This window comes from Arachis ipaensis, chromosome B7 (assembly GCF_059453495.1).
Source record: "Arachis ipaensis isolate K30076 ecotype BB chromosome B7, ASM5945349v1, whole genome shotgun sequence".
Lineage (NCBI taxonomy): Eukaryota > Viridiplantae > Streptophyta > Magnoliopsida > Fabales > Fabaceae > Arachis > Arachis ipaensis.
The window spans coordinates 35,545,813-35,834,170 of record NC_142442.1 but is presented as its reverse complement, the minus strand read 5'-3'; the positions used below and the strand labels follow the sequence as shown (position 1 = coordinate 35,834,170).

General features: G+C 36.4%; 2 protein-coding genes, 1 long non-coding RNA gene and 3 other non-coding genes across 7 annotated transcripts; 3 read left to right on the top strand and 3 right to left on the bottom strand.

Moving 5' to 3' along the window:
* Window positions 1–22,665: 22,665 nt before the first annotated feature.
* Window positions 22,666–22,773, bottom strand: LOC148550833 (small nucleolar RNA R71). Its single transcript, XR_015893941.1, has one exon. It is a non-coding gene; the product is annotated as a small nucleolar RNA R71 (small nucleolar RNA).
* A 77,135-nt stretch (window positions 22,774–99,908) lies between these two features.
* Window positions 99,909–100,016, top strand: LOC148550832 (small nucleolar RNA R71). The gene has a single exon (XR_015892841.1). It is a non-coding gene; the product is annotated as a small nucleolar RNA R71 (small nucleolar RNA).
* A 23,333-nt stretch (window positions 100,017–123,349) lies between these two features.
* Window positions 123,350–280,774, bottom strand: LOC148550829 (uncharacterized). Its single transcript, XR_015892385.1, has 4 exons — window positions 279,906–280,774; window positions 230,375–230,430; window positions 230,105–230,250; window positions 123,350–123,593 (listed from the first exon to the last, which is right to left on the bottom strand). It is a non-coding gene; the product is annotated as an uncharacterized LOC148550829 (long non-coding RNA).
* On the top strand, window positions 162,070–162,177 carry LOC148550831 (small nucleolar RNA R71). Its single transcript, XR_015893734.1, has one exon. It is a non-coding gene; the product is annotated as a small nucleolar RNA R71 (small nucleolar RNA).
* On the top strand, window positions 208,599–209,620 carry LOC107609915 (uncharacterized protein At5g65660). Its single transcript, XM_016311973.3, has 2 exons — window positions 208,599–208,896; window positions 209,320–209,620. The coding sequence occupies exons 1-2, from the start codon at window positions 208,660–208,662 to the stop codon at window positions 209,482–209,484; spliced, it is 402 nt and encodes a 133-aa protein (XP_016167459.1). The 5' UTR covers window positions 208,599–208,659; the 3' UTR covers window positions 209,485–209,620.
* LOC148550830 (uncharacterized) lies at window positions 211,376–214,528 on the bottom strand. 2 transcript variants are annotated; one of them, XM_088493940.1, is made up of 3 exons: window positions 213,723–214,528; window positions 213,495–213,642; window positions 211,376–211,584 (listed from the first exon to the last, which is right to left on the bottom strand). In XM_088493940.1, exon 1 carries the CDS (start codon window positions 214,233–214,235, stop codon window positions 213,792–213,794), a length of 444 nt encoding a protein of 147 aa, XP_088350066.1. In that variant the 5' UTR covers window positions 214,236–214,528; the 3' UTR covers window positions 211,376–211,584; window positions 213,495–213,642; window positions 213,723–213,791. The 2 variants fall into 2 exon arrangements, with proteins under 2 accessions (XP_088350066.1, XP_088350065.1); XM_088493939.1 differs by having other exon boundaries at window positions 211,376–213,642.
* Window positions 280,775–288,358: the final 7,584 nt, after the last annotated feature.

Here is a 288,358-nt window from a genome sequence, read left to right as displayed (position 1 = left end):
CTCCACATAACCATATGGTGACACACTTGTAATCACATATGGTCCCCTCCACCGGGATTTCAGTTTCCCGGGGAATAGCCTGAGTCTAGAGTTAAATAACAGGACCTTCTGTCCTGGTTCAAAGATTCTAGATGACAGCTTTCTGTCATGCCATTTTTTTTATTTTTCTTTATAAAGCTTGGCATTTTCGAAAGCTGTGAATCTGAATTCCTCTAGCTCATTTAGCTGGAGCAATCATTTTTCTCCTGCTAATTTGGCATCTAAGTTTAGGAATCTGGTTGCCCAGTAGGCCTTATGTTCCAGTTCCATGGGCAAGTGGCATGCCTTACCATACACGAGTTGGTATGGAGAGGTCCCTATAGGGGTCTTGAACGCTGTTCTGTAAGCCCACAGAGCATCATCCAAGCTCCTTGCCCAATCCTTTCTACGGGTATTTACTGTCCGTTCCAGGATTCTCTTTAATTCTCTGTTAGAGACTTCAGCTTGCCCGTTGGTTTGTGGATGATATGGAGTGGTCACTTTGTGGCGAATTCCATACCGAACCATGGCAGAGTAAAGCTGTTTATTGCAGAAGTGAGTGCCCCCATCACTGATTAACACTCTAGGGACACCAAACCTGCTAAAGATATGTTTCTGGAGGAACTTCAGCACTGTTTTAGTATCATTGGTAGGTGTGGCAATAGCCTCAACCCATTTTGATACATAGTCAACTGCCACCAGAATATAAGTGTTTGAGTATGATGGTGGGAAAGGTCCCATGAAGTCAATTCCCCATACATCAAACAACTCTATTTCTAAGATTCCTTGTTGAGGCATGGCGTAACCATGAGGCAGATTACCAGCTCTTTGGCAACTGTCACAATTACGTACAAACTCTCGGGAATCTTTATAGAGTGTGGGCCAATAGAAGCCACATTGGAGAACCTTGGTGGCTGTTCGCTCACCTCCGAAATGGCCTCCATATTGAGATCCATGGCAGTGCCATAGGATTCTCTGTGCTTCCTCTCTGGGGACACACCTACGGATAATTCCGTCTGCACATCTCTTAAAGAGATAGGGCTCATCCCACAAGTAGTACTTTGCATCAGTAATTAGTTTCTTTTTTTGTATTCTATTGTACTCCTTGGGTATGAACCTTGCAGCTTTATAGTTTGCAATATCGGCAAACCATGGTGCTTCCTGAATGGCAAATAGATGCTCATCAGGGAACGTCTCAGAGATCTCAAGGAAGGGGAGGGACGTCCCTTCCACTGGCTCTATCCGGGACAGATGATCAGCCACTTAGTTCTCTGTCCCTTTTCTGTCTCTTATTTCTATATCAAACTCTTGCAGAAGCAATATCCATCTGATGAGCCTGGGTTTTGAATCCTGCTTTGTGAGTAGATATTTAAGAGCAGCATGGTCAGTATACACAATCACTTTTGATCCTACTAAGTATGATCTGAACTTGTCAATGGCGTAAACCACTGCAAGTAGTTCTTTTTCTGTGGTTGTGTAATTTTTCTAGGCATCATTTAGAACGCGACTGGCATAATAGATGACATGCAGAAGCTTGTCATGCCTCTGTCCCAATACTGCACCAATGGCATGATCACTGGCATCACACATTAACTCAAATGGCATTGTCCAGTCTGGTGCAGAAATGACTGGTGCTGTGACCAGCTTAACTTTCAGCGTTTCAAACGCCTGTAGGCATGCTGTGTCAAACACAAATGGCGTGTCAGCAGCTAGCAGATTGCTTAGAGGTTTTGCGATTTTTGAAAAATCCTTTATAAACCTCCTATAGAATCCTGCATGCCCCAGAAAGCTTCTGATTGCCTTAACATTGGCAGGTGGTGGTAATTTTTCAATTACCTCTATTTTTGCTTGATCCACCTCTATTCCCTTGTTTGAGATTTTATGCCCAAGAACAATTCCTTCAGTCACCATGAAGTGACACTTTTCCCAGTTTAAAACTAGGTTGGTTTCTTGGCATCTTTTCAGAACAAGTTTCAGGTGATCAAGACAGGAGCTGAATGAGTCTCCATATACTGAGAAGTCATCCATGAAAGACTTCCAGAAATTTTTCCACCATATCAGAGAAAATAGAGAGCATGCATCTCTGGAAGGTTGCAGGTGCATTGCATAGCCCAAAGGGCATCCTTCTATAAGCAAACACTCCGGATGGACATGTGAATGCTGTTTTCTCTTGATCCTGGGGATCTACTGCAATCTGGTTATAGCCTGAGTAGCCATCCAAAAAGCAGTAATAATAATGACCTGCTAGTCTCTCTAGCATCTGGTCTATGAATGGTAAAGGAAAATGATCCTTTCTGGTGGCTGTATTGAGCCTTCTGTAGTCAATACACATGCGCCACCCTGTAACTGTTCTTGTAGGAATCAGTTCATTTTTTTCATTATGAATCACTGTCATGCCTCCCTTTTTTGGGACGACTTGAACAGGGCTCACCCAGGGGCTATCAGAAATGGGATAAATAATCCCAGCCTCTAGTAATTTGGTGACCTCTTTCTGCACCACTTCCTTCATGGCTGGATTTAGCCGCCTCTGTGGTTGAACCACTGGTTTGGCATTATCCTCCAGTAGGATTTTGTGCATGCATCTAGCTGGGCTTATGCCCTTAAGGTCACCTATGGACCACCCAAGAGCTGTCTTGTGTGTCCTTAGCACTTGAATAAGTGCTTCCTCTTCCTGTGAATTTAAAGCAGAGCTTATGATCACTGGAAAGGTGTCACCTTCTCCTAGAAATGCATATTTCAAGGATGGCGGCAGTGGCTTGAGCTCTGGTTTAGGAGGTTTTTCCTCTTTCAGAAGAAAGTTCAGAGGCTCTTTCATGTCCCCTGAATCCTCCAAATCAGGCTGAACATCTTTAAAGATGTCTTCCAACTCTGATTCGAGACTCTCAGCCATGTTGATCTCTTCTACCAAAGAGTCAATAAGGTCAACTTTCATGCAGTCTGTTGATGTGTCCGGATGTTGCATGGCTTTGACAACGTTCAACTTAAACTCGTCATTGTTGACTCTCAGGGTTATTTCTCCCTGTTGGACGTCAATGAGGGATCGTCCAGTTGCTAGGAAGGGTCTTCCTAGAATGAGAGTGGCACTCTTGTGCTCCTCCATTTCCAGCACAACAAAGTCAGTGGGAAAGGCGAATGGCCCAACATTGACAATCATGTCCTCAATCACGCCTGATGGGTATTTAGTGGAACCATCAGCAAGTTGGAGACATATCCGGGTTGGTTTAACTTCTTCAGTTAAGCCAAGCTTCCTGATAGTGGATGCAGGTATTAGGTTGATACTTGCCCCAAGATCGCATAAAGCTGTCTTGGTGCAATCACCTTCTAATATGCATGGTATCAGAAAACTCCCAGGGTCTTTAAGCCTTTCAGGAAAGCTTTTCAGAATGACTGCACTGCATTCTTCAGTGAGGAGAACTCTTTCTGTTTCTCTCCACTCCTTTTTATGACTCAAGATCTCTTTCATGAACTTGGCATAAGAAGGTATTTGCTCAAGTGCCTCTGCAAATGGAATCTTTATTTCAAGAGTCCTTAGATAATCTGCAAAGCGAGCAAATTGCTTATCCTGCTCCTCTTTCCGGAGTTTTTGAGGATAAGGTATCTTGGCTTTATATTCCTCAACCTTAGTGGTTAAAGAAGCCTTTTTAGAGGGGTTGTTATCAGCACTTATGTGTGTCTGATCCCTCACTGGCAATTGCGTACCAGAGTTAGAAGTTGGAGTGACGTTAGACGCCAACTCACTGTCTGTTCCTGGCGCCTGAACGCCAGAAATGTGCCCCTGTTGGGCGTTCAGCGCTGGATTCTGCCCCATTTGGGTGTTCAACGCCAGATTCTTGCCCATTTCTGGCGTTGAACGCCAATCCTGCCTTGTTTCTGGCGCTGAACGCCAGTTTTGGGCATGGTCTGGGCGTTCAGCGCCAGCCTTCCACATATTTTCTGGCGTTTTAGTGCCAGAATTATTTTTCCGTGGGCTCTTACTGTCCTCAGGGGAATCTTTGGTGGGTTGCTCATTTCTTGAATTTTTGATGCCTTGAGGTGGGGTATTTAATGTTTTCCCACTTCTTAATTGAACTGCTTGGCATTCTTCTGCTATTTGCTTTGATAGCTACTGCTTTGTTTGCTTAAACTGTTCTTCCATATGCATATTAGCTATCCTTGTCTCCTGTAACCTGTCTTTGAATTCAGCTAGCTGCTTTGTTAGAAAATCTAATTGCTGATTGAATTCAGCAGCTTGTTTTACAGTACTGAATTCAGCAGTTACTGTTTTAACCTCTTCATTCATGGAAGGGTTGCTGCTTAGATACAGATGCTGATTCCTGGCAACTGTATCAATGAGCTCTTGAGCTTCTTCAATTGTCTTTCTCATATGGATAGATCCACCAGCTGAGTAATCTAAAGACATCTGAGCTCCTTCTGTAAGCCCATAGTAGAAGATGTCTAACTGAACCCACTCTGAAAACATTTCGGAGGGGCATTTTCGTAGCATCTCTCTGTATCTCTCCCAGGCATCATAAAGAGATTCATTATCTCCTTGTTTAAAGCCTTGGATGTCCAGCCTTAGCTGTGTCATCCTTTTTGGAGGGAAATATTGATTCAGGAATTTTTCTGTCAGCTGTTTCCATGTTCTTATGCTGGCCTTAGGTTGGTTATTTAACCACCTCTTAGCTTGATCTTTTACAGCAAATGGAAACAGTAATAGTCTGTAGACGTCCTGATCTATTTCCTTATCATGTACTGTGTCAGCAATTTGTAAAAATTGTGCCAGAAACTCTGTAGGTTCTTCCTGTGGAAGACCGGAATACTGGCAACTTTGCTGCACCATGATAATGAGCTGAGGATTCAACTCAAAGCTACTAACTCCAATGGAGGGTATGCAGATGCTACTCCCATATGAAGCAGTAGAGGGGTTAGAATATGACCCCAAAGTCCTCCTGGACTGTCCATCTCCACTTATGTCCATGATGGATCTCTATGGATATAACTTGGACTAATTTATCTTTTTATTTATTTTATTTTATAAGAAGTAAATACTTAAATAAAATAAAATAACTAAAAAGAATTTGAATTTTGAAATAATAAAATTTTTTTTTCGTAAAAAAAAATTTAAAAATAATTAGTTAAAAAAACAGAAATTTTTTAAAAAAAAGGGGAGATATTTTCGAAAATTTGAGAGAGAGAGAGTTAGTTAGGTAGTTTTGAAAAAGTTAAGAAACAAACAAAAAGTTGGTTAGTTAGTTGAAACAAATTTTGAAAAGATAGGAAGTTAGAAAAGATATTTTGAAAAGATATTTTTGAATTTAGTGAGGAGAGACAAAAACAATAAGATAGTACAAGATTTAAAATTTTTAGATCTAATGCTCCTTGTTTTCGAAAAATTTGGAGGGAAAACACCAAGGAACACCAAACTTAAAAATTTTAAGATCAAGACACAAGGAAAACTCAAGAACACTTTGAAGACTCACAAGAACACAAGAACATGAAGGAAGAACACCAAACTTAAAAATTTTTTGAAAACCAAAAAAAATTTTCGAAAATCAAAGGGAAATCAACAAGAAAACACCAAACTTAAAGTTTGGCACAAGATTTAATAAAAAAATTGTTTTTGAAAACGAATGTTTTGAAAAGAGTATAAAAGATTCTAACCCAATCAAATTAATGTTGTAGCCAAATGAGTTATGGGACCTTATTTTAAGAAAGATTATTTTTGAAAACACCAAACTTAAAGTTTGGCACAGGATTTAATAGAAAAATTATTTTTGAAAAAGGTTTTTTTTTTAAAAAAATATGATAGCCAATTATCATGAACATAAGCACCACGTTCTAAATAACTGAGCTATAAATTTAAAGTGTTTTAACAAGGGATAAATAATAAAAGACTCTAAACCAAAAAAGAGAAAATTTTTCCTAATCTAAGCAACAAAATAATCCGTCAGTTGTTCAAACACGAACAATCCCCGGCAACGGCGCCAAAAACTTGGTAGCACAAATTGCGAATCACACTTTTCACAACTCGTACCACTAACCAGCAAGTGCACTGGGTCGTCCAAGTAATACCTTACGTGAGTAAGGGTCGAATCCCACAGAGATTGTTGGTTTGAAGCAATCTATGGTTATCTTGTAAATCTTAGTCAGGAAGTCAATTATGTTTATCAGTTGAATTATGAATAACCAGTAGAGCATAAATTAAAAGTTACTTGTTGTGTAGTAATGGAGAATATGTTGGAGTTTTGGAGATGCTTTGTCTTTTGAATCTCTGCTTTCCTCTGTCTTCTGATTCACGCACGCACGTCCTCCTATGGCAAGCTGTGTGTTGGTGGATCACCGTTGTCAATGGCTACCTTCCATCCTTCCAGTGAAAACTACGCTCACGCGCTCTGTCACAGCACGGCTAATCACCGGTTGGTTCTCGATCAGGTTGGAATAGGATTTACTATCCTTTTGCATCTGTCACTAACGCCCAGCCTTCAGGAGTTTGAAGCTCGTCACAGTCATTCAATCCTTGAATCCTACTCGGAATGCCACAGACAAGGCTTAGACTTTCCGGATTCTCATGAATGCCGCCATCAGTTCTAGCTTATACCACGGAGATTCTGATTAAAGAATCTAAGAGACACTCATTCAATCGGATATAGAACGGAGGTGGTTGTCAGGCACACGTTCGTGGGTTGAGGAAGGTGATGAATGTCACAGATCATCACCTTCATCACAGTTAAGCGCGAATGAACATCTTAGATAGGAACAAGCGTGTTTGAATGGAAAACAGAAATACTTGCATTAATTCATTGAGACACAGCAGAGCTCCTCACCCCCAACAATGGGGTTTAGAGACTCATGCCATCAGAGAATACAAAGTTTAGATCTGAAATGTCATGAGATACAAAATAAGTCTCTAAAAGTTGTTTAAATACTAAACCAGTAGCCTAGGGTTACAAAATATGAGTGGACTATGATGGATGATGCAGAGATCCACTTCTGGGACCCACTTGGTGTGCTGGGGCCCACTTGGTGTGTGCTGGGGCTGAGACTTTAAGAAATTCACGTGCAGAGGCCATTTGTGGAGTTGAACGCCAGTTTTTGTGCCAGTTTGGGCGTTCAACTCCAGTTTTTGATCCTTTTCTGGCGCTGGACGCCAGATTTGGGCAGAAGGCTGGCGTTGAACGCCAGTTTACGTCGTCAATTCTTGTGCAAAGTATGGACTATTATATATTGCTGGAAAGCCCTGGATGTCTACTTTCCAACGCAATTGGAAGCACGCCATTTCGAGTTCTGTAGCTCCAGAAAATCCACTTTGAGTGCAGGGAGGTCAGAATCCAACAGCATCAGCAGTCCTTTTTCAGCCTGAATCAGATTTTTGCTCAGCTCCTTCAATTTCAGCCAGAAAAATACCTGAAATTACAGAAAAACACACAACTCATAGTAAAGTCCAGAAACATGAATTTTTCCTAAAAACTACTGGAAATAAACTAAAAACTAACTAAAACATACTCAAAACTATATGAAATTATCCCCAAAAAGCCTATAAAATATCCGCTCATCAGGGATATGACGCGGACGCGTGGGGTATGCGTTCGCGTGGTGAGGCTTGGGCTTCCAGCACGAGTCCAGCCCAACTCCAGCACAACTTTCGGCCAAGCACCCCTTTTTACGTCGATTTTCAGGGCACGCGGCCGCGTGGGTGACGCGGTCGCGTGGGAGGCCAAAGTTCCCATGTGATGCGGACGCGTCGGCGACGCGGTCGCGTGGGTCAATTTGTGCTACTGGCACGCCTCCAGCCACGCTCCAGCGTGACTCTCTGTTCGTTTTTATTTTCTCCCCTCTCCTTGCGACGCGGACGCGTCGCTGATGCGGTCGTGTCGCGTGGCTTCTTTTTTTTATATCTGAAAAAAAAATGCAAAATGTAGTGTTAATATGAATGTGATGCAAAACTCCAGGTTCAATATAATAAAATAAAATAAAACTCGAAAATAAATAAAACTAAATAAAAATGAAAAAGGAACGATTATACCATGGTGGGTTGTCTCCCACCTAGCACTTTTAGTTATAGTCCTTAAGTTGGACATTTGGGGAGTCCTTTGTTATGGAGGCTTGTGCTTGAACTCATCCAGGAATCTCCACCAATGTTTGTGATTCCAATGGCCTCCGGGATCCCAAACTAGGCGCAGAAAGCCTTCAAGCAAATTAAAGCAAGTGACAAGGTCCCAAGAGTGTTGATTTTTGGGATGAATTCCGGGGTCCCAGACCTTGCCTTTGCACCCGTCTTTTGGTTGAGCAATATTGTTCCCTCCGGGTGGCAGGCAGTCTGAATTCTCACGTAAGTGGCCAAACAACTTCCTAGACCCATTCAGTTGAGCTTTACACCAACCTTTGCGTTTGAACTTAAAGCTTCCAACCATGATGAACCTTGCAGGATAATTCTTACCACTGACCATCTTCCTCTTACTCTTAATGTCACAAAGAGCTCTAAGTTGGCCATCCATCTCCAGTAGCCCATATTCAAGTGGAATTAGAAAGCTAAGGGATATGAATTTTACCCAGTTGAATGTTGTGAAGGATGATGGCAACTTAGGGGGAGGTGTTTTTAATGAAATTGCAAGCTCCACTCCCTTGTGCTCTTTTCTGATAACTACCACCTCTTTGCAAGCTTCTACAATTTCAACCTCTTCCTCTTGGTAGCTTTCTTCCAGTTCAATCTTCTTTTCATTGCTTTCCAAGGGCATGGGAGGTTGTGCTTCTTCTTCTTGAATCTCCATCTCTTGATCAACCTCTTCCAAGTCTTTAACCTCTTCTTGAATTTCATGGGCATCAATTTCAAACGTCTTGGAAAGGGATTCTATGACTGGACTTTCCCATGGAGGTTCTGCATCTCCTAAGTCTTCAACCACTTCTTCTTCTTCTTGAACAATGACAGCTTCTTCTACTTGTTCTAGTACGAATTCATTCTCTGTCTTGTCCACTGGGGTTTCTAGTATCTCCTTCATGCTACGCCCTTCATGAAATTGTCCATATGGGGCTGTGGTTGACCCTTGTATATTTGAGCATTTAGAAGCCCATTGAATTAATACTTGCTCCAGTTGTTGAACCGTTGCCTGAAATTTAATTACTGTTTCCCTTAGGCGAACCTCTGCTTCTCGGGTTGCCGGACTTGGACATGATACAAAAGAAAATGGTGGTGGTTGGGAGTGATTGGATTAGAATTGGGGTGGTTCTATATATGGTTCATATGGCTCATAAGGTGGTTGGTATGGGGGTTGAGGGTTAGGGTCATATGGAGGTGAATGGCGAAAAGGGGCTTGTGAGTTTGGTGGTCCAAAGTTATGTTGAGGAAAGGGTTCATAGGCATATGGTGGTGGTTGTTGATAGTCCATTGGAGGTGGTTGTTGCCATGAGGGTTGATCAAATCCTTGTGGCTCCTCCCATCTTTGATTGTTCCAACCTTGATGCCTATTTTCATTATAATTTCTTCTTCCTGCAACATTATTGTAACCAGACTCATAGCCAAAGGGGTGAGAGTTCATAGTAGCAAAATAAAATTAAAAATAAAAATAAAAACAAATTTAAATTAAAAGGTTATTTAAATTTTGAATTTGAAAATTAAATTTTGAAATTTTAATTTTGAAATTTTGAAATTTGAAATTTGAAATTTGAAATTTGAAAATTTGTAAATTTAAATTTTGAAAATTTTTAAATTTGAATTTTGAAATTTGATTTTTGAAATAAGATAAGATAAGATAAAAATTTTAAAAATAAAAATCTGAAAATTTTTTTTCGAAAAAAAATAATAAAAAATATTTTTTAATTTAATGTGGAAAGAGAAAAATAATAAAATGACACCAAATTTCAAATTTTTAGATCAAAACGAAGAAAACAACTAAGAACAGCTTGAAGGTCAAGATGAACGCGAAGAACAACTTGAAGATCAAGATGAACACTAAGAGCAAATTTTTGAAATTTTTTTTAATAAATAAATAAAAATAAATAACCTCTTAATTTACAGAAAAGCAAAAATAAAAACAAAAATAAAAAAAATAAACAAGCAAAAATCAAAAAAATATTTACAATAACCAATAATAAGGCACACGTTTGCAGTTCCCCGGCAACGGCGCCATTTTGACGTTAGGGGTTTTTGCCAGTAAAGAATGTCATAAAAACAGTCGCGTTGTAGATATAGTCTCTAAATCGACAAAACTCCCTTCGTACAAACGTTTTGGTTGTCACAAGTAACAAACCCCTTTTAAAATTGATAACCGAGTATTTAAACCTCGGGTCGTCTTCTCAAGGAATTGCAGAGAAGTATGTTCTTATTATTGGTTATGAAGATTGTAAATTGGGGGTTTTGGAAGTTTGGGCAATGCGCACAGGTATATTTTCGAGCAATAAAAATAAATAAATAACTGTAAAATAAACTCTTGGCAAGGTATGAGAACCGAAAATCCTATCCTTGTTATCCTTATCAGATGTGATGAGAATTGGATTTTAATCCCACTTAGTTAAATCAAGTGGACTAATTAACTTGATTCTCAAGTCCTAGTCAACTCCTGTGGAGAGACTAGTGTTAGAGCAATCTTAGCTAAAGCAAAATCTGCCAATTTCAACCACTCCTGAGTTTGACAACTCAAGTGTTACCAATTACCTAACCAAAGCCAAAAAGAAGAAAATATCTAAATTAAATTAAAAGCATTAATATAAATAAAGCAAAGCAATCTTAAATCTGAATTACCTCAAATAACATTAATTAAGAAAATTTTATGTAACACGGAAGAGTTCATAAATTAAATAAAAATAAATAAAAATAAAGAACCTGGGATTGAGAGTCACTCCTAAAACTAAGAGAAATCCTAAATCCTAATCCTAAGAGAGAGGAGAGAACCTTTCTCTCTAAAAACTACATCTACTCCTAAAATTATGAATTATGAGAGCCTCTCTATGAATGGATGCATTCCCCCACTTTATAGCCTCTAATATGTGTTTTTTGGACCGGAAACTGGGTCAAAAACAGTCCAGAATTCGCTCGTTTCGAATTTTGCCATGCTGGTTTTTCGTCACTGCGACGCGGTCGCATGGATCACGCGGTCGCGTCGCCTAGCATCAGGGGAACTATAGCATATTATATAACAAATCGAAGCCGTGAATGTTAGCTTTCCAACGCAACTGGAACCGCATCGTTTGGACCTCTGTAGCTAAAGTTATAGCCGTTTGAGTGCAGAGAGGTCAGGCTGGACAGCTTAGCAACTTCTTCATCTTCTTGTATTCCTTCCACTTTTGCATGCTTCCTTTCCATCCTCTGAGCCATTCCTGCCCTGTAATCTCTGAAATCACTTAACACACATATCAAGGCATCTAATGGTAATAAGAGAGGATTAATAATAAGCAAATATAAGATCAAAGAAGCATGTTTTCAATCAAAACACATAATTAGGAAGGTAAATATAAAACCATGCAACTAGTATGAATAAGTGGGTAAAGAGTAGATAAAAACCACTCAATTGAGCACAAGATAAACCATAAAATAGTGGTTTATCATTATCTCTTGAAGGACCAAGAACTGACGAATGGATTTTTGATGGTATAGAATTTCACAAATGAATTCTCGTTGTAAAGTATAGCTTCTAAACCAACAATAATTCTTTCATACAAAAATTTGTTTGTCACAAGTAACAAACCCCTAAAATCTATAAACCGAAGTATTTAAACCTCGGGTCGTCTCTCAAAGGACTTGCAGGGTAGTGTTCTTGTTATTGGTTATGGACTTGTTTATTTTGGGATTTTGGATGAGGAATGTGAATAGTAAATGGTAGGAAAAACTTTATTCACAAAATGGTCTTGGCAAGGTTTGGTTGTCAAGGGTCTTCATCACTATCACTAGCCACAAGTATGGTAGTTGCAAGGATTAATCCCACTTAGTCATCCTTAAATCGATTAACAAAGGAAAGTTGAATGAGTTATATCAATCCTAGTCCATAAGTCCTAGCTTTCCACTAATTGGATTAATGAAGGCTAGAGTTAATGGCTATCAACTATCGATCAATTGGACACTAGTGACTCAATAAATCCTAAGTTACCTTCTCAAGCCAAGAACATAAAATCCTAGTCTAAAATTCTTCCAAGCATTTAATCAAACACTTGGAAGGCACAAAAGAAAAGTATAGTCAATCACAACAAGAATGAATTCTAACTACAATTGAATGTAAAGAATTAACAACAACAATCAAGGAAATCACAATTATCACGAATTACCTCAAATTGCATTATTGAAAGAAATAAAGAGAGCAAGAGTATCATGATTACGAAACCTAGAAACAAAATAAGAGAAATTACAACAAGAGAATAGGGAGAGAGAGAAGAACCAAAGTGTAGCAATCGTCAATTGAAGGTAGAAGTAGAAGGAGACTTGAATTAAACCTAGAACTATGAGATCCTAATCTAACCCTAATTCCTAATCCTAATTCTAGAGAGAAGAGAGAGCTTCTCTCTCTAAAACTCTAAACTAAAAGTGAAAAGTGGTTGGGGATGATAAAAATGATGCCTTCCCCTTAATCCTTCATCCTTTTATTCCTTTCCCTTAGCAATTTGGCGCCAAAAATGGGTTCAGAAACCCTCTCAAATCGCCAGGCACGTGTTGCATTAGTGAGGTCATGTGCCCTCATCGACGCGTGCGCGCACATTACGCGTGCGCGTCCCTGGCTAATTCTGCGATGTGCGTGCGAGCGCCTTGTGTGCGTGCACGTGCATGGCTGACTTTGCTTCTTTGACTTTTTATGCTTCTCTCCACTTGTATGCTTCCTTCCTTGCTTCCTTTGATCCATGCCTAGCCTATTTCAATCCTGAAATTACTAGCAAACACATCAAAGCATCTTATGGAATCAAAGAAGAACTAGAATTCATCAAAATAAGGCTTAAAAAGCATGTTTTTACACTTAAGCACAAATATGGGAGAGATAACAAAATCATGCTATTTCCTAGGCTAAATGTGACAAAAGGTTATCAAGATGCTCTAAATTCAATACAAAACAAACCGTCAAATTGGGGTTTGTCAAGCACCCCACAGACTAGAGGAACATCCACATCCCAAACTCAAGGTTGTTGAGTTCTAATCTTAGCCTTAACTCTGTGATAATTATTCTTATTTGAGTTTTACCTTAGAAGTTATAGTACTAATTAGTAGTTATTTTATCTCCAATTAAACTATAATTTATTTTTCTCATCATCATTAAACATGAATAAAATAGAAGATTTTCTTTAGAATAAGGAGGCAATATTCTTTTGAATTTTTAATAAAAGAAATTCTAATTATTTACATGTGGTGGCAATGCTTTCTGCCTTCTGAACGAATGCCTGAACAGAGCATATGTCTTTGGAATTTGATGTTCTTGAATGTTAAATATGTTGGCTCTTGAAAGAATGATGAACATGAGACATGTTATTGATAATCTGAAAAATCATAAAAATGATTCTTGAAGCAAGAAAAAGCAGTGAATACAAAGCTTGCAAAAAAAAAAGAGAGAGAGAAAAAGCAAGCAGAAAAAGCCAATAGCCCTTAAAACCAAAAGGCAAGGATAATAAAAATGATCCAAGGCTTTGAGCAACAGTGGATAGGAGGGCATAAGGGAATCAAATCCTGGTCTAAGCGGCTAAACCAAGCTGTCCCTAACCATGTGCTTGTGGCGTGAAGGTGTCAAGTGAAAACTTGAGACTGAGCGGTTAAAGTCAAGGTCCAAAGCAAAAAAAAGAGTGTGCTTAAGAACCCTGGACACCTATAATTGGGGACTTTAGCAAAGCTGAGTCACAATCCGAAAAGGTTCACCCAATTATGTGTCTGTGGCATTTATGTATCCGGTGGTAATACTGGAAAATAAAGTTCTTAGGGCCACGACCAAGACTCATAAAGTAGCTGTGTTCAAGAATCAACATACTTAAATAGGAGAATCAATAACATTATCTAAATTCTAAGTTCCTATAGATGCCAATCATTCTGAGCTTCAATGGATAAAGTGAGATGCCAAAACTGTTCGGAAGCAAAAAGCTACTAGTCCTACTCATCTAATTAGAATCTGAGCTTCACTCAAGAACTCTGAGATATTATTGCTGCGTGACTTATTTGTATTCTATTTTATTTGTCTAGTTGCTTGGGGACAAGCAACAGTTTAAGTTTGGTGTTGTGATGAGCGGATATTTTATACGCTTTTTGGGGTTAATTTCATATAGTTTTTAGTATGATTTGGTTAGTTTTTAGTATATTTTCATTAGTTTTTAGGCAAAATTCATATTTCTGGACTTTACTATGAGTTTGTGTCTTTTTCTATAATTTCAGGTATTTTCTGGCTGAAATTGAGGGAGCTGAGCAAAAATCTGATTCAGGCTGAAAAAGGACTGCTGATGCTGTTGGATTCTGACCTCTCAGCACTCGGAATGGATTTTCTGGAGCGAGAGGAGTCCAATTGGCGCGCTTCCAACTGCGTTGGAAAGTAGACATGCAGGGCTTTCCAGCAATATATAATAGTCCATACTTTGCTCAAGGATAGATGACGTAAACTGGCGTTCAATGCCAGTTCCATGTTGCAGTCTGGCGTCCAGCGCCAGAAACAAGTTACAAGTTGGAGTTCAACGCCAAAAACAGGTTACAACCTGGCGTTGAATGCCCAAAACAGCCCAGGCATGTGAGAAGCTTAAGTCTCAACCCCAGCACACACCAAGTGAGCCTCAGAAGTGGATTTCTGCACTATCTATCATAGTTTACTCATTTTCTGTAAACCTAGGTTACTAGTTTAGTATTTAAACAACTTTTAGAGAATGATTTTGTACCTCATGACATTTTAGATCTGAACTTTGTACTCTTTAACAGCATGAGTCTCTAAACTCTATTGTTGGGGGTGAGGAGCTCTGCTGTGTTTCGATGAATTAATGCAACTATTTCTGTTTTCTATTCAAACACGCTTGTTTCTATCTAAGATGTTTATTCGCACTTCAATATGATGGATGTGATGATCCGTGACACTCATCATCATCCTCAACCTATGAACGCGTGCCTGAAAACCACCTCCGTTCTACCTTCGATTGAATGAATATCTCTTGGATTCCTTAATCAGAATCTTCGTGGTACAAGCTAGAATCCATTGGCAGCATTCCTGAGAATCCGGAAAGTCTAAACCTTGTCTGTGGTATTCCGAGTAGGATTCAAGGATTGAATGACTGTGACGAGCTTCAAACTCACAAGGGCTGGGCGTAGTGACAGACGCAAAAGGATCAATGGATCCTATTCCAGTATGAGTGGGAACCGACAGATGATTAGCCGTGCGGTGACAGCGCACCTGGACCTTTTTCACTGAGAGGACGGATGGTAGCCATTGACAACGGTGATCCACCAACACACAGCTTGCCATAGGAGGAAACTTGCGTGCGTGTGCAGAACAAGTATTTAATTAGTGCTCTTTTATTTTTCGTAATTCAAACTGATAATTATTATTGACCTCCTGACTAAGATTTACAAGATAACCATAGATTGCTTCAAACCAACAATCTCTGTGGGATTCGACCCTTACTCACGTAAGGTATTACTTGGACGATCCAGTGCACTTGCTGGTTAGTGGTACGAGTTGTGAAAAGTGTGATTCACAATTTGTGTACCACTACTCCACATGTAGCACTTTCTTCTTCTATTGGCAATATAAACAGTGCTCAAACTAACAAATCTAGAATTGTAGAGGAACAAACAAGAGGAATGCGTACCACAAACAAGGAATAGAGGTGGCGATGAACCCAAATGAAGGAACCTTCGACTAGGGCTAGAACTCGAGCACAGATGAACCATATCTTCTAAGGGCTATTTGGCTTACTAACATTGGAAGTGGCAGGTTTAAAACCTTGCCATTGTGCTTTTGGAATTAATTCCACATTTCATTATTTTAAAGTCTTACAAGTCCCACATCGCATAGGCAATCCAAGGACAAAACGTTTATAATGCCTTGTGCTACAACAAGGGTCATCTGCTTCAAATACAAAGGAGAATCACGTGGTTGTTATAGGTGCATTAATGGGCCCCTTTTTGAAGTCTCTCTTGGTGTTCTTATTGTGATCTAGCGCGTTGTTAATATACTGGTGGAGGCATGCGGATAAAACTGACTCCACTACAAGAAAGACGCTGAATACCGTCAAATGTAGCGTCAGTTTTACCAACAGTTTCGAGTGAAAAATTCGTCCCTTAAAAATATTATCATCGGAATAGGAATTCTGCCACTAAATTTGACGGCAATGAATTTTAGTGAAATGCATTGTTTAAATAATGACGAATACCTTACCAATGGATAATCCGCCGGTAAATCCGATGGTAAAATTGGGATAAAATTCAAACATGAAACCCTTCCCCTCAATTCGGCGAACTATCTCTTTCTTTCTCTTCTCTTCTCCTCTCTCTCCTCTCCGATGCTCCATTGAAGCTATTGCCGTCGCCACCACCTAGAGCTACCACCATCGCTGCCACTGGACATCGTCGTTACCGTTGTTGGAGCTGTTGCCGCTGTTGGTGTTCGTTCCCGTCAGAGGTTCTCACCTTGTTGCTCTCACTACTGCCTCCTATCACCACCACGCTTCCACTATTTTAAAGCCACCATTAGAGGTAATTTTTCTATATATTTTTATTTTTCTAGATTTTTTTTGTGAGTTTAAGGTTTTGTTAGGTATTTTATTAAATTATTAATTAATTTTGTTTAATGAAGTTTGTGATTAAGATTTGTTATGTTAATTTAGTGTGGTCAGAAATTACATAATGTTAATGTAGGTTATGTTACCGTGAACTTAAGAGTGCTTGAGTTGTTGGAAGATTTTATTTCAATATTAAGAGTGCTTGAAATGATCGAAGATTTTATTTGAGTTTAGTGAATAAGTTTCTTTCAATTGTATTCAATTTATATTGTTTTTTGTTATGACTATTGTTAACTTGGTAAAATTAAAATTAGGTTTTAATTAATTGCAAATTAGTTTTTGATATAGTTTCATCTTGTGAATCTAATAAGTTGTTCTTTTTATTAGGACAGGGCTATTTTCTCTAAGATCAATTGAAGTTCACTTCTTTCTTAGTCTGTGCAATGGTTTTTCTGGATGGTTTTCTATCTCTAAATATACTGAATTGTTTAAATTTTATGCTGAACTTACTTTTTCTAGGATAGAGTTTGTTACGTATTGCTTCAATATGGAAACGTTTAAGTCTTAAGGGGTATCTAGGTGTCTGTGCTATAAGTGTCAACTGACTAAGTGGTTAGAACCTTTGGATATAACACCTCATCTCTATTATAATGGGTTCAAGGATGGGTATTGGATGTGGATGGAACACGGAGAGGTGGATGAGTAGGGATTAATATGTCTGCCTCGAATTCTAATAAGTTTGAGGGTCAATCAACGAGAGTTCGGGTTATTAGAGAACTAAAATGGAAGAAATCAATTGGGAGGGTAACTAAGAGAGATACAACAAGATGGTGTTTGAAACAACTGGTGTTCCCAGTATGAAAGATGCTGAAAAAAGAGCCTAACCTGGAGGCAAAGAGATTTTATCATTTGTTAGAATCTACAACGAAACCTTTATTTGAGGGGTGCGTTCATTCGAAATTGTCTGCATGTGTTAGAATGGTGGGTATTAGGTGTGAGTCAAATCATACACACAAGAGTCCTTTGATAAGTGGGCCACTCTTTGTAATGAATTAGTACCTGGCGGAACTACTGGCATCCCACGGAGCCACTACAAAGCAAAGAAGTTAGTTTTGAAGTTAGGTCTAAATTCGGTGAAAATCGATTATTATTTGAATGGTTGTGTTTTGTATTACAAGAGGGACGTAGATCTAATCGCTTATAGATTTTGCGATGCACCGAGATTTCAAGTCGAGAAAGAATGGATTGGTAAACAACGTGCCAAAAGAGTTCCAAACAAAACGGATGCCCTACTTGCCCCTAATCCCTAGGCTAAAATGATTATATACATTGATGAGTTCGGCTCCTTAGATGACTTGACATAGTAACAAGAGAGGTGATGGTTTAATTTCGGTAATGCTTGAAAGCACTTTGATCGGCTCCACTCTTCATTGGCGAGCGACTGTAGAAACGTCAAATTAGCTTTGTGCTTTGACAAATTTGCACTGAACTTTAATTTCAGTAACGCGTACTCTTGTTGGCCTGTTGTGGTGAATCCTTATAACCTACCTCCCAAAATGTGCATGAAGGACCCATACATGTTCCTAATTTGTATTTTACCTGGTCCAAGTAACCCAAAGGCTAAAATAGATGTTTTCTTGCAACCTTGGAAAATGAGTTAATGGAGTTATGGATTTATGGATTAGAAACGTATGATATTTCAATGAGGACAAGCTTCCGACTGCATGCTGTGTTGATGTGGACCTAATAAACCACTATTTTATGGTTTATCTTGTGCTCAATTGAGTGGTTTTTATCAAGTCTTTGCACACTTATTCATACAATATGCATGGTTTTACAATTCCTTCCTAGTTTTGTTATATGATTGAAAACTTGCTTTCTAAGCCTTTAAAGTGTGTATTTTTAATTCTCTTTTATACCATTCAATGCCATGATCTGTGTGTTAAGTGTTTTCAGGCTTTATAGGGCAGAAATGGCTTAGAGGATGGAAAGGAAGCTTGCAAAAAGGGAAGGAACACAAGAAACAAAGGAGATAACCAGCGAGGAGCGACGCGTGCGCGTGATTTGAAGTTTTGCATGGCGACGCGTATGCGTACCTGATGCGTACACGTGACACACTGATGAACGGATAATTTATACGCTTTTTGGCATTGTTTTTAGGTAGTTTTTAGTATGTTTTAGTCACTTTTTATTATATTTTTATTAGTTTTTAAATAAAAATCATATTTCCGGACTTTACTATGAGTTTGTGTGTTTTTCTGTGATTTCAAGTATTTTCTGGCTGAAATTGAGTGACCTGAGCAAAAATCTAATTCAGAGGCTAAAAAAGGACTGCAGTTGCTGTTGGATTCTGACCTTCCTGCACTCGAAGTGGATTTTCTGGAGCTACAGAAGCCCAATTGGTGTGCTCTCAATTGCGTTGGAAATTAGACATCCTGAGCTTCCCAGCAATATATAATAGTTCATACTTTGCCTGAGATTTGATGGCCCAAACCGGCGTTCCAAGTCAGCATAAAAATTCTGGCGTCAAAACGCCAGAACTGGCATAAAAGTTGGAGTTAAACGCCCAAACTGGCGACAAAGCTGGCGTTTAACTCCAAGAAAAGTCTCTAAACGTGAAAGCTTCAATGCTCAGCCCAAGAACACACCAAGTGTGTCTGGAAGTGGATCTCTGCATTAATTACTTATTTCTGTAACCCTAGGCTACTAGTTTTCTATAAATATGACCTTTTGCTATTGTATTTTCACCTTGGAATCTTTAGTTCATCTTTTGATCTCTTGATCATGTTTTGGGGGCTGGCCTCACGGCCATGCCTAGACCTTTTATTCTTATATATTTTCAACGGTGCAGTTTTTACACACCATAGATTAAGGTGTGGAGCTCTGCTGTTCCTCATGAATTAATGCAAAGTACTATTGTTTTTCTATTCAACTCAAGTCTATTTCTTCTCCAAGATATTCATTCACACTCAAGAACATGATGAATGTGATGGTTATGTGACACTCATCACCATTCTCACCTATGAACGCGTGCCTGACAACCACTTCCGTTCTACATGCAAACAAGCTTGAATGTGTATCTCTTGGGTTTCTGATCTAAGATTGGAACCTTCGTGGTATAGGCTAGAATTATTGGCGGCCATTCCTGAGATCCGAAAAGTCTAAACTTTGTCTATGGTATTCCGAGTAGGATCTGGGAAGGGATGACTGTGACGAGCTTCAAACTCGCGAGTGTTAGGCGTAGTGACAGATGCAAAAGGATCAATGGATCCTATTCCAACATGATCGGGAACCAACAGCTGATTAGCCATGCGGTGACAGCGCATTTGGACCATTTTCACTGAGAGGACGGGAGGTAGCCATTGACAACGGTGATACCCAACATAAAGCTTGCCATGGAAAGGAGTATGCATGATTGGATGAAGACAATAGGAAAGCAGAAGTTCAGGAGGAACAAAGCATCTTCATACGCTTATCTGAAATTCTCACCAATGAATTACATAAGTATCTCTATCTTACTTTATATTTTATTCATCTTTTAATTATCAATTCTCCATAACCATTTGAATCCGCCTGATTGAGATTTACAAGATGACCATAGCTTGCTTCAAGCCGACAATCTCCGTGGGATCGACCCTTACTCACGTAAGGTTTATTACTTGGACGACTCAGTGCACTTGCTGGTTAGTTGTGCGGAGTTGTGACAAAGAGTTGAGATTACAATTGTGCGTACCAAGTTGTTGGCATCATTGATGATCACAATTTCGTGCTCCAAGTTTTTGGCGCCGTTGCCGGGGATTGTTCGAGTTTGGACAATTGACAGTTCATCTTGTTGCTCAGATTGGGTGATTTTATTTTAATTTTAAGTTTTTTTTGTTTTTATTCTTCTTATTTTCGAAAAATTTTCAAAACAATAAATTATTCTATGACTTCAGAGTTTTTAAGAATGAATTCTAGAGTTTCAAATGATGCTTTTATCATCACAAAAGCTAATTGATTCCTATCAATTTGGCTGTTGTACGTAATGTCCTGCTGAAGCTTGGCTAGTCATGTCTAATCTTTTTAGACTGAAGTTTTAGACTAACATTACATGATTCCTGGAATTCTTATTAAAAATTTTGAATCTCTTTATTTTCTTTTTCCAATCTAATTTTTGAAAAATTATGAAAAATTTTTTAATAAAATCATAAAAACAAAAAAAAATTTGTGTTTTTCTTGTTTGAGTTTAGCGTCAAATTTTAAGTTTGGTGTCTTGCATGTTTTTAATTTTTAATTTTCTTGCAATTTTTTAATATATGCATTATGTTCTTCATTAATCTTCAAGTTATTCTTGATGATTTCCTTGCTCTGATCTTTAATCTCTCTTGTTCTGTGTGTTTTGTTGTTTTTCATGTGCATTTTCAATTTGTTAGTGTCTCTAGTATGAAAATTTCTAAGTTTGGTGTCTTGCATACATTGTTTGTTTGATCTTAGTTTTTCATGATTAGTTACATTTTGATTGTTTCTCATCATTAAAAATTCAAAAAAATTTTCAAAATTATGTCTTTTCAAGTCAATAATATAGAGAATTGAAGATTCAGAACATGCAGCAGAGGAATTACACTAAACTCCCATTGAGGAAGGAAAACTGGCGTTTAAACGCCAGCCAGGGTACCTGGCTGGGCGTTAAACGCCCAAAAGGGTAGTATTTTGGGCGTTAAACGCCATAATGGATACCATTCTGGGCGTTTAACGCCAGGATGGCACAAGAGGGAAGATTTTGTTTTTAATTCAAATCTTTTTCAAATTTTCATAATTTTTCGAAATCAAATCTTTTTCAAATCATATCTTTTCAATCATATCTTTTCAAAATCAAATCCTTTCCATTTTTTTTACTATTTTCGAAAATCCTTGCTAACAATTAGAGATTTGATTCAAAAATTTCTTCCTTGTTAAGAAAGGTTCAATAATTGAATTTTAGAATCATATCTTTTAAATTTCTTGTTAGTCAAGTAATCAACTTTAATTTTAAAAATTTCTTTTTTTAAATTGATTTTCAATCATATTTTCTCAATCATATCTTCTCAACCACATCTTTTTCAAAAATGATTTTCAATCATATCTTCTCAATCACATCTTTTTCAAAAATAATTTTCAATCATATCTTTTTGATTTCTTATTTCAAATTTTTTTCAAAATCACTTAATTACTTTCTCAATTTTAATTTTCGAAAATAATTTACCAAATTTTCAAAATTTCTTTTAATTATTTCAAAATCTTTTTAATTAAATTTCGAAAATTCTTCCCCCCTTCTCACCTCTTTTATTTAAAGACTAACACTCTTCCTCAATGTGCAATTCGGACTCCCTCTCTCTATAAGTTCGAATTCTCTCCTCTCTACCTCCTCCTTCTATTCCTCTTTTCCTCTGACACCTAAAGGAATCTCTATACTGTGACATAGAGGATTCCATACTTTCTTTTCCTCTCTTTTATATGAGCAGGAGCAAGGACAAAGGCATTTTTGTTGAAGCTGATCCTGAACCTGAAAGGACCTTGAAGAGAAAGCTAAGAGAAGCTAAAGTACAACTCTCTATAGAGGACCTAACAGAAATTTTCAAACAAGAAGAAGACATGGCAGCCGAAAACAACAACAATGGCAACAATGCAAGGAAGGTGCTTGGTGACTTTACTGCACCTACTCCCGACTTCTATGGGAGAAGCATCTCTATTCCTGCCATTGGAGCAAACAACTTTGAGCTTAAGCCTCAATTAGTTTCTCTAATGCAACAGAATTACAAGTTTCACGGACTTCCATTAGAAGATCCTCATCAGTTTTTAGCTGAATTCTTGTAAATCTGTGACACTATTAAGACCAATGGGGTTGATCCCGAAGTCTACAAGCTTATGCTTTTTCCCTTTGCTGTAAGAGACAAAGCTAGAATATGGTTGGATTCACAATCTAAGGAAAGCCTGAACTCTTGGGAAAAGCTGGTCAGTTCTTTTCTAGCCAAATTCTTTCCACCTCAAAAATTGAGTAAGCTTAGAGTGGAAGTCCAGACCTTCAGACAAAAGGAAGGTGAATCCCTCTATGAAGCTTGGGAAAGATACAAGCAATTGATCAGAAGGTGTCCTTCTGACATGCTTTCAGAATGGAGCATCATAGGTATCTTCTATGATGGTCTGTCTGAACTGTCCAAGATGTCATTGAACAGCTCTGCTGGAGGATCTTTTCATCTGAAGAAGACACCTGCAGAAGCTCAGGAGCTCATTGAAATGGTTGCAAATAACCAATTCATGTACACTTCTGAAAGGAATCCTGTGAATAATGGGACAAATCAGAAGAAAGGAGTTCTTGAGATTGATACTCTGAATGCCATATTAGCTCAGAACAAAATATTGACTCAGCAAGTCAATATGATTTCTCAAAGTCTGTCTGGAATGCAAGCAGCAACTGGCAGTACCAAAGAAGCTTCATCTGAAGAAGAAGCTTATGATCCTGAGAACCCAACAATGGAAGATGTGAATTATATGGGAGAATCCTATGGAAACACCTATAATCCTTCATGGAGAAATCATCCAAATCTCTCATGGAAGGACCAACAGAGGCCTCAACAAGGCGTCAACAACAGTAATGGTGGAAGAAATAGGTTTAGCAATAGCAAACCTTTTTCCATCATCTTCTCAGCAACAGACAGAGAATTCTAAGCAAAGCCACTCTGACTTAGCAACCATAGTCTCTGATCTAATTAAAATCACTCAAAGTTTCATGACTGAAACAAGGTCCTCCATTAGAAATTTAGAGGCATAAGTGGGTCAGCTGAGTAAAAAAGTTACTGAACTCCCTCCTAGTACTCTCCCAAGCAATATAGAAGAGAATCCCAAGAGAGAATGCAAGGCCATAAACACGTCCCACATGGCCGAATGCATAGAGGAGGGAAAGGCAGTGATTTCCACTGAGGAAGACCTCAATGGACGTCCACTGGCCTCCAAGGAGTTCCCTAATGAGGAATCATGAGAATTTAAGGCTCATACAGAGACCATAGAGATTCCATTGAATTTACTTCTGCCATTCATGAGCTCTGATGAGTATTCTTCCTCTGAAGAGGATGAAGATGTTACTGAAGAGCAAGTTGCTAAGTACCTTGGACCAATCATGAAGCTTAATGCCAAGTTATTTGGTAATGAGACTTGGGAGGATGAATCCCCCTTGCTCACCAAAGAACTGGATGACTTGACTAGGTAGAAATTACCTCAGAAGAGACAGGATCCTGGAAAGTTCTCAATACCTTGTACCATAGGTACCATGACCTTTGAGAAGGATCTATGTGACCTGGGGTCAAGTATAAACCTCATGCCACTCTCTGTGATGGAGAAGCTAGGGATCCTTGAGGTACAAGCTGCAAGAATCTCACTAGAGATGGCAGACAATTCAAGGAAACAAGCTTATGGACTTGTAGAGGATGTCTTGGTAAAGGTTGAAGGCCACTGCATCCCTGCTGATTTTATAATCCTAGACACTGGGAAGTGTATGGATGAATCCCTCATCCTTGGCAGACCCTTCCTAGCCACAGCAAAAGCTGTGATTGATGTTGACAGAGGAGAATTGGTCCTTCAAGTGAATAAGGACTCCCTTGTGTTTAAAGCTCAAGGATATCCCTCTGTAACCATGGAGAGGAAGCATGAAAAGCTTCTCTCAATGCAGAGTCAAATAGAGCCCCCACATTCAAACTCTAAGTTTGGTGTTGGGAGGCCATCGTCATGCTCTGAGTATCCGTGAGGCTCCATGAGAGTCCACTGTTAAGCTAATGACATTAAAGAAGCGCTTGTTGGGAGGCAACCCAATCTTTACTTATCTATGTTAAATTTCTATTTTCCATTGTTATTTTATATTTTCTGTAGGTTGATGATCATGTGAAGCCACAAAAACAACTGAAAAAGCAAAAACAGAATGAAAAATAGTATTAAAAGAAGCACACCCTGGAGGAGAAGCTTACTGGCATTTAAACGCCAGTAAGGGTAGCAGAATGGGCGTTAAACGCCCAGTCTGGCACCATTCTGGGCGTTTAACGCCAGAAATAGGCACCAGACTAGCGTTTAACGCCAGAAATAGGCACAGAGCTGGCGTTTAACGCTAGAAAAGGGAGAAAAGCTGGCGTTAAACGCCAGAAATGGGCAGCAGACTGGCGTTTAACGCCAGGATTGGCAATCAAGGAGGCGTTTACATGCCAACATGGTGCAGGGATGAGAAATCTTTGACACCTCAGGATCTGTGGACCCCATAGATTTCCCACCTACCTCATCTCTCTCTCTTCTTCACACATTCCTATAACACCCTTCCCTAAAAATCTCTTCACCAATCCACATCCATCCATCATAAACCCCACCTCACCATTCAAATTTAAACCACTTTCCCTCCCAAACCCACCCATACATGGCCAAACCCTAACCCTATCTCCACTCCTATATAAACCCATCTTCACTCCCTCATTTTCACACACCATACACACTACTTACCCCCCTTGGCCGAACCACTAAACCCCCTCCATCTCCCCTATTTCCTCTTCTACTCTCTTCTTTCTTCTTTTTCTCGAGGACGAGCAAACTTTCTAAGTTTGGTGTGGTAAAAGCGTTACTTTTGTTTTTCCATAACCATTTATGGCACCAAAGGCCGAAGAAACCTCTAGAAAGAGGAAAGGGAAGGCAAAAGCTTCCACCTCCGAGTCATGAAAGATGGAGAGATTCATCTCAAGGGTGCATCAAGACTACTTCTATGAAGTTGTGGCCAAGAAGAAGGTGATCCCCGAGGTCCCCTTCAAGCTCAAAAAGGATGAATATCCGGAGATCCGACATGAGATTCGAAGAAGAGGTTGGGAAATTCTCACCAACCCATTCAACAAGTCGGGATCTTAATGGTTCAAGAGTTCTATGCCAATGCATGGATCACCAAGAACCATGATCAAAGTGTGAACCCGGACCCAAGGAATTGGCTCACAATGGTTCGGGAGGAATACTTAGATTTCAGTCCGGAAAATGTAAGGTTAGCATTCAACTTGCCCATGATGCAAGGAGATGCACGCTCCTACACTAGAAGGGTCAACTTTGATCAAATGTTGGACCAAGTCCTCATAGACATTTGTCAAGAGGGCGCTCAATGGAAGAGAGATTCAAGAGGGAAGCCGGTTCAACTAAGAAGGCATGACCTCAAGCCCATGGCTAGGGGATGGTTGGAGTTCATCCAACGCTCAATCATTCCCACTAGCAACTTGTCTGAAGTTACTATAGACCAGGCTATCATGATCCATAGCATCATGATTAGAGAGGAAGTAGAAGTTCATGAGGTTATATCCCTAGAACTCTACAAGGTGGCGGATAAGTCCTCTACTTTGGCAAGGTTAGCCTTCCCCCATCTCATTTGTCACCTCTACAATTCAGCTAGAATTGACATAGAGGAAGACATCCTCATTGATGAGGACAAGCCCATCACTAAGAAAAGGATGGAGCAAACAAGAGAACCTCACCAAGAGCATGAGGAAATTCTTCATCATGAAATCCCTGAGATGCATCAAGGGATGCATTTTCCTCCACAAAATTATTGGGAGCAAATCAACACATCCCTAGGAGAATTAAGTTCCAATATGGGACAACTAAGGGTGGAGCACCAAGAGCATTCCATCCTCCTCCATGAAATTAGAGAAGACCAAAGAGTCATGAGGGAGGAGCAACAAAGGCAAGGAAGAGATATTGAGGAGCTCAAACACTCCATAAGATCTTCAAGAGGAAGAACAAGCCGCCATCACTAAGGTGGACCCGTTCTTTAATTTCCTTGTTCTTATTTTTCTGTTTTTCAAAAATTATGCTTTATGTTTTATTTATGTTTGTGTCTTATTACATGATCACTAGTGTCTAAGTGTCTATGCCTTAAAGCTATGAATGACCTATGAATCCTTCACCTCTCTTAAATGAAAAATGTTTTAATTGAAAAAGAAAAAGTACATGAATTTTGAATTTCAAAATAGTTTAATTATTTTGATGTGGTGGCAATACTTTTTGTTTTTCTGAATGAATGCTTGAACAGTGCATATTTTTTAATTTGTTGTTTATTAATGTTAAAATTGTTGGCTCTTGAAAGAATGATGGAAAAGGAGAAATGTTATTGATAATCTGAAAAATCATAAAATTGATTCTTGAAGCAAGAAAAAGCAGTGAAAAGCTTGCGAAAAAAAATGGCGAAAAGAAAAAAAAAAGAAGAAAAAGAAAAAGCAAGCAGAAAAAGCCAATAACCCTTTAAACCAAAAGGCAAGGGTAAAATAAAAAAAGGATCCAAGGCTTTGAGCATCAGTGGATAGGAGGGCCCACAGGAATAAAATCCTGGCCTAAGCGGCTAAACCAAGTTGTCCCTAACCATGTGCTTGTGGCGTGAAGGTGTCAAGTGAAAAGCTTGAGACTGAGCGGTTAAAGTCGTGGTCCAAAGCAAAAAGAGTGTGCTTAAGAGCTCTGGACACCTCTAATTGGGGACTTTAGCAAAGCTGAGTCACAATCTGAAAAGGTTCACCCAGTATGTGTATGTGGCATTTATGTATCCGGTGGTAATACTGAAAAACAAAATGCTTAGGGTCACGGCCAAGACTCATAAAGTAGTTGTGTTCAAGAATCAACATACTGAACTAGGAGAATCAATAACACTATCTGGATTCTGAGTTCCTATAGATGCCAATCATTCTAAACTTTAAAGGATAAAGTGAGATGCCAAAACTGTTCAGAAGCAAAAAGCTAATAGCCCCGCTCATCTAACTAAGACTGATCTTCCTAGATGTTTTTGGAATTAATTGTATATTCTCTTCTTTTTATCCTATTTTATTTTTAGTTGCTTGGGGACAAGCAACGATTTAAATTTGGTGTTGTGATGAGTGGATAATTTATACGCTTTTTGGCATGATTTTTAGGTAGTTTTTAGTATGTTTTAGTCACTTTTTATTATATTTTTATTAGTTTTTAAATAAAAATTACATTTCTGGACTTTACTATGAGTTTGTATGTTTTTCTGTGATTTCAGGTATTTTCTGGCTGAAATTGAGGGACCTGAGCAAAAATCTGATTCAGAGGCTGAAAAAGGACTGCAGATGCTGTTGGATTCTGACCTCCCTGCACTCGAAGTGGATTTTCTGGAGCTACAGAAGCCCAATTGGCGCGCTCTCAATTGAGTTGGAAAGTAGACATCCTGGGCTTCCCATCAATATATAATAGTCCATACTTTGTTTGAGATTTAATGTCCCAAACTGGCGTTCCAAGTTAGCATAAAAATTCTGGCGTCACAATGCCAGAACTGGTATAAAAGCTGGAGTTAAACGCTCAAACTGGCACCAAAGCTGGCGTTTAACTCCAAGAAAAGTCTCTACATGTGAAAGCTTCAATGCTCAGCCCAAGCACACACCAAGTGGGTCCGAAGGTGGATCTCTGCATTAATTACTTATTTCTGTAACCCTAGGCTACTAGTTTTCTATAAATAGGACCTTTTTCTATTGTATTTCCACCTTGGAATCTTTTGTTCATCTTTTGATCTCTTGATCACGTTTTGGGGGCTGGCCTCACAGCCATACCTAGACCTTTTATTCTTATGTATTTTTAACGGTGGAGTTTCTACACCCCATAGATTAAGGTGTGGAGCTCTGCTGTTTCTTATGAATTAATGCAAAGTACTATTGTTTTTCTATTCAACTCAAGTCTATTTCTTCTCGAAGATATTCATTCGCACTCAAGAACATGATGAATGTGATGATTATGTGACACTCATCACCATTCTCACCTATGAACGCGTGCCTGACAACCACTTCCGTTCTACATGCAAACAAGCTTGAATGTGTATCTCTTGGGTTTTTGATCTAAGATTGGAACCTTCGTGGTATAGGCTAGAATTATTGGCGGCTATTCCTGAGATCCGGAAAGTCTAAACCTTGTCTGTGATATTCCGAGTAGGATCTGGGAAGGGATGACTGTGACGAGCTTCAAACTCGCAAGTGTTGGGCGTAGTGACAGATGCAAAAGGATCAATGGATGCTATTCCAACATGATCGGGAACCAACAGCTGATTAGCCGTGCGGTGACAGCGCATTTGGATCATTTTCACTGAGAGGACGGGAGGTAGCCATTGACAACGGTGATACCCAACATAAAGCTTGCCATGGAAAGGAGTATGCATGATTAGATGAAGACAATAGAAAAGCATCTTCATACGCTTATCTGAAATTCTCACCAATGAATTACATAAGTATCTCTATCTTACTTTATATTTTATTCATCTTTTAATTATCAATTCTCCGTAACCATTTGAATCCGCCTGACTGAGATTTACAAGATGACCATAGCTTGCTTCAAGACGACAATCTCCGTGGGATCGACCCTTACTCACGTAAGGTTTATTACTTGGACGACTCAGTGCACTTGCTGGTTAGTTGTGTGGAGTTGTGACAAAGGGTTGAGATTACAATTGTGCGTACCAAGTTGTTGGCGCCATTGATGATCACAATTTCGTGCACCACACGTGAAAAGGACCATCGATGCGTATGCGTGACTGACGCGTACGCGTGACGTTCACCACGTGCAGAAAACGCAGAAAATGCTGGGGGCAATTTTGGGCTGAGTTTGGACCCAGTTTTCGGCCCAGAAACATAGACTAGAGCCAGGAGATAACAGAGACTCAACACACATTCACATTACGCATAATTTTAGTCTTAGTTTTGAATCTTAGAGAGAATTCTACTACTTCCTCTAGGTTTTCTTCACATTCTTAGTTTTTAGAGTTTTATGCTTTTGCTTTGGCTGTTGAGAAGAGGTTCCACCTCCTTTGAAGTTTTCATCATTCTAGTTTGTTTCCTTATTCCTTTACTTTTTATTGCCCATTAACCCTGTTCAGATAAGTATGTTTATGATTTTAGGATTTATTAATGCAAAGAACTATTTTTATTTTTAATTGATTTTTAGTTATTGTTTAATTTATCATGTCTTCTTTTTATTCCCTTTACATGCCTGTGAACGTTATATTCATGTCAATGGAGTAGTTTCCTAACTTGATTGGGAGTTGATTAAAAGGAGACCCTTGAGTTGGAATACTCAAGTGTAATTCTAATTAGAAGTTGTTGGCTAACTCTCAAGTCTCTAACTCTAATCCTTCCTTACGAAAGGATTAGGACTCGAGGATAGAGTTGGTTAGTTAGTTACTTGACTTTCCTTTCTTCAGCAAGGCATGACCAAGCAGAACAACAACCTTTTACTATTACACTTGAGAAAATTCAACAAGGATGGAACTTCCAATTAATCTTCTCCCGGTCAAGGCTTTTATCTTCATTATATAAATTCTCTCGCTAATTTTCATTGCATTAATTTACAATTATTTACTTTTCTATTTCTCAACTCAAAAATTTCTCAGAAAACCCCTGACCAATAAACTACATTCTTTTGTCAACTCATTGGGAGATGACCTGGGATTCTACTCCCAGTATTTTTATTCTCAATTTGTGACAATTTTTCAAGATTGATAAGCGGAATTTTCGTCGGTTAAGAACTGTACTTGCAATGCTACTTTTACTAAAATTTCTTAATCGTCAATTTTCCGCTACGTCAGGACCATTAATGACTTTCTTGCATATGGGATGTTATCAGGTTGGTCCACTCAGGGCATAATGTTGTGTCCTATTTGTATGGAGGAAACAAAGGCATTTTGGTTGACTAATGGAAGTAAGAATTCGTGGTTTGATTGTCATTTAAGGTTCTTCGATATTGATCATCCTTTTCGGTGCAACAAAAACTCGTTTAGGAAGAATAAAAATGAACAAGAAGAGACACTAATGAAGTTGAGTGCTTTTCAAGTTTGGCATTGTGTCAGTAGAATAGCAAGGATCGTCGATAATGGGACAAGGTCGATACTTCTGAGATATGACAGGGAGCATAATTGGACGAAACAGAGTATATTTTGGGTGTTGCCTTATTAGAAAGCCAACTTGGTTCGTCATTTTTTTGACGTGATGCACATTGAAAAAATGTGTTTGATAATATGATGCACATCGTAATGGACGATGAGCGAACAAAGGATAATGATAAGGCAATATTAGACTTGGTGGACATTTGTAGGTTGCCAGATCTGAACTTAAAGAGACTTGAGAATGGCCAGTGGGCTACTCATAACTTCTATAATCGTAGCTCCAACAAGAAGACAACACCTTGGCAGCTACTCATAACTTCTATGACCACCCGAATCAAGGATACTATCAACAAGGCGGTAATTATAACCAAGGCGGGAACTATAACCAAGGTTGGCAAGACAACTCCAACCATGGGTGGAGAGATAATTCCACCCAAGACTGGAGAGATAACTCCAACCAAGGATGGAGGGACAACTATAACAGAGGAGGCAGAGACAACCAGGGAAATTAGAGGTGGAAAAATAATAATAATCAGCAGCACCGGAATCAGTAGAGCCCTCCCTATCAATAGTAGAACCAGAACCAGCCTTACAGAGCACCTCACCTAAGGCAGTCCCAATTGCCTCAGGACAACCAACAGCAGGCTCCTCAGATCACTTATTCCCATTCCTCTTCTAATGATGAGATACTTCGTTCTCTTGCACAAGGACAACAAAACATTCAGACTACACTTAATTCTACCATAAATGGTCTGAATGCCACTTTACAAGCTCTCGTTTCCAGGATGGATTCATTCTCCGCTCTCAATAATCAGCCTTCAAGCTCCAGTGAAATTTCTTCTCAACCTCTACCCAATTCCAAAGGTGGAATCAACGCCATCACTTTGAGGTCCAGAACCACACTACAAGAAAGGAATCATGAGGAGCCAAGCTTGCAAGAAAATGCCCCAGTTGAGGACATGGTTGAAGTGGAGGATGTTGAAGAGGAAGATGAAGTACAAGACATGGTTGAAGAAGAAGCAACTCAACCAAGGAATGGAGAACCAAAGGAAGCTGAAGTCATAAGAGACGCCATTCCTATCCCATTTCCACACCTTGCAAGGAAGCCCAGAAAGCAGATGGAACTCGATCCCAAAATGGTAGAAATCTTCAAAAAGGTTGAGGTAAATATTCCCTTTTTTTTATGCAATTCAGCAAATACCTAAATATGCGAAATTTCTAAAAGATTTGTGCATGCATAAGGATAAGATTAATGAATTAGAAACTATTCCTTTAGGTAGTTCTATATCTGCTTTAATGGGGGATATACCTAAAAAATGTAGTGATCCAGGTCCATGCATGGTTAACTGTACCATTGGGGGTGTAATATTTTCTGACTGTATGTGTGATTTAGGAGCGTGCGTGAGTATTATGCCATTGTTTGTATATGATGCTTTCAGGCTCCCTTCCTTAAAAAGGTCGGCAGCTCGTTTTGTTTTAGCAGATAAAAGCATCATCACAGTGGTTGGAATTGCTGAGGACGTGCTGGTGAGCATTAAGGGGCTCACATTTCCCATTGACTTCTATATCTTGGAAATGCCCCCCAATGACTCAGGAAAACTGTCATCCATCCTGCTTGGAAGGCCATTCCTGAAGACTTCAAAGTTCAAGCTGGATGCCTTCTCAGGAACTTATTCTTTTGAGATAGACGGCCGAGCAGTGAGCTTCAACCAGAATGAAGCTATGAAGCATCCTCTGGAAGATCATTCCATCTTCCAGTGCGACATCATTGATGAGACCATGGCTGCAGTTCACCAAGAAGAAGTAGAAGAAATGCACATGGAGCAAGGTCCAAGTGTGGGGAAACCCTCTGAACACAATGAAGACACTTTGCCACCATCACTAGCTCCATATGATCAAGTACCTCACCATGAGTAGAAATTGGAATTGAAGCCCCTTCCACCCCACCTCAAGTATGCTTACCTTGAGGACCATCAGAAGCTCCCAGTCATCATTGCAAGGGAACTCACTTTCCAACAGGAGGAGCAGCTGCTTAGTGTGCTAAGAAGACACAAGAAAGCAATTGGGTAGATCTTGGCAGATATAGTAGGCATCAGCCCTCAAGTTTGTGAGCACCGGATATTTTTAGAAGAGGAAACAAGACCTGTCCGTCAATCCCAGAGGCAACTGAACTCCACCATCTTGGAAGTTGTCAAGAAGGAAGTGACCAGACTGCTGGAAGCTGACATCATCTACCCAATCTCAGATAGCGAATGGGTCAGCCCAGTGCAAGTGGTGCCCAAGAAGTTTGGAGTCACTACAGTGAAGAATGAGCAAGGAGAGCTCATAGCAACTAGAGTGCAAAATTCCTGGAGGGTTTTCATTAATTACAGGCGCCTCAACCAGGCCACTCACAAGGATCACTACCCCCTGCCATTCATTGATCAGATGCTTGATCGTTTGTCAGGTAAATCACACTGCTGCTTTTTAGATGGGTATACTGGATATTTTCAAATTCATATAGCTCCTGAAGATCAGGAGAAAACTACTTTTACATTTCCCTTTGGAATGTATGCATACAAGAGGATGCCTCTTGGCTTTTGTAATGCACTGGCTACGTTCCAAAGATGTATGATGAGCATTTTTTCAGATCTTCTTGAAGACTGTATGGAAGTTTTCATGGATGATTTTAGTGTGTATGGTGATTCTTTTAGCCTTTACTTGGATAGTTTAGCTAGAGTATTAGACAGGCGTGTTAGTTCAAACCTTGTATTAAATTTTGAGAAATGTCATTTTATGGTAAAACAAGGTATTGTTCTAGGCACGTTGTTTCTAATACTGGTATTTCTGTAGATCCAGCAAAGGTTGATGTGATTTCTAGTTTGCCTTATCCCTCCTCCGTGAGGGAAGTCCATTCGTTCCTTGGTCATGCAGGTTTCTATCGGAGATTTATCAAGGACTTCAGTAAGGTAGGATTGCCTTTATCCAGACTGCTGCAGAAGGATGTGGAGTTCGAGCTAAGTGAGGACTGCATGGAAGCGTTTGATAAGCTGAAGATCGCCTTGACTCAAGCTCCGATTGTGAGAGGACCAGACTGGAGCCAGCCATTTGAAATTATGTGTGATGCCTCCAACTATGAAGTAGGATCGGCGCTGGCTCAGCGCGAAGGTAAGGATCCTTTCATAATTGCATATGCTTCTAAGACATTAAACGTTGCTCAATCTAATTACACTACCACTGAAAAAGAGCTTCTGGCTATTGTTTTTGCTCTGGATAAATTCCGAGCTTATTTACTTGGTACTAAGGTGGTAGTGTACTTAGACCATGCAGCTCTAAAATATTTATTAGCTAAAAAAGAGTCCAAACTAAGGCTAATACATTGGATATTATTGCTGCAAGAATTTGATTTAGAAATTAAGGATAGGAGTAGTTCCCAGAATTTAGTGGTGGACCACTTGAGTCGCCTAGAGCACATTAAGAGTGACTCCACTCCTATCAATGATGCTTTTCCATTTGATAGCTTGCACACAATATCTGAAGTAGTTCCTTGGTATGTACCTAAAGCTAACTATCTAGTTAGTCATACATTCCCTCCCAATTTTACTAAGCATCAGAGGGACAAGCTGAAAAGCGAGTCCAAATATTATATATGGGATGACCCATATTTGTGGAGGTATGGTGCTGACCAGATAATTAGAAGGTGTGTGCCTCAATCAGAATTCCAGTCCATTTTAGAGGCATGCCACTCCTTTGAGAGTGGTGGACATTTTGGCCCTCAAAGAACAGCTAGGAAAATTTTAGACTGTGGATTCTGGTGGCCCATTCTTTTTAAAGATGCTACTGCCTTCTGTAAATCTTGTTCCCCATGCCAAAGGTTTGGTAATATATCCAAGAGAGATGAGATGCCCCAACAAATTATGTTGTTCTGTGAGATTTTTTATGTTTGGGGCATTGACTTCATGGGTCCATTATATTCCCAAACTCTAATGGTTTCTCATATGTACTATTAGCTGTTGATTATGTTTCCAAATGGGTGGAAGCAATTCCTACCCATATTGATGATGCTAACACTGTTGTCTCTTTTGTTAGAAATCATATTATCTATCGCTTTGGATCACCGCGAGCAATCGTGAGTGATCAAGGCACTCACTTTTGTAACAGGAGATTAGCAGGTCTACTGAAGAAACACGGCATTGTTCACAAGGTGGCGACTGCTTACCACCCCCAGACTAATGGACAAGCCGAGGTGTCGAACAGAGAGATAAAGCGTATCCTGGAGAAGATCGTCAAGCCTCATAGGAAGGACTGGAGTACCAGGCTACAAGATGCGCTTTGGACATATCGGACAATATACAAGACACCAATCGGGATGAGCCCCTTTCGCCTGATTTATGGAAAAGCTTGTCACCTCTCAGTAGAGGTAGAGCACAAAGCATTCTGGGCGGTAAGAGAAATCAACATGGGATTTGAGAAGGCCGGAGTTGAAAGGAAGCTGCAACTACAAGAATTAGAGAACCTTCGCCTAGAAGCATATGACAACTCTAGGCTATACAAAGAGAAGATAAAGGCTGTGCATGACAAGCACATCAAGAGGAGAGAATTCAGACCTGGGGAGCTAGTTCTCCTTTACAACTCAAGGCTGAGGCTCATGCCAGGCAAGCTGAGATCAAGATGGGAAGGTCCCTACAGAGTAGAGAAGGCAGAGCCATACGGAGTCTTTCACCTGAGTCATCCTTCAAGCTCCAAATTCATCAAGGTCAATGGACATCGCTTAAAGCTGTATCATGGTGAGAAGATGAAGAGAAACAAGGAACTGGAGATCTTCCTCTTGGAGGATCCACCAACAGCAGAAGACTGAGCTAGTGGACCGTCCAACTTAAGGACGTTAAAGAAAAGTGCTAGGTGGGAGAAAACCCACCATGGTACGATCTTTCATTTTTATTCTTAGTTTTATCTTAATTTTTATTAGTGTCCTTTTATAAATTCTGCATAAATCATTTGCATTCTAAAAAAAGGGTGTTCGACGCGCAAGCGTCGCTGACGCGTACGCGTCATGCCTGAGTACGCAACACCAAAGAAGTGAACATAGAGTTGAGCAGGAGTGGCGCTGGAACTATGTTTTGCGCACAAAAAAGCCCACGCGTACACGTACCTCACACGTGCGCGTCGTTTGCGCTTTTAGCCACCCACGCGTGCGCGTCCCTGATGCGTACGCATGCACGTGCATGATGCGCACGCGTCATATAAGGATTTTGGTTCCCAGGCCACGCGAACAGAGAGTTATGCGTGCACGCGGGTGCCTTCGCGCGATTCGCACAAACCAAGGGCACGCGTACGCGTGCCAGACGCGTACCCGTCATTATCAAAATCGCGCGACCCACGTGTACGCGTACGCGTCGCATGCGCCGCCTCACTTAAACATGTACGCCACGCAGTTTCCGTTTCCCTCCCCCCCAAATCCTAACTTTCTTCATTCTTTCTTACTTCTTTCTTCTTTCTTCTTCCTTCCCTCTTCTCACTTCTTACCTTCTACTTCTTTCTTCCTCCTCTTCTCATCTTCCTCATCAGGTTTCTTTTCTTTCTCTCCTCTACTATTTCGTTCTTCATTTAATTATTGCATTTACTTCCTTTTCCTTTCTTCTAAATTTTCTTTTAGCTTCATTATTCAAGATTTCTTTTTCTTCCTTCTCATGCATTTTTACGTTGGTGTTAGAGCTTTATTTGGATCATATATTATTATCTTTGAGTTTGTGGATATTGTAAGGAGTAATTTGACAATGGACTTGGATCTCATATGCACTTGGATTCCTTATTTGAATCCCTATTTTAACTTGAACACCAAGTGTTTGTGAAAAAGCCAACATGGCATTTTTGAATTCTTTTTTACTCTTTTCTCACTACTTTAATGCCTCTTTTTCACAACACTTGTATTCCATATGTATTGGGATTATCATTCACAATTGTCATCATACAAATGCTTACCCTTTTCTTCCATGTGATACTTCTTGTGCAATTTATTGCTTGAGTTATGCTTCTCATGCCTCTTAATTGCATGCCATAAACCGTCTTGCATATAATTGTATGAATTGCCTTTATGATTCTAATTGTTGTCTTACCTACATGTTGTCGCGACCATGTATTTAAAAGCTATTATCTTTTCTTTGGCATTTATTATCACTTGGAATTCCTCCCTCCCGGTTGTCAGTTATCTATATTTAACGTTCTTCCTCTTTCCTTTTTTCTTAGGATGGGTACCAAGAAAGGAAAAGAGAAGGCTATTGACAAGACACCGGCAAGGAAAGGCACAAAACAAACTTTGGCTAAGGCACAACCTACCACAAGCATTCAGCCACCCACGAAGCGGGTGAAGCGGATAATCAAGGTTGATGAGGTGGAAAAGGCGTTCCCTGCTAGGGACTCTGCGCGGTTCACTAACCGCTACTGTGAGTAGATGTTCCCCATCCTGGCTGAGAGAAACTACAACAATGAGCACCTACTCATTGTTCCAACACACTTTGTTGAGTTTGTGGAGCCCCGCATTGAGAGGAGACAGTGGGATTCTTGAGAAGACAGCCGCGGGAGGCAATCTGTCATGGGTAGTCGAATTCTACTCCAACTTCTACTCGCCTACCCTGCAGTCTGTTTCTGTTCGTCAGACGCAAGTCCCCGTCTCTGAAGAATCCATCCAGCGAGTATTGGATCTTCCACCTAGTTCAGAGGGATGGGACGCCTACCAAGAAGGCTCTTTCAAGCGCCAGACATACCAGTTTGACTGGAATAGCGTCCTGAGCGTCATAGCACAACCTGGCAGCAAGTGGATCTACGGACAGCATAGGACTCGACCTAAGAGTATCTCAGCTCATGCACTCACCTTGGAGGCTCACGTGTGTGCACAGATTATATCCCACTATGTCTTTTCGAGCACTCAAGAGTCCACCTTCACTGTAGACATGGCTGTCCTCATCTAGTGCATCCTTACAGAGCAGCCCCTCAACTTACCCAGACATATCCGGCAGGCCATTGGACACGTACAGATAGCGGGTAACCTACCCTTCCTCGCCTTGGTTTCGGATCTTGTCTCTGCAGTAGGAGTCTCTTATAGGGCTGGGGATACCAAGGATATGATCCCAGAGCTGATCAGTATGTCCCGAATGGGAAATATATCCGACCCCTAGTACCCTCTGCTAGCCGACATCCCGGCCCATCTTCAGACACTCCTTCTACATCCGCCCCGCCATCACCCACACCTCCTAAACCATCCACTACTCAGATGCTCCTTCAGATTATTCAGAGGTTAGACCAGCAAGACCGGCAGATAGCACGAATGGAGCGCTGTAATAAGCGCCGATACACCTATCTTAAGGAGTTGATTGCTAGTGCTCACCCACCTCCGGAACCGAAAGACACCTCAGATTCCCCTTCATCCAGTAGCACAAGGAGCCATAGCGAACCTGACGGCAGAGGCGATGCTTCCTACCCTACCTTACTCCTTACTGATGGCACGGAGGACCGTGCCAAGCCTTAAGTATGGGGAGGTCAGTACCTGACTTCCGGAGGTAAATTCTCTTTCTCAACACCAACATTTTAGTTTTTCTTTTGTTAAATAGGATAGATTGCATGATAATAATTGCTTGCATGTATGTCTTGCTTAGTTGAAGTGATGAGTTTCTTTTTAAGACCCTTTTTATAGAATTTCACTAACTTAAACTGAAAATTCGTGTTAAACTTGTTTGAAGACTGTAAATTGGAACATGAATTATAGCTAAGAACACACAACCTATGAGATTTGAGCTTAATTACATGGTTACATTAATTAACCATAATATTTTATTCTTGAGTGTTTTCTTCTCTATGATTGCAATCTATATTTTGTTCCATTCTATATGTCCATTATTTAGTATATTTACATGCTTGCATATGATTGAGCCATCATTTGTTATTAGCTCACTTATCCCAAATAGCCTACCCTTTCAATCACCTTTGTTTGCCACCTTGAGCCTTTTAATCCCCGTTTGTTCTATATTTTACCACATCACTAACCTTAAGCGAAAAAATAATTAATTACCCCAATGAATCTTTGGTTAGCTTAAGATAGAGATTGTGTGTCAATTAAGTGTGGGGAACTGTGGGAACTTGGGTTGATGAAAGTGTACAGTGTTCTATTGACAAAATATTGGGAATTTGGGTACCTACTCATGTGAGACCAGAAAAATTAAAAAAAAATCCATGTGCATTGATATGCTATGTTTACTTTTATATTTTTAATAAAAAAACCAAAAATATTCAAATAAATAAGTAATTAAATAAGGGGACAAAATTACCCCAATGTTAAGTTTAATAAAAGATCGATGCATATGTGAAAAAAAATTTAAGAAAAATTTGGTACATGAGTATGTGATACAAAAGTGGGAATTTTGGGTAGCTAGGCATGATTTTAGAATTACATAGAGTGTGTGTGTATGTTAGGTGAAAGCTTAGGTTAATTAAAGATTCATATTTTAGCTCACTTAGCCATACATATATCTTCACCTTCACCTTAGCCCCATTACAACCTTAAAAAGACCTCATGATGTTTGCATTGGTATACTAAATTTTGTTGATTGGTTAGATAAAAAACAAAGTTTTAGAAAGCATGACTACAGAAGAGTAGAGTGATTAATCCTAGACACTTGAGCGATTAGAATGCATATACACTACCAGTGAGGGTTCAATGCTTGATTCTATGTTCCCTGCTTTCATCAGCTATCTTTTTACAAGTTTACTTGTCTTTCATTATATGATTTGAATTAGTGGAATCTGATTTATTTTTGTCTTGGAAAATTTGTTTACTTTTAACCAAGTAGGTAGAACATCTTAGCATATAGTTGCATTCATATATAGGTTGCATTGCATGAGTCTTATGTTCCCCCATTCATTCTTTCTATCTCCTTGAGCTTAGCATGAGGGCATGCAAATGTTTAAGTGTGGAGAGATTGATAAACCACTATTTTATGGTTTATCTTGTGCTCAATTGAGTGATTTTTATCAAGTCTTTGCACACTTATTCATACAATTTGCATGGTTTTACAATTCCTTCCTAGTTTTGTTATATGATTGAAAACTTGCATCCTAAGCCTTTAAAGTATGTAGTTTTAATTCCCCTTTATACCATTCGATACCGTGATCTGTGTGCTAAGTGTTTTAAGGATTTATAGGACAGGAATGGCTTAGAGGATGGAAAAGAAGCTTGCAAAAAGGGAAGGAACACAAGAAACAAAGGAGATAACCAGCGATGAGCGATGCATGCGCGTACCTGACACGTGCGCGTGATTTGAAGCTTTGCACGGCGACGCGTGCGCGTACCTGACGCGTACGCGTAACACGCGGAAAGGACCATCGACGCGTACGCGTAACTGACGCGTACGCGTGACGTTCGCCACGTGCAGAAAACGCAGAAAATGCTGGGGGCAATTTTGGGCTGAGTTTGGACCCAGTTTTTGGTCCAGAAACACAGACTAGAGCCAGGGGATAGCAAAGACTCAACACACATTCACATTACGCATAATTTTAGTCTTAGTTTTGAATCTTAGAGAGAATTCTACTACTTCCTCTAGGTTTTCTTCACATTCATAGTTTTTAGAGTTTTATGCTTTTGCTTTGGCTGTTGAGAAGAGTTACCACATCCATTGAAGTTTTCATCATTCTAGTTTGTTTCCTTATTCCTTTACTTTTTATTGCCCATTAACCCTGTTCAGATAAGTATGTTTATGATTTTGGGATTTATTAATGCAAAGAACTATTTTTATTTTTAATTGATTTTCAGTTATTGTTTAATTTATCATGTCTTCGTTTTATTCCCTTTACATTCCTGTGAACGTTATATTAATGTCAATGGAGTAGTTTCCTAACTTGATTGGGAGTTGATTAAAAGGAGACCCTTGAGTTGGAATACTCAAGTGTAATTTTAATTGGAACTTATTGGCTAATTCTCTAGTCTCTAACTCTAATCCTTCCTTAAGAGAGGATTAGGACTTGAGGATAGAGTTGGTTAGTTAGTTACTTGACTTTCTTTTCTTCAGCAAGGGATGACCAAGCAAAACAACAACCTTTTACTATTACACTTGGAAAAATTCAACAAGGATAAAACTTCCAATTAATCTTCTCCCGGTCAAGGCTTTTATCTTCATTATATAAATTCTCTCGCTAATTTTCTTCGCTTTAATTTACAATTATTTACTTTTCTGTTTCTCAACTCAAAAATTTCTCGAAAAACCCCTGACCAATAAACTGCACTCTTTTGTCAACTCGTTGGGAGATGACCTCGGATTCTACTCCCAGTATTTTTATTCTCAATTTGTGACAATTTTTCTAAATTGATAAGCAGAATTTTCGTCGGTTAAGAACTGTACTTGCAACGCTACTTTTATTAAAATTTCTTAATCGTCGATTTTCCACTACGTCAGGACCATTGATAAGCCCATATTTTATGATATATTTTGTGCTCAATTCAAGTGATTTATTCAACCCTTCACCCACTTATTCATGTAAATTGCATGGTTTTACTTTCCCTTCCTTATTATGTGATATATGTAAAAAACATGTTTCCTATGCTTTAAAAATAATTATTTTAATTACCCTTTATTACCGTTCGATGCCGTGATTTGTGTGTTGAGTAGTTTCAGATCTTCTAAGGTAGGAATGACTTAAAGGATGGAAAAGAAAACATACAAAAATGGAAGGAAAGCACAAAATGGAGTTTTTGAAGAAACTGGCAGCGACGCGAACGCATGGACGATGCGGCCGTATGCCCAGCACGAAAAGGCAGCGACGTGAACGCGTGATTGACGCGGACGCGCGCCATGAGCAGAACACAGATGACGCGTACGCATGACCGAAGCAAACGCGTGATAAGAAAATCTCCAGATGACGCGACCGCGTGACCCACGCGGACGCGTGACAGATGCCACGCACCAGAAAATACAGAAAACGCTCCCAGTGATTTCTGAAATCCTTTTTGGCCCAGATCCAAGTCCAAAAGGCACAGATTAGAGGTTATGAAGTGGCGGAATGCATCCATTCATTATCATGTATTCGATTATTCACTTTTCATAGTTTAGATGTAGTTTTTAGAGAGAGAGAGGTTTTCTCCTCTCTCTTAGGTTTTTAGGATTAGAATTCCTCTTAAAGGATTTAGAATTTCAACTCTTCATCAGGTTCAACATTCCTTTTACTTTATATTTCTCTTTTACTTTCAGTTATTTTAATGTTATCCTTTAATTACCTTTATTGCCAATTTGGCTTATGAACCATTCATGTTTAGATTTAATTTTCTATTTAATATAATTTGAGGTATTTCAGAATTATGACTGCTTTCCTTTATTTACATTAATAATTTAGATTTTCTCCTTTTGGCTTTGGTTGATTAATTGGTAACTCTTGAGTTGTCAAACTCATCGTGATTGATAACTGATATCCTTGCTGATTGATTTAAATCCCTATAACTCTAGTCTTTCCTTAGGAATTGACTAGGACTTTAGGCGTTAAATTAATTTACCCACTCGACTTACCTTCATAGTTAGAGGTTGACTTAGTGGAGAGCAAAATATAATTCTCATCACCATTGATAAGGACAACTAAGATAGGACTTCCGAATTTTCATACTTTGTCAAGAGTTTATTTTACAGTTGTTTATTTATTTTATTTGTCATTTAAATTATTTGTTCCTTACTTTCAAAACCCCAATTTACAAAACTCATAACCAATAATAAGAACATACCTCCCTGCAGTTCCTTGAGAAGACGACCCGAGGTTTAAATACTTCGGTTATCAATTTTAAAGGGGTTTGTTACTTGTGACAACTAAAAACGTTTGTAAGAAAGGACTTTTGTTGGTTTAGAAGCTATACTTGCAACGGGAATTTATTCTGCGAATTTCTAGGCCACGCAAAAGTTATTTCTTCAACCATTAATGACTTTCTTGCATATGGGATGTTATCAGGTTGGTCCACTCCGGGCAGAATGTCGTGTCCTATTTGTATATAGGAAACGAAGGCATTTTGGTTGACTAATGGGAGTAAGAATTCGTGGTTTGATTGTCATTTAAGGTTCTTCGATATTAATCATCCTTTTTGGCGCAATAAGAACTCGTTTAGGAAAAATAAAATTGAACAAGAAGAGACACTAATGAGGCTGAGTGGTTTTCAAGTTTGGCTTTGTGTCAGTAGACTAGCAAGGATCATCGATAACGGGATGATAAACCACTATTTTATGGTTTATCTTGTGCTCAATTGAGTGATTTTTATCAATTCTTTACCCACTTATTCATAGTATTTGCATGGTTTTACATTTACCTTCCTAATTATGTGCTTTGATTGAAAACATGCTTCTTTGGACTTAAGTTCCCTATGTTTAATCCTCTCTTATTACCATTAGATACCTTGATATGTGTGTTAAGTGATTTCAGAGATTACAGGGCAGGAATGGCTCAGAGGATGGAAAGGAAGCATGCAAAAGTGGAAGGAATACAAGAAGTTGGAGAAATTGCTAAGCTGTCCAGCCTGACCTCTTCGCACTCAAACAGCAATAACTTTAGCTACAGAGATCTAAATGACGCGGTTCTAGTTGCTTTGGAAAGCTAACGTCCGGGGCTTCGATTTGATATATAATATGCCATAATTGCTCTGACGCTAGGTAACGCAAACGCGCGCTCCACGCGGACGTATCGCAGTGGCGAAAATCAGCGTGGCAGATTTCTTCTCTAGCGATTTTTGGGCTGTCTTTGACCCAGTTCTCAGCCCAGAAAACACAGATTAGAGGCTATAAAGTGGGAGAATGCATCCATTTACAAAAAAGAATCTCATAATTCATAATTTTTAGTTTTAGATGTAGTTTTTAGAGAGAGAGGTTCTCTCCCCTCTCTTAGGATTTAGGATTAGGATTCCTCTTAAAGGATTTAAGATTTCAATTCCTTCTCAGGTTCAATGTTCTTTTTATTTATTTTATCAATTTAGTTTATGAACTCTTTATGTTTAGATTGATTTTATTTACTTAATGTAATTTGAGGTATTTCAGATTTATGATTGCTCTCTTTTATTTATGATATAAATAATTTGGATTTTTTCCTTTTCGCTTTGGTTGAGTCATTGGATACACTTGAGTTATCAAACTCATTGTTGACTGAAAATTGGAATTCTTCAAGAATTAATTCGAGTTTCAATAACTCTAGCCTTTTCCAAGGAAAGACTAGGACCTGAGGAATCAAAATTAATTCATCCACTTAACTTACCTTCATAGTTAGAGGTTAACAAAGTGGGAGAAAAAATCCAATTCTCATCACAATTGATAAGGATAACTAGGATAGGACTTCCAGTTCTTATACCTTGCCAAGAGTTTTATTATTTATTTAAATTAATTCCTTACAATTTACTTTCTTGCCATTTACTATTCTTGCTTTTTATCTTACACATTAAAAACCCAAAATTCTACCTTTTTCATAGCTAATAATAAGTAATACCTCCCTGCAATTCCTTGAGAAGACGACCCGAGGTTTAAATACTCGGTTATCAATTTTAAAGGGGTTTGTTACTCGTGACAACCAAAACGTTTGTAAGAAAGGACTTTGGTTGGGTTAGAAGCTATACCTGCAACGAGGATTTATCTGCAAATTTCTAGATCACGCAAAAGTTCTCTCTTCAAAATGGCGCCGTTGCCGGGAAATTGCAAACGTGTGCCTTATTATTGGTTATTGTAAATATTTACTTTTTGCTTGTTTATTTGTTTTTATTTTTGTTTTTTTAGTAAATTAAGAGGTTATTGGTTTTTATATAGTTATTAAAAAATTTTTCAAAAAAAAAAAATTGTTTTTGGTGTTCATCTTGATCTTCAAGTTGTTTTTCGTGTGCATCTTGACCTTCAAGTTGTTCTTAGTTGTTTTCTTCGTTTTGATCTAAAAATTTTAAGTTTGGTATCATTTTATTGTTTTTCTCTTTCCTCATTAAATTCAATAATTCAAAATTTAAAACTCAAATTTCAAATTTCGAATTTCGATTTTCAAAATTCAAATAAAAAGAAAAATTTAAAAATCAAAATTTCAAAATTTCAAAATTTAAATTTCAAAATTCAAATCTTTTTCAAAAATCATATCTTTTTCAAAATCTTATCTTATCTTCTTTCAAAAATCAAATTTCAAAATTCATTATTTAAATTTCAAATTTCAAAATTTAATTTTTCAAATTTCAAAATTCAAATTTCAAAATTTAATTTTCAAATTTAAAATTTAAATTTCAATAACCTTTTAATCTAAATTTGTTTTTATTTTCATTTTTAATTTTTATTTGCTACTATGAACTCTCACCCCTTTGGCTATGAGTCTGGTTACAATTATGTTGCAGGAAGAGGAGATTATAATGACAACATGCACCATGGTTGGAACAATCAAAGATGGGGGAGCCACAAGGATTTGATCAACCCTCATGGCAACAACCACCTCCAATGGACTATCAACAACCATTCTGTGATGCATATCAAGGCAATGGCTATGGTGAGCAATCTTTTGATTATCAACAACCACCACCATATGCCTATGAACCCCCTCCTCAACATGACTTTGGACCACCATACTCACAAGCCCCTTTCCACCATTCACCTCCATATGACCCTAACCCGTATCCACCACACCAACCACCTTATGAGCCATATGAACATATATAGAACCACCCCAATTCCAACCCAATTACTCCCAAGAACCACCACCTCAATATTTGTCATCTCCATATCCATCAACCCAAGAGCACTATGATCCTACTTATGATAGCCGAGCGCAACAAGAATCAAGGGAACGTCTCACGGAAACAGTGGAAAAATTTCACGCAACCCTTCACCAATTGAATCAAGCAATAAATCAATTATCCTCTCGACGTTCGGACACTCAAGGAATCCCCATGGCTTCATGTGGACAATCTAATGAAGAACGTAGCATGAAGGAGATACTAAAAACTCCAGTGGACAGTACGGAGTATGACTTTGTACTGGAACAAGCGGAGGAAGCTGTAATTATTGAAGAGGAAGAAGTGGTTGAAGACTTAGGAGATGCTGAACCTCCATGGAAAAGTCAAGACATAGAAACTCCTTCCAAGGCGATTGAAATTGATGCTAAGGAGGGTGTACAACCTCCAAGGCATATCACAGTTGAAGACTTGGAAGAGGTTGATCAAGAGATGGAGATTAAAGAAGAAGACGCACAGCCTCCCATGCCCTTGGTGAGCAATGAAGAAGAGATTGAATTGGAAGAAAGCTACCAAGAGGAAGAGGTTGATATTGAAGAAACTTGCAAAGAGGTGGAAGTTGTCAGAGAAGAGCACAAGGGAGTGGAGCTTGCAAATTCGTTAAAAATACCCCCTAAGTTGCCATCATCCTTCACAACATTCAAGTGGGTAAAATTCATATCCCTTAGCTTTCTAATTCCACTTGAATATGGGCTACTGGAGACGGATGGTCAACTTAGAGCTCTTTGTGGCATTAAGAGTAAGAGGAAGATGGTCAGTGGTAAGAATTGTCCTGCAAGGTTCATTATGGTTGGAAGCTTTAAGTTTAAACGCAGAGGTTGGTGTAGAGCTCAATTGAATGGGTTTGGGAAGTTGTTTGGACGCTTCAGTGAGAATTCTAAGGCTGAACCACCCGGATGGAATCATGATGATCAACTTGAAGACGGGTGTAGAAACAAGATTTGGGATCCAGGAATATATGAGGATCAATTTTGGGAGCTCAAAGCTTGTGAAGAACTCCATCAAAGCTTGAGGAATTTACTTGGTATTGATAGAGCTTATTGGAAGTCCAAGCATTGGTGGAAGTTTCAAGACGAGTTCAAGCACAAGCCACCATAACAGGGAGCTCACCAAATGTCCAACTTAAGGACTTTAACTAAAAGTGCTAGGTGGGAGACAACCCACCATAGTATGATCGCTCCTTTCTCAATTTTAATTTTATTTCATTTTGTTTGTTTTTGAATTTTTATTGAACTTGGAATTATTCATAACATCTGCATACTGCATTCTGCATTTTGCATTAAAAAAATTACACGCGACGCGACAGCATCACCGACGCGTTCGCGTCACCAGCGCATTGGGAAGAAAAGAAAAGTGAACAGAAAGTCACGCGAGAGCGTGACTGGAGGCGTGCCTTTGGCAAAAAATGATCCATGCAACCGCGTCACCGACGCGGCTGCGTCATTTGAAAAATAGCTTCCCCACGCGTCCGCGTCACCTACGCAAACGCGTGGCTCTGTAAAATCGACGTAAAGGGGTGTATGGCAGAATGTTGGGCTGGAACGTGGCTGGACTCGTGCTAGAAGCACAAGCCCTATCACGCGACCGCGTGCCCCACGCGTCCGCGTCATTTTAAGAAAATGGCCATTGATGCGCTCGCGCCAACCACGCGACCGCGTCACCCAAAATTTGGCAAAAGAGTTTCGAACAGAGAGTTGCGCGAACGCGAGGCTGCACTCGCGCTAATCGCACAAATCAGGCCACGTGTCCGCGTCACATGCGGCGCACAGCTTATCCAGATTAGCCAAATATCTTATCTTTTCTTCCCCAATCCTAAATTCTTCTATCTTTTCTTCTTTCTTCTTTCTTTCTTACTTTCTTTCTCTTCATTTTTTTAACTTCTCATCCTTTTTCACTTTTATTTTATCTTATTTAATTTAATTGCATACTTTCATTCATTGTATTTTAATTTTGTGCATATTTTTATTTTCTTTTCTAAATTCATTATTTCACCATTGGTGTTCAAATGTTCTTATTCAACTGTTATGTCTTTTTTGGTATTATTTTGGTACTCAGTGACTTGTTTTACACTGTTAGGTAATATTATTTAAGTCAATGCTAATCTTTTATGATATTTGTATTAATTTTGCATTGACATGAATTTATATTATCTTTCCTTCCACACTCTCTTCCCTATTGTTGCAACTTTTTGCACTCTTGATTTGCCATGTACTTCTACTATTTTCTCACTTGCATGTTGTAGCTACCATGTAATTGAGACCCTCATTATTTGGCATTAACCCAACCATATTTTATTTATTATCTTTATTTCTCGGTTACTTTTTCTTCTTTTTCCTCTTCTTTCAGGCTGGCCACCGAAGAAGGAAAAAGGGAGAAACTTCTAAAAGGGGAGACAGACAAGTCCATCTGCACATTCCTTGATGAGAAAAGCGTCAGTTGAAGTAACCCGTCTACTTGCACATCTTAGCATGCACTGAGGACGGTGCAATCTTTAAGTGTGGGGAGGTCGATACCGATCTCCATGGGTTAGTTGCTCTTCTATCTCAACACCAATGGTTTATTTTCCTTGTTAGTTGTTGTATTTGCATGTTTGATTGCATGATTATTTGATTTTGTGCATATTTTACCACTTGGTTGAAGTAATATTTTCTTTTTCAAGAAACCTTTTAAGAGCATTTCACTAATTTGAATAAAATTTAATGTTACACTTGTTTGAAGAAATATTATACTGGAACATGGTTTAGAGCTCGAACACACAAAACTTGTGAGATTTTTGAGCCTATTTGAATTGGTTGCATTTTACCAACCAATATTTTATTTTTGGTGTGTGTTTTTCTCCTTAAAATTGTGATCTTTGTCTTGCTTAATTCTATATTTCCATTATTTGATGTATGCATACACTTACATGATTGAGGCCTTTGTTTCACTAAGCTTACATACCCATATGGCCTTACCCTTTCATTATTCTTTGCAAACCAATGTTGAGCCTATTATACCCCTTTGTTCTTTACTTTAGCACATCATTAACTCTAAGCAGAAAATAATAATGTCCTTAATTTGAATCATTGGTTAGCTTAGACTAGTGAGAGTGCTCATGAATTAAGTTTGGGGAAAGTTGAATTTGGAAACATTTGGTTTGAGAATTGAGTATGTTAGAATTTTCTGAAAATGTGAAAAAAAATGTTTAGGACATGATTCATGCATCCAATAATTTAATCATATGCATTAAGAAAAATAAAAGAAAAGAAAAAATATATATATAAAATAAAATAAAATAAAAAAAGAAGTGAGAAAAAGAAAAGAAAAAAAGAGCAATTAAGCAAAAAAGGGACAAAATGCCCCAAAGGAAGTGGTGAAAGCAATGCATATGTACTGTACTTGAAATTAGAATGCATGAATATGTGGAAAACATGGTTAATGGATAGTTAGATGTGGTATTATGATTACATGGATTGTCTAAAGTTAGGTGGAAAGTTTAAGTTAATTAAGGATTCAGATTTTAGTCCACTTGGCAAAATACAATCCTACCTTGACCCTAACCCCATTACAACCCTTAAAAGACCTCTTGATATGTGTATCTGTGCATTAAATTTATGTTGATTGTTAGATGAAGAGCAAGCCTTAGAAAGCAAGGTTAGTAGAGAATTGAGAGAATCGAACCTTAAACACTTGAGTGATTAGAGTGTATACACTACCAGTGAGGGTTCGATGCTCGATTCTTTGTTCCCGGCTTTCATGAGCTATTTTCTTCTACAAGCCTATTTGTACTTCATATGATTTGAATTAGAGAAATCCAGTTCATATTTATTCTTGGAGAATTTATTTACTTTTAAACCAAGTAGAAAAAAGCATTCTTCATGTAGTTGCATTCATATAGATAGGTTGCATTTCATACTTTCTACCATTCCTCTTCACTCTCTTATAGCTTCTCTTGAGCTTAGCATGAGGACATGCTATTGTTTAAGTGTGGGGAGGTTGATAAAGCACTATTTTATAGTTTATCTTGTGCTCAATTGAGTGGTTTTTATCAATTCTTTATCCACTTATTCATAGTATTTCCATGGTTTTATATTTGCCTTCCTAATTATGTGCTTTGATTGAAAACATGCTTCTTTGGCCTTAAGTTCCCTATGTTTAATCCTCTCTTATTACCATTAGATGCCTTGATATGTGTGTTAAGTAATTTCAGAGATTACAGGACAGGAATGGCTCAGAGGATGGAAAGGAAGCATGCAAAAGTGGAAGGAATACAAGAAGTTGGAGAAATTGCTAAGCTGTCCAGCCTGACCTCTTCGCACTCAAACAGCTATAACTTTAGCTACAGAGATCCAAATGACGCAGTTCTAGTTGTGTTGGAAAGCTAACATCCGGGGCTTCGATTTGATATATAATATGTCATAATTTCCTTGACGCTAAATGACGCGAATGCGCGCTCCACGCGGATGCGTCGCAGTGGCGAAAATCAGCGTGGCAGATTTCTTCTCTAGCGATTTCTGGGCTGTCTCTAACCCAATTCTCGACCCAGAAAAACACAGATTAGAGGCTATAAAGTGGGAGAATGCATCCATTTACAAAAAAAGAAGCTCATAATTCATAATTTTTAGTTTTAGATGTAGTTTTAACCTCTCTCTCTCTTAGGATTTAGGATTAGGATTCCTCTTAAAGGATTTAGGATTTCAATTCCTTCTCAGGTTCAATGTTCCTTTTATTTATTTTATCAATTTAGTTTATGAACTCTTTATGTTTAGATTCATTTTATTTACTTAATGCAATTTGAGATATTTCAGATTTATGATTGCTCTCTTTTATTTATGATATAAATAATTTGGATTTTTCCCTTTTGGCTTTGGTTGAGTCATTGGAGACACTTGAGTTATCAAACTCATTGTTGACTGAAAATTGGAATTCTTCAAGAATTAATTCGAGTTCCAATAACTCTAGCCTTTCCCAAGGAAAGACTAGGATCTGAGGAATCAAAATTAATTCATCCACTTAACTTACCTTCATAGTTAGAGGTTAACAAAGTGGGAGAAAAAATCCGATTCTCATCACAATTGATAAGGATAACTAGGATAGGACTTCCAGTTCTTATACCTTGCCAAGAGTTTTATTATTTATTTAAATTAATTCCTTACAATTTACTTTCTTGCCATTTACTATTCTTGCTTTTTATCTTACACATTAAAAACCCAAAATTCTACCTTTTTCATAGCTAATAATAAGTCATACCTCCCTGCAATTCCTTGAGAAGACGACCCGAGGTTTAAATACTCGGTTATCAATTTTAAAGGGGTTTGTTACTCGTGACAACCAAAACGTTTGTAAGAAAGGACTTTTGTTGGTTTAGAAGCTATACCTGCAACGAGGATTTATCTGCAAATTTCTAGACCACGCAAAAGTTCTCTCTTCACGTGACAAGGTCGATACTTCTGAGATATGGCAGGGAACATAATTGGACGAAACAGAGTATATTTTGGGAGATGCCTTATTAGAAAGACAACTTGGTTCGTCATTTTTTTGACGTGATGCACATTGAAATAATGTGTTTGATAATATTATGCACATCGTAATGGACAATGAGCGAACAAAGGATAATGATAAGGCAATATTAGACTTGGTTGACATTTGTAGGTTGCCAGATCTGAACTTAAAGAGACTTGAGAATGGCCGGTGGGCTAAACCAAAGGCTATATTCGCTCTAACAAAGGACCAGAGACAAAATATTTGTAGGTGGATTAGGGGATTGAGGTTTCTTGATGGTTACGCTTCTAACTTAGATAGATGTGCAAACGTCTCACAGGGTAGGCTTGCTGGGTTGAAGAGTCATGATTATCATGTCTTTATGGAGTCATTGCTTTCTGTCGCATGCATCAGAGAACTTTCTACCAACATATGGAAACCCCTCACAGAAATAAGTGAATTTTTTAGGGAGTTATGTGCTACGAAACTTAGGGTTAATGATCTTATAGTCATGGAGAAGAACATTCCCATCATTGTTTGTAAGCTAGAGAGGATGTTCCCTCTAGGATTTTTTGATGTTATGGAACACTTAGCAATCCACCTGCCATATGAAGCAAGACTATGTGGGATAGTCCAATTTAGGTGGATGTACCATTTTGAGAGGATGATTGGATCCTTCAAGCGCACCGTGAAGAACAAACCTTAGATCGAGGGAAGCATCTGCGAAGTATTCCTAGCTAAAGAAACATCTGCATTTTGCTCTTTTATTTTGAGCCTCATGTTGAATCACATAGAACAAAGGTTGGAAGAAATGACGAGAGGGGAGAATCCTCGTCAACTATAACAACCTATCTAATATTTGTTCCGAAAGGAGTTGCAATGGATGTGAGTAGTGAATATTGGTTAGAGAAAAAGGAAATCAATGCCGCACATATGCATGTGTTGCTTAACTGTAACAAGGTTTCACCCTACTTGAGGGTAATTTTTTAAGTCTTCTTAGATATTACAATTAGTCAAATAATAACTTTTTCATCTAATCAAAACTTCAGTGCACTGAAGTTTTATTATTTATCATATTGTATCATAGGTTATTTCAGGAAACAAATCCTGATACATCGTTGAACAATTTTTCACATTGATTCCGAGAATACGTCAGTGTCTCTTTATATGACACAACAGATTGGAAACTAGTTGCACTTAGTTAGGACCCAATAAATAAGGGCATAAGCTACCTGATATACAATGTTAATGGATAACAGTTCTATTCTTTACAATGGTCAATGGGAAAGAAAATAAATAAACACCAGAGTTTGGGTTTGTGGGTGTAACACCCTAATTACCCTAAACCTTACCTCATGCCGTAAAGCAAAGGTTAATCAAAGGTTACGACAATCCTAAGGCTTATACATAAATATACATATAAAGAAGGAATAATAATTCTAGAAGCCCTATGAAGAAAATAAGCTCAAATACGGAATCACAAAGCGCGAACGTTCACACGAAGCTACAAGCGTAACAGACAAGATCCACTATGTAAGATAACAAGATATATGTAATTATATAAGAGTATAATAATCGTAAGATACTAGTCTAAGCCTGCGGAGTTTAGGCCGACTAGTTAAATACTTACATACAGAGTTTTTTGAAAGTAAAATAGCTTATACAAACTTTCTCTCAAAGTGGGCCTCTAGGCAAAATAAATACAAAAGCGAGAGAACTAGACAAAATAATCAAAAGAGACTTCAATATAGGATAAAGGTCCTCCGCTCTGTCACCACCAAAATAACTCACCGAGGTGGGTTGCGACCTGCATCTGAAAAACAACAACAAAGTATGGAATGAGAACCAGGGGTTCTCAGTATGGTAATAGTGCCCGATAATGTAAGATATAAGGTTTCGGGATGCCGAAGGCAATGCTAGAACTTCACATCGATACAGAATATTCAAGCTTAAAACGAAATAAATAACTTAAACCGTAAATAATAAACAGGGTGTTCTAAACTTAAAGGATTTCTAACTAGTACTAATCACACCGTTGTATCCCATAGCCTTCGCCGACCTAACCTCCGTGCGATTCCCATCGCCACCGCCCACCTTACCTCCTCAACACCAGACAATCACAAGAAAATGCAATAAAGTAAAATACAGATAGTATTCATATATAACAAGTAATTCAAGAAGCAAGTAGTCATATTATACAATTAGGCAAACTCAAGTAATCAAAGCAAGCAAGCATATAGAGGATGCATATGATGATGTCTGTCCTATTAGCTGTGATATCACATGTCGGTTATAGTGCCAAACCCGACACAAAATCCGGATGGCAACTCCCGGATTAGTCTCTCTGTTGTGTATACCTAGGAGGAACAGTTCTGAGGGATAAATGCCCTACCACCTTCTCCTTTCAGAGAGAAATGTTCCGAGGGAGAGTTCCCTACAACCTTCCTCTGGATGCCGTATGATTCCATGGGTTAGTGCCCTACCACCTTGCAACCAGAGAAAAACCCATGCTTAGGACGAAAATTCTGAGGGATGAGTGCCCTACCACCTTCTCCTTTCAGAGAGAAACATTCTGAGGGAGAGTGCCCTACCACTGTCCTCTTGAGCGATAAATATGAGTGGGAAGCCCAGCTTCAAGCTTCACATCCGAACGTAGGCGGGAGACTGCCACAGCCCCTACGACGGAGAACAATGCATATGGTAATCACATATTCAATCTCAGAGGCCACTGCTCATAGCACACATCCGCTCATACTCATTCCATCAATCCATAATCATTCATAATTTCCATTCCGAACTCATTAGTTCCTCAGTTTCTCAATTCGTTGTCAGTAATCACCAAGTTCACTACTCTTTCTTCTCTCTCAACCAAACTCATCCTCAATACACCAGAAACCTAAACCTTCATTCTCTAACTTTTCAAGGTAATATCCAAATAATTCCACCCAAGACCTTCTCTATGGTTAACATCCAAAAATAAGCCAAAGAGTCTTAAATAGGAGTCACAGAAGTTTACAAGCTTGTTGGGAAGGTGAAACAGTTAAAAATAAGATTTTAGTTGAAAAACAGGGCATGTGCGTATGCACAAAGGGGTGTGTGCACACGCCCAGGAGGATTTTCAAAATGTGTGCGTACGCATAGAGGTGTGTGTACGCACAGGTAGTAAAACTTCAACTCTATTCATCCGCACAAGGCGTGCGAATGCTCTCAATAGAGTGCACCTTCCAACGTGTGCGTGCGCACAGGTTGCAAGACTTCGTTGGTTGCGTGTGCGCACAGGTCGTGCTAGTGCTCTCAATAGCAAGCCTTCCCTTGTGTGTGCGTACGCACAAGGCTATGCATGCGCACAGGTTCAAAAACTCATAGGGGTGTGCGTGCGCACACAAACCAGAAATCACAAATTCTACAGCATGCACAGAATTCAGATTTTGACACCAAATTTTGAATGATCATAAATTCTTCTACAAAAATCTATTTCTTACAAAATTTATATCCATTTAAAGAGTTTTCAATGAACTTTAATCTAAAGCAAATTTCAACAAATTTTGGAAACTAAAGCTCAAGTTATAATCTGTCAAAGTTCACAAAAAATCTATTTTACCAAAAGTCTCAAAACCTCAATTTTACCAAAACTGCCAATCCAAAACCAAACCAATCACAACCCAAGCAATACCAAAATAACATAAAATTTCATACCATTCCTCTCCCCACTCAACCATCTATAATATCCCAATTACACCATTCAACACCATCAAAACCCTTAATCATCAACATCCAAAACCATCATAAACACTTATAATCATCATCAACCAACAACAACAACATCAACAACCACTACAAATCCTTATCCATTTTCAATAATCATCACCAAACAATATCTAACATTACCCAAATTCATCAAAGTGTTTACTCCTCACATTATTCTCATAAAACTCACATCCTTCACCAATTGCCATCAACATTAATATTCATACTCCTTCTCAATTAATCTCAGCATTAGTAACCATTATCAACATTCACTTTTCCACAATCTTCATAAACAATAATGAATCATAACATTCATCATCAATCTTTATAATCATTAATTATCAACAATCAAAACTCTATATCATCATCACCACCATACCACTTATCTTCGAATCACCAAAATCACATACAATTAAACATACACACAAGCATCCAATCCTATCTTAAGGTCAACTGGCCTAAGGTTCACGAAATATTACAGATTAAATAACAGAAACCAAAATCATACCTCGGCCGATTATCCTCCATGGACGAAACCACCAAAAGCCAAGACAACTCCAAAAAGCACCAAAGCTCAAACTAATAACACATATATCACCAAAATCAAAACCTAGAAACCACAACATATAACACTACAAGGGTTTATGAGCAACTTTACCTTGTCCAAAGAATATTGGGGCAATTCCCAACAATTATCCACTACTAGAGATCACCTAAACAACCAAAACCACAAAAATCTCCTCAAAAACCATAACAAAAAACGCACAGAAATTAGGGCAGGAAACTGGAGTGTGAGCTTCGAGTTCTTACCAAATTTTCTTATATAGAAACAAAGAGCTTGATGAGAGCTTCGCGTGGCCGCAAACAGCTCGTCAATCGGAGCTCCGTAGCTCAAGTTATGGCTTGAGGAAGATGGAGGTGAATAGTGACCAAACTCTCATCTCCTCTCCTCTCTATCACCATCCCTCTCTCACTCTCTATGCATCAAATGAGCTAAAATGCTCATTAATGGGTTTATATAAGTTGGGCTTTGGGCCCAACTTGGACCCGGTCCAATCCGTTAGCATTTTTTGCCCGTTTGGCCTACTTTAGGTCAAAACCTTTAAGATTAGCGCCCGATTTTTTATTCTAAATTATTTTTATCCTTTCAAAACAATAAATTATCTTTCAAAATCTTATTTTTTCAAAATACACGGTACTGGACAAACTAGAGCCGGTACTGCCAGCTTAAGCGCCAATACGCATTTTTACAAAAACTTTTCGAAAAAGATACATTTTTCAACTCAGAAAAATTCATTAAATTCAAATTTTACCTTTATAATTTCAAATTAAAACTTCTAAATTTTGAATCTACTCCGAGCACTTAAAAATTATTTTATTAAAACGGTTTTACGTGAAAAACTCCGGTCCTTACAGTGGGAATGCAGCCAATGGTCATTTTGATCGGTTTGGTGTTTTGCACAATATAATTCAATTAGAGTATTTTTACCACACTACGCACAAGGAGTGTGTGTTTAAATATGAATGGCATGATCCAAGTTCGCGACAAGGAACACGAAAGCACAAGGACTACAATATCACTAAAGTAAATGTAATTAGAAAATATAGGCACTACGATCCTTTTATTATACCTCAAAATGCACAATAGGTATACTATTTGCTTTATCCGAGGTCACGCAAGTCTAGTTGGGTTGTTATGGTTAAGACTAAGCCAAGAGGTCGCGTAGAATCTGATGGGACAGAGGGTTAGCAACCTTACTAAATTAATGACCCGACTCCTTCAAAAATAGTGGTTAACGTCGGTGATCTGATCACCCTTAATTAGGTCAGCTGTTATGGATGATGATATCATTGACCTTAGGAGAGATGACGACACATTACCACTAGAGGACGACGATCTTGAAGAAGAGGAGGATGATGAACCATAGGAAGAAGATGATAAATCTGAATAAGTTTAATCTAAATATAGTTTAACTAACTTGTTGTATGCATAGTTTGATCATATCATTAATATGCACGCTAGCCTTAGTTCTATTTTATGTATTTCTTTATTTCTTTCTTATTTTTCATACTATACGTTTGATCTTTCACATCATATATAAATCATTTTTTTCAGATAAATTATTAATTTATACTTTACTTATTAAGAGTTGACTATCGATTATTAACTTTCACGGTCCATTATAGACTGAAAATAAAAAATAGAAAGAAATTGCCATTTCTGTCAGAAGTTTTTTACCGTAACGATTTTTTAGGTTTATTTTAAATAAAAAGTTGCAGCTACCGTCGGCTTTATCGTTGAAAAAATCTTACGGTAATTAGGCACAAAGTTTCCACATTTGGCGCCACAATTACCATCGGAAAAATTTCGACGGTAAGTGGCATTAGGTCACGGTTACTTAAACTTTGAAATATGCCGGTAATTTCGCCACAAGTTACCATCGAACAAAAAAATTTGCTGGTAAATATTTTACTGGCGAGGTTTATACCGTCGAAAATAGTCTGTAACAAAATTCAACGGTAATCAATTTACTGGCGGATCATTTTCGTTATTCCGCCAGTTAAACTGATGGTACTCAGCATTTTTTTTGTAGTGCCCATTGGGTCAACCGATTTTGTTTTACCAGTTTGAATGGATTTGACCCGTTCCCTACGGGTTTATTGTGAAAATGGTTAGGAATTTAGACTGAACCGGTATAAGGACCGGTTCACTGAGTTTTCGGTCAAACCGACCGATCGATCCGAGTTTGATAACTATGATCGAAAGATTTAGTTTGGTAAAATTTTTTAAGAAAATGTTTATATTTTTTAAAAGCACAAGCTCCTCATTTTACGTTTAGTAAATAAAAAATACAGGCTCCTCATTTTACTTTTGAAAGCACTTCAGGTAGAATTTTTTAAATATAACTTGTACTTATCAAAATTAAAAAATCTAATATAATCTCATATATTAACTAATATCCAAATTTAATATTTACATTAATATTTATTATAATATTTTTAAATTTTAAAAATTATTTTATTAAATGCATATACTTATTGTTTGTGCTAATTAAAAATAATTTTTAATTTAATTTATCAAATATAAATATTATAACTTTTAAAAAATTATTTTTTAAAGTTAGCTTTTATAAATCACTTTTAAAAAGTAAGAATTTTACCAAATTAAATTAAAACCAGTTTAAAGCAACCTATAATTATTAAATTACATATTTCAGTGACAATGCAAAACATTAATATGCAAAATACCCACATCCACATGCCTCTTCTATTAGGATTTTCCACATTGAAGCATTAAAGGCTCAGTCTTACCCATCACATCTTATTAGTTTCAATATCAATTTTAATTAATTCAATATTTGTTTATTTGTTCAACATCCTCAATGGCGCATTATATTTTCATATCTCTTCTATTACATTCATTAGCAATTTCTTTTTTATTTCTTTTACATCCCGTAACTCCAAAATCATCAGGAGAAAGTAGCCAAAGGGGACGGTAATTAAGGAACTTTTATAGTAACATTCAAATATTCTTAATAGTAACATCTAAAACTACTCAAGTATATAAAATATGCAATATACTAATACTATCACAAAAACAAGATTTAGACACAATTTTTACTACGAATACTACACTATGGCAAAATTAAATGAGGGTCTCAAATTTGTCACAAAACTCTTATTGTGGCTAGAATTTGACAAATCATAAAAGCAATGCCCAGACAGGCCACGATACTTTTTCGTGGCTATTTTATGTTAACCACAGTTTTTTCTAACAAATTAAAGATCGTGTTTGTTATAGTGTAGCACGATATGAGTATGTAAGGTATGTATGATGAAAATTCTAAAATATATAATAATGTCATCCAAAAAATTACTTAAAAAGTTTTATCCATGTTATAATACTAGTACATGATGATCATAGAAAGTATGAACATCTTTTGAATGCAAAAGCTGAAAATGTATTTTTGATGCGATCGAGGATAATGAATTAAAAAAATATTACAAAATTCTTAATGATCAGACTTTAAAATAAGAAGTAACTTTTTTTTGAAATTAAAGTGGTGTATGTATATACGCATCAGGTTATGTAAATAGAATGTTAGACACTCAATTTATTAATGGAAAAAGTGTAGATAAACAACTCTAAATCAACTAACTCTAAACAACTCCAATTAATAATTATTAATTTTAAATTTTTTAAAAATTAAAATTTGAATATTCAACATTAAACACATTTTAAATAATAAGGATTAGAAACGTCTCCATCCCTTCTCATCGAGTAAATGATCTTGTTCATGTAGATCTCTACATCGCAGCTTTCGAAGTACCTCGATTCCTGTCACGTAGACTGCCACATCGCCGCCTCCACAGTGCGACTCTTCCCTCGCACCGGTGTCTAATCTGCGCCACTCGCACCTACGCTGTTCGCCTATGGCATCCTCGCCGCTTGTGGCTCGCATCCCAAGGCCAAGCCCGCATTTGCGCTGCCGTAGCCTCCAACCTGACGATCTTCTGGGCAGCGTCGATGCCCTCTGTAAGACCCGAAAAATATTAACAAGTTAATTATATAATTAAAATTGAGTTAAGAGAGTTTAATCCATCCCGTTTGGGTTAAAAATTTAAATTTTATAATTTGAAAAATTACAAATAAAATTTGAGTTTAGAAAATTATTTGGGACGCAAAAATATAATTATTTAGGGAAAAGCGCTCCCGACGTCATAATTAGCTCTACACGTTTAGATATATTTGGTATTGCATATGAGAAAAATAAAAGTGCAAACATGACCAGAAAAATATTTAGAATACAAATCAGAATACTTATCTTTAAAAATTTGGCTCTACGTAAGGCCAATAGGCGAAAGGACAAAAATGCTCTCACTTAAAGAGTCACAAAATGCAACTCTCTTCCATTTTCACACATATTTGTCCTAAGGAGAAAAAGAGGACTGGAGAGTGAGAGAGAAGAGAAGAGAAGAAATACTATTCACCATCCACTTCAAATCCACTTTTCTCACAAATCAGAGCTCCGATCGACGACCCGTATGCGGCTACGCATCGTTCTCAATTCCCTCTATGTTTCTATACCACTTTTGCAGTGAGTAATTGCGAGAACTCTACCCTATTTTCCTTTTCCCATTGTTTTTCGCATTTTGGCTATGAAGTTGTTGAAAATGGTAATTTGATGGTTTAGGAGAAGCTCAAGCTCCATTTCTAATGGGGTTTTAGTCCATGTTGATGTGGAATAAGGTAAGGAAACTCTTTCTCCCGATTTTTTTTTAATTTGTGTGAAAATCCTAGTATGAACCATGTGAAATTTGGATGTAATTAGATTGAATAGAATTACTTGAGTTCTTGGCTTGCTTGGTGTTGAGTAAAGCTTGGATATTGGGGCTTGAATTGGTGGGAGAGGAAGGACCTAAGAGGTTGGAACTACCGTCAACTAAAGTACGAGTTTCGGTTTCGGATAATCACTATATAATGCTATGTGAAAACCTAGGCTAGTTAACTTAAGATATGGTTGAATTGATGTTGTTGATGATGATTTTTGAATGATGGTTTGAATGTTGAATGATATTTTGGACCGGAGGTTGTGATTGGTTGAGTTATATCTCTTGATATGCAATGATGTGTTGTGCTGTATTTGTTGAGGTTGAAATCCTTGTAGATAGTATGTAAAATTGGATTTGGGATGATTAATTGTTGATTTTGGGAAAATCGTGTAAGTTTGGTTAATGAAAGGTTAAATGATAATTTTGATTAAAAAAATTCAATGTTGAATGAGTTGTTGAAGGGTAAAAAATAGATTGGTTAGGCTTGGACAATCAAATGGCCGGAGGCCTTGATTTAGTGAGTTTATATATATATATATATATATATATAGTGGTATGATTGTGAGAATTGAATTTTTTATGAGGAGTATATAATTGAATTTGGGATTGATATTATTGTTTGTTTGAAAATTTTTCGTGAGGAATAAGATTAAGGGTGAGTGAGATTGAGATTTTGGAAGTGTCAAATTGGGTCATTTTAAATGGATGAAATTTGTATGATGGTTAAGGTGAGAATTGGGTATTGGTTGCAAAAGAAAAAGGTTTTGAGAAATGTTGTTTTGGATGTTGCAGAAAATGTGTAATTTGGTAATTTTAGTCAATTTGTGAGGGTCATAATTTGGCGCTCAGAAATTGGAAATAGACTGAGCAAGTAATGATTAATTAATTATTCTACTTAGACAGATTGAAAATTTGATTGAGATGAATTAAGCGTCAAAGCAGAGAACTTAAAGAAAGTAATTATGAATTATTAGGGAAAGTAATTTGAATAAAGACGTTAAGACTTTGGAGATGTTTAAACTTCAAGAGAAATACTTCTTGCTATCTACTTTGATCATGCAGAGATGTATTCATTGCAAATCCTAAATAATCAAACTCCAATCCCTTGATGATTTATTTTTTTTTAATCTAACTAACCATCAATTCATTGATCAATCAATTATGATAAGAGGTTAAGCACAATTTCTTATTCAAAGCCACATAATTCCTTAAGGTTAATCCTAGTTGATTTTACGTCACTTATCAAAACTAGTTTTAGAAACTTGAAGAACTATGAGAAAAAATCTCAAGCTAATTCCAGTGATTAACTTTTCTAAGGTAATAAAGGAATTCAAGTCAGATTAAAATTATTTTCTAATACATTCCAACCCTTAAGATGAAGAACAAAACTTGCTTCTTAAATAAAAGATCAACACATTAATCAAAAGTAGAAAAATAATAGTATCAATCCATCATAATAAACAGAGATCCTAACCTTACCAGAGGGAGATTAGTTGCTCATGATGCAAAAAACAAAAACAGAGATTAAAGTTCAGAGAAGCTAAGGTGTCTGCGGAGGAATTCTTTGGACTTATTTATATTCTAACCTAAACCTAACTTTCAAATTCAAAACAAAATCAAATCAAATCTTTCCCAATCAATCTAAACTAAAAGTGATCTTCTCCTTGAATCTTGAAATTCAAAACTTGACAGCTACTTGAATCTTCTTTCAATCAATTTTCTATAAAAACATATAATACAAAGCATTCAAAGTACATAGACCAAAACACAAGGAACTTAGAGAAAGATCATTAACTTTATTAAGATAATTAACTAGGAAAACTATTAAACGATGCTCATGCATCAAAAACAGAAAGTTTACTTTAAGATGATTGATGAATTTGAACTGATGGAAGAAGAATTTGAAACATTTGATGAACTGGATGAATTGAAAAAGACATGATCCAAGTGTAGCAGATAAAAAGTTGTTCTTTGTTTAGCTAGTTGTATAGTAATGATATAACAATTTTCTAAACAATGTAGCTTCACCCCTCTAACAAAATATAAAGTTCTTGTATTACTTTTAGTCATGATGAATTCCTAATTCTACAGTGTTACAAATTCTATGGATAAGTTGAATAAATATTATGATTTCTTTCATTGCATCTCAAAATAATGACAAATTTATAGTTATAAGATCACTATAACCAAATAGATGTACCAAACAATTGAACTTACATTGATGTAAATATGTCTACAGGGAAACTGAGGAGCTTGGAAAAATCAAGTATACATTAATATAAACTTTTGAGAATATGTCTACGTTGACGAATAAACTAGGTTTCTTAACATTCAAAATAAGAACCTAACAAATCCTTAAGAGTATAAATCACTTAATCTAAAAACTTTTGAGAATCCAACAAAAAACTATTCGAAAATTCAGCTAAAACTTCCAAATTTAATAGGAACTAAAATAAATATCTAATTAAAACCACCCAAACCCCAAAGGTGATCATCAAGGTTTGAGCGAAATAAACATATACATAAAAACAAAAGTTAAGTTTTTTGTTTAAGATTAGCATCAATAAGTGTTTCTTATTCAATCTTCTTTTCGAAGTCAATCTTCATGTGCTAAGCAATTAGGTCAGTGCACTCTTCATGCTTGTAACCTCTTGATCACGCTCCGTGAGATAGAGCTTTAGTTCCTCTATCTGACTTGCTTGAGAGACCAAGTTAGTCGTAACTTCCTTCATCTCCTCTTCCAGCTGCTCATACTTAGTGCGACCAGCCGCAATCTTCCTCTTTTATCATAAAATACATATCCAAGCATTAAAGACACATCCAAGCATTAACTGGTTAAAACAAAACAAGTATTTAACAAAAGTCAAAAGACACATCAATGTCCTAATAGAAAAGACACATCCACACTAAAAAGTAATGCTAACAAGAGTCTTAATAGAGACACGCACTAATAAGTCCAACAGAGAAGAAAAGTTCGGGTTAACCAAAAGAAAGTTCACAAGTCTTGAAAAGCAACATCGAAGTTCTAAACAGAAGACACATCCATTAAAGACACATCCAACAGAAGATACATTCACTAAATACATCCAAGCAAGTTTTAAACAGAAGACACATCTATTAAAAATACATACAAGTAAGTTTTAAACAGAAGACACATACATTAAAGACACATCCAACAGAAGATACATCCATAAAGACACATCCAAGCAAGTTTTAAATAGAAGATACATCCAAGAAAGTTTTAATCAGAAGACACATCAATTAAGGACACATCCAAGCATTAACCGGTTAAAACAAAATAAGTGTTTAACAAAAGTAAAAAGACACATCAATGCCCTAACAAAAAAGACACATCCGCACTAGAAAGATTCACAAGAGTCTCAATAGAAACACGCACTAATAAGTCCAACAGATAAGAAAAATCTAGATCTTAACTAAAAGAAAGTCCACAAGTCTCGAAAAGTAACATTGAAGTTCTAAACAAAAAACACATCCATTAAAGTCACATCCAACAAAAGACACAAAAAACATCAAAATCATAATACCATCCCTAAAAAAATCCAATTTTAGTAAAATAAATCTCCAATTTTATGAAAAAGAAACACAAAAAAATCAAAAAATATAAAATATACAAAACACCTTCCTACAAATATGAAAACTTAAAAGAAAAAAGAACAAAAAACTAAAACAATACTGCAGAACCTCATTACCGTGTTAGGGGTATGCATCTAGGGGAGCAGGGTGCAAGCAGGGAGGAGGCCGATGGGCAGTGAATGTGCATTCATGAATGGCGGTAGGGGAGGTAGCTACTCGTTTTGCGACCAAGGAGGAGCCAGTGATCCCTGGACGATGAAGCGGCAGCATTGTTGTGTGTTAACTTTTGTCCTGAGGCGTGCAGCATGAATGGAGGATGTGGTGGTATGCAATGGCGACGATGGGGCACATCTTTGGTCAGTGCCGCGGTGGCATGGTAGAGGCGCGACGAAGTGGCAAGGCGTGCAGTTAGGTTGACGGTAGCTGGAGGCGACTGGCTCACAGCGACTTTTGTGTGCTGGTTCTTGGTCAGCAGCAAAACTGGAGGAAGGGAGGCAGTGCTGAGGTGCGTTGTTGACGGCGAGGATGACAGCGTGATAGGGGAGTGGGGAGCGGAACGGCCGTGGTGAAAATAGGGTAAGTTGGAAGGTGATGGGTGAAACCTGAATTAGGGTAGGGATGGGTAATTGGTGGAATGTTTTTTTTGGTGTGGTGGGCTTTGGGTCCAGCCCAGTAGGAGTTGGCAGGAGTTGGTTGGACCCCTGTTGGTTACCTAGCGAGATCGTTATTTATTAAACCTATAATCTCATTTAATTCTTGAATAATTAATGTATACGCACGACTTATTGGCTATGAGCATTAGTGTAATCGAAATGTGTAACAGTCTAGTTTAAGCAAGCACCTCTCTACGTCACAGTTACTAACTAGCTACGATTTCACTTTCGAGCCACTTTGGCTAGGAGTTTTGAAATTTAGAACTTTCATGGTTCGACTTATTTTGAGAAGTCGGATTTGAATCCTGAGAGAACAAAAATGATAATATAATATTATTTTACCTGTTCTAGTTAAATCAGAGATAATCACGTTACTAGTATCATTTATACTAATAGCTCATATATTTACTCTAGGATATAATTACTGTGATCTAATATATCTAGTTTTAATAATTATCTACTTAAATATATTTTAATAATTAGCATAGGTGAATAATCACCAAGAGATTCGGCTCCTCCCTGTAACATTGCCACCTTTTGTTTGCATCCGCCATTTGTGATTAACCTTCAAGAGTCACTTTCACTTTCTTTTTATGCACGTAATACGGAGAGGGAGAGAGCGAGAGAAAAAAGTGAAACTGCCATAGCTGGCACACTTCTAAGGCTCAATCGTTTAATTCAAAATGTTCAACGAAGATTTTAAATCGATTAAAGTGTTCGTTTCTTCCTCCTCTCTACAACCATACTAGTTTTGGCAAGGTGAAAATTCATCTCTTAAACTTACAATTCGTTTATTCTATATAGCGTGGATTAAATGTTGCTTTGACTAAAACTAGGAAGAACGTGAGTTATGTAACACCCTAACTATCAAAATGTCACGCTTCTGGATGTGCCACTTTGATAGCTCAGGTATTACGATGACTCTTAAAATATTTGATACTAAAATATGAGCCTATTTAAAACTTAAACCGAGTTTTTCCAAAACATACATCCATACTTAAAATACAAATTACAATACTCATAAAGAATACATATATATACATATTGTTAATTTACAAGCATTACAAAATCAAATTCCTATCCCTCTTATAAAAACTTGTACAGATAAAGGCGAGGGAAAAAATAACTAATACAACATAAAATATCGTTTGAACAGAAAAGAAATAAAATGGGCTCTTCCAAACTTCGTCATCCATAACCTGAAAATAAAAGACCTGTAGGGGAGAGAGAACATCATCTTCGCTGGTTCTCACTGTGGGGTTAGAGAATTACTATATTAGGATACGTGAAATAAAACCGCTTTTAAAATACATTGATTAATAACCGCCTTATGCATCTTTTCAAAACCAAAGATTTAATATTCAAAATCCAAAATCCTTTCTGAAAGAGAAAGCTGTTTATTTCTCAAAAATCCAAAAGCCTTTTTAAAAGTTTTTCCTATACAGCATAAATGACCAAGCTGTTTGATAAACCACTATTTCATGGTTTATCTTGTGCTAAATTGAGTGGTTTTTATCAATCCTTTGCTCACTTATTCATATAATTTGCATGGTTTTACAAATCCTTTCTAATTTTGTGATTGATGAGCGGATAATTTATACGCTTTTTGGCATTGTTTTTACATAGTTTTCAGTATGATTTGGTTAGTTTTTAGTATATTTTTATTATTTTTAATTAAAATTCACATTTCTGGACTTTACTATGAGTTTGTGTATTTTTCTGTGATTTCAGGTATTTTCTGGCTGAAATTGAGGGACCTGAGCAAAAATCAGATTCAGAGGTTGAAGAAGGACTGCAGATGCTGTTGGATTCTGACCTCCCTGCACTCAAAGTGGATTTTCTAGAGCTACAGAACTCCAAATGGCGCGCTTCCAATTGCGTTGGAAAGTAGACATCCAGGGCTTTCTAGAAATATATAATAGTCCATACTTTAAATAAGGATTGACGACATAAACTGGCGTTCAATGCCAGTTCCATGCTGCATTCTAGAGTCAAACGCCAGAAACAAGTTGCAAAGTGGAGTTCAACGCCAGAAACACGTTACAAACTGGCGTTCAACTCCAAGAATGACCTCTCCACGTGTAAACTTCAAGCTCAGCCCAAGCACACACCAAGTGGGCTTCGGAAGTGGATTTCTACATCATTTACTTATTAATGTAAACCCTAGTAACTAGTTTAGTATAAATAGGACTTTTTACTATTGTATTTACATCTTCGGATCATCTTGGGACGTTTAGTTCTTAGATCATGGGGGGCTGGCCATTCGGCCATGCCTGAACCTTTATCACTTATGTATTTTCAACGGTAGAGTTTCTACACACCATAGATTAAGGTGTGGAGCTCTGCTGTTCCTCAAAGATTAATGCAAAGTACCACTGTTTTTCTATTCAATTCAACTTATTCCGCTTCTAAGATATTCATTCGCACTTCAATATGAATGTGATGATCATGACAAAGTCATCATCATTTCCCCCATGAACGCGTGCCTGACAACCACTTCCGTTCTACCTTAGATTGAGTGGATATCTCTTGGATATCTAATACAGGGGACCGAGTCCGAGTTATTAGTGTCTTCGTGGTATAAGTTAGAACCCATGGATGGCCATTCCTGATATCCGATAAGTCTAAACCTTGTCTGTGGTATTCCGAGTTGGATCTGGGAAGGGATGGCTGTGACGAGCTTCAAACTCGCGAGTGCTGGGCGTAGTGACAGACGAAAAAGGATAGTAAATCCTATTCCAGTATGATCGAGAACCGACAGATGATTAGCCATGCAGTGACAGCGCATTGGACCATTTTCACAAGAGGATGGGATGTAGCCATTGACAACGGTGATGCCCTATATAAAGCTTGCCATGGAAAGGGGTAGGATTGATTGGATGAAGACAGCAGGAAAGCAGAGATTAGAGGAATGAAAGCATCTCTATATGCTTATCTGAAATTCTCACCAATGAATTACATAAGTATCTCTATCCTATTTTATATTATATTTAATTTTCGTCCACTATAATCTCTTAATACATTTGAATCCGCCTGACTGAGATTTACAAGGTGACCATAACTTGCTTCAAGCCGACAATCTCCGTAGGATTGACCCTTACTCACGTAAGGTTTATTACTTGGACGACCCAGTGCACTTGCTGGTTAGTTGTACGAAGTTCTGAAACAGATATAAGATCATGAACGTGCGTATTGAGTTTTTCGCGCCGTTACCAAGGAATGGAATGATCACGATTTCGCACACCAAGATTTTGGCGTCGTTGCCGGGGATTGTTCGAGTTTGGACAACTGACGGTTCATCTTGTTACTCAGATTAGGTAATTTTCTTTTTCGTTTTATTTTCAAAATAAAAAATTTGTTTTCAAAAATCTTTCAAAAAAAAATTTTCTTTTCCTTTTGTTTTCGAAAATTATTCTAAATTTTTAAGAATGAATTCTGAAGTTTCAAAATGGTATGCTGAAGTTTGGCTGGCCATCAAGCTTTAGACTAACCTGGTATGATTCCTGGAATCTTGATTGAGGACTTTGAATTCATTGCTTCCTTTTCCCTATATGTTTTCAAAAAAAAAATAAAAATAAAAATATACAAAAATCCAAAAAAAAAATTACTAAAATCATAAAATCAAAAATATTTTTTGTTTCTTGTTTAAGTCCAGAGTCAATTTTCAAGTTTGGTGTCAATGGCATTTTGTTCTAAAAATTTATGCATTTTTCAAAAATTCATCATATGTTCTTCATGATCTTCAAGTTGTTCCTGGCCAGTCTTCTTGTTTGATCTTCATATTTTCTTGTTTTGTGTCTTTTCTTGTTTTTCATATGCATTTTTAATTTGTTATTTTCTAAAGTTTGAAAATTTCTAAGTTTGGTGTCTTGCATGTTTTTCTTTCATTAAAAATTTTCAAAAATAAGTCTTGATGTTCATCTTGATCTTCAAAGTGTTCTTGGTGTTCATCTTGACATTCATAGTGTTCTTGCATGCATTGTGTTTTGATTCATAATTTTTATGTTATGAGTCTTTTTCATGTTTTTCTTTTTCTTCATTAAAAATTCAAAAATCAAAAAAATATCTTTTCCTTCTTTTACTCAAAATTTTCGAAAATATGATTTGATTTAGTCAAAAAGTTTTTAAATTTAATTGTTTCTTCTGAATCAAATCAAATTTTCAATTTAAAAATCTTATCTTTTCAAAATCTTTTTTCAAAAAAAAAATCAAATCTTTTTCATTTTACCTTCATATTTTCGAAAACTTTTTAAATTTGATTTTCAAAATCTTTTTCTTATTTTATTTCTTAATTTTCAAAATCCTTACTAACATTTAATATGATTGATTGAAAAATTTCAAGTTGTTACTTGCTTATTAAGAAAGATTCAATCTTTAAACTCTAGAATCATATCTTTCTAAGTTTCTTGTTACTCAAGTAATCAACTTTAAAATCAAATCTTTTTAATTTTCTTTTCAAATCTTTTTCAAATTAAAATTTCAATCATTTCTTTTTCAAAAACAAATTTCAAAACTTTTTCAATCAATCTTATCTTTTTGTTTCAATCATATCTTTTTAAATTTCAATCATATCTTTTTCAAAAACAAATTTCAAAACTTTTTCAATCAATCTTATATTTTTATTTCAATCATATCTTTTTTAAAACTACCTAACTAATCCTCTCTATCTTATTTTCGAAAATCCCCTCTCTCCTTTTTCAAAATTCCTTTTTAATTAACTAATTGTTTTAATTTTAATTTAATTTCAACTTTAATTTTCGAAATCTAACTTTCAATTTTAATTTTTATTTTAATTAAATTTCGAAATTCTCTCTCTCATCTCCTTCAATTTATTTATTCATCTACTAACACTTCTCTTCCATCCAAAAATTCGAACACCACCTCCTCTCTGTGTTCGAGTTTTCCCTCTTCTCTTCTTTACATTACATTCTTTTCTTCTTCTACTCTCACAAAGGAATCTCTATACTGTGACATAGAGGATTCCATATTTTCTTTGTTATTCCCTTCTTTGTCATATGAGCAGGAGCAAGGACAAGAACATTCTTGTTGAAGCAGATCCTGAACCTAAAAGGACTCTGAAAAGGAAACTAAGAGAAGTTAAAATACAACAATCTAGAGACAACCTTACAGGAATTTTCGAACAAGAAGAGGAGATGGCAGCCGAAAATAATAATAATAATGCAAGGAGGATGCTTGGTGACTTTACTGCACCTAATTCCAATTTACATGGAAGAAGCATCTCCATTCCTGCCATTGGAGTAAACAATTTTGAGCTGAAACCTGAATTAGTTTCTCTGATGCAACAGAACTACAAGTTTCATGGACTTCCATCTGAAGATCCTTTTTAGTTCTTAACTGAGTTCTTGCAGATCTGTGATACTGTTAAGACCAATGGGGTTGATCCCGAGGTTTACAGGCTTATGCTTTTCCCGTTTGCTGTAAGAGACAGAGCTAGAGTATGGTTGGATTCTCAACCTAAAGATAGCCTGAACTCTTGGGATAAGCTGGTCAAGGCTTTCTTAGCCAAGTTCTTTCCTTCTCAAAATCTGAGTAAGCTTAGAGTGGATGTTCAAACCTTCAGATAGAAAGAAGGTGAATCCCTCTATAAAGCTTAGGAGAGATATAAGCAACTGACCAAAAAGTGTCCTTCTGACATGCTTTCAGAATGGACCATCCTGGATATATTCTATGATGGTCTGTCTGAATTAGCTAAGATGTCATTGGATACTTCTGTAGGTAGATCCATTCACCTAAAGAAAACGCCTGCAGAAGCTCAAGAACTCATTGACATGGTTGCTAATAACCAGTTCATGTACACTTCTGAGAGGAATCCTGTGAGTAATGAGACGCCTATGAAGGGAGTTCTTGAAATTGACACTCTGAATGCTATATTGGCTCAGAATAAAATATTAACTCAGCAAGTCAATATGATTTCTCAGAGTCTGAATGGAATGCAAGCTGCATCCAATAGTACTCAAGAGGCATCTTCTGAGGAAGAAGCTTATGATCCTGAGAACCCTGCAATAGCAGAGGTGAATTACATGGGGGAACCCTATGGAAACACCTATAATCCCTCATGGAGAAAACATCCAAATCTCTCATGGAAGGATCAACAAAAGCCTCAACAAGGCTTTAACAATGGTGGAAGAAATAGGTTTAATAGCAAGCCTTTTTCCATCATCCACTCAGCAACAGACAGAGAGTTCTGAGCAGAATCCATCTAGCTTGGCAAATATATTCTCTGATCTATCTAAGGCCACTCTAAGTTTCATGAATGAGACAAGGTCCTCCATTAGAAATTTGGAAGCACAAGTTGGCCAGCTGAGTAAAAGGATCACTGAAATCCCTCCTAGTACTCTTCCAAGCAATACAGAAGAAAACCCAAAAGGAGAGTGCAAGGCCATTGATATAACCATCATGGCCGAACCCACAGGGGAGGAAAAGGACGTGAATCCCAGTGAGGAAGACCTCCTGGGATGTCCAGTGATCAATAAAGAGTTTCCATCTGAGAAACCAAAGGAATCTAAGACTCATCTAGAGACCATAGAGATTCCATTAAACATCCTTATGCCATTCATGAGCTCTGATGAGTATTCTTCTTCTGAAGAGAATGAGGATGTTACTAAAGAACAAGTTGCCAAGTACCTTGGTGCAATCATGAAGCTGAATGCCAAATTATTTGGTAATGAGACTTGGGAAGATGAACCTCCCTTGCTCATCAATGAACTGAGTGATCTGGATCAACTGAGATTGCCTCAGAAGAAACAGGATCGTGGAAAGCTCTTAATACCTTGTACCATAGGCTCCATGACCTTTGAGAAGGCTCTGTGTGACCTTGGGTCAGGGATAAACCTCATGCCCCTCTCTGTAATGGAGAAACTGGGAATCTTTGAGGTGCAAGCTGCCAGAATCTCATTAGAAATGGCAGACAACTCAAGAAAACAAGCTTATGGTCAAGTAGAGGACGTGTTAGTAAAGGTTGAAGGCCTTTATATCCCTGCTGATTTCATAATCCTGGATACTGGGAAGGATGAGGATGAATGCATCATCCTCGGAAGACCCTTCCTAGCCACAGCAAGAGCTGTGATTGATGTGGACAGAGGAGAGTTAGTCCTTCAACTGAATGAGGACTACCTTGTGTTTAAAACTCAAGGATCTCCTTCTGTAACCATGGAGAGGAAGCATGAAAAGCTTCTCTCACTGCAGAGTCAACCAAAGCCCCCACAGTCAAACTCTAAGTTTGGTGTTGGGAGGCCTCAGCCAAACTCTAAGTTTAGTGTTGAACTCCCATATCCAAACCCTAAGTTTGGTGTTAGGAGTCTATAAAATTGACCTGATCACCTGTGTGGCTCCATGAGAGCCCACTGTCAAGCTATTGACATTAAAGAAGCGCTTGTTGGGAGGCAACCCAATGTTAGTTAATCATTTTTATTTTATTTTCTCTTTGTTATTTCATGTTTTATTAGGTTAATGATCATGTGGAGTCACAAAAACTACTGAAAAATCAAAAACAGAATGAAAAACAGCATTGAAAATAGAACACCCTAGAGGAAGGGCTTACTGGCGTTTAAACGCCAGTAAGGAGCATCTGGCTGGCGTTTAACGCTGGAACAGAGCATGAAACTGGCATTCAACGCCAGAAACATGCTACAGACTGGCGTTGAACGCCCAAAACAAGCATGGAAGTGGTGTTTAACGCCAGAAACATGCTGCAGTCTGGCGTTAAACGCCAGGATTGCATATATAGGGCGTTTTACACGCCTCAAAGGTGAAGGGATGAGAAATCCTCAAACACCTCAGGATCTGTGGACCCTACAGGATCCCAACATACCTCCACTCACCTTCCCTCCTCATAATCCTATATCACCCTTTCCCAAGAACCCTTCATCAATCACCTCAATCTTTCTTCTGTTTTCCATTCACCACTCACATCCATACACCCCACCTACCTTCAAAATTCAAAATCTCTTTCCCACCCAATCTCACCCATATAGCCGAATACACACCTCCCTCCATCTCCTCCATATCTTCTTCTTCTTCTATTCTTTCTTCTTTTGCTCGAGGGCGAGCAACTTTCTAAGTTTGGTGTGGTAAAAGCATAGCTTTTTTTGTTTTTCCATAACCATTGATGGCACCTAAGGCCAGAGAAACCTCTAGAAAGTGGAAAGGGAAGACAAAAGCTTCCAACTCTGAGTCACAGGAGATGGAGAGATTCATCTCAAAGGGTCTATAGCTCAGTGGAAGAACAATTGACTGCAAATCAAGAGATCCCTAAGATACCTCAGGGGATACATTTTCCTCCACACAATTATTGGGAGCAACTAAGGGTGGAACATCAAGAGCACTCCATCATCCTCCATGAAATTAGAGAAGATCAAAGAGCTATGAGGGAGGAGCAAGAAAGACAAGGAAGAGACATAGAGGAGCTCAAAAGCACCATTGGTTCTTCAAGAAGAGGAAGACGCCACCCTCACTAAGGTGGACTCATTCCTTAATCTTCTTGTTTATTTATTTTCCTGTTTTTTGATTTTTATGCTTTATGTTTGTTTATGTTTTTGTCTTCATGATCACTAGTATTTAAGTGTCTATGCCTTAAAGTTATGAATGTCCTATGAATCCATCACCTCTCTTGAATGAAAAATGTTTTAATTACAAAAGAACAAGAAGTACATGGTTTCGAATTCATCCTTGAAACTAGTTTAATTATTTTGATGTGGTGACAATACTTTTTGTTTTCTAAATGAATGCTTGAACAGTGCATATGTCTTTTGAAGTTGTTGTTTAAGAATGTTAAATATGTTGGCTCTTGAAAGAATGATGATAAGGAGAAATGTTATTTGATAATCTGAAAAATCATAAAAATGATTCTTGAAGCAAGAAAAAGCAGTGAATACAAAAGCTTGCAGAAAAAAAAAGAGAAAAAAAAACAAAAAATGGCGAAAAAAGAGAAAGAGAAAGAAAAAGCAAGCAGAAAAAGCCAAAAGCTCTTTAAACCAAAAGGCAAGAGCAAAAAGCCAATAACCCTTAAAACCAAAAGGCAAGGGTAAATAAAAAGGATCCCAAGGCTTTGAGCATCAGTGGATAGGAGGGCCTAAAGGAATAAAATCCTGGCCTAAGCGGCTAAACCAAGCTATCCCTAACCATGTGCTTGTGGCGTGAAGGTGTCAAGTGAAAACTTGAGACTGAGCGGTTAAAATCAAGGTCCAAAGAAAAAGAAGAGTGTTCTTAAGAACTCTGGACACCTCTAATTGGGGACTTTAGCAAAGATGAGTCACAATCTGAAAAGGTTCACCCAATTATGTGTCTGTGGCATTTATGTATCCGGTGGTAATACTAGAAAACAAAGTGCTTAGGGCCACGGCCAAGACTCATAAAGTAGTTGTGTTCAAGAATCAACATACTGAACTAGGAGAATCAATAACACTATCTGAACTCTGAGTTCCTATAGATGCCAATCATTCTGAACTTCAATGGATAAAGTGAGATGCCAAAACTATTCAAGAGGCAAAAAGCTACAAGTCCCGCTCATCTGATTGGAGCTATGTTTCATTGATATTTTGGAATTTATAGTATATTCTCTTCTTTTTATCCTATTTGATTTTCAGTTGCTTGGGGACAAGCAACAATTTAAGTTTGGTGCTGTGATGAGCGGATAATTTATACGCTTTTTGGAATTGTTTTTACATAGTTTTCAGTATGATTTGGTTAGTTTTTACTATATTTTTATTAGTTTTTAATTAAAATTCACATTTCTGGACTTTACTATGAGTTTGTGTGATTTTCTGTGATTTCAGGTATTTTCTGGCTGAAATTGAGGGACCTGAGCAAAAATCAGATTCAGAGGTTGAAGAAGGACTGCAGATGCTGTTGGATTCTGACCTCCCTGCACTAAAAGTGGATTTTCTAGAGCTACAGAACTCCAAATGGCACACTTCCAATTGCATTGGAAAGTAGACATCTAGGGATTTCCAGAAATATATAATAGTCCATACTTTGAATAAGGATTGATGACGTAAATTGGCATTCAACGCCAGTTCCATGCTGCATTCTGGAGTCAAACGCCAGAAACAAGTTGCAAAGTGGAGTTCAACGCCAGAAACACGTTACAAACTGGCGTTCAACTCCAAGAATGACCTCTCCATGTGTAAACTTCAAGCTCAGCCCAAGCACACACCAAGTTGGCCCCGGAAGTGGATTTCTACATCATTTACTTATTTCTGTAAACCCTAGTAACTAGTTTAGTATAAATAGGACTTTTTACTATTGTATTTACATCTTCGGATCATCTTGGGACGTTTAGTTCTTAGATCATGGGGGGCTGGCCATTCGGCCATGCCTGAACCTTTATCACTTATGTATTTTCAACGGTAGAGTTTCTACACACCATAGATTAAGGTGTGGAGCTCTGCTGTTCCTCAAAGATTAATGCAAAGTACCACTGTTTTTCTATTCAATTCAACTTATTACGCTTTTAAGATATTCATTCGCACTTTAATATGAATGTGATGATCGTGACAAAGTCATCATCATTCCCCCATGAACGCGTGCCTAACAACCACTTCCGTTCTACCTTAGATTGAGTGGATATCTCTTGGATATCTAATACAGGGGACTGAGTCCGAGTTATTAGTGTCTTCGTGGTATAAGTTAGAACCCATGGATGGCCATTCCTGATATCCGAAAAGTCTAAACCTTGTCTGTGGTATTCCGAGTAGGATCTGGGAAGGGATGGCTGTGACGAGCTTCAAACTCGCGAGTGCTGGGCATAGTGACAGACGAAAAAGGATAGTAAATCCTATTCCAGTATGATCGAGAACCAACAGATGATTAGCCATGCAGTGACAGCGCATTGGACCATTTTCACAGGAGGATGGGATGTAGCCATTGACAACGGTGATGCCTTACATAAAGCTTGCCATGGAAAGGGGTAGGATTGATTGGATGAAGACAGCAGGAAAGCAGAGATCAGAGGAACGAAAGCATCTCTATACGCTTATCTGAAATTCTCACCAATGAATTACATAAGTATCTCTATCCTATTTTATATTATATTTAATTTTCGTCCACTATAATTTCTTAATATATTTGAATCCGCCTGACTGAGATTTACAAGGTGACCATAGCTTGCTTCAAGCTGACAATCTCTGTGGGATCGACCCTTACTCACGTAAGGTTTATTACTTGGACGACCCAGTGCACTTGCTGGTTAGTTGTACGAAGTTCTGAAATAGATATAAGATCATGAACGTGCGTATTGAGTTTTTAGCGCCGTTACCAAGGAATGGAATGATCACGATTTCGCACACCAGTGATATAGTTGAAAACATGTTTCTTGGGCCTTTAAACTGTCAATTTTAATTACCCTCTATTACCATTCGATGTCGTGATCTGTGTGTTAAGTGTTTTCAGGCTTTATAGGGCAGGAATGGCTTAGAGGATGGAAAGGAAACATGCAAAAGTGGAAGGAACGCAAGAAGATGAAGTTTTAGGAAGCTGGCAGCGACGCGTGCGCGTACCTGACGCGTATGCCTGACTAGCGCAGAGGACAAGCGACGCGTACGCGTGACTGACGTGTACGCATGACAAGGATTTTTCTCAAGCGACGCACACGCGTGACCTACGCGTACGCGTGACATGTGCCACATGCAGAAAACGTAGAAAACGCTGGGGGCGATTTCTGGGCTACCTTTGGGCCCAGTTCCAAGCCCGAGAACACAGAATAGAGGCTGCAGAGTGGGGGAATCATTGATCCATCCATTCATTCACAATAATTTTAGGTTTTAGATGTAGTTTTCTAGAGAGAGAGGTTCTCTCCTCTCTTTAAGTTTTAGGATTCTTAGTTTTAGTTCTTCCCAATTTCAGATTTCTACTCCACTTTAATTTAGTTTCTCTTCTATTTTTATTTGTTCTAGCATTCTAGTTTATTTATTTCCCTTGTTGATTACTTTATGTTGCTACTTTATTTTATGAATTCTCATGTTAGATTTGATTTTCTATTTAATTCAATTTGAGGTATTTCATGGTTTATGATTACTTTCTTCAATTTATATTATTGATGCTTTCAATTGGTTGTTTGGATTTTATTATCTCTTATTGCTTTTCTATGCTTTTATGTTGTGCCTTCCAAGTGTTTGATAAAATGCTTGGGAGGATTTTAAATTAGATTTTTATATTCTTGGCTTTGGTTGAATAATTAGAGACTCTTGAGTTATCAAACTCCTTTATTGATTGATAATTGAAAGTTGCTAGTTGATTTGGACCCCTCTAAAGCTAGCCTCTCCTTAGAAGTTGACTAGAACTTGAGGAATCAAATTGATTCATCCACTTGACTTTCCTTCATAGCTAGAGGTTAACTAAGTGGGCGCAATGGACAATTGATGTCACAATTGATAAGGATAGCTAGGATAGGACTTCTAATCCTCATACCTTGCCAAGAGCTTTATTGGCTATTAGTTTAATTCTTGCAATTTACATTACTTGTTCCTTATTCAAAACCCCAAAAAGATACTTTTCCATAACCAATAGTAACACACTTTCCTGCAATTCCTTGAGAGACGACCCGAGGTTTGAATACTTCGGTTATTATTTTTAAGGATTTGTTACTTGTGACAACCAAATTTATTTGTACAAAAGGATTCTTTGTTGGTTTAGAAACTATACTTGCAACGAGAATTTATTTGTGAAATTCTTTACTAGCAAAAATTCCCTTCGTCACTGTTCCAAGCATAGGTGCATTAAGTCTATGCTGAACCAATTTAGTTTTTCATACTTTTCTAAACTAAAAACTCAAATCAAGCACGGCCTTCGGCCTATATCATAATCAACCATGGCCCTAGGCCCAAACAAATCAATCCACAGCCAATTCACCACAAATTCAACCAATTTCAGTCACAAACATAAGTAAGAAGGTTCAAACATAATCGAGCAGTTACATGAAGTTGAGCAATTAATAATTAAACATAATTATTCACATAGGCAAACCAATTACAATATGCACACCGAAATAATGTCACATAGATGCATATAATGAATGCCTGCCCTATGGCTGATGAGTCTCATCTGCCAGTTATCAAGCCAACCTGACAAGTCCGGCTGCTAAACCCTGGACTGTCCCCCGTCGCGCATCCCCATGAGTCTATGCATAGCTTTTTCTCTTCTCATTCATAATTCATATACATATATTTAAAACTTTACTCAATGGGGTAAACCTTCCCAGGAATTTATAAGTGCCCAGTCACCCTTACGACGTAGGGTCAACAGAGTATCGAGTCTCAACCTGGAACACGTGGTGGCAAGCCACGGTACTTTACCCAGAAAAACTCGTATCTCAAATAAAAGAATTGCAAAAGCCACATATTCATTCATCATCGTTTCCATCATTAACACTTCATATCAAGTCAAAACATCATTCGTGCCATATATCACTTTCTCCTCAAATCACTTTTCTTTTAAAAATACAAAATCAAACTCATTTTTGTCACAAAATTCAAAATTCCTCATATCTCAAATTATTCCAAGTTCATAATCCACTTTTTCCTCAAAATTAATTCTCTTTCAAAACTTAGCCACCTTATGTGACATTTCCCAAACCTTCCAAAAGACTTTCAAAAATATCATATCAAAAGGGAATTTTCTTTGAAAAGACTCAATCCTTCACTTTTAAATCATTTGTTTTACTATTTCAAATCAGAGTTATTAATTAACAACCTTGGCAAAGACTCAAGATTCTAGGGAAAATAACCTGCTTCATTTCTTAAATTCTTTAGAAATCCTCGGAACCATAGTTACTTAAATTGAAATCAATTAAAATGAAGATTAAAAATCAACACCAAGGCATGTAAGCCAAAAGTTCCGAACCACTTTCAAAACCAAAGTTATTTAAGCCCAAAAACTAATTTCATTTCATTCTTAAATCGAAAACTGTTCCAAGACTCGGAATCGTTTAGTCTTACTAAGTCAAAATTTAAAGAATACTTCAAAAGCAAAACGAATTTAATTAATCAAAGTTCAATTTCTTTTAAAATCCATTAAAACTCCTCCAAAAGTACTTCTTTAATCAAATTTCAAAACATAGGTTCTTTCATATTTAAATCAATCTTAAAACATAAATTTTTCTTAAACAGATTAAACTCAAAACACCTATTTCTTAATAAATCAAGAACCAAATAATAGAACCTCTCAAATTCATTCCTTTTCTAAATTACATTTTTAAACAAAATCTTAAATTTTATAAAAATTTGACAGCATCTCTCCTAAAACTTGGACTTTGCCACCCTTTTCGGGTCCCAACCAAACCATCCCGCAACCTGTTTCACGGGTTCAAAACCAAATTAGTTTAAAATTAGACTAATCCCGAAAATTCATATCATTCTCATATTTCAAGAAACAACTTCATTTTCAATGGATTAAACTCAATTTCAAAACTTTAATGAAACAACTTCAAGAACCGTCCGTTTATCAAAACCAAACAATAATCCAGTCAAACAAACATTCATATCAACCAAGACAACCAAACAATACATAAGACTTATACAATCACCAAAGATATATTTTCACATCAGTATCCATATATAACAATTCCAAATTATAAAGTATAGTTTTCTGAAAAAGGCCCCTACCTCGATAAGCAAAACCGTAACCCAAACGTGTCAACTGAACTCTTTTTGCTCAGTCTGAAATCAACCACAACCGAAACCTCAGCTCCGCTTGCTTTCTCAATAGCAGAACGGCCTCAATTGCAACATGCAAACTCGATTTCTAATTCCTAAAAATATTAATATCGAAAAGACTTTAATACACGTAACAGAACACTAACACGGGGTCTCTGAAACAGAAATACTTACTGTAATACGAAAACGAAGCAGCGGCAGTCTCTGAACCAGTTTGGCGGCGACCCTCAGTAGCCACCTCATGCGGCAGCGGGGACCGTATTCCGGCGACGGCAACTGAAACCAACATGCAGTGATTCTAACGTCTCCAGAACTCAAAAGAAATGAAACCCAATACTCAAAATCTCACCGGCGGTAGTCGTTGGTGACAGCAGCGGCATTTCTCGGCGGCGACAGAGCGTACGACCGTGGCTGGGCAGATTGGCGGTGAGAAGAATAGCTCAGTCTCGGACAACAAGGACGAACAACGGCGACGGGGTTGACAGCGGCGGCGCGAGTAGCAGGACGCCATGGCAGTGCCGAGCTTCTTTCTCTCAGGCGCTCTCTTCCTCCCTCTCAGATCCCCCTCTCCTTCCTCATCTTCCCTGCTTCTGCATCCCCTTTCTTTCTCCCTTTTCTTTCTATTTCAGTAAGTGTGGGTATGTGTGTTTTGTTTGTGTGTGCTGAGAGCGTGGGTGGATGAGAGAGAGATGAGTATTGTGTTAGGGTTTAGGGTGGTGTGGGTTAGTTTAGGTAATTTTTATTAAAAAAAATAGGGGTAGTAGTGTATTTTTTATAAAATAAAAAAAAGATAGAATAATAATTAAAAATCAAATTAAATTTAAAGTATTCATCCTTAAAATACTTTTTAATTACCAATTTGTAAATTATTGTTAGTTAAATACTAATTTAATAATTATCGAAGTAAATTAATTCTTCTTTATTTATAAAATAAGGTTAAAAATCTAAATATTTAAAATTAAGGCATATAAAATATCCACTATTTTTCAATTATAAGAACTCTAAATAATAAATAAGAATTTACTCAACATATATATAAAAATCTCAAAAAATATAATCTTAAATAAATATAATAGATCATAAATAATTTATCAATAACCTTTCAAAATTCGGGGTCTTACAAGTTAAAGATCATAAAAAAAACCGATTTTTGTGAGCTAACTTCGAGAGGTAAAATTTGATAAATTAATTACGAATTGATTGTGTTTGATATTTGGAAACTGGGTTTACATGACATTAAAAGTTTTATGAAAGGCTAAAGTACTGGGAGTCGGACGCCCTCGTGTAAAATTTGGTGGGTGCCGGGTGCCCATTTCCTAAAAATCTCTTGGACACTGACGCCCTTCATATACACGTAAGTAGGCATTGGGCGCCCTCTCCAAGGTTTTGAAAATCAGATCGGTCATTAAACCGTTCTAGTTACTGGTTTATTGGTTTACTAGTCTAACCGGTTCAACTGTGGTTCAACTGGAATAACCGTTTTATAATAAAATAATAAATAAAAACATAATCATATTCTAACATAAATCTTAAAATGTTATCCAAATTAAAAATATTACATCACCAAAGTGTTATAATCTCATCCAAATACAAACTAACTAAATATCCAAATATCAAAGACATATTAAAATTTGTTATTAATCATCAAAATCTTAGTGTTTTGCTTTTTAATTTAATTGAATGTTATTATTTTTTAATAAATGAAACAAAATAAAAAATTGACATAAAGATAATTATTGATTATGAATTAAACCAAAAAAATAACAAAAATAAAGAATTTAGTGGTGGTTTATAGAATCGTTGCATAAAAATGCTAAATATTTAACATTGTTGGGACCTTCTGGTGGTTTGAAACAGTCGCTACCGATATTAATTTTAGTTTCGAATATAACAGCGATTTTAAACCACCGCAAAAAGAATTCATAGCAAAAGTATGATTTGTAGCATTGATTCAAGCGATTTGCAGACAACACCAATAATGGTTTAGTAGCGCCCAATATTTAAACAGTTAGGCATCCACCGCTATCTATTTTGTGACGGTTAAAATTGTCGTAGTCTAATTCTAAAATCACTTGTATCTGCCAGAACTTATGTAGTGCATATTTAATTAGTAAGAAATAGAAAATGTCTATGAATGCACCAAACTATGACACTACAAGAAAACTTACTTTTAGCGGCCATTTATTTTGCTTTTAGTGGCAATAAAAATAGCCACTAATATATTTACCGGCAATTAGACATTAGTTGTTTTATACTTTGTTGCTAAAAGGTTTTAACGGCAATTATAACATTTGCCGGTAAAGACCGTTTTAATGGCTGCAAAAAGTATATAACTTTTAGCGGCCATTTTCTTGGCAATTTATATGGCCACCAAAAGTAATTCTAAGATTGCAATGTTATTCACTTTTAGTGGGCATTACTATTGCCGCCAAAACTCATTTTACCGACAATTTATATGGCCACTAAAAATAATTCTAAAATTGTAATATTATTCACTTTTAGTAGCCATTTCTATTGCCGCTAAAATCTTAAGACTTTTTTAATTATATTATTCTCATTTTCTTAGAAGCAACGAACTATCTTTTCTAGAATCAAGTATATATTTTTGCCAACAATAGTTATTATTATGCATAATATAAGTATACTGAAATTAATTACTACAAAATGAGATAGTTCATTAAACCAAAATATTGATACACAGAATTCTCTTGAAAAGTAATAAACCATGTTACAAATCTAAAAAAAATACTACAAGCCTATAACACTGTAGACCAGTTAATACAACTTCAACAGGATTAGGCGCGAAGGTAGACCAATAGTTGTATTTTGCTTCAGCAATATCAGCGAGAATACCTGAAATATATTTCAGAGCTATCAATTGCAACAAAAAGGAAGTTTCTTCTAATACAAAGCTAATACTTTCTAAATATTTTATGATCAAAATGGAGGAGCAAAGGCCCATTCCAATCTTTTGGTTTGGTTAGCAACTTGTTCCCTTAAAGTGAATTATATTAATTTCAACTAAAAATAATACTTCCATCATATTAATTCAGCTTCTGCCTAATGATTTAGTAGGTTTATGATTAAGGTTTGGTGCTATGCTGACTTCTAAAGCCAAAGATCCCCAGCAACATTGATAATCCACATACATTTAAATGCTAGAGAAAAGGTTCAAAGAATTACCTCTTCTACAAGATCCCAATCAATTCCTCTGACAAGTTCACAGAGATTGTTTTCAGTAAATGATTCATTGATCCCGAAACTGATGTACAAGGATTACATGGTGATTTTACGATCCTCGCAACCTCATATTAAGCTCTACTTAGAAGAAAGAAGATTCTAGAGCAGCAGTTTAAGAGCTTCAATTTTAAACAGACTCTTGACACTGAAATAATCAATGGACTATAAAAGAAGCAACATGTACTACTAAAAAGAAACATGTGCAATCTTATATACCATTCTTTCTGAAAGAGTTGCAAAAGACAGATACAAGCTAATGCAAAATATAGCAAATGTTATGTAACATACATGAACAATTTGCATCCAGTGTAGATCTGCAAGAGCTTTTTGCCTCGACTGCCTTAGAAAGAAAATTAATCATAAAGCATATAACATAGTAAGAATACTATCCAAATATAAAACTAATCAATGAATATATATATGTGAAGAAAACATTTTCCTAGAATACTGATAAGTATAAAGTAGTACGTGCGGATTGATTGCTGGCCCATCGCTCATAATAATGCGTGTACCTCTCCAATGAATTCTTTGCCATTTCTCTTCTTCTTTTAGTTTCATCATACTACATGGAACAAAATTTAGATCATAAGTAGATATTATTTGAAATATAATTGAGGAGAAGAATGTGCAAACAATAGTCATTCTTTGCCCCTTACCACTCCCTCTTATTTTGCTGCCTCATATATTGCAAGCATATAAAACCCTAGTCCTTTCACCATGATCTGACCAAGCACCAAGGCATAGCCTAAGATAATATATATCATAAGACTCAGTGAGCACCCACATCAGCTTGAAACATTTGAAAATAAAGACACATAAAAGATGAAAATTAATATAATTCATTATAATCCCTAGAGAATATAATTTTTTTCTAAAAAAAAAACACACACCCTCATACAACAACAATGACAACTGACAATTGATAATGGAATATACTAAAAATAGAACATACCAGCAAAATTCAAATTTACAAGGTGAACTACACATCATGTGCAAGCACTCTTGATTTTTTTCAATTGGTCGCTTGTACTTCGGACATGGCTTTGAGTTAGCAAGTATCCTGAATATAATTAAATGAATAGCTAGCTCAAGATCTCAAATGGTAAACTGGTAAATTATCCCAAAGCAATCTAGGCAGGAAAACTATATCTAGAGATATCAAAATATAATGTTTCCATACTAGTTCATGTTCTCAGATTCTGCACTATTTTTCAGAATCCACTTTTACACAGTGCCACAATCAACTGGATGATGAGCCTCCTCTGTGCATTGTATATCCAAAAACACATCTTACTGATCAGCAGAAAACGAGTGTTCTGAAATGCAAAGCTAAAAAAATCTGAAGAAATCCATAGACTACTTACGTTCCAGCAAAAGCTATATGAACAGAGGCAATATACATCATAATTTCCACTGCCAGTGTCAAAATTGGCAGCATATTCACAGCCTGAAGCAAGACACCACTTAGTCTAGACAAAGCAAAGACAAGTAATGGGATTATTTTAGCAGTAAGACAAATGAGAGAGAAACAACAACTAAGTGTATTATTACCAACAAAGTGGCACTTATCAGATGCAACTTTCCCCATTAACATGTTCCCACCCAAACATTAAGATTAAGATTAAGATTAATTCGTTGACACCCAATTAGAGACAGACACAGCATGGAGATTTTCACAAAACAAAGACCTACCCAGTACCCACCCTTCTCCATAATTATATAACTGAATGGACATCTTGCTGAAGGCCTTTCTCACTGGATCCTCTCCTCCTCCGTCCATGTCTTCCACCAGACTTGCACTCCTTCCTCGACAGAACCCAACTTCCCACATCAGCAGCCTGCACCAAAGAAGCTTTCTTTACAAAGGAAAATTTCTCTTATTTAAGATGAAATGACTTTTTAGGGGGGGGGGGATCAACATAGAAAAGATCTTGACAACTTCAGGCTAGAAACAACAAAGAGAATAAAGACAATTTCTCACTAGTTTAATTTGAGCAAATAAAAGTTAAATAAGAGGGTGTACATTAGAAACAATGGAATATAAGTAAAAATTAAACCAGAAGAAATAGATGCTGTATAAATAAACCTATCTACCTTCCAACAATGCCATCACATAATAAACCATAGGCAAGTTCATTCTACCTATTAGCTCTACTCGATGATTTTGTCTGATAAACCACCACATTCTTGAACTAACAATGACAATATTCCAAATTTCAGTGAAAAATATAGCATGGAAAAGAAAGAGCATTAATTTAGTTACCTCTATTACTCCATAACAGTTGCATTATACAGAGGCAGAGTCACCAGAAACTAGTGTTGTTTCTGAACCACGGGAATTATAGCCGCTGCACACACATGACACACACAAAAGAAAGACGCAAAAATCACAAAGTATTCAAAAATCTCATAATCGGAGAAACTGAAGATGAAAACCTAAATCAAGAACAATCAAGAGCGGTTAAAATATTCAAATTAAATTCATTTTAACAGGATGGATACTATTAGAATATGAGTTTTAACTGCTATCTCTATAGCATCGAATCAGTTGATTGATTTCTTTGTGGCAATTTCATCTTACTTAAATTTCTTACAATCTCATCAATCTCCAATGAACAAAGAGCTTTGAACTATATTCTAAAAAATAATGAGTGTAAATTACTTATACAATGCAAATCTTACTATGAACTAGTGAAGCAAAATGCAAATCGGTAGGATATCACCAACCTGAATGAATAGCTCGAGATCTTTGCCAATGTGAACAAGGTTGAGATTGCGATCGAAGTGAAAAACGTGAATGTGGCTGCCAGAGCTGCCAGCATCGAAGACGACGACGTAGAAGCTAGAGGCTCTATTATCGGGAAAAATCTTGTGGTGCGTGAGGGTGTAGTCTTCGATGGACTCGTTGGAGGAAATGGAAGGCAACACGTAAAGCACAATCATGACGAGTACCAAAGGAACCGCCACCATCGCAGTGCTCCGCGGAGTTGGTAAATCTTGTCGGAGGACAACTCGTGCGGCAACTGCAACAACATTCTTCCGAATCTGAGTTCTGGCAGCTCCACGGAGGAGGACGATGGCGAGGTGGCAGTATGATCATCGAGGAACTCAGTGGAGGATGGCGACCGGTGGCGGATCTTGCCATTGCAGAAAACGGCAGCGATGAGAAGAGTTTGACACTGAGAAGGGTGCGACGGCACCCACGGTCCCAAAGGAGAAGAGTTCGGCGATGAGGGATGGTGATGGTGGCTGGGTTTAGGGTTGGATTTTTTAAAGGGTGGGAGAAAGGGGGTGGGGGTGGGTCTTGTTCTTCTTTCTATTTGGTAATTGAGTAATTTTTATAAAAAAAAATATTTTAATAAAAGTAATACTAGCTGTAGTACTATGGCCACTAAATTTTTTTATATTTTTAATGGCAATAATAATAATTGTCATTATAATATGTAGTATTAATAACAAATATATAATGGCCACAAAAACATAACTTCAATAAAAAAAGTAGCGGCTATTGTATTATTGCCGCTAAAAATTTGTCGCTAAAACTAATTATTTTTGTAGTGTGACAAATATAGTTGAAAACTAAAATCATATACCACCATAAAATATTAAAGGTCATACGCCATTCCCGCTATCATGTCTTTAAGATATAAATCATCATCATCATTTACGTTGGCATGATGAGATCTTCATCAATCATATATATATATATATAAATTTTTTTCAAACCAAAGGTAAAAAGTAATTACGGAAGAAAATGATAATCAAACACAAGACTTAAATTGCTATAAACTGCTAACTATACATCTATTTGTGGATTTTAGTGCATCCATGCTCTATTAATCAAGGCTTTTAACAAATTCAACCGAAGGTAACTTCCATAATTTTCTGACTCAGCAAAATTTAGCATGTCCAACTCTTTTCTTTTTTAAAGTTTTGACATCTGACAACTATACAATGTGCAACGTCCACCGTCAATTATTGGGCAATAGGGGAATAATAGTTCGTGGAATCCACTATTTTTTAAGAAAAAAATAAAATAAAAAGAGAGAGAATAAAATAAAAGACACCATAAGCTAGAAGCACTACAAAAAACTTTTAGATATTGTGAGCTAGCTTCAGTAATTCATCAAGCTAGCTAGTCACTAAACTAATAAATTTATTGTTGGTGTTTGTATTTATCAGGTGTACTTAGTAGTTAGATATAGTTAGGCCATTGCCGTATATAGTCAGTTTTCTGTTACCAATACTAGTGAAAATTCAATTTGTTCATACTCTTCATGATTTCTAGCTCTCAGCAATATTTGAATCTCTCTTCTTGAACACTGCTGTGAAGAACGACTTTCTTTATGGAGAGTCCTTACTATTTACACCTTAGTGAGAGCCCTGGAACACTGCTAGAAACGAAATATGAACCAAGAAAGCAAGGACCGAACTGAATGATTAATCTCTTGATATATCAAGTGTAATTTGTCAATGTAATTGATTACAAAGACTTAAGAGAGATCACTTATAAAGGCACAGCTTCAACACACATATAGCTAAGCACCTGGACAGTTTCTTGTGTGTGAAGTAATGCAGTTTGTTGATTCTGTTATAACAGAATCTGTTGATCTAGCTCTAACCGTCTCTAGTGTGGTCCTATCACTACTCTCTATAAAGGACACACACACACACACACACACATATATATTGGTGAGATTTTTATGTGGACTCAAAGAATAATACTCAGCAGTTCAATTTCAAGTTATGTTGATGAAGTCATTCCTAGAAATTGGCCAAGCGAACTTACTACTTTTACAACAAGAAAGACAACCTCACGTGCTTGGGCTCCCTGTGTCGAAGGCATTATTTAATATAATTCAACATTCAAACGGGATCATGAGAAGTCGAAGAAAGGGAGAGGGGGTAGAGGAAGGAGATATCAAAGGTTGCTATGCTCCTATCGTGGAAGCAGTGGTCATCTTGTTAACACATGCTACGGAAAGCATGATCGTCCTCCATAGATCAATGACAGCAGCCAGAACCGGAGGTAAATGGAATGCAGGGGAGGCCATTGCCACCCTTAAAATTTTGACTTTTTTTTTTTTTTAAGTTCTCCCCTTCGAAAAAGTACGTGCACTTTCTTTTTATTTTTTTGAGTAAAGTATACTTTTTGTCTCTAATGTTTGTGATTTTTTTTTAAATTATCTCTAACGTCTAGTTGCATTTAATTTTATCCTAATGTTTTTGATTTATGTCAAACTTACTTTTGGATGTTAATTCTATGTAAAATATTAGGGACAAAATTAAAAATTTTTATGAATAGTTTTGACATAAATCAAAAACGTTAGGAACAAAGTTTAAAATTAAATAAATTAAAAATGTTAAAGATAAATTGAATAAATTAAAAACGTTAAAAACAAAATTAAATGAAATTAAACGTTAGAGGTATTTTTAAAAAATATCCTAACCGTTTCTTCTTATTTGGACCCTCCTCTTTTCTTTTTCCATTTTTATATGTGTGCCTCTTTTCTTACTTAGTTTTTTTTTCTTAATATGAGTGGTTGGACTATTCTTTCCTACTTAATTTTTGTCTCATTTTTTATCATCTATAACTTGTATACTCTTTTTCTCTTCTTTACTTTTATAGCATTGCAATTATACTAGCTTTTGTTACTTTTCAACTAAGTTGGGTTGGTCTAGTATAGAGATGGCAGGAGTACCCGAACCCGCGAGTACTTGACCTGTCCCTATCCAGTCGGGGCGGATTTTTACCGGAATGGGTTCACTAGCGAGGCGGGACGGGGTTAAGGTTAGGGTGAATCCACCCCGAAGTATATATTATATATTATAATATAAAATAAAATATATGATATAAATATATAAAAATTATTAAACATAAAAAATATATAAAGGACTTTTTTGGTTCTGTATAGGTTTCACTTTGACTCTTCAGATTCAAAATCGAAACCCTAATCTTCTCTTCTCCAATGACCAGTGAGTGAGAGTAGTGTGACAAGTGAGAGACTGAGAGCATCGAGCTTCTTCTTCTCCATTGCCTACCCGCCGGCTGCCATCGTTCTCCGTCTGAGAGAAGGGCATCGTCTCCAAGAGCTTCGCTGCCGTCCAATGTCCGAGCGTAGAACTTAGCTTTCGTCCTCCGTCCGAGAGCAAAAATTTTCCACCGTCCGTTGTCTGAGAGAAGAGATTCGCAGTTGTCCTCCGTCAGAGATCAGAGCTTCGCCGCCATCCTTCGTCCTTTGCTTTGAGCCCGTCGCCGTCGCTGTGAGTCTCTCGTCGTCGTTGTGAGTCTATCACTGTTCCTGCGTCCTGCAAATTATTGGATCTGTAAGTTCCTCTTTCTCTCTCTCTCCCATTGTGAATCTGCAACTATAGCTCTGGAACTAAAACTCTGTAACTGTTACTATAACCTAGGAAGATCCATATTATAATTTTCCACTATTTGATATTGATGAGTCAGGTTGTTTTGTTTATTTGGGTCATGTTAGGACTTAGGAGGAGTTTGCAACATTCATAGTCATATATGAAAGTTAGAATGATATGCATCACAGGAAGAAAAAGTCCAAATAAGAACGAATGTTTGACCTCAAAAAGAGAAGGAAAAAATTGAAAAATAGTGAAAATGGTATAATCCGAAACTAATGAATGTGAAGTTTAATATAGAAAATTTTCATCAATTCAGATTTTAATTTATAATTTTCGTCCAACTGGAGAAATAAGTTCCATTTCATGATATCTGCATAATTGAGCAGTTTTTAATTGGATTTCCCCTTGAGCTTTTGGTTCTTCAAATCCATCAATTATGAACCCTTCCATTTTCAGGATGGGATAGCCTTCATAGGGCTCTACATTTTGGTCATTTTGTTGTGGCAAGTGTCCTTCTATAGCATGGTGCTTCTATTACACTGGAAGATTCAAGATCTCGGGTACATGTAGATCTTCTATTTGGTCCTGTGTTACAGGTTTCTAGAAATGATCGCAAGTCAGGTATAAATTCACATGCTTTGACTCCTTTGTTAAGATAGCATTGTTGTTGCCAATAGACATTTGTCATTGAGGATAAAACCTGATTTTTGGTTTATCTTTAGTGGCTACTAACGTCTTTAGTTAGGGAAAGCTCAAACAAAACATAATTGAAGCTTTAATGTGTGGCCAAAGTTAGTTGTGGACACCTTTGGAGAGTAAAGGTGATATATTATTTAATCTTTATTTATGTAATTTTTTAGGGTTACATAGCCGGTCCCAAGCCCAGATAAAGGAGGAGGGTTGTGTTAGATCTTCAACAACCAACATAAAAATATAGTCGAACCCCATGACAAGAATCAAAGAAATTATTGCGCTAAAGCTAGGTCGTTGCCCGGAAGCAACGCGCTGTATGGCTCGAGTACGGGGTCAAAAGAGCAAGAGCCACTGCATCGGTGCCCGGATGTAGTGTTAAATGAGCAAGGGTTCTCGCGTTTTCGTGAACGGACAAGGGTAAATAAGCTAGTTCACAAAGTAAAAGGTAAAGGTCGAAGCAACAGAAGGTTGAGATTTGGGACATGGAACATAGGAACTCTAACAAGAAAGTTCATGGAGGTGGTGGACACCATGACAAGGAGGAAGATTAACATTATGTGCCTACAAGAAACAAAATGGGTTGGTGCAAAGGTTAGGGAGTTGGATACTTCTGGTTTCAAACTTTGGAATACAGGAAAGGTGAAGAATAGGAATGGGGTTGGAATAATTGTGGATAAGCAGTGGAAGAAGGACGTAGTGGATGTCAAGAGGGTGGGAGATCAGATCATCTCTATCAAACTTGTGGTGGAGGGAGGTGCTTTCCATGTGATTAGCACCTATGCACCGCAAGTGGGTTTGGACGAACAACATAAGATAAGATTTTGGGAGGATCTAGAGAGTTTGGTTCAAGGCATACCTTTGGGAGATAAGATTTTCTTAGGAGGAGATTTAAATGGCCATGTTGGGAGAGAAGTGACTGGATATGGGAGTATTCACGGAGGCCATGGTTTCGGGGTGATCAATGTCGAGGGTAAAACTATTTTGGACTTTTCTTCAACCTTTGATCTTCTCATCGTAAATACATGTTTTAAAAAGAGAGACGAACATCTTATAACCTATAAGAGTGGCATGACAAGCTCTCAAATTGACTTCTTCTTGTTGAGGAGAGTCGACCAAAAATTTTGCATTAACTGTAAAATTATCCCAGGAGAGAGTTTGACAACACAACATAGGGTGCTCGTCATGGATTTTTGCGTTGAGCAAAAGTTGAGGAAAAGACATCATACGAAGAACCTAAGGACGAGGTGGTGGCGGATGAAAGATGAGGAACAAAGAAGCTTCCTAAGACGGGTAGGAGAAGAGGCAATATGGGATGGGAATGGAAGCGCAGAAGAGATGTGGAGGGAGATGGTAGAAGTTATTAGAAGAACAGTAAAAGAAAGTTTTGGTAAATCTAAAGGAATAGGACCAAGAGACAAGGAGTCCTGGTGGTGGAATACGAGTATACAAGAAAAGATAAAGATAAAAAGGGAGTGCTTTAAAGAGTGGTCTTTATGCCGCATCGCAGATAACTAGGAAAAACATAAGGTGGCTAAGAAAGAGACAAAAGTGGCTGTAAGTGAAGCAAGAACAAGAGCATACGAGGGTCTCTACCAATCTTTGGGTACGAAAGAAGGAGAAAAAGGTATATATAGAATCGCAAAGAGCCAGGAAAGAAGAACGAGAGATTTGGATCAGGTTAAGTGCATAAAGGATAAGGATGGAGAGGTGTTGGCTCAAGAGGAGAAGATTAATAAAAGGTGGAAGAGCTACTTCTACGAGTTATTTAATGAGGGACAGAAGACTCTTCCGAGCCTTGGTCGATTATGCACAAGGGAAGAAGATCAAAACTTTGACTACTATCGAAGGATTTGAGACTTCGAGGTAAAAGAAGCTCTAAAGCAGATGAAAAATGGCAGGGCAGTAGGACCTGATAATATCCCGATTGAAGTTTGGAAAGGTCTTGGAGAAAAAGGCATCAACTGGTTAACCAAGCTTTTTAATGAGATTTTAAGGTCAAAGAAGATGCATGATGAGTGGAGAAAGAGTACCTTGGTACCTATCTACAAGAATAAAGGGGATATACAAATTTGCGGAAACTATAGAGGGATCAAGCTTATGAGTCATACTATGAAGTTATGGGAAAGGGTAATAGAATGGAGGTTGAGAAAAGAGACACAAGTAACAGAGAATCAATTTGGATTTATGCCAGGCAGATCTACCAATGAAGCGATATACCTATTAAGAAGGATGATGGAGAGGTATCGTAGTAATAAAAGGGATCTACATATGGTGTTTATTGATTTGGAAAAAGTGTATGATAGGGTACCAAGGGAGGTCTTATGGAAGGTTTTAGAAAAGAGGAGAGTAAGGATCGCATATATTCGGGCAATTAAAGACATGTATGATGGGGCCACAACTAGTGTGAAGACTCAAGGTAGTGTGACAGAGGAATTCCCTATTGGTATAGGATTACATTAGGGATCATCCTTAAGTCCATACCTTTTCACATTAGTCTTGAAAGTACTCACAGAGCACATCCAAGAGCCTGTGCCATGGTGCATGCTTTTTGCCGATGATATCGTCCTTATGGGAGAGTCAAGGGGAGACCTAAATAAGAAGTTGGAGTTATGGAGAGAAGCTCTAGAAGTGTATGGTCTGCGCATAAGTCGTAGCAAGATGGAATATATGGAATGTAAGTTCAGTCCGAGAAGGAAAAACCCTAATATAGAGGTGAAGATTGGAGAAAACATCCTACGAAAAGTTAAAAGTTTTAAGTATCTTGGGTGCATCATACAGGATAACAGAGAGATTGAACAGGATGTAAATCATAGGATCTAAGCAGGTTGGTCAAAATGGTGGAGTGCATCTGGTTTTATATGCGACAAAAAAGTGCCTTTAAAACTTAAAGGTAAATTCTATCGCACCGCTATAAGACCGGTGGTGCGCAGAAATCGTGACGGTTCCATTCCTTGGTAACGGCGCTAAAAACTCAATATGCACGTTCATAATCTTAATTCTTTGTCACAACTTCGCACAACTAACCAGCAAGTGCACTGGGTCGTCCAAGTAATAAACCTTACGTGAGTAAGGGTCGATCCCACGGAGGTTGTCGGCTTGAAGCAAGCTATGGTCACCTTGTAAATCTCAGTCAGACGGATTCAATTGATTATGGAGATTTAGTAATTAAAAGATAAATAAAATATAAAATAAAGATAGTGATACTTATGTAATTCATTGGTGAGAATTTCAGATAAGCATATAGAGATGCGTTCGTTCCTCCTGAACCTCTGCTTTCTGATAAACCCATATTTTATGATATATTTTGTGCTTAAATTGAGTGATTTATTCAATCCTTCACCCACTTATTCATATTAATTGCATGATTTTACTTCTCCTTCCTTATTATGTGATGTATGTGAAAAACATGTTTCCTATGCTTAAAATTAATTATTTTAATTACCCTTATTATCATTCGATGCCGTGATTAGTGTGTTGAGTAGTTTCAGATCTTCTAAGGCCGGAATGACTCAAAGGATGGAAAGGAAACATACAAAAAATGGAAGAAAAGCACAAAACGGAGTTTTTGGAGAAACTGGCATCCACGCGATCGCATGGGCGACGCGGACGCATGCCAAGCGCGAATCAACAGCGACGCGGCCGCATGACTGACGCGACCGCGTGACAAGAAAAGCTCCGAATGACGCGACCGCGTCACCCACGCGGACGCGTGACAGAGGCCACGTACCAGAAATTGCAGAAAATGCTCCCAGCGATTTCTGAAGCCCTTTTTAGCCCAAATCCAAGTCCAGAAGGCATAGACCAGAGGTTATGAAGTGAGGGAATGCATCCATTCAAGGAGAGCTCGCCAATTTAGTTACTTCTCATGATTTAGATTTAGTTTTGAGAGAGGTTCTCTCCTCTCTCTCTTAGGATTTAGGATTTCTCATAATTTTAGGAGTGACTCTCGATCCCAGGTTTAATGTTCCTTTATTTTAAGCTTCCCTTTTCACTTTTATTCATTCCATTACTTTAGTTGATTATTTACTTTTGCCATTTAATTTATGAATTTTTCTATGTTTCAGATTATTCGAATTAATGTTATTTGAGGTATTTTAGTTTATTATTGCTTTCTTCTATTTATGTCACCATTGCTTTCAATCTGAATACATTTTTATTCCAGCAAATTTACTTTTTCCCTTTTGGTCTTGGTTAAGAAATCAGTAACTCAGGAGTTATCTCAGCTCAACATAATTGATAACTGTTATCTTTGCTAATTGAATTGACTTTCAATAATCCCAATCTTTTCTTAGGAAATAAATAGGATTCGAAGGTCAAACTAATTAATCCCTTGACTTTCCTTTGTTTTAGCAAAGGTTAACTAAGTGGAATTAAGATTCAATCTTCTTTATTATTGAGAAGGGTAACTAATTTGGACTTCTAATTTCTCATCCCTTACCAAAAGTTTGCTTTACAATATTTATTTATTTTAATTGCTATTTAAATTATTTGTCATATTTGTTCCTCATTCTTGAAACCCCGAATTTACAATCTCCATAACCAATAATAAGAACATACTTCCCTGCAGTTCCTTGAGAAGACGACCCGAGGTTTGAATACTTCGGTTAACAATTTATTTAGGGGTTTGTTACTTGTGACAACCAAAACGTTTGTATGAAAGAACTTTTGAAGGTTTAGAAACTATACTTGCAACGAGGATTTATCCGCAAATTTTTAGACCACGCAAAAGTTCTCTCGTCACTTTTCTATTGTCTTCATCCAATCATTCATACTCCTTTCTATGGCAAACTGTATGTTAGGCATCACCGTTGTCAATGGCTACATCCTGTCCTCTCAGTGAAAATGGTCCAATGCGTTGTCACTGCATGGCTAATCATCTGTCGGTTCTCGATCATACTGGAATAGGATCCATTGATCCTTTTGCGTCTGTCACTACACCCAACACTCGCGAGTTTGAAGCTCGTCGCAGCCATCCCTTCCCAGATCCTACTCGGAATACCACAAACAAGGTTTAGACTTTCCGAATCTCAAGAATGGCCGTCCATGGATTCTAACTTATACCACGAAGACTCTGATTAAGGAATTCCAGAGATATTCATTCAATCTAAGTTAGAACGGAAGTGGTTGTCAGGCACGCGTTCATAGGTTGGGAATGATGATGACTGTCACGATCATCACATTCATATTGAAGTGCGAATGAATATCTTAGAATCGAAATAAGCTTGAATTGAATAGAAAAATGATAGTACTTTGTATTAATTCATGAGGAACAACAGAGCTCCACACCTTAATCTATGGTGTGTAGAAACTCTACCGTTGAAAATATATAAGTGATGAAGGTTCAGGCATGGCCGAATGGCCAGTCCCAAAAACGTGATCGAAGGATCAAAAGACAATCCAAAGATATAAATACAATTGTAAAAAGTCCTATTTATGCTAAACTAGTTACTAGGGTTTACAGAAATGAGTAAATGATGCAGAAATCCACTTCCGGGGCCCACTTGGTGTGTGCTTGGGCTGAGCATTGAGCTTTACACATGTAGAGGCTTCTCTTGGAGTTGAACACCAGTTTGTAACCTGTTTCTGGCGTTTAACTCCACTTTGCAACCTGTTTCTGACGTTTAACTCCAGAATGCAACATGGAGCTGGCGTTGAACACCAGTTTGCGTCGTCTAAACTCAGGCAAAGTATGGACTATTATATACTGCTAGAAATCCCTAGATGTCTACTTTCCAACGCAATTGAGAGCGCACCATTTGGAGTTCTGTAGCTCCAGAAAATCCACTTTGAGTGAAGGGAGGTCAGAATCCAACAGCATCTGCAGTCCTTCTTCAACCTCTGAATTTGATTTTTGCTCAAGTCCCTCAATTTCAGCCAGAAAATACCTGAAATCACAGAAAAACACACAAACTCATAGTAAAGTCCAGAAATGTGATTTTTATTTAAAAACTAATAAAAATATACTAAAAAGTAACTAAATTATACTGAAAACTATGTAAAAACAATGCCAAAAAGCGTATAAATTATCCGCTCATCACAACACCAAACTTAAATTGTTGCTTGTCCCCAAGCAACTGAAAATCAAATAGGATAAAAAGAAGAGAATATACTATAAATTCCAAAATATCAATGAAACTTAGCTCTAATCAGTTGAGCGGGACTTGTAGCTTTTTGCCTCTTAAATAGTTTTGGCATCTCACTTTATCCATTGAAGTTCAGAATGATTGGCATCTATAGGAACTCAGAGTTCAGATAGTGTTATTGATTCTCCTAGTTCAGTATGTTGATTCTTGAACACAGCTACTTTATGAGTCTGGGCCGTGGCCCTAAGCACTTTGTTTTTCAGTATTACCACCGGATACATAAATGCCACAGACACATAACTGGGTGAACCTTTTCAGATTGTGACTTAGCTTTGCTAAAGTCCCCAATTAGAGGTGTCCAGGGTTCTTAAGCACACTCTGTTTTTTTTTTTCTTTGGACCTTGACTTTAACCGCTCAGTCTCAAGTTTTCACTTGACACCTTCACGCCACAAGCACATGGTTAGGGACAGCTTGGTTTAGCCGCTTAGGCCAGGATTTTATTCCTTTATGCCCTCCTATCCACTGATGCTTAAAGCCTTGGATCCTTTTTATTACCCTTGCCTTTTGGTTTTAAGGGCTATTGGCTTTTTGCTCTTGCCTTTTGGTTTAAAGAGCTTTTGGCTTTTTTTGCTTGCTTTTTCTTTTTCTTTCCTTTTTTTTTGCTATTTATTTTTTTTTTCTACAAGCTTTTGTATTCACTACTTTTTCTTGCTTCAAGAATCATTTTTATGATTTTTCAGATTATCAAATAACAATTCTCCTTGTCATCATTCTTTCAAGAGCCAACATATTTAGCATTCATAAACAACAACTTCAAAAGACATATGCATTGTTCAAGCATTCATTCATAAAACAAAAAGTATTGTCACCACATCAAAATAATTAAACTAGTTTCAAGGATTAATTCGAAACCATGTACTTCTTGTTCTTTTGTAATTAAAACATTTTTCATTCAAGAGAGGTGATGGATTCATAGGACATTCATAACCTTAAGGCATAGACACTTAAATACTAGTAATCATGTAATAAGACACAAACATAAATAAACATAAAGCATAATAAACGAAAAATAGTAAAATAAATAGACAAGGAGATTAAGGAATGAGTCCACCTTAGTGAGGGTGGCGTCTTCCTCTTCTTGAAGAACCAACGGTGCTTTTGAGCTCCTTTATGTCTCTTCCTTGCCTTTGTTGCTCCTCCCTCATAGCTCTTTGATCTTCTCTAATCTCATGAAGGATGATGGAGTGCTCTTGATGCTCCACCCTTAATTGTCCCATGTTGGAACTTAATTCTCCTAAGGAGGTGTTGATTTGCTCCCAATAGTTTTGTGGAGGAAGGTGCATCCCTTGAGGTATCTCAGGGATTTCATGGTGAGGAATTTCCTCATGCTCATGTTGAGGTCCATGATCTCTTATTTGCTCCATTCTTTTCTTAGTGATGGGCTTGTCCTCTTCAATGAGGATGTCTCCATCTATGTCAATTCCAGCAGAATTACAGAGGTGGCATATGAGGTGGGGAAAGGCTAACCTTGCCCAAGTGGAGGACTTGTCAGCCACCTTGTAAAGTTCTTGAGGTATAATCTCATGAACTTCCACCTCCTCTCCAATCATGATACTATGGATCATGATGGCTCGGTCTATAGTAACTTCAGACCAGTTACTAGTAGGAATAATTGAGCGTTGAATGAACTCTAACCATCCCCTAGCCACTGGTTTGAGGTCATGCCTTCTTAGTTAAACCGGCTTGCCTCTTGAGTCAATTTTCCATTGAGCTCCTTCCTCACATATGTCTATGAGGACTTGGTCCAACCTTTGATCAAAGTTGACCCTTCTTGTGTAGGGACGTGCATTCTCTTCCATCATTGGCAAGTTGAACGCCAGCCTTATATTTTCTGGACTGAAATCTAAGTATTTCCCCCGAACCATGGTAAGCCAATGCTTTGGATTCGGGTTCACACTTTGATCATTGTTCCTAGTGATCCATGCGTTTGCATAGAACTCTTGAACCATTAGGATCCCGACTTGTTGAATGGGGTTGGTAAGAACTTCCCAACCTCTTCTTTGGATCTCAAGTCGGATCTCCGGATACTCATTCTTTTTGAGCTTGAAAGGAACCTCAGGGATCACTTTCTTCTTGGCCACAACTTCATAGAAGTGGTCTTGATGGACCTTTGAGATGAATCTCTCCATCTCCCATGACTCAGAGGTGGAAGCAATTGCCTTTTCTTTCCTCTTTCTAGAGGTTTCTTTGGCCTTAGGTGCCATAAATGGTTATGGAAAAACAAAAAGCTAAGCTTTTACTACACCAAACTTAAAATGTTTGCTCGTCCCCAAGCAAAAGAAGAAAGAAAGAAGGAGAAAAAGAAGAGAAATGAAGGAGAGGGAGAGAAGAGAGGGTTATGTTGTGTGAAAATGAAGAAGAAATGAGGGGTTTATATAGAAGTGTGGGGGGGGGTTTAGGGTTCGACCATTAGGGTTGGGTTTGGGAGGGAAAATAGTTTGAATTTTGGAAGTAGGTGGGGTTTATGGGGAAGAGAAGATGGATGTGAGTGATGAAGGGGTGATGGGAAAGAGTGATTGAGGTGATTGGTGAAGGGTATTTGGGGAAGAGAGTTATGAAAAGGTGTGAAGAGGAGAGAAGAAAATGTGGGGATCCTGTGGGGTCCACAGATCAAGTGGGGTCAAGGACTTAACATCCCTGCCCCAATTAGGCGTGTAAAATGCCCTTGCTGTGCAATCCTGGCATTTAACGCCAGACTGCTGCCTGTTTCTGGCGTTAAACGCCCAAATGTAGCTTGTTTCTGGCGTTAAACGCCAGCTTGGTGCCTGTTTCTGGCATTAAACACCAGACAGATGCTTATTTCTGCCGTTTAAACGCCAGACTGCTCTCCTCCAGGGTGTGCTGTTTTCAATGCTGTTTTTCATTCTGTTTTTGATTTTTCAGTAGTTTTTGTGACTTCACATGATCATCAACCTAATAAAACACAGAATAACAAAAAGAAAATAAAATAGATATGATTAAATAACATTGGGTTGCCTCCCAACAAGCGCTTCTTTAATGTCAATAGCTTGACAGTGAGCTCTCATGGAGCCTCACAGATAATCAGAGCAAGGTTGGAACCTCCCAACACCAAACTTAGAGTTTGAATGTGGGGGTTCAACACCAAACTTAGAGTTTGGTTGTGGCCTCCCAACACCAAACTTAGAGTTTGACTGTGGGGGCTTTAGTTGACTCTGCAGTAAGAGAAGCTATTCATGCTTCCTCTCTATTGTTACAGAAGGAGATCCTTGAGTCTTAAACACAAGGTTGTCCTCATTCAGTTGAAGGACCAACTCTCCTCTGTCCACATCAATCACAGCTCTTGCTGTGGCTAGGAAGGGTCTTCCAAGGATGATGGATTCATCCTCTTCCTTCCTAGTGTCTAGGATTATGAAATCAGCAGGGATGTAAAGGCCTTCAACTTTTACTAACACGTCCTCTACTTGTCTATAAGCCTATTTTCTTGAGTTGTCTGCCATCTCTAATGAGATTCTGGCAGCTTGCACCTCAAAGATCCCAAGTTTTTCCATTACAGAGAGTGGCATTAAGTTTATTCCTGACCCCAGGTCACACAGAGCCTTCTCAAAGGTCATGGTGCCTATGGTATAGGGTATTAAGAATTTGCCAGGATCCTGTTTCTTTTGAGGTAATTTCTGCCTATCCAATGCATTTAGTTCATTGGTGAGCAAGGGAGGTTCATCTTTCCAAGTCTCATTACCAAATAATTTGGCATTCAGCTTCATGATTGCACCAAGGTACTTAGCAACTTGCTCTTCAGTAATTTCTTCATCCTCTTCAGAGAAAGAATACTCATCAGAGCTCATGAAGGGCAGAAGGAGGTTCAATGGAATCTCTATGGTCTCTAATTGAGCCTCAGATTCCTTTGGTTCCTCAAAGGGAAACTCCTTATTGGTCACTGAACGTCCCAGGAGGTCTTCCTCACTAGGATTCACGTTCTTCTCCTCCTCTTTGGGTTCGGCCACACCATGTAAGGCTATGGCCTTGCACTCTCTCTTTGGATTCTCTTCTGTATTGCTTGGGAGAGTACTTGGAGGGATTTCAGTGACTCTTTTACTCAGCTGGCCCACTTGTGCCTCCAAATTTCTAATGGAGGACCTTGTTTCATTCATGAAACTTACAGTGGCCTTAGATAGATCAAAGACTATATTTGCTAAGCTAGATGGATTCTGCTCAGAATTCTCTGTCTGTTGCTGAGTGGATGATGGAAAAGGCTTGCTATTGCTAAACCTGTTTCTTCCACCATTATTAAAGCCTTGTTGAGGCTTTTTTTGATCCTTCCATGAGAAATTTGGATGATTTCTCCATGAGGGATTATAGGTGTTTCCATAGGGTTCACCCATGTAATTCACCTCTGCTATTGCAGGGTTCTCAGGATCATAAGCTTCTTTTTCAGAAGATGCCTCTTTAGTACTGTTGGATGATTCCCTCAATCCATTCAGACTCTGAGAGATCATATTGACTTGCTGAGTCAATATTTTATTCTGAGCCAATATGGCATTCAGAGCATCAATTTCAAGAACTCCCTTCCTCATAGGTGTCCCATTACTTACAGGATTCCTCTCAGAAGTGTACATGAACTGGTTATTAGCAACCATGTCAATGTGTTCCTGAGCTTCTGCAGGCGTTTTCTTTAGGTGAATGGATCCACCTGCAGAATGGTCCAATGACATTTTAGATAATTTAGACAGACCATCATAGAATATATCCAGGATGGTCCATTCTGAAAGCATGTCAGAAGGACACTTTTTGGTCAGTTTCTTGTATCTCTCCCAAGCTTCATAGAGGGATTCACCTTCTTTTTGTTTGAAGGTTTGAACATCGACTCTAAGCTTGCTAAGCTTTTGAGGAGGAAAGAACTTGGCTAAGAAAGTTGTGACCAGCTTATCCCAACAGTCTAGGCTATCTTTAGGTTGAGAGTCCAACCATATTCTAGCTTTGTCTCTTACAGCAAACGGGAAAAGTATAAGCCTATAGACCTCGGGATCAACCCCATTGGTCTTAACAGTATCACAGATCTGCAAGAATTCAGTTAAGAACTGAAAGGGATCTTCTGATGGAAGTCCATGAAACTTGCAGTTCTGTTGCATCAGAGAAACTAATTGAGGTTTCAGCTCAAAGTTGTTTGCTCCAATGGCAGGGATTGAGATGCTTCTTCCATGTAAATTGGAATTAGGTGCAGTAAAGTCACCAAGCATCCTCCTTGCATTGTTATTATTTTCGGCCATGTCTCCTTCTTTTTCGAAAATTTCTGTCAGATTTTCTCCAGAGAGTTGTGCTTTAGCTTCCCTTAGCTTCCTCTTCAGAGTCCTTTCAGGTTCAGGGTCAGCTTCAACAAGAATGTTCTTATCCTTGTTTCTGCTCATATGAAAAAGAAGAAAACAGAAAAGAAAATATGGAATCCTCTATGTCACAGTATAGAGATTCCTTTATGTGAGTAGAAGAAGATATGAATAGAAGAAGGAGAATCCAAATACAAGGGTGAGGAATAGGTTCAAATTCTTGGATGAAGAGGAGTGTTAGTAAATAAATAAATAAATAGAAGGAGGTGAGGGAGAAGAATTTTTGAAAATTAGATAAAATAAAATAAAAGTATTTTTGTTTTTAAATTAGAATTAAAAAATTCGAAAATTAAGAAAGGAAAAATTAAATCAAATTAAATTAAATTTAAAACAATTAGTTAATTTAAAAAGGAATTTTGAAAAAGATGAAGGTGATTTTCGAAAATTAAAGAAAGAATTACTTGGATAGTTTTGAAAAAGATATGATTGAAATAGTAAACTTTTAAAATCAATCAAAAAGTTAAGTGGTTAGTTGAAAAAGATTTGAAAATCAATTTTGAAAAGATAAGAAGTTAGAAAAGATTTTGAAATTGATTTTGAAAAAGATGTGATTGAAATTTATTTTGAAAAAGATTTGAAAAAGAAATTTAAAAAGATTTGATTTTGAAAATTAAAGTTGATTACTTGACTAACAAGAAACTAAAAAGATATGATTCTAGAGTTTAAAGATTGAACCTTTCTTACTAGGCAAGTAACAAACTTAAAAATTTTGAATCAATCACATTAATTGTTAGCATTAATTTCGAAAATATGAAATAAAAATAAGAAAAAGATTTTGAAAATCAATCATAAGGTTTTCGAAAATATGAAAGAAAAAAATAAAAAAGATTTGATTTTTGAAAAAGATTTGAAAAAGATAGAATTTTTAAATTAAAAATTTGATTTGACTCATAAGAAACAACTAAATTTTAAAAAGTTTTGAAAAAATCAACTCAAATTTTCGAAAATTTATGAGAAAATAAGCGAAAGATATTTTTTTGATTTTTGAATTTTTAATGATGAAAGAGAAAAACATCAAAAAGACTCCATGCATGAAAATTTTGGATCAAAACACATGATGCATGCAAGAACACTATGAATGTCAAGATGAACACCAAGAACACTTTGAATGTCAAGATGAACACCAAGAACTTATTTTTAAAAATTTTGAAGAAAAGAAAAACATGCAAGACACCAAACTTAAAGATTTTTAATTTTTAGACACTAACAAATTGAAAATGCATATGAAAAACAAGAAAAAACACAAAACAAGAACTTTTAAAGATCAAATAAGAAGACTTACCAAGAACAACTCGAAGATCATGAAGAATGCAATGCATGAATTTTCGAAAATGCAAGAAAAATAACAACATGCAATTTGACACCAAACTTAAAAATTAACACTAGACTCAAACAAGAAACATAAATTTTTTTGGTTTTTATGATTTTATTAATTTTTTTGGATTTTTCGAAAATTAATTTGAAAAAGAAAAATAAGGATTTCAGAAATTTTTTTATAAGAATTCCAAGAATCTGCAATGTTAGTCTAGAGCTTCGGTCCAGAAATTAGACATGGCTCACAAGCCAGCCAAGCTTTCAGTGAAAGCTTCGGTCCAAAACACTAGACATGGCCAATGGCCAGCCAAGCTTTAGCAGATACAAATCAGACATACAACAGCTGATACTTCATCCAACTTCATATGCTGATAAGTGGAAGCCTCGGTCCAAATGAATTAGACATGGCTTTACAGCCAGCCAGGCTTCAACGTGCTTCATGAAACTCTAGAATTCATTCTTAAAAATTCTGAAGAACATAGAATAAATTTTTTTTTTGAAATTTTTGAACATAAGAATAATAAAAACAAAAAGGTTAAAATTAAAATAAAGTTACCTAATCTGAGCAACAAGATGAACTGTCAGTTGTCCAAACTCGAACAATCCCCGGCAATGGCGCCAAAAACTTGGTGCGCAGATATCGTGACGGTTCCATTCCTTGGTAACGGCGCTAAAAACACAATACGCACGTTCATAATCTTAATTCTTTGTCACAACTTCGCACAACTAACCAGCAAGTGCACTGGGTCGTCCAAGTAATAAACCTTACATGAGTAAGGGTCGATCCCACGGAGATTGTCGGCTTGAAGCAAGCTATGGTCACCTTGTAAATCTCAGTCAGGCAAATTCAATTGATTATGGAGATTTAGTAATTAAAAGATAAATAAAATATAAAATAAAGATAGTGATACTTATGTAATTCATTGGTGAGAATTTCAGATAAGCGTATAGAGATGCGTTCGTTCCTCCTGAACCTCTGCTTTCCTATTGTCTTCATCCAATCATTCATACTCCTTTCTACGGCAAGCTGTATGTTAGGCATCACCGTTATCAATGGCTACATCCTGTCCTCTCAGTGAAAATGGTCCAATGCGTTGTCACTGCATGGCTAATCATCTGTCGGTTCTCGATCATACTGGAATAGGATCCATTGATCCTTTTGCGTCTGTCACTACGCCCAGCACTCGCGAGTTTGAAGCTCGTCGCAGCCATCCCTTCCCAAATCCTACTCGGAATACCACAGACAAGGTTTAGACTTTTCGGATCTCAAGAATGGCCATCCATGGATTCTAACTTATACCACGAAGACTCTGATTAAGGAATCCCAGAGATATTCATTCAATCTAAGGTAGAACGGAAGTGGTTGTCAGGCACACGTTCATAGGTTGGGAATGATGATGACTGTCACGATCATCACATTCATATTGAAGTGCGAATGAATATCTTAGAATCGAAATAAGCTTGAATTGAATAGAAAAATGATAGTACTTTGTATTAATTCATGAGGAACAACAGAGCTCCACACCTTAATCTATGGTGTGTAGAAACTCTACCGTTGAAAATACATAAGTGATGAAGGTTCAGGCATGGCCAAATGGCCAGCCCCAAAAACGTGATCAAAGGATCAAAAGACAATCCAAAGATGTAAATACAATAGTAAAAAGTCCTATTTATGCTAAACTAGTTACTAGGGTTTACAGAAATGAGTAAATGATGCAGAAATCCACTTTCGGGGCCCACTTGGTGTGTGCTTGGGCTGAGCATTGAGCTTTACACGTGTAGAGGCTTCTCTTGGAGTTGAATGCCAGTTTGTAACCTGTTTCTGGCATTTAACTCCACTTTGCAACCTGTTTCTGGCGTTTAACTCCAGAATGCAACATCGAGCTGGCGTTGAACGCCAGTTTGCGTCATCTAAACTCGGGCAAAGTATGGACTATTATATACTGCTGGAAAGCCCTGGATGTCTACTTTCTAACGCAATTGAGAGAGTGTCATTTGGAGTTCTGTAGCTCCAAAAAATCCACTTTGAGTGAAGGGAGGTCAGAATCCAACAGCATCTGCAGTCCTTCTTCAACCTCTGAATCTGATTTTTGCTCAAGTCCCTCAATTTCAGCCAGAAAATACCTGAAATCACAGAAAAACACACAAACTCATAGTAAAGTCCAGAAATGTGATTTTTATTTAAAAACTAATAAAAATATACTAAAAACTAACTAAATTATACTGAAAACTATGCAAAAACAATGCCAAAAAGCGTATAAATTATCCGCTCATCAACCGGGTATGCTTTATGGTACGGAGTGTTGGGCGGCTAAAGGGGAGCACGAACATAAGTTGAGTGTGGCAGAGATGAAGATGTTGAGATGGATGAGTGGTCATACGCGATTGGATAAAATAAGGAATGGAGATATAAGGGAGAGAGTTGGAGTAGCACCCATTGTGGAAAAGATGGTTGAATCGCGTCTCAGGTGGTTTGGACATGTGAGAAGAAGACCGATAGAACATCCAGTTAGGAGGGTGGATGAGATGGAAGATGGACAAAGGGCGAAAGGCAGAAGAAGACCTAAGAAGACCATCAGTGAGGTGGTCAAACGAGATCTATATGTAAACGGTCTCTCTGTAGACATGATACATGACAGAGCACAATATCATCGTTTGATTCATGTAGCTGACCCTACTTAGTGGGACAAGGCTTTGTTGTTGTTTGTTATGTAATTTTTTACATAGTACCAATTAATTTGTTAAGTTTTATCTCTTTTGATTTTCAGGTTTAAATCTTGATTTGCAAATTTTTAATGACGATGAAAATGTGAAAGGTGATCAAGAATAAGGATTGAAGATTCTTTTATATCTAATATTGTAATTTCTTTATTATGGTGTTAAATTTGTTGTGATCTAACACTAGCTTTTTTTTTAATTTCAAGTTATTTGAGCTAATGACATTGTATGAATTTTATGTTTGTATTTTAATTTATCTATGAATTTTAAATTTTTGTCTTAATTTATATATGAATATGTAAAAATTAAAATATTATTTAATTTTTATAGGGGTGGGCCAGGTACCCACAGGGACAGATTAGAGTACTACAGTTTACTACCCGCGGGTAGTGATGGGACCGGTAGTACATGAGTGACAGGACAGCAGGCAGGGTCGGGTAAGAAAAAAACCCGCCCCTACCCGCCCCACTGCCACCTCTAATCTAGTGGTTAGCTCACTAGTCCACTTAAGTAAGTGTTGGGAGTTCGAATCCCGTCTTGTATATGCAGCAATCCACTGGCCAGTGGCAAACCCTTAAATGGAACTTTGATCCGCGATGGATTAATTCTTGACCTGTCACGTTGGAGATACTGTGGAAAACCACTAAAGCTATTTTTTGGTCATATTTTTAACTTGATGATTTGTTTTTTTTATGCCTTGATGATTTGTATTTTGGATATACCATGGGTAGTAGTTAGCGCAATTGCTATTTATTTTTTTGTTATAGCATTTTGCTATGGGCTTGTTGCTGTTATCAGCTAATAGTTTATTTATACAATTTTTTTACAGGTAAAAAATGTAAAAGTTGTTGAATTTTTGTCTTGTTTGGATTAGAATTTTGGGAAACTTGAAAACAATTAACACATTTTTAAAAGAGGTGACCAAAGATTATCCCCAACTCCTTCAACACATAATCCCTTAAATATCAATGTTTCAAGTTTAACTCTCCAACAAAGTACTTCAAAGTGACATTGTCTTAGTTTTGAAGAAATATATGCTTTTTATTTGAAAAGAGACCTTGGACTTTGAGCAATGATGTATAACTTTTTGGCCAAATCAAAAGGATAAAATTTGTCGAGTTTATCTTAAAGTTAGGTCTAAACGACCAATATTTGATCAATACCTATTTTTTAGTGATGCCAACTGTTAACTCCGCTTTTAAGCTTCTCAATTTAAATTGTATTCTTGTTCGTTGGATTATTCTGTTGAAGTTGACGTCATATTTTATTTACCATGCTACTTTTTAGTAAAGAATTATCAAATAATATGCGGTCAAATATTTTTATTGAAAGTGGTTAAATAGAAAGAAAGTAGTAAAAAAAATTGAGATCTATCAAATATTTTTATTAAAAAGATTGACTCACATGAACAGAAGTTGTACTTTAATCTATCAAAATGCTATAAAGGTGTAACACCCTAACTACCAAAACTCACGCTTCCGGCTGCGCAACTCTGATAGCTCGGACAGTACGACGACACTTATACTTTTTAATACTAAAATATGAGCCTGTTTGAAACTTTAAACCGCAATACCGCTCCCAAAAATACTTTCATCCGATAACATACATCCATAGATACCATACAACTTACAAAACTCATAAAGAGTACATCCATATATATATATAAATAATATTACAAGAATTACCCAATACAATTCCTATCCCTCTTACAGAATGTATCAAGATAAAGGCGAGGGAACAAAAATATACTAAAGCAATACAGAGCATCTCAACAACAACTAAATGAACTCTTCGTAACTTCTGTGCCATATCCTGAAAGGGGAAAAATGTAGGGGGGTGAGAACATCATCCTCGAAAGGGTTCTCAGTAGAGGGTTTTTGGGAATTACTGTAATAGGATACGTGAGATAAACCGTACCAGTGATTAATAACCGTCTTATGCCCCTTTTCAAAAACAAAGGTTTACAATAAAAGAGAAATCTGAAATCCTTTTCTGAAAGAGGAAATTTTAAAACAATATTCAAAAGCATTTCAAAAGGTTTATCTATGCTTAACCAAATTAGCCTTTCACACATTTCCAAACCATAACCACAAAACCGAAACTAACCATCGATCCATCTCAATTCAACCACGGCCCTGGGCTCAAACAATCCAACCAACAACCAATCACCACGATCCAACAGAGTCCCAGTTGCAAACACAGATAGGAAGTTCAAGCACAAACAAACAGTTACAACAAGTAAAACAAGTAGCAGTTAATCTCACGTAATCACATAGGCAAACCAAATATAATATGCACACGCAAACAATGTCACATAGATGCATATGATGCATGCCTGTCCCTAGTGGCTGATGATATCATCTGTCGGTTATATAGCCAACCCGACACGTCCTGGTAGCTAACCATGGACAGAAACACCCATCGCGGAGCAAGTAGGTTTGAGCTACAACCCCATTGCTACTACCCGCTCAACCCAGAGCCAGTGGAATAACCACTACTGCAGCTACTACCCAGGCGGGTGTTTAAAAGCTCAACCTGGAGCGAGTGGAATCACCACTACTACCGCTACTACCCAGGCGTCACAGTCTCTGACCTGGAGCAAGTGGGATGAACCACAACCCTTGCTACTACCCAGGTATCTCAAGCATATATTCATTCAGTCCCAGCCATGGATCAACATCTATCTCAGCCATCCGGCTTAAATTCATAATTTATAGTCAGCCATACGGCCCATAACTCATTCGGCAATCAGCCATAAATCAATATCATACACAGCCATTCCGGCTCACGGTTCAATCCAGAACCAGCCAATATTCATAATCATACACAGCCATTCCGGCCCATAACAAAACAGCACTTCCACCATTCAACATCATCAAATTCATAAAACCGGCATTTAAGCCACAAATCACTTTTCTCAAGCCATTTCACTTTGAAATCAAATTTCAACTCTTTTCAGCCTTGGCTTTAAAGATCTCATTTCTCAAATTATCTCAGGCTCATAAGCCAAATTCACTCAAAGTGAGTTCCCTTTTAAAACAAAGCCACTCTCGGCATTCTCTTTCCGAAACTTCCAAAACCATGGCAAGTTAAGGATTTATTTCAAAGTATTCAAAACCACCCGTCCAACAATGGGATTTTATAACAAAAGTTTCTCGGCAGAGTCCCAAGTCTTTAGGGAAGGTCAACCTATATCAATTCCTTAAAATTCATTGAAACTCTTAAAATCATGGATTCTCGGTTCAAGTAAATAAAACTAAATTTATTATGAAACCGACCATACAAAATCACAAGTTCCAACCCGGTCCAAAAATCAACTCATTTGAAAAGAAACCGGTTCATTTGAATCAAACCTTTTTCAGGTTTCTTTTTGGAACCCATTTTTCTAACTCTTCCAAAATGCCTCAAACTTAATTACTCAATCAAAAGTCTAGATTCCTTTGAAATCACTAAAAGCTCCTTTTTATATTGAAATCAATATTAGAGCATCATTCTTTCCTTCAGTGATTCAAACGGTAAAAATAGTTCATTTCTAAATAAGTCAAACTCAAGGCATAAAGTTCACTAAATAAATTAAGCTTGAAAATATAAATATTCTCTTAATAAATCAAATAATACAACTTCTCAAATCCAATCCTTTTTAAATAACTTTTCAAACAAGACTAGGATTTTGTAGAAATTTCGGCAGCACCTCCCCTAAAACTTGGACTTTTGCCACCCAGTTCGGGTCCCAACTAAACCGTTTCTCATTCCTTTTCAACAGCTCAAAACCAGAAATCAATTCAAAGCAAGCTAAATCCAACAGTCGCCTCAGTGGCATATCTCAAGAAAACCATTTCAAAATCAACTCAATATCAACCGATTTAACTCATTTCCAAAGCTTTAAAGAAACGGTTCAGTAACAAATTATTTGTCCAAGATCAAGTCAATTAAAGTAAACCAGGCTGAATTCAAAAGTGCATTCGACTTTTCACATCATCAAATAATTGACTCAAATCAAATCAATCCTCTACGGATTAACTCAGATTTCAAATCTTTAAAGAATCACTTCAAAACATTACATTTCACAAAGCCGCACAACAATTCAACCAAACAAGCATCCACAATCACTCGAGTCAATCAAATAACACATAAGGCAGATACAATCACCAAATACACAATATCTCACAACAGTATCCATATGTAATAATTCCAATACTTAAAACATAGTTTTTGGAAAGCGCTCCTACCTTAAAACACAAATCCATAATCCAAACGCCTCATAAGCTCTTTTCACCTCAACTCGAAATCATAGGCAGCTTCAAAGCACAGCCCCACACATTTTCGTAGCAGCATAAACAGCTCTAAATTACAACAAGCAACCTCAGTTACTAAACTCTTGGAACATTAATACCGTAAAGGCTTTAATACACATGCGGGACACTAACGTAGGGCTTTCGAAACATAATTTCTTACCGGAATAACAACACGAAGCAGCTGCGATTTCGAATCGGCCCCGGCAACAGCTCCGGCGGTGGCTAGAAGCTCCGGTGGATCAACTATAAAAACCACGCAGCATTAAAACCTTCTCGAAACCCAAAAAGGCAGAAACCTCAATTAAAACCCTTTCTGGAAACTTTTCCAGTGATGGCAGATATAGCCAGAAGCTCCAGCGGTGGTCCCGGTGGCCTCAGAACTCCGGCGACAGTAGCAGAAGCTCCAGCTAAGCACCACGGAGCAACAAGTCGGTAGTGACGGGAACCATCTCAGCCTCGGACCTCTCCCCTTCTTCACGCACGCCGGTCCCCTCTTTCTTGGCAGAACCCCTTTGACGGCAACGGTAGAACGGCGGCGGTCAGTGGCACGATAGCAGCGACTGGATGCAGCTCTTCCAGCAGTACTCAGTCTCGGGCTTCCTCTCTGACGCGATACGGCAGTGACCGGCGCAGCTCGTGGCTCCATGGGTGATGGCGGTGAGGCACAAACTCCCTCTCTCCTCCGACGCGAACTCCCTCTCTCTCCTCCCTCTGTCTTTTGCGCAGTTCTAGAGGCAGCGTCACGGGTCGGTGGCGACGAGGTCTGGACGTGATCTGGGCATGGCACCGAAGTGACCGACGACCGCGCGGCTCATCCCCTCCCGGATCGCAGCTCTGCTCCCTCTCTCCCTTTCTGCTTCTGTTGCTTTCCGTTCATGGAAAGAGAGATAGGAAACTGCGTGTGTTGTTGTTGCTGCGCAGTGAAGGCAGTAAGGAAAAGGGGAAAGCAATTGCGTTGCTGCTGCTAGGTTGAGTGAGAAGGGAACTGGGTCATGGGTTAGGATTTTTTGAGAAAATTAGGGCTAGGGGCATTTTAGTAATTTCCGATAAAATTGTGGACAACATAGTAATTGAAACCCAAATTAAATCCAACACTAACTATATATAGAAAATACTTTTTGCTCATCAATTTCACAAATTTTTTTCCATAAAATGCGCAAATCAAAATAATTAGAGATAATATAATTAAACTCTTTATTTTTCAAAGTAGCAGTATTAATATTTAAAATATTAATTATTTAATCCAAATCACATAAAAATCCTTATTATTTCACAACTACCGACTTTATAATTCAAATATGGAAAATAATCCAATAATTGTAAAATTGGATAATAATCATAACTTATCTCAAATTCAATAAATCAAAACTTGCCTTAATTATCTTTAATAAAATAATTTCTGAAATTAAGGCAATAAATAACTATATGATTTGAGACTTGATCATAATAAGACTTTTCAAAACTTCTGGGTCTTACATTCTACCCACCTTATAAAAATTTTTGCCCTCGAAAATTGATACAAAACAAAAGTAATTTGATACACTTCACCCTTGAAAACATTTAAGGAAGAAGCAAAAATATCTCAAAACATAAACATATATATGGTTTTTCAAGTACTTGGATGGTCGTATGCATAACGATACAAAGGTAGGAGTGTGATTGCAAAGAAAACATTACAAGATAGGCTCAATGCACAAGGTCACATGATCTCAAAGCTTTACAAAAACTTGAGGTGCCAAAATAGGGTGCAAATCAAGATAGGCGTTCACAAAGCAAAGTGGTAATTAGTGTGGGAAAAGGCTGCAAAGCATATTGGTATTTAAACAGCGGCATAACGTTCGCTGACAATTCTCGTTCCCACTTCAGAACTTCAATTTTCCAACTCCGTCAAGCACTTTTCAACCTGATAGCCAATCATAAGCCTAACACCCGCAAGCTCGTTTGCAAGGGACAAAACACCCACAACTCATCATAACGTTACACACCTACCGCTTCACCTTCCATATACACATATCACGTCTTAAAGAACTAACGCATCGCGTTACGTATACGTCTACAAGTCGCACGTGATATCCAAACAATTCTCGAGTCTACTCAGAAGGATACAAGATTTAGAAAGGAGAGTCAAATGTCAATGATAGCAATAATAGATTTGAGAGAATATATCCAATCCCAGATAACCAAGGATACTCAAGCAATGAAGTTTGCTAGACACAATTCAATTGACAACCTCAAAGATAACCCTTGAATCAAAGAAATCCAATAGGATCAACAAGGAGAAGGATCAGCGCATTAGTTTGAAACAAATTCAAGCTGAGTCGAAGAAGTATGAAGTTTATAGAGAAGAATCTCTCAAACCCAAGACAAAGCTCACAGAACTTCAAGAGCACGATTAAAAACACTTCCGAATACATTGTTCATAAAAGAATCGAAAACTTGCAGGAAAATCACCTCGCAGTCTAAAAGAAAGTTAAGCAACAAATATCCTTCAAGAGAGTAACAAAAGCATAAACGTGGCTTTGCTCTAGTTCAATTTCACGTCGAAGTAGATTATGTAGAGTTTTAAAAACAAGATTCTCACAAGTTTGGCTAAATGCTAAAATATTCCCTCAAATATTTTAGAAAGATATTAGGTGCACAACTTAACCCAAAAGCAATCATAAAACTCAGAAGAGAAATCAAATACTTGTTCAAAAATCTCCAAAGTCCATACTCAAACAAGCGTGTATGAAATCTTAGCGAGGTCAAAAGAGAAAGTTAAGCTCTATTTAGGAAAGAAAATCCGAGGTAAAAGTTTGCTATAAATTGGTAAAGGAATTAAGTGTTGCATTACAAACAAACCGGTTTCCAATAAACAAGGAAGCTTTTCAAACCTCATTTAAAATATCGCATGCCGACTTTAAAACAATTTTGCCAAAAATTGAACAATGGTCTCAATTATAACCAAGCAAATAAAAAATAAGTTCAAATTAGAACTTATTCAAAGAGAATTTAATCTGCTTTATAAAATTCAAAACAAGTCTCCAAAAGTATACTTGAAATCACCATCTCACAATAATATTCAAGAAAATTAGGATGTACTTGAAAAGGAGTCAAGCCATACAAGAAAAGATCTTAAATCAAAGTAGTTTAAACAAGATCCACTAGGCATGCGACATCAAATAAGCTTTCAATTGATCCAAAAGAATACAAAAGTTATAGAAAAGACAACTCAATCATTAGTAATCTCTCAAGGATAAGTCTTTGACTAAAAACTCTGGTAGAGATAATGAGAGGATAAATGATGCACTATTTTGAAACGAATCAAACTTACTCATATAAGAATGAGATTCACAAAAAGGAAAAACTAAGATCAATGGCAATATTCACAAGATGTAAAAGATTAGTTAAAAACAAAGCCAAGCACGACACCTATGGAGATAGAAGGCTTAAGAGAAACTTTAGTCCGTTCATAAGAAGAAAGCTATGAGTCCAACATTGTCAAAAGAACAGCAATGGCATAAACCATATAGCATGCTAAATCAAACTCAATTCAAAATAACTTAAGTAAAGCTTATCAAATGAAACTCAACCGAGACAAAAGTGGTAAATCCTTTCTTTTTAAAATTTTGAAAAATATCCAAATACATAATCAAATGAAGATGTGCATTGGAACTATAGAAAAATTACTAGAAAGTCAAATTGTAATTTAAAGTAAATACAGTTCCGTAAACCAGTAAAAGTACAGGTGAGGTATTAAAATAAGTAGTTGTTAAACTGTGTAAGAAATCTTCAAAGTTTCACATATAGATAAGTATACATCTATTCAACAGCAATTTTCATAAAAATCTCAAAATTGGCTGTGATCACTATCAAATAAGAGAAAAACTGAATCAACAAGTTCTCTAAGAATGAACTCGAAATCCAGAGTAAAAATGCACAGTGCATTAGGACAAGTTCAAAGCCATATCAAAGGATACATTAATCAAGAGGAACTCAAACAGAGAAAGATAGATACAACAAGGATTTCAAACAAGCATATGCACTTAAGATCAAACAAGAATGCATATGAATAGAGGAATAGAGTTGAAAAAATCAAACTATTTTTCAAGAGGATTAGCAAACAAGAACTTCAAGTTAGGACATGAAGGAATAGGTCGACTCGAACAGAATTCAAGACACACAACTGAATAGCCTCGAGAAATAGTTTCCAACATTCCCAAAACCCACGATTTGCTTTACTCAAAACTCGTATAACATCTATGATAACCCATCAGTGCCTTTGATAAACCCATATTTCATGAGTTTTTTGTGCTTAATTTGAGTAATTTATACAATCCTTCACCTACTTATTCACATTAATTACATGATTTTACTTTCCCTTCCTTATTATGTCATATTGTGAAAAACATGTTTCCTAAGCTTTAAAATTAATTAATTTAATTACCTTTATTTCTATTCGATGCCGTGATTAGTGTGTTGAGTAGTTTCAGATTTTCTAAGGCAGAATGACTTAAAGGATGGAAAAGGAAACATACTAAAATGGAAGGAGAAAGCAAAACGGAGCTTTAAGGAAACTGGTATCCACGCGATCGCATGGACGACGCGATCGCGTGCCAAGCACGAATCAGCAGCGACGCGGCCGCATGACTGACGCGACCGCGCGCCTTAAGCAGAACGCATATGACGCGGTCGCATGACTGACGTGACCGCGTGGCAAGGAAAAGCTCCAAATGACGCGACCGCGTGACCCACGCGGACGCGTGACAGAGGCCACATATCAGAATTTACAGAATATGCCCCCAGCAAATTCTGAAGCCCTTTTTGGCCCAGATCCAAGTACAGACAGCATAGACTAAAGGTTATAAAGTGTGGAAATGCACCCATTCAAAGAGAGCTCGCATATTTTACCTTTCAATGATTTAGATTTAGTTGAGAGGGAGATCTTCTCTCTCTCTCTCTTTTAGGATTTAGGATTTCTTCTTGTTTTAAGAGTAACTCTGGATCCCAGGTTTAATGTTCTTTTATTTTAGTTTTACTTCTATTTATTTATTCCAACATTTGAATTGATTATTATAATTTGATCTAAGAATTCTTACATGTTACAGACTATTATTTGAATTAATGATAATTGAGGTATTTTCAGTTTATGATTGTTCTCTTTGATTTAAGTTAAGTTACCATTGCTTCCCATCTAAGGACATTTTTATTATTCCAGTAATTTTACTTTTTCCCCTTTTGGTTCTGGTTAAGAATTTAGTAACTCAACAGTTATTAAACTCAACATAATTGATAATCGTTATCTTGCTAATTGAGCTGAACTTAAGTAATCCCAACCTTTTCTTAGGAAATAAATAGGATTCAAAGGTCAATTTAATTAGTCCCTTGACTTTCCTTGCCCTGGTACAGGTTGATCAAGTGGAGTTTAGATTCAACTTTCATTATAGTTGAGAGAGATAACTACGTTGGACCTCCAACTTCTCTTACCTTGCCAAAAGTTTGCTTTACAGTATTTATTTATTTTTAATTGCCATTTACTTCACCTGTCATTCAAATTACTTGCTTCTCATCTTCTAAACCCCGATTACAACTTCTATAGCCAATAATAAGAACATACTTCCTCGCAGTTCCTTGAGAAGACGACCCGAGGTTTGAATACTCGGTTAACAATTTCTAAAGGGGTTTGTTACTTGTGACACCCAAAACGTTTGTACGAAGGGATTTTTGTCGGTTTAGAGACTATATCTACAACGCAACTGTTTCTATGAATCTCTTTACTGGTAAAAATCCTCTCGTCAAAATGGCGCCGTTGCCGGGGAACTGCTAACGTGTGCCTTATTATTGGTTATTGTAAATATTTTTCTTTTGCTTGTTTATTTATTTTTGTTTTTCCTTTTTATCTTTATTTGCTGCTATGAACTCTCACCCCTCTCGCTTTGAGTTTGGTTCTAATGTTGTTAAAGGAAATAGAAGTTACAGCAGGAATGTGTACCAAGGTCAGACCAATCAAGGATGGATGGAACCAAGAGGATCTAATCAACCCTTTTGGCAGCAACACCCGCCGAGATATTCGGGACAAAGACCATTCTACAATGCATACCCAGCTGAAAGACATGGTGGACAACATTGTAACTACCAACAAGCCCCACCCCGTACATATAAACCACCCTTTCAACATAACCTCGAACCACCACACTCACAAGCTTCTCTTCACCATTCGCTACCATATGATCCATCCTTACCCCAATACCAATCCAATCGCTAACAATCACCACCACTTTCCTTTGTCGCATGTCCAAGTCCAGCAACCCGAGAAGCAGAGGATCTCCTAAGGGAAACAGTAATTAAATTTCAAACAACCATTAAACAACTGGAGCAAGCGATGATTCAATGGGCTTTTAGGCACTCAAATATACAAGGATTAACCACAGCTCCATGTGGACATCCCAATGAAGAGCAGAGCATGAAGGAAGTGCCAGAAACTCCAGTGGACAAGACAGAGCATGAATTTGTACTGGAACAATTAGAAGAAGCTGTCTTTGTTCAAGAAGAAGAGTTAGTTGAAGACCTAGGAGATGCTGAACTTCCATGGGAATCCAGAATTGAGGAAAACTCCGTCCTAGATGCTACAGTTGATGCTAAGGAGGATACTGTACAATCTCCAAGGCAAGTCGTTTATGAAGAATCAGACGGAATAATCCAAGAAGCAATTTCCCTTGATGATAATGCTCACAAGTCTAGCTCTCTTGGTGATGAACTTGCATCCGCAAGTGAATTCTCTGAGATAGAAGAATCTTCCCCAAGTGAATATGAAGATGATGCAGAGGTAGATTTCTCTCAACCTCCAATCTATGACTCAAGTGATGAGAAAGACACAGAAGACTTTGACCAGGACACAGATACAATTGAAGATCTTTGCAAAGAAGTGGAGGAATTCACAGAAGAGCACAAGGAAACGGAACTTGCAGAACCACCAAAAACACCTATCCCAAGGCCATTACCACCTAATACAAGCTTCAAGTGGGTACAATCCTTAACTTATAACTTTACTTATTCACTTGAATATGGTTTGCTTGAAACAGATGGCCAGCTTAGAGCTCTCCGCGGCTTTAAGAGTAGGAGGGAAATGGCTCGTACTTAGAGCTGGTGCACAAGGTTCAATTAGGTTCCACGCTTCACTTCGAAGTACACGGATTGGTATCATGCTCAATCACATGGATCACGGAAAACGTTTGGTCACCAAGGTGAGATTTTACTTTTTAACCCGCCCGAATGGAGACATGTAGACCAAGACGGAGGCGGATTTAAAAGCAAGGCTTGGAATCCTGGAGTTTATTCTGATATTTGTCATCCCGGGAGCCTAACAATATATTTAAAGCTGTTCGGAAGCTTTGCGTGCTTAGTTTGGGACCCCGGAGGCTATTGGCATTCCAAGCACTGGTGGAGATTTTTGGACGAATTTAAACATAAGCCACCATAACAGGATACTCCTCCAATGTCCAACTTAAGGACTTTAACTAAAAGTGCTAGGTGGGAGACAACCCACCATGGTATGGTCGCTTCTTTTTCAATTTATTTTTTTTAATTTCTTTCATTTTTCCTTTTTCATTTTAATTTATTGAACCTGGAATCATGCATAGCATTCATGTTAATCATTGCATTCTGCATTTTTCATGCATATAAAAAAAAAGGGTGCACGACGCGACCGCATGCCCCATGCGATCGCGTCATATCGCGGAACACACCACCCGCGCGACCGCGTGACCCACGCGGACGCGTGATATATATATCGGCGGAAGGATCCAACGAATAGAAAGTTAGGCTAGAATCGTGCGGTCCCTGTGCGTTTCGCACAAATTGGCCCACGCGATCGCATGCTCCATGCGATCGCGTCACTTGCACAAATACCAATCCCACGCGACGCGATCGCGTCGCATGGATTGCACATCACCCCAAAAGGAGACAGAGAGTTGCGCTAAAATGGCGCTGGAGTCGTGCGTTTAGCACAAATTCTAGCGACGCGATCGCGCGACCCACGCGATCGTGTCACCCTTCTTTTCCCCCCTCTCATGCGATCGCGCACCCCACGCGATCGCGTCACTCCCATTTTCACCCCAACCACGCGACCGCGTGCCCCACGCGGCCGCGTGGATTCGAAAATATAACCCCCCAGCCTGCGAACCCTATCAGTCGCGAGCCCCCCAACCCCAACCCTCTTCTCCCTCTCTGCTCCCTCTCCCTCCAACTACCACCTAGCACCACCCAGCCGCCACCGCCGGCCACCCAGACGCCGCCGCCACCCCGGACGCCGCCGCCGCAACCCCCTCCCCTCCCTTCTTCTCCCTTATTTCTCTCTCCTCCCCTTTCCACCACTGCCTCCGCGACCACCGCACCCCCACCGCCGGCCACCCAGTCGCGCCCCCCTCTCTCCGCCACCCACCCGCACCCCCCCTTCTTCTATCACTAACCCAAAACCCTCGCCGCCACTGCCCCCATCAGCCGCCACCGCGACACCGTGCCCCGCCACCACGCCGGACGCCGCCGCAACCACCTTCTTCCCCGTTCCACCCCTCCCGCCTACCGGGTTCCACAAAACGCAACCCTCTTTTATCCGTTTGTCGTTTTTCTATAATTTTTTCTGTTTCTGTTCATCATTAGGATAGATAGATATGCATGCTGTAGTGGATTTTTAGGTTGTTAGGTAGCTTAGGCTCTGGTTAGTGGATCTAGGTCTGTTTACTTGCACTGTTCCTGTTTATGTTTTATCATAACTGCAATTCTGCTGTTCCTGTGACCTCGTTCATATGTTGTGATTTCTTGCAATTACTGCTTGTTACTCTAAATTTTTCTGTTTCTGCAGCTAGTTTTTAAATTCATATGAACTGCTATGATTGCTATTTATTTTCCGGGATAATCCAATTTTAGCCGGAATGCTGCCCAAATTTTTAAAATTTTTTTTTCATTCATGTTTTGGTTTGGCATTTCTGAACTCTGTTTTACTTTGCTTTACCCAAACCATTTCATGAATGCTATGGCATACTTTCTTATCCTCTTTGATTTCCTGGTTGATAAACTGCATTTGTGATTCACTGATTCCAATTTTTACTCTCTTTATTTCTATTCGAATCAGCATCACCCTGTTTTCCTTGTTCGATTATGAGTACTTCTATTCTTACCTGTGAATCCTTGTTATATGGAATTTTTCTATGCCACTTACTTTAACCCGCACTTTACTAACTCACTAACTTTAATTTACTAATTTCTTTTTCAAATTCTAACCATACTAACACTTTTAATCTCTTTTCTGATTATTTTCACTTTCCTCTAACTTTCTAAACATGGTATATTGATTATTTTTCCATTTAACATAAATTCAATCACATTTCATTTACTCATTTTCCTTATTCTATTTCTCCCTTGCTACTTTGAGCTTCCTTTATTTAATTGCCTAATTGCTTTCCTATTTTTATTCATATCCTGCTTTTCTATTTTTCAGGATGTCTGCCTCACAGAGGAAAGGAAAAGGCAAAGCTACTGGCAAGCACAAGAGAGGAGATTCCACCCAGTCCATCATTACTCTAATGCATGATTCTTCATGGCGGGAGAAGAACTTCACACAGCAGGAAAAAGCTGACCAGCTGCTCCCTGCAACTGATCCTATAAAATTTGCAAACCGGTACTGTGAGTTGAAGTACCCGGCTTTTGCAAACTCCAGAAATCTATACCTGGAACGAACTCTGAAGATTCCAGAAGCCCTCCAGCAGTACACCACTGAGCAAATTAAGCAAAGGGGCTGGTTCTTTCTGGAGAGAACACTGACAGAGGTCAATTCATCTTGGGTCCGGGAATTCTACTGCAACTACTACCTCACCACCCTAGATGCAGTGCACCTGAGAGGAAAACAAATTCTGGTCACTGAGGAGGCCTTAGAGGATATTCTCCGGCTCCCAGCCAAGTCCGATCAGCCTGATGGTTATTCAAAAGCTAAGGAGGACATGCGCCAGATGAAGTTTGATTGGGATGTCGTGAAGGCACGGATAGCTCTCGACCCGACAGTTCCTTGGGAGATGGGTCAGGACACTACCATGCCTAGAGGGATCAAGAGAGCATACTTGAACGATGAGGCTCGGTTATGGCATCAGATCTTGAGTAATTATGTGATGCCGAGTACTCACGAGACAGAGATCCCGGCTGCTATGATCACCCTCCTTTGGTGTGTGCTGGAGGGTAAGGACCTTTATCTGCCACGTTTCATTCGGCATTATATGGCCAGGGTCCACGTCCGAGGCACCTTCCCCTTTCCATACCTAGTTACACAGCTTGGCCGTCGAGCTGACGTGCCATGGGAGGATGCCGATGAGAGACCACCAGCGGCGGATTGCAGGAAGATCATTCTGCACAGTCAGAACTTCTTAGCCCTGGGCCACAGACCAGCACCATTCACTGCTACTGATGAGTCATCCCCACAGTCTGCTGGACCCTCTTCCTCCACTGCTGCACCACCTACCCCTGCTACCACCACTACACCTCCACCTGCCACAGAGACCGTCTATCATCTGGTGCACCGCTTGTTCCGACGACTTGACCAGATGGAGCGTCGCAACAAGCGGCGCTATGAGCACCTAAAGCTGATGATACGATCCGGTGACATCCCCTCCGAGCCCGACACACCATCCGAGGCATCTGAGGAGGAGACGGATGCGCCCGAGGCAGAGACCCATCCCCAGGAGGCAGCACCAGCCGCACCACAGGCAGCAGTCCCACATCAGATTGAGGCTGCGGATCTTGAGATCCCGATCCAGTCAGCACCTCCTCCACAGCAGCCAGACCCTCAGCCCACCACCACCACTGAGACCCCCGCTACCATCCCTCCCAGTGATGACACTCCTTCACACCCGGCTTGATTGAGCATCGAGGACGATGCTTCCTTTTAAGTGTGGGGAGGTCGCCATCTCTGGCGTTTATTTTGGTGAACCACTACATACTTTTTCTTTTATTTTGTATATTTTTCTGTATTTTTCTTTTTACTGTTATTTTCTGAGTACTTATACATTGCTTTTATGTATTTTTACTCTATTTTCTGCATTTTGCATCTTTAGTTCATATTTTAGCCATTTAGTTCATTTTAGTTATTTAGTTTAGTATGCAATTCTGATTTATTAGTGGATTAATTAGTATAGTTTACCCTTTTTAGCATAAGATAGTATAGCTTAAATTGAAAAATATAAAAAGGAAGTAAGCTAGGAAATTGAACATAACAGATTTAAATCCACAAACCTTGTATATAGCATTACATGATGTAGTTAAGCTGACAACATTTCATCAAGGAGGAACATTAAAACTTTAAAAGCCACCCTAAATAATTTTTTTTATGAGAATAATGAGAATTTTTAACTAAACCTGCATACAATATATAAATGATATATGATGCTTGAGTTAGAGAACACACAGCCTGTGAGTCTTGAGCTTAAATTGTATGGTTGCATTCAAACCATAATTTCATTTCTGTGTGTTATATTTCTTTTTATTCTGATGTTCTTTCCTTTGCTTTAATCTATATGTCCAATTATAGAATATAGAATGGATACATACCAAGAGAATGATTGAGGCCATCATTTGATTTTAGCTCACTCACCCCAAATTAGCCTACCTTTTACATTACCCTTGTTAGCCCCCTTGAGCCTTTTAAAACCCCTTTATTTTATTTAGCCAAATTACTAGCCTTAAGCAGAAAAACAAAAGAAAATCCCAAGTGAATCCTTGGTTAGCTTAAGATAGAAAATCATGAATAGAGTTAAATATGGGAAACCTTTTAGGAACATGGATGACAGAAACAAAAAGGTAACAGAAGTTAAAAGAAATAAAATAAATTTAGGAAGCATGTTCATGAAAAAAATCTAAGTGATTCTACCATGTGCATTAATAAAAAAAAAAAGAAAGAAAGAGAGTTATTTTTCAGCATTTAATAAAAGGGGATCCAAAAGAAATTCCCCAATGCAAAATAAAAGTAATGCACATGGAATAGAAAAAGCAAAAAAAAAGTGAAACATGAGCATGTAACAATAAGTGGGAAATATGGGAAAATAGGTAAAGAGATTTTGTTTTACTAAATATGTATGTTAGGTGAGATCTTAGTCTAATTAAGGATTCACTTATTAGCTCACTTGACCCTATACATAAAATCCTTACCCTTACCTTGACCCCATTACAACCTCAATAAAGACCTCATGACTTTTTGGTATGACTATATTCTATAATTGTTGATCGGTTAGATGAAAAACAAAGCTATAGAAATTAAGAATAAAAAGAAAAATAGAGTGAATAAACCCAAGAAACACTGAGTGACTAGAGAGTAAACACAAAATTCAGTGAGGGTTCAATAACTCATCAACATATATCTGTGCTTAAATTTACTAATTGTTTTGCAAGTTTGTACAAAGTTTTCTTTCCCATCTCATTTGCTAAAATGCTTTATTATTTAAGGGTTGGCTATATATATATACATGACTCCTTGAGAATACGAATTAACTTGACTACATGTAAGCTTTATATATGAGTGAATAAATTAGAGTTGCATGATGCATCATTCATTTAGGTAGTTGCATTTAAATTAGGTTGCATTCCATGACATTCCATCACTTTAACCTTAATTATTTACCTTGGATTTAGCATGAGGACATGCTAGTGTTTAAGTGTAGGGAGGTTGATAAACCCATATTTCATGAGTTCTTTTGTGCTTAATTTGAGTAATTTATACAATCCTTCACCTACTTATTCACATTAATTACATGATTTTACTTTCCCTTCCTTATTATGTCATATTGTGAAAAACATGTTTCCTAAGCTTTAAAATTAATTAATTTAATTACCTTTATTTCCATTCGATGCCGTGATTAGTGTGTTGAGTAGTTTCAGATTTTCTAAGGCAGAATGACTTAAAGGATTGAAAAGAAAACATACTAAAAGGGAAGGAGAAAGCAAAACGGAGCTTTAAGGAAACTGGTATCCACGTGATCGCATGGACGACGCGATCGCGTGCCAAGCACGAATCAGCAGCGACGCGGCCGCATGACTGACGCGACCACGTGGCAAGGAAAAGCTCTAAATGACGCGACCGCGTGACCCACGCGGACGCGTGACAGAGGCCACGTATCAGAATTTACAGAATACGCCCCCAGCGAATTCTGAAGCCCTTTTTGGCCTAGATCCAAGTACAGACAACATAGACCAGAGGTTATAAAGTGTGGGAATGCACCCATTCAAAGAGAGCTCACATATTTTACCTTTCAATGATTTAGATTTAGTTGAGAGGGAGATCTTCTCTCTCTCTCTTTTAGGATTTAGGATTTCTTCTTGTTTTAAGAGTAACTCTGGATCCCAGGTTTAATGTTCTTTTATTTTAGTTTTACTTCTATTTATTTATTCCAACATTTGAATTGATTATTATAATTTGATCTAAGAATTCTTCCATGTTACAGACTATTATTTGAATTAATGATAATTGAGGTATTTTCAGTTTATGATTGTTCTCTTTGATTTAAGTTAAGTTACCATTGCTTTCCATCTAAGGACATTTTTATTATTCCAGTAATTTTACTTTTTCCCCTTTTGGTTCTGGTTAAGAATTTAGTAACTCAACAGTTATTAAACTCAACATAATTAATAATCGTTATCTTGCTAATTGAGCTGAACTTAAGTAATCCCAACCTTTTCTTAGGAAATAAATAGGATTCAAATGTCAATTTAATTAGTCCCTTGACTTTCCTTGCCCTAGTACAGGTTGATCAAGTGGAGTTTAGATTCAACTTTCATTATAGTTGAGAGAGATAACTACGTTGGACCTCCAACTTCTCTTACCTTGCCAAAAGTTTGCTTTACAGTATTTATTTATTTTTAATTGCCATTTACTTCACCTGTCATTCAAATTACTTGCTTCTCATCTTCTAAACCCCGATTACAACTTCTATAGCCAATAATAAGAACATACTTCCTCGCAGTTCCTTGAGAAGACGACCCGAGGTTTGAATACTCGGTTAACAATTTCTAAAGGGGTTTGTTACTTGTGACACCCAAAACGTTTGTACGAAGGGATTTTTGTCGGTTTAGAGACTATATCTAAAACGCAACTGTTTCTATGAATCTCTTTACTGGTAAAAATCCTCTCGTCAGCCTTCATATACATAATTCACTAGTATTAAGCCGGCCAAACTTAATACCAAGAATTATGCAATGCAAGACTAACAGCGTTAATCAATAGACCGTCATGTGCATAAAGCTCTAATTCTCGTCATTCGACAAGACCTAATACATGACAAACGCTCAGAGTATGCAATTGAAGCATAGTCGGTCCATTCCTTAGGCTCTACAGGAAGGACCGCTCTGATACCATAATGTAACACCCTAACTACCAAAGCTCACGCTTCCGGCTGCGCAACTCTGATAGCTCGGACATTACGACGACACTTATACTTTTTAATACTAAAATATGAGCCTGTTTGAAACTTTAAACAGTAATACCGCTCCCAAAAATACTTTCATCCGATAACATACATCCATAGATACCATACAACTTACAAAACTCATAAAGAGTACATCCATGTATATATATATATATATAAGTAATATTACAAGCATTACCCAATACAATTCCTATCCCTCTTACAGAATGTATCAAGATAAAGGCGAGGGAACAAAAATATACTAAAGCAATACAGAGCATCTCAACAACAACTAAATGAACTCTTCGTAACTTCTGCGCCATATCCTGAAAGGGGAAAAATGTAAGGGGGTGAGAACATCATCCTCGAAAGGGTTCTCAGTAGAGGGTTTTTGGGAATTACTGTAATAGGATACGTGAAGATAAACCGTACCAGTGATTAATAACCGTCTTATGCCCCTTTTCAAAAACAAAGGTTTACAATAAAAGAGAAATCTGAAATCCTTTTCTGAAAGAGAAAACTGTTCATTTAAAACAATATTCAAAAGCATTTCAAAAGGTTTATCTATGCTTAACCAAATTAGCCTTTCACACATTTCCAAACCATAACCACAAAACCGAAAGCAACCATCGGTCCATCTCAATTCAACCACGACCCTAGGCTCAAACAATCCAACCAACAACCAATCACCATGATCCAACAGAGTCCCAGTTGCAAACACAGATAGGAAGTTCAAGCACAAACAAACAGTTACAGCAAGTAGAACAAGTAGCAGTTAATCTCACGTAATCACATGGGCAAACCAAATACAATATGCACACGCAAACAATGTCACATAGATGCATATGATGCATGCCTGTCCCTAGTGGCTGATGATATCATCTATCGGTTATATAGCCAACCCGACACGTCCTGGTAGCTAACCATGGACAGAAACACCCATCGCGGAGCAAGTAGGTTTCAGCTACAATCCCATTGCTACTACCCGCTCAACCCAGAGCCAGTGGAATAACCACTACTGCAGCTACTACCCAGGCGGGTGTTTAAAAGCTCAACCTGGAGCGAGTGGAATCACCACTACTACCGCTACTACCCAGGCGTCACAGTCTCTGACCTGGAGCAAGTGGGACGAACCACAACCCTTGCTACTACCCAGGTATCTCAAGCATATATTCATTCAGTCCCAGCCATGGATCAACATCCATCTCAGCCATCCGGCTTAAATTCATAATTCATAGTCAGCCATATGGCCCATAACTCATTCGGCAATCAGCCATAAATTAATATCATGCACAGCCATTCCGGCTCACGGTTCAATCCAGAACCAGCCAATATTCATAATCATACACAGCCATTCCGGCCCATAACAAAACAGCACTTCCACCATTCAACATCATCAAATTCATAAAATCGGCATTTAAGCCACAAATCACTTTTCTCAAGCCATTTCACTTTGAAATCAAATTTCAACTCTTTTTAGCCTTGGCTTTAAAGATCTCATTTCTCAAATTATCTCAGGCTCATAAGCCAAATTCACTCAAAGTGAGTTCCCTGTTTAAAACAAAGCCACTCTCGGCATTCTCTTTCCAAAACTTCCAAAACCATGGCAAGTTAAGGATTTATTTCAAAGTATTCAAAACCACCCGTCCAACAATGGGATTTTATAACAAAAGCTTCTCGGCAGAGTCCCAAGTCTTTAGGGAAGGTCAACCTATATCAATTCCTTAAAATTCATTGAAACTCTTAAAATCATGGATTCTCGATTCAAGTAAATAAAACTAAATTTATTATGAAACCGACCATACAAAATCACAAGTTCCAACCCGGTCCAAAAATCAACTCATTTGAAAAGGAACCGGTTCATTTGAATCAAACCACTTTCAGGTTTCTTTTTGGAACCCATTTTTCTAACTCTTCCAAAATGCCTCAAACTTAATTACTCAATCAAAAGTCTAGATTCCTTTGAAATCACTAAAAGCTCCTTTTTATATTAAAATCAATATTAGAGCATCATTCTTTCCTTCAGTGATTCAAACGGTAAAAATAGTTCATTTCTAAATAAGTCAAACTCAAGGCATAAAGTTCACTAAATAAATTAAGCATGAAAATATAAATATTCTCTTAATAAATCAAATAATACAACTTCTCAAATCCAATCCTTTTTAAATAACTTTTCAAACAAGACTAGGATTTTGTAGAAATTTCGGCAGCACCTCCCCTAAAACTTGGACTTTTGCCACCCAGTTCGGGTCCCAACTAAACCGTTTCTCATTCCTTTTCAACAGCTCAAAACCAGAAATCAATTCAAAGCAAGCTAAATCCAACAGTCGCCTCAGTGGCATATCTCAAGAAAACCATTTCAAAATCAACTCAATATCAACCGATTTAACTCATTTCCAAAGCTTTAAAGAAACGGTTCAGTAACAAATCATTTGTCCAAGATCAAGTCAATTAAAGTAAACCAGGCTGAATTCAAAAGTGCATTCGACTTTTCACATCATCAAATAATTGACTCAAATCAAATCAATCCTCAACGGATTAACTCATATTTCAAATCTTTAAAGAATCACTTCAAAACCTTACATTTCACAAAGCCGCACAACAATTCAACCAAACAAACATCCACAATCACTCGAGTAAATCAAATAACACATAAGGCAGATACAATCACCAAATACACAATATCTCACAACAGTATCCATATGTAATAATTTCAATACTTAAAACATAGTTTTTGGAAAGCGCCCCTACCTCAAAACGCAAATCCATAATCCAAACGCCTCATAAGCTCTTTTCACCTCAACTCGAAATCATAGGCAGCTTCAAAGCACAGCCCCACACATTTTCGCAGCAGCATAAACAACTCTAAATTACAACAAGCAACCTCAGTTACTAAACTCTAGGAACATTAATACTGTAAAGGCTTTAATACACGTGCGGGACACTAATGTAGGGCTTTTGAAACATAATTTCTTACCGAAATAACAACACAAAGCAGCTGCGATTTTGAACCGGCCCAGCAACAGCTCCGGCGGCGGCCAGAAGCTTTGGTAGATCAACTATAAAAACCACGCAGCATTAAAACCTTCTCAAAACACAAAAAGGCAGAAACCTCAATTAAAACCCTTAGCGGTAACTTTTCCGGCGACGGCAGAAATAGCCAGAAGCTCCAGCGATGGTCCCGGTGGCCTCAGAACTCCAGCGACAGTAGCAGAAGCTCCAGTTAAGCACCGTGGAGCAACAAGTCGGTAGTGACGGGAACCATCTCAGCCTCGGACCTCTCCCCTTCTTCACGCACGCCGGTCCCCTCTCTCTTGGCAGAACCCCTTTGAAGGCGACGGTAGAACGGTGGCGGTCAGTGGCGCGATAGCAGCGACTGGATGTAGCTCTTCCAGCGGCACTCAGTCTCGGGCTTCCTCTCCGATGCGACGCGGCAGTGACCGGCGCAGCTCATGGCTCCATGGGTGATGGCGGTGAGGCACGAACTCCCTCTCTCCTCCGACGCGAACTCCCTCTCTCTCATCCCTCTGTCTTTCGCGCGGTTCTAGCGGCAGCGTCACGGGTCGGCGGCAATGAGGTCTGGACGTGATCTGGGCACGGTGCCGAAGTGACCGACGACCGCGCGGCTCATCCCCTCCCTGGATCGCAGCTCTGCTCCCTATCTCCCTTTCTGCTTCTGTTGCTTTCCATTCATGGAAAGAGAGATAGGAAACTGCGTGTGTTGTTGTTGCTGCACAGTGAAGGCAGTAAGGAAAAGGGGAAAGCAATTGCGTTGCTGCTGCTAGGTTGAGTGAGAAGGGAACCGGGTCATGGGTTAGGGTTTTTTGAGAAAATTAGGGCTAGGGGCATTTTAGTAATTTCCGATAAAATTGTGGACAACATAGTAATTGTAACCCAAATTAAATCCAACACTAACTATATATAGAAAATACTTTTTGCTCATCAATTTCACAAATTATTTTCCGTAAAATGGCCAAATCCAAATAATTAGAGATAATATAATTAAACTCTTTATTTTTCAAAGTAACAGTATTAATATTTTAAATTTTAATTATTTAATCCAAATCATATAAAAATTCTTATTATTTCACAACTACCGACTTTATAATTCAAATATGGAAAATAATCCAATAATTGTAAAATTGGATAATAATCATAACTTATCTCAAATTCAATAAATCAAAACTTGTCTTAATTATCTTTAATAAAATAATTTCTGAAATTAAGGCAATAAATAACTATATGATTTGAGACTTGATCATAATAAGACTTTTCAAAAGTTCTGGGTCTTACAAAAGGCATGTAATGATTTTATACAGAACTCTCAACATGTTGATAGACTTATAGGAAGCAAATGTAATAGTTCAATTTTCAGTATGTTTAAATCATAAAAAACTGAGTGCTATCAACTTGTCTTCTTAAATATAACTATTATTTATTATATAAGTCTGTTAACTTATTAGCATGTGCTCGATTTCACAGGTAAAATTTTTCTTTTCTTTTTTTTTTAGAAAAAACATTAAGTCAACACCCATCAATAGAGATATAATAACATTCACGAGATGATAAAAGAAAATACATAAGCATTTCATAAATATATACATAGAACTGCGTATATAGTTATATGTTGTCAACGTCGTACGGATCCAGTTAGAACACTCCTAGCATAACTAGTTAATATTTATATATATATAAATATGACATCCTAGGTCGTGACCTATTCAAAAAGCCCCTAAATTGGAACCCAGAATAGCCTATTCTCGTTATAAGCCTAGTCCCCTCTAAGGTTACAAAAGCAAGGGAAAGACACCCTGATCTAGTTCTTCAAATGTAGCTAAGCGGGATGTCATCCAAACAACAGCAATGTAACACTCTAACTTTTAACACCTCATGAAAGCACTAAAGGTCCAAGCTTTACCTACCTCTAATAATTTATTTATGTACTATATTTATTTAATTATTGAGTCTTCGCGAGTACAAATTGGATTTTTAATTAAGAAATCGAAAAGCCTTTTTACTTTAAAATCACTTAATCACATAATTATATCCACATAATATTAAATACATCGACTTATTCAATCTTTTTCAAATACAAGTCATCACCCTCTAAAATCTAAAAAAGACAAATGACGAGGGGTAAAATCTCAACTAAACCAACAAATAGAAAATACAACATATATATAAAGCTTTCTAGATCGGTCGTGGCTTCGCACCAAATCTTCCTGAACCTGTTACTGAAACAGAAATTCTGTAGGGGTGAGAATATCGTCCTCACAGATTCTCAACAGGGAAAAAAATACCATCAAAATAAAGAAATACTTACAAATTGGAATAATTTCATTATAAAAATAGTTTATCCTTGAAATAATCTTTTGGAAAAACTTTGTGGAAAAACTTACTTTGAAAGGTCGTAAAGAAACTCCTTTTGTTTACAAATCAGTAAGGCGAATAGTTTAAAGAAAGGAAAAGGACCAGGACGTTCCTAAGGGCTTCCTACCCAACTTACATCACTCACTCCTATCCAACCAATACATAAATTAGAGTAATAAGGCAACACCTGGTCCATCCTGCCTCAATCTCCATCACCACATATCAGAAACAACCCTCAGTGTCACCACTGCCAGCAAAAGGGATCTTTGAATTTTCAAACACAGACAAATAAATGCAAAGCATACACAAATAGAGAGTACAGATAGAGCAATTAGATCAAATAGAAGATAGATGTAATTACTCAATTAGGAAAACCAAAAACAATATTCACACCCAAACAATACACGCAAATGCAAATGATGCATGCCTGCCCTATGGTTGATGCATCTGATCTGTCGGTTATATAACCAACACGACATGTCTGGTAGCGAACCCTGAACGGTCCCTAAGCGCGCATCCCCAAGAGTCTATGCATATATTTCATAATCATTTATCAATCAATCTCGTCTCATTGAGAGAATCTAGGAAGTTAAAGTGCCCAGTCACAACTTACATCGAAGGGTCGACAGAATCTCAAATCTCAACCTGTAGTAAGTGGAGCCGACCCACTGCATCTACCCAAAGAAATTTGTGACTCAGATAATTTTTTATATCACATATCAATCTCGACCGGAAGCAAGTGGGGGCAAACCACTGCATCTACCTAGGGAGACTCAAACCAAAATCTGGAGCAAGCGGATCAATGTCACTGCATCTACCCAAGCAGGTATATCTCAATCAAGATCATTTTCAATATCTTCATTATCAATCTCATTAACAATCTCCCCTTCAATCTGATTTCAATTCGTAATCAATAGTAATCAAACTCGTTCATCATAATCCTTCATCATCATAATCATTTATCATTCATCATCATACATCACTTTACAATTTGTTCATCTCTTATCGATTCACCAGCACATCTCATTAATTCTCATCTTTAACTCCTCTATTCTTAAATACATTGGCCCTAGACTCTTATCGCTGTTTATAAAGATTTAGAAGGATCGAGAAAAGGTTTAGAACTTAAAAATTTACTTTTCAGAAGAACACGGGTGGTCGCGTACGCAAACCGTTTCGCGTACACGGAAGGTTTGGACAGTAGGACTCGCTTGCGTACGCATGACTTGCATCGAGTACACATGAGCGTAAACATGATAAAGTCGCGTATGCATCCCATGTTCGTGTACGCATGAGCGTTGGCAGTGGCCAACTCCCGCATACGCACGATAGGTTCCGTGTATGCATGGCATTTCAAAACTTGAAAAATGCTGATATGCTGCAGAAACCAGTTTTTCAGCCCAAATTTCAAACCTTCGTATCTTTTTCCACCAAATTTATTTTTCAACCATTCTTGAACCGTTGGAAATATTGATAAATAAATGTTCATAAAAACAATTTTGTAAAATTTTCCAACTTCGAGAACCGAGTTATGACCGGCCAAAGTTGGCCAAAAATTAGTTTTTAACCATAAACATAATTTATCAACTTTCCAAAGGTTCATAAGCGAAAACAGTTTTTAACTCAACAAAACAACCCCAAACCTGTTCAATCCACTCATTCAGAATCAACCAAAATCAAGCCTACTCAATTCACACATTTCACTCCATTCTTATTCATAATAATCGTTAGTCATCACCATACCTCGATCATACTTAATCATTATCCTCGCTTTCAAACTCAAAAACATCATCAAACCTCAATCAAATCCAATTGTCACTAATCACATCTCAATTTCAAGCATAATCCTTCAAACAACTTACCGAACTTACCTCCAAATCAAACATCACACAATTTTCATTATATTCCTTAAAATAACTCTCTTTCTCTCAACTCCAATGTTTAATTCCATTAAAACCTCAAAGTCACTCTCCTATTCCTAAACCCTTGAATTTATACTTAATTTATTGTTTTAAAGTCTTTAGCTAGTTAATCAAATTTCTTTTTGTTATTAAAATTCAAATAAGTTTAAAACCCCGAATTAAGAAAATCATAAGAATCCAATTTTCTTTAATAATCTTTAAAAGTATCCAAGACATATCTCTTTTGTTAAAGTTACTCAAACCAAACTCATTTTTGAAATCATAACCAAAACTTCTTCAAATTCTTAGAAAAATTCCGGCAGCACCTTCCCTAAAAACTGGAGTTTACCACCCATCACGGGTTCCTTCAATTCAACCTCAACTCAACAAAATCAGCATTTCAAATCAACATTTTCAAATCCATCATTCAAGACCAATCATTATCGATTTAAATCAAAGAAAACCCAAATCAGAATATTCAATCCATATCACCAGAAATTCAAAAATCAACCAATTTAAAAACAAACACAACATGTTAATCCCAACAGAGAATTATTTACATCAAAGACACTCATCCATTTGTATTAACCAATTAAACATGTCAAGTATTCCAAGCCCAAAATATTTTCTTATTAAAATAATCCCCTACCTCGAGGAATCAAGCCCGCAGTGCTTTTAGCGCGATAAATCCCTTTTTTCCTTTATGAGTCTATATTTGATGGTATATTTTGACTTAATTTGAATGGATTCTAGCATGTGAACTCACACTTAAGCACCAAAATAGCATACTTTTGTGTTTGATCCCTAATTTGATTCTAAATGTGAAAACATGCGTTTTAATGCTTAGATTAGTGATTTCTAATTCCATTTTTATGTCATTCGATGCCATGATATGGTTTATGAGTGATTTCAAGCCTTAGAGGCAAGAATGGATGGCTAAAAGTGGAAGAAAGCATGTACAAGGGAGAAAACATGAAGAAAACAAAGAAAAGCACACACAGCGAAGTGTGCATGCGCACAGCCCTGCGTGCGTGCGCACAAGCGAGAATTTTCATGTGTGCATGCGCACGAGTACCTGTGCGTACGCACAGGAGGAAATTCATCCAAGTGTGCGGACGCACGCATCTGTGCGTTCACACAGGACCCAACACGTGATTTCATTAATGAAACACATGCAGCGCGTTTTCTGAGGGCTTTTGGCCCCATTTGGAAGGCTTGAAGGCTGAATTGGAGTGCTATATAAAGGGGAATTCAACACATTTCAAAGGGAGCTCACTTAGATAGTTTTTCATAGAGTAGTGTAGCATTGCTCTCTTAGGGTTTAATTTCCATCTCCATTGTAGCATTTTATAGCAAGCTTTCTTTTGGATTTTGCTTCTTTAATTGTAAGTACTCTCAATTTCCTCTTTAATTACATTGTCTTTACTTTCATTTCCTTTTGGTTCAAGTAACTTGTTCATATTTTCAATTTTTTGTTTCTTGAAGTTTTGATCAATGAATTTTATGTTTCATGCTTCCTTTATGTTTGATTGCTTGTTTATGTTTGGTTTTGTTGATAGTTGGTTATAGTTTGTTATTTTTCCTTGCAATTTTCCATGTTTTACTTTTATGCACACAAGGTGTTTGTGAAATTGTCAAATCTAGATTTTGAGTAGATTTTCCCACCTTGGCTTGTGGTTTGAGTTCCTAGGATACTAGAGTCATAATGTCCGACATTTAGTGGTAATTCTTGGGTAGTTAGTTGACTCTTGTTTCCATTGACGCTAGCCTTTTATCAACTAGTTTGGTAAGTTAGTTAGGACTTATGGATTAAGGTCAATTATGCTTGCTTGACTTACTCCTCGATGGTTGGGTTAACTAGGCGAGATTGACTCATGATAATTACCCTAGTTGTGGTTATGGCAATGATAGGATTCGTAGACTCTCATTCCCAAGTCAAGGTTCTTTTTATATTTATAGCATTTTCACTAGTTTTTATCTTGTTTTCTCTTTACTTACATTAATTCCCAATTTTGATCATTGCTTAGTTCTCTTAATCTTTCATTTCTTGCTTGAAAACCCCCTTTTCCTCACAACCGAAAGAGAAACACTTCCAATTGCATCCTAGGGAGAACGATCCGAGGTTGAAGTACTCTCGATCTCGGTTTAGATTAGAAATTGTAAACTTTGATCGAGCATTACTTGTTGGTTGAGAACTATACTTGCAACGAGGTTATTTCTCTTTTACCGAGAAGGAATTCTTAACCGATGAATTCGCTCGCATCAAGTTTTTAGTGCCGTTGCCGGGGAGTTGCAATGGTGTAAAGTTAGTGGCTATTGTAAATATGTTAATATGTAAATAGCTTTCTTTTTGGTTGTCTTTTGTTTGGATTGGGATCCCAGAGAACATTGGACATTCAAGCGTTTGGTGGGAAGGTCAAGCACAAACCACCATAGCAAGGGCTCTCCCAATTGTCTAGCTTAAAGACATTAAATAAAAGTGCTTGGTAACATCATTCCTACTCTTCTCTTTTTGTATATATTTTGGCTTTATTGCATGTTTGCTTGTTTTGGTTAGCTTAGAATTAGTTTAATTTTGAGATTTGTATGTTAGTTTTGGTTTGGATCATGAATTTATGGGTTCTTGCATGTTTTGGTGTTGAATTTTGATTGAGCTAAGGCTTGGTACCTTAGAATTTTGAAGAAAATTTTTTGCAAAACAGGGCATTTGTGCGTACGCACGTACCTGTGCGTGCGCACAGAACTTCTATTTTCTGCAACCTGTGCGTGCGCACCGACCTGTGCGCACGCACACTTATAATTTTGCCCTCTGTTCGCAGCGCCAGCACGCGTTGCGCACGTGCTCAGCTGCTTTCTGCGACCTAAGCGTACGCACCTAATCGTGCGTACACACACATACCCTTTTTCATGCTTCTTGTGGGGCCGCACAGACGTGTGCGCGTGAACCCCTGCCCCTTACGCTCTTGTGTGCACGCACACATGATCCTTCCCAAAAAAAAAGTGTTCCGTGCATGCGCACATACCTGTGCGCACGCACACGTCTAGAGACCCCCTCTGCCAGCAGCGCTCGCACGTCTTGTGCACGACAATGCCCCCAGATTTTGCTGGTGTGCGTACGCACACACCTTTCTGCGTACGCACGAGTCTCGGTCTGGGCAATAATGAGGAAGGGTGCCCTGTTGCGCCACTCCTCACCCCTTTTCTTCTTTCCTTCTTTCTTCTTCTACCTCCCTAACCAAACCCACCCCTTCTTCCGGCAACCACCACCGTCGCCGTCCAACCGCCGGCGCCGGCGCCGGAACTACCACCACCACTATCTCTCTCTCTTCTCTTTTCTTCTTCTTTTTTTTTCTCTCTTCTTTCTTTCTTCTTTTTCTTCCTTTCTTCTCTTCTCTGGTGAAGTTTCGTCGCCGTAACCTCGCAGTGGCTAACACAAGTGCCACTGTTACCTATCCCTTTCTTTTCTATTCTCTATCTTTTCAATTTTCTTATTTTAATCTTCTTTTATGCTTAGTTGCTTGCTTAATTTTTGTTTTCCTTATTTAACTTTGGTTATTTAGCTTAACTTTTACTTAATTTTCTGTTTGATTGAATTGCAAGTGTTTAAATTTCTTATTTATGGGTTGTTGATGCTTGAATCTTGGTTTGAAATGGTTGAATATGTGCACTACATACCATGTGTTTGACATAATGCCTAAATGAACTTTTGTTTAATTCATATGTTGTCATGACCATATGTGTTGAACTATATCCTTATTTAGCATTCTAATCAAGAATTGTGCACTTTTGAATGATTATGATGTTATTTTGGGATTGGAATTTCAATAATGTACTTGTTCATTGCCTTGAGTTACTAGCACCAAATTGATTTAGAAATTGGCTTTTTGTCTCTTATTTGGTGCAATTTTTAACAAGTACATATTGAATTTAGTGAATTGAATGGAATCGCTTGTTCATCATGGTTTTTAAGTCAATATAATCACATCACAAGGTATTTGCTCCTTGTTAATGCTTTGCATTTGTTTGAGTTGACTTGACTTGATTCTTATCAAGACTTGTCACTTTTTGTAGCAAGCACCTTCCCATGTGATTATTGCCTTATTCTTAAGGATGAATAGGTAATTTCTCTTCATCATTGCATTGGTTATTGTTTTTTGTGCTATTTTATAGCAATTTTGCTCTTTCACTTGTACACCTTCAATATCCAATAATTCCTACATTCAATTCACTCTTGTTGTTGTTTGCCTAAGTTTGCATGCTCTTAATTGATGCTCATGCATTGCTTGCATCTTAGGCCATTTAGTTGAGGAACTCAGGCTTACTTTTTCATTGTGTGGATGCCACGTTAGCCGGCCGTTATGTGTATTCCACACCGCTATGCAAAATTCCTCAATTAGATACTTATTTGCTTACTCCTTTACCTTCTTGTGCCACTTGCCCTATGATTTTTAATTATACTTTATCCATTCTTCTTTTTAACGATGAGACATCGAGGTAAGAGCCAGGAGAGGAGGAGAACACTGAGGATGGAAATGCCAAGCATGCATTGGACTTGGCGATTTCCACACAACCCAAGCCCTGCATCCACCAACCTAAGGCAGAAGAACGTACAGCTTTATTCCCCCCGGATTGTGTTCGTGCACGGAGGACCGTGAAACGCTTAAGTGTGGGAGAGGATTCGTCATTTAGGGGCGTAAACTTTCTTTTCCGAATACTTCGTACTTTATTTTTTATTTTCTTTTATTGTGTTTCTTGTAGATATTTAGAGTCCTTTTGATTTTTGCATTGCATATTCTTCTAGTATATATATATATATATCTTAGCTTATGCATAGTTTATTTCTAGTTATTGCATGTTGCATTTTTGCATCTTTTTCTTAGTATAATTTTTATAGATAGAAGTTGTGACTGGATGATGTGAATAGTATAGCACCTAGTTTAATTTTGTCCTAATTGTTCATGTTAATTTTAAGCAATGTTGAAAATTAGGAATAGAACTAGGAAAATTTTGAAAAATTTGCATCCATCACAACATACATACATATAGGAAATAAATTTGGTGAAAAACAACAAGGATTTCCAAGAATTTTGTTTCAAAGGCATTCTATTGAATTGATTTGAAAAATTGTTTTCAAACTTGTTTGAATGAATTTTTGTGGAACATAGAAGAGTAAAGAACAAATACCTTGTGAGATTTGAGTCTTAATGAGTGGTTACACATTTTAACCACTAATTTTGTTCATTGTGTGTTATATCTCTTCTATGATTGTAATCTTGGTTTTGCTTGATTCTTTATTTCCAATGATTGATGTTTTGAATTACATTAAGCATGATTGAGGCCATCTTTGCATAGCTCACTTTACCCATATAGCCTACCCTTTGCATCTACCATTGTTAACACCTTTTGAGCTTTATCTATCCCACTATTCTTGATATTACCACATCACAACCTTAAGCGAAAAATCATGATTTACCTTGATTTGTATCCTTGATTAGCTTAGGTTGAGGAGTGCATGTCATTTAAGTGTGGGGGAAATTTTGGAAAATATTGGTAGTGAATGAAAATGTTTAATTTGGGTATTCCATTGAAAATTTTGGAAAATGGGAACACTCATGTATGAGTTACTGGAACCATATGCATTTCATTTCAAAAAAAATCATCATCATAAAAAGGGGATGGAAGTTATCCCGAAGAAAAGAAAAATAAATAAAGAATTGCATATGTGATGTCCTTGTGAGAAAAGCATACATGAGTGTTTGTGAAAAAGAATTAATAGAAGGTTAGGATTGCATTTTGTTTTGATTTGGTTGATACGGGTTGATGTGGAGGCCTAAACTAATCAAGGATTCAACCATTTTAGTCCACTTAGCCATATCTATCCCACCTTTACCCTGACCCCATCACAACCATATGAAGTCCTTATGAAAATTACATTCATACATCACTTGTGTTGATTGTTAGATGAAAAGTAATTCTTTGAAAGCATGATGGTGTGAAATTTATAACCACAAACTAACCGGCAAGTGCACCGGATCGTACCAAGTAATACCTCAGGTGAGTGAGGATCGATCCCATGAGGATTGAGGGACTAAGCAACAATGGTTGATTAATTTACTTAGTTAGACAAGCAGAAAATAGTATTTGAGAGTTCAAAAGCATTAAACAGTAAATTCAGAATATCAGAAGACAGGCAAGTAAATAAGTTGGAAAGCCAATATGGAGAAGGCAGTTAAGGCTTCGGAGTTATATATTTTCCGGATAGACTTTTCTTATTAATTTATTTTAATCATGAAAGATTTAATTCATGACAAAATATATGTGACTAGACCCTAATTCCTTAGACCTTTCTAGTCTCCTCTAACCTTCACCAACCGCCAATTCCTTGGTCAATTAATTCCAATTAGGGGGTGAAGTTTAATTCTAGTTATTATGCCACAAAAATCCTAATTATCCAAATATAAGAGGATTATATGTCACGTATCCCGTTAAGTCCAGATAATTAGAATTTAGGAGAAATTGTTTCCAAGCTGTTGTTCAAGTAAAGAGATTTTCCAAGTTATACAAGAACTCAATTAGAAAGAGGGTCATAATTCCGTTCCACCAAAATTCATAGGATAAAGAACGAAAACAATTCTTGAAATATAAATCAGTACATGAATTAAAATAGAAAAATAATAGTATCAATCCATACAATAGACAGAGCTCCTAAACTTAACAGTGGAGGTTTAGTTACTCATGGAAAAGAGTGAAAACTAGGATTCTGGTAAACTGTAAATTGGGCTGAGGTGGAATGAAAACTGGAATAATGTTCCCAATCCCCCCAGAAGAGAAGTTTCTTTTCTCTTTTATATCTAATCCTAATTAATTTAAAATCTATTTTCTAAAACTAATATAATATATTTTCCTATTTATAAAAATTAAAGTTTAAATTAGAATTAATTATGGCAATCAGCGTTTTCTGTGTTTCCTGCATGTGGCGCATGTCACGCGTACGCGTCAGTCACGCATACGCGTCAGGTACGTGCACGCGTTGCTGTGCAAATCTCCAGATCACGCGCACGCGTCAGGTACGCGCACGCGTCGCTCCTTGCTGGTCATCTCCTTTAATTCTTATGCTCCTTCCATTTGTGCAAGCTTCCTCTCCATCCTCTAAGCTATTCCAGCCCTATATAGCCCTCTTCTCTTTTTCTGCGGAAGCTCCATCAAATCCAACCAAATGCTACCTAAAATAAACAGAATTGCACACGAATCAAAGTAGCATTCATAGTGGTTAAAAGATAATTAATTCTTGATTAAACTCAACAAATTGAATACAAATTCACTAGAAAAAGATAGGAAAGATGCTCACGCATCACATGATTAGAAGAGATTTGAGCGATTAAACCCTAGATACCGAGTGATTAGAGTGTATACACACCTAGTGAGGGTTCAATTACTCAATTCTATGTTTCCATGTCTCTTATCATGTATTCTTGCAAGTTGCTTCATTTTGATGAATTAAATCAATTCTTTAGATTTTTGCTTGCATTGAATTATCTCTTTGCCTTGCCCTATTTGTCTATACTTGCTTGGGAATTTGATTGTTTATTCTCACCAATTTCATATAGATACTATAGATAGATATATAAGTATATATAGTATATACTATACTTGCATGCATTTAGATAGTTGCATTTAATAGGTTGATTACTGATGAGCGGATAATTTATACGCTTTTTAGCATTGTTTTTAGTATGTTTTTAACATGTTTTAGTTAGTTTTTATTATATTTTTATTAGTTTTTATTTAAAATTCAATTTTCTGTACTTTACTATGAGTTTGTGTATTTTTCTATGATTTCAGGTATTTTCTGGCTGAAATTGAGGGACCTGAGCAAAAATCTGATTCAGAGGCTGAAAAGGACTGCAGATGCTGTTGGATTCTGACCTCCCTGCACTCGAAGTGGATTTTCTGGAGCTACAGAAGCCCAATTGGCGCGCTCTTAATTGCGGTGAAAAGTACACATCTAGGGCTTTCCAGCAATATATAATAGTCTATACTTTGCTCGAGATTTGATGGCCTAAACCGGCGTTCAAAGTCAGCATCAGAATTCCCAGCGTTAAACGCCGGAACTGGCACCAAAGTGGGAGTTAAACGCCCAAACTGGCACAAAAGCTGGCGTTTAACTCCAGGAAAAGTCTCTACACAAAAATGCTTCAATGCTCAGCCCAAGCACACACCAAGTGGGCCCGGAAGTGGATATTTACGTCATTTACTCATTTTTGTAAACCCTATGCTTGCCATGGAAAGGGGCGAATCTTTGAGTAGTTCTATGCTACCTTAGATCACGTTTTGGGGCTGGCCTCACGGCCATGCCTAGACCTTGTTCTTATGTATTTTCAATGGTGGAGTTTCTACACACCATAGATTAAGGTGTGGAGCTCTGATGTACCTCGAGTATCAATGCAATTACTATTGTTCTTCTATTCAATTCAGCTTGTTCTTGTTTTAAGATATCACTTGTTCTTCAACTTGATGAATGTGATGATCCATGACACTCATCATCATTCTCACCTATGAACGTGTGCCTGAAAACCACCTCCGTTCTACCTTCGATTGAGTGTTTATCTCTTGGATTCGTTAATCAGAATCTTCGTGGTATAAGCTAAAATTGATGGCGGCATTCTTGAGAATCCAGAAGGTCTAAACCTTGTCTGTGGTATTCTGAGTAGGATTCAAGGATTGAATGACTGTGACAAGCTTCAAACTCATGATTGTGGGGTGTTAGTGAGAGACGCAAAAGAATCACTGGATTCTATTCCGACATGATCGAGAACCGACAGATGAATAGTCGTGCTGTGACAGAGTGCGTTGAACATTTTCACTGAGAGGACGGGATTGTAGCCACTGACAACAGTGATGCCCAACATACAGCTTGCCATGGAAAGGAGTAAGAAGGATTGGATGAAGACAGTAGGAAAGCAGAGAGACGGGAGGGACAAAGCATCTTCATACGCTTATCTGAAATTCTCACCAATGAATTACATAAGTATCTCTATCTTTATTTTATGTTTTATTTATCTTTTAATCATTCATCATCCATAACCATTTGAATCCGCCTGACTGAGATTTACAAGATGACCATAGCTTGCTTCATACCAACAATCTCCGTGGGATCGACCCTTACTCACGTAAGGTTTATTACTTGGACGACCCAGTGCACTTGCTGGTTAGTTGTGCGAAGTTGTGATAAAGAGTTGAGATTACAATTGTGCGTACCATGTTGATGGTGCCATTGATGATCACAATTTCGTGCACCAAGTTTTTGGCGCCGTTGCCGGGGATTGTTCGAGTTTGGACAACTGACGGTTCATCTTGTTGCTTAGATTAGGTACTTTTCCTTTTTATTTTTTGAAAAAAATTTTCAAAAATACAAAAAGATTTTCTATTTTGTTCTTCAGAATTTTTAAGAATGAATTCTAGAGTTTCATGATGATTTGTTGAAGTCTGGCTGGCTGAGAAGCCATGTCTAATCTTTTGGACCGAGGTTTCAACTTATCATCACAAGAGCTTGTTGATTTCTATCAATTTTGCTGTTGAAAGCAATGATCTGCTAAAGCTTGGCTGGCCATTGGCCATGTCTAGTGTTTTAGACCGGAGCTTTCATTGAAAGCTTGGCTGGCTAGTAAGTCATGTCTAATTCCTGGACCGGAGTCTTAGACTAGCATTGCAATGATTCCTGGAATTCTTATTAAAAGTTTTGATTCTCTTTATTTTCTTCTCTATATAATTCTCGAAAATCACAAAAAGATTTTTAAAAACCATAAAAACCAAGTTTTTGGCGTCTAGTATTAATTTTTAAGTTTGGTGTCAATTGCATGCTTTTATTTTTCTTGCATTTTTCAAAAATTACATGTATGTGTCTTCATTTATCTTCAAGTTGTTCTTGATGATTTCCTTGCTCTGATCTTTAAATTCTCTTGTTTAGTGTGTTTTGTTGTTTCTCATATGCATTCTCAATTTGTTAGTGTCTCCTATATGAAAATTTTTAAGTTTGGTGTCCTGCATGCATTGTTTATTTGATCTTAGTTGCATTTTTATTGTTTCTCATCATCAAAAAATTCAAAAATATTTTTCAAAACTATGTCTTTTCAAGTCAATAATACAGAGAATTGAAGATTCAGAACATTCAGCAGAGGAATCAAACAGAAAAAACTGGGCGTTCAAAACGCCCAGTGAAGAAGGAAAACTGGCGTTTAAACGCCAGCCAGGGTACCTGGCTGGGCGTTTAATGCCCAAAAAGGTAGAGATTTGGGCGTTAAACGCCAGAATGGGCACCATTCTGGGCGTTTAACGCCAGGATGACACTAGAGGGAAGATTTTGTTTTTAATTCACATTTTTTTCAAGTTTTCATAATTTTTCAAAATCAAATCTTTTTCAAATCATATCTTTTCAATCATATATTTTCAAAATCAATTTTTTTACCATTTTCAAAAATCCTTGCTTCAATTTAAGATTTACTTCAAAAATTTTCAAGTTGTTACTTGCCTATTAAGAAATGATCAAATTTTAAATTTTAGAATCATATCTTTTAATTTCTTGATAGTCAAGTAATCAACTTTAATTTTAAAAATTTTCTTTTTTTAAATTGATTTTCAATCATATCTTTTCAAACATATATTTTCAATCACATCTTTTTCAAAATAGTTTTCAATCATATCTTTTTCTAATTTCAAAATCTTTTTCAAAAATCACTTTATTTCTTTCCCAACTTTAATTTTTGAAAATCATTCTTCAGTTTTTCAAAATTTCTTTTAATTATTTTAAAATCTTTTTAATTTATTTTCAAAAATTCTTCCCCTCTTCTCACATCCTTCTATTTAAGGACTAACACTCCTCTATTATCAATAATTCGAATTTTATCTCTCTTGATAAGTTCGAATTCTTCTACCTCCTCCTTCTATTCTTCTTTTTCTCTGACACCTCAAGGAATCTTTATACTGTGACATAGAGGATTCCATACTTTCTTGTTCTCTTCTCTTTCATATGAGCAGGAGCAAAGACAAAAGCATTCTTGTTGAGGCTGACCCGGAACCTGAAAGGACCTTGAAGCGAAAGCTAAGAGAAGCTAAAGCACAACTCTCTGGAGAGGACCTAACAGAAATCTTCAAACTAGAAGAAGATATGGCAGCCGAAAACAACAACAATGCCAACAATGTAAGGAAGGTGCTGGGTGACCTTACTGCACCTACTCCCGACTTCTATGGGAGAAGCATCTCTATCCCTGCCATTGGAGCAAACAACTTTGAGCTGAAGCCTCAATTAGTTTCTCTAATGCAACAGAACTGCAAGTTTCATGGACTTCCATTGGAAGATCCTCATCAGTTTTTAGCTGAATTCTTGCAAATCTATGACACTGTCAAGACCAATGGGGTTGACCCTGAGGTCTACAGACTTATGCTATTCCCTTTTGCTGTAAGAGACAGAGCTGGGATATGGTTGGACTCACAACCTAAAGAAAGCCTGAACTCTTGGGAAAAGCTAGTCAATGCCTTCTTGGCAAAGTTCTTTCCACCTCAAAAATTGAGTAAGCTTAGAGTGGAAGTCCAAACCTTCAGACAGAAGGAAGGTGAATCCCTCTATGAAGCTTGGAAAAGATACAAACAATTAATCAGAAAGTGTCCTTCTGACATGCTTTCTAAATGGATCATCATAGGTATCTTCTATGATGGTCTGTCTGAACTGTCCAAGATGTCATTGGAGAGCTCTGCTGGAGGATCTCTTCATCTGAAGAAGATGCCTGCAGAAGCTCAGGAACTCATTGAAATGGTTGTAAATAACCAATTCATGTACACTTCTGAGAGAAATCCTGTGAATAATGGGACAAGTCAGAAGAAAGGAGTTCTTGAGATTGATACTCTGAATGCCATATTGGCTCAGAACAAAATATTAACTCAGCAAGTCAATATGATTTCTCAAAGTCTGTCTGGAATGCAAGCTGCACCAGGCAGTACTAAGGACGCTTCATTTGAAGAAGAAGCCTATGATCCTGAGAACCCATCAATGGAAGAGGTGAATTACATGGGTGAACCCTATGGAAACACCTACAATCCTTCATGGAGAAATCATCCAAATCTCTCATGGAAGGACCAACAGAGGCCTCAACAAGGCTTCAACAACAACAATGGTGGAAGAAACAGGTTTAGGAATGGCAAGCCTTTTCCATTATCTTCTCAGCAGCAGAGAGAGAACTCTAAGCAGAACCACTCTGACTTAGCAACCATGGTCTCTGATCTAATTAAAACCACTCAGAGTTTCATGACTGAAACAAGGTCCTCCATTAGAAATTTGGAGGCACAAGTGGGTCAGCTGAGCAAGAAAGTTACTGAACTCCCTCCTAGTACTCTTCCAAGCAATACAGAAGAGAACCCAAAAGGAGAGTGCAAGGCCATAAACACAATCAACATGGCCGAATTTGGAGAAGAGGAAGAGGCAGTGATCGCCACTGAGGAAGACCTCAATGGACGTCCACTGGCCTCCAATGAGTTCCCTAATGAGGAGCCATGGGAATCTGAGGCTCACACTGAGACCATAGAGATTCCATTGGATTTACTTCTGCCATTCATGAGCTCTGATGAGTACTCTTCCTCTGAAGAGGATGAAGATGTTACTGAAGAGCAAGTTGCTAAGTACCTTGGAGCAATCATGAAGCTAAATGACAAGTTATTTGGTAATGAGACTTGGGAGGATGAACCCCCTTTGCTCACCAAAGAACTAGATGACTTGACTAGGCAGAGATTACCTCAAAAGAGACAGAATCCGGGGAAGTTCTCAATACCTTGTACCATAGACACCATAACCTTTGAAAAGGCTCTGTGTGACCTAGGGTCAAGTGTAAACCTCATGCCTCTCTCTGTAATAGAGAAGCTAGGGATCCTTGAGGTACAAGCTGCAAGAATCTCTCTAGAGATGGCAGACAATTCAAGAAAACAAGCTTATGGACTTGTAGAGGATGTCTTGGTAAAGGTTGGAGACCACTACATCCCTGCTGATTTCATAGTCCTAGAGACTGGGAAGTGCATGGATGAATCCATCATCCTTGGCAGACCCTTCCTAGCCACAGCAAAGGCTGTGATTGATGTTGATAGAGGAGAATTGATCATTCAAGTGAATGAAGAATCCCTTGTATTTAAGGCTCAAGGATATCCCTCTGTAACCATGGAGAGGAAGCATGAAGAGCTTCTCTCAAAACAGAGTCAAACAGAGCTCCCACAGTCAAACTCTAAGTTTGGTGTTGGGAGGCCACAACCAAACTCCAAGTTTGGTGTTGAACCCCCACATTCAAACTCTAAGTTTGGTGTTGTGAGGTTCCAACATTGCTCTGAACATCTGTGAGGCTCCATGAGAGCCCACTGTCAAGCTAATGACATTAAAGAAGCGCTTGTTGGGAGGTAACCCAATGTTATATCTATCTATTTTCCATTGTTATTTTATGTTTTCTGTAGGTTGATGATCATGTGAAGTCAAAAAACAATTGAAAAAGCAAAAATAGAATGAAAAACAGAGAAAAAAATAGCACACCCTGGAGGAAAAGCTTGCTGGCGTTTAAACGCCAGTAAGGGCAGCAAATGGGCGTTTAACGCCTAGTCTGGCACCATTCTGGGCATTTAACGCCAGAAAGGGGCACCAGACTGGTGTTTAACGCCAGGAATGGGCAAGGAGCTGGCGTTAAACGCCAGAAAAGGGTAGCAGCCCGGCGTTTAACGCCAGAATTGGCAGAAAGGGCGTTTTTGCACGCCACTCGGTGCAGGGATGAGCTATCCTTGACACCTCAGGATCTGTGGACCCCACAGGATCCCCACCTACCCCACCACTCTCTTTCTTCTTCACCCATTCACCAATCACCTCAATACCTCTTCCCCAAAAACCCCTCACCTATCAAATCTCACCATTCTCTTCACCACTCACATCCATCCTTCATAAAACCCCACCTACCTCACCATCCAAATTCAAACCACTTTCCCTCCCAAACCCACCCATACTAGCCAAACCCTACACCCCTCTCAACTCCTATATAAACCCATCTTCACTCCTTCATTTTCACACAACCTCAACACCACTTCTCCCCCTTGGCCGAACCACAAAGCCTCCTCCATCTCCTCCATTTTTCTTCTTCTTCTACCCTTTTCTTTCTTCTTTTGCTCGAGGACGAGCAAACCTTCTAAGTTTGGTGTGGTAAAAGCGTTGCTTTTTATTTTTTCATAACCATTTATGGCACCTAAGGCCGGAGAAACCTCTAGAAAGAGAAAAGGGAAGGCAAAAGTTTCCACCTCCGAGTCATGGGAGATGGAGAGATTCCTCTCAAGGGTGCATCAAGACCACTTCTATGAAGTTGTGGCAATGAAGGAGGTGATTCCCGAGGTCCCTTTTAAACTCAAAAAGAGTGAATATCCGGAGATCCGACATGAGATCCGAAGAAGAGGTTGGGAAGTTTTCACCAACCCCATTCAACAAGTCGGGATCTTAATGGTTCAAGAGTTCTATGCCAATGCATGGATCACCAAGAACCATGATCAAAGTGTGAACCCGGACCCAAAGAATTGGCTTACAATGGTTCGGGGGAAACACTTAAATTTTAGTCCGAAAAATGTAAGGTTGGCATTCAACTTGCCCATGATGCAAGGAGATGAACACCCCTACACTAGAAGGGTCAACTTTGATCAAAGGTTGGACCAAGTCCTCATAGACATTTGTGAAGAGGGCGCTTAATGGAAGAGAGATTCAAGAGGAAAGCCGGTTCATTTAAGAAGGCATGACCTCAAGCCCGTGGCTAGGGGATGGTTGGAGTTTATCCAACGTTCAATCATTCCCACTAGCAACCGGTCTAAAGCTACTATAGACCGGGCCATCATGATTCATAGCATCATGATTGGAGAGGAAGTAGAAGTTCATGAGGTTATATCCCAAGAACTCTATAAGGTGGCGGACAAGTCCTCCACTATGGCAAGGTTAGCCTTCCCTCATCTCATTTGTCACCTTTGCAATTTGATTGGAATTGACATAGAGGGAGACATTCTCATTGATGAGGACAAACCCATCACCAAGAAAAGGATGGAGAAAACAAGAGAACCTCATCAAGAGCATGAGGAATTTTCTCATCATGAAATCCCTGAGATGCCTCAAGGGATGCACTTTCCCCCACAAAACTATTGGAAGTAAATCAACACCTCCCTAGGAGAATTGAGTTCCAACATGGGACAACTAAGGGTGGAGCACCAAGAACATTCCATCCTCCTCCATAAAATTAGAGAAGATCAAAGAATCATGAGAGAGGAGCAACAAAGGCAAGGAAGAGACATTGAGGAGCTCAAGAACTCCATAAGATCTTCAAGAGGAAGAACAAGCCGCCGTCACTAAGGTGGACCCGTTCTTTAATCTCCTTGTTCTTTACTTTCCTGTTTTTCGAATTTTTTACGCTTATGTTATCTATGTTTGTGTCTTATGATCATTAGTGTCTTAGTGTCTATGCCTTAAAGCTATGAGTGTCCTATGAATCCATCACCTTTCTTAAATAAAAAATGTTTTTAAATAAAAAAAGAGAAAAATAATTGCATGAATTTCAAATTTTAAAACAGTTTAATTATCTTGATGTGGTGGCAATGCTATTGTTCTTCTGAATGAATGCATGAACAGTGCATATTTTTTAATTTAATTGTTTATGAATGTTAAAATTGTTGGCTCTTGAAAGAATAAAAGGAAAAGGAGAAAATGTTATCTGATGATCGGAAAAATCATAAAATTGATTCTTGAAGCAAGAAAAAGCAGTGAAAAGCTTGCAAAAAAAAAAGATATATGCGAAAAAAAAAAAAGAAAAAGCAAGCAGAAAAAGCCAATACCCCTTTAAACCAAAAGGCAAGGGTGATAAAAAGGATCCAAGGCTTTGAGCATCAGTGGATAGGAGGGCCCACAGGAATAAAATCCTGGCCTAAGCGGCTAAAACAAGCTGTCCCTAACTATGTACTTGTGGCGTGAAGGTGTCAAGTGAAAACTTGAGACTGAGCGGTTAAAGTCGAGGTCCAAAGCAAAAAGAAGAGTGTGCTTAAGAACCCTGGACACCTCTAATTGGGGACTCTAGCAAAGCTGAGTCACAATCTAAAAAGGTTCACCCAGTTATGTGTCTGTGGCATTTATGTATCCGGTGGTAATACTAGAAAACAAAGTGCTTAGGGCCACGGCCAAGACTCATAAAGTATCTATGTTCAAGAATCAACATACTTAACTAGGAGAGTCAGTAACACTATCTGGATTCTGAGTTCCTATAGATGCCAATCATTCTGAACTTCAAAGGATAAAGTGAGATGTCAAAACTGTTCAGAAGCAAAAAGCTAAAAGCCCCGCTCATCTAATTAATACTGATCTTCATAGATGTTTTTGGAATTCATTGTATATTCTCTTCTTTTTATCCTATTTTATTTTCAGTTGCTTGGGGACAAGCAACAATTTAAGTTTGGTGTTGTGATGAGCGGATAATTTATACGCTTTTTAGCATTGTTTTTAGTATGTTTTTAGCATGTTTTAGTTAGTTTTTATTATATTTTTATTAGTTTTTATTTAAAATTCACTTTTCTGGACTTTAATATGAGTTTGTGTGTTTTTCTGTGATTTTAGGTATTTTCTGGCTGAAATTGAGGGACCTGAGCAAAAATCTGATTCAGAGGCTGAAAAGGACTGCAGATGCTGTTGGATTCTGACCTCCCTGTACTCGAAGTGGATTTTTTGGAGCTACAGAAGCCCAATTGGCATGCTCTCAATTGCATTGGAAAGCCGACATCTAGGGCTTTCCAGCAATATATAATAGTCCATACTTTGCCCGAGATTTGATGGCTTAAATCGACGTTCAAAGTCAGCATCAGAATTCCCAGTGTTAAACGCCAGAACTGGCACCAAAGTGGGAGTTAAACGCCCAAACTGGCACAAAAGCTGGCGTTTAACTCCAGAAAAAGTCTTTACACGAAAATGCTTCAATTCTCAGCCCAAGCACACACCAAGTGGGCCCGGAAGTGGATATTTACGTCATTTACTCATTTTTGTAAACCCTAAGCTTGCCATGGAAAGGGGCGAATCTTTGAGTAGTTCTATGCTACCTTAGATCACGTTTTGGGGCTGGCCTCACGGCCATGCCTAGACCTTGTTCTTATGTATTTTCAACGGTGGAGTTTCTACACACCATAGATTAAGGTGTGGAGCTCTGCTGTACCTCGAGTATCAATGCAATTACTATTGTTCTTCTATTCAATTCAGCTTGTTCTTGTTTTAAGATATCACTTGTTCTTCAACTTGATGAATGTGATGATCCATGACACTCATCATCATTCTCACCTATGAACGTGTGCCTGAAAACCACCTCCGTTCTACCTTCGATTGAGTGTTTATCTCTTGGATTCGTTAATCAGAATCTTCGTGGTATAAGCTAAAATTGATGGCAGCATTCTTGAGAATCCGGAAGGTCTAAACCTTGTCTGTGGAATTCTGAGTAGGATTCAAGGATTGAATGATTGTGACGAGCTTCAAACTCGTGATTGTGGGGCGTTAGTGACAGACGCAAAAGAATCACTGGATTCTATTCCGACATGATTGAGAACCGACAGATGAATAGCCGTGCTGTGACAGAGTGCGTTGAACATTTTCACTGAGAGGAAAGGATTGTAGCCACTGACAACGGTGATGCCCAACATACAGCTTGCCATGGAAAGGAGTAAGAAGGATTGGATGAAGACATTAGGAAAGCAGAGAGACGGGAGGGACAAAGCATCTTCATACGCTTATCTGAAATTCTCACCAATGAATTACATAAGTATCTCTATCTTTATTTTATGTTTTATTTATCTTTTAATCATTCATCATCCATAACCATTTGAATCCGCGTGACTGAGATTTACAAGATGACCATAGCTTGCTTCATACCAACAATCTCCGTGGGATCGACCCTTACTCACGTAAGGTTTATTACTTGGACGACCCAGTGCACTTGCTGGTTAGTTGTGCGAAGTTGTGATAAAGAATTGAGATTACAATTGTGCGTACCATGTTGATGGCGCCATTGATGATCACAATTTTGCCCACCAATTACCCCTTTTGATCATTTTCCTTGTTGGTTTAGCATGAGGACATGCTATTGTTTAAGTGTGAGGGAATTAATGAGTCCATATTTGATGGTATATTTTGACCCAATTTGAATGGATTCTAGCATATGAACTCACACTTAAGCACCAAAATAGCATACGTTTGTGTTTGATCCCTAATTTGATTCTAAATGTGAAAACATGCGTTTTAATGCTTAGATTAGTGATTTTTAATTCCACTTTTATGTCATTCGATGCCGTGATATGGTTTATGAGTGATTTCAGGCCTTAGAGGCAAGAATGGATGGCTAAAAGTGGAAGAAAGCATGTACAAGGGAGAAAACATGAAGAAAACAAGGAAAAGCACACACAGCGAAGTGTGCATGCGCACAAGCGAGAATTTTCATGTGTGCGTGCGCACGAGTACTTGTGCGTACGTATAGGAGGAAATTCAGCCAAGTGTGCGGACGCCCGCATCTGTGCGTCCGCACAGGATCCAACACGTGATTTCATTAATGAAACACGTGAAGCGCATTTTCTGAGGCTTTTCAGCCCCATTTGGAAGGCTTGAAGGCTGAATTGGAGTACTATATGAAGGGGAATTCAACACATTTCAAAGGGAGCTCACTTAGATAGTTTTTCATAGTAATTAGGAGTAGGAATAGGAGTAGTGTAGCATAGCTCTCTTAGGGTTTAATTTCCATCTCCATTGTAGCATTTTATAGCAAGCTTTTCTTTTGGATTTTGCTTCTTTAATTGTAAGTACTCTCAATTTCCTCTTTAATTACATTGTCTTTACTTTCATTTCCTTTTGGTTCAAGTTACTTGTTCATATTTGCAATTTTGTGTTTCTTGAAGTTTTGATCAATGAATTTTATGTTTCATGCTTCCTTTATGTTTGATTGTTTGTTTATGTTTGGTTTTGTTGATAATTGGTTATAGTTTGTTATTTTTCCTTGCAATTTTCCATGTTTTACTTTTATGCGCACAAGGTGTTTGTGAAAATGCCAACTCAAGATTTTGAGTAGATTTTCCCACCTTGGCTTGTGGTTTGAGTTCCTAGGATACTAGAGTCATAATGTCCGATATTTAGTGGTAATTCTTTGGTAGTTAGTTGACTCTTGGTTCCATTGACGCTAGTCTTTTATCAACTAGTTTGGTAAGTTGGTTAGGACTTATGGATTAAGCTCAATTATGCTTGCTTGACTTACTCCTCGATGGTTGGGGTTAACTAGGCGAGATTGACTCATGATAATTACCATAGTTGTGGCTATGGAAATGATAGGATTCTTAGACTCTCATTCCCAAGTCAAAGCTCTTTTTGCATTTATAGCATTTTCACTAGTTTTGATCTTGTTTTCTCTTTACTTACATTAATTCCCAATTTTGATCATTGCTTAGTTCTTTTATTGCTTAGTTCTCTTAATCTTTCATTTCTTGCTTGAAAACCCATTTTTCCTTACAACCGAAAGAGAAACACTTCCAATTGCGTCCTAGGGAGAACGACCCGAGGTTGAAGTACCCTCGATCTCGGTTTAGATTAGATATTGTTAACTTCGATCGAGCATTACTTGTTGGTTGAGAACTATACTTGCAATAAGGTTATTTCTCCTATACCCAGAAGGAATTTTTAACCGATGAATTCGCTCGTATCACCCCTCGGTCCGCAACAGCGGTGGCTGCATCTACAGTTCCGCTTACTTCCGCAACAATAGCAGCAGTTTTTATCGTAACATTCAACCTTGATTACTCAATCCTAAATCATCAATGTCGCAAAATCCTTAATAACATATAACAGAATACTAATAGCGAGGGTTCACAAGCAGGGAAACTTACTACAATAAAAGAACGAAGCAACAGCGACCTCTAAAACAATTTGGCGGTAGCTCTGGCAGCTGTCTCAAGTGATGGCGGTGGCTCGAAGCTCCGATGACGGTAACTACAACAACCATGCAATGACAACAAGGTTTCAGGAATTTAAAAGAATGAAAAATCGAAGCAAGAACCTTACTAGCAGTGGATCTTGGCGACGACAATGCCATTTTTCGGCAACAGAGGCAGCTTCTTCCTCTCCCATTTGTGACCAGCCTTGACGGTGGTGGAAGCTGGTAGCGATGGCGACGGTTCGGATGAGGACGACGATAGCGACATGGACCTCCGTGAAGACGACGATAAAACAAAACACGACGGCGACGACCAGACGCGGCGTCTCCTCTCTCCTCGGCTGAGCTCCCTTGCGTGTCTTCTTCCTCTCTCTTGGCAACAATGGCGATGATGGCAAGCTCGGTGGTGGCGGCGGTGGCTTCTTCTCCTCCCTCGCGCGCACTCTTCTCCATCCCCATCACCCTCTGGTTTGCGCGATGATTACGGCGGCTCCACGGAACGGCGGGAACGACTAGGCAGGGTGCGGCGACGGCGGCGAGCTGACGCGGTCTCCCTCTCTCTTTCGCACTCTATCTTCTCCGTTCCTCTCCCTCTCTTCTCTATGTGGTGTGTGTGTGTTTTGTATGTGTTGTGTTTGTGGGAAAGAGGTGGCAGCTAGGGTTTCTTTTGGGTGAAGGGGGAAATATATTTGTATTTTTGGGTTAGGATTAGATGAAAATTAGGGTATATTTAGTTAGGATTTGATTTGGGAATTTTGGGTTAATTGGAGTTTGGTAATTTTAATAAAATTAGGGGTATTGTATTAAATTAAAATCTAATTTATTCCCTTATAATTACTTTAAAAATATTATTTAATTATCAATTTGCTAATTGACTTTCAATCAGGTATTCTAATTTAAAATTATAGATAATATAATTAATTTTTTGTTTATGAAAATTAAAGTATTAAATTTCAAAATCCCAATTATTTAAACTAAATCATAAAAAAATCTTATTCTTTTACAACTACTAAGCTTTACAATTTAAATATAGAAAATTATTCAATAATTGTAAAATTAAGTAAAATTTTTATTTTAATTATCAAAACTTGATTTAATTAGTTTTAATAAAATAATTTCTGAAAATAATGTCTTTAATAAATAAATTTGAAATCGGCTCTTAATAAGATTTTTCAAAAGTCTTGGGTCTTACATTCTATCCATCTTAAAAAAAATTTTGTCCTCGAAAATTAAAGTAATACACAAGATATTACATAGTTTTGATACTTTACTTTTGAATACTTTAGAAAAGTAAGGAGTGTTAACATATATATATATATATATATATATATATATATATATATATATATATATATATTTTCAAATATCGGATAAGCCATAAGACTTAGATATAAGGGTGGAGTGTGGTTATGGCAGAAGTTACAAGATAGTCTCAAAACAAAGATGTTACGTGATATCAACACTTTACCAAAACTTGAAGAAACACAATAAGGTGCAATTTTCGAGATAGGTGTTTGCAAAAACAATGTGGTCGACAGGCCAACGCTTTTGTTCCCTTAACTAATCAATTACTAGACGCTTTCCAACTCGCTTATAACTCCCCAAGAACATTCTTACTCCATAATCTCATGCTTCTATTCCGTTACACACATCTGATACATCCATGGTAATAACTAGTTTTCACATCAAGCCTTAAGGTTTCAACTTCCCACGCTTTAACATAGCTCACCATCACAACTCCCAACTCTACTTTATCGAACAACTCATCTGAAAGTTCTCAACCTCATCAATCACTTTACAAACCCACTACCGGTAACAAGCCTAATATCAATAAAACTCTTTTACATAAAACAAGGCTCCACAATATCCTGTGACATCGCACACTTACAAGCTTCACCTTCCGCATCCACCAACCGTTTTCAAATAACTAATGTATCACTTGCTATATCTAAAGGTCGCACATGATAATAAAACAAATCTCGAGTTCACTCAGAAGGACACAAGATTTTAGAAAGGAATGACAAGTGACAAGGACAGTACTCATAAGGACTTGAAAGAATGAATGAAATTGCAGGTAAATAAGGATGCACAAGCAATGAAGTTTGCCGAAAAGGAATCAATTGGCAACTTCAAGGATAACTCTTGAATCAAAGAAATTCGATAGGATCAATAAGAAGAAAAATAGCACATTAGTTTGAAATAGATTCAAGATGAGTTAAAAAAGTATGGGATTTTATAGAAGAGGAATGATTAAAGACAATAGTGACACATCACAGCGGAACAACTTCATATTACCACAAGGGTTTTATAGCCCGTGGAGGAATATGAGATCAACAATCAGGTTGCAAGAGTCTTAACATAGTCGTAAGTGTAAGCAGATCAAGATATACATAAGGCACAGATTGTGAAGCAAAAAAATTTAAATTACATCCGAAGAAAAAGAAAAGGGTAAACAACACGTCAAATTGCACGGCAATGATTAGGACGCATAAGCCAATACTACCTAATTAAAAGGAAAACTTAATATTTTCAAAGATTCAAGGATCGGTGTCGCACCAAAACAATTTCAATGTCATGTCAAAGAGTATAGGATTCATGAAGAGAAGTATAATGACAAGGGTAGACGTTCCTAAAGATTCAAGCAGTAGTTTACAAATAAAAGGCAGACGTATTGAGAGTTTAAAGAACTTCAATGGAGACAATGAGAAGAAAAATATGCATTTGTTAAAATTGAATTCAGGCTGAATCAAAGTACAAGATTCATAAGAAGAGAGTGACCAAAGTCAAGGATGTCGTTTAGAAAATTTAGGAGAATGTTTAGGAAAGCAATCGAATAAAATGTCCACAAAGAATAGATAAACTTACGAGGAAGATCATTGATGCACGAAATTGTAATCTCAGGCAACGGCGCCAGAAACTCTGTACACACGTCTTAATAAATCGTTTTTCATTCACAACTTCGATACAACTAACCAGCAAGTGCACTGGGTCGTCCAAGTAATAAACCTTACGTGAGTAAGGGTCGATCCCAAGGAGATTGTTGGTATGAAGCAAGCTATGGTCACCTTGTAAATCTCAGTCAGGCGGATATCAAAAGGTTATGGAGTTTTCGAAATTAAATAATAAGTAAACATAAAATAAGGATAGAAACACTTATGTAATTCATTGGTGAGAATTTCAGATAAGCGTATAGAGATACTTTCGTTCCTCTGAATCTCTGCTTTCCCGCTGTCTTCATCCAATCAGTCTTACTCCTTTCTACGGCTGGCTTTATGTAAGGACATCACCGTTGTCAATGGCTACTTTTAATCCTCTCTGGAAAATGGTCCAAATGCTCTGTCACAGCACGGCTAATCATCTGAGGTTCTCGATCATACTGGAATAGGATTCACCCTCCTTTTGCATCTGTCACTACGCCCAGCACTCGCGAGTTTGAAGTTCATCACAGTCATTCAATTCCAGAGTCCTACTCGGAATACCATAGACAAGGTTTAGACTTTCCGGACTCTCATGAATGCCGCCGTCAATCTAGCTTATACCACGAAGATTCTGATTAAGAGATCCAAGAGATACTCATTCAATCTAAGGTAGAACGGAAGTGGTTGTCAGGCATGCGTTCATAGGGAATAATGATAATTGTCACATTCATCACATTCAGGTTGAAGTGCGAATGACTATCTTAGAAGCGGAATAAGTTGAATTGAATAGAAAAACAGTAGTACTTTGCATTAATCTTTGAGGAACAGCAGAGCTCCACACCTTAATCTATGGAGTGCAGAAACTCTACCGTATGAAAATACATAAGTGATAATGGTTCAGGCATGGCCAAATGGCCAGCCCCCATGAAAGTCTAAGATAGCATAAAACTGATCAAAGATCGTCTAATACAATAGTAAAAAGTCCTATTTATAATAAACTAGTTACTAGGGTTTACAGAAGTAAGTAATTGATGCATAAATCCACTTCCGGGACCCACTTGGTGTGTGCTTAGGGTGAGCTTGAATGTTACACGTGTAGAGGTCAATCTTGGAGTTGAACGCCAGTTTGTAACGTATTTCTGGCGTTCAACTCTGGCTTGTGACGTGTTTCTGGCGTTTAACTCCAGACAGCAGCGTAGAACTGGCGTTCAACGCCCTTTTACGTTATCTAAACTCGGCCAAAGTATGGACTATTATATATTGCTGGAAAGCCCTGGATGTCTAATTTCCAAAGCAATTGGAAGCGCGCCATTTTGAGTTTTGTAGCTCCAGAAAATCCACTTTGAGTGCAGGGAGGTTAGAATCCAACAGCATCAGCAGTCCTTCTTCAACCTCTGAATCTGATTTTTGCTCAAGTCCCTCAATTTCGGCCAGAAAATACCTGAAATCACAGAAAAACACACAAACTCATAGTAAAGTCCAAAAATGTGAATTTAACATAAAAACTAATGAAAACATCCCTAAAAGTAACTAGATTCTACTAAAAACATACTAAAAACAATGCCAAAAAGCATATAAATTATCCGCTCATCACAACACCAAACTTAAATTGTTGCTTGTCCCCAAGCAACTGAAAATCAAATAGGATAAAAAGAAGAGAATATACTATAAATTCCAAACAATCAATGAAACATAGCTCCAATTAAATGAGCGGGACTTGTAGCTTTTTGCCTCTTGAATAGTTTTGGCATCTCACTTTATCCATTGAAGTTCAGAATGCTTGGCATCTATAGGAACTCAGAGTTCAGATAGTGTTATTGATTCTCCTAGTTCAGTATGATGATTCTTAAACACATCTATTTTATGAGTCTTGGCCGTGGCCCTAAGCACTTTGTTTTCCAGTATTACCACCGGATACATAAATGTCACAGACACATAATTGGGTGAACCTTTTCAGATTGTGACTCAGCTTTGCTAAAGTCCCCAATTAGAGGTGTCCAGGGTTCTTAATCAAACTCTTCTTTTGCTTTGGACCTTGACTTTAACCGCTCAGTCTCAAGTTTTCACTTGACACCTTCACGCCACAAGCACATGGTTAGGGACAGCTTGGTTTAGCCGCTTAGGCCAGGATTTTATTCCTTTAGGCCCTCCTATCCACTGATGCTCAAAGCCTTGGGATCCTTTTCATTTACCCTTGCCTTTTGGTTTTAAGGGTTATTGGATTTTTGCTCTTGCCTCTTGGTTTTAAGAGCTTTTGGCTTTTTTTGCTTGCTTTTTCTCTCTCTTTTTTTTTCTTTTTTTTCGCTATTTTTTTTTTCTGCAAGCTTTGTTCTTTGCTGCTTTTTCTTGCTTCAAGAATCATTTTTATGATTTTTCAGATTATCAAATAACATGTCTCCTTATCATCATTCTTTCAAGAGCCAACATATTTAACATTCTTAAACAACAACTTCAAAAGACATATGCACTGTTCAAGCATTCATTCAGAAAACAAGAAGCATTGTCACTACATCAATATAATTAAACTAAGTTCAAGGATAAATTCGAAACTCATGTACTTCTTGTTCTTTTAAATTAAAACAGTTTTCATTTAAGAGAGGTGATGGGTTCATAGGACATTCATAACTTTAAGACATAGTTACTAACTACTAATGATCATGTAATAAGACACAAACATGGATAAGCACTTAACATTAAGAAAACGAAAAACAGAAAATAAGAACAAGGAATGAGTCCACCTTAGTGATGGTGGCGTTTCCTTCTTGAGGAACAAATGATGTCCTTGAGCTCTTCTATGTCTCTTCCTTGTCTTTGTTGCTCCTCCTTCATTGCTTTTTGATCTTCTCTTATTTCATGAAGGATGATGGAGTGCTCTTGATGTTCAACCCTTAATTGTCCCATGTTGGAACTTAATTCTCCTAGGGAGGTGTTGATTTGCTCCCAATAGTTTTGTGGAGGAAAATGCATTTGAGGCATCTCCAGGATCTCATGGTGATGAGCTTCATGCGTCTCTTGAGATCCATGAATGGGTGGTGCATAGAAATTATGATTACACTTTGATTATGTAAAATTCATTGCTCTTTCTTTCCCTAGCAATGGCACCAAAAACATGACGCCAATACCATGGTTCACAACTTCCCACAACTAACCAGCAAGTGCACTGGGTCGTCCAAGTAATACCTTACGTGAGTAAGGGTCGAATCCCACGGAGATTGTTGGTATGAAGCAAGCTATGGTCACCTTGTAAATCTCAGTCAGGCGAATATAAAATAGTAATGGGGTTTTCGAAAATAATTAATAAAATAGGGATAGAAATACTTATGTAAATCATTGGTGAGAATTTCAGATAAGCGCATAGAGATGCTTTCGTTCCTCTGAACCTCTGCTTTCCTGCTGTCTTCATCCAATCAGTCTTACTCCTTTCCATGGCTGGCTTTATGCAAGGGCATCACTGTTGTCAGTGGCTACATCCCCTCCTCTCAGTGAAAATGGTCAACGCACCCTGTCACGGCACGGCTATTCATCTGTCGGTTCTCGATCATGCTGGAATAGGATTCACCCTCCTTTTGCGTCTGTCACTAACGCCCAGCACTCGTGAGTTTGAAGCTCGTCACAGTCATTCAATCATTGAATCCTACTCAGAATACCATAGACAAGGTTTAGACTTTCCGGATTCTCTTGAATGCCGCCATCATTCTAGCTTACACCACGAAGATTCTGATTAAGAGATCTAAGATATACTCATTCAATCTAATGTAGAACGGAAGTGGTTTTCAGGCACGCGTTCATAGGGAATGATGATGATTGTCACGTTCATCACATTCAGGTTGAAGTGCGAATGAATATCTTAGAAGCGAAATAAGATGAATTGAATAGAAAACAGTAGTACTTTGCATTAATCTTTGAGGAACAGCAGAGCTCCACAACTTAATCTATGGAGTGTAGAAACTCTACCGTTGAAAATACATAAGTGAAAGGTCCAGGCATGGCCGAATGGCCAGCCCCTCTGATCTAAGAACCAAGCATCCAAAGATGTCTAATACAATAGTAAAAGGTCCTATTTATAATAAACTAGCTACTAGGGTTTACAGAAGTAAGTAATTGTTGCATAAATCCACTTCCGGAGCCCACTTGGTGTGTGCTTGGGCTGAGCTTGAGTTCTACACGTGGAGAGGTCATTCTTGGAGTTGAACGCCAGCTTTTGTACCATTTTGGGCGTTGAACTCCACTTTGCAACTTGTTTCTGGCGCTGGACGCCAGAATCAGGCAGAGAGCTGGCGTTGAACGCCAGTTTGCGTCATCTAAAATTGGCCAAAAGTATGGACTATTAAACATCGCTGGAAATCCCTGGATGTCTAATTTCCAACGCAATTGGAAGCGCACCATTTCGAGTTCTGTAGCTCCAGAAAATCCATTTTGAGTGCAGGGAGGTCAGAATCCAACAGCATCAGCAGTCCTTCTTCAACCTCTGAATCTGATTTTTGCTCAAGTCCCTCAATTTCAGCCAGAAAATACCTGAAATCACAGAAAAATACACAAACTCATAGTAAAGTCTAGAAATGTGAATTTAACATAAAAACTAATGAAAACATCCCTAAAAGTAACTAGATTCTACTAAAAACGTACTAAAAATAATGCCAAAAAGCGTATAAATTATCCGCTCATCACAACACCAAACTTAAATTGTTGCTTGTCCCCAAGCAACTGAAAATCAAATAGGATAAAAAGAAGAGAATATATTATAAATTCCAAACTATCAATGAAACATAGCTCCAATCAGATGAGCGGGACTTGTAGCTTTTTGCCTCTTGAATAGTTTTGGCATCTCACTTTATCCATTGAGGTTCAGAATGATTGGCATCTGTAGGAACTCAGAGTTTAGATAGTGTTATTGATTCTCCTAGTTCAGTATGATGATTCTTGAACACATCTATTTTATGAGTCTTGGCCGTGGCCCTAAGCACTTTGTTTTCCAGTATTACCACCGGATACATAAATGCCACAAACACATAATTGGGTGAACCTTTTCAGATTGTGACTCAGCTTTGCTAAAGTGCCCAATTAGAGGTGTCCAGGGTTCTTAAGCCCACTCTTTTTTTTGCTTTGGACCTTGACTTTAACTGCTCAGTCTCAAGTTTTCACTTGACACCTACACGCCACAAGCACATGGTTAGGGACAGCTTAGTTTAGCCGCTTAGACCAGGATTTTATTCCTTTAGGCCCTCCTATCCACTGATGCTCAAAGCCTTGGGATCTTCTTTATTTGCCCTTGCCTTTTGGTTTTAAGGGTTATTGGCTTTTTGCTCTTGCCTCTTGGTTTTAAGAGCTTTTGGCTTTTTCTACTTGCCCCCTTTTTTTTTCTTTCTATTTTTTTTCGCCTAATTTTTTTTTTCTGCAAGCTTTGTTTTTTGCTGCTTTTTCTTGCTTCAAGAATCATTTTTATGATTTTTCAGATTATCAAATAACATGTCTCCTAGTCATCATTCTTTCAAGAGCCAACATATTTAACATTCTTAAACAACAACTTCAAAAGACATATGCACTGTTCAAGCATACATTCAGAAAACAAGAAGCATTGTCACCACATCAATATAATTAAACTAAGTTCAAGGATAAATTCGAAACTCATGTACTTCTTGTTCTTTTGAATTAAAGCATTTTTCATTTAAGAGAGGTGATGGATTCATAGGACATTCATAACTTTAAGACAAAGTTACTAACTACTAATGATCATGTAGTGAAGACACAAACATAGATAAGCACTTAACATAGAAAACGAAAAATAGAGAATGTAGGAACAAGAAATGAGTCCACCTTAGTGATGGGTGTGTTTCCTTCTTGAGGAACCAATGATGTCCTTGAGCTCTTCTATGTCTCTTCCTTGTCTTTGTTGCTCCTCCTTCATTGCTTTTTGATCTTCTCTGATTTCATGAAGGATAATAGAGTGCTCTTGATGCTCCACCCTTAATTGTCCTATGTTGGAACTTAATTCTCCTAGGGAGGTATTGACTTGCTCCCATAAATTTTTGTGGAGGAAAGTACATCCCTTGAGGCATCTCAGGGATCTCTTGATGGTGAGCTTCCTCATGTGTTTCTTGAGCTCCATGAGTGGGCTCTCTTGTTTGCTCCATCCTTTTCTTAGTGATGGGCTTTAGAGATGAATCTTTCCATCTCCCATGGCTCAGAGGTGAAATCACTTGCCTTCCCTTTCCTCTTTGAGGTTTCTTTGGCCTTAGGTGCCATTAATGATTTTGGAAAAACAAAAAGCTTATGCTTTTACCACACCAAACTTAGAATGTTGCTCACCCTCGAGCAAAAGAAGAAAGAATAGAAGAAGAAGAAGAAGAAGATATGTAGGAGATTGAGGGATGTGTGTATGGATGTGAGTGGTGAATGGAAAACAGAAGGGATGATCATGAATGGAGAAAGAGAAGGTGAGGTGAGTGGGGATCCTGTGGGGTCCACAGATCCTGAGATGATCCTGTGGGGTCCACAGATCCTGAGGTGTTCAAGTATTTACAACCTTGCTCCAAATTAGGCATGTAAAATGCCCTTGCACACAACTCTGGGCGTTCAGCGCCAGGTTGGTGCCCATTTTGGGCGTTCAACGCCCATTTGTTGGCCATTTCTGGCGTTGAATGCCAGAACCATGCTTGTTCTGGGCGTTCAGCGCCAGCTCTTCTCCAGGGTGCCATTCTGGCGTTCAGCGCCCAGATGATGCCCATTTTGGGCGTTCAGCGCCCAGACATTGCCCATTTTGGGCGTTCAGCGCTAGAACCATGCTCTGTTCTGGCGTTGAACGCCAGATAGGTGCTTCCTCCAGGGTGTGATTTTTCTTCTGCTGTTTTTTATTCCATTTTCAATTTTTATATTTATTTTGTGACTCCACATGATCATGAACCTATAAAGACATATAACTAAGAAAAATATAGTTAGATAAATAAAAATTGGGTTGCCTCCCAACAAGCGCTTCTTTAATGTCAATAGCTTGACAGTGGGCTCTCATGGAGCCTCGCTGATGTGCAGAGCTTTGTTGAGACCTCCCAACACCAAACTTAGAGTTTGACTGTGGGGGCTTTGGTTGACTCTGCTTTGAGAGAAGCTTTTTCTGCTTCCTCTCCATGGATGCAGAGAGAGATCCTTGAGTTGTAAACACAAGGTTGTCCTTATTTAATTGAAGGATCAATTCTCCTCTGTCCATATCAATCACAGCTCTTGCTGTGGCTAGGAAAGGTCTTCCTAGGATGATGGATTCATCCTCTTCCTTTCCAGTATCTAAGACTATGAAATCAGCAGGGATGTAAAGGCCTTCAACCTTTACTAACACGTCCTCTACTTGTCCATAAGCCTGTTTTCTTGAATTATCTGCCATCTCTAATGAGATTCTAGCAGCTTGCACCCATAGATTCCCAGTTTCTCTATTACAGAGAGGGGCATGAGGTTTATTCCTGAACCAAGGTCACCCAGAGCCTTAAAGATCATGGTGCCTATGGTACAAGGTATTATGAACTTTCCAGGATCCTGTCTCTTCTGAGGCAATGTCAGTTGATCCAGATCACTTAGTTCATTGGTGAACAAGGGAGGTTCATCTTCCCAAGTATCAATGCCAAATAATTTGGCATTCAGCTTCATGATTGCACCAAGAAACTTGGCAGTTTGCTCTTCAGTAACATCCTCATTCTCTTCAGAAGAGGAATACTCATCAGAGCTCATGAATGGCATAAGGAGGTTCAATGGAATCTCTATGGTCTCTAGATGAGTCTCAGATTCCTTTGGTTCCTCAGAGGGAAACTCCTTATTGATCACTGGACGTCCCAGGAGGTCTTCCCCCTTGGGATTCACGTCCTCTCCTTCCCTTACAGGTTCGGCCATGGTGCTTATGTCAATGGCCTTGCACTCTCCTTTTGGATTCTCTTCTGTATTGCTTGGGAGAGTACTAGGAGGGATTTCAGTGATCTTTTTACTCAGCTGGCCCACTTGTGCTTCCAAATTTCTAATGGAAGACCTTATTTCATTCATGAAACTCACAGTGGCCTTAGATAGATCAGAGACTAAATTTGCTAAGCTAGATGGATTCTGCTCAGAATTCTCTGTCTGTTGCTGAGTGGATGATGAAAAAGGCTTGCTATTGCTAAACCTGTTTCTTCCATTATTAAAGCCTTGTTGAGGCTTTTGATCCTTCCATGAGAAATTTGGATGATTTCTCCATGATGAGTTATAGGTGTTTCCATAAGGTTCACCTAAGTAATTCACCTTTGCTATTGCAGGGTTCTCAGGATCATAAGCTTCTTCTTCATAAGAAGCCTCTTGAGTACTGTTGGATGCAGCTTGCATTCCATTCAGACTCTGAGAAATCATATTGACTTACTGAGTCAATATTTTGTTCTGAGCCAATATGGCATTCAGAGTATCAACTTCAAGAACTCCCTTCTTCATAGGCGTCCCATTACTCACAGGATTCCTCTCAGAAGTGTACATAAACTGGTTATTAGCAACCATGTCAATGAGTTCTTGAGCTTCTACAGGCATTTTCTTTAGGTGAATGGATCTACCTGCAGAAGTATCCAATGACATCTTTGATAGCTTAGATAAACCATCATAGAATATATCCAGGATGGTCCATTCTGAAAGCATGTCAGAAGGACACTTTTTGGTCAACTGTTTGTATCTCTCCCAAGCTTTATAGAGGGATTCACCTTCTTTCTGTCTGAAGGTTTGAACATCCACTCTAAGCTTGCTCAGCTTTTGAGGAGGAAAGAACTTGGCTAAGAAAGCCGTGACCAGCTTATCCCAAGAGTTCAGGCTGTCTTTGGGTTGAAAGTCCAACCACACTCTAGCTCTATCTCTTACAGCAAAAGGGAAAAGCATGAGCCTGTAGACTTCAGGATCTACTCCATTAGTCTTAACAGCATCACATATCTGCAAGAACTCAGTTAAGAATTGAAAAGGATCTTCAGATGGAAGTCCATGAAACTTGCAGTTCTGCTGCATCAGAGAAACTAATTGAGGTTTCAGCTCAAAGTTGTTTGCTCCAATGGCAGGAATGGAGATGATTCTTCCATGTAAATTGGAATTAGGTGCAGTAAAGTCACCAAGCATTCTCCTTGCATTATTATTATTTTCGGCTGCCATCTCCTCTTCCTGTTCGAAAATTTTTGAAAGGTTCTCTCTGGATTGTTGTAATTTAGCTTCTCTTAGTTTCCTCTTCAGAGTCCTTTCAGGTTCTGGATCTGCTTCAACAAGAATGTTCTTGTCCTTGCTCCTGCTCATATGAAAAAGAGAGAACAGAAAAATAATAATAATAGGGGTCCTTTTTACCACAGTATAGAGGTCCCAGTGTGAGTAGAAGAAAAGAAGAAGAAGAAATTCGAACACAGATGGAAGAGGGGGTTCGAATTTGGGTGAGATGAAGTGTTAGTAGATGAATAAATAAATAGAAGGAGATGAGAGAGAAGGGGAATTTTCGAAAATAATTTTTTTGAAAAAGAGTTAGTAATTTTCGAAAATTAATTTTGAAAAGGGTTAATAGTTTTTCGAAAATTCAAATAAAAAATAAAATTATTAGTTTAATTAAAAAGAAATTTTGAAAAAGGGGGAGATATTTTCGAAAATTAGAGAGAGAGAGAGTTAGTTAAGCAGTTTTGAAAAAGATAGAAACAAACAAAAAGTTAGTTAGTTAGTTAAAACAAATTTTGAAAAGATAAGAAGTTAGGAAGTTAGAAAAGATATTTTGAAATCAAATTTTTGAAAAAGATATGATGAGAAGATATTTTTGAAAAGATAGGATAGAAATTAGTTTTTTTTTTAAAGATTTGATTTTTAAAATCACAATTAATGACTTGATTCACAAGAAATCACAAGATATGATTCTAGAACTTAAAGTTTGAATCTTTCTTAACAAGCAAGTAACAAACTTAAAATTTTTGAATCAAAACATTAATTGTCATTGTTATTTTCGAAAATAACTAAGAAATTTAAAAAAGATTTGATTTTTGAAAAAGATTTTGAAAAAAGATAAGATTTTCAAATTGAAGATTTGATTTGACTCATAAGAAACAACTTCATTTTAAAAATTTTTGAAAAGGTCAATCCAAATTTTCGAATTTGATGAGAGAAAAAGGGAAAGATATTTTTTTATTTTTGAAATTTTTTTTTTTTGAAGAGAGAGAAAAACAAGAAAAATGATGCAATGCATGAAAGTTATGGATCAAAACAATGAATGCATGCAAGAATGCTATGAATGTCAAGATGAACACCAAGAACACTATGAAGATCATGATGAACATCAAGAACATGTTTTTGAAAAATTTTTAATGCAAAGAAAACATGCAAGACACCAAACTTAGAATTCTTTAATGCTTAGGCACTAAGAATTCAAGAATGCATATGAAAAACAAGAAAAGACACAAAACATGCAAATGCAAAGATCAAACAAGAAGACTTACAAGAACAATTTGAAGATCATAAAGAACACTATGAATGCATGAATTTTCGAAAAATGCAAGATGCACATGCAATTGACACCAAACTTATAACATGACTCAAGACTCAAACAAGAACACAAAAAATATTTTTGATTTTTATGATTTTATGATTTTTTGTATTTTCTTTTAATTTTTCAAAAATCATTTTGAAAAAGAAAAATAAGGATTCCAAAATTTTTAATATGAATTCCAGGAATCTTATGCTCTTTAGTCTACAGCTCCAATCAAAGGATCAGGCATGGCTTAATAACCAGCCAAGCTTTAGCATGTAACAGGTAGATCATGAATAGTAATAGGTGGATTAGCACCAATAAGCTTTCTCTTGATAACAAATTGGAAGCCTCAGTCCAAATGAATTTAGACATGGCTTTACAGCCAACCAGGCTTTAGCATGCTTCATGAAACACTAGAATTCATTCTTAAAAGATTTTTGAAAACTTTTTGAAAAGAAAACGAAAAGAAAGTTACCCAATCTGAGCAACAAGATGAACCGTCAGTTGTCCAAACTCGAACAATCCCCGGCAACGGCGCCAAAAACTTGGTGCGCAGAAATTGTGATTACACTTTGATTATGTAAAATTCATTGCTCTTTCTTTCCCTGGCAATGGCGCCAAAAACATGACGTCAATACCATGGTTCACAACTTCGCACAACTAACCAGCAAGTGCACTGGGTCGTCCAAGTAATACCTTACGTGAGTAAAGGTCAAATCCCACGGAGATTGTTGGTATGAAGCAAGCTATGGTCACCTTGTAAATCTCAGTCAGGCGGATATAAAATAGTAATGGGGTTTTCGAAAATAATTAATGAAATAGGCATAGAAATACTTATGTAAATCATTGGTGAGAATTTCAGATAAGCGCATAGAGATGCTTTCGTTCCTCTGAACCTCTGCTTTCCTGCTGTCTTCATCCAATCAGTCTTACTCCTTTCCATGGCTGGCTTTATGCAAGGGCATCACTGTTGTCAGTGGCTACATCCCCTCCTCTCAGTGAAAATGGTCAACGCACCCTGTCACGGCACGGCTATTCATCTGTCGGTTCTCGATCATGCTGGAATAGGATTCACCCTCCTTTTGCGTCTGTCACTAACGCCCAGCACTCGTGAGTTTGAAGCTCGTCACAGTCATTCAATCATTGAATCCTACTCAGAATACCAGAGACAAGGTTTAGACTTTCCGGATTCTCTTGAATGCCGCCATCATTCTAGCTTACACCACGAAGATTCTGATTAAGAGATCTAAGATATACTCATTCAATCTAATGTAGAACGGAAGTGGTTTTCAGGCACGCGTTCATAGGGAATGATGATGATTGTCACGTTCATCACATTCAGGTTGAAGTGCGAATGAATATCTTAGAAGCGAAATAAGATGAATTGAATAGAAAACAGTAGTACTTTGCATTAATCTTTGAGGAACAGCAGAGCTCCACACCTTAATCTATGGAGTGTAGAAACTCTACCATTGAAAATACATAAGTGAAAGGTCCAGGCATGACCGAATGGCCAGCCCCTCTGATCTAAGAACCAGGCATCCAAAGATGTCTAATACAATAGTAAAAGGTCCTATTTATAATAAACTAGCTACTAGGGTTTACAGAAGTAAGTAATTGATGCATAAATCCACTTCCGGGGCCCACTTGGTGTGTGCTTAGGTTGAGCTTGAGTTCTACACGTGGAGAGATCATTCTTGGAGTTGAACGCCAGCTTTTGTGCCATTTTGGGCGTTGAACTCCACTTTGCAACTTGTTTCTGGCGCTGGACGCCAGAATTGGGCAAAGAGCTGGCGTTGAACGCCAGTTTGCGTCATCTAAACTTAGGCAAAGTATGGACTATTATACTTAACTGGAAAACCCTGGATGTCTACTTTCCAACGCAATTAGAAGCGTGCAATTTCGAGTTCTGTAGCTCCAGAAAATCTATTTTGAGTGCAGGGAGGTCAGAATCCAACAGCATCAGTAGTCCTTCTTCAACCTCTGAATCTGATTTTTGCTCAAGTCCCTCAATTTCAGCCAGAAAATACCTGAAATCACAGAAAAACACACAAACTCATAGTAAAGTCTAGAAATGTGAATTTAACATAAAAACTAATGAAAACATCCCTAAAAGTAACTAGATTCTACTAAAAACGTACTAAAAACAATGCCAAAAAGCGTATAAATTATCCGCTCATCAATGGGCTCTCTTGCTTGCTCCATCCTTTTATTAGTGATGGGCTTCTCTTCCTCAATGGAAATGTCTCCTTCTATGAAAGCTCCAGCTGAGTAACATAGATGGCAAATAAGATGAGGAAAAGCTAGCCTTGCCCCAGGAGAAGGCTTTTCGGCTATTTTGTAGAATTCAAGGGAGATGACTTCATGAACTTCTACTTCCTCTCCATTCATGATGCTATGAATCATGATGGCCCGATCCACAGTAACTTCAGATCGGTTGCTAGTGGGGATGATGGAGCGTTGGATGAACTCCAACCATCCTCTAGCCACAGGCTTGAGGTCCAGTCTTCTTAATTGAACCGGCTTGCCTTTGGAGTCAATCTTCCATTGAGCTCCTTCCACACATATGTCCATGAGGACTTGGTCCAACCTTTGATTAAAGTTGACCCTTCTAGTGTAGGGGCGTGCATCTCCTTGCATCATAGGCAAGTTAAACGCCAATCTCACATTTTCCGGACTAAAATCTAAGTATTTCCCCCGAACCATTGTAATATAATTCTTTGGGTTTGGGTTCTTACTTTGATCATGGTTCCTAGTGATCCATGCATTGGCATAGAACTCTTGAACCATTAGGATGCCGACTTGTTGGATGGGGTTTGTTAGAACTTCCCAACCTCTTCTTTGGATTTCATGTCGGATCTCCGGATACTCATTCTTCTTGAGCTTGAAAGGGACCTCGGGGATCACCTTCTTCTTGACCACAACATCATAGAAGTGGTCTTGATGAGCTTTGGAGATGAATCTTTCCATCTCCCATGACTCAGAGGTGGAAGCTTTTGTCTTCCCTTTCCCTTCTCTAGAGGATTCTCCGGTCTTGGGTGCCATCAATGGTAATGGGAAAACAAAAAGCTTATGTTTTTACCACACCAAACTTAGAATATTGCTTGCCCTCGAGCAAGAGAAGAAAGAATAGATGAAGAAGAAGAAGAAAATATGGAGGAGAGGGGGGAGGGGTGTATTCGGCCAAGAAGGGGAAGAGAGGGTTCTGTTGTGTGAAAATGAAGAAGAATGGAGGGCTTTATATAGGGAAGGGAGGGGGTAAGGTTCGGCCATAAGGGTGGGTTTTGGGTGGGAAATTGATTTGGAATTTTGAAGGTAGGTGGAGTTTATGAGGTAGGTTTATGGGGAAGAGTGGATGGATGTGAGTGGTGAAGTGGTGATAGGGAAGAGAGATTGAGGTGATTGGTGATCGTCTGGAGGCATCACCCTTGTCAATGGATGCATCCTATCCTCTTGTGAAAATGGTCCAAATGCTCTGTCACAGCACGGCTAATCATCTGAGGTTCTCGATCATACTGGAATAGGATTCACCCTCCTTTTGCGTCTGTCACTACGCCCAGCACTCGCGAGTTTGAAGTTCGTCACAGTCATTCAATCCCAGAGTCCTACTCGGAATACCACAGACAAGGTTTAGACTTTCCGGACTCTCATGAATGCCGCCATCAATCTAGCTTATACCACGAAGATTCTGATTAAGAGATCCAAGAGATACTCATTCAATCTAAGGTAGAACGGAAGTGGTTGTCAGGCACGCGTTCATAGGGAATGATGATGATTGTCACGTTCATCACATTCAGGTTGAAGTGAGAATGACTATCTTAGAAGCGGAATAAGTTGAATTCAATAGAAAAACAATAGTACTTTGCCTTAATCTTTGAGGAACAGCAGAGCTCCACACCTTAATCTATGGAGTGCAGAAACTCTACCGTATGAAAATACATAAGTGATAATGGTTCAGGCATGGCCGAATGGCCAGCCCCCATGAAAGTCTAAGATAGCATAAAACTGATCAAAGATCGTCTAATACAATAGTAAAAAGTCCTATTTATACTAAACTAGTTACTAGGGTTTACAGAAGTAAGTAATTGATGCATAAATCTACTTCCGGGGACCACTTGGTGTGTGCTTGGGCTGAGCTTGAATGTTACACGTGTAGAGGTCAATCTTGGAGTTGAACGCCAGTTTGTAACGTATTTCTGGCGTTTAACTCTGGCTTGTGACGTGTTTCTGGCGTTTAACTCCAGACAGCAGCGTAGAACTGGCGTTCAATGCCCTTTTACGTCATCTAAACTCGGCCAAAGTATGGACTATTATATATTGCTGGAAAGCCCTGGATGTCTACTTTCCAACGCAATTAGAAGCGCGCCATTTTTAGTTTTGTAGCTCTAGAAAATCCACTTTGAGTGCAGGGAGGTCAAAATCCAACAGCATCAGCAGTCCTTCTTCAACCTCTGAATCTGATTTTTGCTCAAGTCCCTCAATTTCAGCTAGAAAATACCTGAAATCATAGAAAAACACACAAACTCATAGTAAAGTCTAGAAATGTGAATTTAACATAAAAACTAATGAAAATATCCCTAAAAGTAACTAGATTCTACTAAAAATATACTAAAAACAATGCCAAAAAGCGTATAAATTATCCGCTCATCAATCATCTTACCTTGTAAAAAGAGAAGATATGAAATAAACATTTAAAGGACTTAAAAAAAGGATAGGTGTTTGCATTACCTCGAAACATATTCAGGTTGAAAACAGTTACATAAGATTTGTAAAATAAAGGTTATTTAAAATAGGAACAAAATCTTCCTTCAAAAATCTCATAATATGCTTAGGTATATAACCAAACAAAAATATGAAAAATTGTAATAGGGTCGAAAGGAAAAATCAAGTTGTTTTATGTCAAAATTAATTCTAAGGTAAAGATAGAATATGTAAGGTTTGAAGGGTGGAATTTAATTGGGCTAAGGACCAAAAATAATTTCTCAAAAATCTCAAAAAGTACCTAGGTATTTAGTCAATTAGACGTATGTAGTGAAATTATGGTAAAGTTAAAAAGAATTCAAATTTTGTTTCAAGAAGGAGAATTTGAGGTAAAGTCTCAAAAAACATTTAAAAAACTCATATGAATAAGGACATGCTAAATTCAAAACATCTTTGTCAAATTTAAAGAATGGCTATGGATACAATCAAGCAAAAGAAGATTGACTTAAAATTTCTTCAAAGAGAATCCAAATTTTAAATTGGATTTCAAGAAGTAGTGACACATCCGTTGACACATGAGTATTGGCAGTGGCCAACTCCTGCGTACGCACGATGGGTTCTGCGTACGCATCGCATTTCAGAACTTGAAAAATGCTGATATGCTGCAGAAACCAGTTTTTCAGCCCAAATTTTAAAACTTCATATCTTTTTCCACAAAATTCATTTTTTAACCATTCTTAAACTTTTGGAAATATCAATAAATAGATTTTCATAAAAATTCAATTTGGTAAAATTTTCCAACTCTGAGGACCAAGTTACGGCCCGCCGAATTTGACCAAAAATAAGTTTTTAACCAAAAATAGAATTTATCAACTTTCCAAAGGTTCATAATCCAAAACAGTTTTTAACTCAATAAAACAACCCCAACCCACTTCAATCCACTCATTCACGATCAACCAAAATCAAGCCTACTCAATTCACACATTTCACTCCATTCTTATTCATAATCATCGTTAGTCATCACTATACCTCAATCATACTTAATCAATATCCTCGCTCTCAGTCTCAAAAACATCATCAAACCTTAATTAAATCAAATTGTCACTAATCACATCTCAATTTCAAGCATAATCCTTCAAACAACTTACCGAACTTACCTCCAAATCAAACACCACACCGTTTTCATCATATTCCTTAAAATAACTCTCTTTCTCTCAACTCCAATGTTTAATTCCATTAAAACCTCAAACTCACTCTCCTATTTCCAAACCCTTGAATTTATACTTAATTTACTATTTTAAAGACTTTAGCTAGTTAATCAAATCTCTTTTCATTATTAAAAATCAAATAAGTTTAAAACCACGAATTAACAAAATCATAAGAATCTGATTTTCTTTAATAATCTTTAAAAGTATTCAAGACATATCTCTTTTGTTAAAGTTACTCAAACCAAAATCATTTTTGAAATCATAACCAAAAACTATTCAAATTCTTAAAAAAATTCCAACAGCACCTCCCCTAAAAACCAGAGTTTACCACCTTTCTCGGATTCCTTCAATTCAACCTCAACTCAACAAAACCAGCATTTCAAATCAACATTTCCAAATCCTTCATTCAAGAACAACCATTATCGATTTAAATAAACAAAACTAAAATCAACATATTCAATCCATTTCACCATAAATTCAGAAATCAACCAATTCAACAACAAACACAACATGTCAATCTCAACAGAGAATTTTTTACATCACAGACACTCATCCATTTACGTTAAATTACTAAACTTGTCAGGTATTCAAAACCTAAAATATATCTTATTAAAATAATCCCCTACCTCGAGGAATCAATCTCGCAGCGATTTTAGCGCGATAAATCCCTTTTCCCTCGGTCCGCAATAGCGGCGGCTGCATCCATAGCTCTACTTACGTCCGCAACAACAACAACAGTTTTAATCGCAAAATGCAACCTCGATTACTCAATCCTAAATTATCAATGTCATGAAATCCTTAATAACATATAACATAATACTAACAGCGAGGGTTCTCAAGCAAGAAAACTTACTGCAATAAAAGAATAAAGCAGCAACGACCTCTGAACCGATTTGGTAGCTGCAGCCTCAAGCGACGGTAACTACAACAGCCATGCAGTGACAACAAGGTTTCAGGAATTCAAAAGAATGAAAACTCAAAGCAAGAATCTTACTAGCAGTGGATCTCAGCAACGGCAGCGCCATTTTTCTGCGACAGAGCCAGCTTCTTCCTCTCTCATTCGTGACTAGCCTCGACGGTGGTGCAAGCTGGTAGCGACGGAGACGGTTTGGATGAGGATGACGACGGAGACATGGACCTCCACGAAGACGGCGACAGAACAGAATCTGGTGGTGACAACCAGACGCGGCGTCTCCCTCTCCTCGGCTGAGCTCCCTCGTGCGTCTTCTTCTTCTGTCTCTCTTGGCGACAATGGCAACGACGGCAAGCTCGGTGGTGGTGGCAGTGGTAAGACGCGATGGCGGTGGCTTCTTCTCCTCCCTCGCGTGCACTCTTCTCCATGGAGTGTATACAAGTAGATGGGAACGAGGTCCACCCCAACTCAAATAGCTACCTAAGTGAAGTTCTTGTAAGTAGAATCTTCTAGTATCTCACGGAAGGGCACTCCCGTTTCTGTCTGTAGGGTGAGAGGAATAGGGGTAAGAACTGGAGAGTCCTTAGCAGGATTGGGGTTAGAAGTTAAGTTCATTTTACTATTATTAGTCAACAGAAACAAGTAATAGAATACATTCAACTTAACAAATGAGGAACAGAGAAGTCAAACAATCATAAAGTACATACAAAGCAGCCACACATATACACATAAAACACATCACAGAGAAATATGCACAAACAAGTATGATGCATGTCTAGCCCTACGCAAGCCATGAGCTCATGTGTCGATTGCCTACCCGCTCCAGACATTACCTGGGCACAAGTTCTAGATATGACTTTCGAGATGCATACAGTATGCATATAAGTCTTACGGCTAGGCCGCATATAATGTGACTTTTAAATGTGTTGTAATATGCTTATATCTGGAAAATAGTTCACAATGTGTGGGTGTCCCCACTATACATTTGACACTAAGGCCCAAACAACAATCATGTTTCATCTGCTCTCATATGGCAGACGGTCTTTTAGAGTCTTTTTATCTTTACCCTCTGCTCTCTTGCGGCAGAGATCTGCTCTCATGTGGCAGATATCCCTTTAGTTAATATATTCTTTTCTTTTTTGTTCCCTGCTCTCCTGTGACATAGGTTCTTTAGATTTCTTTAATTTTTTGCTCTCTACTCTATTATGGTAGGGATCCCTTTAATCTTTTTCTTTCTTTTCTTTTCTTTCTTCTTCTTTTCTTTCTTATTATTCTCTTTTACTTTCTTACATTTCAACAATATAAATTATCTTTGCACTCTTTCCTCGCCTTTTTCTAAGTGTGTTATGACAAGAAAATCATAAGATTCTTAGCTTAGATTTGACTTTTTAAAACTTTTAGGGAATATTGTTGTTTCACTTTTTCATTAACAATTATTCAAATTAAATAATATCTTGAGTAAAAAGATAATAATAATATTATTATGAGTATATTAATATTAATAATAAAAGGGTAATATCATTATTATTTTGATAATGAAAACCTATTTATTAAAAGTCTTCTCGTTAAACTTCTAGGAATTACATTTTAATTTCGAACTTTTAGAAAGATTTACATCTTGAACCAACGTACTTTATGAACTTACTAAAATAATTTACATACATTATAATTATCAAAAATATTCTTATACTTTTATAAAATATCCGTTTTACTCCTGAACTTTTACTTATTACCCAAAATACGCATAACTTACAAAATTATTATTTTTAACTACGATCTTTTATCAAAATACACTCTTATTTTCAAAAATTAACTTTGTGTTAATGATCACACCTCTACCACAAAACTGAACCTTCTTTTAATTTTTCTTCAAATTTTTGGTTTGATTTTCAATCAATTTTCAAACTTTTCGGTTACCGATTTTTCACAGAGTTCACCTTAACCTTCCAACCACCAAATCTTCTCAATATTATAACTTGAACTCAATCCCGAACACATCTAAAACAATTTGGTTCATGACTGCCTCCTCAAGGCCGAACCATAAAGCTCACAAAATCACCAACATTTCAACAAAAATCAAGCATAAATCCATTCAATTTCAAGCAATAATGATCAAACCAATAATCACACATCAAGAACATATTTAATTATTACAAAATAATCAAATCCTACTTCCGAACAAGAATTACAAAAACCAAAGCTCCAGAGAAGGCTTCTGAACGAGAAATTGAAGAAAAAAATATCGAAAATCGGCTACTCCTTCCAATGCACTATTCGGCAAAACCACCAAGGGAAGGAAGAAACTTTACCGTCGATTTCTCTAAAAAAAAAGTGACATCAACGTGAAGAGAAGGAAGATACGAACACTTTAATTGGATTAGATTTTTTATCAGAGTTACGAAACTTAAGATATCGAAGTTGGAAGTTCACAGTTTCATGGAGTTCTCACGGTTCTCTCTCTTTTCTTTTTCTTGGTTCGGTGATGAAGAAGGAGATTAGGGGGCTTATGATGATGATGATATAGTTAATTGTGTCAAGGGTGGGGTGAGGTGTTGTCCATTAGGGCTACTGAGTCAGCGATTCAAGTTATAAATATCTTAAACAGATAATTACGAAGGTAAATGTATTAAAACACAAGTGATAATATATATGGAGATATATATATATATAAGTTACTAATATAAATGACATTAGTGACATAATAATTATAAGAAATAAAATATGATAAAGCATTTGCAACTCTAAGTTCATCAAAAAATACCGATATTTACTTATATCGACAGATATCAACCCCGATAATAATATTATTATCAAAATTTTATTTTAATGATAGCATGTAAAATAAAATAATAACATAATAATAATCTTACATGATTATTTATTTTATTTTCAAAATCCGAAACCAGATCGTCAAAATAAAACTAATTACCGAAAAATAAATTTTTGAAAAATAGCGTGTCGACATAAAAATTTAGGGCGTTACAGCAACCATTTAAAGAGATTGAGAATAATCGGCTTAGACTTGTTGCATCTATAGATTGTGTTAGATTATTGACATTTCAAGTCTGTGCTTATAGAGGACATGATGAAAGCTCAAGTTCAAATAATCGAGAAAACTTTATTGAAATATTGAAGTTATTGGGATTGTACAATAACGAAGTTAAAAAGTTTGTTTTGAAAAATGCTCTAAATGCTACAAAGTATACTTCAAAAAATATTCAAAAGAAAATTATTCATATTCTTGCTATCAAGGTAAGAAAATTATTCATATTCTTGCTATCAAGGTGAGGAATTCAATAAGAGAAGATATAGGAAATTCAAAGTTTTTATAGTTGTTGATGAATCACATAATGAATTTAAAAAGGAACAATTGTCTATTATTTTAAGATTTATTTCCTATGATTATTTTGTTTGAGAATAGTTTTTTATCATGTACATGTTAGTGATACTAACTCAATAACTTTGAAGAAAAATTTGATGTGAGTCCTTTCTTCTTACAATTTTCAAATTGAAAATATTTGAGGTCAAGGATTTGATGTACTAGCAACATGTGAGTTGAATAGAATGGTTTACAAGTTTTGTTTCTCAAAGATTGTCCACAAGCATATTAAGTTCATTGTTTTGCACATAGACTACAATTAGCATTACTAGTAGCTATAAGAGAAGTACTTCAGGTTCATGAGTTTTTTACACAGTTGACTAATATTATTAACAATATTTGTGCTTCTTGTAAATATCATGACCAATTGCAAATATGTAAAGCAACTAAGATCACAGATATAATTGCTCGTGAAAAGTTACAAACAGGTAAACGAAAGAACCAAGTGGGCACATTGTAAAGAGTTGGAGATACAAGATGGAGTTAAAGACTAGAATGATAAAATTGAAGAACCAAGTGTCTTGAATACGCTATTCAAATTTGATCTCAATCCAACGGTTGACGAAACTGCAATGGCCAATTTACAAAGACAGATTGTATTTGTACGAAAATGACTCTCTCTTCTCTTCTCTTCTCTCAAGTATTTGTTGTTCTTTCAAAATGAGACATCTCTCACTCAATCCTGATACACCTCAGTCATTTTACACTCAACAAGAGTAACCATGTGTTTGGATACCAATATTTGGGTCTTTTCTTCACATAGGAAGGAAACCCAAAAATCAATAAATCTCTCCCTCACGACTATGTGAAGGCAACCGCCAATCCGGCAAATTTTCACCTTGCTAATTCCTTGGCCATAATGTCAAAACCATTTTCACCAGTATAAACTTTTTTAAATTCCAACAACTCAACATCCAAAATATCACGTATCCAATGATATTTCACATCAATATGTTTGAACCGAGAATAAAAAATTGAGTTTTTACCAAGATGTATAGCACTTTGACTATCACAAAATAACATATACCTCTCTTGAGCAAATTTGAGTTTCTTCAAGAATTTCTTTATCTAAATCATCTCCTTGTACACTTCGGTAATGGCAATAAACTTAATCTCTGTAGTAGACAAAGCAACACATTTTTATATTCTAGATTCCCAAGATAGCTCCACTTACAAAATTAATCAAGAAGCCTGAAAGGAACCTTTTCAAATCAACATCTCCTACCATATCTGAGTCAGTATAACCAACTAGAGTAAGCCTTTCACTTCCATAGCACAACTTCATGCTAGAAGTACTATGAAGATATCTTATCATCTATTTTATAGTATTCCAATGTTCTCTTCTTGGGTTTGAAATAAAACGGCTAACATACCCATTACCATGAAGTTTTTCCATGTCTTTCTTCTCTTCTTCACTTGAGGTCTTTGCTTGCAATTCTATTTGAAGTGTGTAGTAAGAGGAGTACTAATGACCTTTGCTTTCTACATTTGTCTCTATGTATTTCTCCTGTGACGACCAATGTTTTGTCTCCTTTCTATTTTGCTCAATTCTTATACCAAGAATCTCCTTTTCTGGTCCAAGATTCTTCATTGCAAATGACATTCCAAGTTACTTTTTTAACCTATCAATCCTAGAAACACTCTAACCAATAATAAGTATGTCATCAACATATATCAAAAGGATTATAAAGTCATCACCATCAAATTGTTTGATAAATATACAATGATTAGAAGTAGTTGTCTTGTAGCCTTTTTCAACCATATAAAGTCTTCAGTTTGCAAATTTCATCCTTTAGATCACCATGAAGAAAAGTGATTTTCACATCCATCTACTTTATCTCTAAATTAAGACTTAAAGCCAAACTCAAAATAGTTCTAATAGAAGGCCTTCTCACAACCAGTAAAAAAGTTTCATTATAGCCAACTCCGTTTTTCTTCTTGTAGCATTTAACCACCAATCTAGCCTTGTATTTTGGAGACTGAAATTTTTTTTTCATGCTTCAACCTATAAACCCACCTGTTCATAGAGCTTTTTTTTTCTTTAGACAACTTCACAAGTTCAAATATTTGATTGTGATTCAAGGATTACATTTTATCTTTTATTTTATTAAACTATTTCTTATTGTTGTCACCTTCCATAGCTTTCTCATAACATTCAGTTTCTCCCCCATCAGTCAAGGTCACATATCCATCAGTAAATGTTACATACTCATTAGGAAGATACCTGGTTGAAGGTTGTCGCTCTCTAATAGACCTCCTACGATGAAGACCTAGTGAATCTTCAATAACTCAAGTTGATTATCACCATCATCATTAATTGGAGTATCAATTGGATCTCTCATCTTTTGGTCATCTGGAACCAAATGCTCATTTTGCTGCATATGATCTTGAGCTTAATTCTCTACTAGATCTAGTGAAGGTGGTGGCTGAACTAGATCTACATCAGTCATGTCACTACTTTTTTGTGATTGACTCTTCTATACCTTATCAATGTCTTCAATGGTCTGGTCTTTAATAAATTCTGCATCACGACTTCTTACAAATTTCTTTTCAACTAGTTCATAAAGCTTGTAATCAAACTCGTCCTAGTCATACCCAATAAAAATACATTGTCTTGTCTTCACATCCAACTTGGATCTTTCATACCTTGGAATGTGAACAAATACTTTACATTCAAAGACTCGCTAGTGATCATACGAGACATGTTTATCTGACCAAACATGAAAGCAATTGTAAGACTTAGATTAATCACATGAGCCAACTGTAAGTAATGCTTCACCCCAAAAAGTTTTAGGTAGTTTAGCTTCAGTAAGTATACACCTAACTCTTTCAATCAGTGTTCTATTCATCCTTTCTGCCAAATCATTTAATTGAGGTGTTCTAGGAGGTGTCATTTCATGCCTAATGTCTTGCTGCTTGCAATACTCATCAAATGGTCCACGATACTCACCATCATTATCAGTGCGAATACATATAAGCTCTTTACTTGTCTTCCTCTCAATCAATGCTTGGAATTGTTTGAACTTTTCCAAATCTTAGTTGTTTGTCTTCAAAGTATAAGTCGAAAGTTTTCTTGAGTGATCATTAATAAAATTAATAAAGGATCGTACCTTCAAAGGACCATAAATATTAGAGTGCACTAATTTCAAGAAGTCTGATTTTCTTGAAGGTTGATGCTTCTTGAAGAATAATCTTTTTTGTTTGCCTGCCATGCAATGAGAATATTTCTCCAACTCTGCATTCTTCAAACTAGAAAGTACATCCTTTTGAGCCAAATAGCTAAGTCTTTTTTCACTAATATGATCAAGTCTTTTGTACCACAAGCTACAATTTTTTTTTAACTTTCAACCGTATTCACATTATCTTTTACAATTATAGCATGCATTACATACAAACTTGAAGTACCTTTTTCTCAAACCACCACTAAGTTTTCTTTAGTGAGCTTTCATCGTCCCAAGCTAAAAGTGTTAACAAAGTCTTTATTATCAAACTTTTTAACTGAAACCAAATTCAAGTGAATATCTAGAGCATGTCTAACATCTTTGAGTAACAACTTAATTCCTATATCAGTCTTAAGACAAATATCTCGTACACCAATTACCTTGTCCAAGCCAACATTACCCATCTTAAGCACTCCAAAATTACCTAGAGTATAAGAAGTGAAGAACTCCATCTTTGGTATGACGTGTATTGAGGTGCCACTATCAATTACCCACCTGAACTCATCATCAGAAACAAAATTGACCTTGTATTCATAACCAACAATGTCAACAATGAGAAGATAATCTGAAATAATAGATACACAATCATTACCATCTTTTTTCTTTTCTTGTTTATCTTTTTTTCTTGTTTTCAAAGAAAGTATTTTTGTTTTGATTTGGATCTACTCCTGCTTTTATGACAGTAATGACACTCAATATTTTTGCATCTTGATTTGGATCTACTCTTATTTTTACCTCTACTCTTTTAACTTCTGCTCTAATTTCTCTATCTGTTTTCAGTGACTAACATTTCAAACTGTAGATGAACTCTGTATTTTTCTTCTCACCTCTTCATTTAAAATACCACCTTTGACAAGTTGCATAATCACTTTATCATTTGAAGAAGAATTAGTAAAAGATAAATGAAATGTCTCCCAAAAATCAGGTAGAGTATTTAACAACCACAATCATTAAACCTCATCTTGAAACTTGATTCCCATGCTTGATAAATGATCAAGAACCCATTGAAATTCATTCAAGTGATCAAATACTAGTGACTCTTCCTTGTATCTCAAATTTACTAACATATTCACAAGTATAATTTATTATTGCTAGACCTAGAAGTATACAAAGATTTAATTTGATTCCACAACGTACTAGCATGAGTTTCATTAGCAATGTGATTGTAAACTTTATCATCCATCCATTGTCGAATAAAATTACAAATTTGTTGATGTTCAAACTCACATTTTTCATCTATTTTAGACTCTGGTTTCTGTGTAGCAAATACGGGTAAATATATATTTTTGACAAATAACAAATCTTTCATATTACCTTTTTCTAGATGATAATTTGCCTCCATCTTTTAATCAAGTTATAACTAAATGCCCAAAATCAAACTATGATACTAAATGATAGGAATGAAACACTTAACTCCCTACTTAAAAGAATTAAAGGAGCAACAACACACACTTATATACTCATGGCAATACTAAATAAACACACCAATGACAGCAAAAAAATACACAAAGAACACACCAATTTAACGTAAAAAACTTCCTCAATATAAGAAGTAAAAATTACAAGTCACCAAAACTAGAAAAATAGCTTCACTATAATTAAAATAGAGTACAAAAGAGTCACAAATTACTGCACAAAATATCCATACAACAAGCCAAACAACTCAAATATCAAAGCTTCCAAAGAAGAACCACGAAGATGAAAACTACCACAAAATAGAGATGCCACTGCGTCATCAATATCCCCAACCATAGATCTTGTATTAAAGATCTGATGAAGAATCTGGAGTCTAGAACACACTATCCAAATTTGAGTTCGATCCAATGGTTAACGAATCTGCATCAATCAATTTATAGAGATAGTTTTGTATATGTGCGAAAATAACTTTCTCTTTTCTCTTTTCTCAAGTGTTTATTATTCTTTTAAAATGAGACCTCTCTCACTAAACACTAACTCACCTCAACTATTTCATCGTCAACAAAAAGTAATCATGGACTTAGATACCAATACTTAGGCCTTTTTTTCAAATAAGAAGGGAGTCCAAAACTCAACAATGCCTAGTTGTTTCAAAACTCAACCCATAACTAATTTCAAGTAGAATTAATTAATTTGCATATTTTATATGTGGTGAGAAATTTGAAAATTAAAAAAAAAATAGATGGAAGACTTCTCAAGTTCTTATCGAAAAAATTGATATGTGAAAAAGAGTAAATGAAGGACATTTTAAATGAAAATAAAATCTCAATCAAAACTCTAGTTGGGTGAGATGTAAGAGAGTGAATGATGGTGGATAGATTTTTCTCCATGTTTTTTCTCTCTTTTCTCTTTGTGACTGTCTTTTTTCCTGTTAAGGATAGGAATGGAATAAGACAAGGTTAGACAATGCTACAATTTAATAGGTTTGATCTGCATAAAAATTGATAAACCTAATTTTGGCTCAATATATATTAGAAGAGTTTTTTCCTAGCATGAGTTATTTTAAGGTTTAATTACTCTATTAGTCCCTATAATTTCATGAAATTTTTAATTAGGTCCCTATACTTTTTTTCTTTTTAATTGAGTCCTTACACTAATTTTTTTTTCAATTAAGTTCTTCTTAGTAGTAATTGGCTTAATTTTATAGGGACCCAACTAAAAAAAAAGAATTGGTATAGGGACCTAAATAAAAGGAAAAAAAAGTGTAAAGACCCAATTAAAAAAAAAATTAGTGCAATGACTCAATTAAAAAGAAAAAAAAATATAGGGACCTAATTAAAAATTTTGCGAAACTATACAGAATAATTAAACCTTATTTTAAAGGCTTGGTCTGACCTTATGCTTATTTTTTGAAAGGGTTTCCTCCAAAAAAAAAAAAAAATCTCAATACTTGATGTATCGTAAAGTATCTTAAACCTATAACTTTAAAATTATGTAGGTCTCGAAAAACAAAAATCCACGAGTTAAATTATAATCAATCGGTCCTATAAATTCATCTAACATAAAAACAAAAAAAAATGAATTTTGAGTCAATAAAAAATATAATTTTGTAGTATAATTTTATGAAAGAAATAATTGAGCCAACCTACTAGGATTGGAATGCTTTTTTGATGGTTCAAGCCTGGCTTATATATATAAGTAGGCTTTTATATTCGTCCAAATCCACTAATTATATTTTAAAGGTGAAACCTAATTAGGCTCAATGCAAGTTCAAATCCCTTAATGGGCCACCTGACTTTGTCACACCCCTATTCAAGGAAGGCATTAGAACAAAATGAAGAGATTTTGGGCCTATCTTTATTTAGGACATTTTTGTCTTTTTGACTCGAACCACACTGAGGACCCAAATTCAACTTCAAAGATATTTGTTTTGGTCCATTTACTAAATATTTTTCCAACCTATTCCCCTCTCAACCATTTAGTGATATTAAATTGACAAAAACACCTCTAATTATTTGTGACACATAATTTATTTAACTTAATATAATTATACTTTTACTTTTCAAATAAATTTTTGGACTCAATATTTCTCAATGAATCCTTTAATTGCTCTAAAAAAATTAGGACAATTTGAATTAAATCAGACGGTTTAAACCCTTCTCAATTTAATTTAAACAAAAAAAATTAGTTTATAACATTCCGTTCTTACGTTAAACGGTGATTTGAAATTTTGAATGGTAGCTAAAGATAGGAATCCACCTCGAGAAACTCTATTACCATTCCCCATTATGTGAGATGAATTAAAGTATTAAAAAATTACTCCTTTAATATACTTTTTATATTCAAACACATATTATTATCCTTCTTATTATCAGGAGCGAATTTAGAAATTTTTTGTAGAGGAAATCAAAAATTAAATATTGATGTAATTAAATATTGTATTATATAATTAGTGATATTATTTTATATTATTATTTTTAATAAAAACATTTATTAACAAGTGTTATATTAAAACAAAAAGCTCTACTAATTAAAGATAATAATTTAATATTTAATATCATTCATAATAACCAAAAATAAATACTTTTAAAAAGCTCATATATCAAAGTTTTTTTTCTCATACAATTCAAATTTTTATCCTTTACTATTATAAAAAAATATAACACAAATAATATAAACCAGTTACTCTGATACTTTTGATATATGAATTTAATTTAAAATAAATTAGTAAATAAAATATATAAAATATTTATACTAATAAATTAAAATATTTATACTAATAAATAATTTATTTAATATGCTATTATTTTAATATCATGAAAAAATAAATAAATGGTGAAACATTTTAATTTTTATATATGTATATACTTTTATACTATTCAATTAGAATTTATTATAAAAATTAAAGTATTTTTTATATGATAATAGATTTAGGAATTAAGAAAAAAATTAAAACATACAAGGAACAATAAGAAAAGATTTATTATTAAAATAGTTAATAAAAATTAAAAAATAAAAAAACAATTAAAAATATTTATTAATCAAAATAATTGACCTAAAAAAATTATAATACACTATTAATGTTTAAAATACAACAATTAAAATTTGAATTCAGATTTTGTGACAGAAAATATACTAATTAGTCACTAGATCAGGGGCGAAGCTACATACATAAAAAGGGGGACAATGACCCTCTAATTTTAATTTTTTACATGTAAATTATATGTAAATTTTAGTTTAACCCCCTTAAAATTTTATTTTAATTTTATTTTATTGTGTAAATATTTATTACCCCCTCTAATATTTTATCTAACTCCGCTCCTGCACTAGACTAACATGTTAATTTTAAAATTGAATTCACATTATATAATAAATAAAAGTTTTAAAATTTTTGCGAGAGGGGACATGGCCAACTGCCCCTTCTAAATCCGCCTCTGATTATATATTGTGCCTTAATTATAAAAAAAGAGTAATATATTATTTTTAATTATAAAATATTTAAGTGCTAATTGTTAATTATAAAAGATATAAATTAATTTTATATACTCATAAAAAATTCGATTAGTTGGATAAAATTATCTAAAAAAATAATTTGAGTATTTTTATCTAACCTTATAAATAATTTTATAAAAAAAAACATACCCAACTTTTATAATTCTTGAAATAATTTATATTCTTTTTCTTCTAAAAGGGAAAATACATCACTGGTCCATTTTTCCTTTGAAAGACTATTGTTAGTTATATTTGTCGATATAGGAAAGGTTGTTTAATGGTGGCTCAATTTTATGGAAATGGAGGCCATGTGTGTGCTATGCGTCGATATAGGGTTATGGGGGACTTCACAAATATGTGGGACAGTTTGGTTGTCAGTGTGATATAGAGGAACTTGGACCGTGCGAGTTCTTTGGATTAAATTTTTGAATAACAAATCGCATGGTCCAATATTGGAGGGAAAAAATTTTGGGTATTGAAATCGTACCCTACGATTTCTTTAGTAGGAAATGTCGTCGCATATCGCACGGTCCGAGTTCGTGATTGATAGTTTGAGTTGAAGCACATTGAACTCGGACCCTCCGTTTTGTGGAAGGGCTAAGAGGAACTCGGATAGTCCGAGTTCGTTTACCTTTTTTTTTTTTTTGGTTCAGTTTAACCTAGTCGAAGGGTGCGAGTTCCTTAACCATGCTGATATAAAAGAGTGAAGTGTTAGTGGTGGGAGCTTAGTTCCGTCTTCTTCCTTGTTGAGCGGCTGCTTCCTCTCTTCTTCTATCTGGATTTTTTAGTTTTGATTTTGAAAGTGTAGTTGCTAAGGCTAAGCTTATGCTTATTTTTTGTTGAGTGAAAAAAATGAGTGACAAAGTATTGCTAAAAATATACTATTTTGGTCAGATTTTGTTACAAACGAGTGAAGGAGTAAAATTTATTTGTGAAAACCCATTAGATCTTGTTATTCCTTTTATTATCTCATTTGAAGAACTCAAAGGTGTAATCTGTGAAAAGATTAATTCTGAGCGGGCAAGAAAGATATCATGTATCCTATACAGATATCCCGTACCGGTGTTTGGTGGATTCATCCAGTATCAAACCAAATATGTGACGGACGAAGCGAGCATGCAGGAGATGTTTTCAATGTATATTGAAAATCGGTCTCAGATCTCGTTCATCGAGTTGTATGTTGAGTTTGAACAATCTGAGGCTGACCGGAATATTCTACGGGAAGATTATAATAGTGACAGTGAAGAAAAGTTCGAAAGCAACTACGAATTTGTTGGTCCAGATGGAGATGAAGATCAAGGTGACGGAACCATGGCCCCAGATGTGACAGAAGTGGCAAATGCACTCGCAAACGAAATGCCGTTTGAGGAGCCATCATTCATGCGAGTGTTGGACTTGGAAGCCATGCATGTTCCGGAATATCCGGAATATATGACTGCAGGTAAAGTAATCGTGATATTAGGATTTTTTTTAGTTAGACATTGATTGAGTTATGAATAATTCACTTTTTATTTACCATTAATTAGTCATGCGTTGAATGTAGTAGTTTTTACCTTTGCTGCTTATGTTCTTATTTTGTTTAGAGTGACATAATAACATGTTGCAAAGTCTGGAGTTATAGCATACTGGATGCAGTGAAATTTGATTTACCTTTAGAATCGCTTATGAAATACCTGTGTATTAATGAATTTTTTTCCAATGGTGGCTGTCGCAGCAGAAGTTTCTATTGTCGCAGATGGTGAATTTGCCATTGGTATGGAGTTCAGTTCCAGAGAAGCTGTTATTAAGGCGGTAAAAGAGTATACGATACGACGAAGCGTAGACTACCGGGTGTATGAGTCTGAGCCGTTGACATTTTATACCAAGTGTACACAATATGGGTCAGGGTGTGATTGGGTTATCAGGGTTAGCTTGATCAGCAGGAAGTACTGTTGGGTTATAAGGAGGTATAATGGTAGCCACACCTGTACCAGAGCCACCATTTCACAGGATCATTCGAAACTGGATTCTATCACAATTGAAGAAGCAATAAAACCACTGGTTGAGGCTGACCCCTCCTTAAAGGTAAAATCGGTTATAGCAGAAGTGCAATCGAAGTTCAACTACACCGTGAGCTACCGAAAAGCATGGTTGGCTAAGCAAAGGGCAGTAGAAAAAATATTTGGAGGTTGGGAAGCCTCTTATGAGGCGTTGCCTATATGGTTTGAGGCCATGTGTCACAAGGAGCCATCTGCTGTTGTCCATTTTGAAACTATGCCTGCATATCAAGGCGATGACTTGGTGGGTGATATTCGGGTACTGCATCGTGTATTTTGGAGTTATTACCCTTATATTAGGGCATTCAGACATTGTAAGCCAATTGTCCAGGTGGATGGGACTCACTTGTACGGAAAGTATAAGGGTTGTCTGCTTGTGGCAGTTTCACAGGATGGCAATAACAATATCGTCCCAATTGCGTTTGCTATTGTGGAGGGAGAGACTTCTGATGCATGGCATTTTTTTCTTAGTAACCTGCGTCAACATGTTGTTACTCGGGATGGTGTCGGTCTAATATCCGACAGGTACGAGTCCATCAATGCAGCTGTGGAGCGCAGTAACGGAGCTTGGTCACCGCCTAGAATTTTTCATATGTTTTGTATCAGACATATAGAGTCAAATTTTCTGAGAAAGTTCAAGGCCCCGTACCTCCAAAAATTGGTCGTCAACATTGGTAACCATTTATTAGATTTAAGCAAATTATTAACGGCTTCTTCCTTAAATAATTCTATTGAAATATTCTCATAACAAAAAAGCTAACATGCCTTAACTACAATAATCCTACTAATCATTCAACAATAACACTATCTCACAATAACAATAACATTAACATCAACTTCATCATTAATAGTTATAGTTAATTTTTAAAAAAAACATTTAAAAATGATTAACGTTCTTCACACATAATTATACTAAAAATTAATTAAAAATTTAAACAAAAATTACATTCTCTACTTATACCACTCTATTTACTTCTCTTTTCTTTTTCTATTACAGGCGGAAGAAAAACTAACTAACAATAATAATAAAGAATTTCTTATAATAACATTTATAATTAAAAATCTGTAAAAAATTTTTTGAAAAATCTAACAAATATTGAAAAATTAGTAACAATCATTCTATTTATTTTCTTTAATTGCATTTTTCACAATAGCCATAATAATTAAATTTTTAATATTAATTTCCTTATAATAATATTTATAATTAAAAATCTGTCAAAATTTTTTTGAAAAATCTAACAAATATTGCAAAATTTGTAACAATCATTCTATTTATTTTCTTTAATTGGATTTTTCACAACAGTCATAATAATTAAATTTTTAATATTAATTTCCTTATAATAATATTTATCATTAAAAATCTGTAAAAAATTTTTTGAAAAATCTAACAAATATTAAAAAATTAGTAACAATCATTCTATTTATTTTCTTTAATTACATTTTTCACAACAGTCATAATAATTAAATTTTTAATATTAATTTCCTTATAATAATATTTATCATTAAAAATCTATAAAAAAATTTTTAAAAAATCTAACAAATATTGAAAAATTAGTAATCATTCTATTTATTTTCTTTAACTGCATTTTTCACAACAGCCATAATAATTAAATTTTTATTATTAATAAATATAAACATACTAAATTTATAAAATTTAAAAAAAATTTAAAAAAACTTACATAATCAGGAACATTGAGATAATGAATAATGTAAAGCTCAGATCGATCAATATCTTTAACTTTATATTTTTTTGGCATGATTAAAGCTCCTCCATGCAAAGAAGCCAGAGAAAGGATGAAGAAGGTGACTGAAGTTGAGAGTGAAATGTGAGTGAGTGAATGGTAATCGAATGGTGAGAGAGGGTGTCGAGGGGTCTTTGTTGGATTTCAGGGGCACCGTTCGGGGTTAACTATGCGCGCGACGTGTGTCAACTTGGTGACGAACTCGGACCGTGCGATGGGTGGAGAGGAAATCGGACGGTCCGTGTGTTTCATCGATCTCGGAGGGTCCAAGTTGCAAGTTTCAGTGAACGAAATCAACGCTTCTCAAACCGTGCGTGTTGTGCTTGGAACTCGGAGGGTCCGAGTTGTTCACCCCTGACACCACAATTTTGTGAAGCACTTCCAACCCCCATACAAGCGTTCTACACCATCCATGCACCAATATGTAAATTAAAAAGCGTTTAATGGTTTATGAATTCCTTTTTATAAAAAGAAATAATAAAATTAAGAAGACATTTTTATGTTGAATTTGAATGAAACATCTTGTCAAGCACATTATGTAGCATCTTGAAGAATCTATTATAGAGCTTTCCTTAACGAAGAGAGGATCCTATTTCATTGAGTGGTGTGCCCAGCCTTCTACTTTCTGATTATGGAATACCACTACAAACCTCCAAAAAGCTTTCTAATCAAACTCTTTTTTGCATGTGACAATTGATTTTATAATTAGGTCCCAAAATTGTTATGCTTTCCACATAGGTGTTCCAGTTTTGATGTTGACCTTAACCTAATGTTTTTACCTCCTTTTGATAGACGACACACAAAAATTGATTTCACTTTATATTAATAATGTTTGCTAATTAAATCGATCTATATACATACAGCAACCCAATTATCAATTTAATAAATTAATCTTTTAAATCTTGTGATGAGTTGATGACTAATATACTACTCCCTACTCAATATATAATTAAGCTTGAGTTTAATGTCAAACAATGGTATTGCACTAAATTGAATTAGAGAATCCACGCATTTGATATTATACATTATGTTACTATATATGCGTTCAGAAAAGTATATATTATGTTACTATTATTAAGTTCATGAGCACAATGTAACATCAAATAAAACTGAACGAGGAATGATAGAAGGTTATTAAAATTTATTATTTTTTGTTATTAGTTAGTTATTAATATTTAATATATAGAATAAAATATGTTGTTGGATTACTAATTAAGTAATGATAAAAAAATAATAAATTTTGATGCTCCTAATATTTTTTAAATTAAACTGGATAATAATAATTCCTGTAGAAATGAACTTTTTTCATAAATTCCACTATTAAAAAGTCTGCATTGTATTGTCCACATGTATGATATTTTCGTGGTTGATTATATAGTTATGCATGTTACTCGTAGAGTAAGCTTACATAATTAGTTATGAATTTTCAACAAATAAACAACAATAATTTTAGAAATATAATTCTTAAAAAAAGTACAGAGAATTATATTTTAGTTAGTTAATATTAATTAATTTTTTTAGCTTTAAATTTTCACATTTTTTGAGGATTTAGGGCCGTTTAGAATTTATAATTTAGGATTTGAAATTAAAAATTTATAATTTCGAATTTGAAATTTAAGATAAACACAATAATTTTAAAAAACTTGACCGATTTTAACTAAAAAAAGCAATAATATTTGAGAGGCAATAAAAAATCAACTCAAACAATATAAAGTTGCCTTATTTAATATTAATTATTGTTAGAATAGTTATGTAATTTTAGATGTAATAAATATGTAATTATAGATGTTATATGCATGAAATTATAAATGATTAGATGTTATGTTAAATAAAATTAACTTGAGTTAGTCTAGTAGTTAACTCACTAGTTTGGTTAAATAAATGTCAGAAGTTCGAATTGCATTTTATGTATGCAGTAACCTATTGATTAGCAGCAAACCCTTAAATAGAGTTCTGATCCACAATGGATTAATCCTACAGATTAAGAAATATTATAAATAACAAAACAAAGATATTATATTAAATAAAATAACTTTAGTATTATCTCTAATTTCTATTATTATCCCCCCAAAAAAAATGGTTATCTAGAATTATTTTTTTTAGAACTATTTCTGAGGACCTGCACACGGTTTTCAGGTTCTCAACCAAACTAATTTGACCAAAGTTGACCTATTTTCTTTGTTAATTATTCTACATTAATTTATTAGAAACTCTATAACCATACAAAAGTTTCTGTTATTTCTACTGGTTAGTATTGGCATAGGTAGGTATGGTGGAGGAGAAAAAACTAAAAAGAAAGCTTTATAAGCAACCGTGCTTAACAATTATTTAACATCAACACGCCACGCTACCCACAATAATAATCATGGTCGTGGTAGGGTTGTCTAGGAACATTGTTATTGTTATGTTCTAATAATGAATGAAAACTCATATAGTGGACAACACATACACTACAAAAAAGTTACCTTTATGAGTCATATATATTAATGGCTTTTGTGATCATAGTGTCTCTACATTTATATTTATACAATACCAAAGTGTTACTTGTACTTTTTTTATTTCTGTTATATATTAATATTCATTTATAACATTTAAGAGTTATATAATATAGTTATAATTTATTTTGAAATACATTAAATATATAAAAAACACATGTAACTTCACTCAATTATTGTAGCTGTAGATTATGAGGCAACTAGAGAATTTAGGAAAATTTGAATATTCATTCAATTTCGAGTGTATATATCAGCAAGGTGTTGATTAGAAGAATGAGAAAGCAAAAGTGGAAAAGATTGGGGTTAAAGAGAAGAGGAAGTGGCAGTGCGAAAGAAGGATCGGTATTGACAATGGAAGTAGAATTTCGTTCCATGTTGGTTGGAGCAATGGGTAGAGGAATTTCACTTGTCTTTACAGCATATGGAGTTAGCAACGTAGTTTATCATTTACATAGGTTGATGTAACTTAGAATGGAGGAAGTTCAAAATATAATGGGGGAAGAGACCAAGAAGTGGACTTATGAATCTATTTATATAGGACTTTATATAGTTTGTGTGAACAATATAAATAATAGGCTCTAAAATTGATCCAATAAAATAAAAATACACTACATTCCTAAATTGCATACCTAAATTTTAATATTAGGATAATTATCTGCATACCTAGTGAATTAAACATCCGATATATCCATTATTCACATTGTTTAGTATTTTCATTGTCTACCTATATTTTTCCATTTATATATTAAAGGAGACTATAGTATTTCAAATAGTGTTCAAGTTAGTTGCATTCTTTTTTGTGGTCATCGCACTTGCAAAAAAGTTGTGTTCAACTAACTTTTTACTTTGTGTTCTATTATTATTATTATTATTATTATTATTATTATTATTGCAATTTGTTCACGTCAATGATCGAGTTTTCAAATATTGTGGGTTGTCCGATCAGAGTATATTAATAGAAATTTAAGAAGAAAAAAAAAAGAAGAACCAGTATTGAAATATAGATAATAAATATATTATTAACTTAACATAACTCAAAATAAAATATTATAGATAAACTGAAAATATTAAAGACATAAATGAAAGAGACAGTGAAATGAATACTTGATTTTTTTTTTTCTTTATATCTGTGTGTTAGAATGTTTACAATATTTTTTCAAACAATTTCAACACTTTTTTAATTCTAAGACTCCTATTGATAGATCATTCTAGAACTAGAAAGTTTTGTAATTATATTTTAATAGAAGTTTTTTTTTAATAACTAAATATAACTACTTGGTATGACACCAACCATGCATTCTCTGTCGAAGTCTATTTGTTGTTGTTAAAAGATTTGTTTTTTAGACATTTTTAATAGTTATAACTTCAATATGAAAAGAGTACATAATTCCATGAGTACGTAATCGCTTTTAAAATTGGTTTCATACTCGAACTCTAGATAATGAGAAGTGCCTCATACTTTTACATTGAAAATTTATTATCTTCTAATTTCTCAACAATAGAAAAGAAAGAAATTTCATAGTTGCAGAATTTCAAAAATTTTGAGAGCCATCATAATAAGGTATGAGATTGTCAAAAAAAAAAGTTTTAGATGAATAAAAAAATACAAAAAAAAAAAATAAAGACAATCACATTATCAAAAAAGTGGTAAAAAGGATTGAATTCACAAAAAATGGCTCTATATCATGATAAGCTAATAAAACAATGATAAAAAAAAATATAAACAAAGAATGATAAGCTAATAAAACAATGATAAAAAAAATATAAACAAAGAATGAAAGACTAAAAAAGACACAGCAAAAACACAAAAAATGAAAAAATAGAACTGATACAAAAAGGAGATTTTTTTACTAAATTTTTAAAAAATCTATTCTTAACAATTTAGATCACCGAATAATTTTTCTCTACTTGACCTTTAAAAAATCTGTCTTTGACAACTTAGATTAAATGACTGAAAATTGAAAGAACTAATACTAAGAATTACTCTTAGGTTGGATTTTTCAAATTTTTTCAGACAACAAACAAATCAAATCACTCATCTTACTTGATCACACATAGAAAAATATGTATAAAGTAACCACGAAGATTTATTCATCAAATACTGTGTTAATCATCCCACAAAAAAATGTTTAAATAGATCCCCTAATAGATTAACCTAAAAATGAGCCAAATCTTTATAGATATGACTCTAAAATTAACTTTATTAATTTAAATCATATTTGATTTAAACTAAATATCCTAAAAGATATAATAACTAATTTAAATAATATTTGATTTAAACGTAAAACTCCTAAAAAATTATTACTAAGAACTACAAGAAATGTACTTATTACCGTCAGAGTTACCGTCGGATTTAGCATCGCACATTAACGTCGACTTTATTGACGGATTTATTGACAGTTTTGGTGTGGAATTCGTCATGTTAAATTGGCGGATTTTCATTTCCGATTGTAAATTTGCCGGTAATAACTAGAGGAAAAACGAGAAAAATTGGCGCAAAATGTAGCATGGGATTTACGAGCAGAAAACCCATTTAGTGGAACGCTCCATTTTGGTGACCACAATGTGTTACTGTCAGATTTATCTGTCGGTAAATCTACGGTAACAAGCCCTAAAATTCAAAGCATGAACCGTCTCCCCTTTCGTTTTGAAATCTTCTCTCTCTGTCTCTAATCTCTGTTCTCCCACTCTCTCTCTAACCCTCTCCTCTCCCCGCCGCTCCGTCAGCCCCACTGCCCACTACTAGAAATAGGGTTTTTTTGGACGAAAATTTCAGATGAAATTCATTCCGTCTGAATGACTTTTTAATTTCGGACAAATTTAAGACAAATGTTGAACAACTTTTAGTGGAGGTATTGGAATAATATATTTTGTCCTAAATTTGTCTAAATTTTGTCCCAAATTTTGGCGCCAAATTTTTTTGGTTGGCGCCAAAATTTTCATACAGATTAGCAATACATTTTGGATAAAAACTATAATTCGTCTGTATTCCATCTGAATATGCGCAATAACTTCAGACGGATTTGGGACGTATTTTGAAAAAATGTTAATTTTATCCCAAATTTGTCTATAATTAGTCTTAAATGCTTTTACTATAGCTAACCTTTCGAAGTAGCTAAAATTTTTTTCCACAAATTTGGGACGAAAATAACATCATTTGTAAATTCCGTTTGAAAGTGCATCAGTTTTCAAACAAATTTCAAATATTTATTGAAAAATTTTAACATTTAGTATAAAACAATTGTCTATATATTAAATTAGTCTATGATTTATCCCAAATATTTTTACTATTCCAAAATAAATTTTTTCCTAAAATAACCTTAATTATATAACTTATGAAAAGGTACAATTTGCGGATAACCCCAATTTTGGTTTAATAGTACATCCTAATAGGGGGCGACCATACTTGTTTAATTTATCTCTTTCAACTTGGATGCCATGAGGCGGATCTTGGAAAGTTTTAATATAAGAGATATGGGTACGGATATTTCCAGACAAACCAGTTACAGTAAGACCAACCGAAACGCGTATGGACCCTTGATACAAATAGATGCGTCTCGAGTCCCATACAAATTACTTCTCAATACTATTTCTTTCAAATTTATTAAAATTTCATGTACTGATTCAGACTCAATTTCAAAACTTTTTGATCAAACAACATTGTAAGTTTGGTTTCCTACTTTTCTTTTTTCAACGAAGCATTGTAAGTAAGAATGGCCTATTTTCTTACAATTAAGGCAATGATTTTATGATGCATGTTGCTGAAATTGATTTAAATTTTTATGCTGAAAATGATTGAGAGGTTGAGGTTTTCTAATTTTTGAAAAATGGTCGTTTCTCTTGACAAATATATTTTTGTTGACTTTGTTTCTTTTTGCAAGATCATTCAAATAAGAATTTTTGAAAGCATATGGACTTTTTGAAAAAGAGGTTCTTTTGTGAAACTGTGGAGTTTTGAAAGTAACCTCATTTTTTGATACATAGCCCAAATCTGACTTGTTTGATGTAGGTTCGGTTCTTGAAGATGATGCAGTTTCATGAAAACATTATTTTTTAAATTTCTCTTCATAGGTGGGAACATGTCCTAGGCCAGATTTATTTTTGATGGATTTTGTTTTTGAAGAAGAGGCTATAAATTTTGTTGAAGAATTATCAAAAACTGCATTATCTTTTGTTATATATCCTATACCAGATTTTTCGAACAATGGTCTTTGATTTGCAAGTAATTTGTCCAAGTTGCTAGAACTTTAAGCAAATTTTGCTAAATCACTATTCAATCTTTTAATCATTTCATTTAATCTTTCATTTTCAGCAATAAGTTCTTTAGAATGATCCATAATGTGCTTTCCTTTTAGTTTCTCAAGTTCAGATTTCAGAAATCTATTTTCTTCAATAATATCCAAAGCACATTCAGTTTTCTTCACCTTTTCTCTCAAAAAATCATTTTCAGCTTTCAGCATTTCTTTTTTAAATTTGCATTTATTGTGTTTGTTTAGCAGTTTTTCAGAATTCAAAATGAGATCATCTATGATAACATGTAAATCATTTATGGGCAGGTCATAGTAATTTACCTCATCAAGTTGATCCTCACCAGCCATAAAACAGATTTGAGCTTCGCATTTGGAGGCTTCTTCCTCATCCGAATCGTTCTCAAGATCCTTCCAAGATGCGACGAGCATTCTCTTCTTTTCTTTCTTTCCTTTATCCTCCTTTTTGAGTTTCGGACAGTTGTACTTGAGATGCCCCGCCTCCTTGCCGTTGTGACAAACCACTTTACTCATGTCCTTCTTGTACTCCTTTGAGCTTGATCCCTTGTACTTGCCTTTGTTCCTCATTAGCCTTCTAAGTCTCCTAGCAAAAAACACAAGTTCATCATCTGAAAAACTGTCACTAGACTTACTTTCTTTTTATTCAACTTTTGACTTAAGGGTTATTCCCTTTTTCTTTGAGTCTTGGCTAGTGTGTGTGGTTTCATAGGCAAGAAATTTTTCTCTCAGCTCATCATATGTTATGGGACTCAGGTTATTACTCTCGGCTAGGACAGTGGCTTTTGTTTCCTATTCCTTTGTGAGGCTTCTAAGGACTTTTCTCACTAGGGTTTGTTCTGTGTGAGTTAAATCCATAGCATCAAGTCTGTTTATTATGATTGAGAATCTCTCAAACATCTCATCAATACTTTCTCCATCCTTCATGTTGAACATCTTATACTCTTTTTGCAGCATATCAATCCTCGTTTCTTTGACTTGCTTGGTGCCTTCGTGTGTAACTTGGAGTTTTTCCCAGATTTCTTTGGCCGTCTTGCATCTTGACACCTTTCAATACTCCTCAAAGCTGATAACACAGTGTAGAAGGTTGATGGCTTTCGCGTTCAGCTCCACTTTCTTTTTGTCATAATCGTTCCATTCAATTTCTTCTTTTGGAGTCACCACTCCATCAGCACTAATCTTTGTTGGAATCTTGGGGACACTCACAACAATCTTCCATATGTTATAATCAATGGATTGGATGAAGATCCACATCCTCTCTTTCCAGTAGGGATAGTTCTTTCCATTGAATAATGGAGGCCTGTTGTTTACTGGCCTTTTGTTAGAGTGTAGGCAACTATGGTTGTACCCAAGTTGTTCACCATTGGACCTTTGCTCCAAGCGGTGAAGCTTGATTCTTGAGACCTTGGCTCTAGATACCAATTGAAGGTTGTAGAAGGCTTAGAGAAGGGGGGTGAATCTATGGCCTTCTTTTACTTTAATGAAATAAGCCTTTACTTAGAATCTGTTTGAATTGTGTAGCGAAAACTTTATGAGACAATTCCGTTTTGTCTCACAAATATCAAAAAACATAACTTAAAGAAAGGGAAGAAGAATGACACATGCATGTATCCTGGTCCAGTTGCCTTGTGCAATGCAACCTACATCCAGTCTCCACCACAACTGTGGTGAAATTTTCACTATAGTTAAAGTATTACATATACCAATTACATAGGATTCACACAATCCTTTTCTCTTAAGTTCTCAGCTAACTTGACTTGGTTATGCTAATACCTAACTCTTCACTCTAAGTGCTAACCCAACTTAGAAAGGGGTACCTCACAGGTATAAAATACAAGACAATAGAAATAACCTAAAGAAATATGAAATCACTCTAGGCTTTTCTCTCAAGTGTTTCACTCAGCCTTTTATCACTCATAGGCTTTTTCTTAATTCCTCTCTTTCTGTCTTTTTTCACTCAAGAAATTACAGAAAGATATACGTGGAAAATAAAATACAAATTGTAGAACATGAAGGAGATTGATGCATTAACAACATCTGTTGCTATAAGTTGAATCGAATTCAGATGACTCTGATTAAGTTCTTCATCTTGGCGGAATGCTTCTTTTACTAGAAAACATTGTCCAAAGTTGATGAACTCTTCACAGAAAAACTCTTCAGAACAAACTCAAAATCTGGTTCTCTCTCCTTTTCATTCAGAAAACAAAATTTTCTTTTTTGTACCTCTTCACAAGTTGCTGTCTTGGATCTTTCCTTAGTCAACTCCTTGAGCTTTGTGCTTCCCAAAATTGTCATTTCACTTTCTTCTATTAAACCCCAAATTAGGGATTTCAATTCTGATATTCTTTTTTGCCGAGGTCAACTGAGCAACAAGGATTATTGTTTAGTGATAAGTCTCAAATCCATACCATTAAAAATGTGCTTTGATTGGCTCCAAGTAACTTTGTAAACCATTGATTTACAGCAGTATAGATCAGAGATTTCCTTCTCCATTATTCCCAAAATGGTGTTGCAGAAAGTTGGAAAAGGAGTAAGAAAATAAAATGCATGCAAATGGAAATAAATCACCTTTAACTTCTGACTAAGCTTAGCTCGTTTTGATTTTGGTGATTAGACATTTGCTTTTGTAATCTTCCTTTCTCTTTCTTTCTTCTCTAGTGAGCCAGAAAGAAGCTTTCTTCTCTTTCTTCATGTTTCTGACCGAAGTGAACTCGTGAATGATAGCTCTGGAAAGCTTCCACTTGAATGATGCAACTTGGGCTGGATTTGCTTCACTTACCTCTTAACTCATGATTTCTTTGTTATTTTCTTTTGGGTTTACTTTCAGCAACTTCTGTTTCTTTGTTTCAATTGATTTGGACTACTCTATTTTATTTCTTTAGCTTGTAATACTAATCAAACACAATTAAAAACTAATTAGGTGTTTAATCCAATAAAATAATATTTATCATTATTAATTTAAAATTAGTTATTTACATAACTCAACGCGTACTCTCCATAAATTGTCACCATAAATTGTTGGAGCCAAAGGAGATGGAATTCTGAGTTTTTTGAGAAGTTTTTGGATCCAAAGTAGTTTGGTTATAACATCAACAAGATACCTACATTTCTCCTCAGTGGAAGATCTGCTTATAGATTATCTCCTACTGCACCAAAAAATTGGATTATTGACAAGATACACGCACATGCCAGGCCACTAGTAGACCTTTGCTCATCTGGATTATTTGCCTAATCTGCATCTGCAAATGCAAGGAGACGATAATTAGTATTTATAGTGAACTAAATACCTTGAATTGCCGTACTTGTCAGATATCTAAGAATACATTTGAGTGCCTTCTAGTGTTGAAGAAGTGAATTGTGCATGCAATTAGAATTGTCCATGGAAACTCTTTTTAATAAATCATGGATGTATTTGCTTTATGAAACATTAAGATCACCCGAATTGAGAAAATTAAACTCAAGGCCAAGGAAATAATGAAGCTGACCAAGGTCTTTTAATAAAAATTTTGTATTAAGTTATGAAATTAAGTGCTTAAGTTTTCCAATGTTATCACCTATGAAAATAGCACGTTGAAGTAGGTGTAAATCTAAAAAAAATGAGAAGGATAAGAAGTAGTGTTAACAAGACCAAAATTAAAGAGATTATGATGAAGAGTAGTGAATAGGCCCTTGGGGCCTGCTTCAAGCCACAAACAGCCATGTTTAGTTAATTTACACAAGTGTTATTAGAACCAGAAGTAGAGAAGCTTTAATTTATTGAGGCTAGCTACATCATATAGACATTTTCATTTGAGTTTTCATTCAAAAATGCATTGTTAAAATCAAATTAGCACAAAGATCATCCTTTTGACAATGTTACAGATAGAACAATCCTAATTATAGTTGGCCTTATAATAGAGTTTTATATTTAGGAGTAGTCAATCGCTCCAACTTGATGACAGTCCTTGGTCATAAGCTTTGTCTTATATTTCTTAATATATATATATATATATATATATATATATATAGAGTTTCCAAACCATCTCTAAATAGAGAAAACCTATTTGCATCCAATAATTATTGCACTAGGGGTATGGGTGATTAAGTGCCATGTTTTGTTATTAATAAGGATATTATACTCTTTCTACATTGCTTAAACCAATAAACACTTTGCACTGCTTAAGGCACATTTCAAGATATGTTATAACCAAATCTAGAGTAGGCTTTTGGTTTAGCAATGCCAAATTTTGATCTGGTTTGTATAGAGTGAATATTAATAGAGACAAAAGAGGATGAAGTTGAAAAAGATGGAATGACATAAAATTGAATTTTAATGCCTGAAATTCGAATAGTATTAATGGAGACATATGTATCATAATTTGTAATAGGTAAATCAAAATTAGATATGACAAAAGTAGATTATGATAAATCTGAGATAGTAGTAGATAAATCAGAATTATTTGATGAATGCAAAAACGAATTATCAATAAGATCAGTATTTAAAGTATTATGAAAAATTAGTTTAGAAATAGACAATAGAGTTATCAAATTGGAATCAAATTGAGACATATTAGTAGAACATTTCTTAGAGAACATAGATGTATAAAAATAATTGTCATAAAAAATAAATTTGTTAGTAATAAACACTTTTATTTCTTTATTATTGTATTTAAAACCTCTAAAATTGATTACGAAACAGAGAGAATGAAAAGTAATTGAGTGTGTAAATGAAAATTGATTTAATTATAATCAATTACATTGCCTTACACTAAATACATGTATAATTATAGCCTAAATCACAGCTTTAGTACCTATATTCTCTATTCAGAAGATAACATCCAGTTTAAAGATAATAATAAAAAATCAATAAAATTTTGTTATTATTTAAATTTAAACTTTAGATTTGACTTAATTGTTTAATGATACGATTAAGTTTAAACTTTATCTTTATCAGTATTACTCTTTTATTTATCAAATGTGTTCAAAAACATATCTATTATGAACCTAACTAAAAGCCAATTACAATTATAAGTAAATGCACATGATGTTGTAAAATAACTAAATAAATAAGGAAGAAATAACAAATATAAAATATGAAAATATAATTAGATAACTCAAGTAGTAATATTTATTGGAATTATTATATCAATATAGTAGATATAATTAATATATTTAATAATATTAAAGTATATTAGAGAATAGTATGAAAGAGAAAGAATATTATATGTTGTAATGTGTGTATATATATAAAGATAGAAAGAAGTATTAAAAGTAAAGAGAGAGAGAATTGCATTTGTTTTTATTACTGTAACGAGAGAGAAAAGAGAAATATTTGTAATTGTGTGTGTCAAATTCTATTGCCTCGTTCATGCTTTTATAGGCAAACAAATTCTTCTTTTCAAACATTATTAATTGTGCTATATGAGAATTTGCTCCTTCCAGCATGGGAAATTAGATTCACCCATAAATGAGCATTCATCCTTATCCTTCCATGCTATAACACTCCCCCTTGGATGCTCATTTAGGAATATGCCTCATTAAAACCTTACTAAAGAAAAACCCAATGGAAAAAAACTTTAGTGAAGGAAAAAGAGTACAATATCCTTTGTGATAGGGACTGCCTCATTAAAAATCTTGTCAAGAAAAATCCAATAGGAAAAAAAACCTGACCAAGGGAAAAAGAGTACAGTCTCCCCCTCTTGCCAACATTATTTAATGTCTCGAAATCGGCACATCCCAATCTCATGTACCAATCTTTCAAAGGAGAATTTTGGGAGTGACTTTGTGAATAAATCTGCCAGATTGTCACTTGATCGAATCTGTTGGACATCAATTGTCCCCTGATTTTGAAGATCATGAGTGAAAAAGAATTTGGGAGAAACATGCTTTGTTCTATCGCCTTTGATGTATCCGCCTTTAAGTTGAGCAATGCATGCTGCATTATCTTCAAACAGGACAGTTGGAGCTATCTTATGATCAATCAGTCCACATGATGACAGAATATATTAAATCAGACTCCTCAACCAAAAACACTTGCGACTAGTTTCATGAATCGCCAGTATTTCAGCATGATTCGAGGAGGTTGCTGCTATCGTCTATTTCGTGGACCTCCATGATATAGATGTACCACCATATGTGAACAGATATCCTGTTTGAGATCTCCCTTTGTGTGGATCAGACAAGTATCCAGCATCCGCATAGCCAACTAGTTGTGACTTGGATCTATAGGGATAAAATAATCCCATATCAACTGTTCCATGAAGATATCGAAAAATTTGCTTGATTCCACTCCAATGTCTTCTGGTTGGAGAGGAACTATGCCTTGCTAGTAAATTCACTGCGAATGATATGTCAGGTCGTGTATTATTAGCAAGATACATTAGCGCTCCAATGGCACTGAGATATGATACTTCAGGACCAAGGATATCTTCATTTTCTTCTTTAGGGCGGAATTGATCCTTTTTCACATCCAAAGATCTTACGATTATTGGGGTACTTAATGGATGTGACTTATCCATATAAAATCTTTTCAAGATCTTTTCTGTGTATGTTGTTTGATGAATGAAGATCCCGTCTTTTATATGCTCGATCTGCAGGCCGAGACAAAATTTAGTCTTTCCAAGATCTTTCATCTCAAACTCTTCTTTTAGAGTTTTTATAATTGTTGAAATCTCTTCAGGAGTCCCAATGATATTTAAATCATCAACGTACACAGCAATTACAATGAATCCAGATGCAGTTTTTTTTTTATGAAAACACACGGGCATATATCATCATTCATGAAACCATTTTTGGCCAGATACTCAGTAAGACGATTATACCACATTCGTCCAGATTGCTTTAGACCATATAAAGATCTTTGTAATTTGACTGAGTATAACCTTGCGAATATTCATTGGATGGTTTAGATATTTTTAGTCCTTCAGGGACTTTCATATAGATATCTCGATCTAATGAGCCGTATAAATAGGCTGTTACCACATCCATTAAATGCATATGCAGTTTATGATATGCAGATAAACTGACCAAATAACGCAATGTTATCGCATCCACTACAGGAGAATACGTTTCTTCATAATCTATACCGGGCCTTTGTGAAAAACCTTGTGCCACAAGTTGGGCTTTGTAGCGCACAACTTCATTTTTCTCATTTCGTTTTCTCACAAATACACATCGGTATCCAACAGGTTTTACATCTTCTGGTGTACGGACTATGGTGCACGAATTGTGAATCACACTTTTCACAACGCGTACCACTAACCAGCAAGTGCACTGGGTCGTCCAAGTAATACCTTACGTGAGTAAGGGTCGAATCCCACAGAGATTGTTGGTTTGAAGCAATCTATGGTTATCTTGTAAATCTTAGTCAGGAATTCAATTATATTTATCAGTTGAATTGTGAATAACCAGAAGAGCATAAATTAAAAGTTACTTGTTGTGCAGTAATGGAGAATATGTTGGAGTTTTGGAGATGCTTTGTCCTCTGAATCTCTGCTTTCCTCTGTCTTCTGATTCACGCACGCACGTCCTCCTATGGCAAGCTGTGTGTTGGTGGATCACCGTTGTCAATGGCTACCTTCCATCCTTCCAGTGAAAACTACGCTCACGCGCTCTGTCACAGCACGGCTAATCACCGGTTGGTTCTCGATCCGGTTGGAATAGGATTTACTATCCTTTTGCGTCTGTCACTAACGCCCAGCCTTCAGGAGTTTGAAGCTCGTCACAGTCATTCAATCACTGAATCCTACTCGGAATACCACAGACAAGGTTTAGACTTTCCGGATTCTCATGAATGCCGCCATCAGTTCTAGCTTATACCACGGAGATTCTGATTAAGGAATCTAAGAGATACTCATTCAATCGGATATAGAACGGAGGTGGTTGTCAGGCACACGTTCATGGTTTGAGGAAGGTGATGAATGTCACGGATCATCACCTTCATCACAGTTAAGCGCGAATGAACATCTTAGATAGGAACAAGCGTGTTTGAATGGAAAACAGAAATACTTGCATTAATTCATTGAGACACAGCAGAGCTCCTTACCCCCAACAATGGGGTTTAGAGACTCATGCCGTCAGAGAATACAAAGTTTAGATTTGAGAATGTCATGAGATCCAAAATAGGTCTCTAAAAGTTGTTTAAATACTAAACTAGTAGCCTAGGGTTACAAAATATGAGTGGACTATGATGGATGATGCAGAGATCTACTTCTGGGGCCCACTTGGTGTGCAGGGGCCCACTTGGTGTGTGCTGGGCTGAGACTTTGAGCAATCCACGTGCAGAGGCCATTTGTGGAGTTGAACGCCAGTTTTTGTGCCAGTTTGGGCGTTCAACTCCAGTTTTTGATCCTTTTCTGGCGCTGGACGCCAGAATTGGGCAAAGGACTGGCGTTGAACGCCAGTTTACGTCGTCTATTATTGTGCAAAGTATGGACTATTATATATTGCTGGAAAGCCCTGGATGTCTACTTTCCAACGCAATTAGAAGCACGCCATTCTGAGTTCTGTAGCTCCAGAAAATTCACTTTGAGTGCAGGGAGGTCAGAATCCAACAGCATCAGCAGTCCTTTTTCAGCCTGAATCAGATTTTTGCTCAGCTCCTTCAATTTCAGCCAGAAAAATACCTGAAATTACAGAAAAACACACAACTCATAGTAAAGTCCAGAAATATGAATTTTTCCTAAAAACTACTAGAAATAGACTAAAAACTAACTAAAACATACTCAAAACTATATGAAATTATCCCCAAAAAGCGTATAAAATATCCGCTCATCAGACTACAGGTTCAAAGACTTCACGTTTTGCAAGTGACTCTAATTCAGCCTTCATGGCTTCTTTCCATTTTGGCCAATCATTCCTTTGTCGACATTCTTCGACTGATCTTGGCTCAAGATCCTTACTTTCATGCATGATATTTAATGCCATATTATATGCAAATATTTCATTGACAATTTTTTTATTTCGGTCCCATTTCTCTCCTGTAAAGATATAATTTATTGAGATCTCATCATTTTCACAATTTTCAGGTACCTGAACATCTTCTGGCGTTAACACTATATCAGAATTTTGGACAACTGCAGGTGTCTTTACTATGTCTTTTTCAACAGGAATCGTATTTATCTCTTTTCTCTTTCGAGGATTTTTGTCTTTGGAATCGACAGGCCTGCCACGCTTCTGGCGTGTATTTGCTTCGGTGGCAATTTGTCCAACTGGGACATCAATTCGAATTGGGACATTTTCCACTGGTATATACGACTTGGTTATCCTCTTTGTATCGGAAAATGCATCAGGCAATTCATTTGCTATTCTTTGCAAATGTATAATCTTTTGAACTTCTAGTTCACATTGCCCTGATCGAGGATCTAAATGCATCAACGATGATGCATTCCAATTAAGTTCCTTTTCAGGAAGCTTATTCTCTCCCCCTAATGTTGGAAATTTTGATTCATCAAAATGACAATCCGCAAATCGGGCTTTAAATACATCACCAGTTTGTATCTCAAGATACCTCACTATAGAGGGAGAATCATATCCAACATATATCCTCAATTTTCTTTGGGTCCCATTTTGGTGCGATTAGGTGGTGCAATGGGAACATATATCGCACACCCAAATATTCTTAAATGAGAGACATTTGCCTGCTGGCCAAAAGCTAATTGCATAGGAGAGAACTGATGGTAACTTGTTGGCCTCAAACGAATAAGTGCTGCGGCATGTAAAATAGCATGCCCCCAAACCGATGTTGGGAGATTTGTTCTCATAATTAAGGGTCTAGCAATTAATTGGAGGTGCTTAATAAGTGATTCTGCTAACCCATTTTGTGTGTGAACATAAGCTACTGGATGTTCAACACTTATTCCATTAGCCATACAATAAGCATCAAAAGCTTGGAAAGTAAATTCACCAGCATTATCAAGACGAATTGCTTTGATTGGATTTTCTGGAAATTGTGCTTTTAATCGAATAATTTGAGCCAGTAATCTCGCAAACGCCAGGTTGCGAGAAGATAATAAGCACACATGTGACCATCTCAAAGATGCGTCTATCAGGACCATAAAATATTTAAAAGATCTACATGGTGGATGAATAGGTCCACATATATCACCTTGAATCCTTTCTAGGAATTCAGGAGACTCAAATCTAATCTTTACTGGTGATGGCCTTAAAATCAACTTTCCCTGAGAACATGCAGCACAACAAAATTCACTAGTTTTAAGAATCTTCTGGTTCTTTAGTGAATGTCCATGGGAGTTTTCAATAATTCTCCTCATCATGGTTGTTCCCGGATGACCCAATCTATCATGCCAAGTTATGAATTCATTTGGGCTAGTAAACTTCTGGTTTACAATGGCATGTGATTCAATTGCACTAATCTTGGTATAATACAACCCAGATGAAAGTGAGGGTAACTTTTCTAATATAACCTTTTATTTAAATCATGAGCTGTGATACATAAATAATCATGATTTCCCTCATTCATTGTTTCAATATGATATCCATTTCGGCGAATATCTTTAAAGCTCAACAAGTTTCTTCGAGACTTGGTAGACAATAGTGCATTATTTATTATAAATTTTGTTCCTCCAGGAAACAAAATTATAGCTCTTCCGGAGCCTTCTATCACATTGACCGAGCCAATAATAGTATTAACATATTCTTCTTTTGGCACAAGATGGGTAAAATATATAGTACTTTTAAGAATAGTGTGCGAACTTGCACTATCCGCAAGGCAAATATCTTCAGAATATGTCCTTGCCATTTTTCTTCAAAAAAACAAATAATGATAATAATAAAATGAGTAAAAGTACATGCACAGTAAAAATTATTCACATGAATACTTAACAAACACACATATTAAACTATTCCGTCATTGATCAAATGGCCAATATTTCCTTCAAAATCCTCAAAGAAATTAGATACATCATAATGAGTGGTGGGATTTTCAGCATCATTTGAAACGAAATTCGATTCTTTTCCCTTGTCGTCCTTTTTCAAAGATGTCTGGTAAAGATCGACAAGGTGCCTTGGGGTACGACAGGTACGTGACCAATGGCCCTTTCCACCACAACGGAAACACTTATCCTCTGTTGATTTATTCTGCCCGATATTTCTTTCTTTATCCCACTTCTGGTGAGATCCTCTCTTTTGAATATAATTCTTTTTTCTTCCATAATTTTTCTTGTTATTGAAACCTTGCCATTTACTTCTTCTGGGGTAATGATTTGTCGCATTTACTTCAGGAAATGGGGCGGTGCCAGCTGGGCGCGCTTCATGATTTTTCAAGAGCAACTTATTGTTGCGTTCAGCAACAAGAAGACAAGAAATTAACTCAGAATATTTTTTAAATCCTTTTTCTTGATACTGCTGCTGCAGGAGCACATTCGAGGCATGAAAGGTTGAGAAAGTTTTCTCTAACATATCGGGCTTGAGGAAGTATCACATGATTGTACCTTTTTTCAAAATCTTTCAACAGATCTGCAGGATCTTTTAATGTGGAATATTCATTTTTCAATCATACGTCAAGATGACGATGAAGGAAAATCATGGCCTTGGCTTTATCCTTCTGGGATGCATTATTTTCAGCCTTAATGGTATCTCCAAGATCCATTGAATCAAGATGGATTTCAGCATCTAATATCCATGATAAATAATTGTTTCCAGATATATCAAGAGCATTGAATTCAAGATGAAAAAGCTTCGACATAATGAAAATTTGTTACCTGAGTCTTCCTAAAATTTTGATCAGAGTCTCGTGCTGATAACGTGTTGTAAAATAACTAAATAAATAAGGAAAAAGTAACAAATATAAAATATGAAAATATAATTAGATAACTCAAGTAGTAATATTCACTGGAATTACTATATCAATACAATAGATATAATTAATATATTTAATAATATTAAAGTATATAAGAGAATAGTACGAAAGAGAAAGAATATTATATGTTGTAATGTGTATATATATATATATAAAGATAGAAAGAAATATTAAAAGTAAAGAGAGAGAGAATTGCATTTGTTTTTATTACTGTAAAGAGAGAGAAAAAGAAAATATTTGTAATTGTATATGTCAAATTCTATTGCCTCGTTCATGCTTTTATAGGCAAACAAATTCTTCTTTTCAAACATTATTAATTGTGCTATATGAAAATTTGCTCCTTCCAATATGGGAAATTAGATTCACCCATAAATGCTGTAACACATGACAAAATTTATACTTCTATATCTATATTTTTATACTATATGTAATTTCATTATTTATGGATAGATTCTGAACTTTTAAATCCAACATCATTTGGTTTTTTTAATAAAATATTTAGAAAACATAACATATATATAATTCTTAAATATATGTAGAAATGAACTAACAGTCAAACTTTTGATGTTGTCTATTGTGGTCACAATTTTATACAAATAATATATATGATATGTAATAATTCTATATAATTGAATAATAGATAAATAAGAATGATATTTTAGAGCAAAATAATTAAAATTATAAATTTATCTACTCTTATAATATAAACCGTGTAAGAATACCCTACCAAATTAAGCCAAACAGAAAAAAAAAAAAATTGAATTTGTTTCTTTCCTTGCGACCAATTAATTAGTTCAAAGTAATATGAACCTATAGCTGAGAACATACCTATACCGTTCAAAACACAATGGTCTTTTCATTTGACAAATATTTAATTTAAAGAGGCCAAATAATGCATCTTATACAGCAGCACCTCGAGTTCATTCGCTCTTTTAATTTAATGGAAAAAAGGAAAAGTAACATAAATGACAAACCACCAATGTATGCTTTTCTGATTACCATATATTATTCAGTCCACAACTTTTCTTTGTTGGTTTTCTTATTATTATTGTTATTATTTTAGTTCACAATTTCTGCTGAATAAAAAATCAAAAGCTTTCCTATTTCAAAAATTGGAGTAATTCGTACAGCATAGCTATTCTTCTTAAACATTATTGAGCATTTCTGTATATTTTTATTGACAAACTAGTCTTATTAATTTAAATTTGAAAAAGTATTAGTACACAATGAGAATACTAAATAATATAAACAATGGATATGTCAGATGTTCAATTCAATAGATATATAGATGATTGTGTTGATTATTTTTAATTGGATGATTATTTCTTTGGATTCGATTTACTCATGCACAGTTAATAATAACTAGATGTTCAATTTACTAGGTGTGCGGATGTTTATCCTAATGTTAGGGTTTAGGAAGTAATTTAGAGGTAGAGTATTTTTTTATTTTATTAGATCAATTTTAGAATTCATTATTCATATTGTTTACAAAAGTCATTGTCTACTTAACAAAACCCTTTAAATTTTGATTGGTGGCTCATTCAAGTGTCATAAAAGTTAGTTATGGGCTGCAATTTCAACAAATAACTACACTCCGACAACTCATCATCTTCAAAATCTTTTGATAAAAGAAACTAGCTCAAAGAACTTTCAATAACGAAACAATATATGGTAAGTTATAAACCAAAATTCAAGTGATCATTTTATATATTATGATGAAATTTGGTGCTTATATATCTAAAAGATCGTTTTCTTATCTAAATTTTGACGATAATTATATATAGTTGGATGAAATAATAATAAAATGGCATGATTAATTATTAACTAATGTACCTAATAAGAGTAAAATATCATATTACTATGTCACCTTATTCTTACCATTAAGTTTCAATAAACTCTTTTACGACATGGCAAGTATCGATTTAAATATAAAACAAAAATAAATAAAAAAAGTCATAAGGACAATGCAATATGTTTGATATTAAACAAATAAAATAACAGATACATTACTACTACAATTCGTTTAAACTTTTTTGGTTTTTAATTTCTTTAGTGAGTGGGATTTCCATTTATCTTTGACTATGAGTAGCCCATTTAAGAGACAAACCTAAGTCTCCTGAAAACGATTTATCCATCTTTAATTTGATACTCTCTCGTAGGTCCCAGCATGTATTGTATGTAGTGCCTTCAACATTAAGGTATGTTTGTCCATTACATTAAGATACTTGACCAACACTAAATCAACTATACTCACATTATGAAACTGTTGGCCTCACATAAAAGTGAAGGGGAAAAAAGGGTGGAAAATATAATAAAGCTTACTATATATGCTGGTTGGTCATTTTCTTCTCTAGTATGCTTCTTTATTTTCATTTTTAGTGCTTTAATTTTATATATACTTTATTTTCGATTTTTTTTCCCTTAATTGATGTTACGTTGTACGTGATTTTCTTGTCTAATGAGTTATTTTGATAGAAAAGAGTATTTTAAGACTTACAGTTGCAATTATCTCTTGAATTGATAACTGTGCTTATGGCAATATATATAATAAAAAATATAAGGAACAACTTTTAATAATAAATATTAACTAGTTTTTCTTTTATCATAAAATATTTTTTATGTTTATTTTTAGAGAATTTAAGATTTAAGATTAAAATTTAGAATTTAGAATTAGAAAGTATTGACTGATATTATTAACTGAAAATAGTTGATCTTTTAATTGAACTCGCACGGTAATAATAAAATATTTTCTGTTGTGCCTAAATTTTAGGCATAAAATTCAAAAATAAAAAGATAGATTCTACTATTTTTTATCTATATGTTTAGATAATTTAGACAAAAAATTATAAGTACCAAAAAATTTCTCATAATAATAAATCAACAAAGAATGGTTTCTAGGTTGGAAATTTGTTAAGATACTAGATCTCTCTTTATAAACCAGCATTATCTTTTTCAAGCTTCAAAAGCTGTGTACATGCAAAACACAGTTTATGTTAGCTATATGGCTTAAGTACTACATTGAATTTACTTATTTGTTTAACGTGGAAGTTAAAGCATTTTCTTTATAGAACTTAAATTTGCAGCCTATTAACTCTTAGTTTGGTGAAAAGATACCGTTAAAAAAAAAAAAACTTAAATTTGAACTTAGCGTTATCAATTTATACGGTAAATGTTTTAAGATTTGAGAAATTTTTGGAGATCAATAATTTTTAATATTTTTTGTTATTATTTAACTAGCACAAACATTAAATTATTCTTTACAAATAAATTTTATTAATTTATATGTACAAATTCTGAAAAATATGTATACAAATTGTATTAATTCATGTGTAAAAATCCTAGTAAATATAAAGTGTAAATTATATGTTTTTTTGCAAAATTTCTATAAATATAAATATAAATTATTATTAGTGAAATACTAACAAAAAATAATAATATTTATTGGCCATGTAGCATTGTTGTTAACATTTGCCTTTGTTTATTAATCATTTAATATTTCCTTTAAGAAAATGACTTCAAGAACAATAATATATGTTATATATGGTTCAAAAGAAAATTCTACATCTGCCAAAACAAAAGACAACAAAATTATTGTTGTCCCAAGAAACCGAAATTTAAATTTATTTTTCTTAAAAAAACTGTAATTAACAACTGTCCAAAAAATTTTATTGTAAGATTATGATATCTAAATTTTTTTTTGAAGTGAGTGAAGAGACAAATTCAATTAAGGTCCTTTGTGGAGTCCATTGCACTTTGCTCCAAAGTATATATAGAACTGTTTTTACTTTTAAGTGTCATAATGATAGTGATGAAGAGAAATAAAGAAAGAAGCATTCACCCACTCCAACAATAACTTGAAGCTCAATAAATAAACATGTCACAATCAAAGTCCAGTCACACTTAACAAAGTACAAAACCCCACCATCATATCATGGCTACCTAATAATCATGCCATAAAAAAGGTACCTCATATTTGTATTTATAAATAAATGTTGTTCAGTTCCTATGATCACAATTCACAACCACCAATTCCTTCATTCATTCATTCCCTCACTCACAAACAATAATTGAATTGAATGGAGCTTCAGGACAGTGCATTGAATAGGGTATCAATTGGTTTTCCTCTTGGTTTGGGATTTCTATTTGCTTGTTTAATTTTTGTTTGTGGATTCTTTTGTTGCTGCTTACATTGGAAGAAGTTTCAATCTTTGTTTCAATCTTCTTCTGGGGGTATCAATTCTCATCATCAGGCACACACACAACAACAAGCAGATTCAGCTTACTATCAATACAAACTTGATTTTCCTGTTCCGGTAAGTTATCTTATTTACTTAATTATATATTAATATTAATTTCTGAAGTAATTGTAATGTTGAATAATTACCCAGAATTATTGTGAGAATTTCTTTAAGGTGATGAGGTTGAGTTTTTTTTTTTTTTTTACACAATGCAAACTTTTCATTTATCAAATAGTTTTGCTAAAAGGACTTGGTTAAAATTTGAAAAATTTGTTGATTTTTTTGACATAAATTGTGTTCTAAAGATATTTGTTCAAAAAAATAAACCATGAAAAAATTGAAAATAATGTGACATCATGGGATGGCATGAATAAATTTGTCCTAAACAGATTCCAAATTTCGCTAAATTAAAGTGATTTTGGCATTTTTGTTTGGTTAATTATAGTGGTAAAATTCAATATTGATTAATGGTTTTTTTCCCCTTATTATTGTAAGTAGATGGTGAAGCAGAAGTATGCAGAGAGTTTGCCAGTGCTAATGCCAGGGGATGAGATCCCAAAATTCATAGCCATGGCATGCCCATGTCAGCCTCCAAGAGAAGAAAAGATCACAATTCATGTGCAAAATGATGAAGCACAAAGTGACTTTTGCGGCAGCAACTAAGTGTCGAGAATTCGAGTCTTGCTCGTAGCATAGCAAGTTTTAAAACTCCCGGATAAGATGCTCGTCCAGATGTCTACAAACCAGCAATGGATTAGTCACTGTACTTGACGAGGGGGACCCAAAATTCAAAGTAAACCCTTTTAAGAATTCAGGGTAGTTACCAGTTTATATATATATATAGGGAGAGAGAGAGTGAGAGATTTAGGATCTTTTCTTGTCAATATAGAATAGCAGAGAAGCTCTTTTGATAGATTTGTTGCCGAATGTGAGTGAGATTATTTAATCCTCGAAGCTCACTCAACATGCGACAAAAATAAGTAAGTTGGAAGCCCCATCTTAAAAAATTTTGTTCTCAAATTGGGAAGAAAATGGTTTGAAATATCAATCTTCCTGCCTTTTTTTTCTCTCTTATTTCTTTTCTTTTAAATCCCTTCTCTCTACATAGTTTAAGGACAACTTTCTTGTCCCTTTTTTGTATAGGGTTAATTTCTATGTGTTGTTGGTTGTAAAATAATTTTGTCCTTATATCTAATCAAATATTTTTATAAAAATTTTATTATCTTATTCTTATGTGTTAAGAACACATGGTAAAGTTATAAATTTAAAAACTTTTATTAAAAATATACAAAATTTAAATTTTTATATATTTTTTTATATTTATTAAAAAAATAAAATATTTTATTATTAATAATTTTATCATGCATCTTAAAAATATGTTAGCTAAATTTTTTTATAATAGTAAAATTATTATTTTAAAAATTATGCAAAATTAATAATTCAAAAATGACGACACTAAATAATGTTATTCAACTTTCTAGAATTTGACAAAAACCCTTTTAATTTCTTTATAGTAATGTATGGTAATATAAAAAATCTATCCATATATAAGTTAGGAAAAATCTCACGTATACCAGACTATTTTACTGGAAGAGTGAAATTCTAAGTGTTTTGAGCGTTGAGATGAAACAGTATGAGAAATTAAATGGTGGCAATGAAGATGAGAGATATTTAGCTGAAGCATGTCATTATGTGGTTCACGTACGATAGCAAAAAGGTGTAAGACAGTTGCTCAAATGCTACAAGTTTAAATCTTTTTATTAACCAAATTCAACCAAATTAAACAATAAAACTTGACTATTTTTACTGGAAGAGTGAAGTTCTAAGTGTTTTGAGCGTTGATATGAAACAGTATAAGAAATTGAATGGTGGCGATGAAGATGAGAGATATTTAGATGAAGCATGTCATTGTGTGGTCCACGTACGAGAGCAAGAAGGTGTAAGACAGTTGCTCAAATGCTACACGTTTAAATCTTTTTATTAACCAAGTTCAATAAAACTTGAAAAAATTATACTACCATCTTTTTATTAACCAAGTTCAATAAAACTTGAAAAAATTATACTACCATACAAGTCTTTTTGGAAGACAATAAAATCCACTGTAGCGTGCTAACACGCGCATCACTCAACCGTTTTCAAAACGTGCTCTCACTCACCATTATGGAAGACACTCCTTCTTCACGTTCTCCTTTCTCCTCCTCTTCCTTTTTCTTCTTCGCCTTTTTTTTTTGCGTTTCTCTTCCTTTTTTCTTCGCATGTTTCATTTTTATCGTTGTTTTTCTACTACTATTGTTGTTGCTGCATTTTTTTTCTCCTCTTCTTTCTATTGATTTTGCAACATTATATATTTTTTTTCTTTCTTTGTTTGATTTTTTGTAACACCCTAACTTTCAGCACGTCATGATCGTACCAAAAGCAAGCGTTACTGACTTGTTTTCCTTATTTACTATTTAATATTGAGCCTTTAGTTCGATACCGTGTTTCAATTTTTTAAGAAAATGCCGGAAAATATAGTTTCTCATTAATCAAAATCATTCATCAACGAACACAAGTAATAATAATCACATAATTATTAATAATGATAAATATTATACAAAAGATTTCAAATAAGACTCAGTTACAACTCCTATCCCTCTGTATAAAATAAAAACTTAAAGTAATAAGGGCGAAGGAATTCTATGAAAGCAACTCAACACATAGACTTAACTTAAGTAAAACTCATAATCGCCCGTAACTTCAAACTGAATCTCCGAACCTGTGTCACTGAAAGAGTGAAAGATTTTGGGGTGACAACAAACCACTAGTTCTCAGTAGGGAATGAGAATGTTGTAAAAGTAATGATTAACATGTAAATAATTGACTTTACTTAATAAAACTATTTCTTTTTAAACCTTTGGAAATACTTTTTGTTCTTACTTCATATACTGAATTACCTTCTTTAACTTTTTGAACTAAAAACAAATTCCAATTCTCAGTAACTTCAATACACCAACTAATAGCACAAGAAACAGATCAACACACAAACAAATTGCAATAAGACAAACAAGTCAAGCAGCACAATCACAGAGAAAATATAACAAGCAAAACAAGACCAAATGCAAATGTGCAATCAATATGATGCATGTCTGTCCTAAGCAGGCCATGGGCTCATGCGTCGGTTGTCTACCTGCAACCCGACGTTACTCGAAGCGAACTCCGAATATGATTTCTTTACTGTGTCAATTAGACACCTTGACATCACGGTTACCCGTGTCAATTAGGCCTCATCATAATAATGTGCATCACAGTAAAAAACAGTGCTATCAGTTAGGCGAACATTCACGCATTAGCAATCTCAGGCTATCAGATAGGCGGACCCTTTCGCATTAGCAATTTAGCACAAAGGCCCATTCAACATATAATATGCTATCAGTTAGACGGACATTCCCGCATTAGCAATCTCAGGCTATTAGTTAGGCGGGCGCTTCCGCATTAGCACTTTGGCACAAAGGCCCATTCACATTTCATTTTCATAAATCATAATCTACTTCAGTTATTTATTCCACTTTTCATTATTCCTCCACATCACCAATTACATACTCATACCTCTACATCACCGCTTAATTATACATACCTCCGCATCACCTTATTATTATTCACACCTCCGCATCACCACATATTCCTTCACTTATCATACCTCAAAGCATTAGTTTCTAGGCAGCCAAACTTCTTTAACGTTTAATAAAAATTCCTTTCCTTAATAAATTGGACTCAAGTTATTACTTAAACAAGAAACTTTTCTCAATAGAATAAACTTAAAGCATAACTCTTTTCCTGATAAATTGAAAGCCAAATAAAATGAGTTTTAAATCAAATCCTCTTTTGATTAACGCTTTAAGCAAAGCCTCAAAGTTTTATAAAAATTTCTGCAGCATTTCCTCTAAAATTCGGGTTTTGCCACTCTTCAAGGGTCCCAACCAAATCATTTTCAATTCTCAGAAAATCACTTCCAACAAATCAACAAATCAAGTCCAATATCCAAAACACTTATAAATCTTAAATCTAACCAGTTCCGATGTAAAAATCTTTTCCAGTTCTCAATCCATTACCAATAAAACAAATTTTCAATACAAAGCCCTCTTCTTAATGAGTAAATATGTAAACCAAATGTTTTCCAATATAAAATCGTGTCTAAAAATAAGCCTGTAAATCAGATTTTTAATATAAAGTTCCTTCTTAATGTAAATATATAACTAAATCAGGTTTTCAAAACAAAAACACTTTTTCGTATGCTTTTTACAAAAACTTGGACAACATCTCCTTTTAACATTGGACTTTACCACCCATGCGGGCTCCCTCAGATTCCTCACTTCCCAAACCAAACTCAAATCCAACTCCATTCAACAATTATCAATGCAACAATTTCTTCAATATCTAACTCATCATCTTTCAATTTAACAAGTAATACTAATTTAATCACCTTTCACAGCCACAACTCAACCAATTCATCATAATCACACAAAATCAGAATTTCAACAACTCCATCAAAACCAGAAAACCAATATCAAGCACAGCCTCAATTCAAACTCTTCATTCAGTCATTGCAAGCAATCATAAATTATTTGCAAATGTTCACTAGACTTCCGTGGCATTCATAATTTTATAACAGTTAATTTCAAAATAAAACCCTCTACCTCGATGTCGCAATAGCAGGATTTAATGCAGGAATTCCCTTTATCCCCAATTCGTGGCAGCAGCAGCGATTTTAGTAATATTCTCGCAGCAGAAACATTCAATAGCTCTAGACAAGGGCAGCAACGCCGAACAATGACAACAATGACTCTGAAAAACTAAATGAATCAGAAACAGTTGCGGAGTTAGGTGATACAGGGCAGAACCAGAGCAATTCTTCATAAGCTTACCAAAACGAAAGGTAATAGCAACAACGTCTCCAATTCAGTCATCCAACAGGGAGGACACAATCCGGTTCATCACCAATGACGGCAGCAATTGTAAACTCCAGTAACGTTGATAGTAGCGGCAGCAGCGGAGGACTCCATGGCCACCTTCTTCCTCTCTCTGCTCGGACTCCTTTCTGCAGTGAACCCAACAGCAGTAGCCATGTGCCCAAGTGACAGCAGCAGTAACACTCGGCAGCAAGGGTACGACGCCGGTACACCGCCAGCGGCGGCGATCTCAACCGACGGCGATGGCGGCGAGAGCAGCGGCGGCAGAACGGCGACGGAAACCACCCCGCGACGCCTTCTCTCTCTCTGCATGTGTTCTATCCCTCTCTCTCTCTTCTCATCTTCTCTGTGATGGTAACGATCATGATAGCGGCAGCAACAGCAGTTTGGAATGGCGAACAGCGGTGGTTGAAGCTCCAACGACGACGGAGGCAAGGCGCGGCGGCGACGGCGCGAGACCACGCCCATTCCTCTTCTCCTCGATCGCGGCCTTCTTTCTCGATCTTTGTTTCTCTCCTCTGGCTCTGGCGGCAGTGGCGGCAACCGGCGTAGGGAGCGGCACAGCGCAGCGATTCTCCTTCCTCTCTTCTTCCTCTATTCCGTCACTCTCTCCCTCTGTTCTCCGTTTCCCCCTCAAGGCCCCTCTGTTTCATTTCTTTTCCTTTCTGATTTCTTTCTTTATTTTGATTTTTGTTGCTGTGTGTTAGCATTTTGGAAGAAAGGGGAAGTGGTGTGGAGGTGAAGAAAGCTAAGCGTGGCCTATTGCAGAGTGAACAGGTGGTGGGAGGGTATATGTGTGTGTGTGGGGATTGGGTAGAAAGAAGTTAGGGTTAGTGAATTAGGAATTAGGATTTAGAATTAGGAATTTAGGATTTGACTAGAGTTTTTATTTAAAACTTAATTTAATAAATATAATTAATTTTAAGAATATTATTTTATTTTTTAAATTATAAATTATTTGTAATTAAATATTTTAATTTAAAATTATAGATAAATAAATTAATTTTTTTTAATTCATAATATTAATTAAAATTTTAAATTATTTTAATTTAAATTATATATAAAATTTTTTTTATCTCTAATTATTAAAACTTTGAATTTTAATTAAGTAAAAATCATTAATTTTAGTAAATTAAAAATACTTAATTATAATTAAAATTTATATAAAATTAAATTAATATAAAACATGAAGTTTCATAACCTTTTTAAAAAGAAAATTATATATATAATTATAAATAATTTATTATTTATTTTCTAAAAATCTCGGAGTTTACATTTTTTTTCTTAAAAAAAATTATAAAAAAATGAAATAAGAAAATAAGGAAAAAGGAGTAGTAGAAGACAAAAAGGAAGAAGAGAAAGAGTTTTGAATTATGCAGAACTTATCAAAATAAAAATATACTCAAAAATTTTTAAAATACATCCAAATATTTTCGTATTACACCCAAATTTGCTGCAAATACAGAAAAATATTTTTTCTAATGTTGTATTTTTTTTCGTCTTTTTTTCTTATTTCTTTCTTTCTTTTAGTTAAATGAATGTAAGTTCATCCTCTTTACAGCATTATGTGTTTCTTCTTTTTCTTTGTTTGATTTTTTTGTTTTTATTCTTATTAAGAGAATAAAACAAAGAAGAAAGAAAAAGATGAATAAGAAAAAAAGATGAAGAAGATGGTCATGGTGATTAAAAAAAGAAGAAACAGTAGAAGATGAGAAGGAGGAAGAGGAAGAGTTTTGAATTATGCAGAACTTATCAGAATAAAAATACACCAAAAAATTCTTAAAATACACTCAAATATCTTTGTATTACACCCAAATATCTTCGTGCTACACCCAAATTTGCTGCAGAAAAATGTTTCCTCTAATGCTATATTTTTTCTTCTAAATTGAATCACACCTTAGTCGCTTGATTGGATTCAAAACAATAATCAATTTTATTCTGGTTCAATTGACAATCTAAACCTGAATTATTTATTATTTTTAACAACGAGATAATTGATGATGAAGGAGAAAGAGAAAAAGAAAAGAGAATAAGAAATTTCAATGAAAAAAGAAGGAGGAAGAGGAGGAGGAAGAGGTGATGTTGATGACGACGAGAACGAGAGAGAAAAATTACGAAAAAGAAGAAAAAGAAAAAGAAGAAGAGGCACGGAAGAAATACGGAGAAAAACATAAAAACGTGTGAATATAAATAACTTGTATGACTTGTATGAGAAAATTCTTGTATGTGAAGAATAACTTAATTTAAAATAATATTAGTCATAACTGATTTTATTATGTTAGACCAACTTAATTAAACTTAATTAACAAAAAGATTTGGATATATAGCATTATTCAAAAAATTATTTGACATTAGACAATTTGTGTAATCATACTGAAGCTGGCTAATTTGACAGTTAAGGACAATGTTTGACGGATTTAGCTTTGGTTATTTGGTCTGGAAGAAGGAGGAGTAGAACGTACATACTTGTCTAAAGTGATCCAGAAGCTATATTAGTTAAATGACTTAAATCAAAATAAATTTATATTGTGGTAAAATAGTGTACACTTATCATAAAAAAGACCAATGTATTTGCAAGTGAAATTGTGAAAATTTTGTTAAAAAGACAACATTTTCAATTGGATTTAATGATTGGGGTAAGAAAAAATATAGAAAAAATGGAAAAAGTGTTAACTGATGTTTTGAAATTAAATTAAGTATTGTTGTGATAAGAATGAATGATGTGAATGCTCATTAATAATATGGGTGGTTCAATATTTCTATAGTAAAATACTCATATTATTAAGAGAATTTACATTTAATAAAAGAAAATGTGGACCTTATACATATATAAATAGGTATATGATACGAGGCAATAAACAATAACAAAAACAAGCATCTCTTTCTCTATTTATACACTACATAAACTCTTTTTCTATCTCTCCGTGGTTTGAGTTACAATATATATATATGATATATTAGTAAATATATTAATCATCTCTATTATATTGATATAGTAATTATGGTGAATATTACTACTAGAGTTATTTAATTATATTTCTTTATTTTATATTTATTATATCTTTCTTATTTATTTATTTTACAACATGTTATCAGCACGAGACTCTGATCAAATTTTAGAAAGATTCAGGTAATAAATTTTGTTATGTCGAAACTCTCTCATCTTGAATTTAATGCTCTTGATATATCTGAAAACAACTATTTATCATGGATACTAGATGCTAAAAGTCATCTTGATTCAATGGATTTTGAAAATACCATTAAAGCTAAAAATAATGCATTCCAGAAGGATAAAGACAAAGTCATGATCTTTCTTTGTCGTCATCTTGACGAATGATTGAAAAATAAATATCTCACATTAAAAGATCCTGCAGATCTGTAGAAAGACTTTGAAGAAAGGTACAATCATAAAAAAAGGTGATACTTCCTCAAACTCGATATGAGTGGGCGCACTTATGTCTACAGGATTTTAAATCCATAAATGAATATAATTCAGCAATGTTTCGAATCACCTCAAGAATGAAGTTATGTGGAGAAAAGATAACTGATAATGACATGTTAGAGAAAACTTTCTCGACTTTCTATGCCTCGAATGTGCTCCTGCAGCAGCAGTATCAAGAAAAAGGATTTAAAAAATATTCTGAGCTAATTTCTTGGCTTCTTGTTGCTGAACACAACAATAAATTATTTTTAAAAAATCATGAAGGACGCCCCGCTGGCGCCGTCCCATTTCCTGAAGCAAATGCGGCAAATTATAACCCCAGAAGAGGTAAATGACAAACTTTTGGCAACAAAAAAATTATGGAAGGAAAAAAAATTATGTTCATAAGAAAGGATCTCACCTAGAAGTGAGATAAAGGAGGAAATAATGGGCAAAATAAATCAATAGAGGATAAGTGTTTCTGTTGTGGTGGAAATGGTCATTGGTCGCGTATCTGTCGTATCCAAAGACACCTAGTCGATCTTTATCAAGCATCTTTAAAAAGGGACGACAAAGGAAAGGAAACAAATTTTGTTTCAAATGATGTTAAAAATTACACCACTCATTATGATGTTTCTGATTTCTTTGAGGATCTCGAAGGAAATATTGGTCATTTTGATCAATGATGGAATAGTTTAATATGTGAATTGTTAAGTATTTATGTAAATTATAATGTAAGAAACTTATTGTTAAGTTTTATTTTCTATGTATCTGAATTTTAAGTATGATGTATAATAAAATATCTATGAATTTCAAAATTACTAAATGTGCCGAGTTCTAAAATAATAATAAATTTACTTCTTAGAAAAAAAAATTTTAATCAAAGAAATAATTTTACTGTGCAAATATTTCTACTCATTTTATTATTATTATTTGTCTTTGAAAAAAATAGCAAGGATATATAACGAAGATGTATGCCTTGCGGATAGTGTAAGTTCGCATAACATTCTCAAAAGTAATATATACTTTACCCATCTTGTGCCAAAAGAAGAATATGTTAATACTATTATTGGCTCAGGTAATGTGATAGAAGGCTTCAGAAGAGTTATAATTTTGTTTCCCGGAGGAACAAAATTCATAATAAATAATGCACTATTGTCTACCAAGTCTCTAAGAAACTTGTTGAGTTTCAAAGATATTTGCCGAAATGGATATCATATTGAAATAATGAATAAGGGAAATTATGAGTACTTATGTATCACAACTCATGATTCAAATAAAAAGGTTATATTAGAAAAGTTACCCTTATTTTCATCTGGGTTATATTATACTAAAATTAGTGCAATTAAATCACATGTCATTGTAAGCCAGAAGTTTACTAGTCCAAATGAATTCATAACTTGGCATGATCGATTGGGTCATCCGGGAACAACCATGATGCGGAGAATTATTGAAAACTCGCATGGACATTCACTAAAGAACCAAAAGATTCTTAGATCTAATGAATTTTGTTGTGCTGCATATTCTTAGAAAAAATTAATTTTAAGGCCATTGCCAGTAAAGATTGGATTTGAGTCCCCTAAATTCTTAGAAATGATTCAAGACAATATATGTGAACCTATTCATTCACCTTGTGGATCTTTTAGATATTTTATGGTCCTCATAGATGCATCTTCGAGATGGTTACATGTGTGTTTATTGTCTTTTCGCAACCTGACGTTTGCAAGATTACTAGCTCAAATTATTCGATTAAAAGCACAGTTTCCAGAAAATCCAATCAAAGCAATTTGTCTTGATAATGCTGGTGAATTTACTTCCCAAACTTTTGATACTTATTGTATGGCTAATCGAATAAGCGTTGAACATCTAGTAGCTCATGTTCACACACAAAATGGGTTAGCAGAATCACTTATTAAACGCCTCCAATTAATTGCTAGACCCTTACTTATAAGAACAAATATCCCAACCTCGGTTTGGGGTATGCTATTTTGCATGTCGCAGCACTTATTCGTTTGAGGCCAATAAGTTACCATCAGTTCTCTCCTATAAAATTAGCTTTTGGCCAGCAGCCAAATATTTTCCATTTAAGAATATTCAGGTGTGCAATATATGTTCCCATTGCACCACCTTCTCGCACCAAAATGGGACCTAAAAAAATTGAGGATATATGTGGGATATGATTTTTTTTCTATAGTGAGATATATTGAAATGCAAATTAGAGATGTATTTAAAGCCCGATTTGTGGATTGTCATTTTGATGAATAAAAATTTTTAATATTAGGGAGAGAGAATAAGCTTCTTGAGAAGGAATTTAATTGCAATGCATCATCCTTAATGCATTTAGATCTTCGATCAGGGCAATGTGAACTAGAAGTTCAAAAGATTATACATTTGCAAAGAATAGTAAATGAATTATCCGATACATATTCTGATACGAAAAGGATAACTAAATCATATATACCGGCTGAAAATGCTCTAATTCGAATTGATGTCCCAGTCAGATAAATTGCCACCGAAGCAAATTCATGTCAGAAGCATGGTAGGCCTATCGGTTCTAAAGACAAAAATCCTTGAAAAAGAAAAGAGGTAAATACTATTTCTGTTGAAAAAGACATAGTAAAGACACCTGCAGTTGTCCAAAATTCTGATATAGTTTTAATGCCAGAAGACGTTCAGGTACCTAAAAATTGTGAAAATGACGAGATCTCGATAAATTATGTCTTTACAGGAGAAAAATGAGACCGAAATAAGATAATTGTCAATGAAATATTTGCATATAATGTGGCATTAAATATCATGCATGAAAGTAAGGATCTTGAGCTAAGAACAGTCGAAGAATATCGACAAAGGAATGATTGGCCAAAATGGGAAGAAGCTATGAAAGCTGAGTTAGACTCACTTGCAAAACGTGAAGTTTTTAGACCTGTAGTCTGTACACCAGAAGATGTAAAACCTACTGGATACAGATGGGTATTTGTGAGAAAACGAAATGAGAAAAATGAAGTTGTACACTACAAAGCTCGACTTGTGGTACAAATAAAGTTTTTCACAAAGGCCCGATATAGATTGTGAAGAAACATATTCCCTGTAGTGGATGCAATAACATTGCGTTATTTGGTTAGTTTATCCGCATATCATAAACTACATATGCATTTAATAGATGTGGTAACAACATACTTATACCGATCGTTCGATCGTGATACCTATATGAAAGTCCCTAAAAAAAAGACTAAAGATATCTAAACCATCTAATGAATATTCACATGGGTTATACTCAGTCCTATTGCAAAGATCTTTATATGGTCTAAAGCAATATGGACGAATGTGGTATAATCGTCTTACTGAGTATCTGACCAAAAACGAATTCAAGAATGATGATATCTGTCTATGTGTTTTCATAAAGAAATCTGCATCTGGACTTATTATAATTGCTATGTATGTTGATGAGTTAAATATCATTAGAACTCCTGAAAAGATTCCAACAATTATAAAAACTCTAAAAGAAGAGTTTGAGATGAAAGATCTTGGAAAGACTAAATTTTATCTCGGCCTGCAGATCGAGCATACAAAAAATTTGATCTTTATTCATCAAACAACGTATACAGAAAATATTTTGAAGAGATTTTATATGAATAAGTCACATCCATTAAGTAATCCAATGATCGTAAGGTTTTTGGATGTGGAAAATGATCAATTCCGTTCTAAAGAAGAAAATGAAGATATCCTTGGTTCTGAAATACCATATCTTAGTGCCATTAGAGCGCTAAGGCTTCGTTTGATTGATGTATAGGATGGGATATAGACACAAAGACACAGACACTAAAGACATAGACATAAAATATTTGTATCTATGTATTATGTTTGGTAAAAATAATAAACAAGACACAAATATTTGAAAAAGACTGAATTACCTTTCATTCAACCATAAATTTTACCAATACCACTGCACACCCATCACCTCAAACATCTCAAATTATCATTCAAATATTAGATATATAATTTTTTTAGAAAAAAATAGAAAATCAAAGCCCAAAATTTATCAAAGATTAATTAAAATTCAAATAAATAAAAGATTAATTAAAATTCAAATAAATAAAAGATTAATTAAAATTCAAATAAATAAAAAATTAAATGTATAGTTTTTTTTTGAAGAAAACAGGAAAACAAATTTAGTTGTAAAATTTAAAAGAGGAAGTAAAAAAAAAAAGAAATATTTGAGGAGATAAGAGGATAAATTTTGAAAATTTAAAAATTGAATAAGAGTAAAAGAGTAAAAAATTAGTGTCTCATAAGTTGTGTCTCAATGTCTCATCAAATTGGAGGTACACAAATTTAGTGTCTCCGTGTCCATTCATGTCCTCCCGGATCCATAAAAAATCTATGTCTCACCAAACCAAACAGCAGACATGTGTCACCGTGTCCATGTCTCATTGAGACATGGACATCAACCAAACACTACCTAATGTATCTTGATAATAACATATGACCTGACATATCATTTGCGGTAAATTTACTAGCAAGGTATAGTTCCTCTCCAACCAGAATACATTGGAATGGAATCAAGCAAATCTTTTGATATCTTCATGGAACGGTTGATATGGGATTGTTTTATCCCTATGGATCAAAGTCACAACTAGTTGGCTATGCAGATGCAGGATACTTGTCTGATCCATACAAAGGGAGATCTCAAACAGGATATCTGTTCACATATGGTGGTAGAGCTATATCATGGAAGTCCACAAAATAGACGATAGCAGCAACCTCCTCTAAAATACTGGCAATACATGAAGCAAGTCGTGAGTGTTTTTGGCTCAAGAGTTTGGTCCAATATATTCTGTCATCATGTGGACTGATTGATCATAAGATAGCTCCAACTGTCCTGTTTAAAGATAATACAGCATGCATTGCTCAACTTAAGGGCAGATACATCAAAGGTGATAGAACAAAGCATATTTCTCCCAAATTCTTCTTCGCTCATGACCTTCAAAATCAAGGAATAATTGATGTCTAACAGATCTGCTCAAGCGATAATCTGGCAGATTTATTTACAAAGTCACTCCCAATATTCTCTTTTGAAAGATTGATACATCAGATTGGGATGCGCCGATTTTGAGACATTAAATGATTTTGACAACAGAGGGAGACTGTACTCTTTTTTCCTTGGTCAGATTTTTTCCCATTGGATTTTCTTGACAAGGTTTTTAATGAGGCAGTCCCCATAACAAAGGATATTGTACTCTTTTTTCTTCACTAAAGTTTTTTTTCCATTAGATTTTTCTTTAGTAATGTTTTAACGAGGCATAATCCTAAATGGTCATCCAAGGAGGAGTGTTGTGATAAGTATGAATGATTTGGATGCTCATTAATAACATGGGTGGCTCAATATTTCCATAGTAGAATACTCATATTACCAAGAGAATTTACATTTAATAAAGGTTGAAAATGTAGACCCTATACATGTCTAAATAGGAGTATGATACGAGGCAATAAACAACAAGAACAAGCATCTCTTTCTCTATTTATACACTACACAAACTCTTTCTCTTTCTCTATCTCTCCGTGGTTTGAGTTACAATATACATAATATATTAATAAATATATTAATCATCTCTATTATATTGATATAGTAATTTTGGTGAATATTACTACTAGAGTTATCTAATTATACTTCTTTATTTTATATTTATTATATCTTCCTTATTTATTTATTTTACAACAAGTATCTATCATGTTACTCATTAAAATTAACTATTGATTATCTCTCCTCAATTAAAATATTTATTTGTCACAATATTTATAACATAATTTTTTTTAACCAAAGCAGTTATTACAAGAAAAATTATTTAAGCGTTATAATCGACATTGTTTGGGTTCTCTTGAGAGATGCGCGCACTGAGAGACTATCCAGAGTTCTCTATCGGACATATCGGGTTTGGCTGTATAATTGACAGATGAGTTCATTGGTCATAGGGCAGGTATGCATCATTTGCATCTATGTGACATTGTTTGGGTGTGCATCTTGTATTTGGTTTGCCTATGTGAATATTTCTATTTAACTGCTAATTTCCATACTTGCTATAATTGCTCTTGATTGTGTTTAAACTCTATTACTTGTGATTGTGACTGGTTAGTTCGGAGCGTGGTGGTTTGAGTGGTGATTTGATTATGCTTTGGGTTGGAGGCCATGATTTTGATCTTATGTTGGGCCGAAGGCCGTGAGTTAATTTGTGTTGGACCGGAGGCCATGATTTGATTTTGTGTTGGGTCGGAAGCCGTGATTTGGTTATGTTTGGACCGGAGGGCGTGATTAGATGAATCGATGATGATTTGGTTAGTATGGTCTTTTGGTATGTGGTAAAACCCTTTTAATATTATGTTTGGTTGGCTTTTATAAATTTAAAATATGATTTTGGATTTTTGGATAATTAACCGTCGATTTTCGAAAAGATTCATAAGACAAATGATAATTATTGCTATTTGAAATTCATTCTTCTTTTTATACGTATCTTCTTATAACAATTCTTAAAGCCTCTACTGAGAACCTACGAGGACGATGTTCTCACTCTCCTGCAGACTTCTCTTTTTAGCACGGACGAGGAAGCTTATGAAGTTTATGCTGAGTTCTTAGCTGTGTTATTTTTGTTTGGATATATTAGTTATAGTTTTTCACTCGCTTTTGTTATTATTATGTTTCTATAAAGAGGGATAGGAATTATAATGATATGTATGTTTTTATTATTTGTAAGTTATTAGAATGAGAAGTCTCGTATGTTTATATGTATTTATATATGTATATGAAGATTGTGATTGAATTTGGTTATATATGCATGTTTGAAAATGAAAAAGAACTTTCAGTTTTTCAAAGAAAGCAGCAATACGTTTTTCGAGTTAAAGGCTCCTATCTTATTATTAAATATATGAGAGTCGTCGTAATATTTCTCGCTATCAGAGTGGCGCAATCGGAAGCATGATATTCTGATAGTAAGGGTGTTACACTGCAGTGATGAAGGCCCTCGGGTTGGCACTACAGTGGCTATGGAGTTTCAGGAAAGAACAACATCGATAACTATTCAGGCAAGAGTTGATAGCTGTGGAATTTCAATGCTAAGGAACAGAATCAGCAAGGGAGAAGATGGCTAATGGGTGGGGTTTTTGGGGCGGGTGGGACTGGGTGGATTAGGTTTAGGTCTTTAATTTGTTGCGTAGCCCATGGAAAAAACAATATCCTTTTATGTGTTGAAATATAACTTAATATGTCATGTCAGCTTTCGTTAACACCATCAGTTGAAAAAATAACAGAAAGACTAATAAGGTGACTAATTTAAAATCTTTTAAGGATGAATTTAATTAAAAAAATACTTTTGATGACTATTTTAAATATCATATGATCTTTCAAGGACGAATTTGATCATTTACTCCAATTTTAACTCTCTTGAAAATAAGATGATATATTTTGGCCAAAATGTCCTTTTTACTAAAGGTTTACATTATCTTTCGAAAAAATAAATAGAAACAGATTGGGTATTTACTCATACATTGAAAAATTAATATATTTGGATAGCGCAAAGTATATTTTTTTATTTTTGAAATTTGTTAAAAATTGTTAAAAAATTTTTAGGTTTTATTTTGTTCTAAAAATTTTCTATTTACATTAAATATACTTTTGGCGACTAATTTAAAAAAAAAAATAGGATCAATTCAGCAACAATTTTACAAAAACAACTTTTAACACGAACAAAGTAAACATAGTTGTCATACATTATTATTGGAGTAGTCTTAACATTTCTGAAAATTCAATTATCACGGATATATTTAATACAAATCGAAAATTTTAAAAATAAAATTAAAATAAAATAAAATATAAAAATATTTTTAAATTTTTAACAAATTTTAAAGAAAAAAAATATTTCATCTATTTGAATAAAATATATGATTAGATATTATTTATAGTTATAAGATTCACAAACTTATTAATAATATCAGGATAACTAAGTTTGGATAATAGTGTAAAACCATTTTATACAGGATAAAATTTATTGTTTCTCACTATTGTATGAAATTTGTTTTAAATTTATACTTCTCTTTTTTCGATTTCAGTTGCTTACAAATATTTCAAGATAATGTTAAGTTATCCTTTAATTTAAATTATCAATTTATTCCTTATAGGCTTATACCTTCTTTCACCGCTATCCGCAGTTCCGCTTCGGCACACTCCTCCAGCCCTATCCTTTCTTACAACCGCCACAATAATCATTGATCATTGTACCACCACCACCAAATCTCAAATCAAAAGAATCCCCAAACTCAAACCCATGCCTTTTTTTTTTTTTTTCCGCTAGTGAGATTTAAATCTGGATATAATTATTTGGGAAGCATATAAGATACCACTTAAACCAAGCCTCCAACCACAACCCATGCCTTTGATCCCAACCAAAATTCTCAATTCGAGTAAACTATCATTAACGCTTAAATGATCCAACTTTAATGGCCTTAGCTCAAAAAAAATATTTTTTTGATCCTTTAAAAATTGTTCCAATTTGAAAATTACACTTTTTTTTTTCCACAAGTGAAAAATTACGTATGCATTTTGGAATAAAAGAAACCATCAATATAAATCCACTTAGCGTGAAGTTATAAAATTTGGCGTACTAAAGAATCTTATTTTTTTAAATAGACATACATTAAATTACCTCAAAATATAATCTCTATATTCCTGTTTAGAGTGTCACTATATATTTTGTACATTGTTGTCAACGAAGATAATCTTTAAGGGATCAAGATGTTTTTTTTTTTTTTTTTCTTTTGGAATATATTTTATCAAAATTTGAATTTTTTGAAGAACAAAATATTATAGAAGTTTACTCTTTCTGTGCACACTTTAAACAAAACCAATTTACTATTAGAGATAAAAATATATCGAAAAAGCATTGTTTTAGTCCATATTTTGGTTAAATCAACATTTGAAATTTATTACTTTTGTCCGAAAAGATTTTAAATAGATATAATGTTGGTCTATCATTAAATATGGAAAAATACTTAACATTGTTGGTGCATGTACTGTGAAAATGTTATTAATCAAATAATTTTCTCTCTTATTGTACGAGTATTTCAATAATGTTGTGATTTTAGAGGTAAAGAAAAAGCTAATAATATTTAGAGGTAAATACTAAATTAGTATCCGAAAGATTCTGGCGATGATAAAATGGTACATATTTCATTTTTGTTGATAAAATAGTTTTTGAAAGATTTTAAAATTTGACAAAGTCACCCAATCGTAAAAAATGATATCATAGTGAATGAAAAATGTTGATGTGGCCGTCGGAAGAAAGCTCTGATAATGACAAAGAGCTCTGACGATATTTTCAACGACCTTCTTCTTTTTCTTCTTCTTTGTGTTCGTTGCTTCTTCTTCTTCTTTAACATGTCGCTGCGTCCCCTTCTGCCATGGTAACTGAAGAAGAAGACCGCCATGGCACACCGCCACACCTCGCCGCATTTTTTGTGTTCGCCGCTTCTTCTTCTTCAATACGTAACTGTGTCCCCTTTTGCGTCCCCTTCCGCTAGACTGCCATGGCACGCTGTTGTGACCCCTTCAGCCATGGTAATACTTCGCCGCATTCTTGTGTTCGCTGCTTCATCTTCTTCTTCAACACGCTGTTGTGTTCCTTCCGCATCCCCTCTGCCATGGCAGTACCTTGCCGTTGCGTTCCCTTCCATCAGAAACGTTGTCGGAGCTCTTTGCCATCATTGGAGTTCTCTTTCGACGGCCACATCAACGTTTTCCATTTACTATGACATCATCCTTTCACAATTGGGCAATTTTGTTAAATTTTAAAATCTTTTAAGGGCTATTTTGTCAATAACAAAAGTCAGGTACTATTTTGTCAGCGTCAAAATCTTTCGGATACCGATTTGGTATTTATCTCTAATTTATATTAGAAAATATTAAAATTTACTTGATGGATAAGTATGTTGATAATGAGAACAATAAAGTGACAATAATATATAGGTGAATTGAAAATAGATAGTTTGACATTATTTAACTAATTGCATTGTCATTGTACATATTAGTAAGAATGTTCAATGTAACACTCTAACTATCAAAATGTCACACTTCTGGCTGCGCCATTCTGATAGCTTGGATATTACGACAACTCTTAAAAATATTTAATACTAAAATATGAGCCTGTTTAAAAGTTAAAGCGAATTTTTCAAAACATACATCCATACTAATATCAATACTTACAAAGGATACGTATATATATACATATTAATAATTTTACAAGCATTAACTAATACAATTCCTATCCCTCTTACAGAATGTATAAAGATAAAGGCGAGGGAAAATATAATATTTAAAACAATACAATACATCATGTAAACATAAAACAGAATAAACTCTTCGTGACTTCCTCGTCCATATCCTGAAAAGAAAACACCTGTAGGGGAGTGAGAACATCGTCCTCGAAATGGTTCTCAGTATAGGGTTGCAGAATTACTATAATAGGATATGTGAAAATAAAACTGTTACAGTGATTAACAACCACCTTATGCATCTTTTTTAAAAACCAAAGATTTACTATTAAAATCTGAAATCTTTTTTGAAAGAGGAAACTGTTTGTTTCTTAAAAATTCAAAAGCCTTTCAAAAAGTTTTCCCTAACCTCATGAATGGCCAACCTGCTCCAAGTATAGGTCCATTAAGTCTATGTTGAACCAGTTTAGCTTTTCATACTTTTCTAAACCAGAAACACAAACCGAGCATGGCCTTCGGCCTACCTCATGATCAACCACGGCCCGAGGCCCAAACAATCCAAACAACAACTAATCACCACAATCCAACAGAGTTTCAGTAGCAAACACAAGTAGAAAAGTTCAAACACAAACAAATGGTTACTTCAAGTAGAACAATTAGCAGTTAATCACAAGTAATCACAAAGGCAAACCAAGTACAATATGCAGACCTAAACAATGTCATATAGATGCATATGATGAATGCCTGTCCTAGTGGCTGATGAGTCTCATCTGTCGGTTATAAAGCCAACCCGACAAGTCCTGGTAGCTAACCATTGGACTGTCCCTCTATCGTGCATCTCCAACTCGAGTTATTTATAATCATAATCATAATCACACAACACTCACACTAGTGTTTATCCACGGGGCGAGCTCATCTGGAACTTTCATAGTGTCTGGCCACACTTACGATATAGGGTCAGCAGAGTATCGAGTCTCAACCTGGAGCACATGGTGGCTAGCCACTGCTTTTACCCAGGAAAACTCGTATCTCAGATAATTAGAAGTGCAACAATCACTTTATCAACTCAATAATCATCCATATTCATACCCAACCATCCGGCTCATAACCTATTCCACAATCAGCCATAATTCATTATCATATACAACAATTCCGGCTCATAATATATTCCACAATCAGCTATAATTCATTATCATATACATCCATTCTGACTCATAACATAATAGCACTTCCACTATCCAACATCATAAAACTCATAAAATCATCATTTTAAGTCATAAATCACTTTTTCTTAAATCACTTTACTTTGAAGTCAAAAATCAATTCTTTCCAGCCTTGGCTTTAAAATCCCCATTCCTCGAATCATTTCAGGCTTATAAGCCACTTTTCCACAAATGTAAATTCCCTTTTTTTTTTTAAAACATGGTTACTGAGCACGTGGTGGCTTGCCCTTCTCCTCAAACGTAAAATTTCTCTTTCTATAACTAAGGCCACTCTCCACAATATTTTTTCAAACATTTCAGAAACCACGCCAAATTAAAAGCCCTTTCCGAGAGATTCAAAATCATTCATTCTAAAATAGGATTCAATAACAAAAGTTCCTCAGCAGAGCCTCAAGTCTTTAGGGGAGAATAACATAACTCATTTTCTCAAATTCGCTTAAAATCTTTAAAACCTTGACTTCCTAATTTGAGTAATAAAAATAGAATCTAAGCCAAACCGAGTCGTGTAACTAATTACTCCGTTCAAAACCATTTCTTTTACTTAAACAAAACTAGCTTCAATTCCGTGATTAAATCTAAAGCATTTCAAACTGCTCCAAGATTGTTTTAGTCTTGAAAAACTCAGAATTCAAAGAGTGCTTTAAACTTTTCCTATAACATTGTAAAATTAGACTTATCAATAAACTTTCAAGTTCTTTCAAAGTCATTGAAACTCCTCTGAGTAAAATCTTTTAATCAAATTAAAGAAGAACATAAACCCTTTTCACCTTTAAAACAGCCCTCAAGCATAAATCTCTTCCTAATGACTTGCACCAATAAACATAATATTTTTCTTTAGAAAACAAGGCTAAGTCATAATTCTCTTTTCAATAATTCTTTTTAAAACATAATTTCATCACTTCCATAATTAATTCAGGTAAAGATAATAAAAGTCTCAAATGCACAATTCTCCAAGTAAGATAGTAAAGGCCTTAAATTCATAATTTTTCAAATAACATTTCAAATAAAGACTCGGATTTTCTAGGAATTTTGGCAGCACCTCCCCTAAAACATGGACTCTGCCACCCTTTCCAAGTCCCAACCAAACCAATCCGCAACCCTCTTCCACGGGTTCAAAGCCAAATTAGTTCAAAAAAATCAAGTTGGTTCCAAAGGTACATCATTTTCAGATTTCAAGAACACCAATTCAACTCAAATCAATTTTCAACAGGATAAACTCGATTTCAAAACTTTTACAAAATAACTTTAAAGAAAAATTTCAAGAACAGTTCGTTTCACAAAACCGAACGATAATCCAGCCAAACAAGCATTCATACTCATCCAAGACAACCAATAATACATAAGACTTATACAATCACTCAAAGATACATTTTCTCACATCAATATCCATATATAATAATTCTAATTCGTAAAGTGTAGTTTTCTAAAAAGGCCCATACCTTAATACGCAAAACCGTAGCCCAAACGCCTCACAGAGTTCCTTTCGCCTCAACCCAAATTGACGGCAACCAAAACCTTGGCTCCGCTCGCTCTCTCAAAAGCAGAAACAGCTTCAAACGCCACAAGCAAACTCGGATTCTAACTCCTAAAACCATGAACATCGCAAATACTTTATTACACGGAACAGAACACTAACGCAGGACTTTCAAAACAGAAATACTTACTGAACTAGCGAAACAAAATAGCGGCGGGCTCTGAACCAGTTTAGCAGCGGCCCCGGCAGCCACCTCAAGCGGCAGCGGCGACCGGACTCCGGCAATGGTGACTGAAACCCACATACAGAGACGATAAAGTTTCTGAAATCTTAAACGAATAAAAACCAAACTCAAAAACCCTTAGTGGCAGATTTTTTCGGTGACAACAGCGGGGTTTCGGGCGGCAGAAGCGGCGGTGGCTGGCGTAGGTCTCCCCTCTCTCTCCTCTGCTCCCGTGCTTTCTCTCTCTCTTACTTTGTGCAACCCGATGGCCTCCTTCTTGACGGCACGGCGGCGGCAGGGATGATTGGGAGATGTGACGGCGTCTCCTCTTCACCAGCGGCAAACCCTCGGCGGTGACGCACGAAACTCCTCCAGCAGTGGCAGGAGTGGCTTCAACAGCAGCACCCAGGCACGGCAACGGCGCTGTGGTGACGCAGCAGAGGCTCCCTCCTCCACTGACTTCCATGCGGCTCTTCCTTCTTCCCTGAACGGTGTCGATGGCGTCCTTCTTTCTCGGTGACAAAGACGGCGGCTTCAAGCCCACGACCCTCTCACTCGCGAGCCATCTCTCTTCGTCGGTGTTGGTGGCAGCAGCGGGATGGGTTCGACGGCAGGGCGTGGTGGCGACGCCCTTCCTCCCTCCGGATCTCCCTTCCCCATTTCCCGTTCTCCCTGCTTCCCTCTACTCCCCCCTTCATTTCTTCTTTTCTTTCTTTTCCTATGGCAGCTGCTGCTGCGTGGATTTGGGGAGTGGCTAGGGTTTGGTGAGTGTGTGTAGGTGTTGGGTTAGGGTTAGTTTAGGTAATTTTTAATAAAATTAGGGAGTAATAGAGTAATTGAAAACAAATTTTAATTCAACAAAAAATACTTTTAAAAAAATTATTATTTAATCATAATTACTAATTAATTTTAAGAAAATGTTCTAATTCAATAATTAGAGATAATATAATTAATTTTCTTTATTCATAAGAATTAAAGTTATAAATTCTAAAATCTCAATTATTTAAAGTAAATCATAAAATCTTTATTATTTTATCATTACTAAACTTTATAATTTAAATATGAAAATTATCCAATGATTATGAAATTAAATAAAAATCCAAATTTGATTATCAAAACTTGATTTAATTAGCTTTAATAAAATAATTTCTAAAGTTAAAATCCTTAATGAATAAATAATTTAAAATTGACTCGTAATGAGATTTTCTAAAAATTCTGGGTCTTACATTCAATATTTCTTTTAAATTGAATTTTTTTAAAACTTTTTAAGACAAAAACAAAGCATTTCAAATATTACTAACAAAACTTATACATATCTCAAATTTTAGAGACTAAAACATATATATATATATATACATAAAACCCATAAATATTAAATAGTTTTTTTTTTGTCTTGGGAAATATTAAATAGTTTAACTCAATGACTCTCCTTTTTTTTTTGAAAGTAATAACTCGCCCTTTTGTGTTTTAGGAAAACTAGCAGCTTAATTACAAATCTCATCCATTTTTTTTCTTGGTCTTCAGATCTTAGTCCCATACTTGTTGTGTTGGATAGGAAACTACACTTTTTGTTATCATTTTTCATCAAAACTTGTTAATTAGTTTCAAAGCCCAGATATTTACCAAAAAACAGCCTGGCCAAAAACATGTCCCAAAAACACAGTATATTCAATTAAAAATAAACATCTTTAATCAATTTGGGTTGGTCGAATGATGGTCAGTTTACTCGTATATATGCTTAAAGAAGTGTTGGGAGTTCGAATCATGCTTTGTACTTGCAGCAACTCATTAGCTAGTGACAAACTTTTAAATAAAACTTAGATTCACGATGGATTAATCTTTAACCTGTCGGATTAAAAGATACCGTGAAAAAAAAAAAATCTTTAACCAAATATATCTTTAATTTAGGAGGTCTTTAATATTCTTAGATAAAAGAATAATGTGTGTTGGTTACAATAGTTATACTATTTTAATACTAAAAAGTATTTTTAGTATTTTTTTAATTTTTAAATTAAAAAGTATATTAAATATAAAAAAATTATTATTTTAATTTTAAAAACATTTTTTAAGTATCACTAAGTATAACTATATATATATAAAAAAAAATAAATTTTGATAGTCCTTTGTGGTTCCGCTAGCAGCTAGATCAGCGCGTTATTTCCTCAAGAGAAGCTCCTATCGAAGTTCATTATGAACCGTTGGGTCCATTCGAAAATTGAATTCTTTATCGCGTGAGAAAAAAGAATCCCACAAACAAAGGAATTGTTGTTGCTAGCAAATACCACTATTTTTGGTTTTGGATCTTCTAAATCATTCCCGCAAGAGGTCCGGACCCATTTTTTTATGAGCCTTCGATAAAAAGATTCATTCTCTTCATAAATGAATGGTTATACAATGGCGGTCCTTATGAACTAATTGTTCTACACTTCTTACTTGGTGTAGCTTGTTACATGGGTCGTGAGTGGGAACTTAGTTTTCGTCTGGGTATGAAATTCAATGGGATCCATAGAGACCATGTCTTCATCCATAGGGTTCAAATGATATCCATAGTGTTCACAAATATTCATTTTTGATTTAAAAAATTTCCTATAATTTAATCCATAACAATTTTCGCATTCAATCCATAAAATGAGTCGAATTACTTATCCATCGGTCTATTAGTGAACTATCTCTCCAGAGATTGTGAAAGATGTTCCACTAGAAATATTCTTGTTATTGCTTCGACTCATATTCCCCAAAAATGGCTTAATTGCTCCTTTACTTTCAAAAACTCATATCCCTTAAGACAAAAATATTATCCATTTAGAGATGAAGCCTCGACTGCAGCTAGGTCTAGAGGGAAGTTATGTGTATTCCATTGCTCTCCTTTCTTGTAAAGTGGTCACCACGTTCTATCGAACTGAACTAAGAGCGCTTATTATTTTTTTTTTAATAACATAATAATATTATATTAATTATTCATCTAATCTTCTTATTATCTTATCGGATTTCTTATAACTTATAATATTTATATAAAAAATTTCTATTAATTAATTTATAACTGATTTTTAAACGTCGGGTTAAGATATATATATATATATATATATATATATATATATATATATATATATATATATATATATATATATATAGTTATACTTAGTGATACTTAAAAAATGTTTTTAAAATTAAAATAATAATTTTTTTATATTTAATATACTTTTTAATTTAAAAATTAAAAAAAATACTAAAAATACTATTTAGTATTAAAATAGTATAACTATTGTAACCAACACACATTATTCTTTTATCTAAGAATATTAAAGACCTCCTAAATTAAACCTTTAACATTTTTGTTTGAAAATTCAACAAACTAATAACGAAATGACAATAAAGAATATTCTCACTTTCTCACGGAATAATTATAGTGCACGTGTGGCTTAGAAAATCGAAAATGTAAGTAATTAGTTCTCCTGTTTTGGATGGTAGGAAATGACTACCATTCTTAACCATTCTCCAGCTCTTTTATGAAATCACTTTTTTTTATCAAAAATTTAAATGGATAGAAAAAAATATAATTAATTATATTTTTAATATATTTTTTTAAATAATTTTTTTTTTAAATTTGTTTAACTTTTTACATGTATAATTTTTTTATTTGTCTTATATTATTTTTTTAGGAATAACAATGATCGAATCTTTAAATTTTTTTGTCATAAAAATTTTGATATCACATGAATAGGCATATCTCTAATAACTCTCTCACTATCGTACATCTCCTAACACTTCTACTCCGATACACATGACAATAGTATGGAAAAGTATATGGAATCAAGAGGTTACCGGCCAAAAACTATACAAAATCACATTAATTTATATTTCATTCTTAATTAATTTATTTTTTTAATTTACAAATTTTGGAAATTAATTGTTGTTTACTACTCCTAGGATCACGGCGCAGAATCACACCCGTTTCTCCACATCTCACACTCGAAGCCCATTGTGTGTTACGCTGCATGGTTTTCTCTTCTCCTTTCATATCATTGACGGCGCCGACCTCCTCCATTGGACCATCTAAGTGCCGCTCCATTCCCAAGTGAAGTATACGCTCCCCATTATTCATCCTATCACGGCGGCTACGGTGCATGGTTCGGTATTGGTTACATTAGTGGCGCCAACCTCATCAAGTCAAACAATCGAGAGAAGGGTGCGGTGCAACACTTCCGAAAGAGAGCAGCTTCCATGGCGTTTTCAAGCCTGGAAGGCGGATCGATTAGTACATTGATCAATCCAACACAAGGCCTTGAAGAATTCATCAAGAAGGGTGGAAGATATGTTGCATAAGCTTCTCCTTCGTTGTTAGAATTTTTGTAACATTGTGTTATTTGAATGTTTATTATTCAAGCTAATTAGATGTTTTTTTAGTTCAAAAAGTATATTTATTTGGAAATTTCTGGCACAGTTATATATTGAGATGAGCAAAGTATGCTTAAAAATTGATACTAAATACTTACCCAGCATGTTCGAATCATAAGAATTGCCATCATTAAAGTATGCTTGACTTCCAGATTTGTTTTGCAATATTTTTTGATAGTTTTTATTGGACTCATTCATTATATAGTAAGGAATGTTCTTAACTTGACAATGGTTTTTTCCGGTGTCTTTAATTGAAGATCGACGACATTACCGATGTCGTTGTGACTAGGAAGGATGAGTTGGACGACGGACACGAGGTTTGAATGTGCTATGTGAATGTTTTTAATTCATGCTAATTAGATGTTTTTAAGTCACATTAGACCTTTTACTCTGTTAATTTTGTATTATTGACTAAGAAAGAATATGTGCTATTGTTATTTAGTATTTATGCCTTGGAAGGTTTTGATGAGAATATGCTTTGATTTTACCTTTCATCTACTTTCTAGGGTAGGTTACATCAATTCGGCATATGCTTTCAATATAGCATAACTCTATTAGTGAGTGCTTTATGAATCCTGAAATGGTATTAGACCATATAATGATATAGAAGAAAAAAAGTAGATTGATGATTGGTTAGTATTTAATATGAAAGGTGTTTTGTGATTTGTGAACCTATCAAATGTATTGGTTCCTTATGTGATCAACTCGTTAATCATATAGATTCAAACCAATCCAACAATCAATATATTGTGTTGGGCTAAAGTTTTGGTTAGTATTTATAGTGAAACAAATCTGTATAATATAGATATTTTTTAAAATTCAAAAAGCTCATTTATTTGAAAAATTCGGGTACAGTTAAATATTTATTTGAGATATTATTAAAGTATGCTAAGAATTTGTATTAAATACTTACTGTGTTAGGACTAGTTTTAATTCATATCTAATTTTGTATATTGACGTTACAGTTGCCGGATCATAGTGGCGTAGGTGAAGAGGAAATTTCAGTCATAGGAATGAGTTTTGGTTCGTTGCCTCTCGCACAGAAATTTTATACAAACTATGCAAAGAAAGTTGGGTTCGTTACTAAAATCAGGAATACGAATTTTGATAAGATGCGGAAGGAATCAAAGATACCGGTTAATCAATCTATTTACTGCACGTGAGAAGGTTATCGAGAGTCTAGGGTGAACGCAGCAACTCGAGCAAACAGAATTACAACCACGAGATGCAGAGCAAGGATGTATGTCGTGCTGGACAAGGAGAAGGAAAGTTGGGTTGTGTCTAGATTAGAGCTGAGGCATTCTCACCCCTGTTTGGCTAAGAAATCTGTCCACTATCATGAGTACCAGGAGCTGACCATGCATGCTAAGTGCGTCATTACGGATAACGACGAGGCTGGAATAAGACCCAACAAGACGTATCTAGCACTGGCAAACGAGGTTGGTGGGTCCATAAACCTGGGTTTTTCTGAAAAGGATGTCAGAAATTACATCACACGCAATCTTCAATGCTCCGATGACAATGAGGACTTCCATGGGATGATAAATTATTTCGTTCGAATGAAGGAGATCAATCCCAACTTCTTTTATGACATAGATGTTGACGATGCTAATAAATTTAGGAGCACACTATGGGTAGATGCAAGGTGCAGGGCTTCGTATGAATATTACGAAGATGTGGTGTCGTTTGACACCATTTACAGAAGAAACAGGTCTGTATACTTATTGGTGAATTGCAAGAGCAGTTATTTATTAAATTTGTCTTGTTGCCTCACAGTTGTTTTTGCTCTTTTCACAGGCATGGTCTGCCGTTTGCATCCTTTGTAGGTGTAAACCACCATGGGAAGTCTACTCTTCTTGGCTGTGCTTTACTTGGGAGTGAGGAGATCTCTAGTTTTGAGTGGGTGTTCACGCAGTGGGTGAGATGCGTCGGGACTGCGCCGAGGGGGATTATCACTGACCAGTGCAAGGTGATGGCTGGTGCTATTAGGAAGGTTCTGCCTGATACTGTCCACCGATGGTGCATCTGGCACATAATGAAGAAATCACAATTCAAGCTCGGTGGATACGCTAGGTATGGAGAATTGAATGCAATGATGAATCACATTGTGTGGAATTCTCCTTCGACTGAATCATTTGAGGCTGATTGGGTTGGTTTCATCAAACAATTTAACTTAGGCCAGAATAGATGGTTAGCAGGTAGGTGATTGTTAAATCAAATCCCGTCTGTTGGTTTCTAGTTGCCTATTTATTCACTTCATGTTAATTTTGCCGTCTTGATTCTGTTTCTATGTTTTTGCTTAGAAATGTAGCTGAGTTTTCTACTAGCATGGTCAGTGGATGTTCTTTTCAATATATAAACATATGTTTTTTCTCACAGTGTGTCTGGATGTTTTTTTATATTTATTTTATCAGTGCGTTGGAGGTGAGGTCATCATGTTGTTTATAAGTGGCACTCTTATGCATGTGTTTTTTTTTGGGCAGACCTTTATGCGAATCGAAGGAAGTGGGTTCCAATATTCTTCAAGAGTAAATTTTGGACAGGCATGAGGAGTACACAGCGTAGTGAAAGTATGCACACATTTTATGGTGGATACCTGTATTGCAAGAGTGGGTTGGTTCAGTTCGTCCATGAATACGACAATGTGCTTGGAAACAAGGAGCAAAAGGAGTTGGAAGATGATGCTGCGGACTCGAAAGGAGTCATCTCATGTATAGGGAGCACGGGCATTAGAGACAGTTTCAGCAGGAATACATCAGTAGTATGTTCAGGACTCTTCAACTGGAGGTAAGAAAAAAAACCGATTGCGTGGTTCGATCAATTGAACAAAAGGGAGATACGATTTCTATTGAAGTGGACGAGTAGAAGGTATTCTGGGGGAAGCCTGTCTACCATACTTTCAGGGTGTTTGACCCTTTGAGTCGAAAGGGTCAGTGCGAGTGCAACAAGTTTGAATTCGCTGGTATATTGTGTTGCCACACCCTTGCGGTCTGGTCATACTACATAGTTGACATAGTACTGAGCTGCTATGTTCTTCCTCGATGGAGTAAGAATGTCATCCGCAAGCACACATACATCTAGAGTCGCCATGATGTGGCTCGGAGTGATGAAAGCAATAACTTATTCAGGCATCTGTGTTCAAAGTTCTATAACGTTGCGCAGGAGTTTGTTGCTTGTGATGAGGAAGCAATCATATTACAAGCTGCCCTTTGGGATGTAATGTCCAAGCTAACTGATTACCGTGCCAGCATGCGTTCCACTACTGTTGCTGCGTCTCAAAATACCTTGCCCACACAGAGTACAGGCGGTGCTATTGTATATGACATACAAGGACCCTCAAGAGTCAAAACCAAAGGACGGCCGAAGAGTAAGAGACTTGGAGCAGAGTTGGACAAGTCAATTAAGAAGTCAATGCAAAAAAGGAAGAGGAAATCACATCCGATATGTGTTAGATGCGTTGTATATTTTAAATTTTTCTTACAAAATGGTGTTCTTGGTTAATGTATGTTGTTCTGTTTTGTGTTGTGCATCTTGTAGGATGAGGTTGACCTTCAGTCAGATAATGATCATTATGGGTCCCTTAATAAAAGATTTGAGGATTCTACTATGTGGAATTCATCGGATGGTGGCAGATTCATGCACCTGTTGAATTCCTTTAGGCATATATAGTTAGGTTTCTTGGTGTGAGTTTGGTGTCATTATTTAGATATAACTTAATAAACTATGCCATTTTTTATTTTGTCAATTGCATTTATCCTGTTTTGAAGTATTCATTCAAAGAAACAACAGGGCAATTGTTGTTATCTTTTCCCCATTTATCATTTATTAAGGTTTTAAATAAACGAATTGTCACATATTTGTTCGCAAAAATTAAATGGTTTAAATCCGCCGTGAAAACGGACGAAGAGAATAAAAAAAAACAAAACACAATGACATCTCAATGAAGTGCACGCAGTCACTAATGCGTAACACACGAAACAAAGAAATCTTATACAAAACCATCCATTTTACAATGAGAAGAAACATCCGAGTGTCTACCAGAGACACCATCCACTTTAAATCCTACCTTCTGTACACTGATCACGACCAAAGGTCGTGCAATGCTTTAATTTCCAACAACTTCACAATTCCAGCATTAGATAAAAATGATAAAAAAAAAAATAAAGAATGCCTCCATTTACTTAACACCACGCTAGTTAATGGACAGAAGTGTCACTTATGTATAGACATGAACAAAAGGGTTATATACACCGATCAGAGTTGACTTAATATTATCAATATGCAATGCATTGCTTAATGAACTAGTGACATCACTAACTTAGAAAACTATTGCTTGAGAATCCTGAAATAATTAATATATGAAACCTGCTAACGAGTGTCTAAGAAAACATGAGCCACTCAGTCATCAATGAAGTACTAACAAGTTCAAATGCCTTAAACATGATAAAACATAAAACAGATCCAGAACCATCCAATTTACAAAGAAAAAGAAACATCCTAATTCCTAGCTCAAGCACCATCCACTCAGAAGTTTTCGAATTGATTGTCACAATCAACTTGAGAATCAGTAACATGAAATCATAAACCTGCAGTGAAACAGTATTTATTAGGCTCACACGAGACGAGTTTAAGCTTCATAACTCTACCACAAGGAAACCATAGACATTGTAAGGCAGGTGTCTATATTGATGTTTTCTTACCTAGTCAAAAATTCTTCTTCCGTTGTGTTCCCCCCTTGTTTGGCTTTCTAGTGGGTAACCCCGCATGCTGCAGCATGCTCTTCGTGCTCGGTGCTGTGAAAGGTGATTTCATAGCCTTAGTCTTTTTTCTTGGCTGGTTTCAGCGCACATGACTGCTGTCCAATGCCTCCAGTGCCTTGCCAATTTCTGAATTATGAGGACCCATCACTATGTCTAGTATGATCTCCTTCCGAGACTCCTGTACAACGTCCTGCACGGCAATTACGTGTTGGAGGGTAATATTAAAAACGAGAAAGAAATTGACTAGAAAGGGTTTCAACTTAATTGTTATAACATATTTAAATTCACCTTGTCCCAATGCTACAAGGGTTTATCTAAACTCCAAAACTGCATGAATTTGATGATGAATACACCACAATCACAGCTATATGTACAAACATAGAATATTATTTCCAACCATGATATCATTATCAAGTGAAGTGATATTAAGACTATTGTTAGATGTATTTTTAACTGACCCGTTATGCTGTTGTGGGACGCTAGGATAAAAACGAGGTAGGCCGTTCTCGGTGTGCTCATATGCGGGCATAGATACTTTCGCCATGTCTTCAAAGATTCTCCCCTAGAAATCAGCAATACGTTAGCAATCATACAGTTACAATTACAATCATACCTACCGCATAAGCATGTATTTTTAATCTTTCATTGTTATGCTCTCCTGTATTCATACTATCCAGCACCCACAGAGTTTTCTGAGCAATCTCAAAGGTACACAGCCACCAAATAGATATAGTCGGGAAATTTCTGAAACATTTAACGTGTTGCGGTACATCCAATGAAACGAAATCCTATGACATCTCAATTAAGTACACGCAAATTCAAGTGCCTGAGACATGAAAACTAAAAATCATATTCAGAACCATCCAATTTACAATTAACAGGAACATCCTACTGCCCATCACAAGGAACATCCAAGTAATAAACACGGGGTTGTAAGCACTTAAACCAAAATACCAACCTTCAAGCATTAGTTCATACAAGAACCATACAGTTTTTTTCAACTAGCACATTAACTTACCCATTTTCGCATGGAAGCTGCTATCTTGTCAAAAAATCTAGTATCATCACCAAAGGTAGGACCCAGCCCCACATAACTAACAGTGGGAACCTTCCTGAAGGCATCCAAGTTCCTCTTTTTCAACACAGTTTCCTGTTAAAAAAAAGTACTATTTAAGTTCAGATCTCAAATTATTATCGATAAGAACCCACAAATTCGTGCATACCAAAATTCCTGGAGGAATACAGTAAAAGTCATCCTTAAATCGCAACGATTCTGAGTCATTAAAGGTTGAACACATCCACTGAACGATCTGCGTAAAAATATTTAAATTGCGTTAGGGTCATCTGTTTTAGCCACGATATATATTAAGAAACATATTCATTCTAACAATGTGTTAGTATGTTATACTTACGTTGCTGGTGACCCAGTGCCGGGGCAGCAGTGAGCAGATGTCCTCTCGGACCAATGATAGATGCTGCCTTCCTTCGTAGGACGCCATAACTTGACTTTGCTCCAACGATCCATTGGCCGCCCATCGTCGCACTCGCTCCTCATCATCCTCATCCAGCTTTCACCCTTTTAAAAGTGGATGCACCTTTATAGGAGTACATTGGGTATAGTTATGTTCCATCTGAGTATTGCCCGGTGAGACTTTCTTACTTGGTGGGCTAGGAGTCATGCAATACGGAGTGACTGGCATCACGGTCTGTAGTGACCTCGTGTTCTGCAGTTGCTCAAAATATTGCCATATTCATTCACTCTCGGGGTCTCAGTTCGATAGGAAATTGGGATTACTACAAGAAACTCAACCGATGTTAGAGAAATGGCAGTTGTATACGGATACAATCTTTTATCCACTAACAAGCAAAATAAACCACAAAATGAAATATTTTTTATTAGGAGACTTGCCCGTCGAACTCCCATTCTTCATGTTTCACTTGCGCAACAGAGAGTGTTCCTGCATCGGGAACTATAGAGACAGGTGTTTCATGGGTACCCTTATCCTGATTGAGGTTTCCTTCTGCTGGTTCGGCACTTGGTTTTTGTTGGTCAATGATGAGCGGATAATTTATACGCTTTTTGGCATTATTTTTACATAGTTTTTAGTATAATTTAGTTAGTTTTTAATATATTTTTATTAGTTTTTAATTAAAAATCATATTTCTGGACTTTACTATGAGATTTTGTATTTTTCTGTGATTTCAGGTAATTTCTGGCTGAAATTGAGAGACTTGAGCAAAGATCAGATTCAGAGGTTGAAGAAGGACTGCAGATGCTGTTGGATTCTGACCTCCCTGCACTCAAAGTGGATTTTCTGGAGCTACAGAACTCCAAATGGCGCTCTCTTAATTGCGTTGGAAAGTAGACATTCATATCTTTCCAACAATATATAATAGTCCATACTTTGTTTGATTTTAGATGACGCAAACTGGCGTTCAACGCCAGCTCCCTGCCCTATTCTGGAGTCAAACACCAGAAATAGGTTGCAAAGTGGAGTTAAACACCAGAAACACGTTACAAACTGGCGTTTAACTCCAAGAATGACCTCTCCACGTGAAAGCTTCATGCTCAGCCCAAGCACACACCAAGTGGGCCCCGGAAGTGGATTTCTGCATCATTTACTTATTTCTATAACCCTAGTAACTAGTTTTAGTTTAAATAGGACTTTTTACTCTTGTATTTAGAATCTTTGATTAGTCTTATGCTATCTTAGACCTTTATGGAGGCTGGCCTCTCGGCCATGCCTAGACCTTGTTCTTATGTATTTTCAACGGTAGAGTTTCTACACACCATAGATTAAGGTGTGGAGCTCTGCTGTTCCTCATGAATTAATGCAAAGTACTACTATTTTTCTATTCAATTCAAGCTTATTCCTATTCTAAGATATTCATTCACACCCAAGAACATGATGAATGTGATGATTATGTGACGCTCATCACCATTCTCACTTATGAACGCGTGCCTGACAACCACTTCCGTTCTACATGAAGAAGAGATAGAATGAGTATCTCTTAGATATCTAATACAGGGGACCAAGTCCGAGATATTAGAGTCTTCGTGGTATAAGTTAGAACCCATGGACAGCCATTCCTGAGATCCGGAAAGTCTAAACCTTGTCTGTGGTATTCCGAGTAGGATCTAGGAAGGGATGGTTGTGACGAGCTTCAAACTCGCGAGTGCTGGGCGTAGTGACAGACGCAAAAGGATAGTAAATCCTATTCCAGTATGATCGAGAACCGACAGATGATTAGCCATGCAGTGACAGCGCATTGGACCATTTTCACAGAGAGGACGGGATGTAGCCATTGACAACGGTGATGCCAAACATAAAGCTTGCCATGGAAGGGAGTAGGAATGATTGGATGAAGACAGCAGGAAAGCAGAGGTTCAAGAGAAATAAAAGCATCTCTACACGCTTATCTGAAATTCTCACCAATGAATTACATAAGTATCTTTATCCTAGTTTATATTTTAATTATGTTTTAATTATAAATTCTCTATAACCATTTGAATCCGCCTGACTGAGATTTACAAGGTGACCATAGCTTGCTTCAAGCCGACAATCTCCGTGGGATCGACCCTTACTCACGTAAGGTATTACTTGGACGACCCGGTGCACTTGCTGGTTAGTTGTGCGAAGTTGTGATAAAGTGTGAATTACGTTTTGAGCACCAAGTTTCTGGCGCCATTGCAAGATATCACAATTTCTGCGCACCAGTCAACTCCCTGGTTATAGAGTCGGCACATCCGCTTGGCAAGAGGCTCATTCTCCTCATCATCATCTGTGCTAATTGGGAGATCATTTTCCTCAGATTTTTTGGGGTGGACCTACGTGATCGGTCCTTTTTGCCCCCCCTTTTCTTTCGCAGCTCCCCTGCTAGGCTGTTTTACTTATAACATAGATGTTGCGTAAAGAAACATCCAAGTACATTCAAATGAACCTAATAAACTTAAGCAAAGCTAGTCGATGATTTAAACCGTAGACAACAGTAATCGTATACTCACTCTCGGGCTAGTTTTTTATTGTTCGCCGTGCCGTGAACTTCTTCTTGTTGGAGATGGAGATGTTGTGCATCCCCTTGGTCGTCTTTCGTTTGATACCTGCTTACTCTCTCCACCGACTGACCTCCCCTGTTTGAACCAATAGCATGAAACAAATTAACAATGGCGAAGTAAGCTTGTTAACACGCTAGAGCCTTAAAACATGCTTACCCTTGGTGGCACTGAATCCTTTCGCCCACGCTTCTGTGGTTTTTTTTCCCTGGTTTCTTTCTCGCAGCTTGTGGTGACTGCCCTTTACGTCTTCACCTCCCCCATGTCTAGTCAAAAGGCGCCCCTGAATTAAGAAATGAAGAGAATCAATGATCTTAATCAAACCCCAAAGCACCACCAAGCCATAAACCAGAAACAACAAAAATAAAAAAAAATTTCAAACACACGCGATCAGCGACATCTGCGTAGCACAACTGACAACAAAAAAGCAAACATAAAAAACATCTTAAGTGGTCTGATAGGCAGCTCCGACTTACATAACGGCATAACTTAACTGATTACGAGAGAGAAATGAGTACCTCGGATAGAATATATTGCGCCTTCTTTTCAAGTCTCTCCGAGGTCCACGCATCGAGCCATGGCTCATGCTCAAGACAGTTGTCGAGCACATCGTATTGCAACCGCTGAAAATAGAGTATCTACACAGAGGATGGGCACAATTTAAGTTATACATGATGGAAAACCACATTGAATATACTCTTAAGTTGAACAGTTAGCATCAAATATGGTTCAAGATTGTATAAGGCTCGCAATCATTTGGTATATAGCAAAGGACACATAACCAGTGATAGAAAACATTCAGATGAAATCATACACTGAACCATCTAAAATTACTGAACAAAGATTCAAGTAATTCAACAACATATCAGTATATCATATACAAATAACGGTACTATAGCCTGAACTCTCCAAACTAATGTATAGGAATTTATTTTTATACAAGTTATGATCTTCATAAAAAAAAGGCGAATAGAATTTATTAGTGGTCATTGTGTCCTACCAGCATGACGAACATGTAGCCTTCACACGTTTTGTTCCCTTTCAGCTTATACTTCTCGACTGCCTTGTCGAACCACTTCAAAATCTCCAACGGCCAGTTGAATCTACGTGGATCAGAAACATCTAACACGGGGTAGATGTGCCATGGAGAAAGTACCTGTTGAGTGGTGGGGTATAGGAACATCTTCATCACCACTAGTATGAAATATCTCCTGAATTCCATCCTATCTGATTCTGTGGCCATTGGACAAATGTAAACTAAATCCCGGAGCTCGGTTGTTGTCCGTCTATGGAACCGATTTTTAATGGCGACGTGGCACGGATTACTGTCATCCAGTGCTGGAAATGGATCCCCTACAACATGTTCATGTGTTATTCCATGTTAATAAGTATGCATACGCAAAGATATTTACAACAGCACGCCTATGCAAGACTAGGTAAACAAGAAAGCAGAAGTTACCTCGCGATGAAATGCCGAAAACCTTCCCGATTAACTCGGCATTGAGGCAGATGTTGCTAATGTCGAGTATAAAGTTCTCGGCTTAACTTGATATGACTTATCTAGGTGAACCATGATGGCTTGCTTTACCGACCAATTTGGAACAAGCCTCAAGAATCCGAAATCAATCTCATCAATCTCCGCAAGCTTCTCAGCAGAGTTATTTTTTGACAGCGTGCTCATCATGCCATGTATGTAGCTGGGCGAGCACCGGGACTCTAACAATTTCTGGTAATTGTTACACTAGTTGTAAGTCACACATAAGATAATGCTGAATGTCAAAATGTGAATGGTAGACATCATTTTACCTTTTTCCCTATGTTTGTTGGGTTTTACTGCAACTCAATCCTGTTGCGGTCTCACAAGAAACAGCCCCTCAAAACTGCATATAGGAAAACAGCAACAATTTCACCATCCAAAATACAATCATTTCACCATCCGAAACACAAATCAGCCAAGGATTATTATAATCTCACCACCCAAAATCCGGAACACAATTAAGAAAACAGCAACAATCAATTACCAATCAAAGTCAGAAGAAAAAATAAATGATTTCCTCATGCTGTAATTGGCTTATAGTAAAAGGAAGTGGTTTAGACAAACATTATTAGATGATTTGTACCATTAAAAGAATTGGATAATTCACATAGTTGAAGGGCTAAAATTCAATCAAAACATGGACCCACTATTTAGGCCAAAAAAGAAGGCCACAAATAATGCCCCTACAATCAAATCCTGTTTGTTTATGATGGTGAAATGATGTGAAATATAATAGAAACATCATATAGTTTATTTGGTTGATGGCCTAATTGAGTATAAAGATATTTTACACACCGTCTCTTGTACTTAGAAGAAGTGAGAAAAAACAAAACAAGTAGCAAATGTACACTCTAATTACCATTTAATCACCTTAGTTTAGCAAGTAGTTAACCAACAATGTAATAATTTACAAATATTACAGCATGTATGTGTCAGGATTCCAAATGGTACCAACTTCAAATCTTAGGAGTCAACAACTTAGTTTTTTAAATTTAAATTAAGAAAAAATAGCTACTTGAATAGTGATTATTTGATTCTTAATTGAAGTTGATATGTTTAGAATTACGGCTATTCTCTAATAATTAACAAGGCCTTCAAAGGCTGAAAAAGTAAGCAAAATTAGAACAATAAAAAATAAACAAGTAAATAAGTAAAAAAATAAAGAAAAATAAGAAGAAGAAAAAAACAGCAATGCTAGTTTCAAAATCAAACCCATATGCAACCCCCAATCAAAGTATAAACATAGAGAGATGGAGAGAAAGAAAATCTTTTTTCCTACTTTTGATAATTGAAACATGATGCAACATAACATCACCATCTTATGACAAATCAGAAGAAAACATAAGAAAATTTCCATACTTTCAAGAACTGCTCAACTTCTGACTTAAAGAAAAAACACTATATTTATAATAATTTAACAAATCATATACTCAAATATCCAAAATTATTCAACATAAACGTCTAGTAATTTAGCAATATCAGAGAACATCTCATATGAACACCATTCCTAGTATCTCAACCATAGAGCAGAACAGAAACATCTAACCTCTAACAACTACAATTACAATATCCAACTCAGATAAAATCAACAACTAATCTCTATCAATTGCAACATCTGAGCAAAACTTCAACAACATTCGATTTCTAACTAAAGTAATGCTATACTTTCATTATTCTTTTTGGAATGCTGGGCATCGTGCCTCTTTATCAATGGCATGTTATAAGATGATATATAGACCATTTTTATTTCAACACTAGTATTCCATTACTTCATCATACCATGACCCTGGCTCCTTTACTATTTTATTTTCCTATCTTCCCTTTTAGAGAGTTTAATTAGAATCCACCCAAATCCAATTAGGAATAAAAAAAAACTTACTTGTGATCAAGATTTCACAACGCTCCGAAAATAGAGAAAACATGTAGATGCTATACTTGCCAAGGACCAGTGATGCTCCAAAATTGTGTTACCTGAGCTGTACAACCTGGAAAGAACATCCAGTCAATTAAAACTCACACGAACCACTACAACAAAACACTGTCCAATTCCTTTTTCAAAACATGCATAGGAAGTCAAACAGAACATCTACCATACGTACCAATTAGTAAGACAATGGAAGGATTTCAGGTTGGAGAGATGGAGGTCCACCGGCGGACGATGCAGTTGCACCAGGAAGCTTCGGCGGCGCCGGGAAAACATGCATGCAACAGCAGACTGGCGTCGCCCTGGTTCCGAGTGTGGCGGGGCGATGGTCGTGGAGGATATACATGGCGTCAAAGTGTTTGGAGAAGACAGGGAAGAGGGTTGCGCTCAGGTAGCTTTAGTGGAGTCGCGATGGGTAGAGCCGCTAGGAGCGGCGTCGTTGTGTCCGGAGAAGAGAGGGAGGAGGGTTGCGCAAGGTTTCCGGAGGCGTGGCACAGGTGTAGATGATTTTCAAATTCTGAGTAGTAAAACGGTGAAAGGAAGGGTAGGGTTTTTGGGGAGGGTGAATATGGTTTACCCTGGGTCAAATTTGGATGTTGCTGATGTGTATTGGGCTTTCGGGTCCCAACCGAGACACATTTGACTGGATTTTGGCTGATATGCTTTTGGTTCCCTAGCATTATTGCAATAGTATTATTTAAAGTTTATTTAAAAGATCTTCTCTACACATGTACTCATGGTTCTGAGAATCGGTCAGATAGATTCGATTCAAAGCAAAAAAAAAACCTTTTGACAAGGAATCAGTCAAAATTATACAAATCGGTCAAAAATTAGTTAATTAGTCAAACCACTTTGATTTTTGGCGGTTAATCAATTTAAAATAATAAATCACAAAAAATATTTTAATTATATATTTTATATATAAATATATTATTTTATTATATTCAATCAAACTCTAATTAAACTTTAGTTGAACCATTAAATTTCTAACTCCTTTTTTCAGAAACTTGTGTGTATTATATTTTGTGTATATTTTAGTTCATTCATATCCATTCTTCAAAATAACCATTCACACGATGGATATAAAAAATATTATTCACATAATGTTACGTGATTCGATACACGTATAAAACTATTATATGCAAATAATGAATTAAAATAAAATTCATTGAAAAATTATTGCATTATCTTAAATCACATTTAATGCAAACTAGTATTTTTTTTTGTGACTAAATAGAAAATAAAGAAAAAAAGAGACAAAACCAAATTAATTGGCTAGGTTTATATTTAAATCTATTAGATGTTGAACCTCACTCCATGGTTGGCTCCAATTCGAGTGAATGTCTGCGCCAGAAGCAGCTGCTTTAGCCATACAATCTGCAATACTATTTGCATTCCTCTGAATTAAAAGAATAGAGACTCTCCAATTCCAATTCATAACCTCCTATATATGCTTTGCCAAATCCCATTCCAGAATATCCTTACCAAGCATTCTTTGGTTTACCAAGAAAAGAGCTTTTAAACAGTCTGTTTCACAAATAACCTCACAAAATCCATTCTCCCAAACAAGAAGTAAACCTCTCCAAATTGCATACAATTCAGCAAAAAGAACACTGCACACTTCGACGTTCCCAGTACAACCTTTCAACCAACATCCATCAGGATTGCGAATGATACAACCAAAACCAGCATAGCCAAAAGGAGCAAAACAACTAGCATCACAATTCAATTTAACAGAATGAACTGGAGGTGGAACCCAATGTAAACAAAGAGAAGGAGGAGACAAAGATTGATGCATAGCAAAAATAGTGTCAAACTCCCTTACTGAACTACGAATCAAACTCACCACTTTACTAGCACTCCAAGAATCATCTATATTAAATAAGTCATGATTTCTGCTTCTCCAAATCCACCAGATGGTCAAAAAGAAAAGAAAAACATCTCCACTCCTTGTACCTCTGTAGAACCAATCACGTAAATATGAGTTATCTGAATACAGGCCTAAAAGGTTCCAGACCTCCTTGGCACTAGGGCACTTCCGAAGACAATGAAGAATGGATTCAGAACCATTCTGACACCGATGACAGGTGCTAGATAAAGCTAAGCCATGACCTAAACGAAACTCTGCCGTAGGAATAGCATTATGAAGACTGAGCTAAATCAAGAACTTGTACTTCTCAGGAATATGCAGTCGCCGTACCCACAACCAATTATCATGCTCATTCCAGTCAAACTTTCTTTTGGCTAGCCAACTGTACCCACTCTTAGCTGAGTAGAGTCTAGAAGATGCCACACCCCACGACCAACCCAAACTCTCTCCAGCATTCAAATCCGGATTATAAGCATTCAAACGCTGTTTGACATCTTCTGGAATGAGAGAGAAAATATCATGGAGATTCCATTGATCATCTTTCCAAATGTCTCTAATAGTTAAATCAGAGTCAGATATATGTACAAAAGGGACATCTTGAGCAATTGGGCCCTCAATACTCAAATTGTCAAACCAAAAAGATTGATCAAGTGACCCAACGCACCAAGAGAAGGCATCCTTAAAAGCACCAAAAGCCTTTGAGATACTCTTCCAAACATGAGAAGTGTAGCAAGGGACAAGGCCATCTAAAACTCCCTCATTCCTCAGATACTTCGCCCTCAATAGAGCAACCCAAGGCTTGTCCTAACAATAAAATAGTTGCCAAACCAATTTACCAAGTAAAGATATATTAACACACGCAGGATCTCTAACACCCAGGCCACCAATTTCTTTGGAGTGATCACGGTCCTCCAATTAACAAGAGAAAGACCTCTACCATCAACTTGACCCTTCCAAAAGAACTGTCTCATCATAGAAGACAATTTATCACAAACCCAATTTGAAAAAAAAAAAAAGATACTTGCATATGATAGACAGGAATGGATACTACAACAGAATTGATCAGGCAAAGTCTCCCTACTTTATTTAGAAGCCTTCCTTTCCAGTTAGCTAATCTTCCCCTCATCTTTTCAATCACCGAATGAAAAGAAGCCCTACTGGTACGGGAATGATTAAGGTTAACTCCAAGATATCTTTCTAAGTCCAAAGAAAAACATATTGAAGAAACACTAGTAAAAATATCTCTTCTACAAGCAGTCACATTTTTAGAACAAAAAGCTTTAGACTTTTCAAGATTCACTTTCATGCCAGATTCCTTGCAAAAAATGTTAAGAGAATGCATGACCATTTGGATCTGACTCTTTGTAGCCTGATAGAAAAGTAAGAGATCATCTGCAAACATCAAATGAGAAAATTTTGGGCCACCCCTAGTGACAGAAACTGGTTTCCACACACCTTCGACCACCTTATGAGATATATAGCAAGCAAGTCTTTCCATACAAAGCACAAATAAGTAAGGAGACATTGGATCGCCCTGTCTAAGCCCCCTTCTAAGAGCAAAACTATCCAATCTATTCCCATTCCACATAATAGAAAGAGATGATGCACGGACACAATTCATAATTAAATTAACAATGATGATAGGAAAACCAAAAGCAATGAGAGTACTCTCCAAAAACCTCCAATCCACCCTATCATAAGCTTTTTCAAGATCAATTAAAAGCAAGAGTACCTTTCTTGAATTTTGTGTGCTTCATGAAATTCAGAATTTCTTGGGCCACAATAATATTATCAGGAGCACCATGACCCAGAACAAAACGTCCTTGTAAAGGACTAACAATATCTGGAAGAAAAGGCCGAAGTCGATTAGTCAATACTTTGGTGATAATTTTATAAACAACATTACACAAGATAATAGGCCTGAAATCCTTCCTAAAGGTAGGGTTATTAATTTTAGGAATAAGCACAATTAGAGTTTCCATGATGCTAGGATTTAAGTACTCTCCCAAAAAAGTGCTCTAGACAATATTCCAAATCTCAGTGCCTACTATCTCCCAATATTCTTTAAAAAAATAAGCTTGAAAGCCATCTGGACCAGGAGCCTTAAAAGGGCTCATACTGAATACTGCTGACTTGACTTCCGCAAAAGAGACAGGGTCAATTAACCTAGCACAAGCCTCGGTGCTTAGAGTGGGCATCGAAACATCTCCTAAACAATCAACCTCAACCTCTTCCATTGTACCAAAGAGATTCTTATAAAAAGAGAGGGCTTCTTCCTGGAGAATATCTGGATCAGTAGACCAAGACCCATCTCTAGCATATAATCCATGTACTCTATTTTGGTTTCTACGCACCAAAGTCTGAAGATGAAAGAATTTAGTGTTTCTATCCCCATACTTGACCCACTGCTCTCTAGATTTCTAGTACCAAAAAAGTTCCTCTTGCAATAAAAGCCTATTGTAATCTTCCCTCAGTTCAGCTTCTTTAATTCTCAGAGATAACACATTGGTAACCTCCAAACGCTGTTGAATCTGATCAATATGATATTCCAGCTTACTTTTACACACAAAAATATTCCCAAAAATTTTTGAGTTAAAGTCCAAAGAAGCCTGTTGAACCATCTTAAGCCTTTCAGTAACGCCTCCAAACTCTTGGTTCCAAGCCTTACTAATAACATGTTTATAAGAAGGATGTGTTACCCACGCAGCTTGGAACCCAAAAGGACGAGAACCTTTTACTCTGGGGCCACCATGACAGCGAACTAAAATAGGACAATGGTTAGAATGAAGCCTGCTAAGAATTTCAGAATAACCCTTAAGAAATATTGTCATCCACGCCTCATTAGCTAGAGCTCTATCCAACTTTTTAGCCAAGTCCCTGCCAGCCTGAACTGCTCTATACCAAATATATCTCCTACCAGTCACTTTAAGATCAAAGAGCTCACAGTCATCTAGAGTAGTAGCTAATAGACTAGCTTTGTGAGAAGAAAATAAGCACCTATACTCTCGTCTGGTGCCACAATCTCATTAAAATCACCAACGGCCATCCACGGTCCATTATGGCCTGAATTAATAGAATGCAAATGATCCCAAAGCATACTTCTTTTTTCAAATTGAGGACTCCCATACACTGCACTACAAAGCCAAACTAAGTTACCCACACTCACTTTCACTGTGATACATTGGTCAATTTGGTCAATAACCACACAAGAAGCATTAGCAATAGAAGATAGAAACCAAATGCCACCCCTGTGTCCTACTGCTTCCTCAATACCAACACAATGAAAATCCAACTTATCCTAAAAATTCTTCAAATTATTAAACATGGTATGAGTCTCAAAGAGAAAAAAAAAAGATGGTTTATATATTCTCACCAAATTTTTGCAATACACATGGGCTATCTTGTTAGATGCACCCCTCACATTCCAGGCTATGATATTGAAACTATCCATAAAAAACCAGCAAAAAGGGAGCTCCAATAACAAACCCGAGACTCAACATGATGTCCCTGTCTTCGACGATCCTGCCTTTAATGGACTCTCAAGTTGTAGCATAATTTTCTCCGTCAAAACATGTGCCACACCCGCCATCGATGCTCCATCCTTATCTACTGGTGAATTTTGCAAAGAGTTTGGGTGAGGATGCTTTCGCACAGTGCCATTTGTTGTCTCACCTTCCTGCTGATGATGAACATTATGCCGGGTCCCCGAAGAAGCTACACTAACCAATTTTCCAATATTGAGACCCCTGCTTAATTTTACTTTGAATCCAGTAGCATGTGTTGTACGTTGGTGATTAGGCCTTGTCCAAGTATTGGTAGCCTTGTTAGGAGTCTTCTTTGCTTTTGGTTGGACCTGATGGGTGCTAGCAGAAGACTTTTGATTCATTTTATACTTTTCTTTCCTAATCACTTGAGTCCAGTGGTGCACGAATTATGAATCACGCTTTTCACAACTCGTACCACTAACCAGCAAGTGCACTGGGTCGTCCAAGTAATACCTTACGTGAGTAAGGGTCGAATCCCACGGAGATTGTTGGTTTGAAGCAATCTATGGTTATCTTGTAAATCTTAGTCAGGAAGTCAATTATGTTTATCAGTTGATTTGCAAATAAACAAGAGAGCATAAATTAAAGGTTACTTGTTATGTAGTAATGGAAAATATGTTGGAGTTTTGGAGATGCTTTGTCTTCTGAATCTCTGCTTTCCTATGTCTTCTGATTCACGCACGCACGTCCTCTTATGGCAAGCTGTGTGTAGGTGGATCACCATTGTCAATGACTACCATCCATCCTTCCAGTGAAAAGATTCCCAATGCGCTGTCACCGCACGGCTAATCATCTGTCGGTTCTCAATCTTGCCGAAATAGGATCTGCTATCCTTTTGTGTCTGTCACTACGCCCAGCACTCGTGAGTTTGAGGTTCGTCACAGTCACTCAATCATTGAATCCTACTCGGAATACCACAGACAAGGTTTAGACTTTCCGGATTCTCATGAATGCCGCCATCAGTTCTAGCTTATACCACGAAGATTCTGATTAAGGAATCTAAGAGATACTCATTCAATCGGATATAGAACAGAGGTGGTTGTCAGGCACACGTTCATGGTTTGAGGAAGGTGATGAATGTCACGGATTATCACCTTCATCACAGTTAAGCGCGAATGAACATCTTAGATAGGAACAAGCGTGTTTGAATGGAAAACAGAAATACTTGCATTAATTTATCGAGACACAGCAGAGCTCCTCACCCCCAACAATGGGGTTTAGAGACTCATGCCATCAGAGAATACAAAGTTCAGATCTAAAAATGTCATGAGGTACAAAATAAGTCTCTAAAAGTTGTTTAAATACTAAACTAGTAGCCTAGGTTTACAAAAAATGAGTAAACTATGATGGATGATGCAGAGATCCACTTCTGGGGCCCACTTGGTGTGTGCTGGGCTGAGACTTAAGTAATTCACGTGCAGAGGCCATTTGTGGAGTTGAACGCCAGTTTTTATGCCAGTTTGGGCGTTCAACTCCAGCTTTTGATCCTTTTCTGGCGCTGGACGCCAGAATTGGGCAGAGAACTGGCGTTGAACGCCAGTTTACGTCATCTATCCTTGTGCAAAGTATGGACTATTATATATTGCTGGAAAGCCCTGGATGTCTACTTTCCAACGCAATTAGAAGCATGCCATTTCGAGTTCTGTAGCTCCAGAAAATCTACTTTGAGTGCAGAGAGGTCAGAATCCAACAGCATCAGCAGTCCTTTTTCAGCCTGAATCAGATTTTTGCTCAGCTCCTTCAATTTCAGTCAGAAAAGTACCTGAAATTACAGAAAAACACACAACTCATAGTAAAGTCCATAAATATGAATTTTTTCCTAAAACTAATGAAAATAGACTAAAAACTAACTAAAACATACTCAAAACTATATGAAATTAACCCCAAAAAGCGTATAAAATATCCGCTCATCACAACACCAAACTTAAACTGTTGCTTGTCCTCAAGTAACTAGATAAATAAAATAGAAGACTAATAGGTTGAGAAGCAATAATATCTCAGAGTTTTTGATTGAAGCTCAAATTCTAATTAGATGAGCGGGACTAGTAGCTTTTTGCTTCTGAACAGTTTTGGCATCTCACTTTATTCATTGAAGCTCAGAGTGATTGGCATCTATAGGAACTTAGAATTCAGATAGTGTTGTTGATTCTCTTAGTTCAGTGTGATGATTCTTGAACACAGCTTCTTTATGAGTCTTGGCCGTGGCCCTAAGCACTTTGTTTTCCAGTATTACCACCGGATACATAAATGCCACAGACACATAATTGGGTGAACCTTTTCAGATTGTGACTCAGCTTTGCTAAAGTCCCCAATTAGAGGTGTCCAGAGTTCTTAAGCACACTCTTCTTTTTGCTTTGGACCTTGACTTTAACCGCTCAGTCTCAAGTTTTCACTTGACACCTTCATGCCACAAGCACATGGTTAGGGACAGCTTGGTTTAGCCGCTTAGACCAGGATTTTAGTCCTTTAAGCCCTCCTATCCATTGATGCTCAAAGCCTTGGGATCCTTTTCCTTTTGGTTTTAAGGGTTATTGGCTTTTTCTGCTTGCTTTTTCTCTTTTTTTTTTTGCAAGCTTTGTTCTTTGCTGCTTTTTCTTGCTTCAAGAATCATTTTTATGATTTTTCAGATTATCAATAACATGTCTCATGTTCATCATTCTTTCAAGAGCCAACATATTTAACAGTCTTAACAACAAATTCAAAAGACATATGCACTGTTCAAGCATTCATTCAGAAGACAGAAAGCGTTGCCACCACATTTAACTAATTAGAATTTCTCTTATTAAAACTCAAAATTTTATTGCTTCTTATTCAAAAGATCTACTACTTTATTCATGTTTGCTGATGATGAGAAAAATAAACTATAGCTTAATTGGAGATAAAATCAAAATAGATACTAATTACTACTATATGACTCCTAAGGTAAACTTCTATAAGGACACTGTCACAGAGTTAAGGCAGAAATTGGAAATTAACAACCTTTATTCTGGGGGAACGGGGGTTCCTCTGATCCTTGGGGTGCTTGGTCCTACAAGAGAAGACTTTTGGCGCTTCAATTCCCTTAAGTCACGCCCTTGCTCCTCTTGTTCTTTAAACATATAGGTCAGCATTTGACTGTGTTCCTTCTGTTCTTTTATTATTTGCTCCATAGCTTCCCGTATCTTGGTAACAGACGTCTCAAGATACTCCCAGTATTCAGATTGAGGGATCTCTGGGAGAAATTCCTGTGCTCTCTTCTTGATGGGATCCTTCTGTGCTTGTTGTTTTTCCATTGATGCTTTGGTAATAGGCTTCTCAATTGGGATATACTCAGTTATTCCCATCCTTACTCCAGCGTCCTTGTAGAGCAGAGAAATCACGCTTGGATAAGCCAACCTGGCCTCTTTAGAATTTTTGTTAGCAATTTTGTAGAGTTCAGTTGAAATCAGCTGATGAACCTCCACTTCCTTTTCCATCATGATGCAATGGATCATCACTGCTCTTTTAACTGTGACTTCAGAACGGTTGCTAGTGGGCAACAGAGAACGCCCAATGAAGTCCAGCCATCCTCTGGCGACTGGTTTGAGATCCTCTCTCTTGAGTTGATTTGGGACACCCTTTGTGTTGGTGGTCCACCTGGCTCCAGGGATACATATGTCCTCTAGAATCTTATCCAGGTCAATGTCTGCTCTCATCATCCTCCTGTTGAAGGAGTCTGGATCATCCTTTAGCTGAGGTAGCTTTAAGATCTCTCTGATCTTGTTAGGGGTGGTATGAACAATCTTTCCTCTGACCATGGTCCGAAATTCATAGAAGGCAGTTCCAGATAGTTTTTGCTTGTCAGTCTGCCACATATTAGCATAGAACTCCTGGACCATGTTCCTTCCTACTTTTGTTTCAAGATTAGCTAGGACTTCCCAGTTCCTGATCCGAATTTGCTCCTGGATCTCCGGATATTCATCTTCTTTCAGATCGAATCTAACTTCCGGGATCACTGATCTCAGACCCATTACTTTAAGATAATGGTCTGAATGTTCTTTAGATAAGAACTTTCCTTGATTCCAAAGTGGTTTTGGAACGCTCTCTTTCTTGCCTCTTGGAGTGGGTTGTTTTCCTTTAGGAGCCATGATCTTAGTGATCTCAGATAAACACACCAAACTTAGAGGTTTGCTTGTCCTCAAGCAAAAGAAAAGAAAGGAGAGGGATAGAAGGAGAGCTAGGTGCAATTGTTGATGGAGGAGGAGGGAGGCCGAACCCAAATTTAAAGGGATGGGGGGTGGGTTTTCGAAAAATTGGAAAAGATAAGATAAAATGATTGAGTTGAAAAAGATAAGATAGAAGATATAGTTTAATTTTGAAAAGATATGATAGATTTTTGAAAAAGATAAATCTGAATTTTGAAAAAGATAATATGAAGATTTGAAAAAGATATGGATTAGTTGAAAAGATTTTAGAGTGAAAAAGATAGATTTGTTTTCAGAAAAGATTTGAAAAGAGTTGGATTGAATTTGGAAAAATGGATTTTTAGAAATTAAGGATTTTAGAAATCAGGGTTCTTAAAATGTTCATGTAAAAATCATGCATTGAAACATAAAATTTGAAATTATAATGGAAATACGTGTGAAAAATTGGATTTGGCTCCTCCTTGCTATCCTGGCGTTTGAACGCCCAAACACTGCCTGTTTTGGGCGTTCAGCGCCCAAATGCTGCTCTCCTGGGCGTTCAACGCCCAACTGCTGCCATTACTGGCGTTCAACGCCCAGTGGGTGCCCCTTTCTGGCGTTGAACGCCCAGATTGCTACCATTACTGGCGTTCAACGCCCAGTGGATGCCCATTTTGGGCATTGAACGCCCAAAATATACCTTTATTGGCGTTTTCTTGCCAGTGAGCTCTTTTTCTCTGTTTTGTATGCCAAGGTCTTCTGTAAATGATTATTTACCATGTTATCAATGAACTCTATATAAACAAATAAAAATAAAAATAGAAATAGGGCAAAAATGCTTAGAGGATTGTTGCCCCATGGCTGGGTTGCCTCCTAGCAAGCGCTTCTTTATTGTCTTTAGCTAGACCTTGCTGAGCTTTTAATCTAGCTTCAGCCTTGAGCATTCTTGCTCAATGTTGCCTTCAAGATAATACTTGATTCTCTGTCCATTGACAATGAACTTCTTATCAGAATCAATATCTTGAAGCTCCACATAACCATATGGTGATACACTTGTAATCACGTATGGTCCCCTCCACCGGGATTTCAATTTCCCGGGGAATAGCCTGAGTCTAGAGTTAAACAACAGAACCTTCTGTCCTGGTTCAAAGATTCTAGATGACAGCTTTCTGTCATGCCACTTTTTTTATTTTTCTTTATAAAGCTTGGCATTTTCGAAAGCTGTGAATCTGAATTCCTCTAGCTCATTTAGCTGGAGCAATCATTTTTCTCCTGCTAGTTTGGCATCAAAGTTTAGGAATCTGGTTGCCCAGTAGGCCTTATGTTCCAGTTCCACGGGCAGGTGACATGCCTTACCATACACGAGTTGGTATGGAGATGTTCCTATAGAGGTCTTGAATGCTGTCCTGTAAGCCCACAGAGCATCATCCAAGCTCCGTGCCCAATCCTTTCTACGGGTACTTACTGTCCGTTCCAGGATTCTCTTTAATTCTCTATTAGAGACTTCAGCTTGCCCATTAGTTTGTGGATGATATGGAGTGGCTATCTTGTGGCGAATTCCATACCGAACCATGGCAGAGTAAAGCTGTTTATTGCAGAAGTGAGTGCCCCATCACTGATTAGTACTCTAGGGACACCAAACCTGCTAAAGATATGTTTCTGGAGGAACTTCAGCACTGTTTTAGTATCATTGTTGGGTGTGGCAATAGCCTCAACCCATTTTGATACATAGTCAACTGCCACCAGAATATAAGTGTTTGAGTATGATGGTGGGAAAGGTCCCATGAAGTCAATTTCCCATACGTCAAACAATTCAATTTCCAAGATTCCTTGTTGAGGCATGGCGTAACCATGAGGCAGATTACCAGCTCTTTGGCAACTGTCACAATTACGTACAAACTCTCGGGAATCTTTATAGAGTGTGGGCCAATAGAAGCCACATTGGAGGACCTTGGTGGCTGTTCGCTCACCTCCGAAATGGCCTCCATATTGAGATCCGTGGCAATGCCACAGGATCCTCTGAGCTTCTTCTCTAGGCACACACCTACGGATAATTCCGTCTGCACATCTCTTAAAGAGATAAGGTTCATCCCACAAGTAGTACTTTGCATCAGTAATTAATTTCTTCTTTTGTATCCTGTTGTACTCCTTGGGTATGAACCTTGCAGCTTTATAGTTTGCAATATCGGCAAACCATGGTGCTTCTTGAATGGCAAATAAATGCTCATCAGGAAACATCTCAGAGATCTCAAGAAAGGGGAGGGACGTCCCTTCCACTGGCTCTATCCGGGACAGATGATCAGCCACTTGGTTCTCTGTCCCTTTTCTGTCTCTTATTTCTATATCAAATTCTTGCAGAAGCAATACCCATCTAATGAGCCTGGGTTTTGAATCCTGCTTTGTGAATAGATATTTAAGAGCAGCATGGTCAGTATACACAATCACTTTTGATCCTACTAAGTATGATCTAAACTTGTCAATGGCGTAAACCACTGCAAGTAGTTCTTTTTCTGTGGTTGTGTAATTTTTCTGGGCATCATTTAGAACGCGACTGGCATAATAAATGACATGCAGAAGCTTGTCGTGTCTCTGTCCCAATACTGCACCAATGGCATGATCACTGGCATCACACATTAGCTCAAATGGTAATGTCCAGTCTGGTGCAGAGATGACTGGTGCTGTGACCAGCTTAGCTTTCAGCGTTTCAAACGCCTGCAGGCACTCTGTGTCAAACACAAATGGTGTGTCAGCAGCTAGCAGATTGCTTAGAGGTTTTGCGATTTTTGAAAAATCCTTTATAAACCTCCTATAGAATCCTGCATGCCCCAGAAAGCTTCTGATTGCCTTAACATTGGCAGGTGGTGGTAATTTTTCAATTACCTTTACCTTAGCTTGATCCACCTCTATTCCCTTGTTCGAAATTTTATGCCCAAGGACAATTCCTTCAGTCACCATAAAGTGACATTTTTCCCAGTTTAAAACCAGTTTGGTCTCTTGGCATCTTTTCAGAACCAGTGTCAGGTGATCAAGACAGGAGCTGAATGAGTCTCCATATACTGAGAAGTCATACATGAAGACTTCCAGAAATTTTTCCACCATATCAGAGAAAATAGAGAGCATGCATCTCTGAAAGGTTGCAGGTGCATTACACAGCCCAAATGGCATCCTTCTGTAAGCAAACACTCCGGATGGACATGTGAATGCTGTTTTCTCTTGATCCTGGGGATCCACTGCAATCTGGTTATAGCCTGAGTAGCCATCCAAAAAGCAGTAATAATCATGACCTGCTAGTCTTTCTAGCATCTGGTCTATGAATGGTAAAGGAAAATGATCCTTTCTGGTGGCTGTATTGAGCCTTCTGTAGTCAATACACATGCGCCACCCTGTAACTGTTCTTGTAGGAACCAGATCATTTTTTTCATTATGAATCACTGTCATGCCTCCCTTTTTTGGGACGACTTGAACAGGGCTCACCCAGGGGCTATCAGAAATAGGATAAATAATCCCAGCCTCCAGTAATTTGGTGACCTCTTTCTGCACCACTTCTTTCATGGCTGGATTTAGCCGCCTCTGTGGTTGAACCACTGGTTTGGCATTATCCTCCAATAAAATTTTGTGCATGCATCTAGCTGGGCTTATGCCCTTAAGGTTACCTATGGACCACCCAAGAGCTGTCTTGTGTGTCCTTAGCACTTGAATAAGTGCCTCCTCTTCCTGTAAATTTAAAGCAGAGCTTATGATCACTGGAAAAGTGTCACCTTTTCCCAGAAACACATATTTCAAGGATGGTGGTAATGGCTTGAGCTCGGGTTTAGGAGGTTTTTCCTCTTCCAGAAGAAATTTCAGAGGCTCTTTCATGTCCTCTGAATCTTCTAAATCAGGTTGAACATCTTTAAAGATGTTTTCCAACTCTGATTCAAGACTCTCAGCCATGTTGATCTCTGCTACCAAAGAGTCAATAAGATCAACTTTCATGCAGTCTGTTGATGTGTCTGGATGCTGCATGGCTTTGACAACATTCAACTTAAACTCATCATCATTGACTCTCAGGGTTATTTCCCCCTGTTGGACGTCAATTAGGGATCGTCCAGTTGCTAGGAAGGGTCTTCCTAGAATGAGAGTGACATTCTTGTGCTCCTCCATTTCCAACACAACAAAGTCAGTGGGAAAGGCGAATGGCCCAACTCTGACAATCATGTCTTCAATCACGCCTGATGGGTATTTAGTAGAACCATCAGCAAGTTGGAGACAGATCCGGGTTGGTTTAACTTCTTCAGTTAAACCAAGCTTTCTGATAGTGGATGCAGGTATTAGGTTGATGCTTGCCCCAAGATCGCATAAAGCTGTCTTGGTGCAATTACCTTCTAATATGCACGGTATCAGAAAACTCCCCGGGTCTTTAATCTTTTCAGGAAAGCTTTTCAGAATGACTGCACTGCATTCTTCGGTGAGGAGAACTCTTTCTGTTTCTCTCCAATCCTTCTTATGACTCAAGATCTCTTTCATGAACTTGGCATAAGAAGGTATTTGCTCAAGTGCTTCTGCAAATGGAATCTTTATTTCAAGAGTCCTGAGATAATCTGCAAAGCGAGCAAATTGCTTATCCTGTTCCTCTTTCCGGAGTTTTTGAGGATAAGGTATCTTGGCTTTATATTCTTCAACCTTAGTTGCTGCGGGTTTATTGCCTACAGAAGTGGTTGAAGAAGCCTTTTTAGAGGAGTTGTCATCAACATTTGTGTGTGTCTGATCCCTCACTGGCAATTGAGTGCCAGAGTTAGAAGCTCGAGTGAAATTGGATGCCAGCTCTTTGTCTGCTCCTGGCGTCTGAACGCCAGAATTGTGCCCATTTTGGGCGTTCAGCGACAGATCTTGCCCATTTTGGGCGTTCAACGCCAGATCCTTGCCCATTTCTGGCGTTGAACGCCAGTCCTGCCTTGTTTCTGGCGTTGAACGCCAGTTTTGGCCATGGTCTGGGCGTTCAGCGCCAGCCTTCCACCAATTTTCTGGCGTTTTAGTCCCATAATTGTTTTTCCCTGGGCTCTTACTGTCCTCAGGTGAATTTTGGGTGGTTTGCTCATTTCTTAGCTTTTTGCTGCCTTGAGGTGGGATATTCAGTATTTTCCCACTTCTTAGTTGAACTGCTTGGCATTCTTCTGCTATTTGCCTTGACAGCTGCTGCTTTGTTTGCTTAAACTGTTCGTCCATATGTATATTAGCCATCCTTGTCTCTTGTAACCTGTCTTTAAATTTGGCTAGCTGCTTTGTTAGAAAGTCCAATTGCTGATTGAATTCAGCAGCTTGTTTCACAGGACTGAGTTTAGGAATTACTATTTTAACCTCTTCATTCATGGAAGGGTTGCTGCTTAGGTACAGATGCTGATTTCTGGCAACTGTATCAATGAGCTCTTGAGCCTCTTCAATTGTCTTTCTCATGTGGATAGATCCACCAGCTGAGTAATCTAGAGACATCTGAGCTCCTTCTGCAAGCCCATAGTAGAAGATGTCTAACTGAACCCACTCTGAAAACATTTCAGAGGGGCATTTTCGTAGCATCTCTCTGTATCTCTCCCAGGCATCTTAAAGAGATTCATTATCTCCTTGTTTAAAGCCTTGGATGTCCAGCCTTAGCTGTGTCATCCTTTTTGGAGGGAAATATTGATTCAGGAATTTTTCTGTCAGCTGTTTCCATGTCTTTATGCTGGCCTTAGGTTGGTTATTTAACCACCTCTTAGCTTGATCTTTTACAGCAAATGGAAACAGTAATAGTCTGTAGACATCCTGATCTATTTCCTTATCATGTACTGTGTCAGTAATTTGTAAAAATTGTGCCAAAAACTCTGTAGGTTCTTCCTGTGGAAGACCGGAATACTGGCAGCTTTGCTGCACCATGATAATGAGCTGATGATTCAACTCAAAGCTACTGACTCCAATGGAGGGTATGCAGATACTACTCCCATATGAAGCAGTGGAGGGGTTAGAATATGACCCCAGAGTCCTCCTGGACTGTTCATTTCCACTTAGGTCCATAATGGAGAAAAGGGAGATGATGTAAAATAGAAAAAATATTTTTATTTATTTATTTATTAATTTATTTCGAAAATAAAATAAATCAAAATAAAATAAATAAAAATGAGTAAAAGATTTTTGAAAAAAATACGGAGAGAGAAAGTGGTTAGGAGATTTTGAAAAAGATATGGTGATTTTTGAAAAATATTTTAAATTTTGAAATAAAAATCTGAATTTTTAGAAATATATTTCGAAAAATTGTTTTTTAAAATAGAGAGAAAAGATATTTTTGATTTTTTTAAGAGGAAAGAGAAAAACAATAAAATAGCACAAGATTTAAAATTTTTAGATCTAATGCTCCTTGTTTTCAAAAAATTTGGAGAGAAAACATCAAGGAACACCAAACTTAAAATTTTTAGAAACCAAACCAAAATTTTCGAAAATCAAGGGAAATCAACAGAAAAACACCAAACTTAAAGTTTGACACAAAATTTAATAGAGAAAATATTATTTTTGAAAAAATTTTTAAAAGGAGTGTACCAAACTGCCAAGGGCTTAGACTAACGCTCTAGCCAATTGGGCAGTAAATGTAACACTTGTTTTAAAGAAGGATATTTTTAACCAAGAACAATAATAAGAGACTCTAAACCAAAAAGAAAAATTTTCCTAATCTAAGTAACAAAATAATCCGTCAGTTGTTCAAACACAAACAATCCCCGGCAACGGCGCCAAAAACATGGTGCACGAATTATGAATCACGCTTTTCACAACTCGTACCACTAATCAGCAAGTGCACTGGGTCGTCCAAGTAATACCTTACGTGAGTAAGGGTCGAATCCCACGGAGATTGTTGGTTTGAAGCAATCTATGGTTATCTTGTAAATCTTAGTCAGGAAGTCAATTATGTTTATCAGTTGATTTGCAAATAAACAAGAGAGCATAAACTAAAGGTTACTTGTTATGTAGTAATGGAGAATATGTTGGAGTTTTGGAGATGCTTTGTCTTCTGAATCTCTGCTTTCCTCTGTCTTCTGATTCACGCACGCACGTCCTCCTATGGCAAGCTGTGTGTAGGTGGATCACCGTTGTCAATGGCTACCATCCATCCTTCCAGTGAAAAGATTCCCAATGCGCTGTCACCGCACGACTAATCATCTGTCGGTTCTCAATCGTGCCGGAATAGGATCTGCTATCCTTTTGCGTCTGTCACTACGCCCAGCACTCGTGAGTTTGAGGTTCGTCACAGTCACTCAATCATTGAATCCTACTCGGAATACCACAGACAAGGTTTAGACTTTCCAGATTCTCATGAATGCCGCCATCAGTTCTAGCTTATACCACGAAGATTCTGATTAAGGAATCTAAGAGATACTCATTCAATCGGATATAGAACGGAGGTGGTTGTCAGGCACACGTTCATGGTTTGAGGATGGTGATGAATGTCACGGATCATCACCTTCATCACAGTTAAGCGCAAATGAACATCTTAGATAGGAACAAGCGTGTTTGAATGGAAAATAGAAATACTTGCATTAATTCATCGAGACACAGCAGAGCTCCTCACCCCCAACAATGGGGTTTAGAGACTCATGCCATCAGAGAATACAAAGTTCAGATCTAAAAATGTTATGAGGTACAAAATAAGTCTCTAAAAGTTGTTTAAATACTAAACTAGTAGCCTAGGTTTACAAAAAATGAGTAAACTATGATGGATGATGCAGAGATCCACTTCTGGGGCCCACTTGGTGTGTGCTGGGCTGAGACTTAAGTAATTCACGTGCAGAGGCCATTTGTGGAGTTGAACGCCAGTTTTTATGCCAGTTTGGGCGTTCAACTCCAGCTTTTGATCCTTTTCTGGCGCTGGACGCCAGAATTGGGCAGAGAACTGGCGTTGAACGCCAGTTTACGTCATCTATCCTTGTGCAAAGTATGGACTATTATATATTGCTGGAAAGCCCTGGATGTCTACTTTCCAACGCAATTGGAAGCATGCCATTTCAAGTTCTGTAGCTCCAGAAAATCCACTTTGAGTGCAGGGAGGTCAGAATCCAACAGCATCAGCAGTCCTTTTTCAGCCTGAATCAGATTTTTGCTCAGCTCCTTCAATTTCAGTCAGAAAAGTACCTGAAATTACAGAAAAATACACAACTCATAGTAAAGTCCAGAAATATGAATTTTTTTTCTAAAACTAATGAAAATAGACTAAAAACTAACTAAAACATACTCAAAACTATATGAAATTAACCCCAAAAAGCGTATAAAATATCCGCTCATCATCCAGCCTTCCAAATCCTCATGTTGTACATGGTCTACATGAACAGCATGCAAATCACTCTCCACCAAATCCGGGACAGCAACATTTACAGTCTCATCTCCAATATTCTTGCCAAAATTAAAACTTGCCTTTTCCACATGCACTGGATTTTTTGAATTTGAACTTTCTGGCTGTTTTGCTACATCGCCGACCACCTTGGCATTAGTTCTTTCTCTCGCATTGCTGTCAGTCTTACACACCTTCATATCATGACCAAACTTGAGACAGGAGTCACAAATAAGGTGAAGAATTTCATATTCAACCTCATATTCAACACCTTCAACAAGAATATTCTTAGTCACTAGTAATCCTAAATCTATCTGAAACACAGGCTCGAGCATATCGTCCCCTTTCAGCTAATTTTGTTGCCAAATCAACCTTGACGGGAATGCCAACTACAGCTGCAACATGGAGCATTGCATCTTCTTGGTAACACCAAATTGGTAATCCAGAAATTCTAATCCACACTAAAGTTGCTCCAAAACAGTTTTCACTTGATCTAAACTCTTGATCCCAAGGCTTCACAGCCACATAATTTCCCTCGATCATCCATGAACCTCTTAAGAGAACCTTTTCTCAAACTTCACAAGAAAGTAGTCAAACTCCACGTCCAATAAATCAAAACCTCCCTTAATCTGTTATACTGTTCGGAGTTTATGAGACAATGCAGTGTAGCTATAATGTTTACCTAGCACCTTAATCACTATAGCATTCTAATCAGGTTCTGCCAAACAATTCTTAGCTTCTTGGTAAACGTGACACTCAGTGGCAAGAGATCGCTTCCCAGAAACTACCGCAATGTTATCTCCCGACAAAATTTCAACGAGTGAAAAAGCTTTAACAATCTTGGAACCCACAACTTTGTCCCTGAAAGAAATCTTCAAAGGCTTAGAAATCCCTCCCGAAATATGGTCCTCCTTTTTCCCTGATGCAAGCCCTCCCCCGCTCTCCCCCTTATCTCTTCTGCCGACATTATCGACTGCCTCGTCGTGTTTCACCCTCAAAGTTTCTTCCCTGCACACTCCACCGCTCATATTCGATTTTCCTAGTATTTATACTCGTAAAGTATTACGTACTTAATTTCTTTATTTATTTGATTTTTTACTTTTTATTAAACTAACGTATGCCAAATATTTAATATTTATTGTGAAATAAAAATATCATACAATAAAAGAGTAATTCACATAAACAAAATAAATGACTTCTAATAATACACAAATGTTTTAAAAAAAATTTATTGTAATATATTTTAAAGCTTTATTTTAAAATTTTTTAAATGAAAATGAGAATTTTTTTAAATAACATTTAAAGACATCTTCTTGAAGTGAATTAATTTTTATAGGAATTTGAATCTTTGAGCTGAAATCTTTAAAATATGTATGATACATCAATTATACATATTATATATATGAAACATAGAATTATAATTAATCCCAAACCATACGCTAATAACTATATATAAAAGGAAAAGAAATTTAATTAATATGATATTTCTTGAAACAAAAACATCGTGCACCTCTAATTAGGATAGAAGCGCCAAAAAAGAGAAAAAAAGAAAAGAAAATCAAGTCATAACATTTTGGTTATCATTTTCTTTATAAAGACTAATTTGTTATCATGTTTACGAGTATAATATTTTATAAATAATTAATTTAAATATTTATTATCTAAAAAGTGAAATTTTTTTAATTAGTATAAATTTTTTACTGATACTCAATTAAGTATTATTAAAAAATCGCTACAAAATGAAGAAAAAATTAAATCAACAAAAGAAAAAAAAAACTTTTTTGTATAGTGTGCATTTTAAGTCACTTGTGCTGATGTATTCCTTCTATCTACTCCTGTCATGCCACATGTCCTCCTCAGTATACTGACGTGATAGTTTCACGTCGTTATTGGCATGTACTCAGTTTCAGCAAGCTCTTTCCAATTTTTGTCTCTTGTTTCCACAATTTCTGCTCCAATATTATTGTTTTTACGATTGTGGTGTGCATTATTAACTTTCTGCATTATAAACTTTCACATTTGGTGCCTCTAAAAAATATGTCTCTACTTTGTATATTGCAGCAGTAAAAGTTAATTCAGCTGATCTCAGTTTGTTGAGGCAATTAAGAATAATATTATAATTTTTCAGTTCATAAATAACTTGTCTATGAAAAAAAATATTTTAAAATTTATATTATTAGACAATAATTATGTTTTAAGATATTTATTATAATTTATTTATTATTTTATTATAAAACAATTTTTTCTGTGGAATAACTATTAGATTAGTTGGACCAAAAAACCAATAACTAAAATGATTTGATGATGGATCTGATTTTTAAAATTTTGATATTGACAACAACTTTGTTAAGAAATTAGAAGAATGTGATAATAAAAATCACCAAATTATCACTTGATTTCATAATACTTCTACTCCATCAGACATCTATCTTTAATTTAGATATTTTGAAACAGCTAAAGAGATATGTAACCGTTTGAAAAACATTATATCCTTACCAACGGTTGAAAGAGCTTCATAGTCGTAAGTAAGATCATGGTCAGATTATTTATGAGTTTTTTATCCAAATAAAAATGATATAGGATCAATTGACCTATTGTAAACATGTTCTTAAAGACATGATCAACCATACGTATTTTATCTAGAGTGTCATAGCACACACTGATGACTATGAACTGGTCAAAACTTCCTCTACTCTATTATATATTAGAGTTATTTGCCCAAGCTTGAAGATGATCATCCTTGTTTTAAGTCTAAAAATATCAGACTACGAGCTGATGATTCGATCTAAGCAAGAGAGTGCTTTTACAATTACCAACAAAAGGGACAAATTGAAATTGTCCTAGTCATCCTCTTTAAAATTGTTCCCTTGTCGAATGTCATATTTGCAAGCAAAAGGGTCACATTACTTCTAACTATCTAACCTATTTTGTCGTTGCTACAAATTCTCCTGACACTTCATGTCACTACTTGTCATACTCATCTACCACGTTCAGATGAGACCAAGTATATCCTTGTTTTTAATATGGAGGATTGGGCAGTAATATGTTAGAGAATGAAGGGAGTGAAATGTCAAAAATGAGTGGCAAAGATTAAAAATTACTTATATTAAAAGAATATTATGTAATATATTTTAGTTGTTAAATTAATATTATATAAAATTATAATAGAAAAGAATAGTAGATAACAGATTTTGTTTTAATTAACAATCACAATAAAAAAGTGTCATATAATATATTCTAATTGTTTGATTAATAATAGGATAAATGGATAGAAATTGACAAAATTACACATCAAAATTCATAATATCAAAATATACTTGAAAAATTAATTTTAATGGACAAAAATACGTTTCAAATCTTATAAATCTACTAACGACATGTTATTTTTGTCCATAAAACAATCTTTTAAGTGTGCTTTAATATTTTTTATTTTTTATATGTATTTTAGTCTATCTCAAATTCTTTAATGTATATTTTTGTTCCTTTATTCTTAATAATATATATTAGATTCAAATAATAATTATAATTTCCTTTCTATTTTTAGTAATTAAAAATCAATTGTTTGTCAAATATTTATTAAATATGGTAAAAAAAAAAAAAACCCATAATTTCATCTCATAATTAACATGCTCAAAAGCATTCCCAATGTCATTGATGCATTGATACGTAATTGCGTATACATGTTTCACAACAAAGCGTGCAAAGATAATCCTACATTTTCTCTAATATGCTATCCTTCCTGTAATACCCGTACCCTTATTTGTAACGTCATGTTTGAATCACTCATTAAATGAATGAGACGTATTAAAATCTCCTTGGTTTATAAATGTTTTAACAATTTGCTAAAATTGTAATTTGTTCATGTGATTGAGTAATTATAACTTTATTTCTGTTTGTTCTTAATGTTGATTGGACATGTTTAAGAAAGATTTCTAGAATAGTGTAGAATGTGACTCACCAGCATGCTGTTCTTTGGACACAGCCTTGAGCCATAGCATATTGTTCTCAATTTTAAAAATTTCTCAATGGCTTTACGAATTCTAAGACAGGATTGTGGTATTATTACCATACTATTAATGTATTATACGTTAATACATACGAAAATTTCTTTGTTGGAGAATAAAGTTGGATAAAGAATGAAAATTTTTACTAAATTTATAAAAAGTAAGTACATTGTATACGTATATGATAAAAAAATTTTTGTAGAACTTTTCTTTACTTAAAAAATAATCTTCACTCTTTATCATAACCTTGTCCTTAGAATATAACATAAATTTAGGAATAAAAAGATCAAATATATAATGACAAATAGAAGTTTCATTATCAAGTCAATGATCAATGCTGTAGAGGGGACTTTTGGTTTCGTAAAATCTAAATATTTTTTTGATAGTATATAGAGAAGCGTTGTTTTTCTAAAGATTAAAATAATGGTTTAGTTTGCAGTTTTAAAAAGGCTGAATACAAAGAAAAGGCTAACAAAATTAAATATTTTAGGAGAGAATGAGACTACTCGTGTGCTGTGTGAGCGACATGAAAAAGATAAAAGCCATCTCTTTATTCACTTTAACTTGGTAGAATCTCTATAAACAAAAGTATTCCAAGAAGGTAAAATAAAGTGGGTTAAACTCAGTTTTTGAAAGCTTGGTGCGATCAAGAAGTGGCTAAGTGCTAAAGGAAGAGGTGTATCAATCTATGATTTGCAGGCATTTGGGTGGTAGGGAAAACAAAAAACAAAAGATATTCCATAATAAAATAGATCAAGTTGAGAAAAATAAAAATTATTAAAAAGAGTTGGATAGTTACATCAAAGGGAGAAAACAAGATAGGTTGCAGGTGGTTGTGTGAAATAATTTGCATTGATGGTTGTGTGAAATTTATCCATGAAAAATGATTTGTAGCAATTGGCAGATATCTCATAAATGCAAATAACAATTTAGTCATTTTTCTGTGAGTTCTATGAGGTAGGTAACTTGGTGGCAACTGAAAGTCAGGGAATAAAAAATGAGTTACAATTTATTTTAGAAGAATCAATTGAAAGAATTGAAGACCTATAATAAGAATAAAACACACAATTTCCTACTTGCAAGAATTAGAGGAACAACAATATCTACTCACAATAAGTATTAATACTAGTACAATAATACTCAACAGCAGTGAAAAAATCACATAAACTAGAAATTATAGATAAGCTAACACACTAAGATTTTTAATGTGGAAAACCTCTTCAATGAGAGAAGTAAAAACCACGAGTCACCAAGACCAAAAAATAACTTCACTATGATGAAAAATAGGGTATAAGAGAGTCACAAATTAAATGTGCATACAACAAGCCAAACAGCCTAAGTTTCAAAGCTTTCAAAACAAGAACAAGAAGATGAAAATACCACAAAACTAGAGCTACTGTGCGTGGCCAATATCTCTAGCTACAGACATCGAATTCAAGATCCGAATGTAACACCCTAACTACCAAAGCTCACGCTTCCGGCTGCGCGACTCTGATAGCTCGGACATTACGACGATACTTATACTATTTAATACTAAAATATGAGCCTGTTTAAAACTTTAAACCGCAAAACTGCTCCCGAAAATTATTTTCGTTCGATAACATACATCCATAGATACCATACAACTTACAAAAACTCATAAAGAGTACATCCATATATATACATACATATATGTAAGTAATATTACAAACATAATCCAATACAATTCCTATCCCTCTTACAGATTATATCAAGATAAAGGCGAGGGTACAATAAACCATAACTAAAACAATACAGAGCATCACAACAACAATTAAATAAGCTCTTCGTAACTTCTGCGCCCATATCTTGAAAGGAAAAAAATGTAGGGGGGTGAGAACATCATCCTCGAAAGGGTTCTCAGTAGAGGGTTTTTAGGAATTACTGTAATAGGATACATGAAGATAACCGCACCAGTGATTAATAACCGTCTCATGCCTCTTTTCAAAAACAACGGTTTACAATGAAAGTAAAGTCGGAAATCTTTTCTAAAAGAGGAACCATTCAATTCTCAAAGACTCAAAAGCCTTTCAAAACGGTTTATCTATGCTGAAACAAAATAGCCTTTCATATTTTATTCCAAACCAGAAACACAAAACCGAAATCAACCATCGGTTCATCTCATTCCAACCACGGCCCTAGGCCCAAATAATCCAACCATCAACCAATCACCACAGTCCAACAGAGTCCCAATAGCAAACACAATTAGGAATATGCAAGCACAAACAAACAGTTATTGCAAGTAGAACAATTAGCAATTAATCACATAGGCAAACCAAGTATAATATGCACACCCAAACAATGTCACATAGATGCGTATGATGCATGCCTGTCCCTAATGGCTGATGATATCATCTGTCGGTTATATAGCCAACCCGACACGTCCTGGTAGCTAACCATGGACAGAAACACCCATCGCGGAGCAAGTAGGTTTGAGCTACAACTCCATTGCTACTACCCGCTCAACCCAGAGCCAGTGGAATAACCACTACTGCGGCTACTACCCAGGCAGGTGTTTAAAAGCTCAACCTGGAGCGAGTGGAATCACCACTACTACCGCTACTACCCAGGCGTCACGGTCTCTGACCTGGAGCAAGTGGGACGAACCACAACCCTTGCTACTACCCAGGTATCTCAAGCATATATTCATTTAGTCCCAGCCATGGATCAACATCCATCTTAGCCATCCGGCTTAAATTCATAATTCATAGTCAGCCATACGGCCCATAACTCATTCGGCAATCAGCCATAAATCAATATCATACACAGCCATTCCGGATCACGGTTCAATCCAGAACCAGCCAATATTCATAATCATACACAGCCATTCTGGCCCATAACAAAACAGCACTTCCACCATTCAACATCATTAAACTCATAAAATCGGCATTTAAGCCATAAATCACTTTTTCTCAATTCATTTCACTTTGAAATCAAGTTTCAACTCTTTTCAGCCTTGGCTTTAAAGATCTCATTTCTCAAATCATCTCAGGCTCATAAGCCAAATTTACTCAAAGTAAGTTCCCTTTTTAAAACAAAGCCGCTCTCGGCATCCTCTTTCCAAAACTTCCAAAACCATGGAAAGTTAAAGATTCACTTTGGGAACATTCAAAATCACCCATCCCACAATGGGATTTTATAACAAAGTTTCTCGGCAGAGTCCCAAGTCTTTAGGGGAGAATAGCATAACTCATTTCGCCAAATTCATTTAAAATCATTAAAACATTGGCTTTTCGATTTGAATAATAAAATAGGATCTAAGCCAAACCGAGTCACGTAATCATTTACTTCTTTCAAAGACGTTTCCTTTACTTAGGCAAAACCAACTTCAACCCCCATGATAAATTCTAGAACGTTTCAACTATTCAAAATTGTTTTAGTCTTGCAAGAATTCGGAATTCGAAGAGTACTTAAAATCTTTCTCAAAACATTTCAAAATGAAACTTGTCAATAGACATTCAGGTCCTTTTAAAGTCATTGAAACTCCTCTAATTGAAACCCTCAAGTCAAATACAAAGGCATTGCCCTTGTCACATTTAAAACAGCTTTAAAACATAAGTTTCATTCTAAATAACTTTCTCCTGAAAGAGATACAATGCCTTTCTTAAGAAGCAAGACTAAATTACAATTTCCTCTTTAATAATTCGTTTCAAAAGCATGAACCATCCTTTTCTTGATAATTCAAATAAAATAGTAGAAGTCTTTAACTCATCATTTTTCCAGACAACATTCAATAAAGACTTGGATTTTATAGAAATTTCGGCAACACCTCCCCTAAAACTTGGACTTTGCCACCCAGTTCGGGTCCCAACTAAACCGTTTCTCATTCCTTTTCAACAGCTCAAAACCAGAAATCAATTCAAAGTAAGCTAAATCCAACAGTCGCCTCAGTGGCATATCTCAAGAAAATCATTTCAAAATCAACTCAATATCAACCAATTTGACTCATTTCCAAAGCTTTAAAGAAACTGTTCAGTAACAAATCATTTGTCCAAGATCAAGTCAATTAAAGTAAACTAGGCTGAATTCAAAAGTGCATTCGACTTTTCACATCATCAAATAATTGACTCAAATCAAATCAATCCTCAACGGATTAAACTTAGATTTCAAATCTTTAAAGAATCACTTCAAAACATTACATTTCACAAAGCCGCACAACAATTCAACCAAACCAACATCCATAATCACTCGAGTCAATCAAATAACACATAAAGCAGATACAATCACCCAATACACATTGCCTCACATCAGTATCCATATGTAATAATTCCAATAATAAACTATAGTTTTCAGAAAGCGCCCCCTACCTCAAAACGCAAATCCCATAACCCAAATGCCTCATAAGTTCTTTTCGCCTCAACTCGAAATCAAAGGCAGCTTCAAAGCACAGCCCCACACATTTTTGCAGCAGCATAATCAGCTCTAATTTACAACAAGCAACATCAGTTACTAAACTCTAGGAACATTAATAACGTATAGGCTTTAATACACGTACGAGACACTAACGTAGGGCTTTCGAAACATAATCTCTTACCGGAATTTCAACACAAAGCAGCTGCCATTTCGAATCGGCCCGGCAGCAGCTCCAGTGGTGGCCAGATGCTCCGGTGGATCAACTATAAAAATTGCGCAGCATCAAAACCTTCTCAAAGTCCAAAAAGGCAGAAACCTCAAATAAAACCCTTACCGACAACTTTTCTGGCGACGACAGAAGTAGCCAGAAGCTCCGACGGCAGAGGCAGTTTTCCTCCACTCTCCTCCATGATCGACCACGATGGAGGTGGAAGCTGGCAGAGTCGGCGGTGGTTCCGACGGCGGCGCGGCTCCACCACCAGTGATCGAGGAGCATGACAGAAGCGTTTTCCCCATTTAATGGCACTCTCTCCTTCTAACTGAATCGGAGAAAACCTCCAGCAGTGGTGAAGTGGCAGCTTCGAACAGCAAGCCATGGCGATGGAGAACTTCAGTGATGGTGGAAGGACAGCGGAGGACCCGGACGACGGAGGCACGGCCGCAGAACAAGGACCCCCTATCTGCCGATCTCTCTCTCCCTCCTACTCGAGCTTTTCTCTTCGGCCCTCCGTGGATGACGAGGACTCAGACTCCGCGGTGAGGAGGACGACGGCGTGAGCTAGTCGGCGACGAGGAGAATAGCGAAAGCCCCCCGCTTGGCCTCTCCCTCACTCCGGCGCTACTCGCTGCGAACCTCCTCTCGTCGTGGAACGACGGCAGCGGCGCGGATGGCAACTCGCAGGCCCGGCGGCGACGACGCGACGGCGGTGGTGGAGCCCGACGCACCGGCGCGGCATCTTCCCTCCTCTCCTCTTCTTCTCCTTCGATTGCTCTTTCTTTCTTTGTTTCTTTCTTTCTTTCAATCAGCTTGCAGCTGCTGCTGCAGCATTAGGTATCCTGGGGTGTACCGGGTCAGGGGAACCAGGTAGGGTTTTTAGGGATAGGGTTTTTGAATAAAATTAGGGTTAGGGGTATTTTGGTAATTTCAAATAAAGTTGGGAATAATATGGTAATTGAAACCCAAATTAAATCCAACACTAGAGGTATATAGAAAATACTACTTGCTCATCAATTTTTACAAATTACTTTCAATAAAATGCCCAAATCAAATAATTAGAAATAATATACTTAATTGCTTCATTTTTTCAAAATAGCAATATTAATATTTAAAATATTAATTATTCAATTCAAATCATATAAATTCCTTATTATTTCATAACTGCCAATTCTATAATGTAATTATAGAAAATAATCCAATAATTACAAAATTGGATAATGATCATAACTTATCTCAAATTCAATAAATCAAAACTTGCCTTAATTATCTTACATAAAATGATTTCTGAAATTAAGGCTATAAATAACTATATGATTTGAGACTTGATCATAAAAAGACTTTTCAAAGGTTTTGGGTCTTACACCGAACGGTGAAATCAAAGAAACAGATGTGTAGAATACACTATCCAAATTTGAGCTCGATCCAACGGTTAACAAATCTGCAGCGACCAATTTACAGGGACAGCTTTGTGTATGTGCGAAAATAACTTTCTCTCTTCTTTTCTCTCTAGTGTTTGGTGTTCTCCTTTCAAAATGACATCTCTCTCAACCCTAACTCACCTCAGCCACTTCAACTATTCATGGGTTTGGATACTAATATGGGTTTGGATACTAATATTTGGGCTTTTTCTCCACATAGGAAGGGAGCCCAAAAATCCCAACAAATCTCCCCCTCACGACTATGTGGAGGTAACCGCCAATCCAGCGATTAAGCAACAAACTTCAAACTTCCATTTTGGTAATGCTTTGGTCATCATATCAGAACCATTCTCATCAGTATGAACCTTTTCAAGTTCCAACAACTCAGCATCCAAAACATCACGTATCCAATGATACCTCACATCAATATGTTTGGATCGAGAATGAAAAGTAGAGTTTTTACCAAGATGTATAACACTTTGATTATCACAAAACAATACATACCTCTCTTGAGTAAACCCGAGTTCCTTTAAGAATTTTTTCATCCAAAGCATCTCCTTGCACGTTTCGGTAATGGCAATAAACTCGGCCTCGGTAGTAGACAAAGCAACACATTTTTGCAATCTAGATTGCCAAGACACAACTCCACCTGCAAAGTTGATTAAGAAGCCTGAAATGGACCTTCTAGAGTCAATATCTCCTGCCATGTCTGAGTCAGTATAACCAACTAGAATAGGCTTATCACTTCCATAACACAACTTCATGTTAGAAGTACCACGAAGATATCTCATTATCTATTTTATAGCATTCTAATGCTCTCTTCCTGGGTTTGAAACAAAATGGCTAACACAACCAACAACTTGAGTTATATCCGGTCTTGTGCACACCATAGCATACATTAAACTACCCACGGCTGATGCATATGGAACTTTTTCCATGTCTTTCTTCTCTTCATCACTTGATGGACTTTGCTTGCAACTCAATTTGAAGTGTGTAGCAAGAGGAGTACTGACGGCCTTTGCTTTCTCCATTTGAAACCTGTGCTACATTGTCTCCATGTATTTCTCCTGTGACAACCAAAGTTTCTTCTCCTTTCTATCACGCTCGATTCTTATACCAAGAATATCTTTTGCCGGCCCAAGGTCCTTCATTACAAATGACATTGTAAGTTGCTTCTTCAACATATCAATCCTAGAAGTATTCTGACCAACAATAAGCATGTCATCAACATATATCAAAAGGATAATAAAATCATTACTAGCAAACTGTTTAACAAATACACAATGATCAGAAGTAGTCTACTTGCAGCCTTGTTCTGTCATAACAGACTCAAACTTCTTGTACCATTGTCTTAGAGCTTGCTTCAAACCATACAAGCTCTTCTTTAGTTTGCAAACATGATCCTCTTTGCCCTTTACCATGAAACCTTTAGGTTGTTCCATGTAAATTTCATCCTTAAGATCGCCATGAAGGAAAGCAATTTTCACATCCATATGCTCTATCTCTAAATCAAGACTTGCAGCCAAACTCAAAATAGTCCTAATAGAAGATCTTCTCACAACTGGTGAAAAAATTTCATTATAGTCAACTCCCTTTTTCTGCCTGTAGCCCTTGACTACCAATCTAGCCTTGTACCTTGGATACTAAGAATTTTCTCCATGCTTCAACTTATAAACCCACCTGTTCTGCAAAGTTTTCTTTTCTTTTGGCAACTTCACAAGCTCAAATGTTTGATTATCATGCAAGAATTTTATTTCATCTTGCATTGCATCAAACCATTTCTTTTTTTCATCGCCTTCCATGTAACACCCTAACTACCAAAGCTCACGCTTCCGGCTGCGCGACTCTGGTAGCTCGGACATTACGACGACACTTATACTATTTAATACTAAAATATGAGCCTGTTTAAAACTTTAAACCGTAATACCGCTCCCAAAAATACTTTCGTTCGATAACGTACATCCATAAATACCATACAACTTACAACAACTCATAAAGAGTACATCCATATATATACATAAATATATATATAAATAACTTTACAAGCATTAACCAATACAATTTCTATCCCTCTTACAGAATATATCAAGATAATGGCGATGGTTCAATAAACCATAACTAAAACAAGACAGAGCATCTCAACAACAACTAAATAAACTCTTCGTGACTTCAGCGCTCAAATCCTGAAAGGCGAAAAATGTAGGGGGGTGAGAACATCATCCTCGAAAGGGTTCTCAGTAGAGGGTTTTTGGGAATTACTGTAATAGGATACATGAAGATAATCGCACCAGTGATTAACAACCGTCTTATGCCTCTTTTCAAAAACAACGGTTTACAATAAAAGTAAAGTCGAAAATCTTTTCTGAAAGAGGAACCGTTCAATTCTCAAAACATCAAAAGCCTTTCAAAAAGGTTTATCTATACTGAACCAAAATAGCTTTTCATATTTTATTCCAAACCAGAAACACAAAACCGAAATCAACCATCAGTTCATCTCATTCCAACCACGGCCCTAGGCCCAAACAATCCAACAACAACCAATCACCACAGTCCAACAGAGTCCCAGTAGCAAACACAAATAGGAAGATGCAAGCACAAACAAACAGTTATTGCAAGTAGAACATTTAGCAATTAATCACATAGGCAAACCAAGTATAATATGCACACCCAAACAATGTCACATAAATGCATAGGATGCATGCCTGTCCCTAGTGGCTGATGATATCATCTGTCGGTTATATAGCCAACCCGACACGTCCTGGTAGCTAACCATGGGCAGAAACACCCATCACGGAGCAAGTAGGTTTGAGCTACAACTCCATTGCTACTACCCGCTCAACCCAGAGCCAGTGGAATAAGCACTACTGCGGCTACTACCCAGGCGGGTGTTTAAAAGCTCAACCTGGAGCGAGTGGACTCACCACTACTACCGCTACTACCCAGGCATCACAGTCTCTCACCTGGAGCAAGTGGGACGAACCACAACCCTTGCTACTACCCAGGTATCTCAAGCATATATTCATTCAGTCCCAGCCATGGATCAACATCCATCTCAGCCATCCGGCTTAAATTCATAATTCATAGTCAGTCATACGGCCCATAACTCATTCGGCAATCAGCCATAAATCAATATCATACACAGCCATTCTGGCTCACGGTTCAATCCAGAACCAGCCAATATTCATAATCATACACAGCCATTCCGGCCCATAACAAAACAGCACTTCCACCATCCAACATCATCAAATTTATAAAATCGGCATTTAAGCCATAAATCACTTTTTCTCAAATCGCTTCACTTTGAAATCAAGTTTTAACTCTTTTCAGCCTTGGTTTTAGAAATCTCGTTTCTCAAATCATCTCAGGCTCATAAGCCAAATTTACTCAAAGTGAGTTCCCTTTTTAAAACAAAGCCACTCTCGGCATTCTCTTTCCAAGACTTCCAAAACCATGGCAAGTTAAGGATTTACTTCAAAGTATTCAAAATCACCCATACAACAATGGGATTTTATATCAAAAGTTTCTCGGCAGAGTTCCAAGTCTTTAGGGAAGGTCAACCTATATCAATTCCTTAAAATTCATTGAAACTCTTAAAATCATGGATTCTCGGTTCAAGTAAATAAAATTGAATTTATTATGAAACTGACCATACAAAATCACAAGTTCCAACCCGGTCCAAAAATCAACTCATTTGAAAAGGAACCGATTCATTTGAATCAAACCACTTTCAGGTTTCTTTTTGGAATCTATTTTTCTAACTCTTCCAAAATGCCTCAAACTTAATTACTCAATCAAAAGTCTAGATTCCTTTGAAATCACTAAAAGCTCCTTTTTATATTGAAATCAATATTAGAGCATCATTCTTTCCTTCAGTGATTCAAACGGTAAAAATAGTTCATTTCTAAATAAGTCAAACTCAAGGCATAAAGTTCACTAAATAAATTAAGCTTGAAAATATAAATATTCTCTTAATAAATCAAATAATACAACTTCTCAAATCCAATCCTTTTTAAATAAATTTTTAAACAAGACTAGGATTTTGTAGAAATTTCGGCAGCACCTCCCCTAAAACTTGGACTTTTGCCACCCGGTTCGGGTCCCAACTAAACCGTTTCTCATTCCTTTTCAACAGCTCAAAACCAGAAATCAATTCAAAGTAAGTTAAATCCAACAGTCGCCTCAGTGGCATATCTCAAGAAAACCATTTCAAAGTCAACTCAATATCAACTGATTTAACTCATTTCCAAAGCTTTAAAGAAACGGTTCAGTAACAAATCATTTGTCCAAGATCAAGTCAATTAAAGTAAACCAGGCTGAATTCAAAAGTGCATTCGACTTTTCACATCATCAAATAATTGACTCAAATCAAATCAATCATCAACGGATTAAACTCATATTTCAAATCTTTAAAGAATCACTTCAAAACATTACATTTCACAAAGCCGCACAACAATTCAGCCAAGCAAACATCCATAATCATTCGAGTCAATCAAATAATACATAAGGCAGATACAATCACTAAATACACCATATCTCACATCAGTATCCATATGTAATAATTCCAATAATAAACTATAGTTTTCGGAAAGCGCCCCTACCTCAAAACGCAAATTTCATAATCCAAACACCTCATAAGTTCTTTTCGCCTCAACTCAAAATCAAAGGCAGCTTCAAAGCATAGCCCCACACATTTTCGCAGCCGCATAAACAGCTCTAAATTACAACAAGCAACCTCAGTTACTAAACTCCAAGAACATTAATACCGTAAAGGCTTTAATACACGTACGGGATACTAACGTAGGGCTTTCGAAACATAATCTCTTACCGGAATAACAACACGAAGCAGCTGCAATTTCAAACTGGCCCCGATAGGAGCTCCGGCGGTGGCCAGAAGCTCCGGTTGATCAACGATAAAAAACCGCGCAACATTAAATCCTTCTCGAAATCTAAAAAGGCGAAAACCTCAAATGAAACCCTTACCGGCAAACTTTTTCTAGCGATGGCAGAAGTAGCCAGAAGCTCCGGTAGTGGTTCCGGTGGCCTCAGAACTCCGGCGACAGTATCAGAAGCGCTAGCCAAGCACCACAGAGCAGCAGGTCGGTAGTGACAGAGGCAGACGGCAGTGACGGGAACCATCTCAACCTCGGACCTCTCCCCTTCTTCTTCACGCACGTCGGTCTCCTCTCTCCTGGTAGAACCCCTTTGACGGTGACGGCGGAACGGCGACGGCAGCTCAGTAGCGGTGGCACAAACGGCAACGCGGATTGCTCGCCCCCTCCCTTGTGCCACACCACCTCTGTCTCTCTCTCAAACCCAACGTTGTTCTCCTTTCCTCCGTTGAGCTCGGCGACAATGGACCCATGGTGGCGCAGGATGGTGGAGTCGCGACTGGGCAGGGACGAAAGGCACGGCTTCAACGGTGGCGCTCCTCACGTGTGGCAGAGCGCGACGACAATGAGGCCTCATCTCCCTCCTTCGCGTCACTCTCTCTTCTCCATGGCACAGTGGCGGTGATGGTTTGACAGGCATCACAGGAAGCTTCGGTGGTGGCGACGTGGTAGCGCGACAGCGAGCTCCCTCCTCCTCTCCTCCGCCGCGACTCAGTCCCCCCTTTCCCTCTCTGCTTCGTCCTTCTGGCTCAGTCCCCCTTTTCTTTCCATTTTCATTCTTTTTCCTTTGATTCAGGAACCGGGTGGGTGTGTTTAGGATATGGCTGCACAGCAAAGATAGTGAAGAATGGGTTTGGAGGCTGCGCAGCACTGAAGGGAGAATGGATGGAGGGTATGCCAAAATTAGGGTAAGGGTCAATTCGGTAATTTTAACAAAATTAGGGTAATAAGGTTAGTTTTGTAATTTCAAATAAAAGTAGAGGTAATATAGTAATTAGGAACAATTTCAATCCAACAAAATTAATGTATAAAAAAAGACTATTTGCTCATCAATTTTACAAATTATTTTCAATAAAATGTCCCAACCAAATAATTAGAAATAATATACTTAATTTCTTCATTTTCCAAAATAGCAGTATTAATATTTAAAATATTAATTACTTAGTCCAACTCATGTAAAATCCCTGTTATTTCATAACTGCCAACTTTATAATCTGAATATAGAAAATAATCCAATAATTGTAAAATTGGATAATAATCTCAATTCATTTCAAATCCAATAAATCAAGACTTGCTTTAATTTTCTTTAATAAAGAAATTTCTGAAATTAAAGCTACAGAAATACTGACTTTGAAATTAGCTAATGATAGCCCTCTTTCAATGGTTTTGGGTCTTACATTCCATAGCTTCCGCATAGCATTCAGGTTCTCCCCCATCAGTCAAGGTCACATATCCATCAGTAAATGTCACATACTCATTAGAAAGATATCTCGTTGAAGGTTGTCGTTCTCTAGTAGACTTCCTAGGATGGAAACCTGGTGGATCTTCAAGTAGCTCAGGTTGATTATCAGCATCATCATCAACTGGAGCATCAATCGAATCTCCCATCTCCTGGTCATTAGGAACCAAAGGCTCATTTTGCTGCATATGCTCCTGATCTTAATTCTTTGCTAGTTCTGATGAAGGAGGCGGCTGAACTGGATCTACATAAGTCAAGTCACTACTCTCTTGTGATTGACTCTTCTTTGCCTTATCAATGTCCTCAATGGTCTGGTCTTCAATAAACTCTACATCACAGCTCCTTACAAGATTCTTTTCAACTGGATCATAAAGTCTGTAACCAAACTCATCTTGACCATACCCAATAAAAATGCACTGCCTTGTCTTCACATCCAACTTGGACCTCTCATCCTTTGGAACATGAACAAATTCTTTGCATCCAAAGACTCTCAAGTGACCATACGAGACATCTTTGCCTGACCAAACATGATCCGAAACATCATTATCTAAAGCAATTGTAGGACTCAGATTAATCACATGAGCCGCTGTAAGTAGCACTTCACCCTAAAAGACTTTAGGTAGCTTAGCTTCAGTAAGCATACACCTAACTCTTTCAATCAATGTTCTATTCATTCTTTCTGCCAAACCATTCAACTGAGGTATTTTAGGAGGTGTCTTTTCATGCCTAATGCCTTGCTGCTTGCAATAGTCATCAAATGGTCCACAATACTCACCACCATTATCAGTACGAATACATTTAATCTTTTTACCTGTTTGCCTTTCAACCAAAGTTTGGAATTGTTTGAACTTTTCCAAAGCTTTGTTCTTTATTTTCAAAGCATAAGTCCAAAGCTTTCTTGAATGATCATCAATAAAAGTAATATAGTAAATAGCTCCGCTAAAAGACCGTACCTTTAAAGGATCACAAATATTGGAGTGCACCAATTCCAAGTCTGATTTTCTTGAAAGTTGATGCTTCTTGAAGGATGATCTTCTTTGTTTGCCAGCCATGCAATGAGAACATTTTTCCAACTCTGCATTCTTCAAACCTGAACGAGCATCCTTTCGATCCAAATAATTAAGTCCTTTTTCACTAATATGACAAAGTCGTCTGTGCCACAAGCTATAAACTTCTTTACTTTCAATCGCATTCACACTACCTTTTGCAATCATGGCATGCATCATATACAAACTTAAAGTACCTTTTTCTCAAGCCACCACTAAGTTACCTTTAGTAAGCTTCCATTGTCCAAAGCCAAAAGTGTTTACAAAGCCTTCATTATCAAGCCTTTTAACTGAAACCAAATTCCAGCGAACATCTGGAGCGTGTCTAACATCTTTGAGTAGCAGCTTCATTCCTATATTAGTCTCAAGACAAACATCTCCTACACCAATAACCTTGGTCAAGCCATCATTACCCATCTTAAGCACTCCAAAATTACCTGGAGTATAAGAAGTGAAGAACTCCTTCTTCGGTGTAACATATATTGAGGCGCCACTATCAATTACCCAACTGAACTCATCATCAGAAACAAGATTGACCTTGTACTCATAGTCAGCAATATCAATAGTAAGAAGATCATCTGAAATAGAAGATACATGATAATTATCACTATCATCATTCTTTTCTTGCTTACCTTTATTTTTTTTCCAAACATAGCAATATTTTTTAACGTGACCCATTTTGTGACAGTAGTGACACTCAACATTCTTGTATCTTCCCTTGGATTTGCTCCTGCTTTTACCTCTACCCTTTTGAACTCTATTCTGATTTCTCTCCCTGGTTTCAGTGACTAACATTTCAGAGTGTGACAAAGAATTCTGCGTCTTTCTTCTCATCTCTTCATTTAAAATGTCACCTTTAACAAGTTGCATTCTCACTTTACCGTTCGGAGCAGAATTAGTAAGAGAGATACGAAATGTCTCCCAAGAATCTGGTAGAGTATTTAGCAACCACAATCCTTGAACCTCATCTTCAAACTTGATTTCCATGCTTGACAACTGATCCAAAGCCCCTTGAAATTCATTCAAGTGATCTAATACTTGTGACCCCTCTTTGTATCTCAAATTCATCAACATATTCAACAAGTACAATTTATTATTGCCAGACTTGGAAGCATACAAGGATTCAATTTGATTCCACAAAGTCCTAGCATGAGTCTCGTTAGTAATGTGATTGTAAACATTATCATCCACCCATTTCCTAATAAAATCACAAACTTGTTGGTGTTCAAACTCCCATTCTTTATCTGTTTTAGATTCTAGTTTTTGTGTAGAAAATACGGGTAAATGTAGATTTTTGACAAACAACAAATCTTTCATTTTGCCCTTCCATAGATGGTAATTAGTGCCATTCAAACTTATCATCCTAGTAGAATTATTTGCCTCCATCTTTCAAGCAAGTTATAACCAAATACCCAAAACTGAGCTTTGATGCCAATTGATAGGAATAAAACACACAATTTCCTATTTGTAAGAATTAGAGGAGCAACAATATCTACTCACAACAAGTATTAACACCAGCATAATAATACCCAATAGCAGCGGAAAAATCACATAAACCAAAAATTAGAGACAAGCTAACACACCAAGATTTTTAACGTGGAAAACCTCCTCAATGAGAGAAGTAAAAATCACGAGTCACCAAGACCAGGAAATAGCTTCACTATGATGAAAAATAGGGTACAAGAGAGTCACAAATTACTGCACAAAATGTACATACAACAAGCCAAACAACCCAAGCTTCAAAGCTTTCAAAATAAGAACAAGAAGATGAAAATACCACAAAACTAGAGCTACTGTGCGTGGCCAATATTTCCAGCTACAGACATCGAATCGAAGATCCGAACGGTGAAATCAAAGAACCAAATGTGTAGAACACACTGTTCAAATTTGCGCTCGATCCAACAGTTAACGAATCTGCAGCAACCAATTTACAAAGACAGCTTTGTGTATGTGCGAAAATAATTTTTTCTCTTCTTTTCTCTTTAGTGTTTAGTGTTCTCCTTTCAAAATGGCCTCTCTCTCTCAACCCTAACTCACCTCAACCACTTCAACTATTCATGGGTTTGGATACTAATATTTGGGCTTTTTCTCTACATAGGAAGGAAGCCCAAAAAACCCAACAATATCAAGTAATTATAGATTAGTGCATTGTGTATCAAAAAAAGACAGCAAACAATGAAACTTTAATTTTAAAAGAAATAAATTCTTGGATCTATTGCATATTTATAAAAATTTCAAGTACAATAATGCAAAATTGAATGATTTTAAACACAAATACTCGAAAAAATATTACAAAATTTGAAGACTATCAAAGAATATTTTGGACTTGGTATAACTGTTCTTTACAAAGCAGGTGTCACTAATAAAACGGATATAATTGAGATGTGTGTGGTATCCTTCTTCTTTTTTTGTCTTGATGATCTTGCCGAAGGAAGACTATTACAGATTGGGACAAGACATCTCTTTTTTACTTGAGTGATTTTTGTATAGTTTGTACTTGTCGTGGTTTCAATATATTAGATGATGATTTAATTTAAGTGTTGTATTGTACTTGATCCTACATATAATTTATTTGAGGTTGTTTTGTGTTGTTTGGCAACTGAACTTATGCCACCTCTCCCATTATGGTCAAGAACCTTGTTAAAATGATAAAAAAAAAATTAAATTAAGAATTTTTTTAGTGTTCTAAGACTATTTTTAAGATGTTATGAGTTGAACACAAACTAATTTTAAATTAATAAAAATATAATCTGATTTAAAATATGAAATATAATTTGTTTAAATTATGAATTAAAAAAGATTTTTTCTTCTTAGATAGAAGAATGAAAAAGAAAAGAATACAAGACTTTTGAAAATAAGAAATTTTAGCACTTATTCATTCCAACAACACTTTTCTACTCTTCTAGGATTTTTGGTCATATATATATAGTTAGAGAGTATTAAAATCTCCCTTCTATCTTTGTCTCAATATTCCACAAAAATGGTGAAGGTCAAATCGTGTTTTGCTTGTGTTAGTGTCTTTTCCAATATTTAAAAACTTCATAACATATTTTATGCAGATAAAAAATGAATCTTCTCTTTTAACTGATTTGCCTTGTTGAGCAAGCTTAAATTTAAATATTGGATCTAAAATGTGTATTTTGATAATAACTTTTTGAGATTATCATCTAAATATTGACAATGAGATACTTATATTTTTGAAGTGTGCTATGTAACTTTTAAGGTAATTAGATTGTTTTTAACCTGGTCTTATTTGTCCAACTTATCTTCTAAGGTTATATTCTTTGATATTTAAATATTTTTAAGTTTAAATAACACCTAGTTTGCTTATATATATTACTTAAGAAAAAATTTTCACACTTAAACAAATATTAGATAACACTTTAATAAAATTATTAAATTATATTTGAATTTGTTAATAATCAAAATTCATGTTAGAGAATAAAATAGAATCAATTTAAATCAAATAGTATTATTTATATTTATATAGAATATTTATATATTAATTGTAGGATTGTATGCTTTTATTATTATGATTATTCTAGCACCTATATATATCCCTATGTATTGTACCTTCGAACTCACTCTAAATAATACGCAATCCTTTTTTCAATTTGAGTAAAGTATCGCTTTTCTCCCCAACGTTTGGGGTAAGTCCTATTTGTGTTCCTAACGTTTAAATCGTCCTATTTATATCCTTAACGTTTATAAAAATGATTCAATGTTATCCTATTATCAATTATACTAACAAATCAGATTATATTTTTCAATTATTATCATTTGGATGTATTCATTCTCAATTAGGTCTCACTTAGATGTATTCGATTTTAATATTATACCCACTATTTGTGTTTAGATTCAATTATGTCCCTAGAAAAGTGAATTATGTAAAAGTTGTAGGAATTAGTTTCAACATTTGATGAGCTATTTTTCGGAGTAGATCATTGATTCTATCCCAGACATTTGTATTCTAACTTCAAGAAGAGATTTTTAAAACTCAAACTAAAGCGCTCATGATGTGTAATTGACGGCAGGATAACATTGAATCACTTTTATAAACGTTAGGGATACAAATAGGACGATTTAAACGTTAGGGACACAAATAGGATTTACCCCAAACGTTGGGGACAAAACCGATACTTTACTTTTTCAATTTAGTCTCTTGTTTCTAACATGGTATCAAGAGCACAGGTTCTTTTTTTTATTTATGAAAATTCATTCATAGCCCCTTACTTTTTTTCTTCCGGCAGTGCTTCTTTGTCCTCGTTTTTCGATCTTTTTCCGACGCTTTGGTTCGTCACCGCTGCCACCATCGTATTCGCCTCTTCATCGATTCTAACACCGCTAGACTCGCTGCTAGCCGCCACCGGATGCGCTCTCGCGCGCCACCTGAAGACCGGTGTCCGCTTTAAGTTCTCCTCTCTCCAGACGCATTTGGCGTCGTCGAATCAACGCCCCAGATCAACTGTTCCGCGTCAAGCCACATGTCGAAGCCAGCAAGCCACATGGATCCACTCCAGCCCACGTCTAACCCGACCTGGCCCACCTCTCCGACCCGCGTGCCAGCTCCTTGTCCGCGTCAGCGCTAACGCGTCTCCTTCCTCCTGTCACGCGTTGCCACGTGTCCTACTCTGTTGATGTGGCAGCTGACGTGGTAGACAGTGGGACCCTTCATACGGTTTTTTGGTGAGCTCCTTTCGATTCTGCCCCTCCCCCCCCCCCCCCCGTTTTTTGGTTTTCGGCTCCAAATTTGCAATTTTCTCTCATTTCTTTGATCTTTGTATCTGCTATTATGGAAAAATCAAATGTTTATGCTACCACAGACAAAAAGGGTAAATTCTGTCGCAAATGTAACTGTTCTGGGCACCTCTTCTCAGACTGTCCTTCTGTTGAATGTCGCAAATGCCAATAGAAAGATCACATTAGCTAGAATTATCCACAACTGTTCTGCCGTTACTGCAAGCTCTCGGGACATTTGATTACTACATGTCCTACTTGCCCACACATCCTGATTACCTCAAGTATCCTTCTCATCCCAACTTCTCCAAGAATATGTTTGCTTCTGCTGTTGTTGCTACTACTGAATCTATCACTTCTGCTCCTCTCAATCCGTCTCCTGTCTCTCTATCTAATATTGCGTCTCTTCTTAAGCATCTTCTCTCCCTTTTTGGTAATACTGCTGGTGCTTTTTCGACTCCTCCAGATAATTATAAATAGTATTTTAATTCCGGTTACTTTAATCACATGTCTCCTTTGCGTCATCTTTTCTCGTGTTTGGCTACCACTACAAATGCACCTTCTATCAATACTACTAATGGTTCCCTCTTGCACGCGACACACAAGGGTTCTATTTCCCAGTCAACTCTTAATCTTCCTGATACTTATTATATTCCCAAATTGAACTTTAATGTCAATTTTTTCATTTCTGGTTGTCGTGTCCAGGATCGTCGGACGGGATAAATCATCGGGACTGGACGTAAGATCGGAAGGTTGTTTGAACTCAAGAATCTTCATATTCCTCCTATGCCAAATCTCTGTGCTGCTTCTTCTCCATCTACCCTTCACTTATGGCATCAACATCTTGCCCACAGCTCCTTGAAAAAATTGCATCCTCTTGTGTCTCAGGCTGTTTTGGGTCAGGTTAATCATGAGTCTTTTGATTGCATTTCTTATCAAACTGTCAAATAACCTGCTTTATCTTTTCACAATTATTTCTCTCTTGCTTGCTCTCCTTTTGATCTTATCCACTTTGATGTTTGGGCCCGCTCCCACTGCTTTTATGGGAGGAGCTCGATACTTTATCATTTTCATTAATGATTATTCATGCTTTACTTGGGTTTATTTGATGACTAATCGCCATGAGTTACCTCAGATTTATATTAACTTTGCCACTATGATTAAAAGTCAGTTTTTAAGGTCATTAAGGTTTTTCGATGTGATAATGCTATGGAATACCATGATTCCAAACTGTTAACCTTTCTTGCAGAATAGGATACTTTGTCTGAGTTTTCTTTCCCTGGTACGTCTCAACAAAATGGA

Excerpts from the sequence above, each read along its gene's own strand:
- LOC107609915 (XM_016311973.3), top strand. The coding sequence starts at position 208,660 with ATGGAGCTTCAGGACAGTGCATTGAATAGGGTATCAATTGGTTTTCCT. Across the intron at positions 208,897-209,319 it reads AACTTGATTTTCCTGTTCCG|ATGGTGAAGCAGAAGTATGC; the intron begins GTAAGTTATCTT and ends TATTGTAAGTAG.
- LOC148550830 (XM_088493939.1), bottom strand. The coding sequence starts at position 214,235 with ATGGGCGTGGTCTCGCGCCGTCGCCGCCGCGCCTTGCCTCCGTCGTCG.